General features: G+C 37.9%; 4 protein-coding genes and 1 long non-coding RNA gene across 14 annotated transcripts; 3 read left to right on the top strand and 2 right to left on the bottom strand.

Moving 5' to 3' along the window:
- Window positions 1–22130: 22130 nt before the first annotated feature.
- Window positions 22131–43522, bottom strand: NSUN3 (NOP2/Sun RNA methyltransferase 3). The gene is made up of 6 exons (XM_031590002.2): window positions 43350–43522; window positions 40316–40425; window positions 38584–38927; window positions 36921–37075; window positions 35994–36115; window positions 22131–23610 (listed from the first exon to the last, which is right to left on the bottom strand). The coding sequence occupies exons 1-6, from the start codon at window positions 43443–43445 to the stop codon at window positions 23349–23351; spliced, it is 1089 nt and encodes a 362-aa protein (XP_031445862.2). The 5' UTR covers window positions 43446–43522; the 3' UTR covers window positions 22131–23348.
- Window positions 43523–47404: 3882 nt separating this feature from the next.
- Window positions 47405–92888, bottom strand: ARL13B (ARF like GTPase 13B). Of its 5 annotated transcripts, XM_090152327.1 has the most exons (12): window positions 92740–92886; window positions 89318–89408; window positions 87556–87626; window positions 83341–83590; window positions 60511–60616; window positions 57376–57578; window positions 55593–55689; window positions 54553–54781; window positions 53707–53823; window positions 53200–53268; window positions 52287–52328; window positions 47567–47614 (listed from the first exon to the last, which is right to left on the bottom strand). In XM_090152327.1, exons 2-11 carry the CDS (start codon window positions 89374–89376, stop codon window positions 52321–52323), a joined length of 1209 nt encoding a protein of 402 aa, XP_090008453.1. In that variant the 5' UTR covers window positions 89377–89408; window positions 92740–92886; the 3' UTR covers window positions 47567–47614; window positions 52287–52320. The 5 variants fall into 5 exon arrangements, with proteins under 5 accessions (XP_031445860.2, XP_031445858.2, XP_031445859.1 ...); XM_031590000.2 differs by lacking the exon at window positions 52287–52328 and having other exon boundaries at window positions 47405–47612; window positions 87556–87622; window positions 92740–92888; XM_031589998.2 differs by lacking the exon at window positions 52287–52328 and having other exon boundaries at window positions 47405–47612.
- Window positions 50366–81277, top strand: STX19 (syntaxin 19). Of its 6 annotated transcripts, none has more exons than XM_090152366.1 (5): window positions 50366–50606; window positions 50700–50840; window positions 65427–65653; window positions 77487–77759; window positions 78760–81277. In XM_090152366.1, exon 5 carries the CDS (start codon window positions 78846–78848, stop codon window positions 79719–79721), a length of 876 nt encoding a protein of 291 aa, XP_090008492.1. In that variant the 5' UTR covers window positions 50366–50606; window positions 50700–50840; window positions 65427–65653; window positions 77487–77759; window positions 78760–78845; the 3' UTR covers window positions 79722–81277. The 6 variants fall into 6 exon arrangements, 4 of the variants coding, with proteins under 4 accessions (XP_090008492.1, XP_090008489.1, XP_090008484.1 ...); XM_090152363.1 differs by having other exon boundaries at window positions 50366–50619; XM_090152358.1 differs by having other exon boundaries at window positions 50366–50840; window positions 77650–77759.
- Window positions 92889–93389: 501 nt separating the features above from the next.
- Window positions 93390–126525, top strand: PROS1 (protein S). Its single transcript, XM_031589997.2, has 15 exons — window positions 93390–93548; window positions 97630–97787; window positions 99523–99547; window positions 99876–99962; window positions 104261–104383; window positions 104542–104664; window positions 106739–106864; window positions 111875–111996; window positions 114745–114863; window positions 116856–117045; window positions 118011–118178; window positions 119235–119403; window positions 120946–121094; window positions 121842–122055; window positions 124187–126525. The coding sequence occupies exons 1-15, from the start codon at window positions 93470–93472 to the stop codon at window positions 124330–124332; spliced, it is 1998 nt and encodes a 665-aa protein (XP_031445857.1). The 5' UTR covers window positions 93390–93469; the 3' UTR covers window positions 124333–126525.
- A 10031-nt stretch (window positions 126526–136556) lies between these two features.
- Window positions 136557–260786, top strand: LOC149919849 (uncharacterized). Its single transcript, XR_016463718.1, has 3 exons — window positions 136557–136725; window positions 254622–254676; window positions 260338–260786. It is a non-coding gene; the product is annotated as an uncharacterized LOC149919849 (long non-coding RNA).
- Window positions 260787–288358: the final 27572 nt, after the last annotated feature.

The raw sequence follows: 288358 nt of genomic DNA, 5'->3' as shown, positions 1-288358 counted from the left end.
CATGGAACAGTAAAGTAATAAAAAAGAACAATTAAAACAGTATTTGTCTGAAATTATTGGCTAAGAAGGATCAACCAGGAGAATATAATCCTGACAATGAAATTTACACAGCATGTATATTCCAAGAGACTAAATGGCAAATTTGGGCTATTTTGATCACCTTCATATACTGATACAGATAGGGTGTCAGAACTGACTCCTTTGCAACTGTTCAGCGTATCATTAGCGTAATGTAAACTGCAGCAATGTTGAAGCCTCTTAGAATCATAGAATGGTTTAGGTTGGAAGGGACTTTTAAGATCACCTAGTTTCAACCCCCCTGCTATAGGCAGGGACATCCCCCTCTAGACCAGGTTGCTCAAAGCTCTGCCTGGCATAACAGGATTTCCTTTCAGATGCTATGAAAAGGAGGCTGTGCTCCATTTTAGAAACAGACAACTGGAGATACTTTTCACTACTACTAATGTTAGCAGACATTCAGCAAGATCTGTCTTCCACTTCTTATATGGCCAGTTCCAAGGGGATTACTGAAAAACTATCAGTGACTGAGTATGCCCAGATATGCTGGCTGGTTAAAAATAAGATAAAACGTTTCAGAACCAACCCAGTGAAGCTTTATTTCTACTGCAGTTTGCCATTAATAAAACAAGAAGAGAGGGAGTAGGTATGAACAGAAAATGAAAGTAATGTGAAAGAAGAAAAATATGTAAAATCAGGAGTAAAGCAAACCTAATAGGAAAATTACCCAATAGAGCAGAAATCTTCCTGAATTTCATCAACCAAGTTTCAAGAAGCATTTTGAAACTAGAAGTAGGAACCTCTCCAACCACAGAGTTTCAAGGACAAAATACTACTATTATGATGCCAGATCTGTCTTTTATTACGTGTATCTCATTATTTTAATTAACCTCATATTGATCCACATGAAGAAAATCTTATGTTTATTGGTGACCTAGCTGTCAAACTCTTTCTTCTGACCTTTTTGATCATGGAAAGGTACAACTGTCTGTCACCTCCAGTACTTCCTTATCATGTAGCTTTCATACAGCCTACAGAAAAAATTGATCTAAAATGCATAAAACAGTTGCCAATAGCTACCAAGCTTCTATTAATAATGTTATGTCTTCTATTTCCAGTGAAAGAGTTAGGACTAAATGGAGGGAGTCACTGATGCTAAGTAAGTTTCTTTTGATCACATTGGATATTACAAACTGCACAGAACTCCTTCAAACCAATCTGTCATATTGCAGTAGGCACAGGTTTTATTTCTCTCCAACGAGTAAGTACTCACTGTACTTGGAGCCATCTGCCTTACATTCATTGTAGAAGCAATTCTCCCATTCTGTCTTTGAAAACAGTTAGGGGAATTCATGCCCTGTGTTCTGTGCAGTTTGTAATATCCAATGTGATCAAAATTCGTGCCGGCACTGGGGTGACTTTGTCCTGTGGGCTTGAGACGAGCGTGGCTCTGTGCAGTTTCATACTATACTAATGATTTGTATGGGAAAAGTGGTGTAGTGTGGAAAACTGGTGGATGTCAGTGGGAAGAAATGGTTAAGAATGGCAGAGAGCATGAGGTTTAGGAGAGAAGCAATGAGTAATTTAAGAAATAACACTAAGCTGGGGAAATAACACTAAGCCATGTGAACTGGAAAAAGAAGAGGGCAAGTTTTCTATTTGTGACCACGAGAGAAGACCAGGTCACAGGCAGAGAGGATACAAACTGGAGGAGCACTGGGAAGACAGAGCAAAGCTGTAGACTGCAAAGGAAGAGAGAAGGACATCATATTACTCCTTTCTCATAGGCTCTGGGAGGCAATTACAGGTACTTGGTATTCCAATCAGTATTAAAGCAACTCTAGTTCAGTGTATGTGAGACTACTACCTTCTGATCTTGATTTAGTATAATGTTTCTAAAACAGAAAACAGATGTTTTCTAGCTTAATTCTCTGACAAAAGCAGAACCTTTAAAATGATTCCACAAATGATGCTGTTATTTCTAAGCACTTACCTAAATAGGGCTCCTCATTATTTGAAAAAAAAAATAGCATTTGTGGACTCTTCTCGCCTTTCAATGATAGAGCATATGCTGGAGTCAAGCTTCTCATTATTATGGTTTCATTATTTCTGCAGACATAGGACACAACATTGACGAGTAGGCTATGAAGCATCGTAAACAATTACAGGTACACTAACGCTGATGAAAACAAGAAATAGAACATGTTTCCTGAAACAGAAGCTGTCCTTGTAGAATGGCTTAGTTGCTAGTGCACAGAATTCATTGATGTACAGTTTTTTTCACTCTCTAGAGCAAATCAGCGGAGATTTATTGGTCTGATGAATGAAATGAAAATTGTGCAGAGTATCAAAAGCCAAAGGACAAGCTCTTCCTTCCAAAAAATGCCCCAAAATTTTAATAGCAAAAACAGATGTTCACATCAGTGTAGTTATTTCCCCAATTCAGCCATTTCTGGAGCACGCATTATGTGTTTGGTTTACTGAAATACAAAGCACACATGCAGCATCATACATAAAGCATATATTGTACATGAAGCATATACATGTATATCTAAAAATGAGGTGAAGAGCTTCAGGTCAGAGAAAGGTAATATCTCAATCTGTAGTCTATATATGTGATGCAATTCACCCAGTTGCAGGTAATTATATTCAATAACCAGCTATAAAGATCCACAAAGTAAGATTTCATAACCTGCATTGCAAATTCTTGTATTAAAAAGTTGATTCCTTCAATGATGGGTTGTTCTAACAGTTAGAGTGTTTCTATCTGCACATTTATGCTCATAGATTTTAAAAGCAGGAGATGTGTACATATCTTTTATTATGGATTGCTTTCATTGTCTTTTGACTTCTTAGCTTCTGTTTACAAATTTTCTGAGAAGTTCTAGTAGTAAAACCTTATTCTAATTTAGCAAATGGATTATCCATTATCACATTTGAGTACAGTAGACCAAATACCAAATTAAGTGCCCATAAGCATCCCTTCCACAAAACTAATAATCATTTTTCCTAATTTGCTTTTTTGAGGTTAGCTGGGAATATGGTAGCAAATTACATGAAAACAAATCTTGATACAGGGAATATCTGTGTATACCCACACTCTCTCCAGTTCCTGCTAGGGACACTGTTTTACAATCTGTATTCAGAGACTTCTGCGGGCAGTTAAAAAAACTGAAGGCTCAAAAATTCTAAGAGGCCACACACTATTTACCATAGTTCTCATTACAAAATATAGTCAAATCAGGAAGGGTCAGGAATGATTCAATATAAACTGTTGGATTACCTTGATATAGAACTAGTGGGTAAAGACAAGAAGAAGATGTTAAACAGTAAAGAAGTAAACCAAGCTCTATGTCTACACAAATTATCAGAAAAATGGTCTGTCTCTTACTAAGCATCTGTTTTCAGGAGCATGTGAAATAAGCTGCAGAACTGAAGTGTATTCATCATACTGTTATTAAACTTCATTACCTATCTAAAATCAATTGTTCAAATCACCAGGAGGTGTGTGAGGAGGGGGAAAGGTTAATTCTTTCTCTGAACTTACTTAAAAGGCTTCCTATATTTAGAGACCAACCATTTAGCTGACTCCTTTCATCATCAAACCTGAAATATCAGAGACCTAGAGAAGATGCCAGGGGAATTTCTATTAGACCACATACACTGTAAAGCTTGAAAATACGAACTTCAGAGATCTGAAAGTCCTCCAAGGAACCAATACTCAAATAAACTGCTGAGTCCTCAGCCCTTACTTCACACGTCTTCTTCTGTTAAATGTACCGTTTGGTAATGCATAACCATGAAATCTGCTTCTCTGACATAGTGGTTCTTCACATTTCCTGTGTCTTCTGAGCTAGACTTCCCACTTCCACCATGCATAACTGTTTCATCCCTCACATGAAAGCACGTTACTAGAGCTTAACACTGCTGTGTTTTGCTGCAGCTCCACAGTGGATTAGAAACCATCCACTCACTCTTATTTATGAGGCCAAAGGTTCAAAGCCTGTATATTAGCAGAGAGCTCTGCTTTTTCAAAACCCTTCAAGTTTTCTGTTCTCTGACGTGTGAGTGCTGCACTGCATCATAAAATAGCATGAGATTATCTTATGAAAACACAAAATCTGTAGAAGTCTTGCACTATGCCGTAAAAGCCTAAGACATGGTACTATAAATGGATGCAAAGTACTCATTTGCACGTCTCTCCTAAAACAGTGTCCTATTCCCAGAAGAGTTTTTGCTTATGGTCTTGATCTGTGACACTTAGGACAGGTTACTTTAATGAAAACAGAGTAGAGATGGATAGGGGAAATAAAGTAAAATGAAGAAAAATAAGAAGTTCCTAGGAATAAGCAGGAGATTTAAGTTTGAAACTTGTCCATTTCTGCTAAGCCCTGGATAATCACAAACTCTATGGCAATGTGACAGCATTTCATACAGCAGGTCTGGACTATGGTTAAGAGCTGTAAAAAGACAAGGATATTTAACCAAAGTCTGAAACAAGCATAACTAAACATGGGAGACGCATGCTCCAAAACAAAAGGCAGAACAGGCAGTTTTGCAGATAAAGATTTCTTAAACATGACAAAGGGATGGATTTGGGGGTGTTGATTGATGAAAGACTCAACATGAGCCAGCAATGTGGACTCTCAGCCCAGAAGGTGAATTGTATTTTGAGTTGCATCAAGTGTGACCAGCAGGTTGAGGGAGGTGATTGTGACCCTCTATTCTCCTCTCGTGAGAACCCACCTGGAGTACTGCATCCAGAACTGGGGACCCCAATACAAGAAGGACGTGGAGTTGTTGGAGCAGGTGCAGAGGAGGGCCACAAAGATGATCAAAGATCAGGAGCACCCCCCATGCAAGGACACGCTGAGTGAGCTGGGGCTCTTTAGCCTGGAGAAGACTCTGGGGAGACCTTATAGCAGCCTTCCAGTACCTGGAGGGGACCTACAAGAAAGCTGGGGAGGGAGGAACTTTTTATAAAGGCATGTAATGACAGGACAAGGGAAAATATCTTTAAACTGGAAGAGGGTAGATTTAGACTAGATATTAGGAGAAAATTCTTTACTGTGAGGGTGATGAGATGCTGGAACAGATTACCGAGCGAAGTTGTGGATGCCCCCTCCCTGGAAGCTTTGAGCAACCTGGTCTAGTGGGAGGTGTCTCTGCCTATAGCAGTGGGTTGGAACTAGGTGATCTTAAAGGTCCCTTCCAATTCTATCTATTCTGTTAGTTCTATGAAGTCCTCCTCCTCTTCCTCCTTCCTTGCTTATCCTGCTGCTCAAAACATTTTCCTAGCTCTCGCAATAGATAAGTAATCTACTTCCTCTTCTCAACCCTAATGCCTGGACTTGAAATTATCCTACTGGTTTTTTTTGTTTGTTTTGCTTTGTCCTTGCAAAATAAATCTCCTTTCTATATCATCTTTTCCACTCACTTGACATAAACAAAACATTTTAAATGGAAACTACAAATCCAATATCCATGAAAATGTTGCTACTTCAAGTGCTGGCAAATGGCCTATGTTGTGCAGGAAGTCAGATCATATTACCTTCTGGCCTTTGCATATAACAAAAACACTTGGCTCTTTCCTACTCACCCCCATAATTAGGAGGCAGAGAATCAATCAACAACTTATACGTATAGAAGGCTCGGTGCTAAACCTGATGAATTCCTGTCTGTGCTCAATTCTCAGAGAAGCCTAGGAGAAAACATGATTTTAAGCCACATCAAAACAACAACTTTATGAAATCACACTTTGCTTTGAGATCCAAAACCTATTTTGTATACTGACAGAGTATAAAATCCTGGAGGGCTCTCCTTTCCTTCAGTAAAATAACAGCCCTACCTTTAAGAGGAAAAGGAAATCTTACATTAGGCTGGTGGTTGTCATGGTATGAAAAATTAGCTTGTCTAACTGAAATCTGATTCAAATGGCTTCAATTCTGGGGATACGATATGTTGCATTTTTAACTATAGATACAACAAAGTTTTTCTGCGCAAATTTATCTAAGGGGTGTGATTATTTCTGTGCAGAAGTGAGTGAAGATGAAGCTGATTACAATACTGCTCAGCTAGCTCCACATTAATATGAATCTACTGTTTGCATTTCATTTATGTATGTAGTATTTCAAAATATATGAGGGATGCTCCAAAAGCGATGCCTCTATTTTATTATGTTGGTTCACAACGTCAGAGGCAGATGTTGGTGCTATGGCAGTAGAGGTTGAACCTCCCCACCAACATTCCTTTACAAGTTGTTGCTGTGCGATAGATGGCAGCAGAGGGGCAGTCTGACAGAATGTCATCTGACATGAAAGGGCAAATGAAGCAAAGACATGTCATTAAATGTTTCAATGCAGAAAAAAATGGTACTCACTGACATTCATCAACACTTGCTGAGCATTTCCGGAGACGAAACAGTGGATGTGAGCACAGCAAGGCAGCAGGTGGCATTTCATCAGCAGCAATAGCAACATTAAAGACCAGTAGTGTTCCAGAGAGCCATGTACAGCTGTTACACCTTGAAATGAAGAATATCTTGATCAGTTCTTCTGCATGAATCACCAAGTTGAAGAAGTGTTTTATTGCTGAGAATTTGCTCTATCAGTGTTATTGTGCTTTGTATTTGTTGTAGATTCCATGGATATAAATAGGAAGCATTATTTTTGGAGCAACCTACATATATTTAAGAGTAGCTGTAGGCCAGTACCTGATGTTAAACCCTGCAGAAGCACATGGAAATGAGGATAAGATAGCTATTGGCTTAGACATCCTTCTATATAAATGAAATGGTTTGACTACAAAACCAGCTTACACAAGCATTAGTGTATGTGATTTTACTAGCTATGATGGTTTGCTGCTGCTATCGTCTACCATGAGAGCTTTCCTTTTGTATAGGGAAAACAGAATGGCTTCTCTGAATAGTGCCACCATCTAAGTGTCCTACAGACTTGAACTGGCACCACTTCACGTGCTGTAGCTTTGTTCTGTGCAGTCTGATGCTATGGTCAAGGCTATAACAGGCACTTCATCACCCTGCTTGGACCACTTGTCTGAGACAAGATAGGAGACAAATCTATGACTATCTTATTGTTGGCCAATGCAGCAAACAAGTGAAATGTATCTCAGAAAACAAGGCAGATGAGCCATATCTAAATGTCAGGGTTTGCACTCACACTGTCACCTTCAGCACTCCTCCTGGTCCTTGCTACATTACATGCTCTCAGGTCAGAGAACTTGCATTAAACCTGAATTGAGCTGACCTGGGACTGAGGCTGAATATATTTCCATATCTGTATTCTCTCTTTTTTTTTTTTTATAAACTTAGATTTATTAATGTTCCCCTTGCTATAAAATTCTTGGATTAAGGTAAATAAGGCTGTAACTCAAAATATTTTGCCTAGCAATCTGCAGTGAAAAAAGAACCGTAGATTTCTGGTAGTGATGACTGGATGTACTAATAATGGTATTATTTTTTGTGTCTAAAACGCACAAGAGTTATTAACTTTAGTAAACACAAGTCACAAACATAAGCATATAGAAAATGGAATACAGAAACTCAGCACTAAGAACAATTTTATATTAAAATGAAGACTGTCATGCTTCAACCACAGAACTAGAAAAAAATCCAGCTTATAAATCTCAGCCTAGCCAAAAGAAATAAACCAACAAATGCAGCTCAGCTCTGATCTCCTCTGGACCTTTTAGATTTCTCTATTTTGTGCTATTTTGTACTAATCAATATATTGCCATTATATGACAAGTAGGCCTGCTAATTAAAGAAAATAACCTGCACCACCAAAAATACCATAGCACCGAATATTCATGTGAGTGTGACAGCTAATTCATGCACTGCTTATATTACTTGTGCCTGCTCACAGCCCAGAAGATATATCCTGGGCTGCATAAGAAGAGGGGGTGCCAGCAGAGAAAGAGGCGATTGTTCCTTTCTACTCTGCTCTTATGAGGCTCCATCTAGAGTACTGTATCCAGGTCTGAGGCCTGCAGCACAAGAAAGGCACACATCTGTTGGAGTGGGTCCAATGAAGGTCACAAAGATGATCAGAGGGCTGGAGCATCTCTTCTATGAAGACAGGCTGAGGGAGTTGGGCTTGTTCAGCCTGGAGAAGAGAAGGCTGCAGGGAAATCTCAACTGCAGCCTTTCAGTACTAAAAGGGAACTTATAAGCAGGAAGGAGACTGACTTTATGTGATCAGATAGCGTCAGGACAAGGGAAATGGTTTTGAGCTTAAAGAGAACTAAAGATTTAGATGAGATGTTAGGATGTTAGATGTTATTACTCATTAGTAGTCCGCACACAGTGTGGACATTATTGTGTGTTATTGTTTTAGCAGTAGACTAGGAAGGTATTCAACATACATGTGCCATAAGCAATAGAAAAAAAATCTTGAATTAATATGAATGAATTGATCTATATGTGCAATAAATAATGTTCAATAAACATAGACCTAATCTTGTCAAGAGCAAATTGCTTTTGCATTTTGTACCACAAGTTGCTCGCAGACTTTAGCAAATCATAAATACAACATACAGAACTACATTACGGGAAATTTTTATGGAACCTAAAAAAAAAAGAGTAATTGAAACAAAATCCCATAAATATGTCATGGATTTATAAAGAAATTGTCACGAATATGCCAATAACCCGTGGAATTTGTTAGAATCAGTTTGTTTGTTTTTTTTAAATTGTGTTAACATATCCTATAGAAATTAATGTCACAGACATTATTTTTAATTATACCATGTTCCAGTTTAAGGTTGAAGCTTTTCCATTAATAAAACTCTTCCAGAAGACTAACATGCTAAACCACTGCATGCGATATGCAATGTTATATATTTTTACTTATGGTTTAGCTGTATGTTTTACATATATTACAGATACGCTCTAAATAATATATGCATATATTTATACTCCCATATTTTGGGCTGCTTTGCAACACAATATCTAACAGCAATTACTGGTATGCAAACAGGTTTACATCAAAAGGCAACATGTCATTAAGCTATCTCCTGCAGTAGGTGAAACACTTTTCAGCAAACCTAAATTTTGTCCGATTCAAAGAATGCATTAAGAAGCAGAGAAAATAAAGGAAAGGAAAGAAGGTGAAGAGGAAGGACGGGACCCCTTATGAAAAATTAGAGCAAGTTGAAGTTCCAGTCTGTGATACAAATTGTCATCCTGAGACGACCTGGAAGGTAGGAAGAAAGGAGATAAGAAAGATTCACATTATCATCAGCGTGAGAGAACAAATGTTAACGGTAGAGAATTGAGTTTTATCCAGAGAAATGAATCAAGCCCTATTAAATAGCAATGAAAACATACAGAAATACAATACCAGATCTTAAATAAAGTCATTTATAAAAGAATATTTGTTGCAGATTTCCAACCCGCTGTAGTAGGAAAATTCATGAATAATAATAGTGGCATTTACACGATCCACTTTCTTCCTGTACAATATTTGTCTAATCTAATGAGATCTGGGTTGGCTGAATGTAATAAAAATTTTAGAATGTTATACCTGAAATTGATCATGCATGTATTAGAAAAAAGAAAAAGAAAAAAAGGAAAAGTGAGCATTTTTAATCCCTGCAATACTGTGTTAATATTGACACTCAACTGTACTAATATAGGAGGTTATTGCAACTGAATTAATAGCGCTAAAAATTACCATTGCTAGGAGCTCCACTGATTACATGAACATCTCCTGTACAAACATACCTTTTTCATTCCTGTTCAGGTCAAGGCCATGATGTTCTAATTTCACTGGAACAATTCAATTTTTATTCTCTGAGGCAGACAATGTGGGAGGAGTATGACCGACAGAAGACAGATTTGCTTTATTTATTGAAATTGAGGTGAAAATTACTTTTGTGTCACTACATCCTAATTCACTCGCCTATGAATATCCACACCAAATAGATAGATTGATGCCACTTACTACCATACAAAACACAAAAAGTTGTCATATTTTAAGTCATACTGACAACCCCACAAATTCAAAAGGAACTAGATGAAAAAGTTTCACTTTTGTTTGCAAGCTCTGCGTAACTATGTACATACCATAGTTTCTGTCTAGAAGAAAGTATACAAGTCATTTTGTGAATAAAGCCAAAAAATTTAGGTAGGATAGAACTAGGCTTGCTTCAGTATAAATTAGAGAGAACTATGTTTAACAAGTCAGCAGCTTGCTAAATGTTGTCTTACATTTCTCTTCCCTTCCTTGAGTCTTGTTTTCCAAGTTTTTACTTTTTGTGTACTTCAGCTACCTTTTGAATAGGCAGCCAAATTCCTAGAAGCTACGAGTATGTTCATGCCTCCTGAAGGTTTCCATTTGCAAGGCAATCCAAGGGACCATACTTCCTACCTCTGATGAAACTGGCCATCAGAGTTCTCTGCTCACAGCTCACTGCTTAAACTTGCTCAGGTTTGTACATCCAGGTGGTCTAGGGATTACATTCCTAAACTAATTGCCAGGACAAGGCAAAATGAAAGTCCAAGTGTTGTGATCGAAAACTTCGGGAAAACCTTTCCTCCTCAAAAGATGGACCAGATTGCTTGGTGGGATCAGCCACCACTGCTCTGTTGAAGCTATGAGAATTTACTCCAGTGGAGCTCCTTTTTCCCAGATAGTATCTCTGATAAGGATTTGCTCCAGAATTCTGCTGCGCCACAGTCCCAGTGGCTGCAATCCCAGGAAAGTTGTCTTGCTTAACATATAAAGGAGCTATGCATTCTTCTCAGTTTTTCAAGCATTGCCTTTTTGCCATCTCCTTTGTAAGGGGAAAACTGCAGCTGACGTGTTTATATTTGCATCAGACACGATGGTCTCCAGGTAATTTCTTAACAAATCATTTATAAGCCTGCAAGCTACACCTGCCAAACTCAATAGTAGAAATATAGCATGCAAGGTACAATGGGCCTGTAGGGAAAAAATACAGAGCAAAGCATCACCTGACACGGACAGGAGAAAATGTTTTCAGTGTACAAATTCAGAACAGAGACTACTACAAGGTAACAGCAGTCAGGAAGTCTTTAAGTCTAACATATATATTGACATCCTCTAATGAATTAGGTTTGCAAGATAAATGTGTTATAATACAGGTAGTGGGCCATCGCTGTGAGTTGAAAGGAGTTGACAGGTCTGTACAAAAGGTAAAACAGATTGATTCATCCAGAAATATAGAAATTAAACTAAGAGGGATTAGAACAGACTCCATATCCAAATGTGGTAACAGTCATAACACCTCCATTATAACAATGGCTGCAGTAGCTCAGATCCAATAAAAATTAAGTTAATGAACTGATGACAAATTTCATTTTTACTCCAATTTGCATGCATTCTTAACAATAAATGACCACTTAACTGTTTTCCCTCTTTCTTCAGCATATTTACTGAACTGACTGACATTCATAGTAGACATGCTTTGCATTTGAGTGCAAGCGTAACGTATTTTGGAAGAGATGGGGAAATCAGCTATTCAGCTGAATAATATTTAAATTCAGCTCTCTTTTGAGTAGAAAATTATTTCCACCTGAAGCCCCAGAGCGACATCAGGTATGCATGTCCTGACCTGAGTAAAAGAGCAAAAGTTCGAAAATATCATTGCAGACCTGTCATTACAGAATGAGCTGAAGAAAACAAGGGGATTGAATCGTATCTTACTATATTACATTCACTGAACAAACAGCTACATAAAACGTAAGGAAGCTTTAACAGTGGTACTCTAATATCTTAACATTTGCTAACTTTTTCCAATAGAATATGCCAAACTGATTGTGCCTCAGACAGCATTTTTCACATTTTCACATTTATTAATGCTCTGAAACAATGACTGTGAAAAGGGAGTACACCAAGGAAAGAATAGCAAAGACTCATTCTTCTGAAATCGTTGTGTTTACTTCTTGCCCCCAGAGATTTGAATATCAAAAGAAGCCTGAAATCATGAGATTATTACACATTCAGTAAGAGTTGTTTTTTGAAGGATCACTTAATTTTCGTTAACTGCTGCCTTTTGTGGGGAGAAGCTTAAAGTGAGCCATCACCACTCTGAGAACTCCTAAAACCACCACCTGCCTATAAAGCCAGAAACATAGCTACACAAATACTTGCCTAGTACAGCTGCTAATAGCATAAGAAGAGCAGAGAGAACCAAGTAATATGCTTTTCAGCTTTCCTAAAAATCAAGAAAGTAATCTTTACCAGTGCTTCTGATTGAAATTATTTTAGATACTGATTTAGATCCTTTAGCACTCGTTCTCTTCCCCCCAGTACAAAACCAACCTGCCCACTCCCCTTTCCAGAACTGTTTTTGCCTCTTCTGCAGTTCTTCATAGCATCATAAAAATGGCCTGAGTTGAAAAGGACCACAGTGATCATCTAGTTTCAACCCCCCTGCTTGTGTGCAGGGTTGCCAACCACTAGACCATTTTTCTTTTTACCTTCTCTAAAAGTTAGTACAGAAAAAAACAAAATGCTTCTCTTTACAAATGTCAGGATGCTATCTAAGTGCAGAGAAAGAAGTAAGAAACAAGAGTAGCAGCAAAGAGAACGGGGTAACCCAAGGTGCTGGGCTTCCCTATGCACTCAGTCCGGTAGGGCGATGGAGATAGCCTGCAGGAGTGACTGATCATTCTTACGGGTTGCATTTAGCAGAGCACAAGGAAAAAATTGCTTTTCTTACAGATAAGCTTACATTTTTCTGAAGGTGAAACCCATTTGTTTGCTTGTATGGGCTTAACCTCACCAAGGCCTAAACATTCATCTTTAAATACATTCTGGAGCCTGAATGGAGATATCAGCTGCAACCTCTGAGACAGACTTAACCCAAGTAAGGATTTGCAGTCTGAGATTATCTTTGTCACTCCAGCACCAGGAATTTGCACACTGCTGTCTTTCTGTTTGTATCCTCTTTGTAATGCCCTGTCGTATCACTTGAGCTAAACATGAGCATGCGGGATGTTAAAGATGAACTAGTATGATGACATTTTAAGCCCTGTCTGCATCACAGTTACTGCTGCAAAATTTCACATGCAGGAGCTTGAAATGCAGTTTGTGTGCCTGGTCCCACTTTATTCATCCTAACAATCATCAGTTAAATGGTATAAACCAGTTGCAGGTATTCCAACAGAAGTTCACCCTTTCCAAACCAAGTCTACACAATGTTTTGATTGAAACATTTTTGATTTCCCCTATGGAAAAATCAAATGCACTTTCCCATTCACTATCAACAACAGCAGTTGCGTACCTGAAGTAACCATTGGGAAAAAGAAGAGTTGTAGAGAACTGACTGAAATCTAGTTCATTTTGACCTTTAAGTTAACATTTTCAAAGAGCTGAAATGTTTTTGGAAGCCCAAATCTCCAAGGAAGCAAATATGACTTTGACACCTAGGTCACTTAGCTACTGTCAACCTTACTCCATTTCCGATAGATTAAAGTTATTGTGTAAAGAGTGGAAGACAAAGTTCTAATTTTCCTTTTAATGTAGGATTCAACAGAGAATATGCTGCTTTAGAAAACCTTTTACAGTCTCGTTCTCTTATATCTGATTTCAGAAAGAGCAATCTTTTTTTTTTAAACAGGAATAAAAACTTTAGAAAACTTTAGATTAAGACATTTATCTTTACCATAGTTCCTTTTTTCCTACTGCTTATTCAAAATACATACATCAACAATGCAAAAAGTTCAATAAAAATAAAGTGCAGTCTATTGCATTTAATCAGCATTCATATCCTTATCTGTGACCCTGACAACCAAATCACACTCTAGCCATCTCTAAGACCTTTCAAGTAGAAGAATCTAAAGAAGCCTCTCAGCGTACGTACTGAGAGGAGGAGGTGCCTTTTCTTAAAAATGAAACACAAAGAAAATCAAATCTGTTCAGACTTTTTCCCCACCCTCCATTCCTCATAGTAACACAGATAATTCCATCAAGAATAAAAAATATTTATAATACCTGATCTTGAATCTCCACAAAATCATTGCAGAGAAGACAAAGAATCCCTCCACGTCAAGAACTTGAGCTAAGCACGGATCCATTCAGTTGTCTTGACAGAATAATCTCACACACACTTTTCGGTGCAATGCATTTATTCTTCCTCAGACATTCATTCTCACCAGGACTATTATCTAATTTCCCTTTCTGAAAAAAAAAAAAACCCACAAAAAAACACAAAAAAACCCGAACAAACTTATCTTATAGACAACCTCAAAAGGCCTACTACACTACTCCTTTAAGTAGCAGAGTAGTCTTTAGTGTGTTAACTTCAATAATATCCTCCCTTTGATATCCTCTGCACCCGCAACCCGAGTAAAACTGTAAATGTTTTTCCAAAACACCTTCAGTTCTGCATTGAGAATCAATTTGTATGATGCAATTTGAAGAAAAATAAAACTTGTTTTGTGTTTCTTGGTCAAGCATTAATAATTTAAAAAAGCCACATTTCTCAGAATAAAGCAAAGCTAAGTTTAGAAACTACAGCATTTTGTACTCTGCAAGAAGGCTAGAAGAAAGCATAAGGGGATAATCATTTATACATTTTTTTTTTCACCTAAGAAAGAATTCTTAAGAGAGGACATAGGAAGAAAAACTCTGGTGTAAAGGCTCTTCCCCAACTTCTGTTATTAAAGCTTTGTATTTTTTCAGCAAAAGCAATGAAACTTTTCATTAAAAAGTAGCCACATAATTTAAGAAATCAAGTCCCAGGTCAAATTTTGTCTGGAAACTGGTGGAGTAAGTAGTGAGACATTTATAAATAAGTAAATGCTACTGGAGCAAGCTTGGCTTTTGTTGACAGATGGAAAAACAGGCCCAGAGAGTTTAAAGACAAAGCAGTTTATGCACTTCATTGTGTGTCTTAACTCCGTTCTCAGACAAACCAACAGGAATGTTTGATATTGATTGGAGAGAGTCCTCTACTGAGTGCTTCTAAAAGAAGAAAATTGCCCAAGGGAAAAACCGTGTACTGAACTCTGGCCTCCTGAACTTCAGGCTAGTGCTGCAACAACAATATCGTTTCCACAAAGCCATAGTTGCCTTATAAGGCATGACGTTATGGCGTACAGTCCAACACATCGTGGGACATAGCTCTATAAGATCCTTTCAGAACTTGAAGTGAAGGTCAGCATATCCTTGAGAACAAGGTAAGAATATTAATCACAGCCTAAGAGTTCAAGTCAACTTTGTATCTCGAATTAAAAAACAAACAAAAAAGCAACAACACCATGACTACTTATATATTTAAACAAGGTCAAAAAATAAAAGGCGATGAAAACCAACCAAATGAAAACAGATAATTCCTGTTTGTATTGGGTGACAACTGCTTTACTTGAGTTGCTCTGTAGGGGACTGCATGAAAATTGACTGCTTGCATGGTTAGATGACATTAACATGCTTCCGGATAGTGGTATTTTCCTGTGTCACCCCACCACAACACAGCTACTTAAATTCATGAAGACACACTCTTCAATGTTACAGCCCTAACCAAAAGGAGGCCTACCTCAACAAGGTGGATATACTCTTGCATACATCCTAGTCAAATAAAGAGATCATAAGTCTTTGCATACTCCAGTTCCAGAAGGAATAGCAACGCACGAAGTGAAAGAGCGTGTTGTACAGAAAGGCTTGGTGATCAGCCACTGCAGTACAGTTTGCTGAATTATTTAGTCTCTACTAGTACGTGACTCACAACTATGCTGTAAGGCTAAGTTACACTGCAAACTTCTCATTTGGGTCCTCTACAAACCCTGTTATATTATTAAGCTAGGAATGCAAATGCTACCCAACATAAATATGTACATACATAACTGTGAAGGAAGGAAGATGCTCAAGAGAAGACACAGATCTGCCAGATAGCTTTATTTCTATCATGCACATACTGAATGCTAATCCACATTTTTCAAAGCACAACCAGGAAGAGCTTAGAGTTACTAAAACACAGCTCATACACTGCACATTTATTTTAAACAGGCTCAAGGATGATGGGTTCTGGAAGAAGTATGTACCTCACCACTGCCTAATGTGTTTCTCAGTTAAGAACGCTAAGATAGCCAAAGAGTCAATAATGACTTTTTTTTGTTTGTATCCTGTTAATTAAGTGAATCTGTTCTATTCACGCAGGTGATATCCAAAAGGGACCTTTCTAAGCCTCTGGGGCTGCAGACTACCAGTAATGTACAAACCCAGTGATCCATACTGCCTTCAGTTCTCCTTGATGCTTCCTATTTTTCAGTTTTGAAGCATAATGGTAACCTTGCAAGTATTTCTAATCTAGTTACCTCCAGTAACTCATTCATGGAAATTTTCCAAAGATGGCCCTTCACACATGGAGACCTTCTAAGTGCATACTATGCCTAAAATAAATAAATAACCAAATGCCAACATCTAAATCTCCTTCTGAAGATTGATCACATTATCAGTTGGCGGCGACATGAATGGTTTTGAATTAACCGCTTTGTAAAACATTCTCAGAGCCTCAGATGAGAGGCACATTATATACAGAAAGTAGCGTGTGCAGGAAATATACATTGTATATCTACAAAATGGGCCATATCCCATTGCCATTAAAATTGATGGGAGTTTTGCCATTCACTTGAATGGGATCAGCAGCAGTATATAAAGATGAATTGGCTATAAGCACACACACTGCCGCTTTATGGGCGTGACAATATAAAAGCCTTGTGTGAAGTAATGAAATGAATTATAACAGCTCTGGGTATGTCAATCTTCCTTCTCCTACCTTCAGTTGCTGTATCAGGAACATTAAACTTTTCCCCAGTTAGCCATAGAATCATAAAAATTACAGATAAAAAGTACTATTAAGTCTATTTCCTGCCAACACAAAATTATTCCTCCCTGTACCTTTTCTAATCCTCTGTGCACTCTAGATTTAAACGACTCAATGTTCTGACTTCTTCTCCTTCCTGAAAGGAACTATTCCATCAGCTACTTAATCACAGATTCAACCAATCTAGTTTTTTTTTGTTTTTTTTTTCCTAGAAAACACATCAACAAAGCAAAAACCATTAGAAAACACACGATGCTTTGCTCCCAACTCTTATCTTGTTCCACATAGAGACAACTAGAGAAACACTTGAGAAGTCTATCAGTTACATATTTGCCTACTTTTCATAGCCCAGCATATCCAAATGAAGGCACAGCAATAGCTGCTCATTTTGTTCCTGGTGTGATGGCAAACACAAAAGGAGGCAGGGATGTGAACTGCTCATTTGACGTCCTAAATTTTGAGTAATGCAACTTGATGCCATTGTTTAATTCTCAGTAATGTATACATGCTCGTCTTACAGTTTCCAGCAAAGCTGAAAACTTTTTAAAAAGTTACTTTCACATTGTTCCTTACCCACTCACTCCCACCTGCCTCAACACATTTACCTTGTTTTAGGTAAGTAGAGAGCACCAGACTTCTTCCTCTTTTAGGGCAGAATATTTAATAAATACATTAAAAAAGGGAAAATAGCGTATCTACAATATAATGTACATTCTTAAACACATCATGCTCAAGACACATCCACGCAGGGAAACATAACACAAGAACACGTATTAAGAGCCTGAATTTTTGTCTTGCTCCTCTTGAAAGCCATTCACTTGTAGACTCTCACTGAACCAAGATAAGTATACACTTCTAGAGATTTCTCCAGTAGCAAAGCAAGTTGCTTGAGACAAATAGAGAACGAGGAGTTGTGTTAGGCCCATCACCAACACAAGTGCTCTTCTATAATTATTAACCAGAATAGCATCAAAGAAACAGCAATAGATAACCCAAATTTCCTTTGGACTGCTGTGAGATCATCTCTAACACTGCATCTGCATGTAAATGAGCCTCCTGCTTATTTTCACTGCTTTGTTTGAGTACAGTGTCAGTAAGGTCAGGCCAAACATATGGTCATCAGCATCATTTTATTAAAAAGCAAAGTGGAGATATCACTACTCTTATCAGATGAAGTGCTGGTACCTTTCATATTTGGGTAGCTGTGCTGCCTCCTAGAGTTTTAACAACCTTGACAAAAGACTTAGTTCTGCAACAACTTTTGGAGAATCCCTTAATATATATATATCTTTATACACACACGTGTATATATTATATATATTATATCATATATATGTATATAAACACAATATATATATAACTTACAGTTACTGCCTGTAGATTTAGGGGATCACAATCTGTTTCTTTTTCCTCTGTGACTGTGAGAGGTTACACCACCACAACACACTGACAAGTGACCAGCTCCACAGGACTACCGCTAAGTGAAACAGTGAGGAAATGCGTACGTAAGTGACCAACCTAAACACAGCTGCATGGAGTAGAAATTCTACAGTGAAAAATACAGACCATCATAAAAAACATATTTATGTTCCACCCCTTCCTTTCAACAGCAGTTGTCACTTTTTGAACAGTGTTTTATTTCCATACCACCTGCCTTTTTTAAATGAAAGCAGGAGAGCTCTATGATGCTTCTCTCTGCAGAAGACCACATACTCTCTCAAATAAAATTCAACCCCTCCCGAAGCTTTTAGACCCTGACCTTGAATCCCAAGGGCACCAAGGAAGATCAGACAGGAAAAGCATTTTCAGACAAATGTGTTGCTGTGATCTGTCTTATAAAATCCTACCTTTAGTCAAAAATCACATGGTGGGGGCACAGCACAGCTATCTAAAGCCTGAGATCAGCAACTGCATACACTCCAGGCTCTCTGATCCAAGTTTGACAAAAATAGTAATTGAAAACTTAAGTTTCATCTTTAGCTGAGTTTTATCTGGAAGCTGACTACCAATATGCACTGCTCAAGTTTCCTCTAGAAATAGAAAAAAAGAGTCTCATTTATAGACAACATTGCATAAGTTTCCCAGCACGCCGAAGCAATTTAACCAACAAGAACACAACACCAACACAACCATCCATTCTGCTAAAAACAGGTAGTCAGGTTCTATTCAAGTGCTCACAGCTGATTTAAATTCTTGATTAATTTAAAGCAAAACCCCATCGCTTTCCTGGCAACATCTTCAAAATAAGCGTTCCTACTGTGATAGTACTGAGATAGCCAAATGAGCTAGGCAGGTCCTCTCCAACCCCAGCACACAACTGTGGCCCCAAGTAATTTTTTTTACCCCCTCTCATCCCAGGAATCTCCTTTCCCCATCACTCACAGGTTAGCTGCACAGGATTCAGCATCACCACTGTTTCATTCAGTTCAGAACTGCAGAAAGCCATGGTATGTTTCCTCCCATATTTCACATTATGCTTCCATTGCTTTTCACACATCTTAGTGAGGAAGTCAAGAGGTTGTTAGTCCCTGAGTTGACTGTAACAGTCCAGTGTCATTCGTGTGTAATTTGTTTTTCCACTCTTCTCCACAGTGGAGAATGCTTTTGACAAGCTGTAATTGAACTGTGTTAGGTGTCATTGATAAAGGATAAGATCTGGCAAATACTGAAGCTTCCTCTGTAAGATCATCTTACTGCACCATGTATATATGTATAAATACACACACACACACACACACACACAGACACTAAAAAAAAGTCCAAACATCTAGACAGAGAAAATATTTTCTCTATGTTTGAAAGAGGAATGGCGGAAAAGCACAATTAGTTGAGTTTCAGTTATCTCTACTTCTCTGAAATCTTCTGCACCAATATTTGCTACATGAGATACATTTGCAATGAGATGAGTCATTAAAGAAGCACAATCTTAATTGTCTGACATGAAGATAACACAGATTTCTCTGGCTACTCAAACACACAACAGAAGTGGCCACTTTCTTGCCCTCAGTTTGCTCACCTGCCTGTTCCTGGGGCTGCCACTTCCATTAAGATGGAGAGGCCAACTTATTTGCCACCTCATTCCAACAACATTGCTTGTTAAAGAGGAGGCAAGATATAGTACACCTCAGGGAAATGGATATAAAAAACAGAAAAGTATTGCTGCTTTACCCTGATGGTCAGCAGAGGAAATTCTAAAGAATCATAGAATGGCCTGGGTTGAAAAGGACCTTAAAGCTCATCTAGTTCCAACCCCCCTGCTATGTGCAGGGTCACCAACCAGCAGACCAGGCTGCCCAGAGCCACATCCAGCCTGGCCTTGAATGCCTCCAGGGATGGGGCATCCACAGCCTCCTTGGGCAACCTGTTCCAGTGTCAGCACCCTCTGTGGGAAAAACTTCCTCCTAATATCTAACCTAAACCTCCCCTGTCTCAGTTTAAAACCATTCCCCCTTGTCCTATCACTATCCACCTTCATAAACAGTCATCCCTCCTCCTGTTTATATGCTCCCTTTAAGTATTGGAAAGCCACAGTGAGATCTCCCCTAAGCCTTCTCTTCTCCAAGCTAAACAAGCCCAGTTCCCTCAACCTTTCCTCAAAGGAGAGGTGCTCCAGCCCTCTGATCATCTTAGTGGCCCTCCTCTGGACCCACTCTAACCAAAAATACTTTTAAAAGACATTGGAAATAACCAAGAAATAACTGAACAGGCACACAAGCTAAGTACCCTTGCTTGGAAGCTACTTCATGGTGTACACTTACTTCCATAGGAACGTCTCTCTTCCTTTGTTTTCTCCTCCTTTTCCTCCCTCTCCCACCACACGTGCTTACCAAATCCTTCTCAGCAGCCAGAACTAATTAGAACATAAAAAATTCTCCACAGTACTCTGAACAAGCACTCATCTGTTACCAAGCAAAATAAGTATCACTTCACAGTGAGCCTCTTTTCCTCCTGTTGTTTTGCTGCCTTTTTAGGCTAGCTGAAAAGAAACTCCAGAAGAACAGCAACGGGTGCTGCAGAACTCAGTGCAGCTTTTATATAAATCAGGAGGCCTTGCCGCATAATTTAGGTCTAATGCAATGCACTTCACAGGGACTCACCCGTATATCGAGACTGAGCAGAGTTCAGTTTTCAAGCATTCCTTTATTCATCGTGTGATTACCTAGCCCACCTTTTCCTCAACTATTCAGTTTAATCACATATTTTAATTCCATTCCTGAATGTTACATTCTAGGCTTTCCATTTCAATTTCCACAGGGCAAATAAAACTGATGGAAAGCATTTTGACAAGGGTATTGTTATTTCATCCAGTTGCCTGAGATGACTCCAAATTCAGATATTACATTTAATGTTTCTGGGGCAGATGCTGTTAGTTTTTTTTTTTTTCTCCAAAGGAACACAGTCTCATCATCTGCATACATTAGTGACTTCTCTGCCTCAAGTTGCATATGCTTCATATAGTCTTAAGCTTTCAGAGAGACTGCTGAAAATTTAATACCATTGGGGCATCTCAAACATTTTTCATCACAAAGTAAAGGAGAGGATAACTGCGGAAATTCATGTATCAAAGGAAAGAGTACTTCATGCATTTATTTGCTTTAGCAGTAGGAACAGCAGTGAGATACTATTTGAGGGCAAACTGCCCCAACCCAATTTTTCTTCTTGGTCACAGGAGCCTAAATAACCAAAGCTACTACTTATAATCAGCATCTGTTTTTAAACAACAAAGATTTTTCTACAGTTCAGCTTCCATGGTTTTGAACATTGACATCCACTGCTCTAGATACTAGGTCCAGGACGCTCCCAGCAAACATAAAGCTCAGAGTGGGAATAGACATTCAGCAATCCATGACAAGACTGCTGTGAAGAGTTAAAGCCCATCAATATAACAAGGTGAGCAAGGAATAAAGGCTTTAAAAAAAAATTCATTCCAGAGACAAAAGGTAGTTTACTCATAATGGAAATGAGCATTTTTCAGCTTGCCACAACAGAATTACTGGAGAAATTGAAGCAGAACTACTGCATTTCCAGTGGAACTTCTGACAGAAGACCTCACATAATCAACATTCTTCTCATCTTTGTTCATGAGGTGAATCAATAATCATTTTAACTATTTTTTTCCAGTATTAATGAGCCAATGTCCTTCTGTATTAAAAGAAAACCATCTGCATTAGTCTTGGTTTTGATTGGGATTGATTGTACATGCATGCACACAAATACGTATACACAAAATATGATATCCATATGTACACAGTCACGCAAACTTGATACATGTGCCATACAACTAAAAAAAAAAATCTCCACTCTTTACAACAGCATTCCTTAAAAATTTACTATAAGCTTCAGTCAGGGAAACGACTTAATTTCTTTGCTAAGAGTGGCACAGGAAGACTCCACTCTATTTTAACAAAGGCATCCAACCAAGCAGATATACTGTTACATGATTCATTCCGAGGCAAAAGCCAAGCACTGACAGATCAGTGCTTTATACGCCCAGTCCATTGACAATATACATGAAAACACAGTTCACATGTGTATATATGCATGAACATGTACGTATCTGTCTATATAGCCATATTTCTCTACAGCACTGCATAGCAGAACTGAGGAAACCTAAGGGAACATTAATACATATTCTTCTCACTGAATCTCCTGTACACACCACAGCTGTGCCATCACAAATTCATTTAACAATCCTTAACTTAGGGTATAAGTCACCTCTTCAGATTGTTTTGCTCATAATGACTGCAATCATGTAACAAAACTGTCTGAATATGGTACCACTACTGCAGTTATTAATCATTCTGGTTCTATGTGCTTTATAGCCAGCTCAATATACTGCATTATGTCACAAACTAAGTATCAAAGCTAAACACATCTGAGTCTACTGTTATAAAGACCTTTCAAAAATATAAATTATTTTTGTAAGCTAAAAAAAAGCTGGTGTTGATATACAGCTGCAAAGGTCAGCAGCTAAACATAAGACAGTTTTCAACCAGTAAACAACCTAACTAACATTAAACCTGCTTTGCCATTGCTAGGAATAGTCAGAGATTAAGATGATCACCTCTGCATACAAAGCAACTCTTAAAAGAAACACATTTCAAGACAACACATTTCAAGATATCTTCAAGAATGAATGCAAGATTTCCAAGACTTCAGAAGCAGGCACCATTCAAACCATTTTTGGAAAATATACTGTATTTCATCAGAATTAGTAATTTAAAAACAGTACAAAAAGAACCACACAGGCCTCTATTCAGGAATACAAATCCATTTAAGAGCATCACATGGAAAATACTGCCAGGCTCTGATTTTGAGCACACACCCATGTTAGAGAACACATTTTGTATTTTTAGGTAACCAGGTTACATTTCATTTACATGTTATTAGGGAGTTGCATATACAAAATAGCAAAGCTCTAAATTCAGTTGACTTGGACATGTGTGTGTTCAAACACACAGTATAGTAGAAATAAATACAGTTTCATTGATTAGTGAATAAACTAACAGGCATCACGTGGACTACATTTTCTGTAATTTAGCTACATACATTGGACCCCATGCTCTCCCTTTCTCTGGCAGAACCAGAAGTTCATGCTGTTGTGTATCACTGTGAAAAGTGAATTCTTGGGAAACAGCTTTGGCAATTTCACTTATATTTACAGGAATAACATTAGAGCAGGAGTTCAGAATGAGATTTATTACACTGCTGTTCTCTTCCTTTGAGAGAGTGCACGTAGAGTAGACCAGTGATCCACCAGGACGCAGTGCTTTAATAGCAGACCTGCAAATAATGAAAAAAAGTTAAGCATACATAGTGAAATACTGCGGGAGAGGATAGGGGAGGGAAAAAGGAGGAAAGGTGCGAGAGTTGTAAGTTCAGATTTACAAATAGGAAAATATAACATCATGAAATATTAATAGAATAATTGACAGTTCAGGAAAACACCTGCACCACAGTTTTGCCTTCTCATTCATTATTGTATTCTCAGTTAATTAAGAGCGTGTTGGTTTTTTTTAATATAAGAATGACAAGTAGATAACAGCATTCATTCAGAGCTGCAGAATATACTTCGGATCATTTATATGCACAGCACAACTGTGAAAATGCTGCAACTGTGCATACAAAATGGGTGAATACCACATCAAAAGTGCTAGTTAGATACTTAGCTGGCTGCTGGAGTGAACAAATAGCAGAATGTACTGATACAGTAATAGCCTGGACTAATTGCTCCACTCTAATTTGTGCAATTTCAGCGACTTATTCAGCATATATCAGGGCCGGAGATTTCACTTAGACACTACTTTTCAATCTGATTTGATAAGGAAATATGATTTGTTGCATTATATCATCTACATGTGTCTACGTGTTTATATGCCCTTCACTTACTACCCTGTTGACAAATACTGGCTAAATAAGGGCAATATTTCAGGTTTATGGAAAACTTCATGACTACCAATGGACAGTACTGGGTATTCCCTCCCCCCTTACCCCCCTTAATTTCCCACTGAAACTGAGATTGAACAAACTGTTTACTCTCCATTAAAGCAGATTCCCAAGGTCCTTCTCAAAGAGAGAAAGACTATAACTTGTAAGAAAATTAGATATGCAATTCATAAATTTACAGCAAATTAAAAAAAAAAGAAAATAAAACCTCTTGCCACAGAAGACTGTTGAAGTCTTAGATCGGCAGGTATCATTGAGATGACTGCACTGACCAAGAAGAGACAAAATTAACAACATGAAGATGCTAAGCGGAAACGAAAAACCCCAATCCTCAAATCAGGTGAGCAGCCCCCAGAAGCAGTGAGCCTGCTTTCAGACTCAGATGAATAAACACAGTGCCATTGAAATAGCAAATCCTCCAGAGGCAAGCTGAGGATCTGTTAAGCATGATATCGGAATGAAAGCAGTTGAGAAAAAAGAGAGTGGAGGAGGAAGAAATCTCAAGTCCCGTCTTTCTTTTTTAAAAAGAAGATTGGGCGTTTTCAGTAAAAGAATCAATAATAAAAGCTTTATCACAAGCAGGATCAAAGCAACTCTGAAAGTCCTGCAAAATAATAGGGAAACACCAGGACAAATGACTGAGATAATATATCACTGTTCACCTTCCCAAGTGAAAACACCTTTGTAATATACTCTATGCTCTTTGCATTATACTATTAAACTTTGTATTGAATTTCTCTGAGGAGCGTAAGATCATCTTGCTCATTTCTATTAGTCTCAGTAAGGTTTATCAACAAGCCAAATACATAGTTTACTGTAACTACACTACTCCAGTTTTACTTAGCATAAGGGAACAGATCTCTCTCAACAGACGATGCTAAAAAAAATTAAAAGTCAGTGTTTAATGCCTTTGTTGTATCAGCTCAATAAGAAGATGGTGAGTGAGCAGATGGCTAGCACATTTAGCATAAGTGAGAGAACAGTTCAAGATCGGCCTGTTATAGGTAAAGAACAGGTTACAGAATACTTATGTAGTCTGAATACTTTCAATTTAACTGAGTCTAATGGACTCATTCTAGGATACTTCCAAAATTAGCTAAAGCTTATGAAAGAGCAAGCTTATCTCAGATTTCTGAGTAGTTTCTGAGGATCTGTGAAAGTGTTCAAGAATATTTTAGACACAGTCTGATATAGATGGCATTAACCACATCACCATGAGACAGTAAATATAGAATAGTTGTCATATCAACATTTTTCCACATGATCACAGAATAATTTATGTTGGAAGGGAACTCTGGAAGTCACCTTGTCCAATCCAGACCTTATTTTCCAAAATTCTGCAACTGATGGGTTGACAGTTGGATGATGGGTTCACAGTTGGATTAGATTACACCCTATAGCAGGGTTCAAAAAAGTATTGGACCAGAGAGTCTCAGCTGCCTATCCAAATAATATTTTGTTTGCAGCTCTTGTGCTATAGTGACAGCCATCCATTTTAATGGGCAGAGTTAACGCTACTTCTGACTGGCTTGTCTAACCAACCAAAACACGCCCAGATGTACAGAAGACAGCTACTGTAAAGCACAGCATGAAGCCACAGTATGTATATCACAAAATATTTGCAAGAAATTCAGTAATGTAAGTAATATTCCATTGTTTCACAACAAACAGAAGTTTTTAGATGTCTTGAATTGACTGCCTATTTACTTAGATTTCAAATGCTACAGTGAAAGCAATCTTTATGAAATTATCTTCTTAAGGCATAATTCATAGCACCATTTTGTAGTTTAGAAATTTTGCAGTAAAGCACTGCTTCATTGATTTTGGGCTAACATTCAATGCCACTGCACTGTGTCTTGGGATGAAATAGCCCAGAGCCCAAAGTGTCACTTGTTCATAGTCACTAGTGGGGAATCACAGGGCACATTGCAAATCCTGCACTTTTAAACATATGAACAAAACAACAGAGACAATGAAGTGCCACAGTCAGTCACTATCAGGAAGCAAGACAACATATCCACTTCTAAGACAAATGCGAACACAGATAAAACAGCTGTAAATGTAGTTCATGAGCAGTTCCTGAATTCATACACCAAGTTGATTATACGCATCCAAATTTAACATGTAAAACATGATGTATGAAACATAAGCAACACTTAACAGAATTGAAAAGGTCACTGAAATGTGGGGCTTTGCCACAGGCGTAATTGTTTCTGCTACTACAAGAAAGAAGAAAAAAAGATGTTCACACAGTTCAGTTACTCTTTGTAAAAACATGTAGCTTTGTAGGTGTGCTATAGTAGTATCTGAAAACCTTACTAAGGACAGCGTACCTAAGTACTGTTCTGAAAGCAAGTGAGGCCATTCCTAAAGAGTCTTCCATGTTTAAGCATAAACAAATACAAAACCATTAAAGAAACAGGAAAGTACATTCTTATTCTGAAGATGAACAACAAACCAGGATCAGTGCACCGTTCTGTCTTCTTAGACTTGCACGAGTTCTGGAAATCATTAAAGCATTTTTCCCCACATCTAATAGTTGCTCATTTTCTAGCTTTTTATCAGAACTTACTGAGAAGAAATCTAAACAGTGTCTTAAAGGGTAGCTCATCGTTATAATATTATAAAGAAACCAAATAGTTTTCTCATTTTCATATTTTCTCCTTCCTTTTACACCTTCTCCATATATCCAGGAATGCTGAGCTGCAGAAGAACAGCCAGTCAAAATGTGAAAATATTTTTGCACAACAATCAAGATGTACTTTCAGTAAACCTGATAAAACTGTATTCAGAGTTGATAACCACAGCTTCTTTCCTATAATGCATGTACTGTATGAGAATTTAAACAAGTGAGAAAATATTCTTACTGTTAAAAATTGGAAAAGTTAAGAGGTAAGTACTGAAAAAGTAGGCTAGTCTAGACACTGCTAAATGCTTTTCTTTTTCCTGAAGGCATTACTTCCAAAGGCACCATGCTCCTACCACCAAGACCCTGGTGCAGGATTCAGAGGAAAGAGCAACAATTTCCAGAAGAAAATCAGGAAATCTCACAACGAAAACCAAGACTCCTTGACAATTTTCACTGCCCCATGACCCAAAAAAAGTCAGGCTGCTCAATGCAAAGTCATCTTTACTCTGAACCTATGCCATGAATTAAAATACCTAAGAGAGATTACTTGACACTGCAAGGTTAAATCACTGTATCTATCCATCTTGACAAGCTCAGCAACAGCTGTTTCAGCAGCAGTGTTCAATGTCAACCAACCGCCATCCTTGATTAAGCTGTGCCTGGCTTCTGAAAAACCTTCAAAGAGCTGCAAAATTCAAAGTGAAGAAGAGCTGGGCTCAAAGTCACAGGGGGATAATGTGGTGGGTTAAGCTGATTCAGAGAATCAGATCCCTCATCATCAGCATGATAGAGAATCCATTCATAAGAAAGCATGCACAAATACATTTAGGAAACTAATCTTCTATAAACAAGGGAGGGAAACAAGTCATTAAAGGGGCACATCAGAGCTAGACCATAACATACTGACACCCAGAACCCACCATCAGTACTGTGACTACACAATCCAAGGATGTACAGTTCCTCTTACGCAAGGCATTACCACTCTGATTCTTAAAGCTCGACTCTCAACAAAGCAATCTGGTGCCTGTCATGAGGTACATGTTAACTTCCAAACATGAGCTCCAAATCTAGAATGACTAAAAAGGATGTGAGGGCAGAAGACACTGACTCACCTTTCTTTTATAATAATGTGTTGCTTAAACATAAAATGTATTAGGTAATTAACAACAGTGATTCTTCTCTTAGTGGTATAGATGTTCTTCTTTCTACTTACTAAAGAAGTAGCAAAACTTAGTTGAAATATGAATTGAGTTACACTTAATTTGATAATTCGAAGATATACATTTATCATACTGAATTTTACATGTAACATGCACTAACACTGCACAGTTTTAAGCATCTCATGAGAATATATATTAGAAGGACAGGAAACATTTCCTGGAGCCTCACATGCCAGTTTTCGATACAACCAATTTTGTTTTACTATACTGTCAACAGCTGATATGTGTAACTCAGCTTGTGTTGTATCCTATCATACTGCACCATTGCAGAAGTGTGAGGTTATTGTTTTAGTTCTGTAACCTGGTCAACACACAGCAAAACAAAAAAGAATAGAACTGGTAAAACACAAAGCAATCAATTAACATGCACCATTCATCATGTAAGGCCTGAATCCAAAACCTCCAGGTTTAGCTTTTCCAGGATACAATATAAAACAGCATGCAAAAAGTATATTATAGAACTGCAATTGCTATTGCACGTTTGTGAAAAAACTTGCGTGTTAGACTAAAGGAAAAAAAAGTCAATATTTTCTGAGATAGTTAATGCAACTTAGGAGATACCAGCTTTGTACAATTAGGGAAACTCACTACAATATCAAAATAGTCAAATCATTGTAATTACAATAGCTAGAAAATTACAGGTTATACTGAGATTAACTGGCACATTATTCTGTAGAAATTTGCTTGATGCTTCTCCTGTCTGCCTCGGCTTACTGATATTATTACTTTACAATCACTGAATTTATATCTTTCCAGTACATAAAAGTCTAAGACACAACCATAATCCAAACATAAGTTGCACATCTTCTCATTCTAAATGAGTTTTGTCAACAAAAAAGTTTTGCTCTTTGCAAGATGTTTCTTTGGAAACAGGTCGAATAGCATTTATTTTACCACAAAGTCAGAGGTACAAATGGTGCATTAGTCTATTTTAATCCCTCATATATCTTGCATACTGGTTAACACTTTCATTTATTTTAAAGAACATACTATTTCAAAACATTTTTGTTTAAGTTTACTTCTCAAGAATTACTTTAAAACTAGAAATAGAGATGATGCTCTTAGAGGAAACAGTAGTATGATTATTTAATACCTCTAGGAATAAAGGCAGGTCTAGAGCCAACTTTAAAAGCATTTCTTCGTGCAACTAAAACACAGTTAAGCAAGAACCCTAAATTAACATTTTTCACACTAAAAGAAAATTAAACATGACAAGCTGACATTTTAGTTGCTTTAGAAGTCTTGCCATCTCCAATTCTCTTTTAAAAATAGGCAGACAATAAATTTGTATTTCAAAGTTACAACTAATACCGGTACGTTCAGCCTACTCCTGCTATCTTGGGTGTATGTTGCATGCCATTGGAAGGGTCAGCATTAATTACATTACTCATTTAACCTTTTTCAGTATTTAAAGTAAAAAGATAGGGTATATTTTAGGGTATTTTAAAGATAATAACACTTCAACAGTGCCATCTTTTGGCAACTGGAATGTATTTCTGCTCAATATGCATGACCATGATCAGAATGAAACCTGCTAATACATACAAACTATTCAAGAATTAGAGTATTTGAAATTAAGCTTGCTTTTATCCTCAATTCTATTCTTTTTGTTGACAAAAGATATCAGGCATTTCCTTCTTTCTCTTATAGGAGTCCAGGTGCATCATGGTAATATGGACTGCACATTAAAGGTTTTGCTTGGCTTTTCCTCAGATAAAGCCAGGATGATAAGGAAATCCCTCTTGTGATGACACGCCCAGTTTATAATAATTTGTGAAGAGCAGTGACAGAGGTGTACAGGAGAGAGACGACTTCAAATATCACCACACAGTATGATAAGAAACAGCTCTCTTGCAGAATTAAAGTAAACGGCCTTCAAAAAAGAAAACCAAACACACCTGCTCCAATTTAGTCAATTTCTTCCTCTGAAAATTCTGATCAATAATGTTTCTACAGCAAATAATTTCAAGTTCTTCTGATAAGAGTATTAGACCTTCAATTTAACATTATTGAGCTTTCTTCCACGATGCACACTGAATCCTAGAACACTCTGTTAACACAAGGCTACGAGATATCCTTTGCTATACTAAAATTGCCTTACTAAAATTGCTAAAAGTACCCTTACAAGGGCAACAGATTAGGTTATTTCTATACACATATTTAAGAGTCAAAAGTGTCAGTGCAATACCCATCAACTTTTCTTCCACTCTCAAACGCTGCAGCTACTTCATACACATATATGCTGTGCCTCCACACAACCAGTATCACTGACAGTAAAGGTAGGTGTAGTTTCCCTGCAGCAGCCAGAGTTAGCTCACTTCAAATCAGAACTTCAACCCTTCTGTCATTTTAGCCATAGCAGGATTAACACTTGCAGAGGTCCACTCCTCTTCCAAACTTCAAAGTTTTATTTGAGAAAAGATGAACATATACAGCCCAAGTAGAATCATTTCAACTAGAGAAGGCAGACCTACTGTGACTTTACCACGCAGCTTCTGAAGTAGTACTTTTCGTTACAACTTATGAATCACACATATATAGAAAAGAACGAAGACAGAAGTAAACTTTTTGTCTTCGTTGACATTTGAGAACCCAAGTATGTAGCCACTGGATAGATGATTTTTTCTGTTTATTGATTCCAGACATTTTTTTGCAATCCACTATTTGACATGTAAATTACATGTATATCAGGGACTTGATACGTAAGTTATGAACAGAGCACCTCAAAAGGCTTTAGGAACTAGGCAGTACATAAATTCAGAAATTATTTCATCTCTCTGAAGAAAGATGAGATTGGGCCACAACAGTGGCCTCTGAAGACTGAAAAAATTGAAACCAGTCATAATTCTAAAAACCAACCAGAGTCTATTCTAAAATAAAGGCACTCTCCAGTTCCCTGCTATAGGTGTTACTTACTGATGAAAGACTGACCTTTAATACGAACAAAGAGGCAGTATGTCTCTCATGTGAAGTGACTCAGGCACTTATTAATACTAAAATTCAATTTCCAAACATTAAGTGTTTTAGTTAACAGCTATTTATATAAAACAGATTCTAGTCTGGTATTCCAGGGACTGACTCCTCCCATCTTCTCTCAGCTCAAACATTGTGCTCCCTCTTGCTGATACATCTCTACTTTTGTCTAGTGGCAGTCTCAATAGAAAAGAATAAGATTGACTTGCACTTCTAGCAGTGTAACAAACAGTCTCTTGAGGAATAGCATGGAATACATACTGGCATATGCATAATTAGAACAAATCGTAAAAACTCCAGCCAACAGCTACCAAACCACTTTCAACCAAAGGGACAAGGAGGTACAGAAAGGGAACCTGGTTTTGCTCAGTGAAATGCCCCGAAGAACACACCTGACACGGAGCCTTGGGCAATCACTCTACATAAATTATTCAACTTTTCAGAGATGGAAAGTGGTTAAAGGAAGAACCATCTACAGAATCTGCCAGAACAACAGTTACAATTCTGACAGATTCTCAGTGGAGGTGAGTAGATGATTACAGAAAACGAGGGAGTATATGTGGAGGAAGAGGAAAACATCCAGGGAACAAGCCAAAAAACAGAACAGATCAGCAATCCTGCACATGACATACACCTCACTTTCTTATGTCTTCTCTTCCGTTCTCCACAGAACACAGCATTCATTTCCTCTCCTAATTCACCACTCCATCACTGACACCTCAATTTAGAATTCCCTCAAATCATTTAAAAATGCTACATAACTTAACCCACAGAGCTCTGATGTAGGAGTCTAGTAGTCTCTCAGCCAAGGCTGCCACATATAATTACTGCCCACATTATAAAGGCTCTTATCTTAACAAAAAAACAACCACCATAGAGTATGGTGGTATCCATACCCTAATACCTCAGTCATATGATTGCATACTACCTACTTAAAAAAAATAATAATCAGAATTTGCCTTCACTTTACAACAAAATAAGCAATTTGCAGCACACATACATCAGAAAAAATGTAAAATAGATACTGTAATTCTTCATTGAAGTGCACATGGAAAACTCTTCAGTGAAAACACAGAAGAGACACCAAATGCCAAAGGAATAGTGGAGTTGCTGTATTTTTTCAGTAATTCAAAATACTTAATACACTTTTTTTTTCAATTATTTTAGTAAAAAAATCTATGATGAAATTCTATGAGCACATTTATTCTATGAATTTATGTCACTGATTTAATTACAGAGAGAAAACAGTAGCTTGTAACTTTGTTTGCATCCTAAATTTTCACGAGAAGCTTTATTATTTACTTAATCTTCAAAAGACCGGGCTTCAGAAAATAATGCTGGTCTGCTGGTAAGCAGGTTAGCCTTTAGAGACTTAGGCTGCCAGTTCTACCTGATGACTTAAAGGAAAACGTCAATCTTATTTTACAGGCCACACAAACGCGCCATGCACCTTGACTCTGATGTTCTAGAAGGAAGAAAAGACATTGGACGTTCTACTAAAAGGTATGTGGAGTGTTTAGGGGCTGTTCTCATGGGTAGTTATCAAGCAGTCATAGGAAAAAAAGTTCCTTGTTTGATTGCAGTGAGTGGCTGACATGCTTTAATAAAACATGATGATGCTGGGACATGCTCATTGTCTTGATGGAAGCATTTCACTAACTCAGGACAGAAAAGTTTTTCTTTTTCCTTAACCTATATTCAATGCTTCATTTTGAATTCTGAAAAACAAGAACCCATACAAACCAAAAGATCAACTAGCAGAACAAGTATTTTGTATTACTGACTCTGCCACCAGTAACCAGAAGTCTCTTCAAACCTCTCATACACTCAAAATCCTCTCAAACCTTTTAGCTTTGTGCATGCTTGTCTTACACACTCAAAACTAACACATTCCCTTGTAGTTAACTACTTTCAGAGAAAACTAGGTGAAAAAAAGTCAGCTACATCTTTTAAAGTCAGTTTGAGTTCCTCTGGAACAGAACTGTATGAGACACCAATTACAGCTGCTTAACTCCTGCAAGATGTCGTGTATAGAATTAAAGTAGTCTGAAAGCCTTTGCTGCATTTTCTGAAGTGCATCCTGTTTGGATTTATTTGCAGATGAATCCTAATAGTTTATTTCAGTTGCAGTAAGTGGTTCAGAAATAATTACAACATCTGTAACAGTTTCACCATCAAGTTATTATGCACTCGACCTTAACCCCCAGTTTAATTTTCATCTGAGAACTGATAATATTGGTAAATTCATTTGTGGGAACCACTGCCTTTCACGCTAGCATTCACTATCAGGAAATGAACATTTCTTACTTTGCAATTTGTTATTATTTGGAGTGTTCATGCAGAAAACAAGATTTGCAGCATGTTCTTGGATTATAGCACTCTGCAGGGATGCTTTGGTTTTGATATTAACAATCACTATAGTCTCAATTTCCTTCAAATCAGTGATGCCCTTGTTGCTTATAAAATTTGCTGTTCAACATCTATGCTATTCATTTACATTTCAAATTTTGTTCAGACTGGTGGAAGAAGAACATTACATCAGTTTCAACTTTTTTTTTTTTTAAAGATTTTTTACTCCCTGAAGCCTTCAAGTACTTTGTACAATGTATTACAAAAACTTTTTCTTCCTCAATGACGTCCCCAGTTTCCCCTCCTTCTAAGGCTGATTTGCTTTAGCCAAAACCCCAAAACAGGATGACAAAATTCAGAACAGGATTACAGGTGAGGCATCACCATAAATAAAAAGAAAATAGAAATGACATGTGCTGAATGTCACTCAAAAGAAACAAAGATTGCATTCCCTTTCACATTTTTTAATTCTCATTTGTAGGTAACCTCTTTTGCTGTCTTCCTTATACAACAAAATTATTGCTAAACTGAAGTCACACCTGGCTTTTGTATTTTATTTTCAAATCGCACCATTTCTTTCACTACTTTCAACAAAATTGCTGAGATCTCTTTATATTTATTTTTATTTTACAGATAGAGCAACTGAGGTGAGAGATACCCATGAACATAAAGCACAAGGCAGCCTGAATAGGTAACCCAGAGCTAGCACTGCATGAGCTGACTCAAGGAAGGTGATTTAGCATTCGTTCAGCCTTCCTGGATATTACTAGAAGGTATCTATTACCAGAAAGTATCAGGGACAGAATTCAAACTGAGTTTTTGATTTATAATTACGTACCCTGGCTATAAAACAAAGGCTCAAGTAGGTAATATTCTAAATCTTAGTTTTGCAAAAATTCTAATGCACTTGCATGAATCATTTAGCCTTTCCTGGTCTCATTTTATAATTTCCTTTTTCCCCTTTCACATATAATCTGAGATGCCATTAATATTGGAAATCCATTCTAAAATAATCAGAAGGAGCAATAAAAAATCCAGCAGACATATACAACGCTTCCAAGTACATTATTAGATTAAGTGTGCAATCTTTACATCATGAAACTCACCATTTAATTATTGCGCCCCAAAATCTTTTAGAGGAGAAAAATGATATCCAGTGTGCATAACGATACTGTTTAATCTACAGAACTGCTTAGATATATTTGAATGATAAAACGTAAGTCGAAGTAAAAGGATTTTAAATTCCATACCAAAACTATTCTAGTCCTTACAAAGCTTATTCTTCTTGTTGTTACTGTGAAGTATACTATCAACAGACAAAATTCTTTTCTCAATTTAGGAATAATTCAATTAAACCGCATTTGGGGGTGACAGGTATGTATTTCTGTTGGTTTTGTTCTTAAAAAAAAAAGTTCCTGTCATCACGAGTCCTTCATTTCAGCATTACAAACTGCAATGATTTATGCAAATTCTCCAAATTTCACTGCATGATATATGCTTTCTTTTGGTTGGGAATCACAAATTGAATTTTGTATGCCAAATATTGAAAAGAAAAAACTGAAATAGGTCAGTGTTTTAAATATGATCGATTTCTTCAAAGGAAATAGATGACATGATGCATTACTGCAATAAGATACTCATATTTCTGCTATAAATCACAGGCTTTCGATAGTTCTTTTTCAGCCAGAACCTGTGCAAAACTACTTGGAAATGCTGCAGAGGGAACTTTCCATAATGACTACTTTTTTTTTTTGTAATATGTTATATTTCCCCTCAAGTTGCTTTGACAGATAGACTGATAGACTTCAGGCATGGTTGTTTCTTGGTTAAAAACACTCAAGACTAAAAGGAAGTACTGAGAAGTCACAGGACAGTTTTTCCTCATTGGAGAAAAATGAGTTTCAAAGGTTTTACAAATGCTAGCCAGCCTATTTCTGGTATTATTAAAAAGTGTAATACATGACAACTTTAAGTTACAAGGTGAAAGCTCCTGAAAAATAGATAGCCTCCCCCAGCCCGGTTCCCCCACCAACCAGCATTCTTTTACGTTTTTTTGTTTGTTTGTTTGTTTTACCCAATTATTTATGGTAAGTAGTATTTTTGGACTAACAGTAATCAAAGGGGTACATATACATATACATACACACAACTACTGTCGCAGTTTAAGAAAAAAAAGCAAACCAGGAATACTATGCAAGTTTTCACTTCAGATAAGGAACATTTATGAAATCATTTTAGCTGTATTCACTGAAGTTATACCAGACTGCTCTGAATCATCTGAAAATAGACAGATACAAGTTAGTTAAACAGCAGCATGCAGAAGCCCCACAGCAAAGGACCCAGACCTCACCACTTGTGTTACACCATGTAAATTTCCATATTCAAATTAATTTTTTAATCTAAACAATAATTGCAACAACCTACTCTTTATGTTTTTTTCTTCATGCAGTGAAACTTAGGTTTGGATACTAAACATGACAGATCTTGCCCTCATATAATTTTCATTAACTACAAAAGCTCCTTTAACAGTTCTTCTTCACACTTCTCACCTTAGCAGCTGGAACTGCAGAACAGATAACTCATTCCTTTGTAGTAACCTAAGTGTAGCTTGCTGAATATCAGAAGAGAATAGCCAACTTCTGTCATTTGAACAAGGAGCATCAACCAATATCTATACAAAAAAAGAGCAAATAAGATAATTCACAATGTAGATATTCACTTTCTGAGAACTGTCTATTAAAGTACTTTTACAAGCACTGAGAAGACCATATTTTACTTTCCATCTAGGGTGTGGGAACAATCTAATTACTATGTTGAGATGTGGCAGTCTTAAGGAATCACCAGGTAGGAAGAGGAAACAAAACACAAGAAGCTGCTGCTCCAGAACTACCCTCTACCTGGATTGGTCTTTCTCGTTCCCTCATGATAACATGATGGAAGGTGCAACAATGGCAGAGTAGCAAGATCCCAGGCTACAGCAAGTGAGGATGTGCTCAAACATGACAGCAGAAGGCACAAAAACAAAGGAAAGAATCTACTTATCTTCAGAAGGCCTCAGGTAGACAGGCATCTCTAGCAAAAGATACCCTCCCCTCCAACCCTTAAATAAGGTCTGGGAAGGGGTGGATGCTGGTTCCATCTCTTCTAGTCACTCAGGTGCATTGGTTGCACCTGAGCTCCCCTGGGTTTGCCCTGCCTTCCCACCAGGTTCTCAATTACTGGCTCAAGCCTTGACTTTGCACTTCCACTACACACCTGAAGCCATAATCTCTTTGTTATCAAGGCTCCTTGTCAAGACTAACTAGGTAACATCATCTAACACATGAACAAACATGCAATAAGAATCATCAAATGACTTCTGAGGCTCTGCAGATACACACATAACAAAGTTACAAGATCATGTGCAAATATTTTTGTTGGGTTCAGAAAAGCAAGAAAACAAAGGGAACAGCATAGGAAAAGTAGTAGAATGTTACCTTGTCATAGAACTCAGGCTTAAGTTCTCCAATCTGTCTACCGTCTAGGTTTGAGACAGTTATTAAGTTAAACAGAGGATGTGGGATGAAGGATTCCATTGTCTGTTTCAACCATCTTGATCTCAACTCATCATACTCAGTGCAGTGAAACTGACCTTAAAATAATGAAAAGAAAGTAAATGCACTAAAAAAAAAAAAAATGTTACACAATTCTCAGAAATTCTATAGATATTTTTTGTGAAAGCCACTGAGCTTATAAACTATGTGCTTATGTTATCACACATTTTATAGCACTGCTTGTTTTTTATAAACCCTCACAAATTTCAACATGTTCCTACAAAGCAATCCATGAATGTTTACTAGAAAAAAATAAAATACTTAGGGTAGCAACAGACTTCCACAGTAAAACAAACTTGAAACATAAGTCACATCCAATGTGCTAATCTGAAGATTGTTCTGGGCTCCTTCTGCCATTGTGCTTAGATAACCAAGCATGTATCTCTTATAAATTAACTGCCTTTTAACTAAATGAAAGCTCAGCTGACTGCACCCTATGTCAGGGCAGTCAGAGCTTTTGAAGAAAAGTCACTTATACTTATCAAGCGCAACAATACATTTTCTCTTATTTCCCTCTGCTATTTTATTAAAGTTTCTCCTTTCCTAGTTCTGGATACCCACCTGTGGTTCATCCTAAATCCTATGTCTGCTACAGACAGCAGAATACATCTCAGCATCCAGCCACTCAGGTACAGCCACAATTGACTTCCTTGAACCCTACCTTCTCAGCAACAAACTGATAATTTTAGAAGCAGAGGTAAAAATCAAGTAACATTCCCCCTCAACAACTTTTTGAAAGGGCAACCCCATCAGCATTTCATTTACCTCATCAGCAGCATTGGATTCTTCTAAGTGACAGAGAATGAGAACCAGCTGTAATCAATGGGACAGGTGGTTCTAATAACATTCTCATCTGCAAGAACCTAAGGTGCTGCAAACATTTTAAGACAATTACTACCCAGACTAACAGACAAACTTGGATACAGCAACCAAGGCTTACTTGAACCCCTTGGCCTAGTAGAAATGGAAAACACCAAGCAGTGGCTTTCTAACATGATGGGGTTATCTCAGAGCTCTCTTCTGCAATATGTAGGTAAATCAAGACTGGAACGTATTAAATACTGGTACAGACCAACTTTTTGCCATAAGCTTTCTTCCCCTGCCTAGATCTAGCACATTTAATCTATATTCTATTTTACACTGGTTCATTTATTTGCTTACGCTATTTGCACAGCACTTCCCAAATTGGAAGCAGGGGGGAAAAAAATACAAACATTCTAGGGCTTTAAGTTACTTAACCTCAGGGGTCAACAAATTTACAAAAGATATGAAGTAAATCCTTCAGAAATAATATAAAGAAATTAGTGGGAAAAAAAAAGAAAAATGAAGCTACTCTGCATTTGTCTGTCAGTATGCAGTAATCTATATTTAAGTAACTTCTGCTATTTTCATCAGTTTTAGGTAAACAGAATTCAGAAGAACATTAGCAACAGCATGGAACTAAGCATTTTTATTAAATATCCTCTGCCCCCATTTTCCAACTCTCATATAAAGCACATACACAACTCAAATAGTCCAGATGCAAATCAGCTTCTTGATACAGTACCTGGATGGGCACACTGTAGGATCACTACTGATTTACCCCCTGGTGCAGCACAGAGATCCAAAACGTCTTCCCCATCCTTCACCTCCAGTGCTAGCACTGGTAACACAGAAGCAGCATTGAGTAGATAATATTCTTTCAGTTTACCACTCTGGTGTTTTTGTGAAGGGAACCTCCTAGGAGTTCTACTGACGTAACACTTCAGTGATCTCGGAAGATACGGCAAAGTTCCTCTGAAGGCAGGATGATATCCCTGTGCACACAAGGTGTCCTCCAGGTCAGCAGTGTGGCTGAATTTGTTTAGCAGGACAGCGTGCTGCCAGCATGATGGGTATGTGAGTACCTCTCTAGATTGGAAAAAGGAAAATCTATTTAATAACTTGACAAGTAATATGAACTTTCCACCATGCAAGAAACCTCTTCTTACATATGGATAACCAGATGATTCTTCTGCAAACAAAAAGGAATCATTTTGATTAGATATAGTTGTGAAAAACAGGCAGGAAAAGAACTTCAACAGGAAGTCAAGCCATCATTTTCCCTAGTTACTGCTTTAAAACACTAACTTCTTCTGAAATAAGGCGTTCTCAATTTTTCCAAATTCTTTAACAAATGACTTGGAAGTTGTAAAATATGAAGCACAATGTTTTTACTTCTCTAGGGACAGATAGCAACTGTAATGTTACTCATCAGAAATCTCAGCAAAAGCAATCCCATTGGCTTTGCAGTGGTCATTTCATCCAATGCTGTATACACACGTGTAAAACGCAGTTTTTACAAGAGTCCTTTGCTAAATTTCTATGTATGTTCTACAATCGCTGCATCAGAAAATACAACAACAACAACTTAAATGAGGAGACATTCCTTGAAGATAATCAAAAAGCAGTGTTTAATTACAGGAATGCAACTGTTCTTATTTCAATTTGATTTTTTCCGGCTTTTCTTCAAACATTTCCCATTTTCTATTCATAAATTTATCCAGCCTAAGAGTTTTTAAGTTGATTCAGTTCAACTAATGCTGCACTTTCATGCTTTTATTTACACATAATTTTCAAGAGGTCATTCAGAATAGTCACATGGTTACTAAGAATACAACAGAAACTTTTCCACTCAAATAACGTGGCACAGCTCACATGAGCATTCAGCTTGAAGCTAACTGCATTTGTTCGCATTCAAGCTAAGCAATGAACTCCCCCAGAAGCACTCTTCTATGTTTTTTTATTATTATTTTTTTTTATGAGGAACTACCATCCAGCAGGGAAGACAAGATGTCCTCTCCAAATTCCAGTTCTTCAGCTGCTGTGTGATCAAGGCCCAAGTTAAGTGACATGATTCTCTGTACAGATACACAGAGTTCTCAATTTCTTCTAACATCTCAACTATGAAACTGTAGAAAAATACTAACAGCAGCTGCGAAGTAAAAAGGATTACTTTTTGAACTCTTCTACAGAACAGCTAACAGAGCATGCAAGACAGCAGTATTCTGACAGTACACATACACACAGGTGAACAGAAACTTAATCACCACATCAAAAAACCAACGTCAGGGAAAAACTTAATTCCAACATCTAACCTTCTGTTACTTCCTGCTTTTACTACAGTTCTAAATGACAAATAAACTGGAACAATTGCTACAATCTATGCAAGACTCTTTCTGAAGTTAGCTTTTAAGTGCTTTATAAACTAACAGAACCTCTCACATTCCCCTACCCCCAATATGCCCAAAACAACAGACCTGATGGTGCTCCATGCATCTCCTAGCTCTGTCGAGTACTGCTTCTCAAAGTGGTCAAGAACAACTTGACAGATTTGTTTTTGGAGCTTCTGTTTGGTTTTGTTTTCCAGCTTCAGAGAACAGAGTTAAAAAGGCAAAAATACAAAAATAACTATTAAAATACTTTTTTCACATTAAATCAATCAGTATCAGTGATACTCAGATATCGAGGTGGTATCCCACACGTATTAAAATGTAACAAACTGAAGGACTAAGCTAGGTCCTCTCTCCTTCCCCACCTGTTAATGAGGGCAATCAAACCGTGCCAAAAATATTCCCCCTCCATCCACACTAGGATAATGCAGTGGGTCCCGTGGCTGTGTGATATCAGGAGCAAAAGAAGCAGAGCATGACTGAAAAGAATGTCTTCCTATTGTTAGGGATGTGAAAAACAATAGGAAGACATTCTACAGGTACACTGGCCAGAAGAGTAAGTCAAAATGAGCGTACCTCCTTTGGTAAATGTAAAAGGAGAACTGGCTTCAATGGATGGAGAGAAGGCTGAGATACTGAATGAGTTCTTTACCTTGGTCTTCAGTGGCAGCCAAGATTCCAGTATTTCTCATGTCCCCGAGACCTGCATCCCTAAACCTCTAGGTGGAAACCAGGGCGGTAAATCCCCCCTGCTGTAAGGGGGGAGCAAGTCATGAGAATGAACAAGTCTCTGGAGCCAGATGGCATGCATCCCAGGGTTCTGAAGGAGCTGGCTGAGGTGGTTGCCGAGCCACTCTCCATCATATTTGAAAAGTCGTGGCTGTCAGCTGAGGTCCTGGATTACTGGAGGAAGTGTCACGTCACTCCCATTTACAAGAAAGGGAGCAAGGAGGACCCCGGGAACTACAGGCCAGTGAATCTCACCTCTGTGCCTGGGAAGATCATGGAACAGATCATCCTGGATGACATGCCTGATCACATGAGGAAAGGGCGTGTGATCTGTGACAGCCAGCATGGCTTCATCAGAGGAAGGTCATGCTTGACCAATCTGGTGGCCTTTTATGATGGAGTGATGGCACTGGTGGACAAAGTGAAGGCGACCGATGTCATTTACCTGGACTTGAGCAAGGCCTTTGACATGGTCCCCCACCACATCCTTATCTCCAAATTAGAGGGATGTGGATTTGATGGGTGGACCACTCGATGGATACAGAATTGGCTGAAAGGCCGCAGACAGAGGGTGGTCATCAATGGCTCTATGTTCAGGTGGAGGCTGGTAACAAGCGGTGTCCCCCAGGGGTTTTGTCTTGGGACCGGTGCTCTTTAACATCTTTATCAAAGACATCGATGATGGAATCGAGTGCACCCTCAGCAAGTTTGCTGAGGACACCAAGCTGAGTGGTGTGGTTGACACGGTGGAAGGAAGAGATGCCATTCAGAGGGACTTCAACTTGAAAGGTGGGCTTGAGTGAACCTAATGAGGTTCAACAGCAAAGTGCAAGATTGAGCCAGAGGAATCCTAGGCATTTATACAGACTGGAAGGAACAGCCCTTGAGAAAAGGACCTGGGGATCCTGATGGATGAAAAGCTTAACATGAGCCACCAGCATGCTCTTGTACCTTGGAAAGCAAATGGTATCCTGGGCTCCATCAGAAGAGGGATGGCCAGCAGGGACAGGGAGGTGATTGTCCCTCTCTACTCTGCTCTTGTGAGGCCCCATCTGGAGTACTACGTCCAGGTCTGGAGCCCCCAGTACAAGAAAGAGAGAGAGCTGTTGGACAGTCCAGAGGAGAGCCAGAAAGATGATCAGGGTACTGGAGCACCTGCCCTACAAAGACAGGCTGAGGGAGCTGGGCTTGTTCGGCCTGGAGAAAAGAAGGCTGCAGGGTGACCTCATTGCAGCCTTTCAGTACCTAAAGGGAGCCTACAGAGGGGAGGGGAATCAATTCTTTGAAAGAGTAGATAACGACAAGGGGAAATGGTTTTAAGATGAGGGAGGGAAGATTTAGGTTGGACATCGGGGGGAAATTCTTTACAGAGAGAGTGGTGAGGTGCTGGAACAGGCTGCCCAGAGAGATGGTGGATGCCCCATCCCTGGAGGTGTTCAAGGCCAGGTTGGATGGGGCCCCGGGCAGCCTGGTCTAGTATTAAATGGGGAGGTTGGTGGCCCTGCATGTGGCAGGAGGGTTGGAGATTCATGATCTTTGAGGTCCCTTCCAACCCAGGCCATTCTGTGATTCTGTGAAAAGATTGCTTGCTAGAACCTGGAACTTGGCAATCACTTCTGCCATGGCTTACCTACACACTTAAGTAAAATCCATTGGAATCATTGTAAAAGTTCTCTGGAGCAGAGCCACAAAGCACTGCAACAATGAAGTTATTCCAAGAATAATAATTTTTACCATGGAATTGCTTGAGTTGGGAGAGACCCTTAAAGGCCATTTAGACCAACCCCCTGCAATGAACAAGGACACCTACACCTCCATTAGGTGCTCAGAGTCCTGTCCAGCCTGACCTTGATTGCATCCAGCAATGGGGCATCCACCACCTCTCTGGGCAACCTGTTACAGTGCCTCACCACCCTTACTGTAAAACACTTTGGCCTTATAGCCACCTAAATTTTCCCTCTTAGTTTGAAACCATTTCCCTTTGCCCTATCACAACAGAACCTGCTGAAGGATCTGTCCCCCTCTTTCTTACAGCTCCTTAATTAGCTGTAATTCAGCCATAGTTTTGATTCCCTTCTCAGCCTACAATATATATATTGTATGTATTTATGTTTCACTTCACAAGAAAGAAGAAAGAACTTCTGGTTTCTGAACAAAGCCGTATTATTCACAAAGTGGACACAGAACTTTGCACGGCTTTCCTCCTTTGGGCCATGCCACACCTCTCCCCTCCAAGCTGCGGCCATCATTCCCCCACTTCCCTTACAGCCTTTCACGACCCTTAGTCACGCAACCCTGGACACACCACCCCCCCGCCGGGCCGTGCAGGAAGGGGCCGGTCGTTCCTCCCAGCCAGCTTCCGGCCCCGTGCCGCCGAAGCGCGGCTCCTCACCTGCCCCGGCGTCTGGGCGGCCCCACGTCGCGGGCGCAGAGCGACCGCGGTGGAGAGCGGCGGCAGCAGGCGAGCTGCTGCATGAGGCAGTCTCATGGCCGGCGTGGGGCGGGGCGGCCGACGGCTACTCCTCCCAGCTGGAGCACTGCGCTGCTCTCTACCGGTCAACTGGCCCCGTGCTGGAAGCGGGGTTTTATTTATTTATTTATTTATTCATTTCCGGAAGTGGTTTGCTCCTTCTGAAGCGGCAGGAGCGGGGTTTTTGTTTTGCTTTGTTATCATGGTAGCAGGCTGTGCTGTCCTCTCTTCTCTGGGATTGTGCTTGATCAATTTACAGAGCTGATCCTATCCCGCTGTGGCAGCCATCCCAAACACCACCACAAGACCTCCACGCACGGGGTTCTGGCCCAAACTTCAGAGACATTGGAACTACCATTCCATTGCTCAGCATTCCCTCGTAAAACACTAGAGACAGGATCATAGGTTGGAAAGACTACTAAAATCATCTAGTCCAACCACCAGCCTATCACCACCAGTACTGCCCACTAACCATGTTCCTCGGTGCCACAACCACACGGTTCTTCAGCACCTCCAGGGATGGCGACTCCACCGCCTCCCTGGGCAGCCTGTGCCAATGCATTGCCACATTTTCTGAGAATAAATATTTCCTAGTATCCAAGCTGAACCTCCTCTGGTGCAACTTAAGGCCATTCCCTCTCATCCTACCACTGTTACCAGGGAGAAGAGGCTGACCCCACCTCACCACAGCCTCCTTTCAGGCTTAGAGTGATAAGATCTCCCCTGAGCCTCCTCTTCTCCAGATGAATAATCCCAGTGTCCTCAGCCACTCCCCGTTAAGAGCTGTGCTACACACCTTTCACAGCTCTGTTTCCCATCTCTAGACATGCTCCAGAGCCTCAATTTGCTGAAACAGGACCATGGAGACCTGCAGGCTCCTTGTGTGAGGAAGGACATCAGTTTGTTCTTTTAGCCTGCTTTTGCTGTTGTTGCTCTGGCCCACTTAAGCAAGTACACACGCTCTGCTCTCTCAGAAGCCTGTTTGTCAGCTCTTGCTGACTGCTCCGGAAAGAGCAACTTGAAAACAGCAAGTTCCTCTAGCAGGGCTCTTTGTTAATGACTGCCTGTGCAGCTCCTGTGCACTTACACTGGCCTCTAAAATCCAGAATGGAAAGGGGTGCAAAGGTAAAGGCAAGAGCGCCAAATAAATATTTGAGTTTCAGGCACTGACTAATGAAGACTAGGAACATTCATGCTCACCTCATGCAAATGATCGTCAAACTTCAAAGCTAGTTTAAAGTGTTTCAATCAATATCCTGAGAAGGAGCCAGTGGGTGAAATGGAGTGCTCCTGCATACTCAATTGAAGGAAACCAGAAGGGTTTTTAATAGATGAGATATACCACCAGATATGGAATAAAGCTGGTCTAAAAGTACAATTCTCTGCAGCTGTAGTTCTGCCAAGTCCTGTAACTAACACATGCAAGAAAATACATACAATTTAATCGTACTTTGCCAATAACACAAACCAGAAGCCTGTCTTAGTGAGGCATTAAGCGTGACCGGTACCATGCTCAATACCTGCCTTAGAGTCCTTGAGTGTAATCAGTACTTTGCTATTTATGTGCCTGAAAACGGCTTTGTGTGGAGAGTCCAGGATGAAGGAGAAAGTTGAGGGAAGCACACTTACAGTTCTCACTCTGCACTTCCCTCAACCTCGGTCATTCCACTAGCCCAAGAGGAAAATAACTTGAAGTTATGTTAAATTCATATTCAGTGAGGCATATAGACAGATCATCAACCACAGAGCAGTTACCAGAGCAGTTGTCAGAACAATCCTGGGTAAGGAAATAGTTTATCTGAAGGGGGGGGAGCTCTTCTATCCTAGGACAAACATTTCCAACCTACATTTGCTTTTAAAATTTAGAGCTTTATATACTAGCAATGCAAATGAGGCTTGTAGACATAAAATATTTTTGACTATTTTTGCCTCAAAAATAAAAATTATGATAATTTGGGAAATGTTGATGCTGTACATTAGTTTTACTGTGTATATAAATGCAATCTTGAGCAAACAAAAAATCAAAGTAACATAAAAAAGAAAAAGCTATTGTAGTCAATATATTTTCATAAATAAAACAGTATGAAACATTTTTAGTACTTTGGTCATTTATTGGTACAGATTAAAGCAGAAACAAAACTGATACATGTGCCCACACGCATAACACGCTTAGCACACATTTCACACATAAGTAACAACATCTTACCTTTCAGTTTCTCAAATTTTGTTTCCACAGCAGTATGTAGCTTTATTTTTTTAAATAAAGATTTCAATTAATTTATTTTTCATTAGTGTTAATATAAAAGGGTAATGCATTTCTAGAAACTGAAACTGTAAAAAAAAAAAAAAAAAAAAAAAAAAAGGAGTCTTAAAGCCAAAATAATGAAGTAGTAACAGAGTAAAAAATGGTTAAAATTGGGATTGTACCTATAAAAAAAAATTCAATCCTTTCTCCACTAAGTATCAAGTTTGTTTAAAGTGAAAATGACTAAGTCTCCCAAATCATCAAACTGAACCATATTATACTATTAGAATATAAGAAAAATATTCTCATGCTGACAGTCACATACAAATTGTTTTACCTGTATGCCAAATTTGCAAGCCTGGAATATTCCTCTCTATCCATTCCAAACTTAATATTCTTAAGACTGATTCTTTTTTCCACTCAAGCATACTCTTAAAATCGTAATTAATCGTGTCATTTCAATGTGGTATATTTATTTGTGTAACTTACTGACATTGTGGGTATGTGGCAAATATTTCTAATGTCAAAGTGCTGAATGCATCACGTTAATGTAATTTCTACTCAAATCATTAAATAATATTACATTATGGAAAACTGAGAGCAGAATGGAAAATCAGCAAAGAGCACTTCTTAAAAAGATTCTGAGTAAGGGTTCCATCCTTGTAACTAAGTGGCATGGCTATATACTTTCATATAGTATACCAATGGTTGCCTCCAAAGTAAGAGAAAAGACAGCATATAGGGCATGTCAGTAACCACGTATCATAACCATTTCTAACCTGTTTTACATATCCCTTGTATTTGATTTTTTTAAATGTAAAATTAAAACACTACACAGGGACATTACATAACTTCTTAAAATTCTGCAGATTCTTTTATTTTCAAGATGGCATTTTACTGTTAATGAGATTAAAAAGTGCTGGAGCTTAAATGCATATTGGATGATTCAGTTTTTCATCAGAACCGATGACTGAATTAGTGCAAAACTTTCACAATGTGCAATTTTATTGTATGTTGTAACAGACAATACAATATTCAGCTCTATTTTTCAAACTGAACTTATTACCTACACCCAATTCAGTTAACAAAACTAAAACAACAATGCATAAGAAAAAAAATCATGTGATTCAAAAAGCATAATTTTGTAAAAAATGTATTTATATTAAACTTCCCTTTCTACCTACGTCCCTTCAGATTGCCAGAAATAAGTAATAAAGGTAATGTAATCCCTAATAAGAGGTATTGCTACTGTAAGAAAAATGTTAAGTCAAACACATTTTACTTGCATGTATTTAGGTATCAGCTTTCTAATGCTTTCTGGGTATCATTTTATTGGTAGTAGGTAGGAAAATCCACATATATTTTCAAATAGTTTTACAAAAAGTTAGAAAAATATACTTGATATTTGTTGTGTAACCTGCCTATATTCACCCTAACATACATAAAAAAATGCATCAGAACCATTTATTAGTTGCAAAAATATCAACCACTGCACAGCACCTGATGAAAGGTTTCAAAGAGAACGTACAATCCAATATTTTATCATCTTGAAGGTATTTTTCTTCAGGTTTATAGCTATGCATTTTCACAAGTAAACCCAATGTGTATTCCATACTGTGTTCATAGGAGCTTCCATGAAAACACAGATCTTCCTTGCTTTCATGCTTTCTTCACCCTGAAGTGCTGGTGATGTGAAAAGTAAATGACAAAGTACAACAGAATGAACTCCGTGTTTAATTGTTACCGAATTTTTACTTTGCAAGAAACTCATAGACTGTCATTTTAAAAATCTTCCTTCATGGACAAAACTCATTTATAATACAATTTCTTGACCATGTTTTTTCATTGTTATCTGGGATCCAGTTAAGCAATGACATCATGGGTATCACTGTTTGGTCTTTGGCGTACAGTCAATGGTGGCAGAGGTTTTCCATAGAAATCTGTATAAAAAATGCCAGAGAAGAAAAACACATTAAATGGATGTTTACCATCTCCTTTGCTTAATAAACTGTTTAAATAAGGCCAAATGTTGTTTCCATACTGAAAGCTAGATAGCTGACATGTTTAGAGCTAATTCCTACAAAGCAACTTTCAGACATAGTGCTAACAGCTGCTGGTGTAATTTCCAAAAAACACATTTAATTACATTTTGTTAAACATGCATCAGCACTTGGATAATCATGTCCAGAAGTAATCTACAAACATCCTGTAAGCAGCTGTTTACAAGGGTGGATAGTAATAGGACAAAGGGGAATGGTTTTAAACTGAGAAAGGGAAGGTTTAGGTGAGATATTAAGAGGAAGTTTTTCACACAGAGGGTGGTGACACACTGGAACAGGTTGCCCAAGGAGGTTGTGGATGCCCCATCCCTGGAAGCATTGAAGGCCAGGCTGGATGTGGCTCTGGGCAGCCTGGTCTGCTGGTTGGCAACCCTGCACATAGCAGGGGGGTTGAAACTGGATGATCATTGTGGTCCTTTTCAACCCAGGCCATTCTATGATTCTATGATCCTAAATATAGAGCATGAAACATGCAAAGTATAGAACTGGCAACAGAGAAAATGAAATATAAAAATTTGAATTTTAGTGCATTCAGTGCAGTTGTTGCAATCAAGTTTTAAGTGACAGTAACACTAAGCAGCATCCAAAATTCTATTTATGCATGGCGTACCAATTTTCTAGAACTATATTATGAATTTTTAGATATAGGTGTAACAATGCCTGTTGCCAATAAAGGAATTTAAAGGAGGAAAATCATTCAAGACTATTAAGTACATTCAAAGCTATTAAGTACACCAGAAGAGAATAGGCATCATCCTTAAATATTTGCTAGTGATATAAAAGAAAAAAGAAACAAGACACAAATCATGCAGAGTGGTACATACCAAATGTTTCACAAAAGAAAAAAAAAAAGATGGTAAGAGGAGGCAAGTATAAAACAAGAAAAACTAAGCAGCTTTTTGAATTATTCAAATCTCAGCTTCAGTTACATGGGAAATTTCCTTCCCAGCAAAGCTTTAACAACATGCCACCAAACACAAAATTCAACTTTAACAGAGCATATTTTTCCAATAAAAGCTGTATTACACTTGTTCTAAACATGGAATAACTTGAATTAAAACTGCATTTCTGAGCTAAAGCTAACAAAAACAAGTTGTATTAGATTGCTCTAAGAATAGGTATACATATCTGTAGGATCAAGCTTTTAGTTATCACTGCATAAGCAAAATGATAAAACTTCTGTACTCTTGGAATCCCTTGACTTTCATGGAGCTAATTCAGTGTTCCATCAGTATATGAAAAGCAACAGAACTGCTAAAAATGATTGCAGGGTAGATGAAAACCTGCACAATGGATGTTTTATTACTGTCAGTATTTTGAGGTCTGGCAGACAACTTTAGGACTGGCAGACAATTTTAGCTCCTATTATATGTAAGACAGGTTCATCATTCCTGCAAATGTATTCTCCAGTGGCAATAAACAGATATTACCAAGTGTTGTGCTAGAATCATTACCATGACAGGAAAAATTGCAGTCCTTGGTGAAAGTAACAGTACAATTAAAGATTGAAATAGTTTACCATACTGGTTGTTAACTTCGCCTAAACATCCAGCACAACGTCCTTTGCTAAGAATGACACAAAATGACACAGTCTATGTCCTAAACAGTCCAATAACTAACACACTTTTCAGTTTGCACATTAAATTATTAAGATGGATTTACATCTCTGATAACACCTAGCATTAAAAACAGACCTTTGCATTGTTGTTTTCACCTCATACTGCTCTAGTTTTGTGTATTTCTGCAGCAATACCAGTACTACAACTGTGTTCAGTTTTGGGCACATCAGTACAGAAAGGACATTGAGGTGCTGGAGCAGGTCCAAAGAAGGGCAACAAGGCTTGTGAAGGGCTTGGAGAATGTGCCCTATGAGGAGAGACTGAAGTAACTGGGGCTGTTTAGCTGGGGAAAAGGAGGCTGAGGGGAGACCTTATTGCTCTCTTCCAATATCTGAAAGATGCTTACAGCAAGAGTGGGGTTGATCTCTCCTCACTGGTAACAGGTGACAGGACGAGGGGAAATGGTCTCAAGTTGCACCAGGGTAAGGTTAGGTAGGGTATCAGGAAAAAAATTCTTTACTGAAAGGGTTGTTAAGCACTGGAATAGGCTCCCCAGGAGGTGGCTGAGTCACCATCCCTGGATGTGTTTAAAAACTGTTTGGATGTGGTGCTCAGGGACATGATTTAGCAGAGGGTTGTTAGTTAGGGTAGTATGGTTAGGTTGTGGTTGGACTTGATGATCTTTAAGGTCTTTTCCAACCTGAGCAATTCTATGAGTCTAGATCTCTGCCTCACTTAAAAAGAATAGTAATAATACAGAAGCAGAGAAATAACTGCTATCCTGAAGTCATAAACCTTACACTACATTATACCTGAATTCTGGGAAACATTTATTCCTGTGTCTTTTCATTGTCTAGCAGAAACAAACAGTATAAAAACTCGTTTTGAAGTATAAGAGTGTTGGTTTCTTGACTTATATTGAAGAGCTATCAAATGATTCAGTTATATATGCTCTTGGACATGGACTTTGAGAGTACTCCTAAAAATAATCTCTGTGCAGAAACAAAGCTCCCTGAACTTTTAAATGCAGTCTTTAACTTAAATACTTAAAATCTCAAAGAAATAAAGCCTTACTAAAGTCTCAGCTGAAGGAAATTTAAAAAAAACAAAAACAAAAACCTATAAGCCTTCATCACAAATTGTGTCTTCAAGACACTTGCCATCAATTATCATGAAATCAAGCTAGGAGCCTTGGCTCAATCCCAGAACTACAACATAATCAACAGATGTGGAACATAGTGGGAAGAGTTCTGTGATCAGTATATCACAATGGACAGTTCTGGGCTCTTCAGCAGGGACAAGGATGGCAGATGAGGCAGGAGATGGCTGTGTGTGAGGGAGGGATGGATTGGGAAAGGATGAAGGGTGAAGCAAATAAAGAAACTGTCAGTGTGGAATTCTGCTATAGGTCACCCAGCCAGGATGATGATGTTGAGGAATTGTTCTTCAAGGAACTACGAGATACCTCTAGATCATCCACCCTCATCCTAAAGGGTGACTTCAACTTGCCAGATGTTAACTGGGAATACCACACAGCTGATATAAACAGGTACAAGAGATTCCTAAAAGATCTTGATAGCTTCATGGTACTGTTTCTAAGGGAGCCAATTCGGCAAAGTCCTCTCCTAGTTTTGTTGCTTGCAAACAGAGAAGGTCTCATGGCCATAGTGACCATGAAGTAGTTGAATCTAAAATCTTTTATGATAGGAGGCAAATTGACACTAAAACTTCAATCCTGGATATGGGGAGAGCAGGGTTCAGGCTGCTCAGTGAACTACTTGGCAAGGTCCCCTAGTACACTATTTGAAGGCCTTGGTTTCCATCAATGCTGGACACTTTTTAAGTATCACTTCTTAAGAGCACAGGAACAAGCAATTACAATATGCTGGAAGTCATGCAGGCAGGAAAGAAGGCTGGCTTGTCTAAGCAATGAGATTCTTATAGAGCGTAGGTGGAAAAAGAAGGTATACTGCCACTGGAAGTGAGGTTGGGCAAATTGTTATTCATTTTAGAGAGAAAACTGGGTGGCCAATGTATTGTGAGGAACAATAAAGAGGACTTTAAAAAATATGTTAACAGCAAAAGAAAGATCAGAGATAACATTGGTTCACTATGTGATGGGGATGGTCACTTCATAAATAGTGATAAAGACAAAGCAGAGATGTTTTATGCCTTCTACACGTCTGTCATCAACACTAGTGATGAGCACTAGGAACCCCGCACCCCTGAGCCAGAGAAATCAGTTGCTGAAAAGGTAACAGAATTTATGGGTGTTAAGTCCACTATTAAAATGGCTGCCAGCATGAAATTCTTATTCAGAGAGTAAAATGGCAATGTTCAAAAAAGATGAAGAAAGAGAGACACTAATGATGGGGTTTTTTTTGTTTTTTTTTTTTCTTTAACATCCAATTAAAGAGAAAGTGAAGATTTTTTCAGTGTTCATTAAAAGAGTATCCATTCTAAGTCCATACCGGTAGGTGTTGGAAATAACTTTCAGCTTTTACCATGTTGTAAATAATTTGTGTGACAAAAAATAATAATAAAAAAAGCTGAAATAGCTCAACAAATACATTTTACATTTTACTGCTCTATGCTGTTTTTGTTATTAACAACATTTCTGACAAAACAAATGTCTGGCAGTACAGGCAATGTTTTTAATCTGCAAAGTGCTGAGCACTCTGTTTTTCCTCTGACCTCAGTGGTTATCTCTGGTCATTAGATTGTCCCCCTACTAATGTGTGTTTTATCTTTAGATTCCAAAATACTTTCATTATTATTTCCATTTTACAAATAAACTAAAGAAGCACAGATCTCAGATCACTGATCTTACACACCTGTGAGTAGAGAAACTAGCTTAATTTTTCTTTTCTTCCTTGTCCACCCATGCTCTTCCTACAAAATGTGACACCTCCCTTAGGCACAGATTGAGTTAAAAATAAAAATTAAAAAAAAAACCAATAATTATCACCCCTTCCCTTTCTTCCCCTCCCTATCTCTCCATCTGGATTTTCTTTCTTGCCTTCTTTTCTCTATATTCCTTTTAAAAAAAAAAAAAAAGCAAAAAAAAAAAAAAAAAAAAAGCAGAAAGATGGCTTTATGATTAAAATTTTCTGAAATGCAGACTACAGACTACATTTTATGTACATTCCTTTGGAAAATAAATATGTAGTCTCAGAGATTTTAATTCCCCTTTAGGCAACTTTTGATTATTTGTGTGTTGGTTATCCTTTGGCAGAGAAGCTGCACATTCTGTTGCTTCAGAAATTCAGCAGGTATGTCTACAGCAGGCTATACTACATCACCTTAATAATGGCTTGAAATGATTAATTCAAGGATTAAATCTGATCTCTTTTCTCTATAAAATCCTGAATTAATGTTTTCTTTGATCAAGTGTGTCCATTGCTTTAGTAAGCTTATCCTCTTCTCATACTACTATAAATGTCTTCATATTCACTTGTTTTTTGAAAAATTGAAAAATAAAAACCATAAGAAAAATGAAGACTTTTTCATCTAAAACTGAGAATGTATGGTTTGCCCACTTATATCCTGAATGCAGTATGTGTTTAGTAACTATCCTGTTACTGTCTGTAATATGCATTTTTATAATATTTAGGTTCGTGTTGTTTGAGCAGATAACAAATAGCTTTTAACATCCCATACCACGTTAAATTTTGCAAAGGAATCTGAGAGAACTTACATCTTTGGTTAAAAAAAAAAAGGGAAAAAAGATATGAGACTTGAAAAATCAAAAAGATGCTTTCAACTAAATTATAAGGTTAGCTTTTGGTCAAAGAAAACTGACATTGAAAATTAAAAAAAAAAACAACGAAAAATGAAATGACTGTAGAAGTGAACGAACAGTGGAGAATGCTTTAAGAAAGTTCAAAACCCGAAATATTTTGAATTACCAGTATGATGTGTTTCACCAAGAAGCTCGAGTTTTCGAAGTCTATTAAGTTTAGGAGTTCCCCATCCAACTAAAGAAAAACAAAGACTGTCAAAATACATCTCGACTTGATTCTGAGAAAATTTATGGACCAGGCTCTTTTTGGAGAATTCAAAGCATTTAGGAATGGAAAAAAAACCCTATTATATATTTGATGAATTCCATTTAGATAATTTTAAAATAAAACAATCTACCCTTAAAAATAAGGATATTTTGATTACCCACTGATATTAGTCTGACTTTTTTCCTGTGCATGTGAAAATAACAACTTCTCCCCATGGTATGAATGAAATCAACACTGCTAAAACGTCAGATTGTGAAGTGGGAAACCACATCAGAGATTTCTTAAAGAAGAAGTTTTGGCAGTATATCTCTGTGTGCATATCAGATTCATCATTGACAGATAAATATTTTAAAAGTCTAAAAACCACAGATTGAGACATCAGTTATTGTTTATTAGTACATTTACCTGGTGGAAGAGCTGGTGGTGGTGTAGGATTTGGGGGAACTGCATCATCTCCATTAATGGGTTCTACTCTGTGGCCTCTTTTTAATTTTGTTTTTTTATTTTTCTTCTTACTGTTATCTATATGGAAAAGAAATAATTAAATGAATAAATAATTACATACCATATGGTTATATTCAGAGAACATGTTAAATCATCTTTTAATATGATTACTGGGGTGAGATGAGCATTTGCAGTCTAGATTTGCACAATACAACAAAAGTTTGTGAAATGTACAATGTATACAGCACACTTTGTTACTGTAAGCATAAAATATATGCAAACTCTACATTTTAATAAACAAATTCATCTTAGCTTGGTAGCGATGGCAACTGGATCACATATTAGATTATGGTAACAAAGGACTCAGTTTCAGCTGTAATCACAGAATCATAGAATCACCAAGGTTGGAAAAGACCTCCAAGATTATCCAGCTCAACCATCCACATGCTGCCAATATTTCCCACTAAACCATTTCCCTCAGTACAGCATTTAAACATTTCTTGAGCACCTCCAGGGACAGTGGCTCCACCACCTCCCTGGGCAGCCTGTTCCAGTGAGTGACCACTCTCTCAGTGAAGAAGGATTTCCTAACGTCCGACCTGAATTTCCCCTGGCACAACTTCAGGCCATTCCATCTAGTAATATCAGTCAAACTAGCAAATACACACTTTTTATAAGTAGATTTTTCAGATCAATAACTGAATGGTGTGCTTTCAGTAGATTCAATTAACATGTAGCATCTTGAAAAGTAATGCAGACATATGGAAGAAATGTGTGAAAAATAACATTAGAAGGAAGCAGAGTTACCTGAATCAAGGCTTTCTGAGGTTTGTTGCTCATTTTCTTCATGCTGCAAATGTTCTGTAGTAGTAGAATTGCATGTTTCTAGTCTGGTATCATTTGTTTTTTGACTACCATTAATTGATAACTGCTGAGCATCCACTCGTTCCTGTTCTGTCTGAGATGTTGAGACAACAGTCGCCTTTTCAGTCTCCAACCTTTGCCGCTTCTTTTCCTTTTCAATTTGTTTTTCATTCTAATAATAATAATAATGATAATATTTTAATTTGTTTTTATAAATTCTAATGCCGTAAATTAGTGATATACTGAAATATTCCTAAAGTACTTTGTTGTTTGTTTGTTTGTTTTTTTATGTCCCACATATAGCATACAAACTGTTTTCAGACAATAATTGAAGAAGGTAACATCTCCATTGCAATACCCGGAGTGGCACAAGAGGAAAAAAAGACAAGGGACTTACAGCAAAAGAAATTATCTTTAGGTAATCTTTGACATCCACTTACATATGACTGACAGAGCTTTACAGCCTGTTTTCTTGCTTTGTTTTATTTTTTGGTTAGATGAGGGAAAAAAAAAAAGACACTACATATATATACAAGAACAGTAGTCCTAAGCAAATTTTTTTCCATTGTCCTAATTTTCAATAGAAAACAACAGGTTATGCCGAGAAATCTAAGAAGTTGAAGCAGACAGGGAGATTTTATCTAAGTAACTACAACACTAAAATACTTTACTTGTTGGCAGACTTGGAATATTTTCCAGTCCTGAATGTCCAATAGTTTAATCAGGAAATATTTTCAATCAAATGTTTACAGTGTGATTATTTTACTGTGTCTTCATTTTTTTCTCCCTTAAACCAATACTAGGGATTTTCTTAACATGAAAAGCATTGATTCATTGCACAGAAAACAAGACTGCCAAGATTAAAAAAAAGTGCTGTGTGTACAGACTTAGAGCAATTCTTTCAAAGAAACTACTTTTCTTATTACCTCTCAGACATTTGTTAGAAGGTCTAAAATGATCCAGATTTCCACATATTTTCATACCTCAGATATTACTGCAGCTATAGGCTGGAAAGGGTTTTCAGAATTCCCAGGCTCAGGGTCCTCCTCATCATGTACACTTCTTCCTTCTTCTCTTTCCCTTTTTAGTTGATATTATTTTGTTGTTGTTACAGCGTGTTTTGTGGGTAGAGGAGAAAGATGAATGAAGAATTATGAAATAGCCAGGTCATAAATTTTACAAAATAAGACCAGTTATTAGGTCATCTGACTCATCCTCCAGGATATGCCAGCTGATTTTTACAGCATCTTTCTCTATTTTGAAACACATTCTACAAAAATCACTGTAACAGGCTAACATCAGTAGAACATAAGGACACATTATAGCAGAGATAAAAATACACACTGTTACATGCCAGAATGCTCAAGCTGCACTTCAGAAAGCCTGCAGTTTCTAGGGACCAGGCATGTGACAGAATACTTCTGTAAGAAAGATTTTGATGGTTCAGCAGTATGATGAAATATCAGGATTGTTAATCTTCCACAACTGTTATTTCATGGTATTCAACTATTAAGAAAATTGACATGCTGAGAAACCAGACTATCTGAAACATCTACATGATTGTATTTCACACAATCATAGAATCACAGAATGGCCTGGGTTGAAAAGGACCACAACGATCATCTAGTTTCAACCCCCCTGTTATGTGCAGGGTTGCCAACCACTAGATCAGGCTGCCCAGAGCCACATCAGGTTACGCACCCAGCCATTACTCACCCAAATGAATAAAAAAAAAAGTGGTTTGGATTTCTTTAAGAGGAAAATCACAAGTGAGAAGTGATATTCTGAACAGAAGTAAACGGTTAATATTTCCCAAGAATAAGCACCAAGTCAGTTCTGTATTTAACACGTTTTGTTTCTCATCGTTCTAGATTCTCTTCACATATGGAAAGGAGAACAGATGACAAACTAATCAGTATATATAGTAACAGTTAGGGAAAATTATTTGTTTCAGTGAGAGTCAGAAAAGTTGAGAAAATCAAGCCAAATCAGTAAGGGCACAAATCAAGAGACTTCACAGAAGCTTCACAGTTACTTCTTGCAATAACTCAGACTTGTGTGTCTCTACATTTTTAGGGCAGACAGAGACAAAATGGGCACTTAGAGCATTTTATGATAATGCCCCAGTAAAATGATTCACAACAGTCTCTAATAGGAACCCTGGTAGGCTGCTGACAACTGCAAAAGGCCTTGGAATGAAAGTAATAAATGCTCAGATCATTTGAGTTGGAAGGGACCTCTGAAGGTTCTCTAGTCCAACTTCCCTGCAATGAATTATTGGTTTGTCAGATCATGAGTCCCTACTTCCCTGCATCATCTTAACTCCCCTTAGTGCCTTGTGGGCTGGATATCCTAAAGTTTATTAGGCATAGCATCAAGTAAAGCTTAATCTCTGATATTCACATATGGGTTACAAAGTGTCATTTAAGTTAGCAAAAGGTTATTTTAGGACACACCTGAAAATATATTGAGACTAAATGACTATATACATATTTATTTTTAGCATCCTGTGAAGTTCTATCAGCAAGACCAAATTTATTCCACAAAAGGCTTTGCAATTCTCACTCCAGCATGAAAAAAGGAACTGAAACAGGCAAAAACTGTTTTTTCTTCTTAAAGAAAAGGTTTGGCATTCAGGTCCTTACTTCTAATATGTAAGCCTTAGCTTGAAGCCTTAAATCCATCACATAAGCTCTATGAACAAGAATTAATCAAATATCCTAGAGAGGGAGGGAAGGGAGGTAGAAGAAATAAAAGAAAAAAAACCTTTCTTCTCGTATCCTTCTCACTCGCTCAGCTCGTTCTCTTTTCTTTTGTTCCTCATATGCTTTTTGTTCTGTAGTATCTCTTTGGATGCGCTCATTTAAGGCATCAAAATCTTTTGCTATGATATGCAGAAGCCAATATAAACCTTTTTTAATTGATTTATCAATTTTTTTCCCATAGCCCATGACAGCTGAGCAAGGTTCCTGTAAATATAAGAAGGGAAAAAAAAAAAGGGGGAGAAATTATTTAATTATTTGCAGTTCAGATTCCTTCACCAAATACATTGGCTCAGTCAAATACTCTTGATCTTAAGCTTGCAAAACATTAAGAAGTATGAGAAATAAATCTGCATTTAGTTATTGTGTAAATGTAGGTGCATTTTTTTGCTAAGATACAAATCACATCAGATCTACCAAATTCCTGTATTTCCAGTCCCACTTTGGCAATACTACCTGCTGCAGAAAAATATTTGCATGTCAATCTCCAAATAAACATACATATACACCAGTTACATACATATCCATTATTTATTTACACATCTATTTATATTCCTATTTCAACAGACAATCTATGCATCTCCATATAAATATAAGCATTTCATCAAACTTAAATATATATTTTCTACCTTGCTGGCGCTTTATAATAGCCTAAATTATATTTATCTAGTAAAATGGAAGAAAAAAAAAGAGAGAGTTCCAAGGGAATCAGTTTAGCTTCAGTTCGTGTAATAAATGTTCAAATTATTCACAAGCATTTAGGAGATTAATAAAATTCTATCTGAATTTGTCAGAAAAACTCAAACCTCTTCAGTTTCTCAGATCAGGACAGAAGTGAAGTAAAACATCCATTTTGACTGAAATAAAACTTTTGTTATGATACTCTCATAAACAAACAGACACAACTGGAAAAACGTGCAAAATTTTGCTGAACTAGTTTAAAATACTCAATACAACACTTGAGATAAGAGTGGTTGACTAAAAGGAATTAAGAGGAACAGAAAAATAATTTTTAAAATATTGATTATTAAGTACATCTGGTAAGAACGTGTTGAAAGGACAGGAGTGGGTTTCTCCGTGAAATGAAAAAGCATCAAGGAGTTATGATAATAGTCCTCAAAAAATGAGAAAATTCCGAATAGGAAAAGAATAATTTTTTGCTTGTGTTTGTAATCAGGAAGACAACTATAACTGGCTTTAATTGGAACAAAAGAGATGTGGCTCAATTCTAAGGTTCAAATACAAGTGTTATTTACTCCAGAACACCACAGCATTCTCTAGAAAAACCTTATCAGGGAGAAGATGTGTAGGCATGTCTCTGAGAAACTAGGCTAATAGATCGGTCTATTTTTGTCTAGGCTTGCACAAAGGTTACTTTTGTAGTGGTTCAAGTATAAAATATAGAAATTTAGAGATAGAGAAAACATAGAAATATTAAAAAAAGATGATGGTCATTCTTACTGATACTGTATGACTGCTAGACAAATGACTGAAATTGCTTTAATATTTCTGCAGAGAAATATAAAAATCCAAAAGAAAACTGATTGAATATTAAAAAAAAAAGTTTTTTGATTCCCACCTCATTTTATTTAAATCTTTTTTTGTTTCATAATCCCATATTTAAATTCATCCCATGAATGATCATACTGAAAGAGCTTGGGACCAAATTTATCTTTAATGATCCTAGTAAAAACCTTTCCTTGGGAGTTGAAACTAGATTATCATTATGGTCCTTTTCAACCCAGACCATTCTATGATTCTATGATTCATACTTCATAAATAAATTTGCAAGATTCTTACAGCTGCTTTCAGTTGAAATGACTCAGCGTACACAGACTAGTTTCAAGATAAAAACAGAATGAGAAATTAAGTAAATCTAAAGTACTGGAAATATGCATTAGAATTTCTCAAGTTTTTTCTACTGTTAATGCTTTGGAAGAAAATAATATTACCACAGAAGTCCCTCAAGAACAATACTGTGATCTTTTTATTTTTATGATTGCTGCTGTATACTCAGTGCAATGTCTGCTGAATGAAGAAAAGCCTTCAAAGGGTCAAGACACTATGATCTAGCTGTGGCTATGCTATAATACAGCTTCCTACAAAATAACATTATATCTGTGCTACTCAATGAATATTTTAACTCTTCCTACAGAATTAAAAATCCTTTTAACTTTAAGATCCACATATCAGATGGAATGTATATTCAAAATCATCTTCCAATGTCTATATAGTTTGTAATATTCTTAAAACATTGATGTGGCAATTACAAAAAGATCGTACACTTAAAACTCACAAATACTTAAATTAGAAGACTTGTTGATAAAAAATAAACCATAACTACCAAAACTAAAATGTAATTATTTTAGGACAGATACTAACTAGACCTTACTGCACCTACTGGGCTGGGAATTAGAAGAAATTACTTTACTTCATTTACTTTATTCTTAGTTTCGCAGATGATAACTCAGACTACGTGAGGTTTTAGCTATGGACAGAACGGAGACAAACATTACAACTGAACAGTGGTCCTTCCTGAATGTCAACATAAGCAAATTTCACTAATTCATTATTTTTATATGGTTTCAAGGTGGACCAGTAAGTACATTTTGACAACCTCTGTAGTGATTTCTTCAACAAATTCAGAAGCCAAGTATCAAGGTGAACAGTAGATTTTTGCGTGCAAGAAAAAAAAAAGTACAGATATACATACTGTATCTTTGCTGGGATTGCAGGCTTCTTGTTTCATTTTTATGCTATATAGCATAATCCCCTATCTCCTTGCAAGCATTATGTAGGCTGCAGGGCTCAGTACAAGCATGACACTAATGCCCTATAACTTGCACTACCCACTGATTTTTAACCTCTTATATCTTGAATGAATTATATTCAAGCAGAATCTAAACAAGGAGATGTATGGCAGAAATACCTTGTTTCTGTAAGGATTAACCTTGTTTCTCTGAGAAAAACTAAGATAATAGACAGAACTGGTGTAAATTTCTTCAGGGTTTGCATAAAGGTTATTCTTGTTGCTGGGATTGCAGGCTTCTCATTTCAGTGTTATGCTAAACGGCATAATTCCCTACCTCCTTACAAGCACGTATGCATAAGAAAATGAAGCATCTTAAAATATACTTACAATCTGACACAGACATTTGTGCTCATTGACAAGCTTTTCCAGAGATAAGGTCTCAATTACATCTGCTTCTGACAGAGCTCCTTCTCTGTCCTGCTTATTTGCCAGCCTGAAGAAAAGATCAAAAGGAAACACTCAGCATCCAGAAATATGGAAGAAATCAAATCTTCAGAACTACATTTCTGACAAAAGTAGGAAAATGTAGGAGAAAGTAAAGAGAAAATGCCTTACTCCAGCTTTAATTCTTAGTTCTTTCTACCATACACCACTTTCACCAGAGATACAAATATTAATTACTACGCACCCACAGACAAAGCAATTTTATTTTACAGCTGAGAAGACAGCAACTGTACTGCTCACCTATGGCAACCCAGTATAACCTGCCAGGGTCTGTGGATCAAAGTTCAGAACTTTGCAACTTCCCAAACCACATGCACTTTCCACGTGCACATCATACAGCTTCACAATCACCTCAGGTCTGCCTACTATCTACTATTTTTCTCAGCTGCCAAACAGTTTGGTATGCAGTATCTTGAAGCTGTTATTCATAAGTAAAACTCAGAACTTGCATGAACAGCTCTAAAAGACATATTTTATTATTAAAGCAAGAGAAGAAAAAGGAAGGTATACAAAATGCATAACTTACAAAATAACTGCATAACTGCACCAGTAATGTGTTTTATACACTACAAATGTAACCTGATTCACTACACCAAGAATGTTTTTCATTATTTCACACTTGAATATGTACACTGACCTGAAAACAGAGGATACTATGATCCTTTCAATACTGTTGAAAGAGTTATCAGTATTCATTAAAAATAAGACTGCTTGGAGTTACAAACATTCTATTAAATTCTCCTCAGTAAACTTCTGCTTATACCTCAGTATAAACACAAAAGATACCTCCTTTTATCATAACTAAATTTTTAATGTTTAATTGGAATCTCCTTTATATAATATGAAATTGAAAATGTTTCTAATCTAAAATCCTGACAGAACTACTACTCACAGAAAGGTGAAATGTTGTCCCTGATGGGGATTTCTCATAGCTATTTCAAGCAATGATTTTCATGAAAAACACAGAACTTGTCAATCCTTGAGAATTCAATTTCTTGAATAAAACAGACTTAAATGGGTCACCATACAAGAAGACAGGATGCATTATAGGCATTGTGATCATGTATGTCTCCCTTCTTTAGGAAAATGGGCTACAGTCTGTGAATCTGTAAAATCTCCTCACTCACTCTCTAGCAATATGCATTTATCCTCTTGAATGTATATACCTGTAGATTTCAAATTCAACACAAAGGGATACAATTCATAGAAGCAAAATAAATGTCTACATGAAATAATCACAGAATCATAGAATGGCCTGGGTTGAAAAGGACCTTAAAGCTCATCTAGTTCCAACCCCCCTGCTATGTGCAGGGTCGCCAACCACCAGACCAGGCTGCCCAGAGCCATATCCAGCCTGGCCTTGAATGCCTCCAGGGATGGGGCATCCACAGCCTCCTTGGTCAACATGTTCCAGTGTGTCACCACCCTCTGTGTAAAAACTTCCTCCTAATATCTAACCTAAACCTCCCCTGTCTCAGTTTAAAACCATTTATTCTTGTCCTATCACTATCCACCCTCATAAACAGCCATTCCCCCTCCTATTTATATGCTTCCTCCCACTGGAAGGCCACAATGAGGTCTTCCTGGAGTCTTCTCTTTTCCAAGCTAAACAAGCCCAGTTCCTTCAGCCTTTCCTCATAGGAGAGGTGCTCCAGCCTAATGTGTAGAAAAAGTCAGAAAAAATATAACAAAGTGAATCTGTTTATCTGAGTATTTAGGAATGTGTTAGCCAGACACGTGTTCCCCAAGAGAAAAGTTAAAAAAGCAAAGCTGCAGTCACAATGATGAATGCAAGCACATGTTTATAACAAGTGGACAAATTAAGATGGAAATCCAAAGTATATTTTTAAACAAACAAAAACAACAAGAAGAGAAAACATGTAAGAAAATTTTTGTATTTCAAGAGAAGAATTTAAGAGTTTTATAAGAAATAAACAAAACTTCACAAGAGTAGTGAAATCTAAGAGTTGTTCCAATCTTTGATAAAAACAGTTGGTAACAACAGGTTAAATATATAGTGTTTCCTTTCCTATTAATTGCTTTAAATTAAAAGCTAAGATGGTAAATCTCCAGGAACGTGGAAGGGCATTAACATGCAAAATACTATTAATATTTGAAGTTACAATTTGTATATATGAAAAACTGTACTGTTTATATTTAACCAATGTGTGAAGGTCACTCTGAAAGTAATGCCTCCTATTTATTTCCATGGAAACAACAGCTGATACAAACAGCACAATAACACTACTTCACAGAGAATATTCTCCGCTACAAAATTCTGTTTTTCAACATAGTCACCACATTTAGCCAACTCACACAGATGAGCTGATCAAGATGCTCTTCATTTTGTGGTGTGGCAGCTGTGCAAGACTGTCCAGAATGTGGCTTGTCTTTCAGATCACTGTCACCACCACTGAAATGCACCATCCACCACCTCACTGTGCTCACATCCACTGTTTAGTCTCCATAGACCTTCAGGAAGCGTTGATCAGTGTCAGTGGGTACCATTTTTATGCATGGAAAAAATTCAGTGATGCATCTTTGCTTTATCTGCACTTCCATGTCAGACTCCATTCCATCAGACTGTCCCTCTGCTGCCATCTGTCACACGGCAACAAAATGTAGCAGAATACTGGTGGAAAGGTTCAACCTCTACTGCTATACCAACATCCACCTCTGACATTATGGGTGTACACAATAAAACAGGAGGCATTACCTTTGGAGCAGCCCTCAGATCACTATGGTGCAATCAGATTTTAATTTCTACAAATACTGGTAATAGTACTTTCTACAGTTATCATAATCCAGACAACTAAAGTGCAAAAGCTGTAATTTTTCATAGTACTAGGAAAACAGAAAACTGCACTTGCTTCTCTCCAGTAAAGCAATTCCCCTAAAATAACTTTTTGTAATTTAGTAACTCTTCCATTGCCAAAGAACTCTGAATCAACTTTATAGACAAAATCACAAACCATTTGGCCTCCATGAATGCAATGGCAGATTGGTTTAGAACCAGATTTCACAGTCTTTATTCTAAATCTTAAGTTGTCATCATCTCTTTTAGGGAATGTTTGGCCAAAGCTTGTAAGGATTTATCATACTCCTTACTGGGAGGAAACAACAGTAAGAATTCACTCCGTAGTTAGTGAAATTTGCTAGCATATGAGGTCCACCTACAAACTCACTTATTCTCATTTTCCAGAACTGCAATATGAGAGTCTCAGTTCTTAATTATCATAATCCTAAGAGATCTTTTAACCTCAAAGAGCCATAAAAAGTTGTATTATATTTACAGCTCCAAAAAACATACCTTGTCACCATTAATCTCATGTGCTGTGATTCATTATCTGACCTTCCCTTTCAAGAAGTGTGTATGAAGGAGACCACGGAAAGACAGCTTCTTAAACACCCTGACAGCTCAATTCTCTTTTGATCTTCATTAGTCTTAAAAACCACGTGCAGTCAAAAAGGTTTATATATTTACCATCAGCTTGGGGATAAAAACTCCTATATCCTACCTACAGTCAGAACTTTGCTGACTTGCCTGCAGCGCTAGAAAAAGCATAGATGTGTTAACACTTGGTTTGATAATCCATTCCCACTTCTTGACAAAAATATTAATTCTACAGTGCTTTGTACTCTGTGTGGTTTAGTGCAGACAATACTTTACGCTTCCTTATTTCATATACAGAACAAATGACATTTTCAATGAGTTTATTTTACTCTGGCACTGTTTCTTAACAAACAGCTACAACAAGTAACGTTGTCCCAGTATTTGGTTATTAAATGTGCCTGAAACTAAACTAGAGAAAAACTGAAATAGAATTCAAGAAAGTTATAGGGAGAAATCAGAAGACTGGAAACAGTTATCTCTGCCTTCTTTTTTTCCCCCCTCCATTTAGCCTACCTTTGCCACAGTCTAAAAATCCAATTGCACTTTTCCTAGTCTCAAAAAGCATTCCTCAGCAGTGCTGTCAATCCCTATCTTGATCTGACTTAAGAAAATATTTCTGAGCACATACTTTGTTGCCACAGCCTATTCCTTTTCAACCTCAAGATTAAATAACTGAAGTATTTACTGTTTCACTGGACTGTACATTCTACAAATCACAGATGACGCAGAACGTAATCTTGGTAAACTGCATACCTCAGTTTGACAGTAATGCCCTATAACATGCAGTATCTGCTGATTTTTGACCTTTATTATTTTGAATGGCATACAGTTTGCTTTTTGGACAGTTATCTTCTGTTTTCAGTACAGAAATCCTGTTATAATAACCAGCTGCATTCAAAAATTGAAATTGAAGTTCTGTACCTGGCTAAGTGAAATATCCAAACGGCAGTCTTCACCTCATGCTTCCCAAGAATTGATTTAATACAGGTCATACATTTCCTGTTGTTCTACTCCCTGTCCCACTTCAGTCTGTAGATCAAACTTAAGGAATTAAAATATTGTTCAAATACTTTTAAGACACTGACCATCACATCGTGCATTAACGATACCTCATGTTTTTTCCTTTCAAATAAGCATATGGATAGATCCGCAACCTAATCTTGCTTTCTTTTTCTTTCTCACTTCAGCGTAGAAGAAAGCAATTACTGTGCTTACACTTGTGCTTCAGAGGCAGGCACTGCTATGTTTGCAGCTGACAAGGTCTCTACCTAGGGAGCTGGTCTCAGACACTTCCTACTATTGGCCAACTCCATGAGAGTGATCCGCCTCGCAGCAAGGCTGGGTTGCAAACAGGCAGAACCAGATTCCCCAAGTAGAAAGTAATCAATTTGCCTGTCTACTGCAGTTGCAGAAGTCAGCTTCTCTCTCGCACTGCTGCACTTGAAGATGAGCCCTTGGACAATTATTTAAGGACTAGGAGCAGAAAGCATGCTGAAAAGACTTACCAGAATGCCACTCAGGATACAGTACTTGGGAAAATATTCAAAACAATATTTGTCTCATTATACTCAAGCTTAGCCTCCAGAGTTCCTTTCTAAAGGATAACGTGTGCCATCAGCACTGGATTCAAAGGTAAAGACTTTTCTTTTACTTAATGTTTAAAAAGTTGCAAATATCAGAAAAAGCCTGTGTAGTCTGTGTCAAAGCGTCAAGACACGCAAACAGTGAATGTCGACCCTGAAAATAATTGGATAGAACTCTGGGTGAATATTGTCTCAGAGCTCCACTGCTCAAGCACGGGAATGCTAAGCTTTGAAGCCAAGTTTTATGCATAAAACCTCATTCTTTACTGAATACACTGGAGTTATCTTAAAGGACAGAGCTTGGTTTTAATTTTCCAAAGCAGCAAAACTTCATATGTAGCAATCTTTGGTGTTTAAGAACTATAAGAAGTATTGATAAATACACTTGAAAGCACTGATGGCATATAACATTAAGTTTGCCAACTCCAAAGCTTTTATAAATAAAATCATGCTTTACTTATTTCAATTTCACAAAGTATATTTGGAACCCTCTTAGTGTAACAAAAAATGTTAGTTATAAAAGAAACAGAGAAAAGGAAAGCACCAAATGCTTTTATGTCATGTAAGATTTTTTTAAAACAACTAGAGAGCTTTGAACTTTATTTTTAGAGTCATGGGAAACATTGTGGAAAGGGAGTGTATGTGTGCATTGGCACAACTGACATCTACACTTCAGTATTTCCCTCAGAAGCCAGAAGTCATACCAGCAAAAAAGTCTCTGAACATGAACTATGTGCACTCGTTGGCTTGCTTCTGAAATGTAAATTACCCAGCAAGTAGTGAACAAATAAGCATTAAAACTTACTTCACAGTCCAAGAGATTTGGTGAAAAAATCCGGTGTAAAAAGGACATATTTGTATCTCAGTTTTCTTAAAACAAACAAACAAACAAGAAACGTCAGAGAAAAAAACAGATGTTTCTTTCAAGAAGAAGGTATTCTGCATGAGTGCCTAGATGTGTTTATTTTCTTGGTTTGCAGGCTTGGACTTTTTGTTTTAAATACTTTTGCTTTACAACTTGTGCATTTGGTGTTGGATTAGCATACAGTAAGAACACTGAAAACTAAATAGTGTACAGGCAGGCTGTTAGAAATAATATGTGAAAGTAGCTTATACATACTGTTTTGAGTTTAGCCAGTTATCACAGACTCAAGAAGTTTGGTCAAATCTGCACGTTGGCCATAAAAAATAAAGAAGAGCACAGTATACCTCCAGGATAGTTTGGTCAAAATTCTGCAGTATCGGAATTGTCAATCTTGAGTAGAAGTAACTTCAGGAAAATGTATCTTTAAAAGAATGATTTACCTGAGATCAGGAATACTAGGCTTGAAGGCTAATTCAAGAAGCCATAGCTTTGAAAGTGACTGAGCCACAATTCCTCAGAATGCAAAGGCAAGACTGCTTTCAACTGCGCAGCAGTCTAAACAAGAATGAACAAAGCCATATTTTTCAACCTACGGTTGAGCTTTTAGAAATAATGTTCCACATATTTTCTTCAGAATTTCAGCTCTCATCCATTTTTTTTCCCCCCTTGGACAGTCCTGTGGATAGCAATTACTAGGATGACACAATAGAAAACTATAGAAATAACGGCACGTGCAGTTATATGAAGAAAAGATTTATTAGTTTCTTTGTTTTCCTCATATTACTGACCATGCAGCTCAAACTCAACAAATAGACAGAAAGATGAGAGTGTGTCAGATAGTTTTTGCCCATCAGTTACTGGCAATTCATTAGCTTTTCAAGAAAAACAAACTTACTGCTAATTTAACAAGCACACACATAGGAGAACTAGCAAATAGTTTCAGGCCTCCTGTGGAGACTGTGAGGAACTCTCTGCTCCCCCTTCTTTCTGTAGACTTTTTGCAGATTGCGTTTAACAACTTTTAACTATACAAATAGTCCAAACGTGGCTCTTAGCAGATCTTAAGCTACATTCTTTGGCACTCTAAGGAGCTGCCTTATCATTAGGCACTTTCTGGATTGTTGATAAGAGTTGGAAAACCATTGGTAACTTTTTACTGATTGACACTAGGGTCTTCCTCAAAAACACAGTATATTTAATTTTCCTAGTTTGTTTTTTATGTCTTCTATTGTTACATAAAACAGTACTTTCAATATTAGGGTAAGATATAATGAAAAACTAGCGAATTAGATGCTCCAAGACCATCTGCCTACAAACATCAGTTAAGAGTTTGTGTACACGTAATTGCAGGGAGATCAATTTCTCTAATTCACCTTTTTCCCTAACTAGTACCTCCAGGTCACTTCTAATTATTCTTTTATTTAGATGTAAGATTCTAAACTCCTCCTGTTTATAGCATCTGTAGGCAACTCTAAAGCAATCTCATTCTCATACTACCTTTTGAAGAGGTTAGAAGAATGTCAGTTATCATTTGTTTCGCTTTAGGTAAGTGGCCACATTCCTACCTCATATCTAAATCATATTCTCATTTACCAAAAGTGTATTTCTCCAACACACTTCTTCACTATCTGTTTATTCCGACCTACTACTCGAATGGGCTTTACACAAAGAGATCTGAGGTTATAACCAGGACACTGTATTAAACTTCCAGGTGTTTAACTGCAAAAACAATAAGTTATGCTGCCATGTTTTTGTGTAATAATTTAAAAAAATCCCTGAAAATATGTATTATTTTCATATACTTTTCATGTATTTCACCTTAATATATAAATACCAAGACGAATAGTGAAGTTTCTTTAGGCAAACTGCCTAAAGACCACAAGATACACTGTGGTTTTTGCTTTGCCTAGAAATCCTTACATTTATTACAGATGAAATGCAAGGCTGCAATACGATGTGACAGATGAAATGAGAATGAAAACTAAGTGGGACTATGAATTTTGCTCCTGCAACTCTACTATCAGGATAAAAGAAAATCTGGAAATAGATATATACTAACAGAGTTCTAGAGAAAGCTATTAACTAGGAGTTAAGAATATACATCCTATTAAATGGAAATGATTTCTCTTGTCCTTCATCCTGCTTCAGCCTCCTCTTTTGTCAATTTACTTTCAAATTCTACCTTAAAATATATAAACATCTAAAGCTTTATTATGTAACTTTTGGTAGAGGAAATTATAGTCTTCTTTCTGGATTTCTATGACTTGCAGGTGGCCACCATGCTCATACCAGCTAAACAAGTGAACTAGCATTATTCTTGTCTGAAAGAAAAACAAAACCAGGAATCTACAGTGATTTATTTACTTTTGTGGGTTTTTTTTCTTTTTTTCTTTTCTTCTTCTTCTTTTTTTTTTTTTTTAAGTTTCCTAAAGAGCACTACTTTCAGTAATTCTTTAGTACATGAAACATCATAAACACATTAAATAAGTTCTTCAGTTTTAAACACGAGATACTCCAGTCCCTTACCAACTAGAGAGAATAACCTACAGACTAACTGATTTGCAGGGTGAAATCACTGTTTTGTCAGTCACAACTCAGTGATGCATGCTGCACCTGCAAGTGTGACTTATGCTAGTGCAAAGGCATGACCTTAACACTTTCCAATACCCACAGTTTCAGTGGAGAGCCTGAGAATCACTGTCCTTACACAAGGAAATAATGACAGATCGCTATCCTCAAATCTTCTACAGACATCCAGAACAGATTACAAAACTCCAAGGTACAAACCCAGCTTTGCCACTGACTCATTACACATCACTGAATCACATATTTCATAAAAACATCTCTGTAACACCACCGAACTCCCTAAAAGAACTGTATCTCCAGCATCTTGAGTGTGTCACAGATTTCTGGCCAAGAACATCTAAATTAATTAAAATAAATAAACGTCTACTTTCTGCCCTTATACCTCCCTTGAAGTGGTCATCCAGCAGCACAGCTTAATGACACTCTTCCAGCAATCTTCAAATCATTTTCACCCATGAACTTTTGTTGTGCACCTTAATACTCAGACCTGTTATATTTGCATCAAACATTTTTATTCAGTATCTGTGTTTCTCCCCTTCCCATACCTACTTCACATTAACTAGAGAACTCCCAAGCTACACAGCTTCAAAAGCACCATTTCTATTCTACTTCATATGGGTCATTTTGGGTTCACCCAGTTGTCTTCTGGCAGTTCTAATATGGGATATTTTCTCAACAGGGCAAGAAATAAGATTCTATTTCCTCAACATCCCATAGTGGGCTGTGGAGTTACATGTTAAAGATTATACAACAACCTTCACATGTTAGCAGTTCTTAAAAATATTAATAGGGATCTCATTCAAGTCCCCCGCATTGAAAATGCAACTGATTTTGCACTGTCATATAATATACTTCAATACTACTTACCTACCTTGCAAATACAAATGGTATGTGTTTTTAGGCCTACACCCAAGGCAAACTCTCTGCCTTTACTGTTTTCTTGTTGAATAACAACCATGCTTCCCACAAACAGAAGCCTGAACTTAGAACTAGTCTTAAGTATGTTTTTCCAAGGAATTATCATCTTAAAATATGATGATTTAAGAGGACATTTTCATCCAATTGCCTTGCTTCCTGAAAATCCTTGCTTTAAGCATGTGTGTTTACGAGACAATTAAGCTAAAATAAACTTTTTTTATTTTTAAAAAAGGAAAAAATAAATTTAACCTGCAGCAAATTTCCTTACTTTAGTTGCTTAAAATGTATCTTGAAGTAATAACACAAGATTCTAGAGCACAAAACATATTTTTTCTTTTCTTGGGAGAATAAATGAAAGCACAACCTTTTCAGAAAACTTAAATTTCAATTCAGAACCTCAGTCTTTCCCACAAACTATTAAGAGTTAATATTAAGTTTAAATGACATAAATGCTTCAGTAATTTTTTCTTGAGTTGCTAAGACACTGAAAACAGCAATCAGGTTCCAGACCAGAGTATGTCTCTGAACATGACTCAAAGCTAATGTGGTCAAAAAGAACAGTTACACAGGTTTGGGTTTTTTTGCACAATATAACAGAGATGCAACTTCATTGCAGCCTAGAAATGTATTAAATAAAAAATTACTCTTAGCTAAAATTCCTTTGGGATATATGTTGCCTGCAAGTGTCTTTTACCTAGTGCCCTTCATTGTATTATAACTAAAGGACAGAAAAACAAATCAACCCTTATTTTTATTGCAGGCTTGTTTTGTTTTTGTTTTTTAAAGCTGTTTCAGCAGAGGTAATGATGTGATCTTTGATAAGAATTTGAGGCATACTTTATCATCATAACAAATTAATAACGGATGATGGTAGTCCTCTTATCAGGATCTACTGTCCTAGGTAGATGTACTTGTCATTGTAAAGGCTTCCCCATCCACGTAGGCCATCACTTTGGAGAGACTCATCTCTGGTGAATAACACATTAAAATTATCAAAACGCCAATACTCTCTCAGTAACCTTAAAATATTTGACAAAGATGTGAAAACTGTACTCCTAAACCTGTCAATAATATATAAGAAGATGAATACCAGAACAAATACAAACTGAATCACCAGTGAATCTGAATGACAACAGTGTGTGTGCACTGGGAGAGGAGGGATGGAGGACAAAGCCTTCCTAGGAGACGTCAGCATGACCAAATTGAAACGCAGCATGTGCATTCCTATTCCCCTCTCCCGGCCAAATATAGTATGCTAATGAAAGCTGGTCAATAATCCTTAAGCTCTAAGTACAGCTTATGTATTGGCAAAACTGACCCTGACTTTTTCTCTTCTGTAGACTATCCTGTTCCCTTCCTCACCCTCATCCACCTTCTGCCTAAAATCATCCTGTAGCCCTATCTGTTCTTTGGCTATGCTTCCTGTATTACATAACTTTTTTACTGTACATAGAAAAGGCACAGTGTCACATGAATTTGACTGAATTATTGCAGCTGTATCGTCTCCCTAACTACACAGTATCTTTTAAAGGCCTACAGCTCGTGATTATGGTTCTGAATAACGCTTCAGTAACTCAAATGCAGCAACAATTATGTCTGAGGAAGGGCAAGAAACACCAACAGATCTCACTGATGCTCTTCACATCTTCACATTCTTCTCAGAGCTATTTCTAAACTTAGTCAACAATTTTCTGCTGCAGTTTAGCAAGCTAATGCTTGTTTCCTTTTACCATTACTGAAGTCAACCTCCTGCTCTTAGTTGTTGTAACCCAACTTCTTCAACCAGTGAAGAAAAAGTCTGATAAGGATGCTAAGAATGTACTAGGCTGCGCTGAGTGGAAGGTTGCCTTGAGCATAAATTAGCAGAGGGAGTACACATGTGAATAATTGGGTATGAAGAACAGGAAAGCTGGAATTTTTATTCCTACAGTGACTGCCAGCTGTAGTTGAAGTATTTCACCACTTCTGTAAGGCAAGTCCTCTGTTTCTGATAGTGCTTCCAGATTCCTTTGGATGAGAAGGAGCAAACTTTAGCACAGTTAAGTGTCAATATCTTTCATCAACAGAAGTACAGGACTATTTGTTTATGTGAGAGTTGACATCACAGCAAAACTTCAAGTTGGAGTCACTCAAAGGAATACTGGGAAAGAGAAATCCAATGCAAAATAACTAATTGTGTGTTGATTTCCCAGTAGGAAACCTCTCTCTGAGTTTGAGATTGCTGAACAATGTCAGATAGCAGGATCAGGGTTTCTTACATGACCTGGAAAAAACTCAACACTTCACACATCTCTTTTCAGAACACTTGTGGAATTAGGCCACAAATTACTACGTATATAGTCTAACACATCAAGGCAGGGAAAAACAGATTCTCAATCACAGCCTGGTCTCAGGCTCACTTAATTCATGGAAAAGATCCCAGTGACTTCAGTAGACTGAGGATGGTGCCTCCAGGTTTGGTTTTGATCAGAAGCCAAAGTGCTGCATGTGCTGGAGAAAACCTCCTCAACTTCAGTAAGAGGTATTTATTTCCCTTTACCACTAAAAGCTTTGGACAATCCAAGACACAACGCCTACCTAAAAGGAAACAAAGCTTACATTCACAGCATGCTTAGCAGCTGAAACAGGTATCTGTATGTGAAATACACACCTATCTTAAGAGAAGCTTAATGTTTTAAAATATAAAGCTCCAACAGTCTGAAATAGTTGGGAATTCTTTCCTTTCTAACTTAGTAACATGGTGCCTGGCTGACATTAGCAAGTGAACTCTTATTTACGAAGTGCCCTTATGGTGCCTTGTGAAATTCAACACTTCTCTCCATGAAAATTGGCACTATCTATCATGAGAACATAGTCCCCCAGGACAGGAGAAACAAACCTCTCCTCCACAAACAGATGTGCACACATTCCCCACCTCTGTAACTTAGGCTGCCTTTTGGCAAGGAACTTCAGCAGCTGCACATCTGCAGAGGTGAAAAACTTTCAGCAGAAAATACAGAGGAGGATCTTATTGCTCCCACACCTGCAAAGCAAGCTCAGCATTTGTTCCTCTCTAGATGACACCCTGATGGGTTGATTAAATCATTCAGAAGCATGCCTATTCACATTGCTTGCAAAACACCATGGCTGTGACAGCATCTCACCTGAACTGCTTACAGTAGTAACATGGTTTGTCAGCAAGAACTTAGCAAGCACTCTCACAGGGTATTAAGAGAAAAGTGCTGTTCAAGGACACTGTTAATATAAAACAATTCTACAGAATACAACTGTGTGTATGAGACCACTTGTTATTAGAGAAACACCTAAACACCTGTTTAATTTTAAGCACATGCTCAAAGCCCATTATCTTCAATTAGATTTGAGCATATGCTGCCCGAAGTCCTGTCTCAGTTTCTCAGAGTGAAAACAACGTAATGTACTGGGAAACGGAGAGCTCTTCTGTGGAGGTTTAACCACGTGCTCAGATCTGTCCATCTGCTTAAATGATTTGCCAAATGGGGCCACTATATAGAATATTTAAATATAGAAAGATCACATAAAAACTTCACTATTCCTAAAGTGAAATTTAATCAAAACGTGGAGCACCTAAGAATGTTAAATGATTCTTGCTACAAACAGCGCAAGTCTTCCTCCCCTGAAACACTCACTCTCAAGTCAAATTAACCTTTGTGCAAATGACTTAAAAGTCAAACCTGGTAGCATATCAGTGGCGGGACAACAGCCTCATGCTAAATGTGAAAGTCGTCTAGTTGATGTAGAAGATCACAGGATGTTTAATTAGTAAAAACCTTTATTCATCACTGTTGCTATTGCTCTCTGTCCAGCTAGCTCCCAGGAATTAATATTATTCCTGCTTCAGCTGGTTTCCCTGATCCAAGAAGATGAGGTAATACTCACATGAAAGATGAAGACAGTATCAAGACTCACAATGCTCATTCACTGAAGGACATAATTTCTTCAAACAACTGTCTGTCCAGCTGTGCTTGATTTCCCCTCAGTATTATTGTGGGGCAGCACTATTTCCAGAAAAGGTAGAAATGAGGTCATTGATAGACATCGATACTCTAAAGAAAGAAGTCCTAGTGCTAAATACCAGATTGAAAATGGGTTTGAATGGGTTTGAAAACATTAGATCTTTTTTTGAAATAGTTTGAAATATTAAGAATTGATTTAAACTCAACAGAGAAACCTGGAACTGATTGGAACCAGACTGTATTCTGAATGTAGGGGACTTAGTCACTCAAGAGATTTCCATCTATGAATTCCCTTTACTCAACTCTAAAAGAGCTGGCACATTCTCCCTGTGTTGGCAAAAACTTCAGTAAGTCTTTCATCTCAACTGAAAGAACAGCAGGATGCACCCCTATACATACAATGCAACACAAAGGACAACAACACAAAGGACTCCCTATATGAACCAAGTTAGTTAGGAAACACTCAAATAGTCAAGCCAACAATTTCCAAGGTTATCTATGTCATGAAGACATCCTTGTTTATTTTAAACCAGCATGCGTTTCAGTTGCAATACAATCAGCCACATTTACTGGCAAGCAACTTCAGAGGCGGGTTTTGAAGGCAGTCCAAATAGGAGGTAGGATACGAAAGTAGGGTTCCATTGCTTACATTCCACTCCCTAGTGAGCTCAATGTTTAAACAAGACAAAACCAAAACAAAACAAAAGAAAAAAAAAAAAAGAAACAACAACAATTAGCTACTTGAAGTGTTTTCTGCTTACTTTTTCATAAGTTTGAGATTTAAGAAGAAAATTAAGAAGAAACTTAAGAAGAAACAGAAGGAACTGTTCCATTTGTGGACGACTTTATGATTCATACTTTGCAAAGAGTCCCCTAACATCATGCAATTCTGCTGCTTTTTAGTTTCTTCTCCCCCTCAAGGAATTCAAATATTTCAAGATCAGTGAACCCAAACCATCAAAAAGTAGATAATAATTGTTAATAGATACACAAATTGAACATCAAACCTAGTTCTCATGGTGCTGTGATCGACTCACTTCAAAGCCACAGCAAATTGAACTTAAGAAAAATCAGTAACTGTCCTTTTGAGAAATTGTGCTGCGTTCTGATGGAATAACTGGATGACTATATGCATGTTTTACAGCTTTCCAGTAATTACTTGAATTTCCTTAGATACAATAAAGTCTTGCCACCTCACATAAGCTTTAATGGTGCCATTAAAACTTGCTTTTGATCACAGGATTGCCAAGCCATGTTAAATTAACATGGGTCAACGGATGCGTTAGGCTGTACTAAAACAAAATTTTCAGGTCAATTCTCCAAAGCCTTGTTCTTTCACATGCCCCACACTGAACTTTCCCCACAGCAGTCATGGTGGTGCCAAGCAGTTCTGAAACATTTCAAAAGAATGTTAACCTTAAAGAAACTGCTTCTTTTTGCTATGGGAAAAACCACTAGTTAAGCAACACTGAGGAATTACTGTAATAAAATAAATACATGTTGTATTTTTCTCCACCCTGAAGTAGTATTTTCCACAAAATTACTTGGAAGTTTGCCTGTTAACTCTTAGTACAATATGGTAACTTTCATTACCTACCAGTTTTTGTTAATTTTTTTAAAAAAAGAAAAAACTTCTCTTGCAGTAAATGAATAAACATTATGTTTGGATCTTAAATCATAGAAGTGGGGGATGGAGTTGGGGGTTTCAGGGAAAATCAATAAAAAAAGCAGTAAGGGAAATCTGCACTGCACTATGATACAACATCAGCATTATTTCTTACAATTGATGTCTGTACATTTAAAGTTTTGTTTTTAAGCTAATCTTCCTGTAGACAGCAATGTATAAATCTGTGGAAAATATGTTCACAATGTACAGCTCCATGACTTAGATAACGAAAAAAAATATTTAGGGACCTTAAATATGGGTAAGGGATCAGAGAAACCACAGAACTATTATATGAAGTAATTCTAATGTAACAAAATTGTTTGCATATTGACAGGTTACTAGATTGATTCCTTGTAACTATTATAAAATGCACTCTTTTGGATACTAGAAAGAAATACTGCATTTGCTTACTAAAAAAGATTCTCTAGAATTGGGATTTCAGAGAATATGCATCTATAAAACACTTAGGAAGACTATCCTGAAACCTCCAAAAACAGCTAAAACATACTACTGCACAGTTTAACATTCATGCCTGAATAAACCCATGAAAGAAACACATTTGATTTGACCAGAAGACCCTAAGTAAAAATTTCATAGTCTTCTAGTCCTGAATACTTTTAACAGATTTTCAGTTCTTGATTTTACTCCAAGGAAAACATTCATGGGAAGTTTAAGAAAATACTTTCATCCCTGTAATTAAAAAAGATTATATACTCAAAGGAAACTTTCTTTTAATTAAAAAAAGAAAACTGCTGAATTACATGGTATTAAATGTATGCATACACACCAAATTTTTGGAGTCCACCTAAAGAAATAAACAGAAATACCTAAAAGAGGTGATCCACCCTCAGTAATGTTGCACTGTCAAATCAGACAGAGGTATCTCATGTAAGTAATTCTTGCTCTGAGTAAATGAGATTCACTGAACAGTTTGCAAACTAATCACAAACTAACCATTTATGAGATTTATACAAAAACTTGAAAATAGGTAGTAAAACCCAATGACAATCTACTGCAAAGTAGCAATGACCGATACTTTTGACTTCTGCAGAATGGAGCAACCCTTTTGTTCACAGAGTAGAGGATTAAAAACAAACAAACAAACAGTGAAAAATAGCAACCCTAAAACACCCAGAACAACAACAACAAAAATAATTCTATCAAAAAGACAAGCTCTGCAGTAGGTACACAAGAAGGTGCAGAGTGTGCATTAACTATGCACTTGGGTTCATTAATATGATTCAAAGACTTCTAGAAGTTGCCTGCTACTGTGTAGAGGTTATGCTCCATGTAATGAAAATTTGCAACATAAGCATCTTACTACCAAATGTCCTGCCTTCAGTATATGAATTTTGAAAAACCAAGTTAAATCTTCAGAAATGTTTCAATGAAAAAGTATTTTGATGAAATAACTGTTTTAGTCATTTTAAATATTCCCTTAAAGGTCCATATTGTCCGCAGTGTTCCAAACGACTTATTTACCTGCACAGAGATCTCATAAAGAAAGGAAATATTTGAAAATAGAGAAAAGGTCTTGCAAATTCAAACAAATGAACTGTGATACTCTTCAAAAATACTTAATTTAATGGCACTCAGAGGAAGAAACACCCACAACATTCACAATGTGTGTGTCAAAGTTACAGACCTTTTGGTCCAACTCCCAGTATGTGGTACAGAGAACTATATTGCAGAAGTATGCCATCCCACATGCCACCCACGAACAGCCCTTTCCAAGTTCTTATTCCTTGTGGCATGAAAAGGTTCTTTCTTTCTCCGAACTTAAAGAAGAAATATTTGCATTCAGAAATACTAATGCTTATCGCTCTTATTTTTGGGGGCTTCTCAGTTAATGTTTCATCTGTGTGCATTACAGGTTATAGATACCTCTCCGTGGATATTGCTGCATTCAAGAAGACAAGCACACATTCAACAGAGATCAATTAAAAACATATTTTATTGCAGGCATAAACCAACTGCAAAAAGCTGCCAATTTCTAAGATTTGGTTTTTAATTTCTTTTTTTTTTTTTAATGGAAGATGTCTTCAAGCAAGTCCTTGAAATACTTTCCTATGTTCAAAATCAAACAGGGAAATTTAGACTGACCACAGAGGCCAGACTGAAAGCTATGCCCAAAGCCATTTGAAAGGTATGTTTCTCAAATTTGCTACAAAATCATTCCCACTAAAAAAGTTCAGTATCACATTAACAGATCACTGTTAATATAATTCTCAGAGTGAGTTTAAATATCTCCAGCGAAGCTTGCACAACAGTTAAGGTAGAAAACATAACTAAATCCACTTTCTATTAAATAAGAAACATTACTGAATTATGTGCTAACATGTTGTATAGAATATGTCAGTAAAAATTGTATTAAGATCACAAATTGCAATGTAAAGTGAAAATCCAAAGAAGCTTATAAAATCTTCAATACCTGATGTTAATTATACTGAATTCACTTCTATTTAGTATTTTCATAATAAACTACGAGTTCTGGCTTGCTGTAGTTCAGTTATCATCACTTTAACTCCTCAGATAAGGGAAGGCAAGGAAAAAAAGGAGAAAAAAAATTCTGTGTGGCTGAACTAAGAGCTTAAAATTGCATATTCAAGCCAAAAATCTGACCCTTAGACAGATTGTTTCAAAGGCCAAAGTTGCTTGCTTTCCACTGAAGATGAAAATTTTCTAGTATTTCCAAAAAGATTTAAAGTGATTCATCTTCCATCTTGAAATAAAGAATTATGATAAAACAAGAATTTAAGTTTCTCATCTCTTCCTTCACAAAGTGGAAATCTTCCCCACATGCCATGTTCTTAGTTATTTTAAGTTCTAGATAATAAACCATAATCTATCATAAAAATTGGATTGGACTACAAATTACTGTCTATGGAAACACAAAAGATAACAAAAAAGCCAAGGAAAGACTTAACTGTGCACATCTAAAGATAAACTAAAAACTTTAGGTTTTGATTAAGTCCTACACAAACTGGGTTAAAGGGTAGATTGTTCTGACATCACCTTCCTTGAACTCAAAACACTCACCTGCTAACTTTACCGGTGTACAAAGGAAAGTAGCTCTGAGTTCCAAAACTACTTTTAATGCCTATAGACCACTGCTTACATGGATTGTCTTTACACTTTGATTACAGGGAAACAAGCTAAAAGAAAAAACTGGAGCTAACTCCCTGTGTTGCAAGAGAGGTAAAGAACGAAGAAAAAACTGAGCACAAGAATCATGAGAGATCGCCTCCAGGAGCTTAAACTCCGAGCCAAAGAACTACATATGGCTGGAGAAAATAACTGTCCACCTGTACGAGACGAGCAGGAAGAGTTTGAACAGCAGGCCATTATTTATGAAAGGGAGCCTATAACCGAAAGGCACTTCCATGAAATCCAGAAGCTTCAAAACGAGATCAATAATTTGGTGGAGGAAGTTCAAAAATTCAGTCAACAACAAAAAAGTCTGGTATCTTCAATGAGAAGGTTCAGTGTTCTTAAAAAAGAATCTAACACAGCAAGAGAAATAAAAATTCAAGCAGAGCATATACGAAAAGGTTTGGATGAACTGTCAAAAACAGTGAAAAAAGTTGAAAGTGAATATGGGTTATCACGTGCCATAGTAAGAATTCTGGCTTCCCAGCACACTTTCCTGTCCCGGTGTTACCTAAATGCTATGCTTTCGTACAATGAGGCTATAACAGCCAAACAAGAGAAATGCAGAAGATTTATTGTTCGTCAGCTTGAAGTAGCTGGTAAAGAGGTATCTGAGGACGAAGTCAACGATATGTTCCAACAAGGAAAATGGGAGATTTTCAATGAGAATCTACTCACTGAAGCCAAAATTACTAAAGCTCAGCTTTCAGAGATCGAACAGAGACACAAAGAACTGATCAGCCTAGAGAGTCAGATCAAAGATTTGAAGGAACTTTTCATCCAGATATCGGTTCTGGTTGAAGAGCAGGGGGAGGTCATCAACAACATTGAAATCAGTATGAACAACACTCAAGAATACACCCAAATATCTAGAGAAAAATTTGGACTTGCAGTCAGGTATCGAAAAAGAAACCCTTGCAAAGTAATATGCTGCTGGTGTTGCCCATGCTGCAAGTGACAAAGAAAACAACCTTCATAAGTAGCAGCAGCTCTTATGCAGGAAACTGAACTTATCAATCAATCCCAGGATTCTTTTATTGCTTCATTTTTCTTCCTTTTTCCCCTTCCACACTTCCACTGAGGAAAAATTGCACCTGTTTTTCCAAACTGAGTTCAAAGATTGAAATGAGATCTCCACCTGTGCCTAATTTTTATGGTTTCCACCGAAACACATAAAGTAGAGGAAAAGATCAAAGGAGACAAATAACACTTTCTTGTTCTTCCACTCATAAGAAGCATCAACAAAATGTGTCAACATGCCATATGTGCTTCTGGGAAACACCAAATTATTGTAAATTTCAGACAGAATTCAGAAGACCGGCTGAATTACCTTTTATAAAATAATAATTAGTATTCTTTCAATTTCAATTGCTGTTTGTTTTTTTTTGTTTGTTTGGATTGTTTTGTTGTTGTTGTTGTTCTTGTTTGTACAAGTGCTCATATTTACTTGGTTCAGATTTCATTTTTTCCTCCCCAAGAACTTGAAGTACAAATAAAAGTAACAGAAAGCAGGTAATCTCAGTAACAATCGAGAAACTGATGCATAAACATTTCTGACTTCTTGTTTGGTTATCAAAACTACATATCACCACCTGTCTGAGAACTGTGCTCCATTTTCTCTGCACCTCCCTGTTACGTAGTGGTAGAATTTCCCACCTTGGTTTCTTCCTACTTCTGAGCAAATGCAGATCTCTTGCATCTCCTCACATCACACATTCCAGCAACATTTCAGATTCAGTGCAGTATAATCAACATTTGCCTTCGCTGTCCTTCTTGTAGTGAGGCAAGACATTTATTTGTACTGCTAAAGGAGTGGTTAGAAGAAGTAGATGAGGATCTCTAGAACACTAAATAGTCCTATGAAATTCTGTTATTTTGTATAAACCTAGTATATCCTAATTTAAGAATGTATAAGTGCCTGAATTAATAAAAATTAATACCTTTCCTTAGTACCTGAAATGAACATGGAATACAAGAGGACAATATGGTGTGTACTGAGTTAACTGTATCAATCACCATTTTGGTTTCCCTTTTAAAGCTTTAAATTGCAGTCTAGTTTAACTATTCTAGATTACATATGCCAGACACTCTACATTGCAGATTAACCAGAGCGTGTTCAGCTGCTACCTCTTCAGGCCTGAAGGACATGCAATGAAATCCAGACCAAAGATGCTAGCAAGGATTACATAAGAATCAAACTCTCATTAATTTTTTGTATCAGCTTCTTTGAGTCATATTGATGTCTCCACACCCTTCAGATTTTAATTGCATCAAGGTATTAACAACACTTGCTGTTTCACAATTTTCTCTATTTACTTTTTATTTCCCTTGTATCTTTCTTTTCACTTCAGTTTCTCAGGTTCCCACTCTTAATAGCGCCATTTCCATCCAAAAAATGTAGGTGTTTACACATCCCCAATAGTTACATATATTTCTGTGCACAAATAAGTGTATTTCCATGTATGAATATAGTGTCCATGCATCAACTATTATATAAATAAATAGATACTTAAATCAATTTAAAATTATACTTTGCAATGGGATTTGAATAACTAAGATGGTAAACTCCCATAACTTCATGAAAATAAGCAAGCAGTTTTTCCTCTACCTGTGCTGAATGTAAATCTTCAGTAGAAGAACAGTAAAAGGTGCCTAAAAACTTATCTGCCAAATTTCCATATACATAAAAGACTGATTAACCACTAAAGCACACCACAGTTAAAGCTGAAGAAGTAGTTGAAGAACTACTGAATCCCTTCACAAAACTGAGATACTGCAAGAGCAAGTTCTGCTCAAAGACTGGAGAGAGTCAGTTAGAAGGAAATAACATCAATAAACTTAGTTTAGTCACAGTTAAACTCAATTAACAGACTCTGTCTTCTGACTAGCCGATGACATGGATCAGAAACAGGACTAAGTACCAAGGAAGTGCGTGAGCTCTGTGGAGGTTCAGATAAACACCCACATAAACTGTATTACAGGATTAGAGCAGAGATTTATATGAAAAAAATAAAAATTAAAAAGTTATATTTGTTTTGAAACACTGCACAGTTGTCAGCTGTCCTAGGTTCATTTTTAGAAGAACAGATTTAAGTTAAACTAGCTGCATTAAGATGGCTTTATTGCCTTCCCCATACTACTACTAACATAGAAATAGTAGTTAAAATCTAAACTGTATTTCAAGATACAATTAGCTTTCTTAACCGTAATCCATTTCACCAAAACAGATTAAAAAGCTTCACTCTCAAACCACCAGAGTACCACTACTCCTTGGAAGGCCTCTCTTTTTAGCTTTAAGCATAGATACTTTATAACACAACAGAAACATACACTTACACCCACCAAAGATATTGTTCTGAGAAAACATTTTCAACTTTGAAGTTACAAAATAACCTATGAAAATTGTGTTTGTTACCATTTTTTTTCACTGCTGAGTTTAACAAAACATTACTTACAGTGTATCACAAAAGATAGTTTTTAAGGAGATAAATTAAAGACTTTTTCTCTGTTTTGTGAAAGAATATCTAGACCTTTCGAAACTTCAAACAAACAAAATTTCCCACTGCTTAAACTTAAAACACACACACTAAAGCAAAAGCAAATACCAAATACTAACAAAGTAAGTTTTCTTTAATGAGATCATGCAGCAGCAGCAGCAGCACATGTTAGGTGAACAAGATATTAATTACTGAATCTTTACTGATATTGTAGAATATAAACAATCATTTACAATTTGTGGAATGGATGTAGCTCAAAATAGAATCATAGAATGGCTTGGGTTGGAAAGGACCTCAAGGATCATCAAGTTCCAACCTCCCTGCCACAGGCACAGTTACCAGATGCTAGATCAAGTGCTACAACAGATTGCCCAGGGCCCCAACTAATCTGGCTTTAAACACCTCCAGGGACAGAGCATCCACAGTCTCTCTGGGCAGCCTGTTTCAGCACCTCACCACTCTCTCAGTAAAAAACTTCCCACTGACATCTCATCTAAATCTCCCTTCCTTTAGTTTAAAACCATTTCCCCTTGCCTTATCACTATCTACCCTTGTAAAATGTTGTTCTCCCTCATGTTTATGAACTTCCTTTAAATACGGGGAAGCTGCAATGAGGTCTCCCCACAGCCTTTATTAACAACATTTTTACAAGGAGTTGTCATTTCAGATTTGCTCAGCCTTTAACCTACTATATCTTTGGAAGTATTACTTAAATTTTCAAGAGTTAAGAAAATAATTTAAAAATTCAATGTATTTTTATGAATACTGAAAGAGAAGATAAATAAATATCCTTGAAAAAGACTAACTAGAAAGTCAGATGCAGTGAATGTGAAACCACATGCACTTCAAGAGAGAAAGCAGAAAGCAAGAAAAGAAAGAAAGAAAAGGCTCTGTTAATTATTATAAGCAAATAACTTCAGAAAAAACATACAACTAATTGCAATATTGTTTAGTGCTGAAATATAATGTACACTAACAGTATATTTATACTATACATATATACTTCATCAGAAGGTATACTGAAGGTCAAAATCTACAACATTTCAGATTACGAAGAAAACATTTATAAACATTACTTACACTAACACGGGTTTTCCTGATATCTTTGGGCTGTTTAAAACTTCAGTCATGGCTTCCTTTGTTTCTTCCATTCTTTCAATGTCACTAGAATCCACGACAAATATTACACCATATGACTCAGCATAGTAATTTCTCCATATGTTCCGAATTCGTTTTCCACCTCCTAAATCAAAGATGGTGACTTCAAAGCGTCCCTGTTTAAGGTCTATCTTGGAAAAGCCAACTGTTGGAGCTACATCTTCAGGAGACTCTGTCAGAGAGATCACAGAAGAAAATTTTTACTGAAATTTTTTTAGTCATTTACAGAGAATTTTACATTGTAATTTCTACAGAAAAAAAACACTGTATTTTTTAAACACATGGAGCAAGTTTTCAATGTTACTTGAGCATGTTGTTAACTACACATTTTACATTAATATTTTACTTCTCCTCAGGATATTTTATATTAACACATACTCTCAATCAATTATTTTACATCGATTGAGATAGAAGCACCAGGGAAGAAAAAAACAAAAAGGAAAAAAGGCATTCTTTAATATTTAACAATACTGTTGAAGGCAACTGTTTTTTAGTTTTAATGACAGACCCATTCCATCCCAGGTGCACGCATCCAAACAGTATAGAATAGCATACAGCAGATGCATGGTATTAAACCCAGTCTGAGAAGCAAAACAAAACAGTCAGTGTATTATGACCTGGGAAGCCTTCCGAGTGAGAATATGCTCATCACACTCCACATGAGGATTCAGAATAGACAGACCCCCTGCCAGAGCAGCTTAGGCCAACACTCCAACAAGAGAATGGAACACCTGTTTGTGAAAGATTCCAACTTCAAAATTCAGTCTTTGTACTTACTGTACTTGCCTGTACAAGAGAACAATGAGAGCATGAAGGCTTGCTAAGGGTGCAAGTTACTAATGATGCAGAATTTAAGGTGATATTGTTGAAACATTCAGTCCTGTTGTACTGCAAGGTTCAACAGTAAACAGTCTGTGTGAAAAAACAGCATCTGCTGTATAAGCTGCAAATCCATTTTGGCAAATATAACTGCTGACAAGCTGATTTGCCCACATTTAAGAACCAAAATACATTTGGAGATGGTTCCTGCTAAAACCCACCAATCATAACTGTTGGTTATGATACTGTTTTTACCAAGCTTGAAAAAACAAACAAACAAAAAAAACCCACACATGCTTGAAGGTTCTAACCTCTGCAAGTTCTGTTAGAGAACAATTTTATTCTTTTCCTTAAGACAAACACTATTCAAGTCCTGTGAAATAGTCACAGAAGTCAGAACTACCTTTTTTATAGAGCTTCTCTTTAGAAATATTTGTATCTTCTTTTTTTCTCCCTCCCAAAAAAAGAACTTTCAGAAATAACAGCAATTTTTATCTGATAAAGACATTAAAGTTTATCTTGAAACAGAATTGAAGGCTAAATAACGTACTCACATTTTCACAGTAAGATTCAGGAACACAAATGAGAGAACACATACATTATTCCTAATTTTATTCATAATTGAGCAAATCACTGAACTTCCATAACAAGTGTAAACAAAGTCAATTCAGAGTCTATCAAAACAATTTTCAGTAGTCTCTTGTGTAAATGAGATGGAAGTTGCTCAAAAACTTCAATCTCACAAGTAAAAAACACCTTAGAGAATATTTATTTTCATAAGCACAATTCTTATCTCAAGTCTTATCCTGCTTGAAAGTAATATTGGGCAATGCAAAGTACCCTCCAAAATCAAGTGGTCTTTTACAGAAGAAAGTGCCCACAAAACCGCTAATGCTCTTCTGGAAACAAAAAAGAAACTATATAAAATATATATCACTCAAACTATTGCTTATGTTTATTGCTTATGTTATACACATGTACATGCAATTTCATTTTTTGGAACCTTTTCCTATTTTCTGTGTGATCAGAGATCACACAGCATGTGCAGGAAAACCAAGGGATCAGGTCCAGCCAGCATGGGTTCACGAAAGGGAAGTTCTGTCTAACCAAACTTATCTCTTTCTATGACCAGATGACCAGTCTGGTGGATGAGAGTAAAAGTTGTTGATACAGTCTACCTAGAATTTAGCAAAGCCTCAAACTCCATCTCCCACAATATTCTCATGGAGAAGCTGGCAGATCATGGTGTGTACTCTTCACTGGGTAAAAAACTGACTGAACAGAAGGGCTCAGATGGGGGTGAAAGGAGTTAAATCCAGCTGGTTACTAGTCACTAGCAGTGTTCCCCAGGGTCAGTACTGGGGCCTGTCCTGTTTAATACCTTAACTGGTGATCTGTATGTGGGGATTGAGTGAACCCTCAATAAGTTTGCAGATAACACCAAGTTGGGAGGAAGCGTTAATCTACTTGAGAGTAGGAAGACCCTACAGCAGGAACTGGATGAGTAGCCTTGGCCAATTGTATGAGGTTCACCAAGACCAAGTGCTGGGTCCTGCACACTGGTCATAATAATCCAGGCAACACTAAAGATCTGGGGCGAAGCGACTGGAAAGCAGCAGGGAGGAAAAGGATTGGGGGGTGTCAGTTAACAGCTAGCTGAACACAACCCAGCAGTGTGCCCAGGTGGTGAAGAAGGCCAATGGCATGCTAGCTTGTAAGGGAATAGCGTAGAAACAGGAGCAGGGAGTTGATTGTCCCTCTGTACTCTTCACTGATGAGGCCTTACCCCAAGTACAGTGTTCAGTTCACAGCCTTCACTACAAGAAAGACAATGAGGCCCTGGAATGTGTCCAAAGAGGGGGAACAAAGCTGTGAAGGGTCTGGAGCATACGTCTTATGGGGAGCTGCTGAGGGAACTGGCATTGTTCAGCCTGGAGAAGAGGATGCTCAGGGGAGATCTGGTTCTCTACAACTGCCTAAAGGGAAGTTGTGGTGAGGTGGGAGTCAGCCTCAAGTAACAGTGATAGGCCAAGTGGTAATGGTCTCAAGTTGTACCAGGGGAGGTTCAGGTTGCATACTAGGAAAAATTTCTTAGAAAGAGTGGCAATGCATGGGAATAGGCTGTCTAGGGAAGTGCAGAGTCACTGTACCTGAAGATTTCCAAGAAACATGTAGATGTGGCAATGAGGGACATGGTTAGTGGTCATGGTGGTGATGGGTTGGCAGTTGGAATACAAGATCTTAGAGGTCTTTTCCAACCTTAGAAATCTTGTTATTCTATATTACTTGAAACACAGGTGTTATACAAAGTCTACTGATACTTGCATGTTACTGAATGATCACCAGAAAGCTACTTTCGCACACATAACATGAAAAAAACACGGTCCACCAATTTCTCCAGCTTAGGCTGAGATGTGAAACACTCCGTTAACCATAATATTCTCCTTCTTAATGTTAATTCAAACTAACTGTGAATTTGAACATTACCTACAGACTTGAGTAGTTTTCCAATACTTTCTTTTATTTAAATCAAGCAACACCATTCTTTCAGCTCTTTGTTGAAATACCCAAGAAAAATTCTTCCCACTCAAAAACATTCTACGATGCTCATTAAATCAAAATAAGAACCCTTACCCAGTAGAGATTTTGGTGCAAATTTGCACTACAATAACAATACAGGGGGTACTCAAGGCATGTAAGTACTAAGGTACTCTGAACACTGACTTGAGATTTCCAAAATAATAAAAAATGCCTCTGAAGATTAGTTTTCTGTGTGCGTGGATCAAAGGTTCTAGTGCTGCACAGAGCATTTATGCTGTCTTAAGAGGCAACCCTCTCCATTATATTCACCTCACCTCTATAATATACTACTATTCTTGAATAGTAGCAATTCTGCTTGTCAGCTGCTGCTGGTGTGTTAAGCACCACTACACTCACTCAACATTATCTTAACTATAGTGGTTAAAAAGCAGAGCTTGCTCTACTACTTCCCCTGAGCATAATGTACATGACTAGAAGCACCTACTTTTTTTAATGTCACCCTAGCATGATGTGCCAGATACCAAAAATCAGGATCTTTATGTCTCCATACAAAACCATTTAATTTTTTCCTTCCATGTAATACAGCCTGCAACTTGTTCACTTTTGCTACCTCCAGACTCCTACAGAAGTGCACAATCAGCAAAAATTTAATTTCAACACATACAATGAGAGGAAGAGATAAATCAAGAGATGAAGAAATATGTTAGATGAAAACGATGCAAAGCAAGTAATTATACTATTTCAACAATACATTTAGATGATAAATTAATTGCTTACCTCCTTGAATTCCTCGGACTGTAGCAGTTTTACCAGCATTATCAAGACCCACCATTATTAATGTCACCTTCCTCCAAAAACAATGAAAAAAAGAGAAAGATATTTCAAGTCCTTTTCTTTCTTGCCAGACATCACTTTTTTATTAGGTTTATTTTTTTTTAAGAAACATTCATATCAAATTTCCCACAAAGTAGTAAAAAGAATTAATCTCAAAATATCTAATTTGCAGACATTGTTACATTTGTGTATCTGCCGTTGGATATGTCAAACTATACCAAGGTACAGTATTGTACTGTAAGTTTCATGAGACAAATTATATTTGTCCACTAAATTTTAATTTCACGGTACTGTAGATTTCTTTTCTTCATAGTGTTTACCTCTTTAGTAGTTTCTTTAAGTTAGTTTCCACTCCTTGAATTTTTATCATCTCTGTCTCAGACAAAACTGTGGTCTTGCTTATACCAGCAATTTCTGTATCAACCAGTGAAACTGAACAACGCCATAAAAGAATTTTAAAAGTGGGTCAATAACGTAGGACACTATAAGCTAAGTGGCTCTGGTACTCATCATGTCTTCTTTTTCCCCAAGCAGGAACAACTGAAGCTGCAAATGTGCAAATCAGTGGTGTTACTAATATACTCTGTATAATCAAATTAGTGCACAGAACAGAATTTGTACTAGGACAAGATTTTAAGTAAAGCCACAGGAAAAAAATACTGATGTGTAGACCCTGATTATTCCTCCAATTCACGAATACTCAAACAAGTAAAAGAAATTTGCTGAACTTTATGCTCCTAAGTGAAATAATACTAAATGCATCACTATTTCCAGTCTTGAAACTACAGTAACATCACAAATGAAGTTACATTCATCTACATTCCTTGAGAAGAGGCAAAAAGCTCTGAGAAACCCAAAAAATGAACAATGGGATCCTACTAAATTATACTTTAAACATAAGCCATAACTGGAACAGCCATGAACTTACAACTGTCTACAAATAGCTCATATCAAAAAGCTGTTTAATTCAGTATACTCCTCTAAGCAGCAGCACGGTCAGCAAAACCTCAACTTTTCTAGCACACAAGATCAAATCCTCATACATGAGTGAAGTTAAATATATATATATATATATATATATATATATATATATATATATATATATATATATATATATATATATAGTGCTGTACCCCTTATTTCCCTTCTTTCTAGTTTGTAAGCAGTTTGAAATAAAGTCTATGCATCTTCGCTAACTGGAGGGAAAAGAATGTTGTGTGTCAAAACAAAACTAACATAAAAGGAAAAACAGTTACATTCTAGAAGCAGGAATAGATCACCAAGTTGATCACAAAATGCAGCATCAAGGTACTTAAAAGAAGGAACTAGAATTACCCTGGGGTTACAGCATACTCTTGACAGTATTTTAACAAACTACACTTCATAATCTCAAAACGCAGAAACCAAATTGATTAAATTTTACATAAACATTCTAGCATCTCCCCATAGGAAACTTTATGCAACAAATGGTATTTTGAACTTTATACTTTCAGTCAGAAACAAATTATCTTTATTATGAGCGTACATGTAATTTGTAAGTTCAGAATACATACTGATTATCACTTGGAGTTAAAATATATATATAAATCGGAATTAAAAAAAAAAAAAATACTAGGAATGAAAGTAAAACACTGGTGAGATTATGTGAGAAAGTTTGGGAAGAAGGTCAGCACAGAAGCATAAATAAATACTTTCACATATTTACCTGACAGGCTCCTGCCACCGTTTTAGCCAGGTGCAACAATTGGCCATTAGGTTGAACATCTCTCTTCACTAGCCATTCAGAGCCTTGAAAGCTACAGAAACAACATGAACAGATCAGACCAACACAGGAAGACTGGGAGACTGCAGAGGCTCAGGTATTGACCTGTCACCCCAGCAAGAAAAACAAATGCAGTTAGTCCCAACATGTAACCAAGACAAACCATCCGTATGCACAGCATAGAGCAGCAGCAACCTGTTTATTCAGTGTTACTCAACCCCAACAAAGTCCCACTGCATCTTTCACCCTTTCACACTTAGCTTGCCCATGTTTGGGGCATCTGGGTGGGAATACCACAGCACTTACACAAAATAATAATACAAAACCTGTGCACATCAGGAAAACAGCAAGTTAGAGCAGCGCAACATATCAAGCTATGAAATTCCAGCGCTTGTTTAGCAATTGCATTGGACAGTGCTCCTGGCTATGCAATAACAGCCAAATTCAAGCACAGGTAAGACCTAAGAACGTAACATAATAAGATATGAAATGCAAACAAAATGTCATACCCACTACATATATTCATTTACCATCAGTTTCTTTTATGCATCAAGGAAACCAGGTTCTCTAGAGGGTACTTTGAGGAATAGGCAACTTAGTATACTACTTTTCACAAAATTAAAGAGTAGAATCAAATGTCATTTTACAATTCCATTTTCTACCCTCCAAGTGTGAGGAAAAGAAACAGAACGTTCCTTTCTGATGCTGCTCTGTGGAATAAAATATGGGGAATGACTGCCTGATTGCATGTATGTCTAATAAGTACAAAACAGTGCGGCTTACACAAATCATGCCTTCATCAGTGTTATTGGCACGCTCTTGTGCTGGTCACAGAGCTTGCTTACTTTACTGTAGATTGGAGTCTAGAGCTTGCTAGTGGCTGGGAAAGGCAGCATGGGGGTTGGTTCTCCCTTGGGAAAAGGCAAATCTATTTGTGGCATAATCTTTGCACAAATACCCAGGTGTGCTTGATTGGTAATATAGAGAAAATTTCCTCAAGGAGATATAAACCTGGTGGAAAATAACACAGTATTCCACTTGTGTATTACAAAAACTATTTAAACTAAGGCAGGATGAGCCTTTTGCAGGGGAACCAGGACTGTGCAGCAGCAACTCACCCCAAGCCCATCTTGGCATCCCACAGTCTGACATGCCACTAGTCCTGTACTGGACAGCAACCTCCACAGATAGGGCCCAACTCATCAACTCTTCTCACAGACATTTGCCAAGGGGGGAGGGAGTGAAACATACTGAATAGACGACTAATATCTGTGCTACGTCAAAGGATGGTGGTTAATCAAATACCAATCTCTCCTCTAGAGGTTGTCACAAAGACAGATGTTCTCTACTGGTAACTTGTCTCCATGTCATCAGAAAGCAGTAACACTTTGAATTGACACAGCAAATTTCCTGAAGCTCATTTCTCAAAGTTTATTTTTTAAACAAATTAATTCCTTTGTTATTTTAAGTGATAACTAAGCTCAAACTAAGCCATGTTCAGGAGAAGCAGAAAACTGAGTAATTAAGGATAACTTTCTAAACTTCTTCCTAATTTAAAGTAATCAAAGTAGGGAAAAATTGAGAAGCTATCCTTGACAAACACACATTATCCCTAACAAAGAATGATAGTTTAAATAATTTATGCAGGTAGTAACTGAAGACTCCTGACCTTACAAAGCTGTTGTATTCAAGGATGCCTTTGTACGAGTCCAACATTATTTAATATCACAAACAGATCAGATTTCTTCCAGAGCAGACAACAGATATTATTTAAATATTTACATTGCTATGTATAAGAGCACCTTAGCTTCTCCAGAAGACTAGTGTGTAAGGAACAGAGAGGCTCCTTAAGAAGAAAGCAAGACGATTTTGTATTCCAAATACAAAAACCAGGCTCTGAACAACCATAAAAGCCTCCAAGAAAACACATGCCATGGAATACAGTGCCTAGACCAACAAGCAAGTACCAACAAAGTTAATCATGAGAACATGAATATACAAATTCATTTTCAGGACATGGGCGTCACCACTGAACAAATCTTTTCCCACATTATACATGCTGTCCAGCTTTACAAATTCCAACAAAACTGCAGTAAAGACATTGCCTGCAATATTCAACAGACATTGTGTTCTACTATTTTGCAGATATGTATAGCTCATTAACAGCACACACATGTTGCTCCAGCTATAACATTTGTTAGTTTGAACTCTTTGAGATGAAGCAAAACCAACAAGCCCACAAGCTCAGAAATCGATAAAACTGTATAGTTAAGCTATAACAACACTTAAGTAGCAAGTCAGCATAAGTGTCAGGGACAAAAGCTGTGAAAGATTCAACTTTCAGGTAAGAGAACATAAAGAGCACAGAAACTAAGAAAACCATAATAAATAACCACATTAACCCTTGTAATTCTATATTAGGATCAAGAGCTACTTAGCAGCCCATATGTAACGTGATCCAAAATACCAAGTACCAGCAAGTACAAAACTCAGAGGAATCTGTTAATCTGATTATTTTTTTTCCACATCAAAATATCTTTTAGATACTTCACTGTCAGGAGTTTACATGAAGCATTCTGCCCTTGGTAGAGAATTTTTCATTGTAATATCAATCCTTCATCTTCCTTAAATAATAAGCAAAGCATTTAAAGCTTACCCTTCTCAGCAAGTTTAACTATTTCCTGCTACGCTGCTCCTTAGAATCGTTTTAGTTAGAAGGAATCCTTAAAGGCCATCTAGTCCAACCCCACCGCAATGAACACGGACACCTACAGCTCCATCAGGTTGCTCAGAGCCTGGTCCAGCCTTCCCCGAATGTCTCCAAGGATGGGGCATTCACCACCTCTATGGGCAACCTGCTTTACAACTACCCTTACCATAAAAAACTTCTTTCTTAAACCCAAAATAAATTTCTCTCCTTTTAGTCTGAAACCACTCCCCCTTGTCCTATCACAGCAGACCCTGCGAAAGCGTGCTCTCTCCTTTCTCATAACCCCCCTGCAGATACTGAAAGACTGCTGCCAGGTCTCCTAGTCCGACTTGTTTGAATTTTATCAGTAAAAACAAAGAGCTCTCGTTGAGTCGCATTATGTTTTGAACAGCCAGCCAAGCAACCGAGCAGTGACGGAGGCACGCTTCACCCAAGTCTGAATACCATCGTTTCAGCCAAAACTTCAGCGTAGCCAACAGGCACACAAAGTACAAGCAGGAACAGCGCTGGGCTTGCTGGTTCCTTTGGGTCACGTAACGGGACTTTGGGTCACATCACACCTGGCTTGCTCTTAAACCAGAGTGACAAGAGTTAATGCGTTCTGCCGATACAGATCCCAACCGAGTCTCAAAGGCCCTCCCGGCTCCACACTTACCAGCGATCGAGGCGCGGCGGTGCGGCCTAGGCGGGCCGGGCGGGACGGCGCGCTGTTGCGGGGGCGGCTGCAGTCCGCCCCGCCGCGCCGGGATCACGTGCCCAGCGGCCCGCTAACGCCAGGCCGCCCATTGGTGGAAGCCCCCATCGGTAGGGACGCGTAACCAGGCCGGTAACCCCGGGTTACCGCCAACGGGAGGGGAAAAAGGACAAAATTCTCGCAGACCGAGAAACGCGGAGGAGGGCAGAGCCGCGCCGGGGAGGAGAGGCAGGCCGGCGATCGGCCAATAGGAGCGCGACTCTCCGCACCGCCCGCGGCGGGCCGGCCGATCGGCGGCGAAGAGGCGCCGCCGGCTTTCTGCGCCTCGTCCCCCGCGCGGGGGGACCCGAAGGCGGCCGGGTGGAGATGTGCCCTTCGGCGCGGGCGACGCTCGGCCCGTTCCCGCCGGGAAGAAGCCTCTCCGCCCGGCAGCTCCCGGCGATGCGTCCCGCGGAGCACTCCCGCCTCGCTCCCCGAGCCGGGCGCAGACGGCGATCGTCGCCGCGGCGCTGCCCCCGGCGCCCTGCTGACGCTCGGGCCGGGCACGGTCGTCGGCCTCGGCCCAGCCTCCCCCCCCCGCCCCGCCGCCCCTCCCTCCCGCTCCCAGAGGCTCGCCCGGCCCCGCCGCCCCGCAGAGGAGCCGTCGCGCAGTCCCGGCGCCGTGCCCGCTCCCCGCCGCCCGCCGGCAGCGATGAGGCCGCGGGGCGGGCGGTGCGTGCCGCTGCTCGCCGGCCTGGCGGTGGCCGTCGCGCTGGCGGAGGCCGCGACCTGTGAGTGGGGCGGGGGGCGCGGGCGGTGGGGAGAGGGCTGACCCGAGCGACGGGGCCCTCCGGATGGGAGCTGTGCGCTCGGAGTCGCGGTCCGCGGATACGGCGGGGGCTGCGGGGCCGAAGGGCGGTGACCAAAATCCAGCGCTGGGGCTCAGGGAGAGCCTCTCCTACCTAGCGCTTGGTCCTCTTAGATACGGTTGTGTATCTGGGGCAGCTAGAATTAGGGCTGAAAGCAAGCCTGCTTCTGACGCGTCTTACTAATGATTAAACGGGCAGAAGAGAAAACTAATGTTTACTAAATCAGACTAATGTTTGAACGGCAGGGATTCAGGCTAGGAGGAGAAGGGTACGGAAAGGTGAAAATTCTTTTTAGAAATTAGGTTTGAACCGGCCCTAAAAATAGGCTTTTTTCAACGTCTCCCTTTCTCCCGCTTTTGAAACACTTTCATAGAATTGTTTGAGTTGGAAGGGACCCTTAAAGGCCATCTAGCCCAACTTCCCTGCAGTGAACCCACAGCTAGATCAGGGTGCTCAGGGCTCCACCTAACCTCACCTCGAGTGCCTCCAGGGATGGGGCATCCACCACCTCTCTGGACAACCTGTTCCAGTGCCTCACCACCCTTATTGTGAAACACTTTTTCCTTATATCCACTCTAAATCTCCCCTCTTCGTTTGAAACCATTTAGCCTTGTGCCATTGGCAGACCCTGATAAAGAGTCTGTTCCCTTCTTTTTTATAGCCTCCCTTCAGATACTGAATTTATATACTTTATTTCAAAGTATTGTTCCAAAAATAATGCTTCCTACTTATTTATATTAAAATGACAACAGATACAAACAGCACAGTAATGCTGTTTGATAGAACAAATTCTCAACTACAAAACACTTTTTCTAACATAGGCACCGCCTTAGCTATGCATTTTCACCAGTGATGAACAAGAGAATGCATGCCCCACTTTTAAACATCCACACCAGCGGAGGTGACCCACTGTCACTTTGCCCACTGCTACAACGCACCACCTTCTTCCTGACATCCACTCTTTGGTTTCCCTAAATATTTAGCAAGTGTTTATGAATGCTAGTGGGTGCCATTTTTCCCACAGGGAGGAATTTGGTGACACACTTTTGCTTCATACACACTTCCATGTTAGATGTCATTTTGTCAGACTGCACATCTGTTGCTATCTGTTGCACAGCAACAATATATGATGGAATACTGATGAGAAGGTTCAGCCTCTACTGCCATAGCACCAACATCTGCCTCTGACATCATGGGCCAACAGAATAAGATAGGAGCAGGAGGCCTCATATGTACACTGTTCTTTTTTACACAAATGGCTAATCTGTAATAACATACAGCAGTGAGCTGGACTAATTGCAAGCTTTATAAATGTTCTTGTTGTGCAGCATAAGTGTGTATAAGTTTTAGGCAAGACAGAACAGACAAACATTAGCAGTTAGTTGACTTTAATTTGTTGGTTGCGTAAAGCTTATGTCACAGATGTGCATTTCTAAAGACTCTAGGAATTATGGAGCTGACCGCAATATAGCAGCTCTACAAATAAGACAATTCCACTAACGAGAGTATCATCAGTTTTAGTTTTTATTCATTGTATTGGGTCTGTGAAGTTTCTCTGACAGCAGTAGTAGGCTACAACAGCTTTCCACAACCAGGGTATTTGATAAGCAGCTCTAAGCTGTGCTTAACTAGCCCACTTAAAGCAAGTTTGTGGCTGTCTGTGCACTACAAATTAGCGTTAAGGAGCCACTCAGTCTTATCCTTTTTTTTTTTTTTATTTCTTTATCAAGAGTATTGGTTTTAAACATGCATTTGATAACTAGACACCACACTGCGTCTGTGCAGAGCTTGTTGGTTGAAACTGTAGCCAGGATTTCCAAGAGGCTTCAGTGATACTTAAATAAAATACCCTGAGTTCCTTAAGGGTTAACTATTGGTTTGGCAGGGTCAGGAGTTCACTGGAGTTTCCTGTAATCAAACTGGCAGGAACAGCAGAGAGGATTTTTTTTTCCCCCTATTAAAGTCCTGTCATGATCCTTGTAAGGAAAAAACAGTTAAGTAAATACACTACTAAGTCTGTACATGTGAATTGAAATATTTTCAATAAAAATTTGTGCTAAGGCATCTTAATTAAACTTAAAAGCTTAGAGAAGTATAAATGGAGGCTAAAGTACCGTATTGTAAAAGAATATGCCTATTTCCGCTACCCCACTGTATTCAAAGCAGGTAGTTTTATATCTGGGGTCATGTCCTCCAAAACACTGTACTTGGAATTTTATTGCACGTTATTTATTGGAAAAGTGTGTTGAAATGAGAATGATAGTCAAAACAAGAACATTTTAAGTCAGCTGTGAACTAGGCCTCATCTTCACCACAGAGCCTCTGCCCCAGTGCTGTATCAGCAAGCTTACACTGGTGCTAACCATAAACAGAGTTTTTCTGCTTGCACACTTACTTAGTTTTTCGCAGTAGCATACACCAATGAAAGCTCTTTTCTATCAGCATAACTATGTATATATACACACACACACACATATGAGTTCTGTGCTTTTTGAGACATTCCAGCAGAGCTTTGTACTGAAGTCTTGGCCTCATTACTGTTGTGGATCAGTCTGCACCTTACAGAGATCTTTCCAGTCTCTGATAAGACTAACTCATAGATAATATATGTAAGAAGAAATGAATCCTCCAAAACTAGGCTGATGCCTACTCAAATACTCAGAACAGGGCATAAGCTGTCCTCTCCTCCTTGCATTTCTGAGCAACTTGCTGGTTACTTTCTGAGACAAGGATGTGCTTCTAAGCTTTAGAGGTATGCTGTAGTAGATCTGCCTTCTCAGAAAATCTTACCTATTGCCATACTGTATAATCAGCAAATATTAAGCAATGTGATTAGGCTGGTATCTACAGATCATATAACTAGAAAGGTTATCACAGTGGAAAGCGGAAAGGGATAAGTGAAAATAAATGAACTGCTCACCCATGTCCTAGGCTTGCAAGAAAACTCCAAAGGAGCTATCTCCAGAAAAAAATCCTTCCCCCCTCACAGTCAGCCCTTAAATGGGGTCTAGGAGAGGTGCAGCCAGGCTCCACCCCTTCTGGTCACACAGCTGAATTGCTTTCACCTGTGTTCCCAGGGCTGACTCAGTGCTTGCCTCAGCTGATCAATCAGAGGTTCAGGTTGTGATTTAGCTGTTCCTAGACACCATAACATAAGGATTAATCTTATCAAATACACCAAAGAAATCAGTGCTCATCCATTTTTTTCTTAATAACAAGGTAAGTCTAAAAATAAAATCAATGAGGCAGTCTAATTTAGTCTCTTTCCCCATAATATTGTGTGCTCTGCAAAGAACGCTGGACCAAATGGATATCTTTCTATTGTAATACAATTTCACAACTCATTTCATTGTCAATTGTCTAAGTGTCAATAAAATAGCAAGAATAAGATATGTGAATATTAGGAATGACTCATAACATGATCAATTTGAAATACAAAAGTTAAATAGGATTCTGTTTTACCGTCAAACGTGAATGTAGTTTCAGGTTGTTGGCCTTGATATTTTTTGGAATATCATTATCTTTTACTTTGTCATATTCTTTGTGATTTTGAAAAATTAAAATGACTGTGTTAATTACAGATAACAGGTAGCCTGATTTCTATAAGACACATTTTTGATCACATATATAGGAACAGAATATTTACTTCTAGGTCAAGAAAACAGGTAATAGAAAGAGTAATTGAGAACATTTTTCCATTTTTCAGTCACATATCTCATTTACAACATCATAGCTTAAAAAAAAAAGACTGAATATAACATTTAAATTGTGCTTCAGACACAGCATTGCATAAGGTTTTTGTGGTGACTTGGCATTTTTTTGGTCAGAAACAGCTAGGAAATGTACCAAGAACAAAATCCTGGAATGTTTGTGCCTATACTAAATGATAGGAAACAGCCACTTCATGAGTGATCACTTAATTCAGACTTTTGTAAGAGAACCTCATGTTTATCTCATATTTCAGCAGTTAAAAATAAATAACAGCTCCTTTGTTTCTACCAAGTTTTATCCCACCAGTATGCCTCCGAGTTCCTGGTGAGGAAACGTCGAGCAAATTCTTTTATGGAAGAAAGTAAGAAGGGAAATTTAGAAAGAGAGTGTGTTGAAGAATTATGCAACAAGGAAGAAGCCAGAGAAATCTTTGAAAATAATCCTGAAACTGTAAGTATGTGATGAATATCTGTGAGATAAATAGTAGTTCTTTGCAGTGGGATTCTAGAAGTACATAGAATTCACATTGCAAAGCTTAAAAAAAACCCTCAAACCTTGCAGACCATGAACTGGGCTGAAAGTCTCCTGCGTATAGAATCAATTAATACTAAACGACATATAAACAAAGAGAATAGTTCAGTAGATGTTATTTTGATTTCAGGTATGGATCACCAGTTTTAGACCATGGTTGTCTGCGAGCATGCCATGTGGGGAAAGCCTGTTAGCTTCAAATAAAATTTTACACAGAGGATGCATGCCAGTGCAACTCTTTTAATGAAGGGATCAAATGTATTACTATGAGCTTTTTTCCTAGTGGAGATAACTGTTCTTCAGCTCATTCCCACTGCACAGTATTTAGCATTAGGAATATTGTATTCAGCTTCATCCTGTAAAGGGGTTGTTACGTACAGAATATGTGATTAAGATGAATTCTTGTTTTGCAAGCCATATGTTAGTTCTATGTTCTGTCTTTGATAACATTGCATATATTTGGAGATACTGTTTGTTGATATTTAAGTAAAAAAAAACAAATTGTTTCAGTAATCAGTTGTTTATTAAAAAAAAAAATCTAGTTTTATAAGACTTCATTTTATTTGGAATGAAGTTCTTGTAAAATATTCAACCTATTCTGTGTTTTTGTGTTTTGGGGGTTTTTGTTTTCTTGTTGTTTTTAATTTAATTTTTTTTTTAAATTATTATTTCCCTTTTTTACCTGAAGATTAAAAAAGGAGGCTTCTCTGTCTCTAGTAAAAATATTGGGCAAGATCCTCCCATTCTAAAAAAAATTTTTCAAGTTTTCATTTTGACCTCCACTTTATTATCACATCCAATTCACTTTCACTGCTTCACTTTAAAATTGTCAAATTCAGTGCAGAATCTTAACCTTCACAGAACCACAGAATGGCCAGGGTTGGAAGGGACCTCAAGGGTCATGAATCTCCAAACCCCCTGCCACATGCACGACCGCTAACCTCCACATTTAATGCTAGACCAGGCTGCCCAGGGCCCCATCCAACCTGGTCTTGAACACCTCCAGGGATGGGGCATCCACAACCTCTCTGGGCAGCCTGTTCCAGCACCTCACCACTCTCTCTGTAAAGAATTTCCTCCTGATGTCCAACCTAAATCTTCCCTCCCTCAACTTAAAACCATTTCCCCTTGTCCTGCTGTTATCAACCCTTTCAAAGAGTTGATTCCCCTCCTGTTTGTAGGCTCCCTTTAGGTACTGAAAGGCTGCAATGAGGTCACCCTGCAGCCTTCTTTTCTCCAGGCTGAACAAGCCCAGCTCCCTCAGCCTGTCTTTGTAGGGGAAGTGCTCCAGCTCTCTGATCGTGCTTGTGGTTCTCCTCTGGACCCTCTCCAACAGTTCTCTGTCTTTTTTGTACTGGGGGCTCCACACTTGGACACAGTATTTCAGATGAGGCCTCAGAAGAGCAGAGTAGAGAGGGACAATCACCTCCCTGTCCTTCTCTCCACTGAGTCCTTTGTTACGAAATAATCTGCTATCTTACCCTAAATAATAGAATATATGCCAAGTTTTGTATGTATCATTAAGAATCCAAGTGATTTTTGCTTCTTTTATAGTTATAAGACAAATATATTTTAGAACATTTTCAGTGTATTTTGCTGTAATTCTGTCTACCTTCAGTTTTTCTTACCCTTTGTTTTTCTTTTCTTTGTGCAGGAGTATTTTTATCCCAAGTATTTAAGTAAGTACAAAAAACCTGAGCAACTCTAGTGTGTCATTCACTACCCTTCCTATTTGGATAATGTTAGTTTTGTTATTCTGCCCACAGCACTAAAAGATTTCCATGCTTATTATAATGCATAGTAGCTCTTTGGCAGTTTGATGTGCTCAGATCCCAGCAAAGGCACTAAGAAGGTTGGTCTGTGATCAGCTGTCCTTAATATGCCCAGACAAGTTTTCTAACTTGTTTCAAACTGTGAGAAGAGAGTCTTTGAAGATGCCATGTATGAGCTGTTGTAATTTCAGTCTAAATGAGTGTTTGTATCCTATGTGTGGATTTGCATTTGCAGGCTGCCTTGCCTCCTATCGAGCAGGAGTTTTCAGGGTTACTGCAGTTACTCCAGATTCTCCTGCTGACCTAAGGGCATGTGTCAATGGTAAGTGCTGCTGCTGGATGCTTTACCTACTGCACTCACACATGAAGACACAAACGTGCATGGCTAGAAAACAGTTGTTCTTGGCAGAAAAATACACAAATCTCTACTTAACTCCAGCAAACAATTATCTGGGGAAAGAAATTGACAAAAAATTTAGGTGAGAGCATATGCAGAGTAAGTGACTGTTTTTAATTTTTACAAAGCATAGCAGAAAAGAAACTAACTGCAAAGTGGAAGGCAGACTTTCCAGAAGCATAGAAGCGTGTGCTGTGTCAGCTCACCAATGTTCTCTAGTATGGCCTCAGTACTCTGCCATACCTTTAGTAACTATACTTGACTCTGCCCTTCAAGCAGATCCTGTTTGGTGAATTGAGTGAAGAGGCCACCTGGCAAATTCACCTTTATACTACTCTTTGGCCCATGGTTACACTGTAGCCCTTGTTGACTGGTGAAATGCCACCAATTGAAAAATTCAAACCTGAGCTAGAAGATCTAGTTATTTACTTCAGGACACAAAGTAAAGAGTTTGTGATGCTGCTCAAATATGTAGTTTTCTGTGCCCATACATTCATAATGCCAGTGTGAACTGTATTTTTTCTAGTAAATTCACAGGAAACATCTATAGCTCATTCCCTATTCGTCACTGTAGAAATATTTCTCTGAATTTATTAAACTTTTACAGCCTAGGTGCATCAGAGAAATTTTCTTATTCTTGATCATCTGTCCCTGTTTTTGTCAATGAAAGCAAAAGAAGATGAGAAAAATCCTTAATAATGACACTATACATGGTCATGGATGAACATATTTTCCAGATCACTTAGCCAACGTGCCTGCTGTCATAAACTAAAATGTACTCCCATTCATGTCACACTTTCTCACTCATTAGAGGTTCTGGGAGGAAAGAATTTAGCAGAATTGTGTGAATGCACAGTGTTTCTGTGTTATCCTGTGAAAGCAACTAGTTAACTTGTTATTGTATTTCTCCATTTGGATTCATAATATTGAAGAAAAATGTGTTGGTCAGTCAACGGGAAAAAGGACAAGTTAAGAGAGTTAGCATAACCTTTGCAAGTGTTTCAAAGGCTTGACTGTTCAAAGGATTTTATACAGAGCATTTCTGAAAAGGAAATACTGCTGAGAAAGCAGAATAATTAATTCCCATTAAGACTATGACTTTTTTTTTTTTAATGTATTTTCATTGACTCATGCATCTTATGATACTGAATATCAAGCATTTTTTCATTTTAAAAGTTTTGTGTTTATTTATGTAATTATCCAAATTGTTTTGATAGTGTCAAAATGAAAAATCCAATTTTCCTAATGAGAAAAAAATTAATTAGAACAATTACTTTAGAACAATACAGTAACTAGTGTGAATCTCAAGATGGGAAATAAAAGAATAAAAATAACAGTGCAAACAGAATTTTAAAATAACTTGAAGTTCCTAAACATCTGTATCACATAGTTGCATACTTAACTGCTTTTGAAAATAAAGGTTTAAAAAATCCCAACATTTACACTTATCCAGCTCATCATGACACATCTTCTGGATACCAAAGACTTAAAGTGGGAGAAGATAGAGGTACCAACATGTTTCTTGCCACCTGTCTTTTCACTGAAGGCTGAGTAGATCTTTTGACATTTAATTGTTGTCACACATGTTTCTCAGAAGGATTTGGTGAATAGAAGGTCTGATGGAGCCCCAGATTGGAAGTTCACCAGTTCAGCTTTTTTTTTTTTTTTTTTTAAATTTATTAGCATCCCCAGTTCTCTTCCCATTTATTTACTTAATTCATCATATTCCATCTATGTATATTTTGCAGTGACAACATAGCCCATGTTCTCTGAGATCAGACTCACTCACATGCCATCACTACTTTCTGCTCAGAAACAATCATACTGTTTTTTTCTACAGATGCACACTTCAAGGGTACCTTCCACATCTGTCATTTATAAAATGCTTTGCTTGTTGCAAGCCTGGTTCACACACTTGTTCCTTGGCCTACAAAAGCAGAAGTTAGCAAGCAAAAGAAAAAAAATGTAGGTAGTTATGCAACTTACTTTTTTTACCACAGGAAATTGCTGCGACAGTCATATATCAGCCCCGTTCCTTTTATTTCTTCTTTGCAATATCTTCTGTCAATCTTACCTGAAACTGGAGTCCTTTGGTCTGCAGCATGAGTATTAAGTGCCATACAGTAGCCATTCTAGAGATGCTCTTTGGTTTTGGAGCTTGTCTGGCCTCTGAGGTTTGGGATTTGCTTGCAGCAGAATTTAAATATTAAGTAAATTTAATTGACAAATATACTAACAGGATTTTTTTCAACTGTCTTACAAAACTTTAAACTTACTCTTTTGTGGGGCTCAGCATAAAGAAATATGGTGAGGTCTTTGGCACAGAATCACAGCGTGTTTCAGTCTGCAAGATTACTTGCCTTTCCAGCCACTTTTTTTTTTTTTTTTTTAATCTGAGCATCCCAAAATCCTGTCTTCGTTCTACCTGTTCTTTTATAATACCCTTTTTTCATATTTATTTTCTTTTTAGAAAACATGAAATAGCGTCCTAAAATATGTACAAAAACATATTTTTTAAGAAGAAACAGTATATTTGTGGGTAGCGAGGCCCTACAGAGAGATCTGGACAGGCTGGAGAGCTGGGCTGAAGCCAATGGGATGAGGTTTAATAAGACCAAATGCCGGGTCCTACACTTTGGCCACAGCAACCCCAAGCAACGCTACAGGCTTGGGGTGGAATGGCTTGAAGACTGTGTAGAGGAAATGGACCTGGGGGTGTTGGTTGACGCTCGGCTAAACATGAGCCAGCAGTGTGCCCGGGTGGCCAAGAAGGCCAATGGCATTCTGGCTTGTATCAGAAGCAGTGTGACCAGCAGGAGTAGGGAAGTAATTGTTCCCCTGTACTCAGCTCTGGTGAGGCCGCACCTTGAGTATTGTGTCCAGTTCTGGGCCCCTCACTGCAAGAAAGACATTGAGGCCCTGGAGCGTGTTCAAAGAAGGGCAACAAAGCTGGTGAGGGGTCTGGAGCACAGGCCTTATGAGGAGCGGCTGAGGGAGCTGGGATTGTTCAGTCTGGAGAAGAGGAGGCTCAGGGGAGACCTTATTGCTCTCTATAACTACCTGAAGGGAGGTTGTAGCGAGCTGGGGGTCGGCCTCTTCTCTCGTGTAACTGGTGATAGGACTAGAGGGAATGGTTTCAAGCTTCGCCAGGGAAGATTCAGGCTGGATATTAGGAAATACTACTTCTCTGAAAGGGTGGTCAGGCACTGGAATGGGCTGCCCAGGGAGGTGGTGGAGTCACCGACCCTGGAGGTGTTCAAAGAACGTTTGGATGTTGTGTTGAGGGATATGGTTTAATGAGAACCATTGGTGACAGGTGGATGGTTGGACTGGATGATCTTATAGGTCTTTTCCAACCTTAGTGATTCTGTGATTCTGTGATTCTGTGATTCTGTGACTTCTATGCGTTTTGTGATTGATAATCCATAAGAATACTGACAGACTCAAGAGAAGTAAATATAAGGACACTTTACATAGTATACTGATAAAAATTAGAAAAATAGTGGAAAAAAATTGAAGAATTTATGTATTTTGGGCATAGCAAAAGGGTAGTGAGCTTTGTGTTCTCTGTCCCAACTATGCATTTTGAGCCTTGCTTCTTGAAGTCTTGCCAGCATGCATAAAGAATCTTCAGTTGCTTTTTCCAATCTATTTTTTTTTTTTCATTGAAGTTAATATTTGTGACAGGTGACAGTATTAAACACTTATGTATCCAGTCTACATGGAAGACTTGGGCAGCCAAAACAAACTGAGGTATAAGTCTCTCTATGAACACAGTACAGTTTCTTGAACAGAGAAACTGAGCTCTTGAATTTTATTCTGGGGTACTTGTTGAAAATTTGGAATTTCTACTGAAATTTGTGTCAACGTAATGAGAGCATTATTCTTTAAAGGGTTAAATATGTCACTAATGTTAAAAAAAATAGTGTCAAGACTTTGGTCACAATCTGCAAGGTTTATTGTGGTTTAGTGAATCACTTGTTTTCTGGTTGTTTTCTGTCTGATGAAGAATATGGATGGCTTTAGATTTTTTTTCACTTGCAGATTCTGGCTAACAGAATTAAAAGCAAGAGTTTTGTATCAATATTTGATCTTATTCATCAAGCCTCTCCCTATTTTATGAAAGGTAAAAGGTACCTGTAGAAGACAAAAGGAAAGATTAAGCTGATCCTTGAGGGAAATATCCTCAAATAACCTGTACTTCTAATGTTTTCATCCTGCAGAAATTTCAAACCAGTGTAGCCCTCTGCCATGCCATAGAGATGGATATAAGGATTGCATAGATGGACAAGCCAGATACACATGCATCTGTAAACCAGGTTGGCAAGGAGAGAAGTGTGAAGAAGGTATAATCTCTAATCTCATTACAATATTAGTTCTTAGGAATACGGTTATAGTTCTACTGGTGCTGAATAGTATCAGATCTTGAAGTATACCTACATGCACACTGTTGTCAATGGTAGTTTTTCCCTGAGCAATGATTTTTATTTTGTTTTCCTTCTAGATATAAATGAATGTGAAGACTTCAATGGAGGTTGTAGCCAACGCTGTTCTAATTTGCCTGGAAGCTACCGTTGTTTATGTGAGGATGGCTACTTCATGCATTCAAATAAACGAGATTGCAGAGGTAGGAAGTAAGGCTTAAGAAGAATGTCACTACATAGCAATCCATTGCCTATTGACTACAGGGGAAATAATTTAGCCAAGTAGTTCCATAAATGCTCTAAATCAGCAGAAGCTTGCATTGCCACTGGAAGATGCAGGCCTGCTTCAACCAGGCTGCTCATCCTACTTCCTACCTTACACTGCTACAAGCATTTGTACAAGTGTTTAGTGGACAAGATCAAGGAATGAAGATGTTGAACCAACTAAGGTTCAAAGAAAGTTTTAGTCATATCTCCTTTAAGCTTGTTGAAACAGGAACATAGAGTGTTGCAACCAGCTAACATTGTTATCATGCAAATCTTATCTGGTAAACACTGGCTTAGGCTGAGTCAATCCAAATTTGCTGTCTTCTTTTGGAAGTTTGTATGTTCGTTAGAGAATAAACTATTAATGAAACTGAAAATGCTGTACATGAAGAGAAAATTTGTCTTTCACTCACCCAGCATAATTTTTTCCCCATACATGAATAGTAGTTGTCAATTTATTATTGACCATGACCTATGCATTTCATTCCACTCCAGATATATTAAAATAATTACCAAATCTTACTACAAAAAAAAAAAAAAAAAGCAACCTCATTTCATTTTCACATCGCATATTTTATTTCTGAACCATGCCAACCATTTCAGATAATGTTGAATAATTCAAGAGGCCAGACCTAAAGAGTTGCCTGCCACTGTTTCTTCCTTTAGTCTAAATATATTTGAGAATTAATAATGTCTCTGGGAGTACCAGAAAAAAAATAAAAATTGTTATATGAAATAGGGATGACAGGTAAGCTACTTAGAATCTCTGCAGTTCTTGGAATGATGTTGAAAAAATCTTTTAAAACATATATTGAAGCTAAAAATACATGAACATACTTTTAACAATTTGGACCAATGATGTAACTGACTCTTTACAAAAGGTTTTATTGTAACACAATGCTTGGCTTAAAAAGAACAAGGTATTTTTAGTTATCTGACACTAGAATCAATGAGTAGCAGACAAAGTGAAATAACCAAGCAACTAAAAGAAAAAAAAAATCAGAAAAATTTTCTTAGAGAAGATTATTATTAGACTGAGATATTTCTTCTGGAGTTCTACTCTATCTTCAGTAGCGACATAAGTACAGATCTGGGTGTTGATCATTCAAAGACCATCAGATTGGCAAATAACTTGAAAACTAATCAAACAGAGTACTAGTTAGGTCATTTAAAAACTGAAATTAAGTGTTTAATTACAACCATCTTCAAAATAATACACCAAGGAATTTAAAATGCACAAGATAACTCTCAAAAAGTAGCCTGTATTTTGGACAGCTATGACTTCAAAAATGTTTTGTATCCTCCCAGGCAGGTAACAGAATCAGTTCTCCCCAGTGCAGCTACTACAAAACCGTGGGGAAAACTAGAATGATCCCTTGCACATACAGGTGGGAATTAAAATGCTACCGGGGACTGGATATTTTTCTATCTACAAGACATTTAGTTAGATTCATGCTATATGTTGTATTCAGTTGTCACACTGACATTGAAAAATAGGAAACAACACAGAAGATAAACACTGAAATGATTTGAGGGATGAAGAGACAGGGAGCAACTTGAAGATCTGTCAGCATAGCCAATTAAAAGAAAATTGTGATGTGTAAGAAATGGATAGGATTATTTCTTGTCTTTCTGGATGTTTTATAAAAGAGGGGATATTATTATGCAGTGTAGCTTAGCTTATAAGAAATCCACAGACTATTTCTCTTACTGCATTCCTAGATATGTTTCTATTTTCCTGTTATCCACTAAACATGTGAGAAGATTTTAAAGGTAGACAGGCAGAGAATTCATTTTTCACTGAGAGTATGCAGAAATGCCTTTCAGGGACCTCTGGAAGTCTTTACTGCTACAGTTATAGACTGCTATAAAAGCTATAAAAGCACAGAAAACGTAACTAGCAAGAGACAGTTTGCCAGCCTCACTGAGTTCTTACAGTTTTGGACCAAGCTAAGAAAAAATGGTATGCAAAACAGTGACTTGTTTTTAATAACTTGTTTGTATTTCTAGATATAAATGAATGTGCATTACATCCAAACATCTGTGGGACAGCTGTCTGTAAGAATACTCTGGGTAAATATGAATGTGAATGTGCAGAAGGCTACACATATAATTCAACTTCCAAGAACTGTGAAGGTAGGGCTTCCCTTCCTCCCTCCTTCCCTCTCATATTCCCCCATTTCTTTCCATTTTTGAATCTACTGCTATACAAGTTCCATCATCTCTTATGAGATATATTGATTACTATGGAATTACTCACTTGTTTGTTCTTTCAGAGGTCTAAGCTATACTGCAGGCATTGTGCACAATTTCAATTACTTGCTCTGAAGTCTTAGGGTATCACAGCATATTCTTGTGTGTCTTCCTGTAATGCCAGATGATTTTGTCAGTTCATGGGACATGTTCCACTGTAAGAAGGACTTTCTGTCCAAGCTCTCAAACCAACTAAAAGGTTTCTTCTGGATAACTTGGTGCAGTGCATTTAGCATCTGGACATTACTAGGGTGTCTTATATCCTGTTTCTAAGCACCATTATAGTTGTGAAGATGGAATATTTCACATTTGTCAGTTTAATTTATGCGTCTAACTTGAGAGAGGTTATAGGAAAAGCAATTAAAAGTACTTATTTGTCAGTTCCTTACCAGTTGAGACAGAAATATTTGTAAGGAGAAGAAGAAATGAAAACAAAGCTTAATCTGTTGGTGCCAAAATGCAAAAAAGTTTTTCTTTATCCGTCTAATAGGTTGTTTACGTTTATTTAGCCCTCCTGGCCTGAGGACTGAGTCTCTCTTTATATGTCTTTAAATTTAAATTACATTAAAGAGATTTTGCTGGGGTCAGTGAAATGTAACATTAAATTCAATTGTCTAATTCCTCCTTGAGGTCTGTAGTTATATTGAAAACCAAGAGCATAAGAGTGAACTGATCTCCATTGTAGGCTGGATGTGACAACACAACAGTTGTATAAAGTACCCAATATTTAAAATGAAAAATACTTTTCTATGTCCAGAGAAAGAATTGTGGGGAAAAAAAAAGGACCTGCATCAAAAGACTCTTCCCTCTTTTCTGATGTGTAAAGATAGAAGAAAGAAACACAAGACAAATTTCTGTAACAATTACAACAAAGTTGAAAAGTGTTGATAACTTGTGGTAAAATGGCAAGAAGCCACTCTTCCAAAAACATAATGAAATAGTAACTATTTCAAGCATTGAAAGTATTTGCAAACTTGTCCTACAATGTATTTCACTCTGTTAAAATTTCTGTTCAGTACACACATCAGAAATTCAATTTCAGTAGTAAAAGAGGGATATGAGCTTTTAGAGTTTTACTATGAAGGGAAAATTTCTGCCACATACAAAAACTAACATCAGTGATCGATTTTTATTTCAAATGCTAGCTCTATTTTATTGCTCAAAAGGAGAGAAAAGCAGTTTGTTGCTGGTTATGAATCTTTTGCTCTGTGCAGCATTCCTGTGACAAAAGTTTTTTCATTGTGGTAATGATTGCATATTCAGACATCTGCTCTTTATCTAGTTACCAGGGGATTAAAACTTAGCTAACAGTTTTATGCCCCTTTTTGAGCTACATGCACTGGAATGAGAACTCATGGTAGTTTATCTAATTGTTACCCCTTTCACTACTCTCTTCAGATATGTGGGTTGCATCAAATTGAATTGAAGTGTTATATTTCTTTTGAATACAATGATTCCAGAAGGCTGCAAGATGAACATAAAAACAACAAAGATTTACTTCCTGTATGGAACTGCTAACAGTGCTGATAGTAAGCTTTTAGACATAGTTATAATGACATTAAATGAGTCACCAAATGTACAGAAACGTAGCGTTCCAAAAAGACTAAATGGCATTAGTTTTTTTGATGTCATATTGCATGTAGGTGATCAAAGCCAATTACACTTGCTACAACATAAGGTTTGTATTCATTTATACACACTTATAAAAATGCTGACCATAAAGAGGAAGAGATTTTTTTCCACCAGTTCCTAGGAGAATTTTGCTACAGTTCCTCATTCCCACCTTTTGCAAAACGTCATCAGAGGAAGAAATCTGTACAATCCAGTCTTTTTTCAATAGAAATCATACCACTTTAGATTCAAATTTATATTCTTCTCATCTCATGCTGAAACCATATTTTAAAGAACTACCTAATTATTTTGCGTGCCTATCTTCATATTATTTTTCCTTCTCTGAATGGGGAACTTCTCCTAAGGAAGGGAATGAGCCAGTTAATCAAACAGTTCAGAGTATTTCTGCAGTTCAGATATTAGTCCTCCCTAGGACCTGTTCTGAAAATCTGAGACAAGGAATAAGGCTTTTCCCTTCCCTCATGAATTGTTTAACACACACAAAACCCTGCTTATCCACCTCCACGCTCTGGGGAAATTACCATGTTTCTCTAGCAGTATATAGAACAGCTCTCTTCTAGGACATGGTTTAGAACTCCTTCATGGCTGATTTTAAGTCTTAGCAACTCAGCAAAAGCAACGTATTCAATCTTCAACTGAAAGCAGCTGTATGAACCCAGGATGCTGCAACAAATCCATGAGTTTGTCTGAGGAGCTTCTGATGACTATTTTATGATCTGGAACTATCATTTGGACAGATCTGTGGGAAGCTCTTGAAATTGCTCAAACAAGCATGCAAAAACGTTGAATACAACTTAGAAGAAGAAAAGGATAATTTTAAAGCAACTAAAAAAACCTCCAAAAAACCTAATCCTCTCCTGATTCAGCATTTCTATAACAGGACAATTAGCTCTGCATGGAGAGATTCTGCTATTTGGACTGATAAGGGATTCCAGAACAGCTGATGTGGAAGGTGACTTTCATATCTATGCATGAAGCTTGCTGTCCTCCTGTTAATATCATACTTTCTGGAGGGAGACCTTACTCCTGAGCATTAGGTTCATTTTGGCAATGGAAATTTACATCTCCCCAAGACTAGTGCAAGTCTCTGAGTAATTGATTTAAGATAGAAATTCATCTGACAAGCAGTGTGCAATAAGCGTTCATAATAGGTTCATAAGCTTATGTTTGTCTGCAGGCTCTGGGCCTGAGGAATGCATTCAAAATGAACTACTGCTTTCAGAGAATTCAATACTCTGATTTACTCTATTGCTACTAGCTAGCCAGTGCTTATAGTTTTATTTTTTTGTATTAGCTGGTGTTCACATGCTGGAAGGGGTAAATAATCTTCCACAGGGAACAGTGTCTCCTAAAGCATCTCTACAGAGTCATGTTTCTCTGGAAGGCCTTGAGAAGAGCTGCTTCTTGGAGTCTCTCTACTTCCATTCCTTCCAATGTTAAATTTTGTGTTTCCTTTCATATCTTCACTGCAAAGCAGGATATAGGGTTTATTTTACCTTCTCTTCTCCATATGCTCAGGCATAGGCAGATTTCTCACTCTCTTCTGATCCTCAAATGGTCATAATAAGAATGAAATTTGTTTTTCCAAAGCAAGCTGAATAGGAAAATATAGATAAAGCATAATTCTTACCCACTGCATAGTATGTGTAGGTTCTGTTTGGAATTTGCCATTGCTTCATTGATATGTTTGATAAAATTAGAAAAAACAACCAGCAACAGAACCAGCTTGACATTGTAATCAATGGGTTTGTTGTCACAGTTTTAAATAGACATGAAATTGCCAGTCACTGGAAATGACTTTCACAGTAGAACCCCTTTTACCAAGCTGAGCTTGCAATCTATTGGGATAGACAACAGCCATCAAGACCATAAATAGTTTAATGATTTCCAACTGGAAAGGGGTACATATGCCAAACAAAGGAGAAGCGATCTAACTGTAGATGAAGGAGATGGAAGGGTTGAATTTCAGTTCTGCATCAGCGAAATACTTCTTAACAACTGACTAAATTCTGCTGCATGAATAATTTGTGACTATTTTCTCTGAGGCATATGTGGAAATAAGCTCCAAAATAAACTCTTAAGCATTTCAACCCACCCTCATATCTTACTCACTCAGAATGTTTGTAGTTTACAGTTGCAGGAGTTTGCTTGTATGTATATACATTTGTACATTCAGAGTTTCACATTTTAATAGGACAGCTTTCTCAAATCCAAGCAGTGAAAATTCTTAACGCTGGCAAATGTTCTCTGAAGACTGTAATTTCAGGCACAGTCACAAGTGAATTTATACAGTCATTATATAAGTCTAATTCAAGTTATGATGCTGCAACACAAAAAATGTAGCAAGAAGTTACGGCAGATCAATTCACGGCAACATCCAGTACTATATTTCTGTATTAACTTCTTTTATTTACTTATCTGAGATTTTGGATTTGTAAGGCATTTGAAGAGATTTGAAGAGAGAAACAGAAGTCTGCTATGCAACATTTTCTGCAGCTATGTACCTGAGATCAATTAGAACTTGAACAATCTGAAAAGCTGTAGTCATCAACTGTCCAGTTATATCTTAGGAACTGTCATCTGATATGCATCAAACCTTTCACCAGAACAGAAAAGCAGTGTCAACAACAGATTTCTGTATTGCATCTTATGCCTTTTGGTAGCCAAGTCCACAAGACTTGATATGCTCCTAGCATGCAATGCAGTCATATTTAAAATTGCTAAGCTAATAGATGCTGTCTGAAACTTAGTTATTTGTGAGATTGCTGTATGTTATATTAACAGATATTTTGCTTTGAAATGATTTTGGTCTTATGTGAATAAAACATGTTCCTTTACCACACAGTTGCCATATATACTTCTAATACTCTAAATTTTGATTATATCCACAGGAAAAGGAAGAAGTCTGACCCAAAATAGCATTTCTACCATAACACTAGTGATTTATTGAGGTCTCCTGTGCTAATGCAACCACCTTACATCTCAACTTCTTACTGCCTCACAAGTCAGATTAAATTTTCCCCAGCTCTGAGTGCGAGGCCCTTATCACATTGCTAGATTTTATACATCCAGCAGGTAATTCTGGATTCAAAATTTTACACAGGGAACATCCATTAGCATTAGTTTAGCTTAGCGGTAGTCACCTGTTGGATTCATTTTATGGTGGAGAACTCGTCGATCATTCCATTAATTTAAGATTTGTTTTCAGTTGTTCAATGGAAAATCTTAAAAACTCTTGCTGTATGCTACCATCTCTTTTAGATATTGATGAATGCACTGAAAATACTTGTGCTCAACTTTGTGTCAACTCTCCAGGAAGTTATAGCTGCTATTGTGATGGCAAGAAAGGGTTCAAGCTCTCCAAGGACATGAAGAATTGTGAGGTAAAACTGCACTGCATAAAATTCCACGTGCAAAGTCACAAAATTGGATATCTGTTGGTGACAAGATGAGTTAGCTTCAAGAAAATAGGAAGCTATTTGAGAACTAATTCAAAAATGCTGAAAAATTGCTGGTGACTTTGAGCTATGGTTTGGCTCACAAAGCAGACCCAGTAAAGCATATGGATGCCATTCAGTTCATGCATACTCATTTACACAAACCTTGTCAAGAGAAGCTACCCTTAGCCAGTCTTCTTTATTTTCTGCTGCCTCCAAAATAGACCCCAGGTTTCTCCTATCATACAAATAATTCCTGTCCAGCTTACTCAGAGCCAGAATATTCCACTTGCCCACATGTTTCCAGGTTTTTCTTAGACTGCACAAAAGTTTTCACTCACTCTTGCAGAATTACTGCAAGATCCTGTTTGGATCAAAAAAACAAAAGCTGGACTGTTTTCTACAGTTTTCATCTGCAACAGCTTAAGAAAAAGGATGTAGTAATACTTGCCAATTGAAGAGCCTCTCACAGCCAGAATGGACCGTTGTTGCTCAGTTAGAAAATTTACACTTATTAGTAGCAGAAAATTTGGAACTCTGGAGGATCTCAGTTTGAGGCTTTTCTTGTGAATCGTTCTTTGTATGTTTTGAAAAATTCATGCAGGCTGAGACTTGTTTTATGAGGTGAGTGCAGATAACTGCTAAGAAAAAAGAAAAAAGCAACAACACCTCTAACACAGTACAACAAAACTGGACTTAAGCCATAGGATTGAGGTCTGGCACAAGTGCTAGCATGTATATGTTAGAACTTGTTTGTACTCGCTAAAATTTAATATCTGAACAACATTGGGAGTCACTACATTTCTTTTTCCTTTTTCATCAAAGAAGAGTATCTTCTAGCTTCATTACATGTTCAGTACAGCTGTTTGGAAGTGATTATCTGTCTATTTGGAAACTAGTTTTGGGCCTTGAAATTGAAAAAAATCGTTTAATCAGTTGACAACGTATACAGTCCAAGGACTAGTTATATTGGCAAATGTGAAATGGAATAGCCATAAAATTAATCACATTAATTACATTTAATGAAACTGCTGTGTCATGAATGCACTAGAGTTTAGTAACTGTATTCAGCTGTTTACTAAATGAATATCTTGAGAACAGAAGAGCCCTTCACACATACTCTTGTCACTTCTTTTCTATAGGACTGCTATACTGCCATCATATAAAAGACACACAACGTGTTTTGAGGGATACCTTCATAGCAAATTGATTTTTAGGCTCCTATTAGTCAATGTATCAGTGCTCTAAAGTACATTCTGCAAATCTTCCCACCTTTCTTCCATGCAGAACTTAATCCATCTACCAGAAGACATTCTAAGTGCTTTACTTTCAAGAGAAAACTGAACATATTGCTTTACTTATAACATCACAGTTCCAGAATACAAAGAAGCCAACAATGCCTGGAAAGGGTAGTTTACATTTGTTTGCTCACTATTTTACTAGTTTAAATCTGCACCACATGTAATTCCTATGTGCAGAAGCCTGTTTAAAAGTTTAGGTAGCTGAATATCTGAAAAAGTAAGTGCTGCTGATTTTGATGTTGATTTTGATTTTTCTCTCCTCATTGCAGCTGCAGCTATCTGACTGAGATTACTCATATTTGACTTTGGCTAGAGAACTAGGATTAATCCCAGCTTTGCATACTGTTAAAGGACTTTTAGTTCCCACAAACACGTAGAACTCCTCTTTTACACTTTTCCTGAGAATATTCTGTCTGAGGACCTTCCTGATCCCATTAACAGTTCTCAGAAATGTTAATTCAGTGCTGTTCTAGCAGGAAGTGTGTTGCTGATTGCATCAACATCCCTTTCAGAACTCAAATAAAATAACTACATTCAGTGAACAGACAGGCAGAAATATTTTGTACCAATCTGTTACTGTATTTACCTGTAAATTACTTCTTTTTATTCCAGGTAAATTATTCTAGTTGTACTGGAAGTTGTTCAGCTTTGAATAGTTGTATATTGGTATTGATGAAGAGAAGGTGATCTTTACTTATTTATTTTTAAATCTACTTATGTCACAGCTCTGGCCTCCTTCCCTTCTAACACCTGATTAGGTTTAGATTCCACACAGCTTTAATAATGGAATTTGGCTGGACTCTAGCAGATGGATATCATAGGTCCCTGGTGACAGAAAATGACATGATGGAAGATGAGAAATCTTGATTAAAATAATGAATATTTAAATAGTTGCAGTCCACCAGAACTTTTTCAAGCTATCCTTCAACAGCTTAAATAGATGGACATTTATAGAATCATAGAATTATTAAGGTTGGAAAAGACCTAAGATAGTCTACTCGAACCTTCCACCTACCACCAATATTACTCACTAAACTATGTTCTTTAATACATGTCTATGCATTTCTTGAACACCAGCAAAGCCGGTGTCTCAACCACCACCCTGGGCAGCCCATTCCAGTGGATTACCACTATTTCAGAAAAGTTTTTCCTAAAATCCAACCTGAACATCTCCTGGTGCAACTTGAGGCCATTCTAAACCAAAAAAAAAAAAAAAAAAAAAAAAAAAAAAGGAGAGTTATCAATTTATGTATAGATATTCAAGTTTAAAAAAAATTAGTGAAGTTGTGAAGTTGTCCGTTGCTTAACAAAAAGAAGCCTAACAGGAAACAATAGAATTTGCTTAATGGAATTTCACAATACAGTGTTAACAGTTTTTTTCTATTACTTTCAGTCTGTTCCTGTGTGTATCCCACTGAACCTAGAAAGGAATTATGAGCTGCTTTACCTGGCAGAGCAGTTTACAGGGATTCCTGTTCTGTACTTAAAGTTTAAATTGCCAAATGTCACCAGGTAAGCATTTGCTATTGATAAAAGTATGCCTGGAAATCAGAGACATTTGTTTCGCTTAATTTTCTGAGGATGTAGAGTGGACTGTGTGCATAAGTTATATCACCTCCTCCTCATGGGTTAGGATACCCTTCTATGGAGAATGGATTAACTGAAGTTCCTGCATGTACACTCACTTAAGGGAGCGTGGAGTCGTTTGAAAGTGGACAGGCAAGAATAATGTGCCTGGATTTGTTTCACAACACTCTTAATGATTATACTGTGTCCTTGAGACACCTCGTCCTATATATAAACAGAAACTGTCTGATGTGGCAAAACTAAAAGGCCAGCAATTGTCTTCCAGACGCCTCAGAAGCAGGTAGAGCCAGTAGCAGCTGAGTACCAGACAGAAAACAGTGCAGAGCTAGGGCAGATGTGAACCACTGGCGTTCAGATGTGACCATATCTATGAAAAAATAAGCTGGAGTCTTCCAACCGTTACAGTCCTAGTTACTAATGCTGTTGAGAGGAAAGAAGTGTATGGACTGGGAGAAAGAGTTCAAAGAGATTGAGACTTGAGCGTGCAAAAAAGGGAAGAGGATTGAGGGTATAATAGGCACTAAGTCCTACTGGTTTGTGCACAAGAGAGAAAAAAAAAAAGTGGTGTATCTTTATGACAGAAGCTTATTCTTCCCTTGAAAGAGGAGGGATTAGGAAAGGTTAGAGACAGTGACAAAGATACAAGAAGTCAATTAGAATCCTCAAATAAAATTCAGATATTATAGGAGAAAGAGTTAGTTTATAGCTTCTGTTCTCATATATGGCAATGGCTTTAAGCTTGTTGCTGCTGCTATTTCAACAAAATCAGGCTAGGGCTGCCCCAACCCCGTGCTTCCTTTCAGAGCTTTCTGAGGACACTGATAAAGCACAATACCTTGTCTATATCACCGCCTACATGATTTTCTTTATTGCTGTTAGAGCAATTGACAAAGATAGTGACCTCTGTATTACTCTTGGACTTCTTCATAGTGGCAGCCAAAATTGCAATGTTTCTTGACTTACTGAACAATTTCAGAGTAACAGTAAAGTAACAGTTAAGCTGATGATCCCCAGAGTCTCAGAGCCATACAGAAAGACATAAATATTGAGAACTTTTTCCTCTGCCATCTTTCCAAGTTGACCTGGCAGTAATGCTTTCCTGGAAGACCTTTCTAGGAAGATAAATGTTTGAAGCTATCTTAGTAGTCTCTGTAAATACAGAATGCTGTTCTGTGGGTCTGCGCGAGAGACTGACATCTAGTGGACAAAGAACAAGACTGGGAGTTAAAATGACCTAAGTTCTCAATTACTCAAATTTGTTGTCTTCAGCAAATCCTTACTTCTCTATGCTTTGTTTTCTCCTCTCATTCTTAATCTAGTTTTATCTAGCCCAGAAGTTCTGGGAGGTGAGAACTGTTTCTCACTATGTTTGTACTCTCTTTCCCACTCTAGCTTGTCCTATATATGTAAATCGTAATTTTGCTATGTGTATGTTCAGCTGCCAAGACACAGACAACAAATCCTCAAATTAGAGAGAGATGCATAAGAGACAATATAGCAAATTGCTAAGTTATAATTGTTGTAGGACAGCACTTGGCAACCCCATTTTACTAAATTACAACGTAGATCACTTATTTTTCTCGACATCACAGTTCCCTGCAATGCAGTAGGGATATTGCCTCTATCTTTTTAATAAACAGGATGTGATATCCTTACATGCAATGCTCTTATGAGATTTGGTAACTGCTCAAAAGCTTTTTCAAATCCTAGCTCCAGGAATCAGTTGCTAAAGTTTTCCCTAAACATTAGATTCTGCATTTGTCTAATAGGATGCAAATAGCACAAATGGTCAGAAACAGAATTACCAAAAGGTGACTATCTATTAACTTTTTCTTACCCTACTAACAGGTTTTCCTAGGCTCTTCAGTACTTCAGTATTCCTGTCTTAATAAAAAAAAATTCTTCTTCATAATTCAGATTTTCAGCAGAATTTGATTTCCGGACATACGATTCAGAGGGAGTTATACTATATGCAGAATCCCTTGACAATACAGCATGGATTTTGCTTGCTCTTCGTGATGGAAAGATTGAAATTCAATTCAAGAATGAATTTGGAACAAAAGTTACCAGTGGAGGAAAAGCCATTAATGATGGCCTGTGGCATATTGTAAGTTAGATTTCTCTCTCTTTCCCTTCTTTTAATCCCCTAATGGAACTATACCATATGCAGAATCTAAGCAACAATTCTGGAGGCTTAAAATGATGCTCCCAAATCACAGATTTAAAAAAATTAACCAAGAAATGTGCAGGGATGCCCTTCCTCTGGGAATTTGTGGTGCCTGTTTATCATCAGTGGTAAATAGAAAATTAACACTAGCAAGCAACACAGGAATTCTTCTTTGCAATCATGAAAAAGGAAGCAGTAGATTATTAGAAAGTGTGATTGCAGAGTGAACTGCACGGTAGTAAGACACTTTACCTAGAGAGCAAAATTTACTTTCAGTAAACCAGAAGTCCAGCTTGTTCTTCAAGCTCGCACACCTAAGATGAAAGAAGACCTTGCTCAGTTATACCATCTGTAATTGACACCATATTATTAAGACAGATTTGTTTTTAGGGAGTGAGACGAGAACCTAGAATTCTGCATAGATCTGTTTCAGTTCAGTTCAACTTGCTCGAGATTAAAATTCTACTTTGATGCCTAACAATACCAGGAGCAAGTGCTGAACCTGTTCTGTTTGTGTTCTGTCTCACTCACTCAGTCCTCTGTATCAGCTTACAGTGAAATGGAGAACTGTGTGCCAAATGTAGAAATTGTACAATTGTGGAAGTCAGCATCTTTCAAATTCTATACAGCAGGAAGCAAACTAATCAGCTGTGTAGTGTAGGTATTCTTTGGGGGTAAGATGGGAGTAAAAAAAGATCATCTTTCTATGGGATGTCCATGGATATGGACAGTTGTGATGATCCAAGTTTAAATATGCTATAAAGTACTGAATGCGTTAACACTGTTTTACAAGCCAGATATTTAGAGATATAAAAATAATACTTCATACAGGTATATATAATTAGCACTTAGAAATATCCTACTTGTTTGTGCGTGCCTATTTAAATATTTTCATTTCATTCTAGATATCAGTTGAAGAACTAGAAAACAGCATCAGCGTAAAAATAGCTAAAGAAGCAGTGATGAATATTAACAGCCCAGGAACTCTCTTTAAGCAATCACATGGTTTCTTAGAAACTAAGGTGTACATTGCAGGATTACCTCGCAAAGTTGGTGACACTCTCATTAAACAGGTAACTAAAAAAGTAATATTAATTAAGACTTATTTATTACTTTTTGTATTTTTTCTTTTGCAGTCATACAGAAAAGAGTAGTAGCTTGAAATCTGTTCAGAAAATGAAAATTGGGTTATTAACCACTGTTTTGAAAGTAAATTTGCAGAGAACTTTGCAGTCTATCCTCTTGTTTCAGTTACAAAAACACAGTTTAAGACTTAATCCCTTAGGATTCTGTACCTTATTTTTTTTAAGATATCTTTAAGATTCCCTAAATCACCTAAATCTTCTGCTGTATGAGTATTTTGGACTGACTGATGTTTGTGGTGGTAGCTTCTGCTATGCCCTGAATGGGTACGGATATCACTGTGCAGGTAGCACAATGAGCTTTCATTTCTACTAGGCTCCTCAAAAGCCCAGGTTAGACACCAGTGATTCACTCAGTCTTCCATTCCTAGCTGCTCTGCTTGTTGATGAGGGTGGGCACAACCAAGTTGCTTCAGCTATCTGCTTCCAAGTCTGGAAGCCCTCAAACTAACTGAGGGCTAACAGAGAAGCAAAAAATAACTGTACACCAGTTTTTTTCTTCTTAATCTTTTTTTTTTTTTTTTTTGTTTTGTTTTGTTTGCTCAAAAGCAAAGCAGAGAGAAAAAATATGAAGCAATACAACAGCATCTCCTTGCCTAATAGAAAGTAATTACAGAAATTTCTTTATGCTTTCATACGAGTAGAAGACTAGAGAAACAAGAAACAGTGCTATTGTCATTGTCCTTGAGATATAGAAAAACTATGGTAATCTAAGCAAAAGAACAGCATGATCTTTAAGAATAGAAGCAGTCTCTTTTTATATACAGATAAGTAATGTCAAAATTGGAAATATTAAATCAGGATAACTTATTGAAGGCTGAGGTACTAAATGCATGCCATTTGTTTTCTCTCAAGTATCAGTTCTGTAACATATAGCATTGATAAGGCTATTATTGGCTCTATGCTTATATGTAAAGTAAGACTTCCTTATTAAGATTTTCAAAATAAATTTGAATTCACACCCCTAGTGCTGTAATTTCTCTATAGATTAACCCTCGGCTGGATGGCTGCATTCGTGCCTGGAACCTGATGAATCAAGGACATTCAGGTGTAAAAGAAGTTATTCAAGAAAAAGAAAGCAAACACTGTTTAGTAACAGTTGAGAGAGGATCTTTCTACCCTGGCACTGGCATGGCAAAGTTTCATATAAACTATAGTAAGTATTTTTCTGTCTGTTATACTTTTTGCTGGACTGTTGATGGAGGTAAAGGAAAGGAGAAAAAAAAAACAAAACCCCAAACAATGCTAAGCTATGTGTCACTACATCCAGTGATGATTCCAGTAATTTTTTTGAGAAATAAGTTTGAATGAGGGTTTTTGGTCCCGTTGATGTCATCAGTTTAATTTTTGCTTTAGGTTAGGAAGCATACTCTTCATTTGCAAAAGATGGGCACTAATTCTAATTAGATCTAATTCTGCTCTGTTTGTCTGTGGAGAGACCTATAATGGTATTGATAGAGAAAGTATACTGGGGATTTGGAAAAGGATCATTATAGTTTTGTTAATGCAATTCATCTTTTAAATAAACATCCTATTTGAATGCCTGTCTTGCTCCTCCTTAACTCAAAACTTTATTGCCTGACTTCCTGGCCTAATTTCAAATTTTGCAAGTCACGATCACCCTCTGTACTCTCAAATTCCTGAAGTGAAATATCTCTAGTATCATCGCAAATCTTGTTGTCATTGCACTTTTATATCTCAGATGCTATCCTACCCTTCAGCCCTCCCTCTGATCCCCAGTCCTTTTCATCTTAGGACTTGCTATTCCTTCTTAGGCCTTTTATTTATATCCCCTAGCCCACTTCAAAAGATTTCTCCAGCTTCTTATATCATGTTTCCAATCAACTCAATATGAGTGATTCTTATGCCACTGAAGGTTCCTCTGCTTCCCTTCCATTCATTCACATCATGTTGACATGTCTCCTCCTGACCTTTTTTACATGGGACTGCTGCTATGCCTTCACTCTCTCCACCCCCATTCGGTTTCCAGCCCCGTACTGCCCTCCTCAAATTCAAGTGGCTGCCCACAGCTACCACTGCCTTTCCACAGGCTGTTATAGCCCACTGCTTCCACTCACACTTTCCTCTGTGTAGGGATCTGACCTCATTTCATGTTGTAGAATTTCTGCTTCCTGAAGAAACTACTAGAAATCAACTTAGATGTTAATGGGGGAAGGGAGGGCAGATGCTGAAAGTTACAAAAGATGACAAATAGGTCTTTAAACAATTTTTGTATTAGCTTCACTGTGAATACATCATATTAAATTATATTCACACCATCTGCACATTTGTCTTACCCATCTGCGTATTCCCATTTTAATAGTGGAATGATTTGGGAATGTAAAAATGTGTCAGAACTGCCAATCTACTCAGTGGCAGTAATTTATGAGTTAAGCAGTTTTTTAGGTTTGATCTTAAATTGACCTATAATAAATACGGCACCTGTTCCACGTTAAAACAGAGAAAACGGCATTAAAAAAGTCCGAAGTCCTAAAAGAGCACAATAGCAAAGTGGGTTGTTCTGGTGGTTCAGATTAGACTTGCAGTTCTTTCTAGAAGTTCCAAAATTTGCTTTATCTGGAGATTAGTACCAATTTTTCCACAATATGAAAACAGATTAAGTACTAATTTTTTAAGACTGTATTAATTTTTCATTTGCAGGTAAACTAATTAATTTCAATCTTTTCTTTTAAAACAGATAATCCTGACAGTGCTGAAGACTGGCTAATAAATGTGACTATGACTATTCGCCCATCCACAGACACTGGTGTTATGTTTGCTCTGGTTTCTAATGAAACAGTGCCTCTTGCTTTGTCCATAGTGGACTCTAACTCTTCTGACTCACAGGTGATCTTACAGTTCTAGCAGCTGGAACATCAACTCACACGAATCACAATTCTCATCTTTGTCTCACTTAACTTACTAGTCATTTGTGAAAAAAGTCAAACTAAAAAGAAGTTACTTACACACAGTGGAGGTGGAAGGCTGAATTAATATTTGGCAAAGCGCTTACATCATATTTTGATGTGCAGAAAATGAATTACTATTTGCGATTGCTACAGCAGAGGCAAGGCACTAAGTGCTCCTATTTTAGGTGCTATCCATTATATCGTGTCTCTAACCTTTTCTTCCAAATGCACAGACAGAGCAGAAGAGGAAGTATGGCAGAGGCTGAGTTGTGATATTGTAGCAATGATAGTTTGTTAGTTTAAATTTATAAACAGATGTTTTTGCTCATCCATACATCTGCCTGAAATGAGAGCATGTAAGGAGAACTAGGTTACCTTTGAAGCTGTAGCAGTACTCCCTTTGACTTTAAGAGAAGCAGTATTTCACCTCCGAACCACAACCAAAGAATTTTTACAGTGAATGTTCTCAATTGTAAATTTCAGAATATAAGTGAATGGCTTTGTTTACAAAGCTGATGCAGCTATCAACTTCAGAATCTTTTCCAGCTTAAGATACAACTTTTTTAAAACATCTCTCATATTCTTTTTCTTTCTACTTCCAAATGTAAAATGTATCAAAATTAAGTATAATTGTGTGTTAAAGTTACACACAGCATATTTTGTGACTTTATATTCTCCTGTTTAGGAAATCATTGTGACTATTGGAAACATCACTGTGGCAAGTCTGGAATCAAAGAAGCTATGTACACCCAGGAAAGTGCAAGTTGGACTTCTGGTAACCAAACAGCAACTTCAACTGTCTGTTGATTCCCACATGGACCAAAGCAATTCAGAACAACTGTCTGTCCTGCATCAAGCAATGATGACAGACGTTGTCACCTACTTGGGTGGCCTGCCAGGTGAATTATATTTATTTTCATTCATTTGTTCTTTTGTACAAGCCTCATTACATTCAGCCTTGCCCAAGATGTACAAAACATACAACTGTACAAGAAATCATTTACCCTTTTCACCTCCCAGATTCTTCTTGTTTCGTCCAGTCTGTGCAGCTTTTGAAGGAGCTCAGTTTTCAACAGGATCATCATTAGGTCCATTAAGAGGCATGAGTCTCTCTCAAGAGATTTGAATTTGTAATTTTTTTTTCTTTTTAAGCTGGGAAGGAGTAAGCTTTTTATTTTCTGAAACGCCACCAGTAGGAACTGCATCAAGTATATAAGAAAACAAACATTTATGAACAAAATGTCAGAAATGGAGAAGCTTAAGTCAGAAATACTGTTTCAACAAGTAGGCTCTGGGCAACCGTTGATTGACAGTCTTTGTGAGATGGAAAATACACTGAAATAGCAAATAATATTTTGTTTAAATAAACCACAAGTGAATCCTCAGTGTTAAAACATGAACAAACATAATTTTGTGCACGAAGTGTACACATGCATGTTTGTATAGCAGTTTGATTTTGGAGTGAATCATGCAGAAAATAGGCATTGCCACAGACAATGATTTTTCAGAGCCTGAGTTCCTCAAACTTAAAAATTGGTAGAGGGAAAAGACCATGGTTACGAAGTTAAGTTTCTAACAGCAGAGCCTTTCTATATCTTCTGTTAAAGGTATTTTAGGAAGAGTAATTTCTACAATTTCTATAGAAAGCCTTACAGTTTTTATAAACATAGTCTTGAATTGACATCCATATTACACGTAGGCTGCATTGTCAAAGCACTGCCACAGATAAAGCCAGTCTTTATCTGTAGTGTGTTTCTTCCACAAGAGAAAATGTACACATGAGCATAAAGAGGTGAGAAACTGTGTATCCCATGGAGATGATCTGTTTAGGCATTTTTCAAGGCAGCATACACTGGGGAAGCTGGAATTATGATTTCACCCTCTAGACTTACTCGTCAGAATAGAAGTAAGACTGAGCAGCACTGCAGCCCCAGTCCACAACTGTTTGAAGTGATAGTTGCCTCTGCATCCACACAGAGGCAAATCTTTATACAGTGGTAGTAGAGGATATAAAAAATTGTCACTAAATGTGACAATTTCACCTGTAATTTTGTTTTTTAATGGGTATACAATGTCTTGTAATCCAGCTAACCAGACAAGTTTCATTCAGATAGAATATGTAGAATAAGAATACTCTAAGGGTGCAGTACTGTCAGGCACCACTTCAGGTAAGTGTTTTTGTAACGCCTGCTGTCTTTTCAAACAGAGATGAAGTCTGTATTTGCTTAATAGATGCAAGTCAGTAGATTAACAGAGCTGTAATGACTTGAATACGATTCCAGTTGTTTCAGAGTCTTCTTCATGTTTGTGATATCTGACTCTTCCTAGTACATTGCCAACACTGAGGCCTTAAAAGTTAAGACCTTAGCTAAAGTCAAGCATCCTAAATAGATAAGAAGATGAGTACATATTGTATTCTGAGGCCTCACAGCAGTTCTTGCTTGATCCTGTGCCTAACATATTGAATGCTGGAAGCACATCAGTGATCTGATGCTAAGAAAGCGAAATGAGCAACAGATAAAGTGGGTCTCTCACAGAGATTTCACATGGAAGTAGTAGTAAGGAAGCAATAAAATGTGTGCAGTTCCCAGGAGTCCCCTATTTGAGAACGTGCAGATTTTAATCCAGAATAGCTTTCTGGCAAAAGTCAGATTGTTCTTTCTGTGACCTCTAAACCTATAAGCATCTGTCTGTAGGTCAGGAGAAAAACAGTGGGCTCCATGACACACAGTACTAGTTCATTGTAGTTAAGTGTTTCTCATAGCAGCATTTCCTGCATTATGTATAATTTTCTGGTTTCTGGTTGGAAGAACACTTAAAATGCATATTTCAAATTGTACTGACCCTTCTCAGTTTTGCTGACTTTATCTCAAGGAATCCTAAACAGAAGGGAGAAGAACTGAAATGCCAAATTGCTTTTTTCTCCCATGGATGACTAACGGAGGCAGAATGGAGTGTTCCCCATGATTTTGCTAATCTGAAAAATACATGCATGCCTTGGCCTAATAAATTGAATGTGTTTCTGTGCAGATGTTCCTCTGGGTGCTACGTTAGTAACTGCTTTCTATAATGGCTGCATGGAGGTGAAGGTCAACAGCAGGCAGCTGGATCTGGATGAAGCCATTTTGAAACACAATTCCATCAGATCTCACTCGTGCCCACTGATTATGGAGTAACCATTCAATTCTTAATTTAACTTTTTTTCCTTTCAGATATAATTTGCATAATTAGTCTCATGTCATAATGAAGCCTGTACTATTTTATTCAAGATGTGCCAGGAAAACAATCAGCAGCGTGTTTTTCCTCCCTTTTATATAGAATGTGGGTGAAAAAATCCCCTCTCTTTTCAGCTCTAAAGAGAGACAATCAAGATCAAAATTCTGCACTTTTTTTTTTCTAATTTGTATCAGTGATAAATCTTAAAGCTAGATTTATCTTCCATGCTCAGAGTATGCCCTTCATATATTTAGTTTGGAAAGAGAAATTTTACATCTTATTTTTCATATATCAGCACAAAGTTACAAGTTGTAAATGTTAGCAGTTTATTAGAATGTAGACAAAATCATTCTCATTAAGCTTTTCCAAATATAACATACAAAGAGAAATCTGTACAGGTTTTGTAGTGCATGCCTTCAGTAAAAGAGAAAATGCCCTGGAATCCAGAGCCAAGCTGTCTGTGGGTATGTTTACATATTTGTACCAATGTTGGTAAAGCAACTTCCAAACTATTTTTTTTTCTTTTTGTTTTTCTTTCTTTCTTTCTTTCTTTTTTTTTAAACATAGCTCATCTTTGCAAAGTAGCTTATATTGTACCAACTTTAATTCTTCTATTTTAGGAACACAGCTTTAGACTGTTCTGGATTAGATCAGGTAATTTACTTCTAAAGTGGATTAAAATACAGGCGGGGCAATTTTAGAAAACAGAAAACTGCATGAAGAAAGGAGCTCTGGTCTTCATCATGGAAGAGCAGACTGGAATTTCCTAAGTAAAACTAAGAACTTGCAGCAAACTGTTATTCAATTTATGACAAATTTGGCACTCCTCAATATGAGCACCCTCTATGGTCCATCATAAATCCCCTTCACTTTTGTCAACCTTGCATTCACGGAGCCCCCAGAAGAGATTTATTTGCAAGCCCTAATACAGTTGTTTCTGACCTACTTGAAAGTCTCGATTTTACTAGCAATATCAGAATATAAAGCCATGTTCTGCTCAGCCAAGTTTAACATAACAAGTGATTAGAAGAGTACTGTTTTTCTCATGTTTTGATTTCAAGTGTTTCTGGTATTTGTTTCAATTCTTAGTGTTCTTTCTGCTTCCAACCTCATTTTCACGCAACCAGAAGCCTCTCTGTGCAGCTCACATATGGTTTTGTTAACCCCCAATACAAATAAATTGCAAGAGAATTGCTGTAAGCAATTGAATATATATACTCCCATCCATCATCTGGAGAGACATTTATCTGTCAAATTTTTAGACCCAGTGTTTACTTTCTTTGCTAAAGACAATAAAGTGGAAATGTATGTAAAGAAGGGTGGATTGTGACAATATTCATTTTGAGGATAGTCTTTCTCCAGAGATGCTCCCAGTGACATTACTGAGGTTTCACATGTGATGCACAGTTGTGCATCATACCACAGCATCTGAGCCCATCTTTCAACATTATTGCTTTGTCTGAGGTTATTGTTAACATGGCTTCCCACTTGTGCCTTCAGATAAAACACAATATTTGCTCTGACTTCTACACCAGCTAGCCTCAAAATGGTCTCTGAGTCTGTCCGCACTGATTTGTATGCAGCTGCTTATCAGCATAAATTCCATACATCTGACACCCAGGGGCTAATTGCCAGTGAACTACAGGTTCAATTTGCTAGGAACGTGTGCAAAAAAGCCCTTTCATTTCTCCAGATTTCATGAGAGGGAAATCACTGCAGGAAAGCATCCCCCCACCTCCTTGCTCTCTTCCCATCTCAAGAAACATGTGCTTCATTTGGGCCTAGTAACTACTGAAATAAACATTGAAATAACCATTGAATTCTGGAAAGCTCTTGGCCAGTATCTGCCTTGTACAAGCATGCAGAGAAATAGAGGGGAAACACAGTCAAGTGTCAGCAGTACTACAAACTCTTAAGTCAGCCTGTGTGAACAGCAGGAGGAAAGGCTGGTGCTTTTTTTCTGTTTAAGTGTAAAAATTGGTATAGAATTGAAATTAAAGAAAATCATGTTTTCCACACAGACACCACTTCTTTTTGTTGTCATACAAGAATATTTTAGGATACTGTAGTTGCAATGAAATGTCTGCATTTTTTAAATGTAAAAGTGCCTCCCTATTGTAAAAATTAAATGAAGCAGCATTTGCAAGTTTTTTCTCCCATTAAGTCGTCTTTGTCTGTTTGTTCATTTTCACTGTGCAAGACTGGTTCTAGTGGTCAGATGGTTGATTTTAGAGATTGTGATAATCTTCAGCAAAGACAAGAGCTAGCTTAAATTAATAGCCTGTCAAAGTAGGATTCAGTCGTGGCTGTCAGGTGAGGTCCTGGATGACTGGAGCAGGGGTCACATCACTCCGATTTATAAGAAAGGGAGCAAGGAGGACCTGGGAGAACTACAGGCTCACCTCTGTGCCTGGGAAGATCATGGAACAGATCCTCTTGGATGAGGATCACATGAGGAATGAGCGTGTGATCCAAAAAAGCCAGCATGGCTTCACCAGGGAAAGGTCATGCTTAAACAATCTGGTGGCCTTCTGTGATGGAGTGACAGCATTGGTGGACAAAGTGAAGGTGACTGATGTCATCTATCTGGACTTGAGCAAGGCCTTTGACATGGTCCCCCACCACATCCTTATCTCCAAATTAGAGGGATGTGGATTTGATGGGTGGATCACTTGATGGATAAGAAATTGGTTGAAAGGCCACAGATAGAGGGTGGTGATCAGTGGCTCTATGTCCAGGTGGAGGCTGGTAACAAGCGGTGTCCCCCAGGTGTCTGTGGGACCAGTGCTCTTTAACATCTTTATCAAAGACATCGATGATGGAATCGAGTGCACCCTCAGCAAGTTTGCTGACAACACCAAGCTGAGTGGTGCGGTTGACACGGTGGAAGGAAGAGATGCCATTCAGAGGGACTTCAACTTGAAAGGGGGGCTTGGGTGAACCTAATGAGGTTCAACAGCAAAGTGCAAGATTGAGCTGGAGGAATTCTAGGGATTTATACAGACTGGAAGGAACAGTCCTTGAGAAAAGGACCTGGGGGTCTTGATAGATGAAAAACTTAACATGAGCCAGCAGTGTGCTCTTGCAGCTCAAAAAGCAAATGGTATCCTGGGCTTCATCACAAGAGGGATGGCCAGCAAGGATGGGAAGGTGATTGTCCCCCTCTACTCTGCTCTTGAGAGGCCCCCTCTGGAGTACTACGTCCAGGTCTGGAGCCCCCAGTACAGGAAAGACAGAGAGCTGTTGGAGAGGGTCCAGAGGAAAGCCACAAAGATGATCAGGGGACTGGAGCACCTCCCCTACAAAGACAGGCTGAGGGACCTGGGCTTGTTCAACCTGGAGAAAATAGAAGGCTGCAGAGTGACCTCATTGCAGCCTTTCAATACCTAAAGGGAGCCTACAAACAGGAGGGGAATCAACTCTCTGAAAGGGTAGATAACAGCAGGACAAGGGAAAATGGTTTTAAGTTGAAGGAGGAAAGATTTAGGTTGAATATCAAGGGGAAGTTCTTTACAGAGTGGTAAGGTGCTGGAACAGGCTGCCCAGAGAGGCTGTGGATGTCCCGTCCCTGGAGGTGTTCAAGGCCAGATTGGATGGGGCCCTGGGCAGCCTGGTCTAGTATTAAATGGGGAGGTTGGTGGCCCTGCACGTGGCAGGGGGGTTGGAGATTCATGATCCTTGAGGTCCCTTCCAACCCTGGCCGTTCTGTGATTCTGTGATTCCTTGTTCTCTAGATAAATGTTTAACTTTATTAATTGTTTAATATTGCTTGAAGAAATTAAGCTTGGCTTAAAGCACACGTGGAGGAAATTATATCAATGACATTTATTGATCCCTATCTTTTCTCCTTTATCAAATGTATGTAATTGTATTTTTAGGCATAATAATTTCAGCAAGGACAATTCAGTGTTTATATGGAACAGCTGTAACCTGCTGTATGCACCAAGTGTTACAAATCAGCATGTCCCAGTTTTCTTGAAAATGAAATCTAGCCATGGAATTGGTTCTCATTTATACCAGAGCAGATTTCTGCTTATGTGCCTGATCCAAGCAGAGTGTGCGTGCTTTAATGCTGCACATCTCCTAGAAGAGAAAACTTACAACCCAACCTTCACCGTTGATATTCAAAGTTAGCTCTGGCATAGTCATCTTCAAAAGAAGAGCAGCCAAACTCATTTTTAGACATTCCAGTCCTATTTATCATTGAAGGATCAATAAAGAAGGATGTCAGTCCTTCAGTGTTATTAGTTGTATGTATACACTAAATATTTTGCTACCTCAGCAACCTTAGGTTATCAAAACACCTGGATTTGGGAGCATTTTATCTGCCAAATCAACAGCAATGTAATAAAAAATTAGATACAGGGAAAACCATAGCAGCTAATAACAAAGGGATAAATAAGGCATCACTTAGTAAATAAAATAATCACTAAAGACACTTAGACTAATTTTCTCCTGTATTCTTTTCCTGACTACAGTCCTGAGGCTGCACTTCAGACCTAGATGACTGTAGATCCATCTGTAGAAACATGCATCCAAACTAAAAAAAAACCTTAACAGGAATAGGCTTTACAGTTTATGCTTTTAAAACAATGCTTCCTATCACCAAATGAATAGCCCCCTTGTTGCATTGGTTGTACACCTTTATTAGATACAACAGGATGTAAACTTATTAGTAGATATATTTCAGTGGGAATATGTGAATAACCATAGAAATCAGGTTGTTCTGAGCAAGAGATACTAGCAGGGAGCCAGTATCTTTGGCTTTTTTAACAGACATTTGCATTGAATCAATCAATCAGTTGAAAATCTGCACAGTTGTAAGTACTTCAGAAGTTAATTATATTGCTTTTTTTTCTTTTTTTTTTTTTTTTTTTTTAACTCTTCTAAGTAATTTGTAGTATCTTAAAATATTAGGAAAGTGAAAGAAAATCACAAGTAATAAGAAACTGGAATTCTGCAATGTACGCTTATGGAGCCACAGATATTACACCCTTGCCAAATAGTTTGTGGGGACCATAGAAAATGCAACAATGCATAAGCACAGAGAACTTCCCTCTCTCCATAAGCAGTTACGTGCTGAAGACACAAAGTCCAAAACTCATCTGTGATACCAGACCTCCTATAGACCAAGCCTCTTATCCATGTTTCTTCAAAAGCAAATTATGTCCTTCAAGTAACCCTAAAAACCTTGTTTTACTTATTAAACCTCAACAGCTCCACAAAAAGCAATGCTTTTGCTTTTTATCATTAGGAAACTGTGTTTCCCTTCCTTCCTATCGCCTGAGTATAAGAGAAATAAAGGCCAACTCAACAACACACCACCCTACAGTCACAAAAAAGCCATACAGTTACTTTTTTTGAGATAGAGGGCCTGAATCAGCAGCACTCCTCTCTAACTTGGCCCAAGATTCCTCTACTGAAGGGCCACCACAGCACTAAGGGAAGCTCATCCAGCAGCAATACCATTGGGGTGTGGTGAAAGCCTCTTCACAGAATGAGACTACACTTCGTGAACTTACCAAGGGTCTTACACATGATATCAGAAACAAGAGTTTACTAAAGGCAAAGTCTTTATTAACAGGATCTAAGAAGATCACTGCGACACACACAAAGTTATATGTGATTTTTGCAAACTTGGAGTACTACGGAAGACAGAGAACAAAAATGACTTTGTTCATCTATAAAACAGAAAATATCCTGCTTACAATTCAGCATTGTCTTACCTTTCCAGGAAAAGTTTTCCTTTCATCAAATTCTGGTACAAGCCCCACAGATCAAACTAAGAACTTTCCCCTGAGCCAGCCTTCCTCTTTTCCAGCCTATCAGGGCCATATGCTTATTCCCACCAGCTGGCCACAGTCTCCTGCTAAGGCACTCAATTGAAAAGCAATCTTCCCTTTTAAACCTGGGCAGAAGCCAGCCTTTTGTTTAAGGGGTTTCTTCTGTAACAGAAGGTCATGTAGATTTAACAAACCTGCTTGCCTGGAACAGGAAAACCCTATCACCTTGTAATTCATGTCTTCATATTAAAGCAATGGGCAGCAGAGGCACTAAGCAAGCTGCACAGAAAATCTGAAACCTGTATCTCAGTGAAGTTTTATACAAGGTTTCGGGGTCTTTCCAGAGGATGCATAAGTAGTTTGTTGGCAGCCTCACAAAACCCTCATAGTGAAGTCATTACTCTGCATTTGCCATTTTCCACAGATGTGAAGTGGAATGACATCAGGATCTGCCCCAAGCCATCCCTCGGCCTCTGGGATTGGCTAAGAACACGGACTCCTTGGGGTGCTCCGCCCTGAGTGGGAAATGGGAGCAGCCCAGGTCAGGCCATCAGGAGAGATGCTTCTCCTGCAAAGACTGCTCCTGTAGGCACTTAGCTTTGCAGATGAAGATAAATGAACAACAGTTCCAGGAATGCTCCACATGAAAAAAGGCTGTTCTTTTAAATTAATGATGGCTGAGAACAAACATTTTAAGAAAGAAGTGCGTTGTTACTGCCTGTCTTTTTAAAGCAAGATAAGCCTCGTGTTGTTACTTTCCAAACATTATTTGCAAGAGAAAGACCTCAAAGAAATAACCCGACAAGCATAAGAAATGCAGATTGAATGTTTTTTAAAACATTGCTGTAATCATAATAATTTGGGGCAATCCGCTTTGCTGAGTTCTCTACAAGTTACTGCAAAGCCTGTGGATTTTGATTATGTGGCCATTCCTGCAGGAAAAAGAATGTTTTTTACTTCTGTTTAAAGTAGGTAACTGAAATGGTTATTCTCTCACCTGTGTACACTTCTAGCAACATTTCTTCCTGCACTGACTTTGTGCTGTTATCAGGATACCAGGGAGCTCCAGGTTCCTCGCCATTAATGACATTCTCAGTTGAAGCATTCAGCAGTCCCTTGCTCTGCTTTGGGTGTCAGTGATGTCAGCAGCTGATGCTAGCAAAGCAGAGCTGTGACCTATGATCTCAAGGGCTGAAAATGTAGTTTAGCTCATCCATAAGAAATTAAGAACCAGCTTTGCCAATATTTCTACAGTCCTTTTACTGAAACCCAAAGAAACTGCCACTAACCAAGGATGAAATCGATTTAACCAGGCTTACCTTGCAGCCTGCTGTAGGTCTTGACATAAAAACCACCTTCCATTCTCAAAAACTCCAGCCAGTGAAACTTTAAAAGCGGACACTGCTTCTTGGGGGATATGCACAATGAATACTAAACAGACCCCTGAAGCACTTCATACCTTTTGTCCAGAGTCAATGCTTTTTTTCCTGTTATGTGCACTGTTTTTCTGCTGCTAATGTCTTTAATTCCAAACGTGCAGAGGAAGATCATGCAGGCAGATGGCAAAACCATACCTGGAGGAATGTTCTCTGAGAGTGCAGAGGGACACCAGGCACCCACCTGCCCCTCCATTCCCTTAGTGCCTCTGAAAATCTGCCCTAAGATTATTAATATACAGCCAGTGAACCTGAGCTAGATGTGATATCCCAGGGCAGAAATTTAAATTTCACGCTATTCTTTACCAGAATATCAACTTCATGCTTCATGTCAGAGGAGAAATACAATAGATCTGAAGATTGACAACAAAAACAACACATGCTTACAACAGTAATGTGCTGGCACACCCATTTTAATCTGTTCCTGTTAAGTGCAGCATACAGAGAATGAGAAAGGCATTCTCCAGCAATCCAGAAATTGAATGATTTCCCATGTCTGTTGTACACTGCACTACATAAATGCATAGCTTTATGTCTTTTTAAGTCCCAAGTGCTTAACCTAAGTCCTGCTGGGCTTATGCAGCAATGCAAATTTAACCTCCTGGTAGAAACTTTCTATCCAGACTTTAATTTCCTAGCAATGCAGAAAGCTGCAATGACACTGATACCTTCTGCACATTCCAGCAGCATTTACACACCACTGTCACGGTGAGACCATTTGGGGATCCCAGCACACTGCTGAAAGTCACTCCTACACCTTCTCCATAGAATCATAGAATGGCTTGAATTGTAAAGGACCTCAAAGATCATCCAATTCCAACCCGCTGCTTGCTAGATCAGGCTGCCCAGGGTCCCATACAATCTGGCCTTGAATGCCTCCAAAGATGGGGCATCCACAGCTTCTCCAGGTAACCTCTTTCAGTTCCTCAACACCCACTCAGTGAAAAGCTTCCCCCTAACATCTAATCAGTTTAAAACTCTTTATCCTATCACTATCTATGCATGTAAAAAGTTGATTCCTTCCTGTTTATTATCTCCCTTTAAATATTGGAAGGCAATGAGGTCTCCCCTGAATTTTCTCTTCTTCAGACTGAGGAAGCCTGGCTCAACCCTCAACCCTATTCATAGGAGAGGTGCTCCAGTCCTCTGATCATCCCCATGTCCCTACTCTGGATCCTCTCCACAAGCTCCACTAGAGCTTGAAAATGCAGTCTCTTGGTGTGGCCATGCCTGTGCCTTAGAGGAGAGTTGGTGGGCTGTCCTGCACTAGCAGGAAGGGATGCTGGCGGCTATGCAAAGCAAGCAGAGAAGGAGCAGATGGTATGTGCCCTGTTTGGGGCTACTGTTCAGCTGCTGCTTCAAAGGCCTGCTGTCTGGAGGTACAGTTGGATGCTTAGCTGTTGTGTTGTGCAGAGGGCAGAGGACATGTATTTCCTCAACCTACAGATGATATATTTACATTCCAGGAAACCACACTATGTTACAGTAACCCAGCTTACTTTATACAAACTCTGTTTGGTACCCACACAGAGTACGGTACAAGCTCATGTGTTCTGCTTCAAAAGGGGGAAGGAAGGCCCAGGCCTCCCTGTCTGGCTTCTATTTCCACAGACATGTCAGTGCTCATGGGCTGATTTGCAAACATCCTTATGGCAGCTCTCTGTGTTTGTGTTGTCAATAAGGATCACTGCTCAATAACTTCATGGTTTTGCTGCTGTTCACAGGTTGACTTCAGTAGAATCCAATGCCAAACTTGCTCCCCTGTCTTATAGAACAGAAGTCAATCCTACTTCCTGCCAACTTTTACCTTGTCTTTACAATAGGAAATACTTTCTCCAAACAATACACTGAGGACATGTTCTCTATTCGATGTCACTCTTTTCCTAAATATCTGGTTTCCCATCCATCACGATCTGTGGACATGCTGCTAGTCACTGAGTGTTAATGCTAAAGTTTGTCTTAGCACAAATGAAGCGTTTTCAGGTCCCAGTGAACTTACACGTCAGATCTGCTTAGCTTAGCAATAAAATAATGGCTGTGGTGGCTGCCAGCTCAGCAGCTTCACTTGGAGTACTGTAGGCATGCCATGGTGTCAGGCTCAGGCACCATCTGCACTGCAGCGCCTGCCACTGGTACTTAGCTATCAATTCCCTGGCCGCTTCATAAAACAGAAGAGAATCTGGCTTGCTTTCTTACAAATGAGTTTTAGTAGAAGCCTGTGAAACCCAAATATTTTGTGATTTGTCTGGATTTATATTTTCAGGTTTTTTTTATTTATATTTTTTGAATTGGTAATTTACAGACAAATTTGGACATTTTGTAGTGCTACCAGAGATTCGATCACTGTGTTAGCTGAGCAAAACAACACACACACTATTCTAAGGTCTAGAAAAAACTGAGGTTTGAGTTAAGAACTTGAGATTCCTCAAGCTCAAAATCCCTTCACTAGCCCACAGGCATCCAGACTTCCTGTACTTCATGGTCTTCAGCACTGGTCTTCAGACGAATAGGACTCAGCCTATTACTTACTACCTGGACCTTCCACCTGTTTTGCTTCTATGCATTTCCTTAGCACATTGTCCTTGTGTAGAAAAAGAGATATGCTCTCGCCAGGAGAAGCAAAAAAGAGAGATTTGTTAGGTCAAAGGCTTCCTAAGCCCTTACATTTGTGGCATGCAAACATGTAAACAATGGACTTGTTTCACCCTGGTCTCTAACTACTCCACTGCAGCCAGGCCCTTGCACCACTCTCATAGGAGACTCTGCTTCTTTCACTGCATTTCTAAAACCTCCTCGTTTCTGGACCTTTCATCCCATTTTTCTCAATTCCAGACTCTTCCAGTCTCCTCATCCCTCTAGATGATTGACACCTCGATTTCTGCTTCTTGTCACACATTTCTCTGCCTCCTCTGTTTATCACAAAGTGGCATTCAAAATGTTTCAGTATTAGCGTACCAGATGATATAGCTTGGCCAGCTATACTTGCACTTGCAGAGAGCATGATCCCCTGCTATTCTCCTGCACCACCCAGTGATCTAACACAGGGATATCCAACATTTTGACTAGCCTGGTCTGCATTGTGTGAAGAGGAATTGTCTTGGGCTACAAATAAAACATATTCTATGGTTAATGTATATAGAGAAAAAATCTTTTTTTAATATACATTTTTACTAAACCATAAAAAAAAAGAAAGCAGCAAAAGCATAAAACTAGTGGGATATGTAACCTTGTATTTGTAAACTAATGCATCAGTTTGGTTTGATGGCAGTGACCCTAGGTGATCATCAGAGATTTTTGATGAAATTCTACTCCTCCTGCACTTCATCCTTGACAATGATTGTTCACTAATGTATGTACAGCCAAAAAGAGATGAATTCCTGTATCAAAATGGAAAGCATAACTGCATATTTTTTGCTATTCACAGGGCACTCTGTGGTGACTTCATGGATATCAGGACATGCTTTCAGGTTCTCTGTCACACACTTTGGGAACCTCTTTTGCTTTGCTCAGTGGTTAAGCCTTTGTTTCAGAAAACACAAGTCTTGTCTCAATCTTTTCAATACTCTACTGGCCAAAGAAACCCTAATGTCAACCCTGATGTTAGAGGGGCTCCTGCAAAGCTCCTGCTGTTACCCCTCGGAGCCTGACTCCACGTGCACTGCTGGTTCCAGCACTGCCTTCAACAAACAGAGGGAGAAAGCCAGCAGCATGGACCCCTTACTGGGAGCAATGTGGAGGCGGTTTGGCTGGCCATGCAAGTCGTGTTGTTGCTATAGTTATTAACTATCTTACTATCTGCTTTGATAGACTGTCACTGAACCTGCCCTCTGCTTCTCCTACCTGCTGAGGGCAGAGGAGGAGAATTAAACTAAATATTCCGGTCCTTCCAGGAAATACACATTTGAAGTTGATGGTTTTAAGGAGGTGCTGACCAGCTGCTTGTTTATTATTTCTCTGGAAATCTTTGTCGTGTTTCCAATACAACAATTTCTGTTATAAGTTCACTACATTTCCCTATGAGCAGGGCACTGTTTTTCATTTGTACTCTCTGTTTCCTGGCCAAACGTTGCATTACACCCAGAGGAAGCTTGCAAGAATGTAGCAGCGTGTTGGGCTGGAAAATAAACATTCTAGGGACACTGCAAGTTTTTCCAAAACAAGCGATACACTCTCAGCAGGGTCAGAAATAAAGTTCAACTGAAGAGGAGCACAAACACATAATAGCCTGAGACAGCACAAATAAGATTCCTTGCACGAAGGACTCTGCACTGTGGGGCAGGGGACTCCCTGCTTACAGCGTGGCAAAAGGTGATGGCCCATGTTAAGATGCACAGCCTGTCATGTTAATACTTCTGCCCACATACACCAGCTGCAGCAACTGCTATTTAACCACTCTGCCTTTGCCTCATTGGTCAAATGTATTTAATTAGAAACAGATGATAATTGTGGCTTTGATGTCAACAGAGCACAATCAGATACAGAATCACAAAATCATAGGATTTGCTCAGGTTGGAAAAGACCTTCAAGATCATCAAGTCCAACCACAACCTAACCACACTACCCTAATTCTAACAACCCTCCTCTAAATTATGTCCCTGAGCATATTTTAAAGACAAAACTCACACTACTGTCACCTGGAGAGTTTCTACCTTCGTTGTTTAAGGACAAAATCCCTTTGTGTGTGACCTATTGCCAGTTTCTCACCCAACACTTTGATACCGTGTGATACACCAGACTTTAAAGAAGTGCTCATACACATCATGTTTATGTAAGCTGTTAAAACCAACACTGTTATCAGAGAGCACAAGGGCTAGTTAGGTTTATATATTTCTGGAAGCTGTGGATGCCCCTGGAGGCACTCAAAGCCAGGTTGGTTGGGCCATGGGCAGCCTCAGATGGTGGGTGGCAGCCCTGCCCACTGCAGGGGGCTGGAATGATCTTTAAGGTTTCCTCCAACCCAAATCATTCTGTAATTCTACAGTTCTGTGATCAACCTGGCAACATCAGCATGGAATTTGGTGGTTTCTCAAAGTGCTTCTTCGGTCCTAACTTACATTCCTCCCTGAGGATCAGCCACCCATCCATTCTGGAGGAAATACAACACTGCGTTTAAAAGGGATTCCGCTTCCAGCAGGTAAGAAACCTTACAGCGCGTTGCAACAGCAGCTCTCTGCGAGCCTCCAGGAGCCGAGCCGGGCTCGGAGCGCTGCAGGCAACCGCCGGGAGCCGCGCAGCGGCGCTGCCCGATCGCTGGAGCGGAACCGGGGCCGCGCCTGCGCTCCTCCTGCTCTGCGGCGTTGGGGGCAGGGAGTGCGTCTTTTTGTTTTCCTTTCCTTTTTTCTTCTTTTTTTTTTTTTCTTTTTCTTTTTCTTCTTCTTCTTTTTTTTTTTTTCTTTCCTCTCTCTTCTTATTTATTTATCTATTTATCTATTTATCTATCTATTTATTTATTTATTTATTTATTTATTTATTTATTTATTTATTTATTTATTTTCGGACGTGCAAGATTTCACCCCAGAACAGTGAAAGGCAGAACATCTAATTTGAAACAGCGTTTGAAGATTTTGTGGGGTGGCATCTGAAGCAATGGGGGTAAATTCACTGTTATCTTTGAGTTAAAAGGTATTATAGGAAGGTCTATCTCAGGGTGTTAACAATTAAAAATTCGACATAAAAAGAGGTAGTAAATACGGATAAAAGCAAGGAGTATCATTAGTCTGGATAGGTTTTCATAAATGAAAAATGAGTATCTGAAATGTACTGGACAGAAACTACTTTTTTATATGCATGTTATTTTTTTAAATAAGAGAAAATATTTCATAAAAAACATCAGTAATATACGGTGATGGTAGCCTCAGGTAAGCAAGTTAACCCCTCTAGTTGTATTTTCAAGTATCTGTCAATGGTCTGGCCATTGGCAATTCTGACTCCCGTAGCACCTAGATTAAAGTTTTGTATCTGAGTGTAAAGGAAACTGAAGGCAGCTGTTCACATTATTAGAAAAGGCACGACAGCTTATCTGAACCTCTATGGATACTTTCTAAAGATGTATATAGGGATACATAACTCTATATGATACTCATCGTAATGAGCACACAAATACAAAATGTGAAAAATGTTAAAAAAAAACCAACAACAACAACAAACAAAAAACCCCAAACTCACAACCAACCAACCAACAAGAAGAAATATTATATAAGGTGTATTAGGGGATTGTAAGTAAAAGCCTGAGGTCCTGTTACACATCACTGGATATTCCCATTCACCATTTCTTTCAGAGATTTCCTATACATTCAGATTGCGCTGTCAAAGCTTGAGCACTGAAGACACTAACCCATAGCTGATGCTTACAGGGAGACTCAGGCATTGCAAATAAAACCAAGTCCAAACTCAGAAAGAAAGTCATAAGTCAATATATAAATATCAACACCATCCCATGTAGACAACATGCGATGGAATGAAAAGCGCACATCTGCTTTATATCAACAGGCATCTTTGGCAACATCTTGACATTCAAAATACTTCTAAGCCACAGCATAGTACGGCACGGATAAAAAGAATTTTATTGCACAGTAGTCAGAGCTTTGACTGGGCTATTATTGAATGCAGCTCTACCAACATAGATCTTACCAAATTACAGGTCAGAGGATAGTTTGTGTATAGTCTGTTTATATCACCGATTATAAAAAAGAAGGCAAAAATGGCTACATTAAACTATATTCTATGCAGAAGCCTCTTAGGAGACACAAGATAGGCAGAAAAGTGTCTCTTTCCTCAGCTGTTCTTCACGCTCCAACACTGATGGCAGATTTTGAACCAAGGAATGGAAGAGGACTTGAAGGAAAGAAGAGATGATGTGCACAGCTCTACACTTTTTTTGTTACTTTCCAGAGCTCCAGAAGGAGCAGGGGAAATGGGATATGAACTGGCTGCTCTGGTTTGTGCTGGCGATCAAGCAGGGACCAGGTGGCCGTTGTACGTATTAACCAAAAATATCACTTACAATAAACTTTATCCTTATTTTTCCCTTGAGTACCAGGGATGGGGAACAGAGCTAAGGCCTGTCTCTCAAATCAGCCAGACCAGTTCTACAGGGAAGTGGGAACACCAGTTTTTCTCCCAGACATATGAACAACCAAGTGTCTCACAGTCCCCATTTGATTTTTAGGTACTATTACTTCCTCCCTTTCACTCTTTATCCCAACTGTGCAGTGCATGAGACTGATTTAGACTCAGGGTCTGGTAAGGCTTTAAACTAGAATAGAAGGCAGTTTCCTGTCAAAAGCCAAGCAATGATAAAAAACAGTATTACTTTTAAATTGAATTTGGAACAATTACATAGGAATAATTGTTTTGCTGTAAAAAAAATAGACGTAGTTCTGCCTTACTAAGAAAAGGAACAAGCCAGCTTTTGTGTATTTTTGGTTCATCCTTTGCTATTTGGAAGTGAATGCCTACATGTATCTTTTAACTTAACCAAATTATTGAGAGCTACTTATTAATTTATCTTCTGTAAGAGTCTTTCCTTCCTCATGACCTTACATTTCAGGTTGAGAGCTTACCACAATTTGAAAGTAAACTGCCTTGAAGCATACAGGAAACAGGACTGTGCCATACACAGCACACAATTACGTTAAAAAGAATGAAAAACATTCAAATCCAATGGCATCTAAGTAACTATGCAGAATATTTTCAAAGAGCTTCATTCTTATATGCCAAATGGCTATACATCCAGTATCCAGTAAGTGTCATCAATAAATGACCTCCCCGAACTCACTATCCGCCTCATTTAAATTACCTGTACAAAATAAATGCGCCTCAGACTTGATCTCTTTTGCTCTATGATAAGCTTAGGTTTGTTTCTTTTTATTGCCTTGCTTTTACTACATTAAGGGAGGATTATAGAAGTATGGAAGCCATCTTCAAATCTGTACTTTCCCGATTGTCCAAAAGACTTTCCTAAAAGCAGTATCACACACAGTTTGTCATACTCCCCTAAAACAGGCTATCTTAAGTGCAGAGATACAAGAATAGTTGACTACTCTTTGAGATTCCTTAGAGTTTTTGTGCAAGTTGTTCATTTCCACTGTAGCACATATCCCTTTGATTAATTCTCATCTCCGTTACTATCAAACCACTAAACAGAACAGAATCATAAAAAGGTTTGGGTTGGAAGTGACCTTAAAAAATATCTAGCTTCTCATGTCAGACCTCAACAAAGTATGGCTCCAACAGGGAAACTTCTTCAAGCCTCTGCATAATGAACATCTGTGCTTGTGATACTTGTGATCCTTTTTGCTAAAAACCTATATTTCTAAAGGGTTTTTTTTTTCATTCTGGTAATATATTGGCTCCATCAATTTGCTGGCAAACTTCCTGTTTCTGATGTACTTGAAAAAAAGTTTTTATTATCACGTCTTACACCCTTGCTCCTCAGAATCTTTTTGGCTAGTTTTATTATGGCTTCAAATTAAGCTTGCCAGAAGCTTTATTATTTTTTCTATGTTCTTCATTTGGATTTCTTACTGAACAATGTCTTTTTTCTTCTAATGACCTTTTTAGCTTGCTTTTAGCCATACAGGCTTCCATTCTTATCCACAGCTCTTTTAGATTTAGGGAGTATTGGAACAGATTCCAAATATTCTCTCTGAAATGGAGAAGAAAAAAAAAACTAAGTTCTTGAAAGTTTGAGACAGAAAAGCTTGTCAATCTTCTAGTAGAAAAACTGAGGTTCACAGTAAATTTCCCCATCTTATTTAGATGCCCCTAAAGTCATCATAGTTTTCCAGAATGTATTTAAAAAGCATCTGAAAAGATTATGGAGAATAACTTTCATGTGAGGAACCCTGGAGGTAGAAACATTTAGGTATGAGATTAAGTTCTTCAATATGCAAAGAATCTACACGCAGGTTTGAAAAGTTTAATCAGGTCTGATGAATTGATACAAGTTCGAAGAATTAAACATGACCAAGTACCATGGCACTTAGGAAAAAAATACTGCAAAATTGATCATGCAGGAAGTTCCGAAGTGAATAATTCTCAAAGAATGTGCATGGAGCTGGCAAAGACCATGCCCTTAAAACAGTGGCTGAAAGGGAATGTGTGATTCAGTAAATCATTCAAGCATTAAGCTTTCATCTTTGGAGCCCTGGTTTATACCCAACTGAAGCGTTAATTATAAATGTCTGGGGTATGTCTTCTTCACTTAATTAATCTCCACACTTACATGAATTGTGAATCCAGATCATAATCAAAAGCTCCTCTGGCACAGAAGACCTCAACTAACTGGAAGAGAAGGAAAGCCATTCTGGCTCCAAACACAGCGGAAAGAAAACACATACATAAAAGCGTATAATTAATTTTGTATCAGAGATGTTAAAAGATTAAGTTTTTCAGTCAGCAGTGACCTTCTAAACCTGAATATCCTGATCTAAGGCAGGGATCCTCAAAACTACTGGACAGTGTAACTTCCCATTGAAGAAGGTCTTGCAAGACTTTGTGTGTATCTAATCTGCAGAACTTAGTAGGTTACAGGAACACATGCTGATTCATATGGTGGTTTAGACCTGCGTTGCTACTGAATCTAGCCAGTTTAAAGCTCATGTGGGTATTTACATGATTGTCCTATGAGTGTAGTTAGACTTGATGATGCCCTACATGGTGCGGTGGTGTTGAATTTCTGGTTCAAAGAGTATTGTCCATTGAAGCTTTACTGACAAGGCTGGAAGTACTAAGAAAGATAATCTGAAGGTGAAAGAGATCAGATACACAGGGAGAGTGAGGAAGCAAAAATGAGAAATACACTTTGGAGTGAAAAATATGAAAAGCAGCAGACATCAAAGACAATTACATTGACATAAATGCTTCAAAACCTGAACTTTGCTCATAAAGCACTTTAAATGGAGAAACTCTACCAAGCACGTTTGCTTCACTGCACTATACAGAGCACTTACTAATTAAAAATAAGTAAATCAAGCCTTAGATTTCTATGCACGTCCCTATCATGTTATCTCTGTAACTCAATTTGTAAAGATTTTTGATGTCTCCTAGTGATGAGTTCAGATAGAATAAAGCATCAGTGGATTAAAAAAAAAAAAGACAAAAAGCTTTTTGACTTACTATTGCATTGTTCTTCTCAACTAACTGCAGCATGGACATTCTTCATATGATTAGTTTTGCACGTGAGTTAAAGATATAATTCTGTAATGGACTCCTCAAGTGATGAGAGTTTCTATGCATACCATTCCTGCAGTATGGATACTCCTGAAAAGACAGAGATGCACATACATTATTGCAAAACATTATTAACCACTATAACAATGTATAAATATTAGGTGATAGTAGTTATTTTGTTTTTTAAAGATTTTTCTGGTTTAGTTATTTTGCACATAGTCAAGTTTAAGATTACATTTAACAGGCCCTACGGACTCTGTCTCTTTCATTTCAGGATATCATTTGTGTCTACCTTCTAGAGCGTTATAACACAACACTAACAATACTATTCAGAAGTTAAAATACTGTAGATCACAAATTATTATATGGACTACCTGGCACTTTTTCCGTTTAAGGACAGAGTATTTCTCAGATAGTACAGTTTCTGTCTGCAGACCCATTGAATGTGGCCCTGCAACTCCTTGATAGTCTCATTTAACATACTCACTCCAGCTTCACTTCTGCTCAACATTGGCACCAGGAAAAGTGGTTAAATAACTGTGCTAAAAAAAAAAAAAAAAAAAAAAAAAAAAAAAAAAAAAAAGCAGTTTACAGAATGAAACTATATGAACGGTGTTATCATGACAAATTTTTTTGGATTGTAATGAAATATATGCTACTATTTATTTTATTTTCAAATTGTAGTTTTCTTGACTTGAACCAAATAATGGCTTCAAAAAGGCAAAGGAGTTGCTGTAAAGCTAACGCAACCTACCGTTCTAAGTGGGGCAAAAAAATGGAAGCCACTCTTAAAATCTAAAAGCTTCATGTAAATGAACAGATGCTTGGCCTCATGTTGTGCCAGGGAGATTCAGGTTGGATGTTAGGAAATTCTCCAGGAGAGTGGTCAGGTGCTGGAATGGGCTGCCCAGGGAGGTGGTGGAGTCACCGATCCTGGAAGTGTTCAAAAGACATTTAGATGTTGTACTGAGGGACTTGGATTAGTGGGAAATATTGGTGATATCTGGATGGGTGGGTTGGATGATCATAGAGGTCTTTTTCAATCTTATTGATCTATGATTCTACTCTGCAAAAAATAAAGTTAGCAATTATATATTTTTTCCAGATAAATGAATTACGCTGAAGTATTTACCAAAATACATTTCAGATATTTCATGCAGTCCATCCAAATGAGCTTACATCCTACAGTCTTCATAAACAATTATTTTATCTTCTTTGAAGTCTGCATTTTCACCTGTTTTTTTCATGTACCATGTGTCAGGCTGAGGGATGTAATGCACGGAGTTCTCTACCAGTGGCAGCTTAAATAAGAGCTATCACTGAGTAAACAGTTTGACAGTCATTTCAACTGCATTGCATCCTGATGGGGATAGACATATGATCACCTAATTTCCATATAGGAAAGCCTACATTTTAATAATCACCTCATTCTTCACTATCAGACTATGAACATTCAATAAAAAAAATACTTCCTGCATTATTTCTTATCCTGGTCTTTTTTTTCCCTCCAAATGAAATAAAAAAAGAACGTGGGGGAAAAGTTACAGCTGCTTTCTCTGCATTCCTGTTTTCTTACTTTTTGTTGTTGTTTTTCATAATACTACAACTGCCCAATGATCATGTGAAATCCTTTCTGTTCTTTTAAAAAAAAAACAGCAAACAAACCAACATTGCTTTTCTCCCTGGGACACTTTGTCCTCATTATTTTTCAGAATGTCCTACAATCTAAAAATAACACACCCAAGCCCAAACTACACAAAGATCAGCCCCTTCCATATTTATAAGGAAGAAACCACGTTAAGACCCCCTCACTGTGTCTGGCCAGCCTCAGGGTCCCTGGACTGCAAGTAACAAATATCACATATTTTGCTTGCTCTAAATGTTTACTCTTAACGACTTCAATAAGACCCAGAAAGTAAAATGCACTGCTGCTGGATCTGTCACATTAACCTCTTCTTACCTCATGATTGCTTGAGAGTGGGTAGGAGATGGTGTTAATTACCTTAGCCTAACACTGTAAGAGGATAAAATACAGAATTAATCGGAAGAAAAAATAAAAATAAAAACAATACTTTGGTTCCTTGAACAGCATTTAATCAGAGAAACCAGTGATTGCAGGAGCACAGCAACTAATGTCCATTTGACATCCAGCTGTTGTCCCTCAAGATTTGTACTTAAGCAATGAAGACAGCCCTGTTTTATCTCTAATATTCCATGTGAATATGTAAATAGATGATTACAGCCAATATAGCACCTGCCAGGAACTACAAGTATTTAAGGTCTGGAATTATTCCTACAGAAGTCAATGGGAGTCATACTGGCAGTTTCAATCACAGCTGGACCAGGTTCAAGGACAAGGGAAGAAAAGGTTTGTTCCTATAAGTACCTTAGGCTGCAACTGTTCTGAATTCTACCATGTTTTATTTTTTCCAACAGTTTAATAGGAACAAATATTTGCATAGGTGTTACACAATTGTGCTATGGGGAAATGCTGAATTACAAAATAAACTGCATTCCTGACAAATTGTAATTGCTGCTCAGGAGAGTGAACACCAAGAAACGGCTTCCTCTCAGCTGTGGGAACCAGGCTTGTGCTGTGCATCTGATCAGAAAAGACAAAAAAATCCCACAAATAAAAAGATTTTCCTGCAACCAGAGGACTTGCACAGTCCTCTCACACCAGCATGTTTGGAATTTCAGAGTTCTGTGCAGATGTCAAACAGAAGGTTGGGATAAGAGGGATGAGTTTCTAGTAATTCTGGTTACATGAGCAGACACAAAGGAAATTTGAGATTAGAAACTCTCCCAAAATCCAGATGCCAGAAGTACACACTTTATTTACCAGAAATAATCCCTTTCACTTCCACGAGACAACTCCAGATACACATACAGATGTAGAGGGCCTCTTCTCTCTTTTTCTGTAGTGTTACTATTGCCTCAAGGTGTTTAAAAAAGAAAAAGAAAAAGGAAAAAAAAAAAGAAATCAAGCTTCAAAATTTCTGTTATACTAAAAAGTATGCCTTGGACTTAAAAATAATAAATCTTGGGCTCTTTTTATTTGTCCACCCTCTTTTACATTATGGAAAGTTCACATATTTAAGATTTTTTTTCTAAAGCCACAGAGGCCAAAAATGCATTTCTTTTCCAAAAAAAAAAAAAAAAAAAAAAAATTGAGATTCTCGAGTGAAGGACAGATTGCAGTCCTTATAGTGGAATTCATGTGGCTGGAGGACCCAGCAGTGGTGAGGCGGCAGACCAGTCAGATGAGAGCAAGAAGTGGGTGGCCAGCCAGAGCTAGAAGGGCTGTTTCTTTCTAAAAGCCAGACAAAATTGATTTTTTTTGCTGTGCAGTAAAAGCATGATGCAAGGTACCCTGGCATCCCACCACACAAGGAGAATTGCTGCTGCCATCACTCAGTATGTGCCTCAGCCTGCTCCAGCATACAATATTGCTCTCTCCTGGATTAATGTGCCCTGTTTTTTGTGTCCATGGTCCTCCCAGAGCCTGACACCTACCCTCATGGGTAATGCTGCTGTCATGGAAATGGGATCAGAGTTATATGTGGGGCCCCAGTGACCCAGCAACAACGATCCCACACCTGAGGCTTACACACCCCAAGTGCCAGGGCTTACAAACAACCCTTTAGGGCAAAACGAGAGTCAAGGGATCCAAACTATCTCTGTGAAGGTGTCTTCAAGAAAAGACTCTTATATGTATGTGAGATATTAGGCTGCAGATAAAAATGAGCACATCTGTTTCTGTTTCCTCAACAAAGTGGAGCATCCTTGGGTTTATGGCACAGTCTTCAGAGATGTCCTCAATCTTTTTCTTACAGTTTATAATTTTTCTCTAAATCGTGGAGTCAGTCAGACATTCTGTCTGTTTGTCTCCCTCCTGTCCCAGCTAATTTCCTTTGATCTTGTCCGGTCATGCACTTAAATTGAAAGCAAGTTCCTCAGCAAATCCTTCCTGGGGTACTTTTTTTCTCCAAAAAAAGAAAAAACAACAGGAGGCTTTACTTCTATAGACATTTGTGATTTTTCATTTCTATTACTTGAAAGGGAAGAGGGTTACACTCTCCACCTGCCCACTTCTTGAAGAAGCTATGAGGATCAGTTCTCATAGCTTCAGCCATTTTCTTGTCTTCCACCCATTCTTTCAGCTACATATGAGACCAGTGACACTCATTGGTCATCATTCCTATCTTCTCATTTGGGAATCAGACCAAGAGTGAAGTGTTTTAGCAATAGCAGGAGTCATGCTTAAAAACCAGTCATATTTTATGAGAAACAAAAAAAAACCCTCCCCAGCTGGGAGAAAACTGAAACAAGGGTTTTTCTTTTGTATCACAACAGTCTCTTCCAACTACCAGCTCTCAACTTTTTTTAATAGCACCATTCAGAAAAGCTCACACACCTGTCTTAACTTATTCATCCTTACAGTATTCCCAGAAGCAGTGAAGAATAACCTTAAATGAATAGGAAACTGAGGTACAGAGAGAAGGAGTAGCACAACCAAGGTCACATGGGACATCTGTAGAGTGGCAGAACAGGCTCTTGAAGGCCACACATAAGTGCCTTAACCACAGACCACTCTTTCACTCAGCTTTGAGCCTGGAAATAATGTCTGAACATCCATTTAATAAAAGACAAAACAAGCTAAAGGTTTGGATACAGACCCAAGACTCAAGCCTTAATTCTCTGCAGAAGAAGTCTGCAGTTTGCTCCAATTCCAGGCTAAGAAGACATTTGGGCTACGTCTCATACTGATTTAGCCCTGCCAAAATCACTGAAATGAAGGCAGCTTCATGAAAATGTTGCTTGCACATCTTTCTTATGTCTTATTTGCTTCTCACTCCTTAGATATAGTCCTCACCCAGATCAGACTTAAACATGAAAAGATCTAAAAGGCTATGCTGGTTGTGGAAAAGGGAGAGAGAGGGTAAAAGATCAGCTGCATTTTTCTTCCCTTTTTCCAGAAAATCTTGCCTTTGCTAGCGTATTACTATCAGATGAAGATCCGATGGACTATTTAGGATGAAGTTTTTATTTGACCTCCACCTGTAGTCAGTAGCTCAATTGATTCTCCAATGCAGACAGTATGTTAACACTCATAGCTTGTCACTATAAGGAAAAGTGCACCAAAGACAATGGGGAATTCAGAGTTGAGGCTGAATGACATGTATTTAATAGCTTTCCAATTCAATGAGGCATTTAAGATTTTCATTAGCAGTAATTATGCAAGAAGTAGAGGTCAACACCAGAAATTTTACAGAGATTAAAGAGGCAAAATGGATTTGAAGCTAGAAAATTAGATTTTACATTAACACAAGAGACATAGACATGGAAACTATTGCTACTGTGCACCTGTTGCCTTTAAAAATAATCGCCTCTTTGTTTGAAATATTCTGTTGATTTTTGCAAGTTTTGACTATTAAAGCACAAAAATTTTAAGTGTCAGGTGCTATTGTCAGGACTCAGGGAAATAAATTAAAAGAAACGTCTCAGTATCTGGCAACTAATTTCATTTATTAATTTTCAGAAACGGAAAAACAGTAATCTTGTCTTTTGGCAAACAAGATCGATTCCACATTGTTCCAGCCTACAACTTCAGGTCATACCAACACAGAGAGGGCGAGAGATTTGGTTTAAAAATGTAGAAATCAAAGTTTTCTACTCCAGAGGTACTTTCCTATAGTCAGTTTCTGAACTGTGACAATATAGGATCACAGTCCTTGTGTAAGATGCTGCCTTTCTCTCCAGTAATATACCAGGAGAGGCAACGGAATATCTCAACACAGCTGGAGGCCCTTGGAAACCACAGTGATTTACTGAAGTGGTGTCATGCAGCACTGTGAAACTGACCCTCGTGCTCATTGAAGAATCAACCTGCACTTATAAAACTCATCTTTCATTTTCACACTGCATGAATCAGAACCCCTGAGGGACCATGGACATTCAAACTGCAATTCAGGTGCTCTTCGAAGGGTTGTGGTGTACAAAGCTAGGCTCAGTGCTCAGTTGGAGTGCTCATGCCAGTGGCTTTCCACCCAGCACGCCTCCTCACTCAAGGGCAGGTATAGGCTCATTAAGAACAAATGCTGACGGTGCTCATGAGCAAACTTTGAGCAGAAGGATGAAGGTAAGCAATGACTTCTTCAGTCTCTGCCCCCTGGCCCGCATGCCCGTAGAGGTTTTTGCTGCCCAAGTCAAATTCTCAAGAGGTATTTGAACCTTTACCTCACCAAAGTTTCACAGAGAGACGTAAACTGAAGCTCTATTTAACTGTAGGTAGGTCACAGATGGGAAACAGAATTCCTGAAACATGGAATCATAATTCTCTAGAAATACACTCACAAGCTGTTTGCCTTTATGAGCATACAACTTCTCTAGAGAGCAGTCAAGTTATTCACAATGGACTTGTCCACCTAAATGCCCCTTCTGCCCATATAGAAGAACTTCAAATATTGGCAATATGATTATTCTAGATTGGCAGTGCTGAGGTGCAACCTGGCATATTAGTTTGTTTCACTCATTTTTTATTCAGGAGTTGAGTTTTAAATGGCCAAGCTACTCAGAAACACATATTTGAAACTGTCAAGTGAAGAGTTACGAAATCACGTAGCTGAATGCTCAGTGTCTTCCTTTGCAGGAATGAGAAGAGGCCAAGTCCTCAGCAAACTCTACTAACAAATGAAACTCATTTGGCTTTGAGAGCAATGCATTAGTAGCTGCCAAACCATCCCAAATGGCTTTAAAATACACTGTAAGATAATAGAAGGAAATTCATAAGATAATCTTAAAGAGCTGCAGAAGCAGTAATTTCATGTTCAAGCTGCGAGAGTCTGGAATCCTTTAGAAGTGGATGCAAGTTCACTTCATGGTCATGGTAGTAAAAGATGTCTGTGATTATACTGCACAGAAGAACCAAGGCTCTGTAATCATACAAGAAATAAACTTTCCTTACCTGAATAAAAGAGGGCTTGAATGTTTCTACTTGGACTACAAGCTCTGGTGGTACAAGTTAAAGCAGAGTGTGAGTTAATTCATTCAGCGGGTGCTGCTGGATAAATAATATATAATAATGGCAAACAACACTTCACAAAATGCATGCATTGAGTTAAATAATGTGGATTCCTCAACTACAGAGAAATTTCCTGTTCATAAGAAATCCTCAGTTTTGATTAATCATTTGGAGTCTACTCAAATGGAAGGAAGAAATCTGCCTGCTGCCAATGACTATTTTCCTATTTTTAACTGCTGACCAGTGAATTAGCACCCTTCTGATTGAGGAAGAAATTGATACTATTGAAATAACATGAAAGCATTTAAAGATTGAAACTGACTGCACATGCAGCTAAAAAGTGGGTTAAGTAGCAAGCAATTAGCTGTGTATAAGTGATGAATCAGTCTGTTTTGATGATATGACTGTAATTTCAGCTTTTGCCTTTTCAAGTACGTTTCACAAATACAATAGGCAGGCTTACACTGAAATGTGAGCAAATCGTTACTCTTCTTTTAAATTAATACACATTTTTTCCCCTCTTTGTTTCTCTCTAGAAATTAGAAGGAACGTTCAGGTAGTACTATTAACCATTTATGTAGTTATGGTTGTATCATAAATGCTTTCAGAAAAAAAAAAAACTAAAAACAAAAAACAAACAAACAAAAAATCCTCAAAATATAAGGAAAAGATTCACATTAAAGATTGAGAGTCCCATTGGGAAATGAAAAACATCACTATAAGATCAGCAGATCAGACTTTCTGTGTGGTACTGTGCTTTAAAGCTCAACATGATCATCCAGGAAACATTGCTGAGCCCTAGCCAGATGATTTCTTCTAGATTTCTTCTTTTGTTATTGTACCAAAATAAATACTTAAATCTTTCTGAATTCACAGAGTAGAATGATTATTGATGTTTGAAAAGGATACTAGAGGTAAAACAAAAGTTCAAGAAGTGCAAAAAGAGGAATGCATTGTAGAATGTGGGGAATTCAAGAAAAGAAAACAACAATCAAACACTCTTCAGACTCATCTTAGAGTTTCTAACATGCACTATTTTAATTGGAAACATTTTATGGTTCAACTCACTTGCACTCTTTGAATTGAAAAACAGTGTCAGAGGCTTTGCTATGTGTCTATGCTTTGAATAGTAATGTAAAATGTGATCAAACACACTGGGTCACACAGGGATCAGCATTAAAAGAAAGTTAAATGAGAAGAGGGCATGGCCATGGCTGTTTTAACTACTAACCACAACATTAGGTTAATTTGAACAATCATTTCACAAGGATTAATTCATTTTTTGTACATTATGACTTGTATTCTTTGGACTTTCTCCCACATTTTCTTCTCACAGAATTTTAGGTTGAAAAGTGTCTACCGTTTGGCTGGAGGAATAGATGGAAGAATAGAAGGAGAGGTAAGAAACAATTTTTGGAAGTAACAAAGTTTATGTTCAAAGCTGTAACCTTTACCTCTGCTTCAGCCTCTCAAACATCCTTGGCTAATTTTTGAACTCTACCTTCCTTTTACTCCAACTTCACTAAATAATGATGCACTTTCAAAACACTAATGACAATTACTTATACTCCAGTGCAGTTTTGAGTCTGCCATTGGCAAGATCTAACAAACAGACCATGGCATTTCAGCACATTAGCCATGGTTAGGCTGAGCCCAAACTGAAAATGAGAACTCAAATTCTCATGCAGCGTAGTTGTGGCCTTAACTCAGACCTGAGTTGTGTTTTCAGAATGCAGTGCAAAAACTGTCTTCTTTTTATACACAAAATCAGTGTAACTAGAATACGAATAAACCGTGAAAAAGATTAAGCTTCTCAGCAAACATATAAATTGAGACTGGAGGACAGGAATGCTTTTTCTTTTATTCATGCATTTCCTTCTGTTCATTGAACTTTGGGACAGCAACACCAACCATAAAGAACTATAGGGATGTATTAACACCTTAGGGATTTGGGTAAGGGGCAAACAGCTGGTTAAGAGAGCAAGAATGCCTGAAGCAAAAACTAAAATGAAGACTTCCTGACTGCAGTTGATATCAAACTGCTACATATTAGTAACATGTTTTGGCCAATTTTATCTTCTGTCTTAAGGACAGTTTTCTGTACCTCAGTCAACTAAAAGGTCAGGTCACTTAGTGGGTGAATAGATACACTGATTCCTGATCTCTTCTTAAGAGTTTTTGTCTGCATGTTTGGATCATGAGACATGGAGCAAAATTAATGATCCATCTTGATCCTATCTTCTCTCTACTCATGATTATACAACACCTGAACTTATACTGCCCAGAATTTGTTTTTAAAATTGATTTTATCATATGTGAAACTGAGTTAAGCTTGAGTGAGTGCTGGAACACTCTCTGACAGTCAGAAGGAGCCAGAAGCATTTGGGAGCTGGTCTTTTTCCTTATCACCTGTAACCACAGACAAATTAGCTACCAGGAAAATAAAACAGAAATTTAGTACATACATTCTGTTTTGTCATTGGAGAACTGATCTTACCTTAAAAAGCATTTTAAAGGATAATTTACAGAAGAAACAGAAAAGATACAACTAGTTTTGGGGTTTTTTTCCTGTAGAAGAGCCTTACGAAGGATAACAGGATTTAAAAATAATATTACAGACATTTACTATAGTTGACTAGAAGCAAAGACTCAAAAAGGAGGCGTCTCAGCTGAAAACAGCCATCAGAGCACTCTTGCCTCCAATGGAGATAGACCAGCTGAGAGGCTGTCCGCATAATGAAGTCATTTCTCTTTTTAACCACCCTATAGACTCCTATGCATGTGATGTAATCCTCTATTCAATTCCACAGAGAAGTTATCATTTCCTATTAGAATCCATCGGGTGTTTCTATGTGGGTTTCCTTTCACAGTCTCCTTAGCATGGCCAGAAAATTCATTTTCTCTGTGTAAACTAAGTGGTGTAGCAATTTTTCCTCTGAAGTCATATGAAGTCTGTCACCACAAAAGCAGCCTACATGCAGCTGTATCTCGTTTTGGAGCATATACTTTTGCATATGGCTTCTAGACGGACACAAATATCAGTTCAACAGAGTTATTTAAATAATATATTGTCACACAATGATTAATTTCTGTTTTATTTTCAGCATGAAAGTTTGTGGCATAGACCCCCATATGGTAAAATAATAGGCTGAAAGATTAGCCACCATCCCCATCTGTTACTCATCCCTGATTTCACTCCCTCTTTCAAGAGCTGATTGCAGTTTCAAAATCTTTCATTCAGAGTCTATTTTCTTTCAAGTTATTACCTAGATGACTTCAGTAATTCTATATAGCTGGGACCTGAAAAAGAAATGCTGAGAGCAGTAAATGCACGTGAAACATTTGCATAGCGCAGTAGAATGGAGGGTGCTGTGATAAGAAATTCACAGGGCTGGTGTCTCACTTCACCCATCAGTGTTACAACAGTGTGCAACCATTGCCTGCCTTGGACTCACTCCAGAGGGCTATGCTACTGCAAGAGAGAAATTAGGCGTTCAGTGGCCCATTTCTTACTGATGTCATTCACTCCATGCAGCAAGTGAACAATAATAAAACACTTCTTTTTATATGACTATTAAAAGTTATTTTCTTTAGATGAACAGTCATATCTATATAGGTAAACTACATTTTTTGTGGTGTCCCAAGTAAGTATAAGAAAGTAAAACAGAGATGGGAGGAAGGAATGATAAGGAAAGCCAAACAAATATGAACAAATATATCTGAGGTAAGCATGCAGGAGAAATAAACAATAAGAGTATTTTGCAATCAAGATCCCTGCTAATTTACATGACAGACAGATTCCAAGTCTAATCTAATATGCAATACACATTCACCATGTATTCCTTCAAATGCAAATCAATCAGAAGCACCTTTAAATGCCTGGCATCCATCAGAGCAGATATGGTTTACGTTGAGCTGCCCAGTGCTTTATGGTAGGGAACATTCTTGAGAATCTGACTTGCATTTGCTTCATAAGCTGACTAAAATCATAAGTGACCTGAGATACTGAGCTGTGGGTGTATCACAACTATAAAATCACACTCTTTGCCTTAACCCGATCTCAGGTCCCTTTGCCTGTTCCATCAGCTTCACTTTCTAAATTAAATTAAATTTAGGCACATGAAAATGACTACCCTGCTAGTTCAGTGCCTGGTTTATCATCAAGAAACAATAATAACAATAAAAAATAATCAAAGAGGTTCTTCATGCACATGGTGTCAGCTTTGTTTTCCAGATCCATCATTTCCATTGTTCACTGTGGAACATGAGGCCAGATTCTTAGTGGAAGTAAATCCGCACTGCTTTGCTGTGCAAGACAGAACTGCCCCCAAATGGAGCTACCAATGTTTATGTGCAGGAACAGTCTAAATGTCACTCTTATGTCTGGCTCATGATTCAGAAGACCATAATTGTTTGACATAGCCCCTATATTTGTTATTTTAGGAGGCTGGTTGGAAGGAGATGGCAAAGGTTTAGGAGTCAATGATCTCCATCAGCTCTACAAACAAGGCAAGACTGCTGGGCTTTGTTTTCTTTTGGGAACTTTCCAAGCATCAGTACTTTACAAGTTACCCCCATAGGCAACTTAGTGTCTGTTTCAAGTTAATGTGCTTTGTTTTTCAGGCCACAAATAAAATCAGAACAAAGTAAAAGTTCAGATCTGTTTGAAAACAACCCAAATTGTGTACCGTGTGAAAAGAAAGGTAAAAAGAGGGTCAGAGAAGCTGAGAGTAGAGAGGGCATGGGATAGGGAAAATCTCTCCAGAGGAGAGAAAGTGATTTTTATGGCACAGATAAAGAATAAGCTGCAGAGAGAAGAAAAAGATGATAGTCAAAAAATCTGTGAAAGACACTTCAAAATGCTGTAGCTCTCTTTCTTCTCATGAAATCTTTATCTCACTCTTAAGAGGGTCAAAAGGACTGAAACTGCTAGCTCTCATATTGCCTTTGTATTAGAGCTGTATGAAGCAGATGATAGCAACGTAGTCAAGACACCAGGCCAAATTCTGCCCTTCATTACGATCATTCAACTAATCTGGCAGCCTTGCTTGACACGATGTTTTAATTCTTTGATTCTTTGAAAAAAAAAACTATAGCAAAAACAGAGGGTTTGCATTCATCAGGTATCAAACACACACGTATCATTAGTTAAACAAATATAGCCATAGAAGGATTTAGAGGGATATATATATATGTATATATATATATATCATATTAATTTTTGTATACTCAACTTGTGACTATTCCTCATTGCTTTCTGGAAAGCCCTAATGTGATTTTTGAACATTCAGTCTTAGAACTGCTCTGACAGAGGGCCATGGAAACGTCTGCTCATTTCAGAGATAGGGAAACAGAGAGAACATGCTGCTAAGGGAGGTATCTTCATTTTTAAATCTGTGAACATGTTGCTATGTTAGTAGATTTTTCCTGTACCTTTTATCCTTTCTTTCATCTCACATATCTATTCTCAAGGATGGCACTAGATTTAAACTGCTAACTTGGTATTTGGAAGACCCAGTTTTAAAATTCTCCATCCCTTTACAAATATGGGACGAATTTGAGGACAGCAGTGGCCATCTGTTAGATGGAGGTTACAGCATTTTCCCTACAACACAGAGAAAGGAAAAGAAAGTGTGCTCTTCAGTGATTTTCTCTCTCCTTTTTTGAATGTTCTGCTTTGTGAAATCAGCCTCAAAAATTTCCATTGACTACCATGGAAACTGCATTGGGCCAATAGAAGTCACAGGGATGACAGATGGTAAGAAGTTATGTATATGACCACCATATAAATTGCTCACTGAACGCTGAATTTGGATTAGGGCACTGGCACCTCAAGTGATTAGAGTTGTGCTCAAAGGCAGATAGGGTAACACTGGCCAGAACAATACCAAGTTAAATAGATGCAAACACTTCATGAGACATTAAAGCAGGGGTGAAAAACATATTCAGTGTTACAACATCTTATCAACCATCAGTGGATTACTTTCTTGTCTTGGTTTAAGACAAGAAAGGTTCATCAATCCATAAAGATATGCAAAAGAAAGGAAAAAAAATGAAAAAAGCCAATTTGACTAAGATGATTGTCAGAGAAAGGAACTGGCTGGCTCAAGGAACTGGAAATAAAAGATGAAACCTTTGAAATCTGTGTCACCACCTCAAGACTGGCTCAGATCTGCATTGACCCATAGCTGTTGTTGTAACTGGGTGAGATTTTGGTACCCCCCATGTAATCGGATTGGGCTCTTAATCCAGTTAAGAACAGATGTTCACATCAAGCAGCTCAAAACCCAAACCCACTCTGTCACCCAGTTGGAAGAAATGTGAAAAGAAAATCTCATTTGTGACATGGAAGAAATTGTCCCCTTGTTAAAAGTCGGAAATTAAGGGAGACACTACTTCCTACCTTGTTCTGTTTAACAGTAAACCGCAGTCCCTGGGTATTACAACAAGACATTCTAGGCAGGTGAATTTGTCATCTGCACAAGCAACTTTGGTCTCTCTGGGCAGGGGAAAATTCACAATGTCCAATTCTTATTTTGCCCAAGCATTTTATCTTCCTTTGCAAGTGATACAGAAATAAGTCAATCTTTCAAAAGGCCACTTGCTGCCAACAATGAAAAGATGCAACTGAAAATGAAAACAGCGCTTCATATAGTTTCCTTTCATTATAAACTCTCAAAATTTTCTCATATAGCTAAGAAGCAGTGGTAGGCAAGGTGGAATGCATGCAACACTCTCATCCGGATGATTAAATAATAATAGGAAAAGTCATTTCAGTAAAGCTGCAATGAGAAAAAAGAAAGCTTTACATTGAACAGATACATCTAGAGGAGCAGTCAACAAGATGTGAGTAATGACAGACTGGAAATGTTTCTCTGCACACAAATTGAATAGATGAGGGAATATATTTTCACCATTGCTCTTAAAATTAGCATGAATGATCTTCCCAGATGAGTTAGGCACCCAACCAATGTCCAAATTTATTTCCACAAGAAGTGACGCTGACAAAACAGCAAATGTGTGCTACACAAATTATGCTCAACCATTGATTTTTTAAGTTCAGCAGCCCATCTTGTGCGACTGCTTATAAAGGCAGACAGACAGACCACACCGACTGCAGCAGTAAACTGAACTCATATCTCACACTGACTCGAAGATGCAGTTTGACACGTGCTGCCTAAACAAACCTGAGCACGTCAGTTACTTTCAGATGATTTACTTGTTACAGTGGCTCGCAACATAAAAGCCAACAATCAGTCATTAGCACGCAGCAGAGGAAATTTTCCCAGGGTATTATGTATCGTATTTGGACAGCCAGAACTCACTGCTATTATTTATTCACACCACTATAAATTATTCTTCTCAAAATGAACCCGAGTCACGTAAATGCTGACTTGGAAAGCACCAGAGCCTTCTCTTTTCCTGCTGCATGTATTTTTCCTTTTTAATAAACTTCCTGCCTACAAGTAAAAAACCGAAGTCTGGCAGGCTTTACGTGTTTCAAATCAACGCCACAGAAGCAAGGGGGAAACCAGTTTGGTTAACATTTGCTACGTTCCTTTTAAGGCTGTATATTTGTTGTGGGCTCAAATTGTTCCAGCTCTGCAAAGCTGCTAAATAGAGTACTGATGAAACACATCGATACCTTAATATTGGTATGAGAATCAAATTATTAGGCACAGGCTTTTCCTTCCTCTTTTTTAAATACATATTTTTGTCCTATCAAAGGATATCCAACCAGGCAAACTAAATACACAGTCATTTTGAATAGCTATATGTGGGGTAATTCAAAGCAAGGAAACTAGCTGCAATTGACGAAATCAAGTTCACAGTGTAAAAAGGCTTCTGGGACACAAATGCTGCTCATATTCCCCATATGATGAGGTCTACTAGAAATGGTATTGTGACACCAGTTCATTTTACACAAGCTTCCAGATAGGTAGTGCCTTGTACACACTGTTAACAAGCGTTAACCAGGGAAGCTAGGACTGAAAAGCTCCTTGGGAGTCATTCTAACCAGCCAGACACTAGTACCAAATCATTAAATTGAAGCACTTCAGGGTGACTCTGTGGTGGTTCATTCCAACTAGAGATACTTCCACCAAAAAAAAAAAAAAAAAAAGATGAACAAAAGGTTTTGCCCATTAAAAGTGCAAGCAAACAATGACTTCTGCTCTGTTTTATTGTGCACATAATTTTGAAGGGCAGCTAACTAGAGGTATGAAGTATGAGCACAGGACAGGAACTGAGCTATGCTCATAGATCCAAGGGCTCTTCAAGGGCCCTTTTCCCATTGAAACAAATGAATAACAAAAAAGTCCTCTAAAGTTATCTACATTGCTGCAAAGTTTAAGGCCAAGGTTTTTCAATGGGTAGCCCTTAAGCATAGTCCTTGTTATCCCGTTCAGCTTCCCCAATAGCTCTTGCTGTACTCCGTTGTGCTGTGGGGAATAACTATACTACAGAGGCTGTCCCTAACCATGAACAACTTGAATATTTTCAGTGGAGAGCTATACTTCTAACTGTGTTCAGTACTTCCCCTACATTGCAAGGAAATAAGACATTAGAAAAGCATTGCTCGACCACAGCTGACCACCTCAGCTCTTGTTCTCAGAGATGCTTGTACTACAAGTTCTACATCTGACTTATGCAAACACATAGGTCAGAACTGCTGCGTTCTGGGGCCAACTGGCTGCTCGAGTCTATGACAGCTTTATTGCCATACAATTGGAGAAGTAGATATCTCCTTCAGAAATAGCTTGAGAATGACTTTTTGTTGTTGTTATTTTAGGCGTAGCTGATGTTTCTTTGGGATTTTCTGTCTGCATCTCTACCAGACATTGCTGAGAGAAGCAATTCTGTTGACAAGTAGCCCCAGAGCATGCTGTAAATGGGATATAGTACCTCACTTGTGGATTCCGGAGATACCTCCTTTGTGTCATTTTTTGGTCAAATGTTATCTCTCAGATGCAGAAAACATGCATGTTGAAAAAAATTATTGTTACTCAACTCTCACAAACACAGCTGAAGCTGCTGCCAAACAAAAGAGTTAGCTTCCACTGCCAGATAAAGAGTTAGTCTTAACTGATTGCTGCTGCAATAAAATACCTCTGGAGATCCGTTTCTCTGGAGCCTTTGGTGATATGAGACAAGAAATTTTGATTTAATCTTAAATATATATATATTTAAATGTTTTGACAATTTCTTCTACACTTAGACACATCTTTATCCTTTTTGTTTCCAGACGACTAAAACCAGCTGGCCATTTTTCTATTGTTATTTTATCTGCCATTGGAGCTTGAAGAGACTGAAGTCCTTACAGGCTAAAATCAATTTACATCAGTTTCTGCAAGCTCAAGAAGATCAAATAATTTGAACAAGCATTCAGAGACAGATCTTTGATGTACATAAGTTGTAACCAATGGTGTATGCCAATTAAGGGCATGGCCTTGGGCTTTGGTATTTCTTCTGCGGGATTTTAGCTTTGAACTCCTGAGGTCCCTCGTTACCAATTTCCTTGCAGAGCATGTTTCCCACTTAAACAAACATTCCGAGGGCTCAATGCATAGGACAGGATGTCCAAGATCCTGATTCACTCGTGATCTTGCTGAAATGAGTCATATATTATTTCAATTAATTACTCAGCTAAATGTATAAGTTTGGTATCATTCTACAGGATTTTGGTCTCTTTTCTTCCATCTCAAGATGTGTCCTTGCGGGAGCAACCAGCTGCTAAGGAATGATGTCACTCATTAGCTTTACACTGGAAAAGTAAATATGTTAGCTAGCAAATCTCTTACATGTCTATGTTTATTTGTGAGCAATAACTAGTTTGGAGAATGTCTACAGCTGTGACTGAAACACAATAAAATAAGACAAGACAAATGTCAACACCTTGGTTGCCAAACACAAAGTAAAGCAAATGGCTTTATCCTAAACTGAAAGTCCCTTTTTGCATGCATGAAAATGCTTGTGGTTCCACTTACTGCAGAGGAAAGCCAGGAGCACAGTAACCGATGAGATCTCCAGCCACATCTCAGAGAGCTACAGTTTGTCCTCCCATCACCGACCTGGGTGGGATGCAGCTGCCGAGATATTTGTTTATGAAACTCCCAAGCTTTGCTCATCAAGCTATGCTGCTTGAGCTAACAGCCAAACCTCCTCCCCTTCGGACCCATTCGAGTGACTCGGGGAGCCCATGGGGAGCCAGCAGAGGGAAGGCTTCTTTCCCCTATGTTAAATAACAGCTCAATTTTCAACACATCATTAACTATTGCAGCTGCAGCAGAATCAAGTTAAGTAGAGAAAAGAATGAAAACAACAACAATCCCCCAAACTGAATTATAGTCTCTATGAGGTGGTTTAATCAGTGGCTCAACTCTACTCTCCCTGCTGAAGAGCTCTCAAGGGTACAAGGATACATGTGAGACTGCACAGAGCTCAGCTCCAGTGCTGGCTCTGGCTGTGAGGAAACCCTCCCTGGCCACAGTGTGTTGCAGAGAAGCAGAGGGCACTTGGCAAAGTCCCTTAAAGAGACATAGGCAGCACTCTGAGCTTTAAAGAACTGGGAGACACAGATATCGTCCTGTAAGACCAAAGCCATCTGAAATGTGTTTACTTGCAGAACAGACTTTGTCAGTACTGCATCAGTTGTCACATTTGTCCCTAGGGACAAAGTGGTTCTTTGTGCCATTTTCAAAACTCTTAAAAACACCATTTTCATCCCCCTATTTACAGCTAGCTAGCAGACGCACCAGACTCAGCAAGACATCTCTTACCCTCATCTCTTCAAGTTACTGGACCAAATCTGTCACTGTGATCTGGTTTTCTTGAAAATTCTAAATTCCGAATGTACCACAGCCTCCTTCACTCTGCTCGCCCCACTGGCACGCTTCCCATAATCAAAATCAGACTATTCTCTTGACGGACCTGCTAGCATATCTGGTTTCCTTCTCATCTGGTTTTGAATTCTCCCTAATCCCCTAGACCTTAGGCCATAAAATAACTCTGATCGTTACAGACAAAGGCAGCACAAATGTGCACACTGCTCTCATGCTCTCCTTCAAAGGCAGCTCACCTCTAACCTGTGAGAATCGTCTTCACTGGATGCAGTAAATCAGACAGCAGCTCCATCTATACCGCTGTTCTGGCCCTGGCTCCTCCATTAGTACTGCCAATGGGATATTAATTCAGAGTTTTAATAACAGCGTTTTGCAATTTCCTGGCTACTCTGCAGCTGAGGTAAATGGGACATGTGAGTGCATAATAGCTTTTAAAAAAAAATGTGAAAGAGAAAGGAAAAGATCAAGTGACATCAATCAGGTAGGATGGTCTGAACATGAACCGTAATTGGGTTGCCGCTTCTCAGGGTAATGCAGCTAAAGGGCCCTGCCTCGGAGCAGGCAGTTACCTGATGTGCACACAGAAACTGAGCACAGATCTCTGAATTTTCACATTTTAACTAAATAGTGAACAAACTGAGTTTTTCTGCAAGGGTATTTTTGTATTGTTGTCTTAAGAGTTGTTGCTCAGATTGCTCAATTTGTATTGGTAAATTAATAGTGTGCACTAGTTGAGAGTCATAATGTGAAGGTATGCTTTGATTAGAATGCAGGATGTACTGGATTAGGAAAAAATTAAATCACACAGCATCTCCATTGCTTCTTTCAGCGTATTTGCTGCAAAAGGTCTTTTTTTGCCCTAACAATAAATCCAGCTGAGATTCTCTGAGTGTGTCCTTCGAGCTGTTTTAATTATTACATAATAAGAATAAAAATCTCATACACTTTGATTGAATACTAACCTGAGGACTTTCCTCTCACTTACAAACATATCTTTTTAAGCTGCTGTTTAAGCACTCTCCAGAATTTCAGCAACATGTGGTGCTGGGGTTGAAACGGCAGGGCCAGTGTTTTGCATGTTGCCATTGCCAGCTACCAGCAGCGCTGGTGATAACAAAAGCAAACCACTTTCAGGAAGTCTTAATTCTCTGCTCAATTCTGAGTGATGCAAGTATGTAACTTCAGTTGCATATACGTGCATGTGCCAAACTATGGTTGAAGAAATGAACTCCTCTTACAGCGGGCTGTGATACTCACTGGATCCACCAGGATGAAAGATGTAGATGGTGGTGATAGTCAGGGAAATGTACAAAGCCAGATGAAACATATACTGAAATTCAAAGTGGACCCAAGTGGAACAACCTATTAGCTATATTAAGTTGTGGAAGTGCCCCTTAAAACGACAACTAAATGAGATTAGAAAGGATATTTATGGATATTTATCGTTATTCACTCAAAGGAAAAAAAAAGAAAAAAGAAAAACTACAACAAAAGCAAATCCAGCTGTGCTTCTTTCTCTTAACTTCTTTTGGATTTTGGTAGCCCAGCTTTCTTTGTTTTCAGTTTGAGTTTCACTACAAGCATCCAACTGGCAGCTGTCAGAAGGTGAGCATCCCACTACCCAGGCAGTGGCCACCTCTTCTACACTGACCTAGGGGAAATCTCATGGAGGAAGTGGGTTGAACACAGTATCACACGAACACCGTATTTGTGCAGCTGAACTGCACGTCATTCCCTGCACCCTGTGTTTTTGCAGCTGGAATATCTAATTTGTCCTATTACCCACACTGTATAGAATCTCATGCAAAATGCTGTTGTGAGTCTATCAGAGCAATAGAGATATACATAAGCTATTACAGCAGATTTTAGCCACATTCCTTTGTTGTCATGGGGAAAAAAAATTGCCTTATTCTATCTGCTACAGGGCAGGGATTCCTCTATAACAGATGTCTCCCTGCTGCAGTGCCCTGGCCAGCCTAACCACCTTATCAAATAACTGGGCCAGTTATACAAGACTTCAGTGCACACACTAACCTGGTGTTATGAATGTCAACAGCTCAATGAGGGGCTTTAAGCATGCAACTCCACTTGCAGCTAAGAAGTAGCAGGAATGAGGACAGCTGGCAGAGAAGAACCTGTCTCAGGGATCATTAAGTGCCAGTGCTTTAGGAGAAACACTGGACAAGACTTCTTCCCTCACTGAAATTCTTGATGTGCAGAGGAAGTGTGGCTCAGAGGAGAGGATGGCTCACTTCCACAGTACAGAATGCAAGCTTTTGCATCATTGATACTCTATCTGCAGAAGCAACAAAATGTTAATCAGGGTTTTCCTATTCTAAAGGAGTACATGTTGATGTGGGCACTGAACAAACATGCTGTAAACTACACCATTTAAATGTCACATTAAACAAAAACATCAGCTCACCTAGCAAAACAGCACTCCTTGCTCACCCCAAATCTCTGGGTTGAAGAGCACCCAAAACAGTTTCACACCCAGATTTATCTGCCCAGGATTGCCAGACATCTTTCACGTGGGGATTACAGTCTGTTCCTGAAAATGTACCTTAGGGATGAAAAAAAAAAAAAAAAAAACCACAAAAAAACCCCCACATTACAAATATCTACATTGCTTTCAGATTATCTTCACTTATGTCAGCTTCTCTTCACTCAGCTTCTCATCTTGTTTAAGTCACTATGGAAACCACAGAGTTTTAATTTGCAAAGGGAAGACTGTAATACTAAATGCTAATTGAATAGTGACAGCCTGGGAGCCTCCCAAATATCTTTTTACAGACTCATATAAATGTTTACTAGGAATGGGAAGAGACTGAAACCTGTGGAAAACAGAGGGAAAAGAAATTACCTTCCCCTGGCTTCTATTGGAGGAAATGAAATAAATCTTAATCAACAAATAACTTGTTTGAGAAGCATAATCACGTTTGAGGTTTTTTTCCCCCCTACTCTTTTCCAGATTTTCCCACTAAAGTAAGACCCTCATGGACATAGTGAAAAAACATCCTCAGACTGGGGAAGGAGAGCTGTTTTTCTTTGCTCCTTTTTGACAGTGAGTTTCTCTAAGGATTTCTATGCTCAGCCCCACTTTCCTGTCCCTCAGCTGCTCTGATATACCTCTGCCTGATGTGAATTCAGAAGCTGCATCTAGCTATAGATGCAAGAAGGGACTATCTGGCAGAAAGTGGTATAAAAAGGAGCAAATCAGGCTCCTTCAGCTCATGAAGGTGGGAGGACAGATTTTACACAATCAAATGGAAGACTGAAAACACAAAAAAATTAGGAGATGTAACAGGTTTTCACTTTCTATACTACCCTTATTAATCTCTTTAATAGAAGCAAAGACCTTCCCAGGTTTATGTAGCCATGAATTTTGCAGCATTCTCTGCTGACTGAGGACGAGAGCCACTAATTAAAGGTCTCCAGCTATGTGTCAGCCTGGGCCCCCGTGGTGATCAGCACAGCATTCCCAGCTTATGGAGGCGACGCCAAGTCATTAGATATCATGCTATCATGGGCTCAGCTCTCTAGTGCACTGCCCCACGTCCAGGAGCCAAAACCCAAGAGTGCTAGCGTCAGTGAGGCCAGTTCATTAGTATGATGCCAACACCACCGTGTCATTATTGGTTCAGCACTTTTGCTTGCTGAGATAAGACCCACACGCGTGTCTCGCCCAGACTCTTTGCTCAGCATGCTCATCCCGCTGAGTTAGGGCAAAGTGCTGGCTGTTTCTTGCTGAACACGTGTAGCTTGCTGTGTTGATGCCAAGAGGTTAACAAACCTCAACAAGCCGCTGGCCCTTCCTGATGTCTGATGAGCCCATGGACACAGCTAGCATGCCTTCCTCAGCATCACGGGCAGGTGTTACTGACAACAGATATGCTTTTAAGTGAGCAAACCACTCAGCTTCTGAGGGATTTAGCTCTTACAGCAGTCTGCTTTTAAAACACAGACTGAGTGTGAACTGCAACCTATACTGTGCTCTCTGCAAGGCAACTGGTCACCTCACAGCAGGACTACCCCAAAGCTACAAGGCTCTGCTAAAGCAGCTTCTCAACCCGCAGTGCCATATCACCCAAGTTAGAGCAGACAAAACTCTACTGCCTAACAGCAACAAGTCCAATGCATCATCTGAATGGCCCCAATCCATCATGGCATGTAAAGCCTCCTCACATAGGACTCAGGTACAGGAGCACTTCCAACTCACTCTTCAAGTGGAATGTTCTCCTATGTGTCTATATGGTGCACCTAACTACACAGAGCACTGCTTTTCACTCAGAACTATGGCTTTAGATATGCTGTAAGGTGTAATATTTAAGATACTACTAGCATTTACAAAGCAGAATGTAACATTTGCTCTTTGCTAGAGTTCAGAAAAAGGAACAAGTGTCATTTCTCACTACTGCATTTTTAACAAATTAACAGTTGCAGGCAATTTGCTTCCTGTGACAGCATGCAAAACAAGAACCCAGAGCACCTTTTTCTTTACTCATTTGCTTCTGATGCTTGATGCAATGACACTCTCTGTCTCCATATATATTCAGGCTGCACTGGCAGAAAGGCTCCCTGCTTATCAACATAGGATGGAGTATGTTCCAAAAATTCCTGCAGGAATTATGCAGGAGCAGGTGTATGTTTGCATACACCTGCTCCTGCTGAGTGACAGCACAAGGCCAGGCCACAGCATCACCTCCTCAGGCACACATTGAAGAACTGGATGCTGGGCAGCCTGATCCAGTGAATGGCAGCCCTGCCCACAGCAGGAGGTTGGAACTCAGTGAGCTTTCAGGTCCCTTCCAACCCCACACATTCTATGACTCTATGAACTGCCACCACTTCCTGCTTCCTGCTGAAGGTGGCTTTATACCTGCTGGTAATGGATAAAGGCTTCACACACTGGAAGGCCAGGATGGACTATTAGAATTTTCTGTTATATAATCTAGTAACTAGTAATCTAACCACTAATAACCACAACAGAAGGATTTCTTTAAAGACAATAATTTCTTATTAAACTATAGCAAAACTGTGTTAGGAAGCTATCTAGTCTTGATTTGAATACATCAAGAGAAAGAGAACAAAGGAAAGATGACCAGTATATGAGGCCTTTCCAGCAGGAAAGAAAGAAGACAATACTACAAACTCTAACATTTCATAGGGAATTTGACAGTGAGAGAGAAGGGATGAAAAGCATTCTGGAGTTTTCTTTGGGACAAAAAAGATGCATTAGCTCAATTTTCATATGTAGCTCTGCAGAGAAGAATCTGGATGTCCTGGCGAACAACAAGGTTGGCATTGAGTCAACAGTGTTCCTCCTCAGGTATGGCCAGCAGATTGAGGGAGGTGGTTCTCCCACTCTACTCAGCCCTGGTGAGGCCACATCTGGAGTGCTGCATCCAGTTCTGGGTTCCCAATTTCAAGAAAGACAGAGATCTCCTAGACAGAGCCAAATGAAGAACCAACAAAATGATGAGGGACCTGAAGCATCTCTCATACGAGGAAAGGCTGAGAGACCTGACACTGTTCAGCCTGGAGAATAGAAGGCAGAGAGTGGATCTTATCAACACTTGCAAATATTTAGAATGCAGGAGGCAAGAGGATGGGGCTGGGCTCTTTTCACTGGTGCCCAATGACAGGACAAGTGGCAATGCTCAAAAACTGGAACACAGGAAGTTGCGTATGAACATGAGCAAAATCTTCACAGAGTGATGGATGTAGACCACAGTGTGAGACTTCTCATGGCATTTTCCCAAATATCCAATACAGAATATTCCCCACTGAATACCTGCACAGATCGAGCACAATACTGGAACAGAACCGAAACTATGAGGCAGATCCTCATCCGCTTTCCTGTTCAGCTGGAAACAGCACATTTTGAGGAAGAGGGTGAGAGAGATAGAAGGTTTGAAAGTGGAAAGCAGAAAATAGTAATGGAAAATACTCGATGAATTCCAGATAACATGTCAACCACTACACTGCAAATGTGGAGGGGAACTGACAGACGGAGAAGGCAATGCAAATGAGATAAGCAATAAAGCAGTAGAGCCGCACAAATTCTCTTCAGATTCCTCAGAAGTCAGTGTGTTTAGGCTTGACTTTGAATTGACATAATGGGCACACTTTGCTTGATGTCTTACTCGCAACTGAGCCAAATCACAGTGCACTTTAGTGCTCCAGTGTTCTAATAAGCATTTGCTTCAAAGCAGCAGTTCAGATCTCCCTGTGAATTTTGTCAAGTACACATCATATCAAAGGATAAGTATTTGCCAAAGCCTTTCTTCAGTCACAAAGCAGGGGGAAGGTTTGTTTAAATAATGTCAAGTTGCACCTGCTGGCTCACACTGGGAGGATGAAAGGAGCGACTGGAATTTCTGTCACTGTTGAACCTTACTTTTCATTTCTTAAAGTATTTTTATCAACGTGAAAGGATTTGTATTACAAAAGCAGAATGTTGCTGTAAGGCCATTCAGAGCCCTTCAAACAGGAAGATAATAGATTCGTGGCTAATAAAGTGGTACTTGTCTGTGAAGCAAAAGAGTGGGATTAGGTTGGCATGTTAACAAGATGCCGACGCCATGCATGCAAAAACAGCTTAACGTATGGCACAGCGTTCGCTTGTGCCTGTGCTCAGGCTTTCAGTGCCTTAGCCTACAGACTTATGTACTGCTTACAAGACAAGAACTCTAAGATGAGATCGTTCTTTTTCCAGCATGGGGAGGGCAATCGAGGCCACAGCCCTCATGGAGTAAGCTTCCTCTCCCCCATCACATCCAGCGGGAAGTTTTGTTTCATCCTTTAGCTTCACTCCGAGCAATGTCAGCAGCAGAGAGCATCTGCAGGCTGTATTCCCTCTGAGGGCGAACAGGAGAGCAGGACTCTGTGATACAGCAGGGCTGAGATCTATTCTCTGCTCAGAGCACATTCAAAGACACGTAGTGAAAGCCATTGTTCATCATCAGATGTCCATGTTCCTAAGCCCAGTGTGCTTTCATGGTATAAATTAAGAGCATGTGCACAGAATAAAACAGTTGCTACAGTAGTATTCATGGAGAGTCAAAAAGGACCTATAGAAGGGTATACTCACATGAGCGGGTACACCACAGCGAGCCTCATGAGCTTCCTGTGCCCATCTGCATTTTGCTACCCAGCCAACATCACCTCCTCTCCCAATGTGTGAGTTTGGAAGTGCAAACTCGAAAATGAATGGGGTGCTGAGATCGTTTCACAGCTGAACTCAGCTTGATAATGAAGAGGCACATTAAGTGGGATAGGCAACAGGCAACAGTGAAATGCAGACACTTGGCCTATTTAACAAACCTTGGATATTATCACAAAAGCACATGAAAAATCAGGGAGCAGAAAACAGAGCTGCACTGTCTGCAGTCCCACAACACTTTCTCCTTCACTGTACTGCAAGGGATTAAGTATACAGTAACATTAGACAGCACAACCCCCATCAGTCTGAGAATCAGAGACTCAGAAAAACAGAGATTCTCTGTTTTGTGTTATCTATGCTGACAAATATCTCCAAAATTATTTTTCCAATTTTGTCCTCTTGGCACCAGCAGGTCCACTGTTAAGATGGTGCTCCTTTTCCTTTGTGCAATGCCGTGGGAACGAACAAGCTGCATGTGATTTGCAAACACCTATGTAAATGACACTGATTGCTTCAAAGGTTTTCTTACATTAACTTATCAGGACACTGTTCGTAGAAAGCATGTCCTATGTCCAGCTGGTTATAAGGAGGTGAGTAAAGTACTACCAAGCCAAACAGCATTTTTTTTCATTTCAGGTGTCAAAACAGTAAGCTACAGGCAGCCCTTAGAGACCAGTTGTGCCCTGGAGACAGTTTATCTGTCCCAAAATCTCAGCACAGGAGATAGGTAACACAGAGATGCTGCTGGCAGCACACAGAGCATGTCTCTGTCAAGTTACCAGCCTTAATTAGAACTTGGCTCCAGCCAAGCTCTTGGATCAAGTACAGCAAAACTCTGGTGAGCTCTGAATCCAGACACAATGTTTAGACATGATCCAATTCCCAACTCAGCCTCTCATTGTGCTTGCTTGGAAGGGGATGGGGCTCATCTCTAATTGAAGGCAGCCTGATCAGAGGATAACCAAAGTTGCCATCTGCTGCCTGATCTGAAGCCTGATGAAAAGTTCGCTGCTCTTTCTTGTTCTTCCAGGAGGGAGTTGTAACAGCAAATCCTGCAGCTAGAATAGAAAAGTGAAAACCCCACACTAAACAATTATGCTGAAATCTAGTTTATTCAACATTAAGTTTCATTGTTTAAGATTTATAAAGAGGGTAAAAAACACCTAACGCTTCTACATTATGAATAGTTGAACTCAGTCCCCAACATCAGCATGTTTACATTCCTTACCATATATGGGAAATGATACAAAATTCCCTCAGGAATTATGTATTTCATTCATCCACATCACCTTCGTCTTCTTAAAAACAAGCATTATTGCAAATGCCTAAACTAAAGACTACTGTCATGGATTTGCTTAGCTAACAGCATTATAGGTTGTCATGGTGAGGGCTGGGGAGGTGAGGTTTGCTGCCTCTCTTGATCCATTGCCTTAAGCTCAGCTCAGCTTCCTGTACCATCAGCAGCTTCTATGAGGCATAGCCTTACCCCAGCCTTCCCACTGCAGAAAAAAAGATCTTATTTTCACTCCATCTCCCACATCCATACCACCTTAGTCTTTGCTATGCACTGCAGTGTACTGCCTGATTTACACCTTACATGTTATCTCTCTGCATTTTTCCCTTGGTGTCTCTCTGCTAGAAGAACAGCCCCATCCCAGACATCGACCTCCTGCTGCTCTACCCATTCTGAGTTGAGAAATCCTCGAGTCCTTTACCTTTTCCACGGCAATTTGTGACCAGAAGGATCAGGGCAGAGTGGCTGCTGCAAAACCTGTTGTTAACAGTCAGTAATAGGTGCAGTAGTAAATGAAGGTAACAGAGACTGAAGGAGGAAGGAATTTGAAAAGGACAAAATAGCCAGAAAACATGCAACTGTTCTTGCCTTACTGCTCCAGGCTGTTCTGAAAATCAAGATGTGGAGAAATAAGCTCCTCTGCATCTGATGTATTTGTTTCATATCTTTTTTTTTTTTTAAGGGCTACCTCTTTTTTAATTATTATTGTTGATGGATTAGTATGCTGAATTACATTTATTCATCCTTCTCATTTGTAATGTAAATTTCTTCAGTTAAAACTTAAGTGACTCAGCATCTGAGTACTTGGTGTTCTCAGGCTGCTTTTAGCATCTACCAGGAAGTTTCATCACACTGCGCCAAGGATGAAGGAAACTGAAGGTAGTGACAAAGGTGCACATTATAGTAATGAGCTTTGTGACACAGTGAGATAGACAAGAAACTTTATTAGCATCCCTAGTAAAAGAAAGGATGAAATATCAGCCCACAGCTTAGAATGATCAGTGCAGCAAAGGAGTCTTATCATGACTCAGTCATGGGATAAGTCGAAACTAAAGTTCAGACCATGTTAGGTAAGAGCTGGGTCAGAGGTCCCAAACAAATTTGAATGGATTTTAATTAATATTAATCTGCATTGAGGGGGCAGGGAAAGGAAAACAGGAAAAATATAATGCAAAAATATGTTTCTGTTTTTTTAAAGCTTGTCATTATGATAACTGAACTTAGTTACTTGCAGTCACACCAGGTTAACTGTGTCTCCTATCCCACCTCTACATTCCAAAACATGTTTGGTTTTGGAGGGTTCTTCTAAAGAGGAATATTTTCAGCATTTTTTCTTGTAGTATTACAAAAGAGCACACCAAAAGTCCTGACAGAGTTTGAAAATCAACAAACTGCACCATGAGATTTGGAATCCACAAGCCAGGTGCTTTATAAACCAGATTTCCATAGAAGCACCTCCTGTGGCAAGTCCACCATCCACAGGCATTTCCAGCTTGTATGAATTACTCCACTCCTCTTAAAACTAGTACATTTTGATTCTTCTACATTCCTGGACCTTTATAGCATAACTAATTTTGTGGATAAGTTAGAGAAGTAGACAAAATATTATGACAGCTCTAGTATTTTCTTTTAATAATCTCAAAGCATCTGTGGAAATGTTTCTTTTCATGATACCATTTTCATCCTGTTTGCTTTTCCTTACAAGTCTCTAAATAAAAAATACTTAGTTCAGTCTTTCATTCACTCAACAAACTTTTTCTCAATTATTACTACTTCAAATTACAACTTTTTCCAAGAACCTTAACTTCAGTTATTTAATGGTGGGCACCTGGATAACGATTTTTGACTCTTGCTTCTGGCAGTGTCAACCTAAATATTCAGAGACTATTCATTTACAATTTCTGTGGGTCTGGCACATGGGCCAGAGGAAATAGCAAAGTACTTTTACCTAGACAAAACTTCCATTTGGAGGCTTCAGTATAGAAGCCCAGAAAAAAAAAGGAAGGCCATATTTGCACATTTCAGAGCACATACTGGAATGTGCCTACGTATACAAGAATGCCCAATTTTACACATAAATCAGATACCTATACATTCACACAACCAGCAAGGCTCCTGTAAGCCTAATTGGTAGATACACAGAGGGTATTCACTTATGTAAGTTAAGAATATGCAAAGTAAAAACAAAAATTATAGAATCTGCCCCAGAAAACACAGCTTGTACTGGTTACTCCCTACAATTCCTATAGAAGACATTTTCTGCTTTTACATTGAAGAATCTCTCACCTGATAGGAAGCAGTTGTTTTCTCTTGGTCTGGAATAATGGAGTTGTGAGAAATCCCAAAAAATCAAAGGATGCACACTTCATTTTTTTACAAACATTATTTAAAAGAGTTGCCAAGCTCACACTGCAGTAAAAAAGAAATTAGCCTGCGGCAAAGCAGAGGAGGCACTGCTGAACTAATTTATATGATGTAAAACCATAGGCAAAGAAAAAGTTTCTAAATGCTAAGCATTGTATCTCAGACAGTATTTAGAAGCTGATGATCTTGTGAATTCATGGAATAAAAAACATTTCACTGATTCCATTATACCATAGTCTGATTTCAGTAATTTCTAGCACATGTGAAGAGCTCCCTTCAGAGATTTGTTTGTTTTCCTGACTTTCCAACAACAAAAGATCATAAGTTCAATCTTTTTAACAGAAAGATAGAATTTTCTTCTGTTTTCAATTACCAAAGGTCTTTTGGGAAGTTAAGATCAGAACAGATCATGAGCCTATCTTAAAGTCAAACTCAAAAGTAGGGTGGTAAAATGACAACTTGGAAATCTGATAGAACAACTGAAAGCTACAACCTCTAAATACTTTTAGCATTTGTGGAAATTTTTATGAAAGCAGATTTGAAAAAAGCCCACTCGATACTAAGTGTTACCATATGAATAAGAAAACATGATAGATGCCTCATGTTTATGAATTCAGAAGTTTGTATTTTGTCTAATTTATTTTGGATGGCTTAATGGGGACAAGTACTTACTGATCTTTCAGACTATTTGAGATTTACTGAAGATGACTTTCCTACAGCGTGGTTATGCCATTAACTGGGTCTGTAATCATCAAAATCGATAATAGGCTAAGCTATAAAAATTAATGTTAAACCTCTCTATGGTAAGCATTCTTTTCTCAGTTGTTCTTGAAAATCTATACCACAACCGCATGCCTTTTTTTTTTTTTTTTTTTTTCATTATATAAAATTGAATGATTTCTACATCCTTCCTAAAGGATTTTACTATCAGTTTGGCCTTTACAGGGAACTATAACTGTTATACACTGATGGCATATTTCTTGAGGATCACTCATGGACCAAGATCCTTCTGAGCCACTGAAAGAGATTTCAATGTTTTCTAAATGCTACCAACAGCTATATCAGTTTTCTTTTTTTTTCAGATAGAAATTAAAAATTAGTAAGGTTAGTCCACTTCTGTTATGGGCATATACTTATTTTAGCACTACTATGTCTCTGCTTTTGTCTCATTACTTCTAACGGAAGGTATCAAAGTTTCACTGCTCTTCTAATTTTCAGCCAAAACATAGTTGTAGACAGTTCATTCATTTTTGTGCACTGATCTTTCACCATTGAGAGTTTTTTAATTTTGTTTTGTTTTCTCTGCATAAATTTAAAGTCAGTAACGTCATAAATAGCAAGAACAGAAAGAGTAAACAAGATTAATCCCAAATTAATCCTGAGTTTCACTTCTAATTTGTACTGTAATCCACTCTTCAACATTATTTGTCATCTGTTTGTGCTTTATTTACCTTACAATTTATCTTAAAATCATCCTAGCAAACATGCTTTTTTAGCATTTTTTACTAGTTCTTTTGTGGCTGATAAATTTCTGAATTTCAGATTGATGTGCAGTTCTAGCCAGAGGATGTATAGTACCTAGATTAATTGTTCTGAGGGATGAATCTGGTCAGATTTATGTTTTAAAGCCCTTCCAATAGTAAAGACATTTGCTATGTCTTACAATGCCTTTTTCTTAACTGCCAATTATCTTTATTTTTTAATCTGACCATTCTACTGAGTTGTATAGATGCAGGGATCATATTTATTTCTCCATTTTACATATAGGTATTTTATTTGCTATTTTCCAGATGTAGCTGTAAACTCAATCTGAGTTAGATTTTGACAACTCACACTTTATCTTTTCATTTTGTGATAACACAGGCAAAGGTTTTCAAAATGAGTCTTCCCATATCCCTACAACCACATGTGGATCACCACATTGTAGTAATTACAAATGTTCTGGGTCCACTCAGTATTACAATTTCAAATGTTAAATATTCCAAGTTAGATCTTTTTAAGCCTGCTAAAGATTGCTTTTCTGAAAAGAGTGATCTGCTATTTATTAAATTTTCTGTTTAAATTAAGAAAAAGTCAATGAATCATTGAATCCAAAGCTATTTGCCAAATCTGACACTTTTAATACTCTCATCACTAGTTGGCAAAGGCTTGCAAATTTTACAGACGGGCCAGCTTTCTCTATACAATGGTGAAATAGAAATTACCATCATTTTAAAATTCAAGATACCATTTGTTCCTAGAAGTATTTCATATCCTCTACTTAATACAAGAGAAGTGATGCTCTTAAAGTTTATTTCCATCAGAAAGCAAGGCGGTGTAAGAAGTTAAGCAAGTTTTCTTCAGGAGTGGAAATTACAAAAGTTATGGAGCGGTTCTTCAATGGAGTACTGCATCTCTTTATACAGAGGTGATAGCAGAGATTTTGCCTGTGATAAACACCCAAGGAAAAAGAGACAATTGCAAAATACCAATATATACTTCATTTGAGCACATTTCTCAAAGTACAAGGTTGTTCATCTAATATATATTCATATAAATATAGGAATAGAACCTGGGCTTGTAATTTAAACGAGTATTTAGTTATGATGAACTCCACATAAACAGAGGCATACATAATTCCCCATCCCCAGCGAGTCTCCACGTAAAATGAGCAAAAGGTAAAGAGCTAGAAGAGAAAGAGAGAGCAGAGAATAGTCATAAAAGACACGCAGCCAGCAGCATCAGGGTAGCAAAATCCAGTTCAAGGCAGCATTTTGGTGCCCCGATCCACACACATCAACAAAGCATACAAGGCACTGTCAGCATTTCCACAAACGGAGTACACACAGGGTGCATATGCTTTTGTGGTGGAAAATTTATGTGTCTGCTGCCAGGTAAGTTAGGATTCTTTATGTGTTGTCGATAACACTGCACAAAAACATTTGTGAAAGCAGTACGTACCATATATATTCTAACAGTATATCTCCTCCTCTGTGAAGTTTATTTATTTGGGGAAAAGTTGAATAAATTAAAGGAAACCATTTTCTTTGGCACTTGAACTAAAGATACCCTAATAAATTCCAGGAATAAACACCACAGTTCAAACCCCCTGAGAGAAAGCTCTGTTCCAACTGCTTATTGGTTTCATTGTGTAGCTGGTATTTCTGTTATTCCATTGCTGTCATGGTCGGGCATGGTCCTGTAGAGGGAGGCAGCTCCTCAGGTATCTGAAAACAGTTTCCAGAAGGGTTTGGAACAGGACCTATTACTTAAATTCAATTTTTCACTCAGGTTTAGTCTGCTGCTGAACAGGATGTGTGTTGTGATTTTTGCATTCTAAGTCTTGTATTATTTGATATACTGTTGTGATTTGACTTGTCTCCCTTTTCAGGATATACTAAGAGGCAGAACAGCCTTTTATAAAAAAGATAATTTGTGTGGATTTTTTTTCCACCTTAAGAATCTACATACCATTCAGATTCAATGCTTAATGTCATAAAGTAAATGTGTGGAGCATTAACTAACTCAACAGATGATAATATGGCGGGACAAGTAGAATACTGTTTTCCCTGTCCAGGAGGGAATACTACTTCCTTGACGCTTAAGAACTAATAGAAGAAAACAATCTCTATATGTATGTTGGGAGAAGTAGAGTAGATTCACTACCAAAAGACTGTATAACTCCAGATTACATGGAAAATTCACACAGTAGAGGCCAATAGTCACTGGCAGAGTAAAGATAAACAAGAAGTCATACATTAAAAAGTAAGCCAATTTCCAGCAGAGCGATTGTCTCCCAGACACACACTAGCAAACTAAACTGGCTTCATTATATGACCCTTGCTACATTCAAGAATCCCTGTATGGGACAGCAGGAATTGAAAATCATCTTCAGGACTAACACACAATTTCCATGCATGCTTCAATTTATAAAGAGCATTTTATGCAAGGAAGTAAATATATCACTAAACATATGACAAATATTTGCAGAATTGGCCACCGTGCATGGGCTATCCTGTCACATCGGTATTAAGAACCATATTCAATGGCCAGTTAAAAATAAATAAATAAATAAATAAATAAAAGCAAAACAGATTTAGCTGTAGCTGACAAAATAGAGTGCTTGTATCTGTGAACTTCACAACACTGAGGCAGAACAAGAACTTAAGTCAAAGTTCCTGTATCTTGTTCATATACCAGGAGTGTTTCTGACAGCTGGGTTAAGGATAACGGAAGCTAATAAATACATAATAATAAAAGAACAAGACAAACAAGCACTAAGATTTAATAATAAACCTAGTATTAGAAACCAAAGAGGAATGACTGACCAGAGTTCACCTTCAGAATGAGAACTGATGGGTTGCTAACTGAAAAGTAAGTACACAAAGACTCATTTCTGTTCATTTACCCTCCCCTAAACTCCCAAGGTAAATTTTCCAAGGTTCAGGAAACAAAGAAGCGCAACGCTGTCTTCAAGAGCAAAAGAAACTACTTTTCCTCACATACACATGCTATCATACATACGTATTTTGTGTCATTCTTTTTCTGCACCACCTTTGCTTTCCTGTTACTTAATTAACACCATGACTCTGATGTCAAAACAAAAATAAAACATTTCTGCTTATGGGGAATACAAACTCTAATTGAGATGAAATTTTGGATATAAGACAAGCTTCGTGTTTTCATCAGGAAAATAGTCCAGTTTATAAAATATTCCCAGATGTGCTTTTGACTCTCTAAATCTCTCTATCTTGAAAAACTGCAGCTTAAATTAAAAACTGAATGAAGGAAGTTTCCTTCTTGGAATTTTAGACAATATTTACCATTGGCCTGATTCCACCGGCTTTGGGGAAACTTAGGATGAGATGGAGCACACCATCTTGAAAACATTAAACTCGTGAGAAATAAATTCAGACATTTAATTTTTTTTTTTTTTAATTTACAATAAAGAAAAATGATCTTAGTTTTGAATACTTTGAATCCACCTCTGGAAACTTCAGAGATAAGAAATTTGAAACAATGAAAGAATCAACATTTATTTATGGTCAGATTTCAAAATCTGACATTGGATCTACTTCCTCTATCCCAGTTCAGAAGGACCCTTTTTTGAGTGAAATATTACTTAGCATGGATATATCAGAAGTTATTTTACATTATTTTACCCACTTGAAAAAGTAATAATCCATGTTAATGTAGTTAGTTATTTGTATATAACTGTTTGCAAGCACAAGGGAAAAGCAAAACCCAGCTCCTCTGCTCAAACTAAATCATGGAAATGGATGTCCAAACTTTCCTTTAGATGCAAGAATAAACCTCCCCCCCCTTTTTTTTTTTTTCTCTCAAAAGTGTCAGTGTATCAGGTCTGCAAGTATGCAGGATTCTGTGCAAAGATCTCTTTTATGTTATTATGAAAGTACCTCTGTGGGTATTCCTGGGAAAATGTCCTGTGTTGGAAAATACTTGTAGTAAGTATATTCTGTGTCCTATAGGAGGGATAATTATAACCAGTTACTTGCCAGAAGTAAACAGAGGCACAGCATCCTGAAGATAGGGGGCAACAATTATTTTATTTATTCAGGTATGAAGTACAAATCTTGTGCATCCTTTACTATGCTAAGATCACCACCTTAACCATAACAAGGTCCTAAGATCAGGGCAAGTACAAAAAGGTCACCATACCTCTTGCTTTTTCTTCCTCTCCCTGTATATACACTGATTAAAGTTCAAAAATTTTGCTAAAGCACAGGAAGTAATATCTGCATTTTGGGTGACATTTTTGTAGTGAAACATCAAGTAGCAAATACACGGTGATTTATTTATATGTTCTCCCCTTGACATGCCCTTCAGATAGAAAAGTAAAAAACTCCATGAGGACATGATAGCGTCATCAACAAACACAGTCTGAGCTTTCTGCATATGCTACAGGACACCCAGTCAATCCAGCAATGCAATTGTCTGAGAATCCCCAGGGCAACCTAACAATTTGACTTGTGCTCTATACCCTTCTTGAAAAAATAACTCATGGAAAGCTCTGTTTTTCATCAAAGCTAACAGGAAATATTCCAAATCTTCAAAGAGATTTTGGTTTTGACGGGGATGATGAGAGCATCTTGTTGGATTTATACTCATTTTATCTTACTGGAGATGAAAATATTCTCCTTGATACATCGTATAAATCCTTTTGAGAACAAAGCTGAGAACAAGCGTTTAAGAACAATACATTTGACATTAAGTTCTGTGTCCTAGCCAGTCTCTGTACATGCTTGCTCTTACGCCTAGCATTTTATAATTGGAAGCAGAAACCTGTTTTTCCCCATTGCTTACAGTGTGATATGGCAATTATGTAACATTAAGAACAGATGAACTGAAGGGACCTTTTGGTCCCAGCTCATACATATAGACTTTATCGAAGCTAGAAAACCAGAGAGAAAAAAAAAAAAGCTTGTCACATCATCCAGTGTTGTTACTGCTCCTCTTTGCCAGAGTAAAACATCCATTTGCTTCAGTCTTGTCTATGCTAATTGTCCATCTTGCCTTTCATGCAAATTATGGGAGATGGATTCCCAGTATGACAATAATTTTGTCATTCCATGGGATTCTTAAGCATCTGTAAATCATGTATACCATCTCTGAACAATGATAAAGAGCTCAGAGAAATTAAAATACAAATCATCTGGGCATTTTTAATATTGAACATTTGGCTTTGTATAATTGCTAAATTGGGGAATTCTAGAAATTAATGAAGGGAATATAATTTGCAGTTAGAAATGATTTAATGTTCAGCATCTGAGATTGCCTGAGGATACAGATTTAGTTTGGAGTCGAGTTTGTAGGTACCGTATTTGAATGCTATTGTTGCAGAGATGGTGACCTAAAATATGATGACTCTGATGAGATCAGACCACATAGACAGAATTTGATGATTTTAAAGAGCATAAACAAGTTGTAAACACAGCTTCCTTTATAAGATTTTGAGCACACACATGTGAGTTTTAAGATTCTCAGGCTTAAATTCAAAAATATTATAAACAGACTCAATGCTTAGCTTCACTGTATTAAAAAAAAAAAAAAGAAAAAAGGTTTTGATTTCAGATTCTGGTTTTGATCCATCAACCAACTAATGTTAATCAAACCTAGAAAAATATATGTTTTTCCAAGAACAGTTTTTCTGCCTTCTCTGTCCCTTTAAAAAACAAAACAAACAAAAACAAACACACATACTGGAGGACTGCAGGAAAAAAAGTCTTTACCGATCCAAATTGACTCTTGACAGCAATATTTTATGCTAGCTATATAGAACAGAATATCAACCCTGTGCTGAATAACCTACTGTTCAAGGCTGTCCTGAATCAAACTGGGAAAATAAACCAGTAGGGAATTTTCTAACAATTGCTCTTCTACAAATTCAAAGATTAATGTCAGGCCTCAAATTATTTTTTGACTCATTCCTCTTTGAATTAATACCAAAGGCACTACAGAACATCTCCTACAGCTACTTCTATAATCTTCACGTAATTGAACTTCTCAAAGGAGAAGTGAAAACTCTGCTCTGAAAGTAGAGATCATTATAACAGTTCATTTAGAGAAAACTACCCTCTCACTCTCTCAAAGCATTATGGATATCTCTTGCAATAGAAAGTCCTTAACAAGGAGACAACAGTAGCACCATCAAATTTGTGTAAAGAGCTGTTTCTTCTGTCAAGTTCCTAAGTGCTTAACTCCTCAAATCACTGTTACTCTTCATGCTCATCACCTGACTAATGTCTGTTTTTGCTGGGAATGCTGAAGAAGCACAAAGCACAGAATAAACCTGGTCTATTCTACCACAAGACATTATAATGCAAACCACCATTCCCATCAAAAACAAGTCAGACCTTGACCTACAAAATGTGTACTGCAGTGTAAAAGAAATTGTTCTGTAAGACAGAACTGCTCAGAAGCAAAAATTCATTGCTTCAGTAGGCATGCCTAGTTACTTTTAGTTTGGAGCTATAAATGGCTAGACAAATGAAGGCATGCTATTATTTTTAATACAACCATTACGTATTTTAGTATATTTTCAAATTTAGCATCTTAAATTTTAAATAATTTCTACAATTATAGCTATGTCAGCTGCTATTTTATTCACTGAATTAGAATTTGAAAATGAAATCTTGTAACACTACAGGGCAATTTCATTTGGACACTGGTGTGAATTCATTTTACACTCAATCGTAATTTTATTGAAATTTATCTCTTCTTGGTCTGTTGCCTGTCTCCAAGAATCACCAGTATCTTGCTGCAGACCTCAGTTGTAACTTGTCCTGTCACAATGTGAGCTCAGAAAAATCTTTAAATCTGTAGGGATTATCAATGAATTGGGAGTGTATAGATCCACTTAGTGTACCTGAAGGGATGAAGAAAGACTCAAGGGAAAAAACAGTCAAAATTCCGGTTTAATTTGCTCACTGTCTGGAAGAGAGATGAAATAATGATGAGATCACAAATTTGGTTATTGCCCCTTACCTGCACTGTGACGACTTCCAGGCAAAAACAAAGATCTACAAGTTCAAAAACAGAATAGACCCTAAAACAAAATGGATATTCATTTCTAGGACATGCAGATTAAATTTTAATAAAAGTTATATTCATTATTGAATCTTAGTGGCCAAAGCTCATTCTTTTATAGAATTCTGATCTTTCAGCTATAGATTAACTTTAGACTCAAACAACAACATAATCTCTAATTACAGAGAACGGGTTTTCATTAGGACTTCAACAAAATGACAAAGTAATCAATGAGAGATAATTTGTAGGAAGACAATAATCTTCCAATGTACCTAATTGGTAAAAATAATAAATAATAATAATAATTGTTGAGAATCAAATCATTTTTCAGGTCTTCTAGATCTGGACAAAAGCATAACATTCACTGGCAAATCTTATTTGTCTTCTATTTCAGATATAACAACAAGCTAACACAGCATGGAAAATAATTGCCAGAGAAATTACTGACTAGTGATTGTAATTGCTGCCTGTGTAGGGGTCAGTCAAAACACATAACTCAAATCAATTTACGGACTCCTTGATCCATATTGTGCATGAAAAATTGTAAGCTTTCAGACATTTTAACTAGTGTGAATAGATTTAAAGAAAGTAATCTCACAATGGCAAAATAAGTTTAATGTATCACATGAATATCATTTGGCTGATTGCAGAGAAAATCAGCCCAGGTAGAATAAGTGATTTCATTGTTCAGTTATGACTCTAGGAGATGGCCCACATATATTTTCCTTTTGGTTAGAAGAAGAAACAGTGTAAATTACTTTCCTGGTACAAAATTCAGTCATTTGTAATGGTTCTTACAGCTTGATTGTGGACTAATTTGCCTCTGAGATTATACACAGAATTGACCTTTGCTACAAAGGAGAAACATGTAAACAAAATTTTTTTTTTTTCCTAATTTTTTTTTAATTGTTTGGATTAAAAATAAGAATTATGTAAGAATTGCACACATCATCTCATTATCCCTTTCAGACATCCTGTCTTGATGTCCTCTTTGGACAACTGACACTACTTGAGAATGTCAAGATGTTGCAAAAATTTCAGTAGAATGTTCTGGACAAGATGACTAGTAGGGAGAAATAACATATCCTGAACCACAGCTCTGTGCAGTGGGACATCTCCAACCTTTCTATTCTTGCCTCAAGCAGAGTATTTTTCAACAGTCCCATGTGTGGTAGATGATAATAAGCTGCCTTTCCTTTGGTTAGCTCCACCAGGTTTGACTGTGAAGATATCATAGCATATCAGCTATAGCAAGTCAGGACAAGACATCCAAAATTAAGCACAACATTAGGTCTCTCAGGGTGAGAACCAGTGAAAGTTCAAGGGGAGTTATTTAAGAATCAATACAAAAGTATGGTGGCCTTTATCTTATATCAAATGGCAGCTTAGGCACTCCTTGCAAGAAACCTGTGCTTAATAGTTCACAACTCCTTCATAAATTTGCCTAACTCATTTTTGATCCCTTTGATACTTTTGGTCTCTCAAATACCTTATTGTAGTGAAGTTAATTTGCATTCAGCAAACTTACTTCTGTTTAATGACAATAAAACTTGGATGTGCTCAGTGCTATCATAAATTCCCATCTAGCAGACGTCTACATTCAACACAATATCCTCACAAGAAAAACTAAGATAAGATGCCGTAAACGTTCATACTTGAAAAAAATAAATGTAAGAACTCAGGAAAGTGGCAAAGCTAAAAGAATGTGCTTCATTTTATCCATGGCTTGAGCATTCTCCAAATAGGAATACACGTGGCTGTACTAAAAAAATAACTACAAGTCATATAGTTCATCTCATGTCACTCTAAACATGGGTGTTTTATTGAGTTCAACTGATGCCTGAGATATTCTTCACTGCATTAGTTCAAATGTCACCTGAGATGAAGACTTCATCAATTCCGCTGCTTTTCCCCATTCCTCTGTGATTCATTGTGAACATTTACTTCCATAGTTTTGGGCAAAGGTTGCAACTAATTACAATTAATACAGAAACAAATCCATCTCCTGATGCCAAGGATAGTAAATTTATGCATATGAGTGAACTGGGACAAATGAGACTAAGTTTATTCAGTAAAAGCCTGTAACAGATAAAAGAGAGTGTAGGTGACACCAAGAGCTTACTATATTACTTTGCGTATCCTTGATCATTTTACTGGATCAAGCAAGAATACTCAGCTGCTTGTCAAATTCAGTTTGAAGTAATAACACTGGGAGAACTCAAGTAGATGCCTCAGTGCTCATCCAGATTACACAAGATAGTGCGTGTCTAATTGGTTTGTTGTATAAAAAATGATTTTTTTTTCCTTATTGTACTTTCTTTCTGCTCTTTCAGAGATTAGTTATCAGTGGTTGTCTACTTTCTACATACTTCAATAAGATTAGTAGTTTGTGTAAGTATTCCCAAATATCCAGAAATAATATTTCCCACTGACTGCACCACCTCATTTTGACTCATCAACTATACACTTACATAAGGCAAAATCTATTTTGCTCGCTTTGTTTGGACAGCTTCACTGACATATTATGTTATAGAAACCTCATTGTGTTGGGTACAAAATAATCTGGAAGATGAGACAGAAATGGTTACCATCTTTTGCCATTTATTGCACGTCTTGTTTACTAACATGACAGATATGTATAATGATATTTCTATCATTAAAAACATAAAATTTATCACTTATTACATACATTTTTAGTTGGTCCTGGCCCTAGAAATGACATGAACTAAGAAAAAATTCTGTTTTGAGACTGCTTGTTGGTTCAGTTATACTTTTTGGATTCTCTGCTTGCAAAAGTTAAATTGGGTGAGAGTAAGGTTTGTGCTTGCATTTAAATAAGCTTTGAAACATGGAGACTAAAAGCAAAAAAATTCCTTCTCCACCACCAATCTAATTGTTAATTCCTGAGGGAAAACAGATTTTGGAATAGATATCATCAAATTTTCAGCATATAACATTACAAACAGTTAATTTGCTTGAAGAGAGATACACAAAATATTGCCTGTGAAATGATGGAAGAACCAGTGTTTGAGATCAAAGTTTCTTTGTTCTACTCATCACTCTCCTGGAAAATCCTGCATTTTGAAATCTAGCTAGCAGTTTAGGATGAATTAGGTTTGAGCATGTTGAGATTTTAAGATTAGGGTTGACATCACCACTGCCAATAAAGAACTAAGCAGAAGACAGAATGGTTGCATAAGATCAGGAAACCCTTTCCATTTTCCACTGCAGTATAATGAAACTGTTGTTTTGCTCTCACTAGCCTTTTTCTCTCAAAATCTTTGAGTGTTCTCAAGAAGCAAGTGAGGTTAAGTGTTGACTGAGGTTGACTTTCTACATATCTGATCTTTATTTCTCGATCCTGTTTCGCTGTCTGTAAAACATGCATTGTCTATTAGAAAAAAATTCTCTTTCCCATTCTTGTATTTAAGTAGAGATTTCCCAGTGTGCCACCGTATTTTTTGAGCTCGCATCTAGGCTTTCTCTTTTTCTGTAAAGTAGTTAAGATTTAAATTTATTCAAGACTGTTCCCTTCATTATTGCAGCTTTCTTGCCTACTTTGTCTATCAGGATGCAAAAGTGGATCTCGGATACTCTTTGTCAAGCAAAAGATGGGGTAATATTTCTCTTTCTTTCCTCCTCACAGTCTCTCATATTTAATGTACAGTGAGAAAATACAGCAGTCAGCTCCCATCATTAAATAGTGTACAAAGATTCATTTCCCAGAAAAAGACTGCAGGAATGGATGCCAGAATCTGTGACTATTCTGGATCAAGAACAGTTGAATACCGTTGTATATGTTTGCTCTTAAATAAAGAGCACTTTATTTAAAAACAAATACATAAACAAAAACAAACAAACAAAAAACCCCAAGAAACCAAGTATAGAACATTCAACATTTTAAAGGGAAGCAGTTTCTGAAGCCAGTACACTGGCTATGCAGGGAATTTGGATATCTATGTTAACATGTATGCTCTTCGGCAGTACTGCTGCCCATGAATATGACAATTGTCAGAGCCTGGAAAGTCATTCACTCACTGCTGTCACAAATCTGCCTAAAACACAAAGCCACCATATGTTTATGCAAAGAGATGAGTTACTCTCTTGGCTCAAGCGCATAAAGATGAAATATAGAGTATTCATCAAAAAACTATAACATAATGCTTGGCTCCCTCCCTTCTTCCTCTATTAAATTAACTTTTTCAAGATTAATATTTTCATCCATTTTGCAGCATGTCATAAAATATAGAGTAGTACTTACTTCCAGGGAAACAAAGATCATGGGTCATGGCACAGAGCAATTACTTAAAAGACAACAAGAAAATCCAGATAGTGCACGATTCAGAGTGTTGTATAGCAGCTGGAATTTACTTCTGCGATTACAGTGCTGAGCTCTCACAGAATTTAGATGCCCTGTTGCTTTTTTATTTAAATAAACGTGTGATCCTTTTCAACTCAGCAACTAGCAGCCTAGCAAAAGGAAGCATAAAAAAAACCACAGTGGTAGAAAAACCTTATCTGACTGTTTTTATTATTTATGGAAAATGACTTTCTGTTACTTTTTTTTTTGCTTTAATGATTACAAGTCCACATATATGATCAGGACAGACTTGCATGGCTTTGTTGTAGCTACTTGTTTCCATCAATCTGCAGGAACTAACACAGTAATATGCTGTCCAAAATGATTTATGATCTCACTCTGCGTATGCAAATGCCTAACTTTGAGATGTGAATCAAACTACTGTGGTAACATGTCAACTTGCAAAGTATTTAAACAGCTGAATACACCTGTTTCCACTTTATGGATGCTTTCAAGTTTTGGCTACTTTGATTCAAAGCAATATGTTTAACTTAGAGCATTACTATTCAATATGAAAATTAAAATTGCCTTCTCCTGGGTATAACAATGTGATGAGGTCTAACAACACACGGATTTATTAAAATGCCGAGGCCCAACCATCTAACTGGGTGGTTCTCAGAGCAAATGAAAGCTGTGCAGCTCACACTGCTTCCAGAAGCGCCCTCCTGGAAATATGTACCAGGCTAAGATGTATCTGCAGGCCTGATCATGCAGGCAGCTGGCAGTTAACTTGAAATCTTACAGTCTTAAAATGGGAGTGAAGGCTAAGGCACAGTCTACATTCTCTCTAATTTAACTGAATTAGATTGATAATAGGGGCATAACGCCCAGCACACATATTTATTATCCCTACACATGAGAGAGGAAGGATGGTAAAGCTGACGGGAGTCTACACAAATTTACTGCTATGGGTTTAGCTAGTAGAACACCTCTTCCTTTGGTAAAAGTACTGCGGTCTCCAAGAACACCCAACTTAGTGGCTTAGGGCAACCACTGACACCACAGCCACCAGAGCAGTGATCACTTGCATTGGGCACAACCTGCATGCAAAAGAGAGCTTGGACAAGTGCCTGCTGCCTTAGCAAGCACAGGAAGGCACCCATGTAAGTGCTACAGCTTGAAAGATGAGCATGCAAATGCCCACAGCTCTAGAGACTTGGAAAAAGAAACTCAAGGTAAAATGGATGGCACAGGCAAACATGGGTTCAGATGTAATGGCATAAGTAAGAGGGATTTAGCACTGACTGTGACTCCTCACTCATGCTGCTGCTGTATTTAGTCCTAAGAAGACCTGTGCACCATTCCACTTTGCATCTATGTAGGGGCAGATTTTTCAGACCTAGATACTTAGTCCAGCTACAGCCTGAAAATGTAAGCAGAGCATTATAGATACAAAGAAGATGAGGAAGTGGAACACCTTCTACTTACAAAAATCATGGCAAATGCCACCCATTGACTTGGGTAACAACATTCCTATGTCTGACATCAATTATTACTTGAGAGCTACCGTTCCTGGAGTGCAAATGAAAATATAAGGCTTTTTCAAACAGTGCGTTTTAGCTTCTGTGCACAGGAACATGACCCAAAAACAAGTCCAAAATACTCAGATACTAAAAGACATGAAAATAAGTATCAACATTTTCAGGGACAGCAAATAATCCAACGCTTAAATTTCATTCATGATTTGGAAAAGCTTCATGCTGGCGCCACTTGGATTACTCATGGAAGCTACATCAGATAAAGTTTTTTTGCAAAACCACCTGAAATTTGTAATTCTAAATTCTATGACTCACATAAACCTTTTTAAGAAGAAAATACCTTCCACATGGCAGGTTACAGACAGCAAAAGTTTTTAAGAAATTGGAGAGAAATGCAAGATCAGATGTGAGGAAAAATAAGAAAACACAGCATAACATAAGAATAAAAGAATACACAACATAAGAATAAAAATTCCATTTTGATTTGTATATCATTTTCTAATTTGAAGTTTTCCTGAATTTCTACACTGTTACTCGTTTAGTAACAATTGAGTTATCTGGGAGTTGAAACTGATACAGTGCCTAAACTTTTGAATCAGTACTTTTCATTACAGTTTAATATTTTTATTTTATTTATTTTTTTCTGGGCTGAGCTTTACCCACAAAGTTAATGAATATTTAATTATTAAACCTCAATATCCTCTCCCTCACAAGGATTTGAAGACATTATCCACTTATCTTTCCGCTGCTGCAAGGGTCAAACTCAGTTGGCTGCAGGACACTTCAAGCCTCCTGTAGTCAGCCCAAGCAATTTATAACATTGAACAACAGCTACAATACAGGTCAAAGCATCAGATCTAGAGCAGAACAGACAAGGCAGGAAACGTAGCTCTCAATAACCAGTCCTCTCAGTCTGGCTAGCAAGCCCTCCTGAGCAGCTGAGCCCAGACTTTATACAAGAGAGGGGAGTGACAAATCCAAACATCTGACTCAACCAGATTTAGCAGACCAAATGTGTATCTCCCTTCCAAATTTATTTCTTGATGACTGCCTCTGGGGGTCGAGTGGTTCCAAGAGAAACATTCAAACTAAGGCAAAGGATTTCCACATAAACACAGTCATAGCAAACATGCACTTTTTTTCCCATAATAATTTGGAATTTCATCTGGTGGCCTATTTGGAGCCCCATGATTCTGAATGACCTCATTCCTTTCCCACTCACTCTAGGGTAAAATTCTCCCTTGTCAAAGAGAGTCTCCAACTGCCATTGACTTTTAAGAGCCTACAGAACTGAAAACGATCCCTCCATAATCCCACCTCTTCTAGACAGCATTTCATACAGCTATTTCTGCTTCCAATCCATAAAATTATGATTGAATTAGAAGTTGTTCTCCTTCCCTAGCTCTCCCCTCCAACACCCAGGCTTGGTCTAGATATTCCAAACAGTATACATTTTACCACTTTCTTTGCTCGTTTATTACAGGGATGAGCTTTTTTAGTGCTATTAGGACACTCCTTCTAAGCATGACTTTCATTTCCAGCCCTGCTTCAGGCAACTGAGATAAGTACAAGTAAAGTTACACTGTAGTAAGACAGCCGTAGTTCAGAAGTGGGCTTTCTAGGTGTTAGTTGTACATGTAGACAAGAATGCTTACTGGCTTTGTATATGAACAAAATCTTCACCTTATTTTTGCTGTAATAAGGCAAATTTAACAAAACTGATTCCTTATTTAATTAATATAACAAAATTATGATGTATAATTTAGCCTTTTCTATATCTGATTTAATAACTGACAACCATACGTACAATGTACATAAAAACTTACTGAAATAGGTAGAGGGAAATATTATGAGAGTTGCTCTGATGTTAATACCTCCTATTTTATTATGTTGGCCCATGAAGTCAGAGGCAGATGCTGATGGTGTGGCAGTAAAGATTGAACCTTCCCACCAATATTCCATTACATTTTGTCACCATAGAATCACAGAATCCTTAGAGTTGGAATGGACTCTTAAAGGCCATCTGGTCCAACTCCCCAGTTTGAAGACCATGGAGCATTTTGCCAGTCTTGGCTGGACTGTCCTACCACACCTACTGCATAGTCTGGATTTGGTTCCTTCTGACTTCCATCTGTTCGAGCTGATGAAGAACTAGGCTGACAAACACACCTAGAGCCAGTTCAAATCCTCTGTTAAGACAGATTTTTCTAAGCAAGAAAAGTTAATTTTTCTAAAGCTAGAATTTAAATTGCTTTAGGTTTTAAACACAGACAGGATCCTTTAAATTGTTGATAGGATGATTTTTTAAAATTTTACTGCAAATATCTGCATATTATCCTTCCTTCTTCATTCACAGTGAGACCTGAACAGCTGTGATCAGTGGAAGGAATAGTGTACTTCAATATATAATTAATTGCTTCTATCAATATTGTTATCCTCAAGTTCATAGCCCATTTGCTGCTAGGTCCCACACCACCAGCTTAGTCATGTACCTAATTTTCCCTCATACGCGGCCCAGAATGCAGAACACAAAAGGGAATCAGAGCCTGGAACTTCAGATGAGAACCATTAAGCAGGGTTTTAACACACCTAGGAGGTATGTGGAAACAAGTTATTGCAGAAGTCTTCACAAAGAAAATAGGAATGATCTGTCATACAGTGAATGTACTTCAGTACCTAGCTTTGCTCTAAATCAAACTCTAACAATCCTTTTTCATAAAATACTATATTTCAGACAGCTGACAAAAATGCAGAGCAGTACATTAAATTATTTAAAAATTACCAATTGTGCTTTTAAGATTCTTTCCATTTTATGAACACCTGTATGCATGGGTTTATACTTTAGGAAGAAATCATACATTCATGCACAACATACACATTTACTTAATTTTTCTTTTCAGAATTCAAAAGGTTAGTTGTCTGTTCTTGAAAATCCTCTCAGAGTAAAAGAACTGAAAGCTTTAGTTCCCTTTTCATATTTGGGGAAAAGAATGGGTTCACAAACATCTGTCAAAACTGATCAGAACAAATAAGGAGCATTTTAATAATTTGAGTAGGGTAGGAACATCCTTCTGTATAGGAGTCACTGTTGCATTCAGAGAACTCTATCCACCCACCGGCAATCAATGCTTCATTTATTCTGTTGTATCCTTTAATATGGAGAGTTGACTGAACACATCAGTGAATTATTCACCAGTCACTCACAATTAATTTAATAATTTTACAGATAGTGAGATTAGTTCAACACCCCATATGTAAATATCAATTTAGTATCACATTGAAAACCATTAATCTTCAAATGCAAAACATATCCTGGTAACATTTTCAAGTAATAATATCCTATTTCTTTAGTATTTTATGAGGACTTTCCCACTTGCAGTACATAATTCTTCTAAAATGTGAAGAGTGCACAACTCAGTGACACCTAATTTATTCTCAATATGTGCAGTATAAAAATATTGTATTAGACTCAAGCAGCTGTCAAACTATTCTACCTGGCATCATGCAACACTTCTTGCATGTGATGTAGCTAGACTAACTATTCTAAGAACAAAGAAAAAGCAACTCTTAAGATGAAAGAAAATGTATGAAGTAAAGATACATTTAACTAAAATACGAGACTACATGCAAGTTCACTGCATTTCCTCTTCAGTTTGATATTTTTCTGTTGTTTTTGCTTAAGAGTGTTTGATATATCAACACAAAAGTTGTTTGGAATAAAGGATTCCATGTCCATCGAAGACCTGATCAAATGTCTGTTAGCTGCTTGGCAGTGGTCAAATCCATTTCCACTTGTTTCTATCAAAGGCACAAGCACAGTTGTTATCACTCAATATTCTTAGATGTTAGAGAAATTCCAACAGCTTATGCATGAAACCCTACCTGCAACGCCTTAAGAGAGAAATCATAATCTGAGTAGGGCTGGCAGGCATGTTAGCCTTGCAGAAGACTGATTCTTGTTGCAATGCTAAGATATTTGTGTGCTGTATGGCACTAGCTAGCTCCCATGGGGGCAGAGGGGATTGATAATAGGAACGCTACCAGGGCTGATAACGGCAGCATTACTTGCAGATTCAGATCCTAATTTTCAATTGCACTGGAAAACTGCTAAGAATAGTAGAAAGCAGAAATAGAATGGATTTCTTGGTGTGTGTGAGTTAAGCAAATAGTTGTAAAGATGGTTAAGGGACTGGAGTATGTGACTTATGAGGAGGGGCTGAGAAAGGGGAAGGGAAAGACTCAGGGATTTTATCAATGTGTGTAAATGTCTGACAGGAGGATGCAGATAAAGATGAACCTGGGCTTTTTCACTCCAGTGAGGCCCAGTTAAATTTATGAAATTGATGCTAATTGAAACACAAAAGGGTGGTCAGACACTCACAGGTCACTCAGAGTTGTTCTGGAATATCCATCCGTGAAGATGCTCAAAACCAGGCTGAGTATGTTCCTGCACAGAATCACAGAATCACAGAATCACAGAATGGCCAGGGTTGGAAGGGACCTCAAGGATCATGAATCTCCAACCCCCCTGCCACATGCAGGGCCACCAACCTTCCCACCTAATGCTAGACCAGGCTTCCCAGGGCCCCATCCAATCCGGCCTTGAACACCTCCAGGGACAGGGCATCCACAACCCCTCTGCCTGTTCCAGTACCTCACCACTCTCTCTGTAAGTAAAAGATAAGATACCATGACCTCTTTCTCTTAACTTCTGTCTGCTTAGACCATTCCCCATCTCCAGCTGTGGACTAGCAGATAGCTAGAAATGGGCTGATGCTCATCTTAACCAAAACAGAGATGTCAGGAGAAATGAAAAAAAAAAAAAAAAGCATTGGTGGTGAGGAGGTTTGCTTTTTAAAAGATACTTGTGCTTGTCACAGTGGAATTAAGAAATTTCATTCCCCTCACTTGATATATGACACGTTCCCACTCCTGTATAGCTGTCTGGATACGTACAAAAGTAGAACACTTTCAAAGTGTCCTAGAGAATGGATCATCTTTTGTGCATGAGTTACAGGATGATAAAGTCTCTGTAATAATCATTTATTGTTTCCAATTTCCATCTGTATCCGGGTGTAATGTTCACAGATTCAAAAAGTTGGAACAGGCAGGTATGGACTAAATAGCCTACACATTGGCTAAGTAGCCATTGGGGTTGGAGATTCATGATCCTTGAGGTCCCTTCCAACCCTGGCAATTCTGTGATTCTGTGATATTATGTCAGATTAAGATCTGAATTTTAGCATATTCAGTGGTGCTGACTTAGGGAATAAAAACTGCATCTCCCACATAAGAATTGATGTTGGCCAAGAAGAATTTTTAGATTCTTCCATATCTCTGTTGCTGATTTTAAACTTTCACAACAGGGTGTCATTTGTTTGGGTCTGAGTGTGCTTTGTCCCCAGATCAGGTGTTGCTGACAGAAGGCTAGGAATTTGGTAATCTTCACCAGAGCTGTTTGCTTAAAAAGGAAAACCTTGAAAGCAAATGATTGCCATTTGCTCCCTGCTGTTATTTACTCATCTATTTTCAGTGTGGAAAAAGTTTCTAACCATCTTCCTAATGAATATAACTCATTCTTCCCATCCTGTGGGAGCTGTTAATTGGAGTATTTGCTGCACCTAAAGGAAGGCATCTGACAAATTTTTGTGCAAGTGGGCAAATTCTTTCGTCGTCTCCTACATTCTTTATTTTACATTTAGAGGACGAGTGTTTTTTTTTTCTTATTGTCATTATCTATTTATTTGTTGTTATAACTCCTCAGTTTGAGTAGTCTCTCCCTGATGCCCACTCAGTTTCACACAAGAAAGTCAACATGTAACTCCCCCAGTTTTAGAACACTTCAACCATTTGTTAACATGACTGGATATTAAAAGTTCATAAAGCAGATTAATGTAATTAACTTTAAAAGTTACAGACCAAAAGTACATGGAAACACTGCATCAATCAAAACTAATGAAAGCAGCCATAAATATAAATGGGCCAGTGCTTGAGGTGACCTAATGTTACTCATGCATGTGCTTTCTAACAGAGCATGTCCAGCTTCTTTCACTGGTATTGACTTCAGAGAATTTTAGCCATTTTGAAAGATGTTCATTTATGTTACCTTGACAAATGAAGAATTATCATATTATTTTGAGGTTAAGTGAGCATAGTGAGAGTGAGGGTGTTTTTAACTGAAAAAAAAATACAATACTTTTCAGTAAAGAGAAGCAGAAAATCAGGTTAAGGAGAAGACCTTAACTCTCTCTGTTCCATAATGAACATTCTTTGCTTTGAATCAATTGATAGGGACTAAATTTGGAGGAAAGAATGTTAAATATGTTCTCATATAGGATGAGAACTTTACCACTTCATTCGTGATGGTGTACCAGTTTTTTTCTTACACTGCGAAACAAAGCATTTATGAAATGACTAAAAAATCAGGCATAATAGGTTGGCATTGTAATAAATTTTAAGTCCCTGGTTTTGAAAAATATATACAGTATTCTATTGTTTGTTTTGTGCATAAACATACAGAAGTAGCTGTCTTTATGGAGATCTATTATAAATTATATATTCATATAGTGTGATATGAAAATTAAAACAATCAGAGTTAGGAAACTTTTTCCCTTATGAATTCCCCACAGGAATGTACATAGTCCACATCTACTTATTGCTCCATGCAGAAGTGTGATATAGAACTCTGTGCACTTGATTTTCCTTTCAAATACAGAAATATATTTGCATACTCAGATTTCAAAGTGGAGGAAAAAAATGATCATTTGTGAACAGGAAGAAGGACCAAATAAGCAAAACTGTAGGATTATTCTTTCTTGTAGAGCATCACACTTACACATCTCTGTAGTGATGTGACTGTTGAAAAATATTTTCTAGGTTACAGATGTCCAAAATTGAGCACTCTACAGATATTTTATTAAGGATACCTGGGCATACACTGAGTCTGCCTTAATTTCAAATGATATAAATGATGTGGTTCTGGTCCCATATCAGATTCTGCTAGCAAGTTATGATCTGTTCTCTGGTGAGATACCTGTAACTATTGGTTATTAAACTAATCATACAGGGAAATGAAGAAATTGTCCAAAATACCTTTGCCTCGTGTATGTAAAAATGCAGTGTGTTTTTGACATTCAGTGTTTAAAGTAGTTCCTTGGCTCTGAAGGCCATAGAGTTTGAGAAGAACATTGGCATTATGATTACTTTACTGAGGCAGAAGTTGGTTTGATTATTTAGATTGCTACCAATTTCTGATGGAATGCCAAAAGATTATCTCTCTGGCACCACAAAAGCAATTTATTTTTTTTTTTCCTGCTGAAGCTGGTGATAATATTTAAGGGAAGAATGAAAAGATCCCCCAGAAAGATCCCCCCTCAGGATATCTGATATCCAGATTAGGATCTGAATTTTAGCATATTCAGTGGTGCTGACTTAGGGAATAAAAACTGCAGAATTTATGGGCTGGTCCACAAGATTTTATCAACAACAACAAAATACAGAATATAGAAACATGGATTTTTTTCCAGGACCTTTCACTGTTGGAAAGCCAACCTTTATTTAAAAGAAAAAAAGTGGGTAGGGAGATTATGGGGGCTGCATTGAAGTATTGTAGAACTTTACTTGTTCTTGATGAAACTGAAATTATAAAGAAGGTAAATGCCTTCACCAATAGTTGATCCTGGCAATATGAAGAACAGATTATATTGATTCCTGAGATGTTTTGCACTAACTGTCCTCTATTCCCCCCTACCACACCTAGTCCTGCTCTTCCCAATTGCAATATTTACAAGAACAATATAGTAAAATGCCTGAAATTTCAATTTCCACATTGTAGCTGTAGCAGTTTGACAAAAAGTGTGAAACTTTTAGGAAGTCACAGGGAAAGGAAGTGGAAAACACCTAAACAGTGTAAAAAAACTCTGAGCATTTTAATCATTTTACAAGTGGCTGGTTCTACAACAGGATGCTATATGCAATTAAATTAGTATAATAATTGCCTCCACTGAAGTTAATGGAACAAATGTGAGTGTAGATACAACACAGGGACACAATCCAGTCAAGCAGTCACACTCTCAGAGGGAATTATGTCATCTCCAAAAACGATTGCAGATCCTTTTCTAATTTACAGTAGGAAGCTTGTTCTTTTAGTGATTGCTGCAGTTTTGAAAAATGTCTGTAGCCCTCAGCTCTTCTCCCAGTGGGCTGTTATGACTATATGCTCCCTATTATAGATGGAGTTTCCCTCCTGAGGATGAACTCTGTCCTCAATGAGCAACTGAATTGAAACAAAGGCTGGGACCAGGATGGGTGAGAGACAGGTGCAAAGCTGTAGCTCACTAACGATGACCATATCATTGGAAAAGTGTTGTGTTGTGTGTTTTATGAAGAGATCCTTTCAAAGCAACTATGCTAATTTCTTACTATTATTGAAGTGGAACAAACAAAATGGATGTTCCAGTAAGTTATTTACATTAGCAAGCTTCAAAGCAGATGGAGAGCTTTATATCCTGTTATGAAAGGCATACGAGTTACAGTGACATAGCTCCTAATTATGAACAACTTAAACTACACCATCTGCATTTAACAAAGCTCCATATGTATGGATGTGATCTAGCTTGGCTGCCTGTATTGTTAGCAACACGTGCAAAAGAGATACCAACATGCAGAATCTAAAGATACTTTGGCAGGCTCTATGGGAGGAACTGGAAATGTTTGTGGTACCCCTTCCATCTTCACTGTCCAAACCCAAAAATGGGGGCAGCAATCATTCCAGGACATAATTGTTGCCTCCTACTGATATGTTTGCCAAATTCAGCATATTGGTTACCCAGTCTTAACAAATGCAAGTTCTCTCTGTCTCTCTCGCTCTTTTTTTTCTTTTTCTTTTTTGGCAGATTTCTTCTTCTTCCCCAAAGCAATTTAGACAGACAGTATGTAATTTTAGATGCTCATATTCAAAGCCCAATTCTTTTGCCACTGACATAACACACTGCTATGCAGATTTCAGCATAAGGGATCTGTGAACCTCAGTTTAAAGAAGAATAAGAAAATTAATCCTTCTTTGGAAAATGAAGGTCCACTGAACCAAACTGCTTACCTGGGACACAAACCGACATCTGAATGTTCAAGTCATAAGGGGATTCTTCAATTCCTGCAATATGAGGAATTACTTTGCTGTTTCCTCAAAGAGCTTTAAACAGTCTGTAACTGAGAAGGGACTTAGCGAGGGAGTGTTATTTTTCATCTGGTCTTAGCGGCTACTTCCACTGGAGAAAACTTTAGGGCACGACATTCCTCAGGACCTGAGCTACACTTAGCTGGTTCTTCTCTGAATTGTGAGTACATGAAATAATTGGGATGTCTTGATGGTGTTTGAAACTACTTAGTTGATAAAGGTGATCAAATATTAAATTTTCTGTCTACTTACAGGTGGAAAAAAGGTGGAGGTAGTCACATAGATACACGCCTTTGGTAGTTACAAATGACCTGCACAAAATGACTCTTCTGACTCAGTATTCAGCGCTCTGGATTTAACAGTCTCGTAGATCCAGCCTTCCCATTGTCGTACCCTCATCCACACTTTCCCCACTGAACCCAGCATGTCTTTTATCTCAAGGAGAGTGAATTGCTAGTAAACTCTGATGGTGACAGACATCTTGCATTAAAAGGGCTTTGTGAATCGTCTTTTTAAGAGATATGACAGCTACTCAGTTAACTATCCTACTGGATTTAGTTCATCTACAAGCTGGACTTGAAAATAAAATAAAAACAAAGCAAAATAAAAACAAAGCTGTCAATTAGGGAAAGACAAAAATAAGTGAAGTCTTTGGAGAAACAAAAATAATAAAATAAAAACAAGAAAAAAAAAAAAAAGGAAAAGAAAGCCAAACAGTAAATGGAGAACACAGCAGAACTGGAAAGTGAGAGGGGATCATGAATGTTTGTTTTCACAGAAATCCGAATGTGACTGATTGGACTGACTGTAATAAATTCCCCCAAACCCTCTTTTTCTCTTTTTCATTTTGCTGTTTCAGATATGGAGATTAACACTGACCTTTGGGCTTTTACATCTTGTAATTTGCCAGCCCTTTGATAGAAAGCACATTCTCACTAGCCACTTAATTCCTTTCTGATCAGTATTACATGACACCAGCAATCAGAGAGGCTTTGATTTACCAGGACAAAGGAGAGAATGGAAATTTACTTTTTTTTCCCAACACGGTATTGCCATAGTCCTATGAGCTGGATGTAATCCTGGTTTCATTTTTCCATTCCCATTCTTTTGTGATGTTATAAACCCAGATATAAGGCTAAACAAGAACAAGATAAGGCATGTTCTTTTACTATGTGAATACCAAAGAAATAAATCTTTTTACCTCTTGCTAACTTCAGGTGGAGGCCATAAGAAGCCTTTATGTATTAACATTGAATACAACTGTTCCATTCCACTTTGCCTAAAGGATTAGTTTCATTTCTAAAAGGACATGTATTTAACTGTATAAAGCAGTAAGAAGTACAAAGGAGCAAATGTGACTATTTTCAAAAAGACATTTAAAAGTAGGGACAGGAAATACATTGAACATTAGATGCTGACACCTCTAATAATATCCTTTAGCCAACCAAATTGTGAGGAACTGTGAGAGGAGAGAAACAGAAATCTCAGCATTCAGCTCTCTGCAGAGGAATTTAATTGAAGGACCAGAGATATAGCAGAGGCAGGCTTTGAAACCACCCTCAGATACAATTGTGACTGGAGGACTCTGCAGAAACTATTAATTAGTTCACGACTCTGGGAACATTTTTGTCTTTTCCAGTGATACTACGTTAATATTCAATATGTAAATAATAAAGATTAAAATAAGAAAGGAAATGGAATTTAGAAGTAAGAAGAAATGACTTCTTTCATTTTACTGTTCACTGGCCTCCCCAAAAAACTGCACTTAATCTAAAAGAGTATCTTTGTAGGATGTGTATGATTTGTTTAAATTTCTGTTTTCAACAAATAACTTATGCAACTAGCAATCTCCATTCTGGTTTGTTTCTTGTACACAATAATCAGAAGAACTAGAAGAAGTCTTGTCTAGCTGCAAATATGGTGTTTTTGGTGTTAAGCTATTGAACTGATTAGCAAAAGGTTTTTTGCTTTGTTTTTGCTTTAGAGGAAGTGTTGAGTTCAGGAGTAACTCAGGCTGAACACAACTGGGAATTCAAGGAATCGTTATTTCTACCAGGATATAAAAACTACACTAGTAGTGTATGAATTGGAGGTCTGCATGGATGTAGAGAATGTGGTACTTCCCAAACATGGAAAAAGAAATCCCTGGAAGTTTGGGTAAGCTGAGAGAAGTAATAGAGGACTTTCTGAAACTCTTTAGCTATGAAGTGAAAAAAAAAAAAAGACAAGATAATAGTAATATAACTTATATGTAAATAAAAGAATGTAATCAATTGAATACTTGCAATGATGTGAATTATTTGTCTAGCTCTTCTTTTTTGTGTGTGTAAATGTACACTCTCAGTGTGTGTTCTGCTCTGCCCTTGTGAAATGTGGTGCATATATGCATGACAGTCTGAAGAGTGTGTGCTCTCATTCTGTAAACACTGCTTCGTGCTTCATTCCCGAGTTCAAACATTGGATCATCTGGGAGTAGAAAGGAAAGTGCCCCAAAATGATGGGAAAGGCTTTCCTTGAATTTCTGGCATAAGTAATATTATTGTTCTGAGTGATATTTAGGACTTGACATAAAGATTCTTGATATCTAGGAAAGAGAATTTGCTGTGTCTAAAATTATTAAAATGTCATGGGCTTTCTCATTTTCTGACCTTTAATCCAGTAAACCTTCCAAGATTGTTTTACCTTTTTAGTAGATTAATTGGAAAGAATATGATTCTCAAATGTTTTTTCTTTTTTCTTTTTTTTTCCTTTTCTGTTTTTTCCATGTTCTCTACTAGAGAAGAATGAAAATAAACTGACAAATGGTGTTTGTTTGCTGCTATAACACTCACAGTTGGTGCCCATTCTAGTTACATATAGAATAAGCCTTGTAGGCCTGTAGTGGCTTTAGGGTAAAGAATTGAACATGGCTTCAAGCTGCGCCAGGTGAGATTCAGGTTGGATGTTAGGAGATACTGTTTTTCTGAAAGAGTGGTCAGGCATTGGAATGGGCTGCCCAAGGAGGTGGTGGAGTCACCGACCCTGGAGGAGCTCAAGGAACGTTTGGACATTGTGTTGAGAAACATAGTTTAGTGAGAACTATTGGTGATAGGTGGATGGTTGGATTGGATGATCTTGCAGGTCTTTTCCAACCTTGGTGATTCTGTGATTCTGTGAATTACAGGATCTGTAAATGTAATACATCTGCCTGAGTTCCCACTGTGAAGCTACGTCAATTCTATAAACTATTACCTTTGTTGTGAAGTCCCCGTCATGTAGAAGATCTACAGATAGGCTGAAAAGAACTTAATTTTGAAATTTATAAATTGTTACTGTCCATGAATGATTATGTGACAGATCCACATACATTGGCAGGTTTCTTTATTTTTCTTTTCACTTTCCATAATAAATAGAGAGAAAACCCCACCTTAGCATAGTTAATGGAATTTGTTAATATGTATTACTGAGCTTAGAAGAATTTTAGAAATATTTTAAATTCATGACAATAACAGCAGAATATGTACAATTGGGAAAAGGTTATGTGTTTTAAGTAGCTGAGAGAGGCTTAAAAATATGAATTGAAATACTAGGAAAAGAAGAAGCAACTTAATTTACCTATCTTTATTTTATTTATACCAGTCTGAGTGCTAAATTAAAATTCTGCATATTATTAGTAAAAGCAAAAATCTTTACTGTTTTAAGATCTTGCTTGTTTACGAAAGGAATTCTATAACATGGCTCTGAATAATAAGGATCTAGTTGCAGTGACCAAGGAAACAATTTCCAGCTTTGTGTTTGTGTAACTAATATTTAAAAAGCAGAACCTTTGAAGAATAGAGATGAATGGACATTTTTATACATCTGGAAAAAAATAGGTCTACTTTGTAAACTGAATGTCCTTGGTAACACTACTGAGATACACTGAATATATCTATTCACAGTGGAAGATCATTAGCCTGGCACTGAATAATCCATTCCTGAATGCTTGATCTAATTAATGAAGTCAAGATGGTTTTCTCAACATCATCTAGCTAGGCAAGACTCAGACATTTTAGATTTGACATGCATTTCTCAACCACTCCTATGACCTTGTCTATGAAATTCTGGTCAATCAGATGAATTTTTTTGTGTTTTCTACATGAAACCACAGGAAAGATACTGTGTTTTGTGATTTCTTAAATTGTTCATTTCATAGTATTGTGTCATCTGGAAGAATCTTGGAGAAAAGCTGAATGCTTGATGCACACTAGAGATCACCATGGATGGTCAATGGGTATAGATGTAAGATAGAGAAAAGGTATCACTCTTGATTTTGTGGTGCACTTATCTTGGGTAGAAAGATGAAGTAAACAGTCCCCCTCAAAATAGTTCTGTTTTCTACAGGTGAAGACCAGATATTTCCAGCATCACTGTTCATGTAGCTTAGAAGATTTCTTTGTTTGTTCTAATAGGATCTCACATGCTTTTTCATCTTACTGTTAGAGGATGCAATTTGGACTTTACCAACAGATGAAACAAAGATTTTCAGTTCACAAGAAATGCACTATTACTGCTTGGGTTCTTATTTTGAATTTAAACTAAAACTCCAATTTTTCACAAAATGTTTCAAAAAATCATAATCAATTTTGGATAAATTGAATTACTGTACTCAGATAAATAAAACATTTTACCTTTTGGTTTTTAATTATGAAGTATAGTATAGACCACACTGTTCAATAAAGATGAAAAACAGTTTATCTATAAACAAAAAATATTTCATCTGAAAATAACAACTGCCACAGGAAGCTGTGATTTTAACTAAATTAGCATTTTCACAGAAACATACCCTGCTAGAAATATTTGACTGTTTCAGTTGTTTTTAAGTAGAATAAATGTTTTGATTTCACTCCAGTAATTCAGGTACTGTGTAGCAAAGTAGTAGTTATGAAAACAAATCAAACTGCAGTCTGTATAAAATGACTAAAATTGCTAGCTGTGTTTTCTGTGTTGTGCTTTTCTTCCACTCCTTTCCTATTTTATATGAAACTGTGTGATTTTAGAAGTTTACAGACACTATAAAATAAATATAAATGAATCAAATATTTATAGAAAAGACTGACTTATATGCTCTTAACTGTTCTGTGATTCATAACCGGTACTTAATTTAATCATAGGAATAGTTTATAAGAAATTGGTTAAAAGGCTACAGACAAAGGGTGGTCATCAATGGCTCTATGTCCAGGTGGAGGCCGGTAACGAGTGGCATCCCCCAGGGATCTCTCTTGGGACCGGTGCTCTTTAACATCTTTATCAATTACATCGATGATGGAATCGAGTGCACCCTCAGCAAGTTTGCTGACAACACCAAGCTGCGGTTGACACGGTGGAAGGAAGGGATGCCATTCAGAAGGACATCAACAGGCTTGAAAGTGGGCCTGGGTGAACCTAATGAAGTTCAACATAGCAAAGTGCAGAGTTTTGCACTTGGGCCGGAGGAATCCCAGGCATCCCTACAGACTGGAAGGAGCGGTCCTTGAGAGCAGCCCTACAGAGAAGGACCTGGGAGTCTTAATGGATGAAAAGCTTAACATGAGCCAGCAGTGTGCTCTTGCAGCTCAAAAAGCAAATGGTATCTTGGGCTGCATCAGAAGAGGGATGGCCAGCAGGGATGGGAAGGTGATTGTCCCTCAGTACTCTGCTCTTGTGAGGCCCCCTCTGAAGTACTGTGTCCAAGTCTGGAGCCCCCAGTACAAAAAAGACAGAGAGCTGTTGGAGAGGGGCCAGAGGAAAGCCACAAAGATGATCAGGGGACTGGAGCACCTCCCCTACAAAGACAGGCTGAGGGAGCTGGGCTTGTTCAGCCTGGAGAAAAGAAGGCTGCAGGGTGACCTCATTGCAGCCTTTCAGTACCTAAAGGGAGCCTACAAACAGGAAGGGAATCAATTCTTTGAAAGGGTAGATAACAACAGGACAAGGGGAAATGGTTTTAAGTTGAAGGAGGGAAGATTTAGGTTGAATATCAAGGGGAAGTTCTTTACAGAGAGAGTGGTGAGGTGCTGGAACAGGCTGCCCAGAGAGGTTGTGGATACCCCATCCCTGGAGGTGTTCAAGGCCAGATTGGATGGGGCCCTGGGCAGCCTGGTCTAGTATTAAATGGGGAGGTTGGTGGCCCTGCCTGTGGCAGGGGGTTGGAGATTCATGATCCTTGAGGTCCCTTCCAACCCTGGCCATTCTGTGATTCTGTGAATTAAGCCTAAAGTTGTTGTATTTCATTTCAAAGCCAAGTCAATGTACTGTTCTTCCTGTGATCAATTGACATATGATTTGAGAAATGTATATGACAGAAACAGCAGTTGTCACTAGTGGAACTACAAGGGCTGGTCTGAAAGTAATGTCTCCTATTTTACTGTTTACGCAAAATATTGGAGGTGGATTTTGGTCATATGGCAGTAGAAGTGAAACCTTCCCACCAGTATTACGAAATGTATTTTCTTGCCATGTGACAGATGAGAGTGAAGAGGCAGCATCTGGCATGGGAGTGTGTATGAAGCAAAGGTGTGGAATTGAATTCCTCTACATAGAAAAAATGGTATTGGCATTTATTGATGATTGTTGAATATTTATGGAGAAGAAATAGTGGATGTGAACACAGTGAGGCAGTGCATTTCAGCAGTGGTGACAGTGGATCACCTTCACTGATGCAGATTTTTACAAATGCAGCATATAGGCTCATTGCACGTGAAAATACGTAGCTAACGATGATGATTATGTTGAAAAAGATTGTTTAATATCTGAGAAGTTACTCTATCAAATAATGTTACTCTGCTTTTTCTATTTCAATTGAAATAAATAGGAGGCATTATTTTTGGAGTGACCTACATAGATCTCCGTCACTTTCAACCTCAGTGTGTGTCTCCCATACCTGTCTGTGTTCCAGAGCATCCTCACTGAGCAGAGCTCTCAGAGACACTGTCAGATGTTTAGTGAATATAAAGGCATGGCCAGTTTCTACTTAAAAGCTTAATTCCAGGCATCATTTTTACATGTAGAAGGAGGCAGCCACAAAACCTTACCCTTCATGAAACTTGCTGTGAAAGCCAGCTGCAGTGCTTTGCTTGGATATGAGCCTATGTGCAAAACCTCTCTCTTCCAAGCAGTCCTCTCACAGATGTACCACAATGGCAAACTCCCTCCCAGAAAGTAAATGATTCTCATATCATTACTGGTGAAAGAGGAGGCTGATGTCTAAGCATTATGATTTATACCTGCTTAGGCCTGGGAATAGGCCAGGGTGGTGACAGAAGGAGAGAAAGTGTAATTAAGTTATTGGAAGACAGACCTTACTTTTCACTGATGCAGAATGCCTTTTCATTTGCCAGTATGGACTGAAAGTAGTTATCAAGAGTATATGTAATGATAAAGATAGAAATTAATCAAAGTGAGTTTTCTTTACAGTGTCTTTTATATTTGCAGTAGAAGCGAAAGCTAACCAGCAGAAGTGAAATAAGTTGGTTTCTGTAGCAGTGGAAACTTTATGTTAGTATATTAAGAAAAAAAAAGAATAAGCATTACTTCTCTGGGTTATTGGTATCATGTCATCTATAAAATTTAAAATTGATTAATTACAAACAGAAGAGCAACAGGTTCTTTAGCAGCTGTTTCTTAGGCTAGAGGAAACAGCCTGATCCATTAATAATGTATTCATCTCTGCTGAAATTAGAAAACTGGAGTCAGCTTTACTGAGAGCCAATTAGCCATTTCATAGTAACCATTGTAGATGAAGATGTTTCATTTACTGCTGCAGTGTGACCGACAATGATTTCAGGACAGATTTCTCATAGTGGCCTTCAAGTCAAGCCCCTGCATTGTCCGCCCCCCCACCTCATACTTTGGATGTCCCCATCCAGCAGTTCTAGGCTGCTCATCCTAAGTCTTAGAGATGCACCTACTTCTTTTTATAACTTAGAAGCTGCTCAGTTCAAGAGGAAACTCTGAGCAAAGAATTTCAATTTCACATAGAAATAAGAGATCCTTCCTCAAGAATGATTTTTCAGGGGTATTTCTGATGAAAGAGGAGAAGCTGCTCATTGATGACATACCAGGTGACTGGGAGTACCCATGCAGGACACCAGCTGAGAATAAGCTACCCATAAACTTGCAGCAGGTGAGCAGCTGAACTCAGGTTTTCTGCATCTTGCCTGAGTGCCCAATCTACTTCTGTGCCCTTTGGAGAACTCACCACTGTTTCCTGGACTCTTGAGCATATTGGTTCTGAGGATGCTGCCCAAAATGCTCTGAGGAGAATCTTTTTAACATGGACAAATTCACCAGGTGCTCCTGAGCTTATGCAAGCAGCAGTTTCTCAAAGTCCCAATTCCTCTTCCACCAATGGGATTCTTGTTTCTACAAGGGCTGTAAGTGATCTTTTACATGTTTTCCTTCCTCATTGTAGTTTGTCCTGCTGTGTTCAGCCTCGCTGTTGGGAATCTTGCTAAAAATCATGTAGAAGAAAAATTGTTTGAAGCTTGGAAATGTTCTTATGTTTCCCCTTTGGGAATTTTTGGTAGTACCAGATAACTGGTTGTCATAGTTCATCTAGATATTACAAAAATATCTCAATTTTCTCAGTGCAAAGATGTAAAATATGTAACTTTTGAAACTTCAGAAATATTCTGAGGACAAGAAACAATCTTTGTTGTTTTCCTCACAATAATTTAATCCCCTGATGGTCTAATACATCTTTTCCTCCATCACGTTATATGCCTACTGACTTTGATAATAGAAGGATGATGAAGTGAGGGTTACTTCTAAAATGTTTTGGTTTTTTTTTCTTGTAGCATTCCACAATGGAGATTAGGAAAGTATTCAAGAGAAATAGATATGGCCATTAGGATTTGTCTGTAAAACAATATGAGGACAATCTCCCCTGTGAAGAGTTTCATTTTTCTTGGATATAGTTGAGTGATTGGTATCTTTTTTTTTTTTCCGCTTGTTGGATTGTGTGTTTTTCCTTGTTGTTCTGTTGCTGTTTTGGTTTATTTTGTTTATAAATGGTTTTTAAGGACCCTATAATGTATTTCAGGAGTAAAATGTTTTATCCTGTTAAAATTTGATATTATCTTTTAATAAGCCTCTTTTTCAACCTACCTCTTAAGACAATCAGGCTTTTCTTTCCTTGAAATAGAAAAAAAAAAAAAAAAAAAAAAAAAAGCATTTTGTATTTCTAAAATGTGACACCAGACAATTTGGAAAATTCTACTGTACTTCATTTCTTTTTAAAGAGTGCAAAAACAATGTGTGCTCAAAGCTGTTATGCTGGAGCTATGCCTATAGCTGCAAAACTTTTCACTTTCCCAAAAGAAAGGTAAAGATGAATACTGTGTTCTGTTGTGCATGATGCATATATAAGGAGGGTGTTTTCTTTATGTTTTCATATGGAATACTTTCTTTGCTGTTCATAGTACTCAGTCAGAAGTGTTTTTGTATTTCAGTATCTTTGGTACTTGAGCATTTGTTTTGTGTTTGTTTGTTTGGTTTCCTTTATTATTCAGGCTTTTCATTTCAGAAGATGAGTTTTCTTTATCTGTTGCATTTTCAGTGGGATTTGTTTATCTAGGTCAAAATACTTCTTGAACACTAATGAATTTGTTTTCATACAATTCTGTTTCCCTATATAAACAGAAAAAATAAGTGATATAATTGGTAAAAAATCAAAATCTGAGGATAAACTGTTTTGCTGGATAACATTCTCTGGGCTAATTTAAATATATAAAGTAATTTATTACTATTTTTAGTTGTTATAATGTTTCTGCATTAGAAAAAGATCTGTAGGAGCAATGCATGTATTTGGACAGATTTAGGGTCACTGGAATGGTTGATCCCATATGTTCCCAACAAAAAAAACCTATGCTTTTTTAAGAAAACCACGCTAAATTCTTTATCCTCCTTACTGCTACTGTATATTTAATGCAATTTTATGTTAGCACAGTTGTTTGTAATGTGATTTCCTATGTTAAATCTTCACCTTTGACTACTGACCTGGCTTCCCTAGGGGCTAGATTTTCTTTATCTGGTTTAAATTTTGGATTTGCTGTGAGTATGCTGGATTTCCATGATTTTCAGCAGGATCATTTCTGTTACTTGATGACTTCTTTCTAATCCTTAAGCTTTTCTCTATCTAATCCTTGTGTTTTGCCATAAACGAAAATTCTATCCTAGATGACTTTGTTCCGTTTTTATATCTGTGACTTTCCAAGTAAAATTGTGAACTTCTCTCGGTCAGGTCTGTTTGTGCTCTTTTTGTTTCTCTTTCTTCTATTTAAACTGATATACACCATGACTCTGGAAATGATTGTTGATATCACTTACACAAGTGAAGGTAACAGCTGATGTTTGCCTGTTGGTGATAGTGGTGGCTGGGAGTGGTTCTCCAAAGTATGTCTGTGCTTCCATTGATTAGTATAAGTGCCATGTATTTAGAGCAATGATATTATGGGAAAAGAAGTTTTTGAATCTGAAAAGCAAGAGGTTTTTTTTCAGCCACTTGCCCATGTAACTGCAGTAACTTCATATAGTGTTTTTTCCCAAACTTGTCATGTTAGAGCTAGCTCATAATGTTTGTGTTGTAATAACTAGGTAGTTGGCTCCATTTGCATGCTGGCTGAGAGGTGTGGCCACAGGAAAAATCAATGCAGCTGGGAAAGTCTGAAGGAAAATGTGGATGTACCTCTATTAGAGTAACACAGTGATTTGAGGATAAAATTACTTCAGCCCCATCTGCTCTTGTTCTTCCCCTATTTTAGAGAGTATAGGCACAATTGTCCATGGGGCTGCTGTGAATCAGACTTAAGGTTGTTGCTGTTCTTAGATCACTTACATATGTATTATTAGATTTGCAGAGTGCAAGTTTAGAAGAAAGAGTTTGCTTGGGAAGTGTGAGCAGACTGGAAAGTAGTATCTTCGTGGGTATTCTGGGCAAATGCTCTAGAGTGCATAAGCATAACCTTTGTAAACCTATAAATACTGTCAACCCTGAAGTACCTGTTATTTTTGAAGGGAAGAAGTGTAAAAACAAGTACTTGGTTTGAGCCTGAGCACTTCCTGGCCTTTAATAGTGATGCTTTGGCTGGATTTGGGTGACCCACTTGATGGGGAAGTCAACAGCCACTTGCTCAGTGGCAGTTTTCTCAAAGGAGACCAGTAGTTTGCACCAACCTCTTTTCTCCTTTTAGCAAGTACTTGCCAGTATCCAAAGTAGACTCCAAAGTTGCAATGGTGGGATCTGTATTTTATTTTTTTTTAATATTATTGCTCCAGAGGCAAAGTAAAAGGCCTTCATAAGATCCATCTCCCTCTACACCAAATAGCAAAGGAATGTTGTTGTCTGTTTTATCTTCTTAAGCTGCTTGTTTTAGCTGTGATCAAGGCTTGCCCTTTTAAAGGACTGTTTCTCTACTAGTTTCCCTTTTCACAGTGAGGTTATAGCTTTCACATTACACTGGCTTAAAAGTCTTTGTGATGAGAAATCTTTTATTTCCCAAAACAAGTTCACAGTTTCAGAGCAGAACCCTGTCCCTCCATCTGGGGCTATTGTGTTTAAGTGAAGAAATGTGACACTGAATCCCCATCATATTTCTTCCTGCTTTTGACTTGCTTGACACTAAATTGGCAGTTTTTCTAGGCCAAAGAGGCAAAATATTTTTAATTACTTTGAGCATATTTTGATCCCCAAGGTTTTGATATTTCAGATGAGCTTTGAGGTTCTTGTTTGATTCTTTAAGTTTTATTCCAAACTGCATGGATGTTTGGGGATATCTGCTGGGATTAATTTTACTCTGGCATAACTATATAGAATAACTCTAGCACAAATCAAGGCTTCTACGTTTAGCAGCTGATGTCCTTGTCAGAGCTGCTTTGCGCTGTTCTGTTTGCAGTTTCTTAATGAGATAAGCATACCTTGGACTTCCAGAGAGATGACTTTGAACTATTCAGAACTCTGGTAGAGAGGGTCCGTTGAGATTCAATCCTGAAGAGCAAAGGTGTTCAGGAAGGCTGGATGCTTCTCAAGAAAGAAGTTTTAGAGGCACAGGAGCAGGCTGTCCCCTTGTGCTATAAGATGAACCAGCAGGGAAGAAGATTGGCATGGGTGAACAGGGAACTTCTGAGGCTCCAGGGGATAAAGAGAGTTTACCTCCTGTGGAAGAAACCACCCATCATTTAGGAGGAAACAGATTGTCACATGCCTATGGGTTCAGATGGGATCCACTGAAGGATGCAGAGGGAGCTGACAGAGATGACTGCCAAGTTTCTTTCTGCTGTTTATAACTTACAATACAATAATTACTTATTTATTGTTCCTGGTCAACCAGTGAGGTCTCAGAGAATTGAACACTTGCCTGTGTGACTCCCATCTTCAGGAAAAGTTGATCTGGGGAACTACAGGACTGTCAGCCTGACCTAGATGCCAGGGAAGGTTATGGAACACACCGTCCTGAATTAGATCACATGGCATGTCTGGGACAACCAGGGGACCAGGCCCAGCCAGCATGGGTTCATGAAAGAAAGGTCCTGCTTGACCAACTTGATCTCCCATGTTTGAGTGACCCGCTTGGTTTCTGAGGGAGAGGCTGTTGACCTGAAGTCTTCTTAGACTTCAGCAAAGCCTTTGACTCTATCTGCCACAGTATTCTCCTGGAGGCACTGCCAGCTCACAGTTTGGACAAGTACACTCTTCCGATTAAAGAACTGGCTAGAGGATCAGACCCAAGCAGAGGTGGTGAATAGAATTAAATCCAGCTGGTGACCTGTCATGAGTGGTGTTCTCCAGCAACTGGTGTTGGGGCCCATCCTGTTTAATATCTTTATTGATGACCTGGGTGAGAGAATTGAGTGCACCCTCAGCAGGTTTGCTGAGTTGGGAGGAAGCGTCAGTCTGCCTGAGGGTATAGGAAGATACTACAGAGGAATCTGGACAGGCTGGGTAGGTGGCATGAGGCCAGTGGGATGAAGTTCAACAACTCCAGATGCCTGGTCCTGGACACTGGCCACAATAACCCCTGGCAATGCTACAGTCTTGGGGTAGAGTGGCTGGAAGTCTGTGTGGAAGAAACAGACCTGGGATTGTTGGTCAATACTTGGTTAAACATGAGCTAGCAGTTGTGCCCAGGTGGCCAAGAAGGCCAGTGTCATCCTGGCTTGTATCAGAAATAGCATCCCCCTGTACACAGCTCTGGTGAGGCTGTATCTTGAGTTCCGTGTTCAGTTTTGGGCCCTTCAGTACAAGGACACTGAGGCCCTGGAGCGTGTCTGGAGAAGGGCAGTGAAGTTGTGGGGAGTCTGGAGCACAAGTCTAATGAGAAATGGCTAAGGGAACTGGGATTGTTCAGTCTGGAGGAGTCTCAGGAGAGACCTTTTCACTCCCTGAAAGAAGGTTGTGGTGAGCTGGGTGTCGACCTTTTCTGCCACATAACTAGTGATAGGACAAGAGGGAATGGCCTCAAGTTGCAGCAGGGGAGGTTCAGGTTGGATATTAGGAAAAACTTACTCTCCAGAAGAGTGGTCAGGTGCTAGAACAGCTGCTCGGGGAGATGGTTGAGTCACCATCCCTGGAGGTGTTCAAGAAATGTTAAGATGTGGACTGAGTACATGGTTTAGTGAAGAAATATTTGTTGTAGGTGGGCAATTAGACTAGATGATCCTGGAGGTCTTTTCCAGCATTAATGATTCTGTGATTCTAAGCATCTTTGGCAGAAAACATTGTATGTAAATGGATGGCAAGCTGCAAGTAAATTAAGAGTTGATATCCACTCTTTCAGAGGATAACATTAATGGGTATAAATATAGTCAAGTTGTGTCAGAACAATTTTAGAATAACACTTTCCAAGTAGTTTTTTTTATCTTGTACTTTATACAACACGGTAAGCTCTCCTCCACCTCCAGTCTTTTTCTTCTCCTTTGCAAATATCCCTTTTATTGTTAGCAGTCTGTTCAGATGCTGCACAATCCCCTTTGGATTATGTTGAGTGGTATTAAATATCACAGCAGCATACTTCCTTGATTTTGCTGATGTTAAAATAGCAAATATTTGTTCTAGCTTTTTTCTATTTATTTCTGAGAGCATTCTGCTTTAAGCATACCTTATACAGTTTCTGCCTGGAGCCTGCCATGAACCAAAGCATGTATTTCAGAGGTCAGCTGCAAACTGCTTGGTTACAAAGATAGTGCTGAAGCAAATTCCAGTAAGCAGGCAAGGAAGGAAATGGCCTCTTGACAATAGCAACACTGAGGAATGCATTTTCCCAAAGGCAAGTTCTGTGGGGGAACCATGGTCACATACCAAAAATGGTTTCTGAATTACAGTTCTACTCTCCTTCAGGGAGCGAGGAGGGGGCACCTCCTATCTTAATATTATCATTTCCTTGTTATTCTGATACAATTTCCCTAATGTGAAACTTCAGCACTTGCATTTCTTTTAAAATAGTGGTTTGTTGCATTTGTACTGATGAAGACTGTCGTGAGCTGGGAAACTGTGGCACTGCTAGAATTGCAGCAGATACAGCAAAAATTCCTTCCCAGAGAGTTTATTCATTAAGCAAGCATTTTTATCTTTATCATCTCTCTTAGCTTTCAAGACCATTGTCTGACATTTTGTCAAACATGCACTTCTCTGAAGTGGTTTCCAGTCTTTCCTCTCTGAAATATTAGCACTCATAGTTTCATCTGAAAAATCCATGTGCAGAACAACTGAAGTTTAATATGTCTGTATAAACATAACAAAATCTCAGTATAGTTTTAATAAGATAAGTCTTCACCTGCAGCACGGATTGAAATAGGGTAGTGAATTGGCACAGTGCTAATCCATTTGTAAAAGGAAAATGAGAAATGGTCTGTTTGTGACATTCTCATAACACATGGGAAGATTGTTATCCTGTTCAGCTCATTGTTGATAGCAATGGGGGGGGGGGGGGGGGATGTGTAATCTAGGAGCTGAATAAGGATGACCTTGGTCTGTAGAAAGACACTTTAGTTAATGAATTTGTAAGTGCTCCCAGTTTCCATTTTCATGCATTCTCATTCCCATTCCTTCCTTCCAAATTGATCAACACTTTGTGTTAGGCAGACAGTGAACCTGTCTGCAGTTTATCTAGTATCCTCAGGTGAGTCTTGCAGAGGACCTTTTCCCACCACTCCTCCCTGTCTATGTGAAATTAGGCAGATAATGTCTGTTTCTCTGGACAGTATTATCAGCAGCCTTGGTGTTCTTGTAACTTAGTGCATTTTTTATTTTTTAAATCATTAAACACTGTACTGTGTTGTTTTTTCTTTTTCTTTACTGGTACGTGAAGATTGATTATGGGATAGGGAGAAGTCACTTAAGAATTAAACTATTGTGCGATGGCTGAAATCAGTAGTACTGTGTCAGCTTTCAGCATGTGAAAGTCAGCCTCGTGGTTTTTAAAAGGCAGTAACTAAAAAATTCAAAATAGTTCAGTTTCCTTTTGCCCAAGGTGTCTGCCTTTAAAAAGGCTGCTCTGCTCTAAACTGACTACTGTGTCAGAGTGGAAATATTTGAGTATTATTGCTAAAATAATTTCCATATGTTATGACTGTCAAAATGTCTTCGTTTTTGACTGAATCACTGTCTACATGCTAATTTACAGAAAAAAATCATCCCTTATTTTTAGCAATTATTAAGACAAAGGAGTGTTATTCGTGACATTATTAAAGCATCATCAACCTACAAATTAGTTACCCTATCTGTTCTCTATCAGCATAATCCTCATACCCCTGTCACCATGTTTACAAATCCAAATGAATATTATGCAGCCCAGATCTAATTAATTTTGGATTAGTCTTTCAGACACATGTAGTTCTGATCAAAACAATCTGTATTCTCTCTTTTCTGATTAGGATGAAGCCTGACCCCTGGAGTATTCTGTTTGTCAGAGGATGTGCTAGAACATGAATATCAACAAGCAGGTTAATCCTTAGGCTGTCACTTTCTCCCATATACACAGCAGCATGGTTTTTTTTGTTGCTAGAAGCCTTGGGGATATATGTAATGTCAGAGAGCAAATCAGTACCGTGCAGGGCTCAGGTGAGATTGATATCAGAGTAGACATTTAAGCAATCCAACATGATATATAATGAAAATAATCCGGTGAAATGACTTTTCAGAAAGATCTGGCATTCTATTGTGCTCTTTTTGAAGTGAAAAGCCAACTTGAAGATATATTTGTAAAGAAAGCTGAGCTGCTATAAATTTCAAACAAGGTAATGAGAAATTTAGAAAATGGTGATTGAGTAATGCGTTTTTTTTTATGCATCCTCTACAGGGCAGCTACTGGCAGTTTCTGTTTAATGACCATAGCATAATAAAAAAAAAAGTAATAGTGGGGAAAAAAAAAGCTTTTCTCTTTCCTTTCCTCTCATTGAGTCAAGATGAAATTTGGAAAGGGCATTTCTAAGTTTCACAGTTAAAACTCACAATCAGTTACAATGTGTTGATGTTCTATAATTTCTCTCTTGTTTGTCACAATTTTTTTTTTAAAGTATGGTAAACTTTTTCCTTAACCATGCTTACTCACAACACAAAACAAAACTTATGCCCCAAATCCTGTATTCAGGGTGTGTGCTCTCATTTTCAAGAAATTCCATGTTTTGACTCTGTATAATATTTTGTAGAGAATGGATGAGAGATCACAAGAGTGACCTGTATGAAGCACAAGTATAATGAACTATAGACTGCTTAAACGTTGACTTCTGCTGTACTTCCTTTTCAGAAATGCACATCAGTTTATGTACACGTACATTACTAAGTGCTGCTCTTACCGAGTTGCTCTACTGAAGAGCAAAACACTTGATGCTGTCAACTTGAAGTCTGTTCTCTCCCAATTTCAGGAAGCTACTTCATACTGGCCTGATTGCTCATTTAAATTAGGCTGCATCAGATGAGGCATTGAAATATACCTTCTGGTTTAACTTGTTCTGAAATTGATCCTATTTATGTGCACTAACTCAGCTGCAAGATGTGAATCAAAATTCAGACAGTGCAGATGACTAGGAAACTTGGTTTGAAAGTGTATTCCTAAGTCAGCTAAAATATTAAGGCAGATAGATGCAGCTTGTTAAGTTAGCTGTTTACAGGAGTAAATTTAGTTAACTGTTGCAAGTAAAAATAAAGGGAAACATTTTCTGTGATTATTTAAAACAAACAAACAAAAAAACTTCTATAATACCTGGGCTCACCTAAAGCAGTGCCTGGTCTGCTATATGGCTTGGTATCTAGTCGTGTACAGCCTAATGATGGAAAACATTTGGAAGTCCATTTTAAACACTAAGTTAGGGTCCGTCTTCTAGGCTGTACTCTGGTAGACTGCATCCTGTGACTTTTCTGTACTATGTTAGCAGTTGAGGTGTAAATCCCACTTTTACATTTGAACCAAGAGATTTTTTACTGAGGAATCTAGGGGGATGGGACTGGAGGAAAGAACCTTTCCTTCTTTTTCTGAAGAAGTCACCAGTATTTTCTGTGACAGTATTTTCTGAAGAAGTCACTAACGTACTGCAGGAATGTTCTGCTGTGAAGTAATTGTCTAAGGCTCAGAGCTGAAAGTTCCCACTGTTGTACTGAGTACCTTGACCTTGTTAATGTGTTGTGTTGCTTCTATTCTAATCTTCATTCAAATGGGGTACAGTAGTTTTACTGTAATTAAGGCTTTTTGTTGCTCAGTGACAAGAAAATTATCTTGTTTCTTGATGGAAATCAGTATGTGATGTATTTTTTTTTTTTACTTGAATTTGATTCAGAATTTGAGGAGAACTGTTTGAAGCTATTTGATGGCTAAAAGTTGGACTTGAGACACTAAGAATCCACACTGGCTCAACTTATGCTCTGATGTCACAGCAGATAGCTGTGCTTGTCTTCATTCATCCCACATTCTATGCTTTTCTGGGAAGATCAACTGAAATATATATATCAAGGTTTAACAAATAAGGGGGAGACAGTTTGTCTTCCCTGCAAAAATAACCTTTGCATTTCATGCTGAGGTTAGATTTGTCAATCTAACACACACTGGATGAATGCATGGGTGACATTCCTTGAGCCTTCACATTACAAGGTTTTTGTTTTTGACTCTCATTTTGGTCTTGTTTTCCCTTCTTGTTCTGGGCCTGCAGTTGTCAGTTCTGGATGTTATATTTTGTAAAGACACTTTCTGCAGAGGGAATATGGCATTCTTCCTTTGTGCTTATTTTAGATGTGGAGGTTGTATTGGCCATTGTTTGTCTGACCAGATCAGTCCCTTAGAGGAGGCTCTCTGCTGTTCTGGTTGGACAGCATGATGCTTTGGTTTATTTTCTTTAACATATGGGGGAAATAAATGCTCAGTATAGTTGTTTTAGGACCGATATCTGCACAGTGAATGGAAGATTTTTTCATTGATTCTTTTTCCTCAAACTTCTAGTTCCCTTGTTACTATCCTACCTGTCATGGTCACTATAATACTATTGCTATATGCTTTATAAAACACCTGAGATGAGGGAAATCAAATACATTAACAATATAATAGCAATCAGAAATATGTATAAATGAATAAAAAACTAAAACTAACTAAATGTCATTGACCAAGAATAACTAAGTTTTTGTGGCAAAAATTAGTTTTAATTTCTACAGTTAAAGAGAATAGATAATTAAGTTCTTAAAAGCTAGTCAGGAATGTTTTGGAATAGGAGAGAAATCAATCAGGATAAGTAATATTTCAAAACCTCTCTTCCACGTTTGGAAGGTTTTTGGGAAATAAATAGCATTCGAACAGTCAAAATATTTAGATTATTTGATAAATATGATAATGAAAGTACTTTCAGCATTAAGTGATCTTGCAACATAGTCTGCAAAGAACTTGCCTTAGAAGTTTATTATTGCAAACAGAATCTCAATTAAGTTCTTGTTTTTCCCCTCCTCAGAAATGTTTATAACCATGGGGTTGAATAGAATGGGTAAAGAATTAATGTTTCTGCATTTGAATGCTGGCTAAATCTCTTTGGGCTTCCTTTCCCATTTTCCATCAAACCAGTTTTATTATTGCTCAGCCATGCTCCCTCAGGTGTAGAGCTCATCCACTTTGACTTAGGGTCACTTGATGGGTCATAGCTAGTGGCATGAGCTTCTTACCAGATCATGGAGACAGTCAGCATCAGTGATTAAATGTCTTTTCCCCTTTCTGTGCCCTGAGGTACCAAGCTTCTAGATCAATGTCAGGTTTTATACCATTTTCCCTGTTACACAGAATTTACCATGACAGGGCAGCTTTATTTATGTATCATTGAAACACTATTGAGCTGCCTTCTCTTTTGTGCCTCTCCTTAATGAGTTATTCTCCAAGGTTGGGGACTTACTGATTAAGCTGGTGTTACAGATAGCTTTGATTGGTGATACATCAGCATGTGTCAAGTGAGATGCTGCAGATCTCTCTATATATACTTCATTCAAGCTTAGCTTTTGTTAAATACACAAAGGCACCTGGTAGCTGAGATGCTTTGCAATTCTGAAAAATTGTATACCTTTTCTCCAAGTAATGTTACTGTAGCTGTGGGCTGCCATGTGTTTTTGGTAAATATATGCAAATCTGCATCTATTTGTATGCTGCCAAAAATGATTAAGGAAGAGGGATGCTTAAATACCTTGGGAAAGCAATTGGCTCTAAGGCCCAGCTGCTGCGAATACTTAAGCATGGGCTTAATTCTGTATGTGTGATCTGCATCACTGTGAGTTTAATGGATGGGCACTGATACAAGAAAATGTATAAATGTTGCTGAGAAGTCTACCTCTGAACATCAGTAGTACAAATCAGATAGGCGTGGTAGTATATGAAAGAATATGACCCTCAGAAATCGCTGAAGGATGAAAACAGGTTTGATTTTGTTGCAGGTTTTTGGGGTGTTTCTTCCTTTTTTTTGTTCCTTTCTGGTGGAATCTGTAATCTGTTTGAATATCAAAATGTGCCAAAAATAAACCCACCCTGAGTTGATCAGTTGTGTTCTTTTCTTACTTTACTCTTGTCTGAAATACTGTTGGACAGAATAGTTGAAAGACAGAATTGTTTGAGACTAGTACTGTGGTATGCATTGCAATCCACCTCATATAAAGTGAAATAGCTGAAATGCTTGTTATGACTAGTGATTTCTTATGATCTTTCAGTAAAAGTAAGGTCTGCGAGTGTTTGAATGAATGTGATTATATTTCAGTTTTTCAGTGTTCAGCCTATCATTTTGGTCTTTAAGAACTGCTCAGCAAAAGTCTGTTACGTTGTGCTAGACACCATATGGTTATTGGTTATTGTGGAAAAAGCTGAAATTCATCTTTCACCCCACTAAACTGACTATCTCAGTATGGCTACTGCCATTTGAAGTTTGACTTTAGACAGCAGGTTAGCAAGAGCATGAAATAAATTGAGAGAAATGAACATTAAGTGTAAACTAGAAAATATACACAAAGGACAAGCAAGTAAAAAGAAAAAAAAAATTAGCAACAGAAATGGATGCTTTAACAACTCTTTTATCTCAGGGTGGGGGCAGGAGGGAGGGTGTGGGACAAACAATAGAAAAGATTAATTACATCATTAAGTAGAGCAACTTCTAGTAGCTATAAAACCCAGAGGGCTTAATTCATCTTTGTATTTTGTCTTCAGAAGTGAGTGTTAAGTGATGATGCAAGATACAAAACACTGATGGATGGGATTGAGTCCTATATCTGAATGATTACAATGCTATAAATCTGTGCAGTTGTAATGACCTTGGTGTAATATCAATTTATGGCAGCTGAGTATTTGTCCTGTTACTGAAACTGAGGTTGTATAATTTTTCTCATGAGAACAAGCAATGTTACTCTGTAAGAAGCTGAAGAAAAAATCTAAAATCTCAACAGGGCATTTTGTGATGTGAACTAAATCCCTGGTATAAAAAATATAAAGTTAAACTAGTATGCTGTGATGGACAGAAGCATGTGATGCTCAATGTACAAAGCAAGAGTTGCTTACTTATCCCATCTTTTGTCTAAAGCTAGTAATCAAATTTATCCCAATACTTTATTTATTTTACGGGAATGCAAGAAATATAGAATCTCACTAACTTGGGTGATATTTGACCAGGAGTAGTGGTGGTGAACATTGTCTATCTTAATTGCCAAATGCGGTTAAGACCTTTGGTTTTAGAAAGAAGTGATTTCTGAGCACATAAATAAAGTTGCATAGATCCAAACATGATATGGAGCATAATTCGTTGTAGCATGATCGTAATTAAAGACTCACCTCACTTCTACTATAACTAAAGAGTGTAAAAAGAAGAATTTAGCTTCCATGGGACAATAAATACTGCATTTTCTCTGAAGAATGAGATCTTGGTTTTTCAGGACTCCTGCTCTGGAGCCATGAAGAAAGTAAGTGATATCCTCAAGTACTGGTAAAGTAAGATAACTCTTTAATGTGATGGCTTTGGATTGTTTCTGCTGTTACATCTCTCTCTGCATTTTGTGAGATCTTGAAATTCAGATAACAATATATTTGACTGGAAATGTTCTGAAGTCGGAAAAGGTTTTCTTACAGCTTGAATCTAGATCTTAAACAGAAGTGTCATTTTTTTGGATCCAGGCTCAAAGTGACTGAGGATTATGTGATAGGTTGAATCAACACTACTTCTGCTTTGAGTTTACTTGCAGGACTTGTGTACCTGCAGCAAACAGCAGCAAAAACAAACAGGAATGCTGTGAACAATACCTTTGTCCTTTTAGTAGGAAAGCTGAAGTATTTGCTCCAAGCAAAGCACAATGCTAGCATACTCTAAAAAGTGGGGAGGGAAGTCAGGATATTTAATCCCTTGTTCAGAATGCAAAAGGATTTTTTTTCTACAACTATGTAAGCTTTTATACATTGGCTATAAAGTCCATGCAGCCGTTTGAAAAAGGAGTGAAGGCTGTACCTGCCTTTGTCTTTGCCAGGCAGAGTGGTTTCACCAAGGTAGTATGGAGGAGGATGACAAGCCAAGATGAGTTTCAGTGGTGGAGAGCATCCAAAGCTGAGCAAGAGGGCTATTCAGGTGAGAACTTCTTTCACGTTCTTACATAAAACTTAAACAACAACACCTAGTATTACAGTGAGTTCAACTAATGATTCCCCTTGAGTAGAGACAAGTCTTTATGAACCGTACCATGAGAATATACTTTGTTCTTGCAGTCTAAAAGAGAAGAATGAAAAGACAGTAACATCAAAATCTTCCAGTGGCTGACTGTCATTCTAGCTATACCGTGCAGACATTGACTTTTTTATTTTGTGCAATCATAGTAAAATATGCTAGGATTGCAGAAGGGTTACAGCTGCTGTCTTCTGAACAACTTTATTAAATGTTCATTTGAAACAGTTCATCACTGCACCAGAGGAGTTTCCTCCTCCTTGCCACTCTGTATTGCTGTCACAATGCTCTAAAAAGACAGTTTTTCTCCCCTTCTTCTAAACTGCACAAGATCATTTGCATGAAAACGAGGACTTTGTTTCTTAAGTGTGCATCCATTCCCATGGCTTATCCTCCCACCTGAAGTCCTCATCTGTGGCATCAATGAGTTGCAGTGGAAATCAGTTTGATGAGGCTCTTTAAGAGCAAGCCACTTATATATTATATGCAATAATCTCTCTATAATTATAGAACTCCCCTTATTATTATTATTATAACATCTTTTAACACTTTTAAAGTTCCCTCAGTCCCCTAATTCAGCTTCATTGACCAGAAGACAAAGAAATCCACCAGCTGCAGAGTTAAAATCATGATGCGGTTGGCTTTAATCTCTCTTTAATCATTAAAATATAAATTAGTGCTTGTATTCGTTACTTCCCAAACAGCTTTCTCTTTAGGGTTTCTCTCATCCTCTGCTCACAACTGCCACCTGCTTCTTCTGGTGGCCTGCCTTGCTCCAGGGAGGAGATTCCTTCCCACATTTGTCAAGAACAAGGGAGCAAGGCCTAAGCAGCAGGAAACCATAGTAGAGAAGAAGAGAGGGTGTAAGCAAGTAGGAATAAGTAGGTCAAAGAATAAAGACATCTTTGTCAAAGCGTGCTTTTAGTACATGAGTTTTTAGCAGGGGCATCCCTGTAGGTAAGAACTAATAGAAGCCTCCATAGAGCATTGCTGAAATTTCTAGCCAAAAGTGGATGCATGGTGTGCATCATACAAACATTGTATTTCCTTGCAGAAAGGACAGCAATATACCTGACACTACCTGACAAGGACAGTTTTGTATATGAGTCAAAATCTCTTGTGCATAACTGCATTTATTTTTAGTTAGTGCATCAAAGACCTGTGTGATGTACATATGTCCAGACTGATGGACATATGTCTCTTTGGTAACAGAGATATTTTTGTGAATATCTTATTTCCAAGTGAAAATTGACTCTATTGCCATTATAGAGAAATGTCTAGGTAATCATGTTATTTGTCCATAGTTACTACCTGAGCTCCTGTATCAAAACTAGATCTCCTGTTTACAGATGCATCTCCAACCCAGCAAAGAACAACTTTGGTGGGTGGAATCTATACCTTCTAATGGGATGGAGTATTTAAAACTTCAGGATTTGGTATGTGGCTTTTAAGGCTCACATCTCTATAAACTAAGGCCTACATAAGTTTGTGGGTCTAACGCTGTATAGTGCCTTAGCATCTCTGATTGCAGGGAATAAAACAGATAGGAAATCCTGAGCACAGAGAATTATGATCATGCAAAACTTAAATTGGTATTGAAGTCCAACAAAGGCAGTGTATGCTTTAGTAGATGCTTAATTTTAAGCACTTGGAATCACAGTGAATCAATGGGACTTGTCGTGTACTGCTGCTAGATTATGATTTAAAAATTTATTTTTGACAGTTTTGGCAACAGGAGAAAATAAACGTGTTCATAGTTCAGCTGTGTGAAGCAGAAATTAAAATTCAGGAAGTGTTGGAGTGGTTGACTCTTCTAGTAATGAAGAGCAATGTGTGGATGAGTTTTAGTGCTACGTATGTAGCTAAAAAGGATGCTCTACTGAGCAGTTAGGAAGTCTGGACTCATGGAAAAATTGCACAATATAGTCAGTGTAATCCATAAGGGATACATAAATGTTGTGCAAAGGGATGTTCCTGTTAAGAAAGGCTCAACCTGTTGGCTTTGTTCTTATGCTTATTATCAAAACTTGTTTACACATTTCCTAAATGCACAAATTTAAAGCTTAAATTGTTACTCTGTCTGGATTGTATGTGTGTGGTTCATGATTTTTTCTTTCCCGACAAACTTTAAACACTGTTTTTATTTTGAGGGTTATAAAGCCAAGCATCTATAATTTTAAAGGGAAAGCAAAGCATTGCATTTGATATGACAGCAATGTGTTACAAAGCATCACTGCTTTGTGTGCCTGGCAGCGAAGTGACTAAACCTTATCTGCCAAAGGTAAGATGAAAATGTAAGGAGTGGGTGGAGGCAAAACATCCCTGGGCAGAAACATGGCCTAGCTGCAACCTTGCACTTCTGAGGAGCTGCCCTTTGGCTGCACAATGACTTTTCCTGGGCTCTGCTTGATGTGTGAAGCAGGTCGACAGTGTCCTGATCGGTCTTGTTGGCCTCATGTTGCCACCATCAGCTGATTGCTGGTGCTTAGCACTACTTTGCTACAAGAGCATCAGTCTTACCTGAGTCACCTGTAAGAGAGGAAACTTTTATTGATAAAGAAGTTCATGTCCCAATGTTCTAGAGATTAAACAACCCAATTAGATTACACTTACTAATAATAATTACGTTGTCGTTATTAACTTTTGCTGCTAGTATTTATTCTATATTTTTAAAGCTTTTAGTAATTTCAGTTCTTATTTAAGGATAAGGCTTTCCTTATAATACTTCCTCTAAATAAAGTTTTGAGATGCTGCGGTTTATATTTAGAATCATGGAATTGTTTGAGTGTGAAAGGACCCTTAATCTCCATCTGGCTCAACTCCCCTGCAATGCACAGGGACACTTAAAGCTCAATCAGGTTGCTCAGAGCCCCATAAAGCCTGAACTTGGATGTATCCAGGGATGGGGTATCTACCACCTCTCTGGGCAACCTGTTACAGTGCTTCAGGACTATTATCATAGAAAAACTCTTTTCTTATAACCAATCTAAATCTCCCCTCTTCTAGTCTGAAACCATTTTCCCTTGTCCTATCACAACAGACCCTGCCAAAGAGTTTGCTGCCTTCTTTGAAAAGGGAGAGTATCACATGGCTTTTGGGAATAGGTGGCGGGAATTACAAACCTGAGGAAAATTCATCCAGCATTTCCATCCCCCTGTCATTCAGAGGATCTCTCTACAGGGAAGCCATATGAAAATGTGGGGGCTTATTAAAGCCAACAAAGGATGTGGCATGGCATTGCGTCCTATGCTCAATAGATATCTATTTGTGCAAGGCCTCCTTTCCCTCCTGTATAAAAGGGTATTTTGTAAGTGCTGCATTTGTTTGATTACTGAGCTTTCCTTCTTCACAAGGAAACCCCACCTTGTCTGTTAGAGCCTGGGTTTGGCTGCTGGGAATTGTTCTTTATCCAGAGGGGAGTTTTAGCAATCAACAGAGATGAAGAGAAAGTCTTGATACTGCTTGCATACAAAAGACAATTAAGTGGAAGAACCAGATGGAAAGAGGAAACTAGTGATCTAGAAAAGCCATCAAGAAAGTGTGTGTTTGGGAGGGTGGGTAGACCCTTATGAAAAAGGATAAGCTGATTTAGAAGTCTAGAACTCTGAGCTCTGTGAAGGTATGATTTGTCTTTGTAGTCAGTCTTGGATGAATAGTGTGAGGTAAGAGCTGCAAGTTCTCTCAGTTAAGCTATACTTTAAAATTTCACCTAAAGTTTTTACTGAATGTGTCTTAAGATGTAATAATGGGAAAACATGCCAGTTCATGTAGCCTCTAGGATTTTTTTATTTTGATAACTTTGCTTTTCTCTTGTTCCCATTCTTCAACTGAAGTGCAGTTTTTTTTATGGAATTTCAGCAAATGTAGGCAGAATTTTGATTCATAATGAAAAGGGTCAGAAGCCCCTAGCAGGGCAGGGGCACTACTGGAGTGGACAGAATTGCACAGTGCAGTGTGTTTACTTCTAGAATGGGAACAGTAATTTTTTGAGATCAAATTGAATTTTAAAATTCATCCTGTATAGGTTGGTTGAGGTGTTTAACTTCTGTTGCCCTTTATTCCATGATTCCTTTCTTTATTTTTCAATCAGGAAATCCTTATTTATTTATTTTTGAACAAGAACAAATAATAATTGGCTTGGAAAGAGAATTGGAGAAAGAAAAGAGGAAGAAAAGGAGAGGAAAAAGCATGCAGACATTCAAATCCACTATTTTTGAAATCATAATTGAAAGCATTTATGGATGTACTTTTGTGCATTTTAAGTGAGTCTTGCTGTTTCCACTGGACTGTGCAAGAATTCAGGACATCAAACTGTGTAGCATCTTTAACATACAAGAGAGTATTCTTGCCTCTGCAGTGGAAGACTGTGAGAGAACTTTACTACTGAAGCAGATAAAAAAAAGTGCTGTTTTTTTTAACCTAATAATGAAAAATTATTTTTACCTTATGAAGTTTCAAGCTGTGCTTGAAACAACAACCATTCCTTAACATATTTGTGCTTAAATACTGAAAAAAACTGAAGTGTCATAAATATATCACCATAAATGGGTTTGATTCTGTGTTAGTTGCTTGTTTTCCACTTGTGACTGCAGCACTGAAAGATATCAGACTGGTTCTTTCTGTGTATGAAGCTTTGATTTATACATGAAAAAGATACAGCAGGATTAGTAATGGGAGAAAATCTCAAACATAGTTGTGCCTATGGTATTTCACAGAATTGCAAATTACTGTAAAGAAACTCTGGAGGTTGTTTAATTCAATGTCCTGCTGAAAGTAAGGTCATCTGGACAAGGTTGTGCATATATCTGGACATCAGATATCCTGAGGTGAGATCTTTCTGGGGGATCTTTTTCATTCTTCCCTTAAATACCATCACCAGCTTCAGCAGAAAAAAAAATCTGTTTTTGTTTGCCAGAGAGATAAACTTTTGGCATTCCATCAGCAGTTGGTAGCAACCTGAATACTCAACTGCTGACTCGTAATTTTTTTCAGCAACTGTCTTTGTGAGTACTGTGACCGGGAATAAACCAAAACACCAGCATGGAATCAAATATCTCCATGATGTTGTTCAGTTCTGCCTTCTGGAAGGGTCACCATGGAGCTCTGTGGGCTGAGTGAGGCCCTGGTGGGACATGGGCTTGGAGGTACCCCCAGCTTGGCAAGGACTGTGGCAGGGCAGGGGTATGAGAGCTGGAGATCAGCCCTTCTAAAGCCCTGCTGGGACAGTGTTTGATGGCCCTGGGGCTTGAGATGGCCCTGAGTGGAGGCCTAAGGAAGGAAACTGTTCTGCTAGTCCTCTCAGGGCACTGCTAGTTGTTAATGCATCATATAAGGACCATGCTGGAATACATGCTCTCCACATCATCAGATATGGACAAATACACTAGTGTTTACTCTTATTTTAAGTGTATTGGACCTCTTCTAGATAAGATCAAATATTTATTTCCTGCCTTTACCTTTTAAAAGAAATATATGCCCTTAAAAGAGTATAGTCTGGAATTCCTGATAGTCTGGATACCCTAATCCTCAGGGGAATCTTTTACAACTTAGTTTCATTTTGAGTAATGCTGCTCTAGGAATTAATTTCTTGAATTTCTTGAGAATCAGATCTGTCATTTTAAGAGAACCTGTTAATAGCATGAAATGAATTGTGAGATTCCCTATGTTTCTGAAATGATGTGTTCTAAAAGAGGTCAGATCTTCAGATTTGACCAATGACAAGGGGGGCCCGAGAGAAAATGACTCTTCTGGCATCACTAAAGCAATATGGTCAAGACACCACATTGACCCCATCCTGTCTCTTCTTCAGCTTTTCTACATATATGGTGCAGTTCTGCTGATTTACTGCTCTGTGTCTTACCAACCTGACAGCCCCACATGGGGAGGTACTTGTTGCTATATGTAAACCATCTCTATAAGCTAGGCAACCTAGACTCTGAAATGCACTGCAGTCTAATAATAAATATTAAAAGTGCTTCCCAGTGTTTTCTATTTTCCCCTGATTTATCTTTCACAGATTTTTTCCTGGTTATCTTTCTATTAAAATTTATCAAAGTTACCTGAAATGACTAACCCTCTTGTGGAATACAGATTGTTTCTGAAGCCAAGTATAAAGTAAGACTAACTCAAATTAATTTAGGGATTATTTGGTGAAACTATCATATCCAGGATTACCAGATCCTCTCAATTTAGAAATATTTGTACACACTTCTGAAACAAACTGACACCTCCAGTAGTGACAATCCCTGCTCTTACCTCTATCTCACAATAATGAGATTACAATGACTCTTAAAATTTTAGCCAAAATTAAACAGTTTCTTAAAAGACTTCAGTTACAGCAGAGTATTTTGTTATCCACAAGGAAGCGATGTCAGCCCCCTTTTTCTTTTAATCTCTTATTTCTCCTTTTCTTTTAGAGTTTTCCTATCACTTTAGAATGTTGCAACCTGTCCAGCTCTTGTGATGCCAAATGCACTTTTGTTCATATAAATATAGAAGTACATACTGTACTAACAGATGTCCATCAGTCATGTTGACAACGTTGCATTTCTGTTAGTAGACTATATGTGGCACTAGTAATTAAAGTTTTTCCATTTTGTTGCCCATACTCTTTTATTTAGGCTATAAACATTTCTTTGATGTGGCTTTCTTGCTTATTTGTATTTAACCTCAATGATTCAAAAGCTAACCATGCAATGTTTTTGCTTTTTAAAAAGTATATAGAACCTTGAGACAAAAACTTTACTCAGCTTGGAATGAAATGTTTCATTTGTGTATACTCAGTTAAATAATATCTGCTTACAGGATGACTTAAATGGGGAAAATAAAAAAAAAATGCTACCTGAGAGACAAAGACACCATGCTACTTCTTTTGCTGGTACTTCCAGAAAACCTTTTTTTTCCCAAAACTATGAGTTAAAAAACCAGTATTTCCCTCATATGAAAGCTAGATTACTTATTTTTCCTTTGCAACATCAAAATGGAAAGGAAAAGTAAAGCTTTTCCTTTGTTTGGGTATTGTTGTTGTCTATAACTCTGACATGGATTTCTGGTACTAAAAACTGCATTCCCACAGTACCTCACATTCATTCTAATAAATCCACAAAGCAGTGCTGAACCTACATTGGCATAAGCACTATAAGAAGTCTCGAGCAAAAAAAAAATATATTTCTTTCTGAGGGGTTTTGTCTTAGCTACTCTCATCAGACATCTTTAATCATTTAACATTCTTCTTTCTGTGTCTTCTTGACCCGTACTGTTACCTCAAATAAAATAATACTTTTGTGTATGTTTTTCTACATTTGTCCTGACTTTCCAGCTGCCAGTGCCTGCTTTCAGTAGGAGTTGGATATAAGAAGGCTGACTGAAAACCCATTTGTGCCTTCCAAGAGAGAACAATTTCTACAAGTATTGTGAAAACAATTGATTTCAATTGATTGACAGCATTATTTTGTCACAACTAAGGCAAAAAAAAAACCTAAACAAAGAAAAAAACTAAATGTGGTACACTTTTCTCAAACAAATTAAAAAAAAAACCCAAAACCCACTGAATGAGCCTAAATCAATCACATGCTCAAATGTGAAATTCAGTAGCAAAAAATTACAGCTTTCTGCATATCAGAAGGCTGAATACAAATCTAGAAGTTTTGTTAACCCATTCATTTTGTGACTATTAAAACAGGACTTGACTTTTGTTATGACTCAGCTTTTCTACTTTTAATATCATTTTATAGAGATAACAAAAGCAGAAAGAACTTTTCAAACATCACAAAATTTCAACTTTCTCTATTTGTACTTCACTTTTTTATTTCATCTGTTTATGATTCTTTTTAGTGTATTCTTTTTAGTCACTGTGTACATAAGAAAGTTACGGTGAGTGCATTCACATGCTTTTAGAAAATATTCCTCAGCATGAACACAACCATAGTTGCAAAGAAGGATGTGCACCTGCAGAAACAGGATATTTTGATTAAACACAGAATGGGGAAAATGTATTATTAGGCATGGAAAGCTTAAGCTAATTGCATGTGATATAGGGAGAGGGGAAGAGAAATAGATGACAGTAAGGAAGTTGCTTGTAATGCTGTCATTTAGTTGTGTTTAACTGACAAGCCAGGCAGCAAACATGTTATGCTAAACTCAGTTTCACATTAGCTGTAACATAATGCAAAGTTTTATCTTTACCTGTTTACCACCCTTTACTGTCATGCTGGCACAAGTATTTTTACAGCCATGCAGCTGACTTAATCAGGGAAGTGATCCAGGTTAAATTGAACCTTTTTAATTGATAGGATAGAAAAAAAGTAGGAAAAAAAGAGAATAAGATGGCAAAAGGAAAAATGTTACCATTTCTTCTGACGACCACAATTTCAGTTTCAACCAGCTTATAGCATTCAAGTAATTGATTCTTGTACACTGAAGGGAAATATGACACCCAGTAATCCTAATTGCTGATATAAAAAGACAGATGATTTCTTCTGTCCCTGGGAAAAGTAAGGGTGTACTGGATGATGTGATTGTTCAACTGGCATAGGTCTATCTGCAGGAATGAAAAAGGGGACCAAGGACACTTCCTCACATTTTCTTTTATGAGAGAACCAGCTAGGCTGATCTCCCTTACCTTTTCTATGAGATGAGATACAATTTCAAAAATTTCATTAAATGTCAACTCTTTTTCCCATGTTATACCAAGAAATTGATTTGTTATTATCAGTCAAGAAAAATACACCACTGCGTATTGTTACATATTTCTCCTTTTTGTCTTCCTGGTTTCTAAAACCATTTTAATTTTTCCAGGATTTGAAAGAAAATTGGTTGTTACTTGAACTCTTCTCTTTTTCCCATTTTTAAACTGCTGATCCCAATTTTTGTCCTTTCTATCATTTGAAGCTTTCCCTAGCTTTCATTAAATAAAGTTTCTGTCATTGTTTCAATCCATGGATTATAGACAGTTTGATTCAGATCACATGACTAGTTACTAACCCTTCCTTTTGCCTGCTGGCTTTATATCCCACCTTCTTGTTCCTTCTTGTTACTATGTTATCCACATTAACTATCTCATCCTGCCCAAGTCTTTAATGAAGACTGGAGTACTACTCATACTTATCTAGCACTGTATATTATTTCTCTTCTTTGTGGTAGTCTAATGCACGTATGCATGAACACACACACACACACAAAGAATGAGATTGTCTACAGAGAAAGACTGTTTTTCAGCCCTCCCCTTGACCAGGTTATTAAAAGAAGTTTCAACTTCCCCAAATAGGAACATATTATAGTAGTGCGCCAAGATCTTTCATAAAACTACTTAACCTACAGTTAAAACATCAGGGCACAGTGAGAGCCAGCCGCTTCATCTGGGAAGGGAGCCCTTACCAGCTGAGGCCCATCCTAGCACCCAGCAAGGTGAGCTGGGCAGCTTTTGTGAGAGCACTTGGGGTTGGTTGGTCAGAAGTGCTCATCATGTTTGCATTAAGCCAGGATAGAGTCAGTAAGGCAATTTTCTGCCACAGCATTATATATGGCTGGAGGAAGGCAAATGCCAACACCAGAGCTGGCCTCAAGCACAGGTAGCCCAGTTTTTCAGGGAGTAGAAGGAGGGACAGGAGAGATTTCTGATATTTTTGAGTCCTGGCTGGAACCAAGAATGAGTTGGCTCCAACAGGAATTGGTCAGATTTGACAAAGTTTTACAGATGTCGACACACACATGATAACTGGACAGGATTAGCCATTTCATAGTTTAGTGTTTAGAGGGTATAGAATCTTTACCACTATCATATTTTCAAATACCAGCTCCTATGACCTCAGTCACCTCAGTCAAAGCCCAGTTAAATTCGAATATAATTTCTTAACTAAATTTAATTTTTTCCTATCAATCAAGGGCAAAATTCTACCCCAACCTTTACTTTAGGCTCAAGATATTTCTATAATGACCTTCCTTCCTCTCCTCACTTCACCCTCCAGAAGATATTTACTTGGACTAGAAGAGATACCTATTTCTCTTCTTTCATTTTGGAAAAAAAAACAAAACAATTTGGGTTTGGACGATATTGTCCTTTCTCTAGGATAAACATCTTTAACTGGAGCAGAGAAAGCCAATAGGGCTCCAGCTCATATGTCCCATATGAATAATTTAGTCTGGGATAACTTTGTATAGAAATTCAAGTACTGCCTGGACTATATCACCATTTTCACAATGGCTGTCAGAAAAGAATATGTATCCATACTTGAGGAAATAATAAGGCTCTGCAGGAGAGAGTTTCTGACAGTAGAAAGCACATACTCCACTTGGATAATATGACAAACTCAACTCCTTCTCAGTGCTCTCAGCACACTGCATTACAACAAACTTTCAGGGAGTCTGTTCTGTCAGTGACTTCTTTTCTTGAAAGTTTCCCATTTCCTTCCCTTTTATATGAACCTCAGGTGACATCCTTTATCTGTAACACATTCTTCTCTAATGTCAAACAATATTAAGTTTAACTAGATCATACAGAGTATTCTCTTCCTGGATATTATTTTAATAGCAGTTCAATATTCATTAACATTATCTTATATGTCAGAGACCAAGTTATTTCATCAGGCAAATAAAGTTGGCTTGATTTAATCAAAATGTATCTAATGGTTAAAAGAGACAAAGCTTTTGAAATAGTTTCCCAAGACACAAACTCCATTCTTAGGTACTCTGAATAAAGTTCAGCTTTCACAGTTCACAAAGCATGAGAGCTATCTGGCCGTTCAATGGAGAGCACTCTCAGTCTCTGTGGAAGGCTTCCAGGGAGGAACTTGCCAAGGAGTCTACAGAGGCAGTTGTCATCAAAGAATAGTCAGTCAGCTATCATCTTTGCTGAGTTTTTAGAGTCTAGAGTCCTGGAGTTTGCTATCCTCCCACTGGGCTTCATCTATAGTAAGGAAACTTAAATAAAGAAAAGTCATGAAACACCCAGATATCAAACACACTTCCCCTCTTCCCTCCCACCATTTCAACCACAATCTTTCCTCTGGTATAATTCACTCTTAAAATAAAGAAAAACTCTCATCCCTCTCATGTTTTTGTTCTACTGCTTTGTATCTGAAAAATAGCAAGTTTAAGTATTTTTTTTTTTCATGCTGAAAATGAGCTTCTACTCTTGCAGCTGCCAGAGATGTTACAAGCAGCATTTTATTTTAAACAAAATCAATATGGCAGTATTAAAACATTTCTACCAGTAGAACAAACAGAATTAGGTTAAATGACAATCTCATTACTGTTGTAAGAACTTCAATAAATGGTAACCTTTCTTGCTAAAAATATAAAAGAGTGAAACCAAGACAAAACAAAAAAACAAATTGCCCAATTAAGAGCACTGCATCCTTAACACAACTGAAAGATCAATACCCCTTCAGATGCAATTGCCTCCTTCTGCCTGCATAAACAATTCATTATTCAAGATGTTATCTCATAGCAGGATTTTCAGGCACAATTAACTTATCATGGTTCTTCACTGTTAAAACTAGAGTCCTCAATGTGGAGCCTGTTTACAAAAAGCACACCCTTTGGGCCTAAATGAAATAATCATATTCTTGCTCTACAAGAAAGAATCTTCACAAGTAATGTGGGTTTTAATACATATTTTTATGTTAAAGCACCATTTGAAATCAACATAGTGTTGTGAAAGTGTTGATAATAACAAGCATTATAACCATGACAGTTATCCAGTTTTTCTTCTCACTTCTTCACGGTTTTCTAATATCTGAGGATTTTTATTATATTAAATGTTTACTGGTATTTTTTTAAATTGCAAAAAAATTAGTGCAATTTTGACAGCTGAATTCAAGAAGTAAAACATGAGGTGAAACAGATTATCTGAAGAAAGATATTAAATCTCTGTAAGTGTTGCAGATAGGACTTAGCTTTGCAAGTCACTCTGGAAAATCTTGATTCAAAGATGTTTAAAGCCCACAGGGCTCTAGGACAGGGAAGCAGACTTCAAGACTCTCTCTGCATATTATCCACGTGAACGATTCAGTATTCGTGATAATGTATGCTCTCTCCACCATATCATAGAAGGTATTACTACCTGTGATACACCCTGTCAAGATTTCATTTCCAAATAATTTCATAAATCATAGGGACATAAAACTAGAGGCCAAGCCTGAGCTCAACACCCTTTTCCCTCCTAAGCACCCTAATTGCCTAAGAATTTCATGCAACTTCTTGCAGTAACACACCTCTCATTTTCTGTATTAGCTGTTGTCAGATGGACATATCTATTCCTTATGAGGGAAAACCTGATCAAAGTTGGGCACATTTTTGAAAAGACTAGAGAAGTCAGTGGAAAATTGAACTGTGCTCTAGCCAAAACTTTCAGGAAACTCAAGGTGGATTCAGGAAGTAACATCAGTTAAAAAATATGGGTGGGAAACTCTTAAATATGCTAAAATATTTCCTTTTACTTTGAGGAGGGGAAGCATATTAAAAACATTTTGAAGTGTCCTTTCCCATTTGGAAACTGATCTTAATAGGAAAAACAGAACAAAAAAAGCAAATTTATTTTGGAGAAATGGAAAGTTTTTGGTCTAAACTGAAAATAAAACGATGTATTTTGTTTATGTCATAAAGTTCTCTCTTTCCATTGTCATTCCGTTTCTACCTAAAGTAATAGGTTTTCACTTATTTTTTTCTTTTCAACCAACAACCCCCAAAAATCCAATCCTGTTGAGTTATACTTGTTATAGTACAAACTGGCCTCAAGACTTTTTGTGTGATTAGAAGGATTGTACCCAGTAATTGCTTTTATAAGCCAGCACAGTAACTTCTCTGGAGTAGTCCGATATTAACATGACTCACTGCTAGCATTCAGAATGAAAGTGGAGCTGGAGAATGTACACCCTTTCAATTTTCCAAACCGGTATTCTCCATCAATTGAATGACTTTTTATTATTATTAAATTGATTAATATATTTTTGCTGGTAGCATGCCATATTACTTTTCGCTGTTATTAAAATGTTTTTAAAGATTCAGTATTTAAAGAAATACAATAGTCTTTCTTAAACTGAAATTTAGCCGGAGTGGGTCTTGCAGGGAGGAAGCATATGGAAAGCTCATCCTTACACAAGATAGCAGTGTGGCTGTTGGCTTTTTCTTCCACAGGGATACAATCATCTAGCAGAGACGGGATGAAAACAAAGTTATGCTCTCCCTCCCTTGTAGCAGTCACTGAACATGGACCACTGCTCATCAAGAGGACTGATCAATTTCTAGATGATATCCACCAAAAACATAGCACGAGCAAGTACCTTTTCCAGCTTACTTGTGAATGTCATTTCCCTCTCTGCCATGTCTGGTAAACGTTTAGGTGTGTTCCTCTTGCAACAGCTCATAACACTATGAACACCTGTAAATCAATGAGCATAACCTTTGCTTGCTCTGTTTTTAGTGTTACTACTGGTGTAGTCAGATTTTACAGACAAACACAAAACTCTACACACGTTATGTTCCTTAAAACACCTTTGCTTCATAGGTTCTTCCATGTCAGATGCCATTCTATCAGACTGCCTCTCTGCTTCTGTCTGTCACATAGCACCAACGTGTAACAGAATACTGGCTAGAAGTTCAAGAAGTTTCAACCTCTACTACCACATCACCAACCTCCAATGTTCTGGGCCAACTGCTTTGGAGGAGCCCTAGTACTTTGCTTTTAATGTGTATGCTTAACTGTATAAACAATGAAAATTATATAATCAAATAATATTAAGATGTTATAATGATGAAGTAAGCAAGAGAGTTAGGCACAGTGAGGCAAAGAGAATAAATAGGATGCTCACCCATATTGTAGGCTCACTCAGGAAACTCCAGTGGAGTGTATCTTCCAAAAAGAGAGAGATCCTTCCCCACTGGTAGTCAGCTCTTAAATGGGTCTAGGAGAGGTGGAGCCAGGCTCCACCCCTTCCTGCAGCACAGGTGAATTGCTTTCATCTGTGCTCCCAAGGCTGACTCATTGCTCGCCTCAGGTGATTAATCAGAGGTTCAGGCCGTGACTCAGCAGTTCCCATCCATTAACCATAAAAGTATGTGAAATAAATAAGTCACATGTAATCTGCTCATCATTACAAATCCTCAACCAGGGTTGAGTAAGATCTCAGTCTTTTACTTGAGGGAAAAACTAAAATATGTCTTCTTTTTATTTTCTAAAAAAAAAATTCTCTTCCACTGACTAGTTCTGGCTGGCCATTTCATTCAGTAACTGTAAAACCAAAAACTCTCATTTTTTTAAATGGCAATTCAAGAGATACCACGTGAAGAATTCAAGGCACAGATAGTGAAAAAGTGTAAGGGATTGTTAGGTAATTGATTGTTTTTTCCTCTTGAACATTATTCCTGATATATAAAGAAGGATTACAATTTGAATTTTTTTTTTTTTTTAAACTGTCATTGCATATGTTTACACTATGTTTTGTGGGGATTCATTATTATCAGAAATGATATAGAAATTTGACACAGGGAATCTAATTAATTCTTAGAAACTGGAAGGCTCTGTGTTGATTCTCTGTGTCATAAACTCCAACCTGTGTTTGTGCACATGACTTTCATTTCCTCAAATTGAGTTTTTCTTGCTGCGTATAAATTCCAAAGGCTAATGCTAGAAACCACATGTATTTAGGCCGTCTATCTGAAGACAAGGTCATCATCTGCATGTTTTTATTGTAATTTTGTTTGAACTCTTTTTGAACAGACAGCATGGTGTATGTGTAGGACTATAACACCAAGGCTAACCACAGAAATAAAAAGAGTCAGGCTTTCAACAGCATAAATTCAAAATAGTCCTACTTAGTACCTCCATTCTCCAAAACAAGAAGCACTGACTGGAGGAATTAATTTCTGAACATATAAAAGACCAAGTTCTTCTCAATCTTGAATATTAGAAAGTAGGGGAAAATGGAATAAAGAAAAACAGCCTAAATTAGGTATTTTTTGCAGAAACTAAGAAGTGAAGAAATATGTTTACTACCTTAAGGTTTGCAGTTAGGTCAGAAGATGTGGCATACAAGAGTTCTCTAAGAAAGATAACCCTTTGACTCCACACATATTGGATATTTGTCTCTACTAGTAAAGTTAAATCTACACATGCTCTAGGCATCTATGGTAGGTGAATGTTATTATAAAAATCACAGCATTCTCAAAATCTGTTTCAGTGTTCAATTTTGTTATCATATTTTTCAGTTGCTTAATATTATTTAGTTCTGGGTTCACTAGCTGATGGATTTACAACTCTATTCATGTGCTCTTAAATGTACTTAGAGTCCACAAACACAAATACAATCAAATGGAAATGAAATTTGGCTTTACATTTGTCTTGTTGCTTGCATTCCGACCTGACAGGAACCTGAGGCTACATTTCCTCACAAAAACAAATCTGTTCCATTAAGTCCAACACAATCGTAGATAGCAATATCATTTCTGAATGTTGCTACTATGTGGATATTATATTGGTAATTGTCTTGCAGCATTCCCTTTAGTTAAACTGAAATGCTGCCATACATACATTAATATTCTAATGAGTGCATCCCTGTCCTGCCTTCTTTGCACATGTAAACTTCCAGTGAAGTAAAAAAGAAATATGAAGCATTAAGTACAGATAATCTGTAGTAAGTCTGATTTGGACCAGCAGTTCTCTTGCACAGTCTCAGGATCTGTCTGTCTGTCTGGTTGTTGCCAGTTCCTATTCCTACAGGCAATGGTCTATTGCCATAGATCTGTGCAAATTTGTTCCCCTGAAATACAATTACACTACTGATAAAGAAACCTGATGCCAAGGTACGTTAAATGCTTCAAAGCAAACAAGTCAAGAAAGTCTCAAGAGTAGAGAAAAAAAGGTTTGCCATTAATACAGGATTGGAGGGTCTGATGTCATCAACAAAGCACATAGCCCATACTGTATCATTCATTTACAGCTATAAAGCTAATGAAAAGAAGGGCTATTCTATTAATATGAATTGGAGATGAAGTCTGACGAACTGTGTATCCTTGCCAATTTAAATTGTTACTGTAGAGACATGAATAAAAGAATTCATAGACCTCATCCCAACACAAGGGTACTAAATCATCCTAAAATCAATATCAGTGTTTTGATTCAGTCATTTCTATTGGAGTTGAAGAAGGTTGGCATTTGTCTGCCAAGTCTGTGGCAGGCTAAAAGGTAGAGCTTAAATAAAGTGGAACGGAAACTACTCCAGCTGCCCCCATATACATTTTTAAATCCTGACAAGAGTCAGTCTGGGAATGTGAGGATTATGCCAGGCTGAACAAATGAAAAAGAACGCCACTTCTGGAGCATATGTTTCTTCTCAGTCTAGAGGTGGTCTCCAAGTGGGCCTGAATTTCTTTGTGCTTTATGTTTGGCATCACTGAGCAGACTGCTAAGGTATTTTTGACAGACAAAAAGAAAGCAATTGGGCAACATGCCTCCCACACAAGATGATACTCATACTAGCCACTCTCCTAGCAAATTTTCAGACCTGCTTTACATTTATAAGATGGATAATTTCAGAAGCAGTATTTTTCATTTAAATTTCTACAAGCAGCAAAATAATTCTGGTTATTTCAGAAGAAAAAAAGAACAGTGCAAGCACAATGATGTTACCAGTGGGAATATATATATATAAAAAAAAAAGAAAATATCATCAGTCTGCATACAGTCTTCCATTCAGCTGATATGCAAAAAAAATTCAACTTTCATAAATAACATAGTAGCTAGTTTCAAAGAGAAAAAAAAAAACATACAAACAACACTCCCTTTATGATTCAAGTCTCCAGTATCTGACACATTTGATATTGTCTTTCTATTCTGCATTAATCTGTGTATTTGTTTTCAGTTAGCAAAACATTAGACTTCCGTGGATTTAGTTTAAGCCAGTTAAAAACTGAAAATTAATACAGGAATTATGACCAAAGTCACAGAAGTCAGATCAACTTCTTATGCAGAGTGGCTTACCAACAGGGTATCTATCCTGTGTCCTGCACCCTTTGATTGGAACTATATTATGCTACTCAGAAGCTAAAATCTATAGTCTTGTTGTCCAACGTATTCTGAACTTTTAAATCCAATAAATTGCCACAGTCACTGACTCTGAAATAGGTATCTAAAAGCACAGAGGCCCTCTGAAATATTCAGCTCAGTGAAACTGAACAAGAAAGTACAAACTAGCATTCTCAACTAGGTTAGTAGGTAAGTGAAAAGAAAATAGTGTCTGAAGATTCTTATGAGAAGTTCAAAAGGTTTACTTCCGACATACCTTCCTGCACTCCACCCAAATGTTACAAGTCATTTCTCTTGTAGTCTTGCTCTACATCTTTCCTTCAAGATTTCAGAAAAGCTATATGTCTTCAAGCATGTTGCATAGGGAGTTAAGAAAAGTATATTCCATCAGAGAATTTTAGCATGTGTAATGAAGATTGTTTATACTTCATACACAAATAAAGGCATAAAACAGTCATGCAAACCTCTCTTCATTCCCAATGCCACCCTCAGGTCAAGCATTCAAAAGGTTTCCCAAAGGATTCCTTAATCCTTGGAGTCCAGTCCCAGCCCCAAAAAGGAAAACTGCAGGCTCCCAAAGTGCAACAGTAGCTGTGTAGTTAAAAGCCTATTTCTAAGTTCATAGTACAGACAAGCAGGAGTACTGAAGCTGACAGACTTAAACTGATATAGATGTCAATATGATATATGGTGAGGTATAGGTATCCCTAAGCCTTTTTGCTGATGTATGTAATTTTCAGACTCATTTTTGGTTGAAGACACCAAGAATGTGGTAGGTTGGGAAACACTGCTGGAGTTACCTTGTAGAACAGGTTGGAAAAAATACCAATATGAGTGAAAATAATTACATCTAAGGGTTACCACAGAAGTCACTGATGCAAGTATAAATGCAAATTTAGAACCAATAAAAGCTGTGAACTGATGTCAGGCTGCCAGTTAGGGCTGTGCCTACAATGCTTGTGAAGATCTTAAAGAGAACTGTGGTGGGCTGACAGCTGGGACAATCCTCCCATTGGCCCAGAATCTCTGAAGGAAATTGGAAATTTAAGAAGTTTTCCTACTGACTACATCTCCTAGTCATCCATCTTCATGATAGCTTTAATTTTACATGTCAAGCAGAAATACCAAACTTGAATCGAGGGTTTTGAGAGCTGGAGAATTTGCCACACACTTTGAAAAAAAATTCAGTTGATGAAAGACTCAACAGGAGCTGGCAGTGGGTGCTTGGAGCCCAGGAGGCCAATTGTATCTAGGGTTGCATCAAGAGAAGTGTGACCAGCAGGTCCAGTGAGGTGGTTCTGCCCCTCAGTTCTGCTCTCATGAAACCCCAGCTGTATTATTGCATCCAGTTCTGGGGCTCCCAACACAAGAAGGACATGGAGCTGTTGAGGAGAGAGAGGAAGGCCATAAGGAAGATCAGAGGGCTGGAGCACCTCTCCTATGAGGACAGGTTGAGAGAGCTGGGGCTCTTCAGCCTAGAGAAGAGAAGGCTCCAAGGAGACCTTATAGAGACCTTACAGAAGCTGAAGAAGGCCTACAAGAAAGCTGGGGAGGGACTTTTTATATGGGAAGGTAGTGACAGGACAAGGGGAAATGCCTATAAACTTGAAGACGGAAGATTTAGACTAGATATTAGGAAGAAATTCTTTACTGCGAGGGTGGTGTAACACTGAAACAGGTTGCCCAGCAAGGTTGTGGATGTCCCCTCCCTGGAAACATTCAGAGTGAAGCTGGATGGGGTTTTGAGAAATTTGGTCTAGTGGGAGGTGTCCCTACCTATAATAGGGGGTTTGGAACAAGATGATCTTAAGGGTCCCTTTCAACTCTATTCTATGATTCTCCCTCATCGCTTTTTCTTTTCTCCCCAAATGCTTACCTTCATATCCAAATTTACCATGTGATAACTATTTTGTCTTTTTATACAACTTTTATTATGCTACACACAGTAAAAAAAAACCCTTCAATTCAAAATGTTAGTCACATTTATATTCCATGCAACACATTGAGTTTTGGAACAATCCCTCAGTTATGAAAGCACAGTAAAATATATCTGTGACACTTGGTCAGTTATCAGTTCTGTCTTTTTGATAGTAATCGGACTTGCTCTGTATTCTGTATATATCTACACTGCACTCAAGAATGCTGCATATGAACACAGCCATAATATATACTTCATCTTCAATGGGTTTTATATTTCAGCTGTGGCACTTTTTAATGTTGTTCATATTCAGGCTAATGGCCATAACAAAAAGGTTTTTTGCCCTTATGAATAATGATATTTCAAACAGTAATTTGAGTTGAGAGTTTTCCATCATTTACACTCGTAGTCACAGAAAGGTCTTTCAGAGAATTCCGTGGTTTTTTAGTTTCTTTTACTGGTAGTTTATTGATTCCTAAAGATAACATGACTTGAAAGATCGGAAAAGGTTAGCTAGTAAAAGAAACATGCATCATTTAAAATGCCTCTGTGCATCTGGGAGTTCAACAAGATCTTTTAGTATTACTTAGGAGTTACAAGAAACAACTGCTTTTAGCATGATTTTTAATCCAGATCTTTTTTCTTGCAAAGCCAATTCTTGAGTACTAATTTGGCTATCTTTCTTATGAAGAGCTGGAAGGTAACTCGGACATGAAATAAGGGCATATATATCTGTTCAAAGTTAAGTAAAATACCAAATTTTGTTCAACAGCAGCAGAATGGGAAGATAGTCTAGAGTACTCAGAATGGATTTTTTTCAGTGCTTGAAATGAGGGGAAAGGGAATACAAAATCCTTCCTATCTTCCCTATTTTTTCCACTACAGAAGAGAAGAATTGTGACTGGCTCCACTGGCAGTGATTATTCCTTCTCTGGATGCCATTTACAGGCCACAAACATCCCCATGTCCCTAGGATGTTCCCTTCCTCGCACTACCTCCAGCTCACTGGGTCTTCCTAGAAGCTCATGTTAGGAAGAGCTTGTAGGATTTTAGCATTGAAGAGAAAGAGGAAAAGCAGCACTGAAGAGCCCTGAATGTGTGTGGCCATGTCACAGAACCTGAAAGACTGGATACTCAGAGACAAACAGAAGACAATGGGCATAACTCAGGTGCCAGGGACAGCCTGCTGCCTTGTGGTGGAGATTCTGCAGAAGCTGACAGCTGAGTTCTCTGGGCAACCACGGAAAGATTTTTGCTTTTCCTTCTGTAACCCAGCAGCAAGGTGCTGCAAAGTGCCCTCTCTGCATTGAGTTTTGCTTTTCTTTCTTGCCTCCATTAGTAATAATGAAAAGAGTAACTCACTTTACAGAGCTGTTCATTCCAAAACGCAGCACTTAGCTGTAAAGAAAACAAAGTATTGTGTGTGCCAACTGTCTCAGAACACAAAGAAGAGCATTTCTTTTTCTTGAACAGTTTTTGACTGAGTTTTAAAGGAAATCACATATGAGTGCATGAACAAAATAATTCAGTTTATTAGAAAGTTTTTTAGCTTGGTTTTTAGCGTGGTTTTTTAGCAACCATGCCATTGACTGTGTTAAGAAATCTTTATTTATACCTTGGCCGTCTGTGAGGTGGAGGGGCCAGTATTTTCCTTCCTGTTGGAGGAAAAATCCGTTAAAGTAACTGAAAAGAACACAAAAAAGTTAAAAATCTTTTTGTACAGTCTTCAGTCAAAGTTGAATTATGTCACTGACTAACAAGTATTCTATGTGTTCAGGGAAGCAGTACATTTAAATCACAGGTATACAAGGAAAATTGTGAATATTCTTTTTCTTGTGACTGATCTCCCACTATCATATCAGACTCATTTACTACACACACGCTCTCTCCCTCTCCTTCTCCTCACTTCTCTTTCTGCAAGCCCCTGCAATCATCTAGTGTGATATTCAAACAGTACACGTATGTCTAAAATTGGCTTTCTCAGCTATGATGTAGTCATTTTCTATCAGAAATGGTGCCTTTATGAATTCAACTTACAAACCTAAGATGCTAATTTAGAAAATTGTAGAAAGCATACAATATATAGACAAAAAGCCATAAATGTTCTCTTTTCAAATATTAAAACATTCAGTACTTTGCTAATGAGCTCACTTCCATTATCTGTCAACCTATGGCAACCTTTGCAATGCTATAATACCAGAGATAATTAGTGCAGGCTTGTTAATTTGATTTTGGTTAACTTTATGGCCTTTTTATTTTATTCTTTATTTTATGATCCCTATGGGAGCTTGTAGCTTGCTCGTTGGCCAAGTGAAAAACACACGTATTCTGGGCTAAACAATGGCATTGTTTAATTAAGAGGTGTCATGCTATTTATTGTAGACTATATGCTGTACCTTTGATGAGGGGCCATAAAAGCAGAAGGTTCATCAGATTCAATTTCTCTGCTATAATTTCCTACTAGAGAAAATGTGACACAAGACAGAATCCAATTTCCCATTTCTATTTAGCATTTATATTGACAGAATTAATGATTTTATCATCATCTTCGGCCTGTTGCTAAATGGAAGACATCTATTGCCTGGTGAGATTGTAATTCTTCCTCTAAACTGTGTGTGTGTGTGTGTGTATCATAGAATCATACAATCGTTAAGTCCAACTTAATGGTTTTTGAACCCTTTTCAGGACGTGTGTTTGCATGGCCAATGACATTTTGGACTACACAGATGGTTAAAGCTGGGCTGCATGATCTCTCTGACTTTTTGGGTTTTAAGAGTCAAGACAGGAAAAGATACCCTAAAGAAAGATATAGCCATAATATATGAGATCCATAGGGTCTAGTATTCCTTCCTTATTCCTATAGGATATATACACATATATATATTTCTACACACACACACACATATATAGATTCTATTACTTATTTTTTTGTGCGGAAACTGTACCTTTTCTATTAAATCCATGCTCAGAGAGGAAGGGTGAGTGACGGGAGAGGTAGTTAAGAGGGATAATAAGAGTGATCTTAGACAATGTTTCTAAGCAGGCAACGAAGATGAAAGAGTCCTTTGTATGTTTGCCGTGCCAAAAGATTCAGGAAGGCCTAAGCTGATGAACTCATGGCATATTGACAGAACTAATTTTCTTTCTGAAGTTCTCCCATGAGAATACTCTACAATACATATGCCATACATTTGTCAAAGTTGCCATGAAAGAAATTTCAATTTCCTTCTCTGAAAATAATTGACCAAAGGATTACAAAGTTCAAAAGACTAGGAGGAAATGAATAAATATTATATAAAGATATAATGTATTGTAATCATACTGTATATACTATTTTAATAGAAATCTAGAGAGCCCTGTTACAATTCTTGAACCTGTTAATGGGGCCAGAGAAAACTATTTTGTAGCTTCAGCATGCTGAAATAGGGCTGATTCCTTCTCTGCTAATCTAACCATCTTTATAATTTTGTTAGATGTGACTAGCTTTAATTTACTACTAAAATAATATGAAGTAGATGATATTTTAAATCCCTTTGCATGAATACTTTATACTCTGGATAGCTTCTTTTAGAATCTTTTCTAATTAAGAGTCAAGAGCAGCCTCATTTTGTTTTAGGAAATGTCTACTCACTTCTCACTTACCTGACACAGTGCGAGGCACATGCAAGTTGAAAAACTCAAGCTTCACAGGGCATGTTGCACTTCAGTCTTCTTTTGATAACCCGACATGGTGGTGCTTGACTACTTATCTAATCAGTACAAATGTAGGTTTATCTGTGTCTATTTATGTTTATATTTATGCACATAAAAGTCACCAAGATATCAGAACTTCCACATCTCATCTGAAAGAAGCTCTTTATGACTGGGTAACTGATGTGGCACACAGTTGATATCTACATTTAAAAGGATTGGAAGCAGCAAGTTTGGGCTTTTTTTTTTTTTTTTTTTTTTTTCCAGTGTAGGGAAGTCATTCAGAAGCCTTCATCCCATACATGCAGATTTTCCATAATAAAGATTCTGATAAGTTACTAGTCCCCAGAGACCCAAGTAAACTACATTCATATGGGTTTCTGATGCGTGGACGTAGAATCACACAGAATCACAGAATGGACAGGGTTGGAAGGGACCTCAAGGATCATGAATCTCCAACCCCCCTGCCATAGACAGGGCCACCAATCTCCCCATTTAATGCTAGACCAGGCTGCCCAGGGCCCCATCCAACCTGGCCTTGAACACCTCCAGGGACGGGGCATCCACAACCTCTTTGGGCAGCCTGTTCCAGCACCTCACCACTTTCTCTGTAAAGAACTTAATCACTGATATGACTACAATGATTAAAATAGCACATGCATTCTCAGTAGAGCTCGCTCCTGACTATGGAGCTGCCTATCAAAGCCACCCTGGTGTTTCAGGCTCCTCATTTCTTTAACCCAAGCCAAGCCAGACATCTGAACATGAACAGGGAGACCGGGAATGAGAGAGAAGTGCCCAGCTGCAACTGCCAGCCAGTGACTTGTGTCTAGGTGAACACAGCTGCTGGAGCCCTCTGAAAACACAAGTGAGGCAATTTCACATCATTACTATTTTTTTGCCCATAGGGAAGGGATACTACAGTGACACAAAGTCTGGAGGCAGTGGCAATCTGACCTGAAATTATTTTATTTCTCAGTGAACATCTGCAGAAGGAAATAGCAAACTGTTCTAATGCTTCTAATGCTATTCTAACTATTATAATGCTTCTGTGTTTTCAAATTAGCCTACTGCAGGAGGCTTTTTCCTTAATCTCCTGTATATAACTTCACTGGAAATAAACAAAGAAGTACATTATTTTTGCATTTTCATCTCGTATTTTAAAGATCTTTTTCAAACTCCAAGTCTGTCTTGGGAAAGCTATAAGGAGTAAATCCCTTTTAATACAGGACAGCACCCTACTTTGTGGAGTTATAGGATACAGATGTGTTCTGACTGAAAATGCTTAATTGGTGGTAAGCATTTTAACTTAAACATTTGGCATTAAAAAATTAGCCTGTGTTAAACATATTCTTATGGGAAGCAGTTACAGGGAAATATTTCTTTATACAAGACTACATTTTATGTACATTTATAAAAATTCATATTATATGTCATTCATCTGGCAACCATATACACTGACAACAGGTTAAAGGCATCAGAGAGGTATTGTTAGTTTTACCACACACTGCCAAAGAACTCATTCACGAGAGCACAGAGTTTACAGGTTTTTGGTTGGTTCATTTCTTGCCTTATATATGTGCATATACATTTATTTTTACTTTTTAATAAGAGGAAGTGTAACTTGAATTCATTTGAAATAAAGACTACTTTTCTTTGGTTTTAGAAACTATGCTCAGTTTTCTGCAGGCACCACTCAGTTGGCACATAAAAGGTAAAATGCCATTAGTGATTTTTCTTCTTTCTTGTTTACAATTAAAAAGATGTTATCAAGTTTAGCATTTATAATGAACGAATCAAACCAGAATGTGACATCTAGGAAATTTCTATGTAACTTACACAGAAGAGGCTGAACATGTCCATTCAAACTTCATGTGCTTACCTAACAACCAACTAGCACTTTCTGTACGCAGTGAGCCTGTTGAGCTACTGCCAGCACGTGGTTCAGCACTGCAGACAAAATTTGTACATCACTCCAAAGGCAAGGCAGACATGAAACAGGATAAACATAAAGTCCTGACCTTACATGGTATGCAGTCATGTTAGTGATACTGTTGAGTGTTTCCTGAGTATGAAATTGATCAATAAATTTTCTACCCATGTACTACTAGTTTGAAATGAGAGAAGAATTACCTTGCTTTTAAGATGGGGATATATGATTCACTTCAAAATGCAAGTGAGGACATTTTCATCCTAGGAACAGCCCAGTTCCACTAAGTTTTGTAATGGTGGTCTCACACCAGGCTCCTCCCAAATTTGAGTTTCTGGCAGGTTTTGAAAAATTACTACAAAATTGAAAACAGAGAATTAGCATCTGCAGCTAATTTTCTTTTTTGAAAACCTCTTAGTCATTTATATCAGTGAAACAAACAGCATACTTAAAATACAATTGAAGGAAATGAATGTCATTAAAGTTATAATGGGAAGTTTATAGAAAAAAATAATACATTTTTATATGGTGAATGAAAAAGAATATGCAAAAACAGTAGAACTAAAATCACATTATTTTTACAATGTAAACTGCTAAAATTTCATATTGTACAAATTACAGAGGAATTCTGTTTGTGCATAAGTTGTGTTTAATGTATTACTGTAAGATCCACATCCTTTGAGGATATGTAGAATTCAGAAAGAAAGTAAGAGGGGTAGCACTACTGAATTCTGCTGTCTGTGAAGTCATCTGTGAAAGTAAGACAAAGATGCAGTGTTTCTTTGCCTATCCAATAAATCCCGGAACAGTAATGCGACCGCTTTACCCATTTACTGTTGAAATTAACCATATGAAAGAAACTTTCAGAGATGTTGTAACTGTGTACATTCTGGGGATCTGGATATAGTCTCAACTGTACCGTAAAAGGGGACATGCAGATACATTCAAGGCATCACCTTCCCTTTCCTCTAAAAAGCTGCAAGGAAAAAAAAAATAAAAAACAACAGTGGAAGCTGTGTCTGGGCTACAGGCTGAGGACAGAAAATGCCTGCCTCTGTAAAGATGTTCTGTTTTATTTATAGGGTTTCCAATGCTCTAATTTGAAATGCAGAATCCAGGATAGCTCACAGACCTACAGTTCTTCTGGCCACAAAAGAGGCTCCCACCAGGACAGAGCTTACAGAATTGTCCCTGGTGCCAGCTCCTGCTGGGGATTCTCCAGCTCTGCTGTTGCTTGAGGAAAACCTAAAAACGTTAACATGAATTACTTTAATCAAGACAAGAACTAAAATCAAACTCCCATTTAAAAACCATTGACTGCTAATGTTGATTTATGAGCTTTGAAGTCTTTAATTCATAGTGCTATATATAAAGCAACCTGCCTGTTTTTTTTTTCCATTCATTCTTCTCCTGCGACAGCTTCCACCTTAAAAAGTGATAAGAAGTTCCTGTCTAGGAACCAGGGAAATTGAGTTTCTATCAGGAATGCTACATATCAGTGAATGAGAACAGGGTTTGTGACAATTACTGGAAAGAGGTAAACCTTGTGCCACATGATTACATAGTGTCAATGGAAGAAATTGTTCCTGAATCCTTTGCCATACAAAAAATATGATATGCAATTTTTTCTATGAACTAAAATATGGATCACATTAGTTCATCTTTAAAAACCATCATACAGCATAAACAAACAAAAATTAAAAACAAAAACAACAACAAAAAAATCAAACAAAATCAAACCTGGAGCGATCTAGACAATATTGCTAAGGCGTTAAAGTGCATTACTTCAATTATTTCTTCTAGAGAAATATTAAAACATGGTAGGAAATTGTTAGAAATTTGGTAGATCTTTTCCATGAGTAGTACTGAGTAACAACAAAACCTCAGAGATATACTGAGCACATCATATATACTTCCACCTTCTTTTGGGAGCCAAAGGAAGTAAAGAGGCTCCATAAAAATGGAAGATACCATGAGGTTCAACTGTGTCTGCTCTGCTGGATAGTCTTGATAAAACATTTCAAGTAGCTATGATGTTTATATGGATTTGTTTCTATTATGTGATTAACAGAGATTAGAAAAGTAAGCACAAGGGAGGAAGAAAAAGAAGGGAGAAGGACACTGGAAGGACAAGAGAGAAAGGATTATTCCTGTATACAAATAAAATCCATAGAAATTTGGAGCTTTTCAGAAATCTGTTTGGAAAATGGCACATTTTTAATACTAGAAGGATTTAATTACTCAAGGAATTTTAACCATAGACTACTGATTCATCCCCTCTAAAGGCCTCTTTAACAGTAGATGGGTATTATATAAGAGCTGTGCATAACAGTTAGTGATAACTGTGTTGCACACTACGTCTGTTAGACCACTCACAACAGGATGCATTGCAAGAGGCACTAATTTCATGAAGATAATGGCAACCAGTGCATTTTGCTTCTCTTCCTGCTCCATAATCAAACTACAATTTCCTATAATGTTTTCATTATCAGAAATTGCTCAATTAATTCTTTCAACTTTTTAAACGAAGCATGAATTCTTTCCTCAAATATTCACTTGTTGAGGTGTATTGATTAGTTCACATTAGTTGGTAAGTAAACAACAGTGTTTCTGCTCTCTATCAGGCTGATACTTATGGACTGTTGGCTCAAATTCTTGTTTATAAAACCAGAAATATGGATCATGAATACTCCAGCATACAAATGTGACATTTGCTTTGCACAGACATTTCTAACAAGTTTGATTTTTAAAATGGCACAGTTTTGTTGGATCTCTGGCAAGAATCAAAGCCACTGTGGTGAGCTTACAACATTTGACATGTTACCCTCTGGAATCAAAATGACAAATGAAAACCTTTACTTTACAAAAATTATTTTCTTTTTTCCCTTTGCTTCAACACAGAACTTAAGAAACCACTGAAAAACCTCTGTGAGATTTAGAGCCTCATGAGAAAGGGAAAAGTAGTCCAGCACTTGATTTTAAATTTCATCTTCCAGGTCACTTTTATACTCCCATCAATTTAGCCAGCACAGCAATGGGATGTCAACAAGCAACCTGGATGCTTGAGGAACACGATGTGAATTCTCACAATGTCACCTGGTAAAGAGACCTGGAAAAATGCAATTCGTTTCAAAACCTCATATTTTTCTTTTATTGCCCACAATTTTAATCTTTTACTTCACTGAAATGGTACTCAGGAAAGAAAAGAGGGTAAGATACAGTTATTAACAAGGTAATAGAAGAAATTACTTAAAAATAGTTCTATTGAAATTGATTTTCAAAAGTTATAGTTCTGGCTTCTCTTTTCACTTGGGCTGAAGCCTTTAGTAGCCATGTTTTCAAGTTCAGTTTGAACGCAGCCTAAGGATTAGCACTTTACCAAGCTCCAGTCAATCAAAACAAACAAAAACAAACAAACAAAAAAAAAAAAAAAACAAAAAAACAACCAACAACCCTCCAAAATAGATCATCAAGTAATAACACAGCTCTAGAATACAGAGCATTATCAATTTTCAAACCTGATGGCTGTAAACCAGAGTGGTTGAAAGTGATAGGATTCAAGTAAAGCAGTAGACAAAAGTATTTATCAAGTCGTGGACAGTAAAATGCAAAGTGAAGGAGTAAAGTACTCTTTCATCTACAGTCTAGCAAAATCCAGAATAGCCCCTAATAAAAGTACTCTATCCTTCTTCCTAGTTTCTATTTCTTGAGCTATTCTAGGGCAGCCTCCTTTCTGACGATGTGATTCTGCAGATATCTGGCTGAATGGAGCAGTCTCCTAAGGCTGATTAACACCATCCCCTTTTTCCAAGTCAGTTTTAATTCTAGTCCTCTTCCTTGTCCTGGTCTAAGCTGGTCTTTCCATCTGAGTTTCAAAAAAGTTGCAACAGGCAGCTGTGAAGATGAAACTAAACTTTCCCAAACTAGTCTTGTCAATGGTACACTGTTGTGACAGAGTGGGAAAGAGTCAATATTTTTTCCAGGTTGCCAAAAATGTGTAAATTACTATCCTGTTCACACTACACAAGAATGCTTCACTGGGCTGAATAAGACCTCACACACAGAGTCCAAATTAGACATAAATGCTACAGAATGACTCCCAGCAAGTGCAAACAAACTCTTCATTGTTTTATTAAGGACAGGCATCAACCCACTTCCCATGTTCTTTCTTTACCACAGGTTTCTGGATGCCTGTGTGCAAGCCATTTCACCTCCTCCCTGCTTATGTTCTTCTTTTGTAAGAAGATGGTAGGACATGAGCCTTCACTGAAAGTGCTTTGAGATTTTTAGACGGAAAATATGGTGTGAGTCAAATACTGGTGCTGCTCTGTGTGCTCAAGAGAGAGCTCACATACCTGAGAATTTGGTATCCCTCTTCTGTACAGTGAAAAAAACAGGCATTAACGATATCAAGGCAGCAGATTGGATCCTGCTGTCCTTATGAATCAAATAGAAAATTCTCATCCTAAAATGCTAACAAGTGGGAATTGTCAATTCCTGATGACTCTGGCAAGCGCTGAAGCACAGCCTTATTTCTGAACATAAACCTCAGTTGGCTTCAACAGAACTTTAACACACAGTTAAGTGCATTGAAAAATTGAGCCCTGTCTTATCAGTAGAACAGGAAGTGTCAAAATGTCCTAAAAATGATTAAAATCACAGGATTATTTTTCAGCCAGAAACCAGCAAAATAGAAGATTTTCCCATAAGAAAGCCTCCTGCAGAAATGTCGCCCTTCTTTTTATAGAATGATGACCTTCCACATGCACACATACACCAGGATGTCTCTCAAATATAGCTTGTGGCATTGTCCAGTATTTACAAATTTCAAAATGTGAGGCAAATACACAGAGTGATAAATTAAGGAAGTTCTCTTCTGTGCCACATGATTTGTCATCACCATACTCATTCATTGAAGAAATACTTTGGAGAAATCTATTTGGCTGGATTCATGATGATGATAAAAACCCTTTGAGTTACCTGACAAAGCCCATCTTTCCCAGGTTCTGTTTTTAACTGGCAGTTTCTACCTTTCTAAATCTCTAAGTGCCATACCACATTTTTTTTCATAGTAGACAAAGAAATTGAAAAATATTTATTTAGTTCAATATTTTTACTCTAGGCACTGTAGCAATCAATACCAGTGTCCCATCCCTCTTAAAAACACATATAAGATACTGTAGTGCAGTGTATCACCCTTTAGTCTCCTATTGCTTTGTCAAGCAGAGAACATGTGAGACCAATCCAGCAGTTAGAAGTGGTGGAACAGAGGAAATTGAATCTACTGAATTTAAAAAATCTACTATCTTCCAAATTCATAATCTAAGAAAACTGGTAAACCATTGCTTGCTAGTTTAAGATACAGAGAATCCAAACATAATTTTAGAGCCATAAATATAGAAATTCCTTTTTATCAAGTGTATTCTAAGCCAATGTAGAGTTTTTTCACCCAAACACAAGTTATTCCCTGAGCTACTGAGCTACGCACAAGGACATGGAAGGCTAAAGGGGAACCCAAAAGCCGACATACTGATTTCTTTATGCCAGTACTTCAGGGGCACTTGACAAATAAATTATTGAGAACACGAACAATGGACAGGCAAATACTAGTTGTTTTCCAACAGCGACAGGTGCAAGAAGGCTTGAGGTAAGTATGCATTATGGACAAGGCTTATATTAGGCACTTAAAAACAGTGACTTAATTTAGGTCATTTATCATTCTCCTCAAAGCCCCTTTTCTACAATTGAATTCTGAAGTCCTTTGTTTGCTATTAGATTGTCACAGCTGCTCTAGGATCACTGAAAGATGTTTCACAGACAAAAGGAGCCCAACTAATTTCCACAGAAATGTAGTAACTGCAAGTCCCTCTCTGGCACTTCTGCCCATGGAGGTGGATTTGGCCACACAGGTGTCACCATGCTTGGCCAGCCATGGGCAGTTTGCATTGGAGCAAGTACCAGCGATGGCAAAACCTAAATTGATTCCACTCCTGGGACCCTTACAATGAAATCTGGAGAGCTGCAGGCCCTGAATTTTCAGCTGCCATTTCCTTTTGAATCAAGTGGGTAAGAAATCAGCTTAGATAATTATTGAGCAGTCTCAGCTGTCTTCTATGGACTAAAAATAAGACTTAGCAGTGTCAGAATTGTTCCCCATGCGGCACTTGTGCAAACTGCAGACTCATCTCACAAGCTAACAAACCATTCCTCTGAGACAGGAAACGCTGCTCATCAGCCTGCAGCTCTTCCATCTCCACAGCAATGTGCTGTTGTGCAAACCTGCAAGAAGTGAAAACAGAGAATACAATGAAGAAATTATTTCACTGTTCCAGTGACTAAATAACAGTGCTGAGAATTTGCCTCTTCCACGTGATGTTAGTAGCATTGAAAATTCTTAGGCAAAAGGATCTGTCTGTAAAGAACTGTAATTTTGGAGGTGGAGAAATGGTCATTTTGCTTATAAGAAGTAGAAGGCGATGGGAGCAATACATGCTTAAAACAAGCAAATGCAACACAGGTCAAACAGCTCTTGTAAAACCACTCATTAATGGGAATTCTAGACTGTGAGGCACCTAAAATTAGTTAAGTGCAGAATTAGCTCAGAACTGACAGATCAGCTCCATCTTGCACGACATCTATTTAGTTCCAATAAGTACTAGGGCAGAGACATTTAGCAGATATTGCAGTTCTCTATTTAGAAGGAACTAGGATGACATAATCATATCCTTTGAAGGCAATGAAGTACTTTCTAGTCCATTAGTAACTGAGAGCAATGTCATTAGACAATATCCAGTAGGGAATTAGATATTTTAAAAAGTTTAACTCCAGGACTGATGATAACTTTCACTGAAAACCCTAGAAGCTTTGTCTGAGGAGATCCCTGGCTTACTACTATTTCTAAAAATTGACTAAAAACAGAGATATTACAAAGGAAGGGAGTGAGTGCCTCAGAAAGACTCACAAGGTAATACAGGTAATATAAGACAGATAAATCAATTCAAGACAAAACAGTGGAAAATGTAACAAGAATTTGAACCAAGGATTTGAACTAAAGAAGTCATGTTTTTAAAGAATGTTATCTTGTGAAAAACAAGTAGTGCCCAATAATCACAATGTCATCTTTAATAAGATAACAAGTTTGGTCAATAAAAGTAACTGATCTGTAAAAATCAGGCGTTTGTTAGATTTTTGACCTTGCACTGCAGAACTCCCAATTAAAAGCACATAGCGACAAAGCACATGTTAAATGGATTCAGACCTGTCTACTTTCTCAAGTGCCAAAAAGAACATCAGTAATTAATCACTCCTGAACAGCTTGGGAATTTTTAGGACTTGTTTCTAGGCTGAATCTATTAAACTCGATTACCAATGGATTGGTTTAAATGTGATCACTGATGATAACATTTATAGACTATACCACACCTGGTGATCTGCATTCTTGACAAAGTCCTTTGAGAGTAAAGAAAAGGCTTAAAATATGTTGAAAACAGAGAAAGTTTTGAGAGATACAAAATTACTGTAGAGCTATTGGAAGTGCTGGATTGCAAGACAATTAAAGAGATCAACACGTTTATCTCTGCTAAAACTTAAAACTTAAAAGTAGACAATTAAAGAAACTTAACATTAAGGATTATTTAGTCCAGTTAACAATGACATAAAAGAAACAATAACTGGCAATTAAAAGAAATATAAAGCAACTAGATCCATGTACTTGAAAGTATATCATGTAAAACATCAGAATAGACCACTGAGAGAAACAGTGCGATAACCTCAAGTCACAAGTTCATACCTCTCTGCAAATTACGCTTTAGGCCAACACAAGTTGCAAAGCTCAACATGCAATTAACTGTGTCAAGCGTAATGGCCTGTGGCAAACAGGAGTTCAATCAAACTGATGTAGTAGTCCCTTCTGGATTAGAACTCTGGGAATTTAAATCTGGGCCTGAAAAAAAGTTAGGAAGAATAAAACACCTCCAAAACTACTTAAAACAGACTTACCTAATATCCTCACCACCACTGCATACTATAATCTGCCACTTGAAATTATTAACATCTCTAGAGTCCAGTTTGTTAAATAAGGGGGAAGAAGCACTGGCTGCGTGCCTAGAAACCCTCAGCTCTTCACAACAGCATCTCAGGCAATAATGCTTTTAGTTGTCACAGACTTTAACTGTAGCCTTTTCTTTAACCCCACTTTCCAGAGTTAAATAAGGATGACATTGATATTCAACAGAAAATTCAAATTTCCAGTCAGTACGATCTCTTGCAATAGCTGTCAGTTGTGGGTGAAGCAAGGAATTTATCCGGATCCTTATGAAGTCTTAAAACAATCATGAAAATCATTTCCTCTGCTTTCTAAACCCTCAAGGAACACTTTCACAAAAAGCACTTCCATATGGTGGTAGGTACAGGAGAAGACTCATTTGGCCCAATACTTCTTCTAACACAGATAGCATAAAGGCTCAAGATTATCGTTATTACATCTTGAAGATTAAGTTGTACCAAGGTACTGCTTTTCCCCTTTATGCTAGATACTCCCACTTCAGGAAATTTCCCAAGAATGGCCAGAAAAACAATATATTATTCATCAAGAATGAAGGTTTTCAACTCTTTTTGGTTGAGTGCTCATTGAAAAAAGAAGGGTTATTAAAAAGAGTTGTTTTCATTCTTCAGAAATGAGCGCAGAAAATCCACATTTATCTGCAGCAGGAGAAGAGAAAAAAAGAATGTACTTCAGTTAACACAATGCTGTGAGGTAGAGGTATAGAGGCTTTGACCCATCCAACATGAGACAAGAGTCACCTACTGGTCACCCTATACATTTATAACATTTCATCAAATCTGCATAGACACTAATTTCGCTAATAAATGAGGACTTCAAGGCATACAGTTCAGCATATGCAATATTTTTAAACTGTATATACAATTTATTCATGTCTCTAAATCAACACAGTGAAATCAGAAAATTGTGTAAAGTAAAAATCACAGTAAAATCAGGATTTTCTTTTTAGATGAAAATGTGGCCTAGTTTTCACCTAACGATCTCACCTAAAACAGTAGCCTTTGAGCAGTTGTATCAGACTGGTCATTTCAAACTGAAAATTGATGAAGAGTGATTTCATTCAAAGCCTTACATGTAGTATGAATCCATTTATGAGTGATGGAGAAAATGATGAAATTTTCATTCCTCATTTACTTAATCTCTAAATCCTATTCATTTCACAGCAGGAATAAAACCTTGGCTCCGCACAAATTATTTTGCATCCTGACATCAATCTAGTTGGGGTCAGCATGTTCAGCACTTTATCAGGTGCTATGCATTGAGGATACCCAGGCAGGTGGGAAGGAAATCAGATTTTCTAACAGCCAGATGGTTGATTTTGGCTCAGCTGGAATCCAGAACAGCCACAGGAGGAGATCTGGGGCAGCCCTGGAAGCATGGGTTGGTGAAATTAACCATATTTCAAGGGGCCCGAAATAAAGTAGGGGTTTTAGACTCTTTTTAGATAAGAATTACTGCCTCTTATAGCCTCTAATTCTGTGCTCTTAGCGGCTGGGAAAGGGAATCAAAATAAAAGAAGACACAACCCTCAAAGTCTCCATCTTAATTTATCATTCAAGGTACAGAGAATCTGTTAATCTCAAAGAATAAAATACAGAGTGATCGTGACAGTGAAACTAAACATGAAATGGATTTATAACCAGAAGAAAAAATATGTACATTTTTTGAACACTGTCTCATTTTTAAATACATCCGCTGCTCTGCAGCTGTTTTACACTTCATCTTCAGTTACTGCAAAATGATTTTCTCTTTTCTTCTAGCCCAACAAACTGAGAATGAAATAGATTTTTTTTAGAATTTAGTAGGGTAGAACTGTTACATAGAATCATAATATCATTAAGGTTGGAAAAAAACACTAAGATCACCCAGTCCAATCATCATGCCTATTAACCATATCACTCAGTGCCACATCCACATGGTTCTTGGACACCTCCAGGGACACTGGCTCCACCACCTCAATGGGCAGCCTGTTCCAATACCTCACCCTCTTTCAGAGAAGAAATTTTTCCTAATATGCAGCATGAACCTCCCTTGGCACAATTAAAGCCATTATTTTGTGACCAATTTACCTTGCGTCAGTTTACATGTAGATACAAGAACAAGTATAGACTGTGCCGAATATGAGAAGTCATCCTCAAAGCAGGGATTCTGATTGCTATTAAAAAAAGAATTCAAAATGAATGAGAACTGGCTCCATTTAAAGGTTTTAGTATTTATAAGACTGGAGAATGGATTCATCCTTCTGTATATATAAGCTTATTGCAGTTTATTGCATAATTTGTGACTGCAATTAATCAGGCTTCGAGACCCTGATTTCCTTTGTAAAGCAGAATACATTAAAATGGAATCACTGGGGAGAGGTAGGAAGAAGATCATCGTAAGATGATAATTTTTGCCTGACAGATTCTTCCAGCAAGTTGCATGAACCTGATCAGCATGGAGTGACTCATACAATTTGGCCAGCGGAGTTGCAAATAAAAGTACAGCAACATCTGGCTGATATTTAAATGTCAGCAGTGCATGCAAAGTAGGTGTGATCCCAGAGAACATTAAAACCAAGCAGTCTCAGGTATCTAATGTGATATCAAGGATTTGATGTTCGTACACTGGTTGAAAAGAGCAAGAGGGAGAGTTTAGTCTATCGTCTAAGAGTACTGATGCGCTAAATGCTGCCTGAAATTGACAATTATATCAACAAATGATTATCTGCTACAGCAAATCAATTTTGGGTGAAGGAGGAACACAATAATATAAAATTTTTGTGCTCAAGGAAGTTCATACAGACACTGAAGCTATCTCTGAGTAATTTTTTTTTTCCTTTTGTATGTATCCATTTCCAATCTATGGATTAGAGTAGACTATCCATTTAATCTATGGAACAATCAGTAAACTTGGATATTTACTGTGATAAAAATATGTCAAGAGTTTAATTTTCTCCTTCCTGAGAGGTTAGTGGAGTTTCTAACGACTACTATTTACCTTGATGATACTGAACTAATAATCAATTATTTCTGCAACATTTAAGGCATGAAAATTTATTTTCAGACAAAGCTAATATGCTTCTTGTGTTCACACAACTAAATTTCAGTAATATCCAGTTCCTGGTACAAACTGCCATCTTTCCTCCTTTTATTAGTTACCTCTGAAAGAGTAATCTATGCTATGATCATGAGAATGGGGAAAGTAGGATATCAGAGTTTTTATCATCAAACGTGGGCAGAACAAAGCAGCAGCCTACATTGTAAAATGCAGCTATTGAGCAAATGGATGAGCAGTGACTTGGGAAATCCAATATTTGAATGAAGTGATGTGAAATAGTAGGGTAGGTAAAGTAATACAGAAAAACCACAGATAGTGGTCTTGCTAAAATACTGAACAGAAAGAAAATTTATCTTGAAGAATTTTAAAGTAGAAATTTAGGCTCACACTAAACACATTTGCACAATCAGATTGCTAGAGTAGGACACAGAATCACAGAATCACAGAACTGCCAGGGTTGGAAGGGACCTCAAGGATCATGAATCTCCAACCCCCCTGCCACAGACAGGGCCACCAACTTTCCCACCTAATGCTAGACCAGGCTACCCAGGGCCCCATCCAATCTGGCCTTGAACACCTCCAGGGACAGGGCATCCACAACCTCTCTGGGCAGCCTGTTCCAGTACCTCACCACTCTCTCCGTAAAGAATTTCCCCCTGACGTCCAACCTAAATCTCCCTTCCCTCAACTTAACACCATTTCCCCTTGTCCTGCTGTCACTCACCCTTTCAAAGAGAACAAAAGACACAGTGCACTACGTGAGCAACAGAAAAATCTAATGCTAATTTATCATTCTAGACCATTTTTTCCAACCATTCCAGATACTGAAAATTTACTGGGACAAAAAAAAGCAAAACCACAGCAGGTCATCTAAGGGGATGATGAGACCGTGAAGCAATTGTGAGTTGCAATCAATACCAAAATGCGGGAAAAAATGCCCTGTGAATCATATCTTCTATGGTGACCCTCAGAAAAGACCATCAGCAGTATCAATTAAAGAAAGGGAAATGAAAACAAATAAGTGCATAACTGAAAGAACCAAGCCTAGTTTTTTATACTCCCTGCTATAAATTTGGAAGCAATTGCTGATTTCAGCAGAATAATCCCAATTTATACAAAGAATGAAACACAAAAATGAGCTATTATTTCTCTTTTGCTTCAAATGCATTTACATTAAAATGAATTGATTCAGCTAAACCTACAATAGTTTTATTAAAGATCTGGCAGAGAGGGAAAGTAGAAAGGATGAAAAAGTTGCAAGATTGTGTTTCAAAAGGTAACTCCATTAATTCAGTTAACAAGAATTTTGTATTTTAAGCTATTTATAGAACATATTGAGAATAATAAACTACTATGCTTGGGATACAACAGCCTTCTCTAAGGCTGAAGTTTCTAAACATGTCACAATATGAATGTTAAAATGACTTGCAGAAATATTTCAACCATGCACGTCTTTTTTTTTCCCCAAGTACTGGATACTCCTACACTGAACCTAGCAAACAAAACATAATAATACGTACATGGAGTGTGATACCATTGTGATATTTCTGATACAGACTTCTTTCAATTCAAGGAGGTAACAACAGTCCATTTTTGACTCTGAAGATATGTAGAAATAAGAGTTCTTTAATCGAGTGTCTACACATCTCCATGGCAGAAAAGTAATTCCAGACAGTTTATTTTCTATTTTTATTCCCTTAGCATGAGTACCGCTGCTGTAAAATACAAGATTGCAATTTAAAGGTATGTGATTGTCCTATACATCCAATTCAATTTCCAATTTGGTTTATTTTAAATCATTAAGTTTATCATAATTTTTTTCTTCCACAATCAAGCTGTGGTACACATGCCTAACAGCAGTGGGGATGGAAGGAAGGGAAGTCAACAAAAACTGCATACATTAAGTTTTTTACCTTTATTACACCTATCTGAGTAAGATTTTGAAACTACATCAGTACTAGGAGTTAAAAGAGGCAAGCAAAAAGAAGGAAGAGGGAAGACGATTAAGAATTTAATCAAATTTATATTCTTAAGCTGCAGTCTCCTCAATTTTTCAAGGTTTCAAAATAAAATACAGAAATGTTTTTTATACCTACTAAGCCCTCAGCAAGCGTCTTACTGAGACTAGGCACTCCAGCTCCTTTATTAGAGAACCTAATTAAATACTCTCTCCTTTTGATTACTTCCATTAAATTTGATTAGTGATGTTGAGCTGAAATTTTAGGATTTAGAGTGAGATTTATTGATGTCAAAAATTTATCTCTTTTATAATAACAATAAATTCTTCCATCAGTCCCATTATCTATACATAGGAAGTACAGACATGAATATGGAGACTGTATGACATATTTAGAATTTAAAAAAAGGAAAAAAAAAAGTGGAAAAAAAGCTATGTTTTCAAATATAATTCTTAACAATTTGGATATTTAGAATGATACATTGGGTCAGATGGATTGCTTGGTAGATATTACAAAAATTAAAAGTACTAAACGTTCATTCCAAAGACTAATGAGTGATTGAGGTTTTGCATTGTTTTGCATTCCATTTTGGAGTGGGTGTTTTCCTTTTTTTTTTTCCTGGAATTAAAAAAAAACAAAAAAACAAACAAACAAACAACAAAAAAAAACCATGCTATGAAAAGCAGCTCTAACTTATATTCTGTTACACATTTACTTATATTGTGATTAACATGAAGACACTTTAAAATTGATTTATTTCGTAAGATAAAAAATAAAAACAAACTTCTAGTAAGCATTATGCATTTCTACATGAATTAATCTACAGAAAAGAACACTTGAGACTGAAAGTTTTCTGTTCTCCTCTCACAACAGATGAGAAGTACTCCTTCACCCCATGTGAGGATGCAGCAAGACAGTTTTCCCAAAGGTAACATTACTGTGTTTTCAGAACTACACATTGTGCAGACTTTGTCAAGTTTTCATAGTAAACATGAGGTTTACACATATCATATTGATTTCCTATTCTCTTATCCTCTTACATCTTAAATCAGCATTTCCTCTAGAATGATGCAAGATATTCTGGGACTAATCTCTAAAGTTTCTCTAGTTTTGTCCCAAACTATACTTTTCTGATAGCAATTTGTCCTTACTGACAGGTTCCATTAAAAGCATGAGATTTAAAAGGATCTTGTCAAAAAACTCTCAGCTGAACTTATTTCTGAATCATGTTTATTTTCCCCTTGATATGGCCTTGCACCATGTGTTTTGGTGTATACTCATTTCTTCATCCTCTAGCAGTGAAGATTCCCATATTTTTTGTTAATCCCCCCGCTGTTTACACCTCCTTAGGTGATCGAATATTACTGCTCAGGGTCTTTTCGTCGTCTCTAGCCAATGACTCTTAGCACAGCTTTTCCACTACTTGGTGTTTTTTTTTTTAATGCTTCTAACATCTCCTCTATTTCCCCTAACAGGCCCCCAAAAAGCATCTTCTCTGGCCCCGCTGTTGCTGGAGGCCTTTCTCTGCTCACTTCCACTAAACACAATCCCATAGTGTAATTTCTTCTCTTTCCTCTTAGATTTACCCAACTCCCATTTATTACCACCTCATGCTTCTCAACAAAGCTAAATAAAACCTTTCTGTGCAGTGAGATCTTTCATTCCTGTTTTCATATTCTCACTTTAACAAATGATCTTTCTTATATCAATGTCCATGCTGCTCCAGTTCATACTGATACGCTTACTGCGTATTTTTAATTAAAATGTCTTTTATTATCCTAAAGCACAAAGAAAATACTTACTGTATTTGCATGAGTTATGTATTTTTAACACTTTTTCTCCAGCTTGTTTCTCCAACAGGACTCCCTAATGTTGGAGGATAGTGCATGTGACTCTCTGCTTCTTTGCATTTGGAGTTTGTCTTGGAAAATTTTTAGAATGAATGACCCTGAGTTTTTCCATAAAAAAAGCAACACATCACTGATCTTTCCCAATCTCTCTCTTTTCTATTCTCTGCAAGCTAGGCAGTTATATTCAAGGAACTACTCTGGAATCTGAAAAGCATTTCATTTGCAAAAAGCTGTTGAAATATCACAGAGAAAGATTGCTTCATTTCTCAAGAAAGAGTAGCTGATGTCTCATGGGTTGTTTTGGCAAAATCATCTACTTAGATTAATATCAGCTGCTTATTTCCTCCTTTTCTTCCCCAACTGACTACTTAGTACTAGGGATAGATGCATAAGAGAATTCTTGTTTTCTTGAAGGCTTCTCTGTTTCTGAAATTATATCTTGCCATTTGAGACCAATAAAACTAAAATTTTGTGTAAATTGCTCTTGGATTTGAAAATGACTGATTTTGCAAGGAAAGGATGTGACTTTATATGGTAAACAAACATCATTCATCCTGGTCTAATCTAAAATATAAAAAAGGCTTTAGAAAAGAAAAAAATACCCAAAGAAAGGAAAGCCAGGTGTCCGGTAATGGAAAGAAAAAAGAGAAGAGAAGAGAAGAGAAGAGAAGAGAAGAGAAGAGAAGAGAAGAGAAGAGAAGAGAAGAGAAGAGAAGAGAAGAGAAGAGAAGAGAAGAGAAGAGAAGAGAAGAGAAGAGAAGAGAAGAGAAGAGAAGAGAAGAGAAGAGAAGAGAAGAGAAGAGAAGAGAAGAGAAGAGAAGAGAAGAGAAGAGAAGAGAAGAGAAGAAAAGGAGAAGAGAAGAGAAGAGAAGAGAAGAGAAGAGAAGAGAAGAGAAGAGAAGAGAAGAGAAGAGAAGAAAAGAAAAGAAAAGGAGAAGAGAAGAGAAGAGAAGAGAAGAGAAGAGAAGAGAAGAGAAGAGAAGAGAAGAAAAGAAAAGAAAAGAAAAGAAAAGAAAAGGAGAAGAGAAGAGAAGAGAAGAGAAGAGAAGAGAAGAGAAGAGAAGAAAAGAAAAGAAAAGAAAAGAAAAGGAGAAGAGAAGAGAAGAGAAGAGAAGAGAAGAGACCACAAAATGTCAAATAAATTGCATGCAATGCAATTTGGTTTCAATTTACCAGTCACATTTGCTGAAGTCACTTAGGAATCTGTAGACAGTAGTTTGGTTACAGAGTTAAAGCTACACGCAACTTCATGAACATTTTTATTTGCTAAAGGTAGTCAGCTCAGGAGCCCTGAGCATGAAGACAATCCAGCTCCAAGCACCCTACAGCCATCTTATAGCTAAGTCCACACCATGTTCTCACTGCAGGAAATCCCATACCCCAGACATCAGAAGATTCACTGAAAGTGTATTGTTAAGCATCACATTCTGAAATGCATTTCAGCAATAAATCTATTTCACCTTTCCAGTGCAGTCACTGATTTAGTTTTGAGGAAGTGTGATAAATAATTTCTTCTGCATGCATAAATTCCAGACAAAATATTTAGATTTTCTCTTTAGTTTATTATGATCATTATAATTAATAACTAATTAAGCTTTCTGTGTCATTTTCTTTCTCATAACAATACATATAGTTACTATGACTTAGGATGAACTTTAGCTTAAGATATCAGTTGCACAGAGGTCAGAGTAATAAACTAAGCAATTCTTTATCTCTCTTACTGGGAATAAAATTTCTTGACCCCTTTCTTAAGTGTTAATTCTGGAAAATGAAATGGAGTGAGCAATGAAAATGTCCTTTCCTTGCCAAAGAAATAAATTTCCATGTACAATTTAGGGGTTTGTAGTATTTAACTACTATTTAACTACTAAAAGACAACACATTTGTCAAGCCATTCAAATTCCTTCAAGATGGTAATTCAAGATCTTTTCACTGTAAGTTTAAGACTCTTAGAATTTTAGTACGTCTATTATCTTGCTGTGAGTGACTCCACTTTAAGGAATATTTCAATTTTCTATTGTAAGACACTTTGCTTTTTGGCCAATGCAGATATGAATTCCCAGGGATGAACTAACTGTTGTGAGGAAATAGAAGAACGTATACTTCCATGGGCATCAGCTGTATTATTAGCTTCATCACTGGACAAATTAACATCCAAATAGTCCTGCTGAGAGGAATAATCAATTTCTTCCTCAGAAATTCTTTGCTTTACAGGCTCAGCAGCTGCACTGATTTCTGCGTTTGCCTCCTTAACAGCTGGAACAAAATCTGTTCCCGTTGTAGATTAAGGCTCACAGTTTATTCTCCAGTTTTTCCCTTACCCTCCTTTTGCTTCTCCATCTCTGTCCTGTTCTTCCGCTTTCATTCACCCCTTTGGAGTTAACTAGACTAAGCTCTACCAAGAGGCCAGAATAAAAGGCATCAGCATGCTAGCACACTAGACACTCGAAAAGTTTTGTCATGAGGAAGCTATTGCTACAAAGCAAACAGACGTACTGCCAACTTTTTAATCACATGAATAACTGATCAGATGGGATCCACCAGTAAAGACACAAAGAGTAGCTTCGTTACAATCAGAAAAAAAATCTTAATATTTAATGCAACACAAGGAATTGAAAGATCTTTCTCTTTTTGCTATCCATTTTCCTTAATTCACTGAAATGTTATTTATTTTGGTGAGTAAAAGTGATTTCTCACACAAAGGTGTGGAAGGAAAATTCTTCAACTAGGGAAGAAAAGAGATGGAAGAAAAATCCTCAGGGCATATGGCAGCCTGTCAACACATGAAATGAACAGCAATACAAAATGGACACATGGTCCTAATCCCTCCAGGCACACATACTGCATTAGTGAGGCAAAGTCTGACTGTCTCGTCATGCCAGGAAGGTTGTGAAAGCAAACTGGGACTAAACCCTCTGCTAAGAGTACTCACGCTAGTTAGATTTCAGTTTTGCACCTGCTATTTCCAGCCTCTGCTCCTCAACTACTGTCAGTACTTTCCTGAGAACGGGAAAAATTTGAAACCTTCATCATTGCTGCACAAGGTGTTTTGTCTTTTATCTACTTTGTTTTTGTTTGCCAGAGTCTGTTCTGCTGTCTGTCCTCTCCCCCTACTCAAAATACTCTGCCTTGAACTCCTGCTTCCTTGACCCATTCCTGGCCATAGGACACATCACCTAACATTTTTTTCTCCTTATCTTATCTGAATGATTGAATATAAAATTTACAAAATAAAAGCTGCCGGTCTTGAAAAAGTTTTGTCTTTCAAAAGTATTGACTTCCCACTTCTGGGAAAAAGCAAGTTATCTTCTATTTCTCATAGATGAGGCCCTCTGAAGCTTTCAGATAAAAACAAACAAACAAATAAAAATGCAAGAAAATTGATGGTCTCTGTAATTTCTAAAAGAAATTTGGATGGCAGTAAATCTTTTTCAACCCTAAATCTGATGCAATTATTTTCTAAAACCATGTTTTAGATTTTATAATTTTACATTTTCTTTCACTGAGAATACACAAACCTGTAACTGAATTAGAACCTTGAATTTTGCTGTACATAACAATTTTCCTAAGATGCCAATCTGCTTTACACATAACCAATTCCCCAAAACATACATAGAGCTTCTGATATACATTAGTTATCAAGATGTCCATGTTAAAAAGTCAAGAATAATGCAAGCGAACAGTAAGACCTCCTAAAGTCTGAAGTCCAGCTCCCACTTCTATGACTTTAAAGACATGATTGCCCCTTGCTATTTTCATGACTTTCAGAAATGCTGTGAGCTGAAGTGAACCACATCATGTTTCCTTTGGTTGGCTTCCTCAGGAAGAAGATAATACTATAATTATAAATTACAAAAGACACTCCTAGTTCAACAGTCTTCATTGATTTGATAAAGTGAACAATTGGAAAAGCAGCCTGTATTCAGATTTCCTTTGAATGGGAAATAGTAAAAATAGTAACTGACACATGTAAAAATATTTTAAAAAGTTAATTAGAAAAACTTGAACACCAAAGACAAAGTTGCCATAAAATTCAGTCAAGGAAATGGTAAATCACTGAAATGATCAAATAAAACGAGATGGACATTTCTGGCTGAGATTCTTACTGCTTAATGGTCTCACTCACTCCTGGTCAAAGAGGTTCCTGACAATGCATTTTCTGCAGTTTTATTCAGCCTACTTGGAAATGACATAATTGGTCAGTTACATAGAATCACCCAGTGCCCTGGCAGTAATGCTCACAAATAATATGCCATGGGCATCAGCATCACCATACTCAGCTTTTTATGCAAAATTGAGACAGGACAATGACAGCTACCTGCAAGTGACATAAGATCTAAGTAGTTTTCAAATAATGACCTTGTGTCTGCTAAAGTCTGAGGATTTGGTGTTTATTTAGTTGGTTAGTTTTATTGTATATTTACCTATTTTTAAACTCCTAGTAGTTCGTTTTACCTGTCAGACAAATCCAATGACTCAGCTCCCTTCCATATTCAATCTTTGAAATTAAAGATAATATAAGCTGTACTTTCTTTTGAAGAAAAACTTCAAAAACAAAATTATTTTTTTCCTAGATTTGCTGTTTCACATGATTTCATTGCTGTTTCACATAGTTTTTACTGTTATCAGATTTGCCCAACTTATTGTTTCACATAGCTCCTGTTGTAAGGCACTGAGGATAACATATTAAATAAACTGTTTGATTATTTAATCCTATTATATTCTCTGGTTTATTACAGTGACTGAGTTGCAGTGATGCTACCATTGTGGGGCCTTGCAGACCAGGGAAATCCCTCATTCAGAGCAAATAAAAAAGACTCACCTCTCTCACAAAACACCGAGTGGGACAAGACAACAGACACGTATTGTTTTTCTCCACCTTTTCTTCCTTCATGAAAAGAAGACAGTAGAAAGAAGAGTATGCTGCCTGTATTCATCTAAGTGCATACAGTCTTCAACATAGAGGAGAAAAAAAGCCCAGGGCTTCACTCCGGGCTAGCAGAGGTAGCTTCTGCTTAACTTCCAGAGGACCTTTCCCAGAGATCCTTAAGTAAGTCTTCTGTATCATATTGAGACCCTATGCACCTACTTTAGAGCTGAAGTGTAAGAGAAGACAGGTAGATGTGTCAGGAGGCCTAGGATATCTGGCCCCCAGCCCAGACATTTCTGAGAACACTTGATCAGTTACTGAGAGAGAAATTTTTATTTTATACTTCTTATCAGACAAAGTTTGATTGCTTTTCAATAGAGATTTAAGATGAGACTCATGCTTTACATCTTTGAAGGAGGGTAAGTCAGACTCATGATACATATCCCTTACACATTCCTGACAAATCACAAGTGATTTATTCAAATAAGATAGGTCATAAATGCATGCTTAAAAATAGCGGTACATTTTGAATCAGTCTCCTTCTTAAAACAGATGTGTTGTATGTGTATACTTACACTCATGTGTGTCCAACCTTTTGTCTTACCTTGGCACCATTGAGTGAATAGGAGTTGTCTTGGACTGCAGGTACATATGTTGCCTGGAAAATAATGCCTCCTATTTATTTCCGTGGAAACTTCAGCAGATAAAAAGAACATAGTAACATAATATGATAGAGCAAATTCTTAGTCATAAAACGCTATTTTTCCACATAGTCACCATCACTAGCTATGCATCTTCGCTAGCAATGAACAAGAGGCTGCATGCCATTCTCGTCTCCATCTTGTTTGATCTCCATCGATGTTCAGCAAGTGTCAGTGAATGTCAGTGGGTGCTATTTTTTCTGCATGAAGGAATTCAGTGACACACTTTTGCTTTGTGTGCACACTTTCCTGTCAGACACCATTCTGTCAGACTACCCCTCTGCTGTTCTGACATCCTCTACTGTCATACCACCAAAATCCACCTCTGAAACCATGGGCCAACATAATAAAACAGGAGATGCTATTTTCGGGACAGCCCTCATTGAAAAAAATGTAGTATTGTTAATCTATATAAATAATAAACATTTTAATTTTAATTTTGTTTTAAAAAAAGAGAGAGAGCAACAAAAACGTAAAACTAGTGGGATATCTGACCTTATTTTTGTTAAACTAATGCATCAGTCTCGTTCAATGGTGGTGGTTGCCATACTCAGTGAGCTGTCAAGGTTTTCGTCGGAGATTATTGATGAAATTTTACTCTTCCTGTGCTTCATCCTTGACAGTAAGTGTTCACAAATGTGTATACTGCAAAAAAATGATGACGCAAATAAGGTGTGGTTGTAAAGTGAAGGATATTTCTCTCTGGTAAGATAGAGATTATGTAAGTCTGGTAAAGAGACATAAATAAATTTTTGAATTGAATATTTGATTGCAACTCTATACATTCCATTTGAAAACTTGAAGGTAATGTATTTATATCAAAGGAAAATCGTGTCGCAAACATAAATTGATGATTTTTTTGCAATCATGAAACCTATTCTCAAACTCCTTTCTCAAACCAGAAAGCACAGCTACGTATCCTTTACCGTTCAAAGTCCTGTGTTTAGCCAGTGTATCAATATGCATTCAGCTATTTGCCATCACTTGAGTCAGTATTGCACTGCCCCCACCATACCCCAGGTTCAGTCAACATTGCATTTATAGAGCACTGGCAGTTTGGTTATTGCTGAGCAATGGGTGCACACCTGGGACCTCTTGCACGGCAGGGTGAGGCCGCATTACCAGACATGCCAGGCTACATACAGGCTGGCTGTGGATTGGACATGTCTGCTTATACTGAATGTGAGAACATCTCTTGAACAACTCTGCGGAAAATACTTAACAGTGCCATATAATGAAGATCTTAAAAAAAATGTTTCAGGTGTAACCTGCAGTTAAACTACTTACAGGCAGATAAGCTATATCAAATAAAATGATACAGGCAATCCATACAATAAAATGCTAAAAAAAAATTTGAACTGAATCTCTTTGCAGTTAAAATCGTGACTTACAAATTGAAAGTTTTAACTCCTTCAGCACAGTTCGCTAATTGCTGGAACTATTCTAAGAAAGCCCTTTTTTATCCTAAATTTCCACTTATTTTTTAGAGGAGAGAAATTTGCATGGGGCTCACTCCTTTCAGGAGCATTCACTGAATAGAATAATTGAATGCTTTGTGCTTGTTTTATTACTGCTGTTGGCAATGGTGCTGATGTGACCCTAGATGTAAGAGGCCTTTCAAGGACTCCTAGCCACTCCACTGCATTGGCTTTAAACAGAAGCAGAAGTACATTGTAAAATGTAGCCAAAACATTATTTGGAAATGAAATGGCTTCCTAGGCTGCTTCAGTTCCACTGAAACTTAAACAAACAAACAAACAAACAAACAAACAAAAACAGTTCTTTTTTGTGAAGTTATCTGACAAGTTTCTTGCATAGGAGGTGCTTATGGAATTGGAATTCTGTAAACAGAAGCAAGGCAGGTGATACTAGCTCAGCTTTAATTGTAACACAAGGTCTGGAATACTCCTGCTTAGCAGTAAATAGTGTGCTGTTCTCTTTAAAAAAAGTATAAGCAGACAACACATAATCCTGTGCAGGACTTAGCATGAGATCATCTTTTTCAGTTCATATTTTGTTAGTTCTGGCAATGGCATACACACCACCAGGTGGCTGTCAGAAGCAGTCAAGATTTTTATATGATTAAACAGCATTTCCTGATAGTGGGTACCACTATGCTGTGGGGCTATGCTATTTTGGATGCACCCTACATGCGTTAACTTCATTACCTTCTGCTCTGTCAAATATGGATCCATGTCTGGAGCTGAGGAATTGCTTTAGATTCTTTCTGTCATTTAAATTCTTAAGGAGAAAACAAAGCCATGAGGTATCTTTAGGCTTGCCTCGACAATGACACATGCACAGAGCCTGAGGACGTTGGAGAACAGGATACAAGGGCATTCTGCTCTTCCACATCCCCGGGAATTCATCACTGGTGGTGTCATATATCTTACTGCTGGGGGAATGAAGAAATGTCCTTCCTGAAGGACATTATCAACTGTTGTTAACAACACATGCTGACCGAAGGACTGAGATGTCCTCATAATATTTAACTATAGTTTTCCTGACTATAAGTCTCTGCCTTCTGTTTCAGACCTGCATGGCTCCAAAACAGGGGAAATTACAAATTCAATGATCCAGTAAACACTCTCCTTTTTAAAAAACAAAACACTACATTATTTAATATGATTGAAGACATATTATTTCCTTTTTCTGAATAATAGAATTTTGGCCATTAGTAAGTGTGTGCAAGAACTCAGCTACTACAATTCCTTGCCACTCATCACCACACCCCAGTCAGGGGCATCATGACCTACCAGAAGGGCAATGCAGTGCTTCATTGCTGAGGCACACAGCCAAACCTTCCAGCAATACCACCTGTGCACACCCGGACCCTCGTAGCTCCCCAGCCTTACTGGGTGGGACTGCACCGACAGCACAATGTTCCCCACACAGGAAGGCAGTGCAAGGTTCTGTGTGAACCCACGCAAAGCCCCACATTGCTTTGTCACCCTTTAAGGCATCGTCTCAGTGCAGCTTTGGTCTCATGACCAGAATTTGTGTGCAGGATGGGGACAGACAGGAGCACTTAGGGTTAAAGGCCCTGAAACCCCGACAAGGTTTTCGCATCACTCCTGGTTCAGTGTAAATAAATCTTTTGCAAACCCAGTGCACAAAATAGCTTGCTATTTAAGATAAACACATAAAATTGGTGTTTCAGAAGGAACAGTGACAGATGGGATGTTGGGAAATTTCAGCACTCAGGTGTACAGCCACCACTGCTCCTTCCTTCACTGTGTTGCATTCTCTCACACAGGTACTGTGATTTAGCCAATCATATGGACTTCACCTCTATGTTTTTCAGGAGAGAATGTTGGCCCTTGTACATGCACATACATTTTTTGTATTGATCGCATGTGTAAGGAGAGAGTAGAGGCCAAACATAAGGAGGTCCATTTTATTTCTTATCTAAAGCACAGCTGCAGTATGTCAACTTCATCTACCCAAACGATGTGAAAATTCTATGGTAGGTCCCACTGCAGCAAGACAGGAAAGATTAAGCATCCTGAGACAACACATATTTTGTGTGACTAGATGCAAATTGGTAACTTTCAGATACTGATTTGAATATGGCCAGAAACTGATTTCCCAAAACGCAAAAAGCCACGCAAGGACAATTCACCCAACCAGAGAACAGACATATTCAGCCTGCCACCTTGCCCTGTACACTTTACTAAAGTAACAACTAAAAACTGCACATGGTGACCAAGGCTAGACAAGCTCTTCCACAAGAGAGGCCTACAATGAGAGCACCCATCATAGTTCACACCCGGGCTCATTCAGCATTTAAAGTGGAGCCTCAATACAGAGAAGTTAGACTTGGTTATCTTTGCAATGTATCACCAAGTCTTGTGAATTCAGCCTCTGAAGTATTGATTGCAGTGGAGAAAACACAGTGGCCTGGCCCTACTGATACCCCATACCACTGAGTGGGGCGGGATGGACATGGCTATGATGATCCTTTTGCTAAAGCAAAAGCAGAGCAACAGCAAGGTTTCATAGCATTTCTGTAAAGAGCCCTTGTGAAACTAAATCTTTATACAGGATTTTTAAATTTCAATTTTCTAAAACTGATTTTTAATAGCTATGGTACTGCAGTGAGCTTGACAGAAGAGAAAAACAAGTTCTCTCCCACATAAACCACACATGAACAACAAAGAGTGTTGATCTTGATTTTGAAATGAGGAAAATTTACAAACATTTCCCAAGTTAGATGTTTGCCATTAAGCCTGTAATTCTATCAATATAACAATAGACACGCAAATCAATATTAATATAACATCTGAAAAGAAGAGGCTTTAAGCTTATTTCTCTGAAGCATGACCATGTCACAGCCAGTTGGGGAGTGAAGAAAAAAAGTCAGAAAGGTTCAACATTCAGAAAAGTTTGAAATTCATCTTAGATTATGGATCAACCTATGTCTCTAGGATGTGATTGGCATTTATAACTCTCTTTCCTGAATTTGTTCTGCACTGTAGCTGTATATACAGGAAATTATTTCCTCAGGGACCTTCCATGAAATCAACTACATTGATGTTATAACTGCTTTTGCAACCTTAGTAAACTTATCCTTCATCTGAATCTCTGTTTTACCTTTTCAGGATGTCTATTACCTGGTTTGCAGACATACAATTTTCCCAATCAGAGACAGTCCCTGAGGGCAAACAGAAAGAAGGGGAGAGGGAAGCAAAGATGAGGGAAATGCATAAAGACTGGTACTGTTATGTGAGTAGTAGTGGTAGTATCTCTTACAGGGCATAATGCAACATACACCCTAACCATACACAACTCTCTTCTATCATATTCTGTGAGTGCATTGCAGGTGAAATAAAGAACTGACTCAGGCAGCATTTTTCCTTGCTCTGCATGTGTATGGTCTGTACTTGGCAGTGTTGGAAAGATCTCACCTTTGTGTTTTACATCCAGTTGAATAACACATCCAAATAATCCTCTGCGCAAATGGAGAATAAGCAGCAATTGTGATCTTTAGTAAGACAGGAATTTGTAACACTGTCATTTGGGAATGATGTGTGTGCACTGTCTTTGTGGAAAACCAAGAATGAAAATGTTAAAAGGAAGAAGGGACTTCCAATATAATCAAGGCCGTGGTGAGGAGCTTGCTCTATGAAACACCTGTCAGCACAGGACTCACCTCATCATACCTCTAAGGTACCAACTGGATTCAGACAGATAAAAGGTTTTCCTTCCCGCACAGGGAGCTGGAGAGCTCCATTTGCTCTCACTGCAGTAATGAATGTTTTCTCATTTGTTTCTTGAGGCTGAAGAAGAAGAGGGAAGATACTAACACAACACTTTCACAACAGAATAAGGAGAGCATGAAGGAGACTGGGGCTCACCAACATCTTTTGTCTTTCACCAAAAATGTTCATATGCCTCAACCTGAGCTGAAGGGTTCCAAGCATCAGAGCTTCATCTTTTCCCTTTGCAGGAAAACAAAATCTTTCCTCAGATCAGGTGCTCTGCTGAAAACTCTCCAAAAGGGATTTCTTATATTCCCTCCTCCCTTGTTTGTTCCCTGGCAGGCCCCAGGAAGGTCTGTGACAGAGGGGAAAACCCACTGCAGGTCAAATTGGACATATATAAGTATCTCTGGTCTTAATAGAAGATAGCTACCTTTAAGCTATGAATTAAGACCAACTTAATGAGCTGGAGCAGCTTCACTCTCAATTAAAATTCTTGTTTTTCTGATTTAAATCTGACTTCTCCTCCTGCATAGCAGCTCAGTGAACTTGGAAGCAGCCCACCTATCTGTCTCACAGTGCACTGAGCAGCTTCTGCCAGCTTCAGTGTGGGGGAGTATCACTCCTGAACAGCAGGTGCATGCCCTGTGCCAGCCAGAAGCTGTTCTTACATCCTCTGACATCAGCGGTGCTTCCAAATACTGACATTCAAATAGCCAAACATCTGGGAATTGTGAGGGAGAAGGACAAGGACAGGGAAGAAAGCTTCACATGCATTTATAAGGCAGATGTGGAAACAAGTGGGCAGCACTCTGGTACCTCACAAGCAGCACTTGCTGGATGAAGGGTTGCTGATAAATGACAATTGACTTCTTTTTTGTTGCTGAGTGACATCTTGGTTGCCAGCAATTGAGCTGTAATGTACATTGGCTGCCATCCTAACAAACTGCAGGTGGAGCCGGGTTTAGGTGATGCCATTACAAATTATCATCTGCTAGATCAAAGAGCACAGAGAAGAACTGCAGGTGTGCTATGTTAATACCTACATCTATCTTTCAAGTCATCTGATAATCAAATCAAATGTGGCTTCCATATCAGCTTGGTCTCTTGGACCTCAAACACTTTGATGAAGCTTAATGCATCACATATTGGCAGCATTCTCATGCTAGATGTACAATGGTCATATTTTCTTCTTAATACTCATGTCATCTCTGTAAGGGGAATACATAAGATGATACTGCATGTGCACTCAAATGAACAATGTACAGGCTCAGTGATCCTGGGAAAACTGAAGTTTTGTTTTTTCCTTTTTTTGCCCTTAGAATCTAGTCTAAATGTGTAGTCTTGACAAGGTTTTCACTATTTTTTAAGTTTCCTGGCTTTGACAGCTTATTCTTACTTCTCATAATTTCCATAACTCAGTGAATTTATCCCCCAAACAATCCATGTGAAATACAAAAAATGTCATTTATTATCTTTGTTCTATATGATGTGGAATGAAAACAAAGGCAACCAGTTGTATGCCCTCACCAGGAAAGAGTCTACAGCAGAGGAGGAGAGACTAAATTCATCAGGTCCACACCAGTCCTATGCTTTCAGACTGTCTCCCTCTCTTTGTGAATGTCATTTCATCATCTCCATAACAGCAGGCAAATGGCACTCTTTGTGTGTCTGTTTCTGAGGACCCAGGTTCTCTATTAAGTTTTACTCATTCGTAGCTTAGCAAATTACCATAAGTCAAACAAACTCCTGGTGTCTGTGTGCATGCTCTTGGCAAACATAAACTAACGTTTAATCCTTTTTTTGGGGGGTGTTAAACAATCACACATTGTTTGGATCAGCCATAAACTGAAAGTATGCTCACAGAAAGCTGGTGAGACCCCTGAAATGTGGTAACTTGTTTGGGAATTAGAGCCAAGAAGAAGAGAGCATAAGTATTAGGCTGATTCATTTTCAGTGTTTTGTGAATATGCTGACCTGCTGGAGAGGAGCTCTGTGGAGAAGGACTTGGGTGTCCTAGTGGACAATAGATTGGCCATGAGCCAGCAGTGTGCTGTGCCTAAGAAGGCCAATAGTATCCTGGAGTGCATTAAAAGAGTGCGGCCAGCAGGTTGAGGGAGGTGATCCTCACTCTCTTCTCTGCCGTGGTGTGGCCACATCTGGAATACTGTGTCGTTCCTAAATTTCCTAGGTAGAGTCCAGAAAACAGTGACAGAGATGGTGAGGGTCCTGGAGCATCTTCTGTATGAGGAAAAGCTGAAAAACCTGTGACTGCTCAGCCTGGAGAAGAGAAGGCTCAGGGAGAATTTTGTCAACACTTATAAATATTTAATGGATGGAAGTTAAATGGATGGGGCCAGGCTTTTTTTTAGCGGTGCCCAGTGACAGGAAAAGGGACAATAGTCAAAAATTGGAACATAGAAAGATTCATACAAACATGCAAAAAGATCTTTTACTGTGAAGGTGATGGAGTGCTGGAACAGGCTGCTCAAAGAAGTTATGGAGTCTCCTTCTCTGGAGATGTTCAAAATCTATTTGGATTCTTTCCTGTGCAACCTGCTGTAGGGAGCCTGCTTTAGAAGGGAGGTTGGACTCAATGATCTCCAGAGATTACTCTGTGCAATACTGTGATAATGACAATTCTATGATGAATACAGTAATGGAATATTTTCTTTTTGGAAAATTAAATTTCTTGTACAGTCCCTTGAGCCTTAAAAATATTTAAGAGCATGTTAGTTCTTTTAGACAACCTAATGTGTATTTTGCAGGTAAAAAAGAAGAAAAGAGCATTGAATAAGAATGCAGTCAGAATATATTTGCAGCATTTTCAAAGGCAGGAGGAGACTGTAGACTCAGAGGTTGTGATACTTCAGTGCCTTAAGCCTTCCAACCACCAGGCAGTCTCATACGCTGGGACACTATTGTGATGGCAAAGTGCACACTGGAGCCTAGACCATCCCCATGCATAGCAGCCAGGAGACTGGCATCCACCCCAGGGGCCATGTTACTCCCCAGGTAGTGTAACTGCATCTTCCCACCGTGGAACACAGCCAGAACTGCTCACGGCTGCAGCAGCAGATGTTTCTGCTTTTTGGGGGCCAAAGGAAACTTTATAAGGCTTTTCCTCCTTTTCGGGGAGGGATGCCAAAGCAGTCAAGAAATGGGAAATGTACAACATTACTCACATCTCAAAACCAGGAGGGAAATGCTATATTTGGATTGGTTGAAAGTATATACAGAGCCAAACTCTGTCACTGGAAAAAATGGGAATTGCACCTGTGCAACTCAAATACCCCTGTATGCATAAAGGGGGAAAAGCTTCTCTGTTTCAAAAGATAACATATAATTATTCAAAAACTTCTTCAGAAACGGATATAATAGCAACTAACAGAAATAATAATTCTGAAATGGAGTGAGGAACATTTTCCTGCACACATCTGGCACTTTATCTTATCACGGTGGGATAATAGTGTCATAAGTTGTCTTCAAAACAGATGCAGACTGCGCTTCTTAGTCAGCCAATTCTTTGTTTAAATTAGACTTTTAAATGAACTATTGCAAGCTTGTTATCAGTACAAAATTTCACTTCATTTTTGACAGTCAAATTAAGTTAAAATAAATAAAAATGTCCCACGAGAAGGGGAAATATTTTATCTGTTGAATTTGCTATTTGCAATTTTTGCTCTTTCAATTCTGCACAAAAATGTGGCTTTATTTTTTTGTGGAAATAATTACTGTCTTTCAGAATCACTATTTTTAAATGCTGAATTTATGAAGATTGCAAACGGCTTGTACATTATGCTTCTGCAGGAACTCTATGTGTAAACCTCTGCAGGGCTCACTTAGTAGAGACGCATTCATCTGAGCAGTTAATTATTTCATTGAGCAGTGGAACTGTTCAATTTGAGATTAACTACTGTTAGCATTCAGAGAACAATCCCTGAAGGCAGAAAACTGAACACATTCTGTTACACCCTTGGCCCATATGATGGGTTTTTTTTTGGCTGTACATAAGTGCGTCAATAAGACACTAAGTTCCTGTTCACAGTAACCTCTAAAGCCAGCAAGACAAGATTAAAGTATTTCAATTCCCTTTATTAAGCTCACAGCACGAAAGACATTTTTTGCTTCATATCCCCTCACTCTTGTTCACCTATTTCTTCACCTACTCAGCATCTTCTCTGACCAGCAAGTACTTGATACCAACTCATATTATCTATTCTCACATCTATATATCTGTCACTAACATGCTCTATCAAGATTTTTTTTCCTCAGGAGCTATTTCCCCAACTCCTTATCCTAGTAGATCTCTTTCTTCCCACAAGATTTCCTTCCTTTTCAGCTCTTTTTTTCTCTCTTGCCCATTCTCTCTTGCTTCATTATCATAATTTATGCCACTCTAATTAGCAGCTGTCCCCAGAACAACACCCTGTCAAATAGCTACTGAATGCAGAAATGGCTATAACTGTGAAGAAGGGAAACCTGCCTCTTCAGAAGACAATGGAGAGACCATCTCTCCATAAGTATCCTTATGGTATCCTCCAGATGTGCATGGAAAGGTTTGCTCTCTTTAGCAAAGGCAGTTTTACCTTCAGCAACAGCAGGCTAAGAGAGCACAGTACAGTGCAGGCTTTTAGCTCTGAAAAAGAACCCCTGTACTGCAAGGCACCATAATATCATGTAAGATGTTAGGTGCACAGAACTGTACACACTAACAAAACCAAGTCAGTGAAGCTGTACAAACAATTATGAACATCTTTAATCTGCCTATTTGGTGGAGATTCACAGCAAATTTCAAATGAGAACAGAAGTTTCCTGTGAGTGTGAACCCTCTCAAACTCCAGGTCATGTAAACCTCTGAGAACTGGAAGGTATTCACTACTCTGCTAAGTCCTAGTGATGCAAACTTGGGGTGCTTCACAGCACTACAGCAACAGGGTAGATATTACACAAGTAGAAATGCTATGTGTACATGTACGTACAGAAGTAGTCACAAATTCATGGGAAGGTAGGCAAAACTAGTTTTGGTAAAAAGTAAAGACTTAACATTACAGCTTAGAGTGAAAACTGAGTCAATAGGAAGCAAATTCCAATCTGGTGAATTTCAGGGACACTTCAGGGACAAATTTCAAGAGAATGATCAAGGTGAGTGCCAAAAAGTGTATGATAGTACACTGGTGTTTTTCATCAACAGAAAAAGTTGAAACACACCCAGCATCCTGATAGACTGCTTTATATTCACCCTGTACACTTTGAGACAGGACTTAGATCTCTTTACACTTCTCTTTGAAGAATGTAGAGCAGTACAGCCTGCATGCTAAAGGCTGAGAGCAACAGAGAGCAGGGATACAGCAGCAGGTGTGAGCTATGAGAAGAGGGAATCTGATGTGAAATACAATCAAGGGCTATCTACTACTGGTGTGGTGCACCAACACTGCCCCTTATTTTTAGTCCTCCTTCTGAGAACAAAACTTAGCTTTCTTTTTCTACCCACATGGCCATCTGAAGCACCACCCCAGGCCCAGCTGAGTGCAATTATTTTTCCCCTGTGCACTTAAATCTGTCTTTTAATTTCAATGAAATGCTGGTAGATTAAGATACAACTTGGCTACATTTGCACACTGCAGCTTGGCACATTACTCTTGAGAACCTGATCCATCTCCAGTTCCAGTATGTGCCAAATCCTACCAAAGGAAAAGATCCACAGCCAACAAAACACACCATTCAAGAAATGTACATCAAGCATATGTAAGTTTCTCCCCTCTACACATGCTATGTGGGATGAACAGCAAAGCCAAGAGCCAGATACAGTTGCAGTCAGTCACTTATTTCAAGAACCAGTCTTTTCTCATGTTATTCATAACTAACTGCAATCTCTACAACATCAAGGAAGGTACCAAACCACTTCAATGGAATCAGACAGCATCCCTAGGAAAGCTGAATTATTTTACCTAATGGTCTCCTCACCTTGACTTAATTTATGCTTAGCTTAAGCTTTTTTTGTTGCTTTTTTTTTTTTCTTCAGTTTGATCTTTAAGTCAAAGAATATGCAACCATATTCTATTTGTTGTTATTAAAATATTTATTACTTCCTTAACTTGCGACTTTGAGGGCTTTCCAATAGGAAAAAGTGTTCATCTAAATCATTTCGCTCTGTTACTGTTTCAAGATTTAAGTCAAGAATTATAAGACACCTAGGGAAAAGCCTCTTTCAGAAGTTTATTTGGTTATATGTGTATGCTCAGCCTGTAACACTCATTTTTATTAATGAGAACTACGCATCCTATTAACAGCAATAAAAATGTAAGTGTTGATTGGTTATGGATCGTATAGCTAACTTGTAATTTTAATTTGAGTAAATACAAACAACAGCTTACACAAATATTTTCTGAAAATCCATGATTATGGATGAAGTTCTGTAAGATTTTTCATTCTGATAACTTGGGAACAGACCTAAAAAATTCAGAGATGCCATCAGTAACTCATAAGGCTTGCCTCTCCATAAGAATTCTCTGTACAGAAATATGCTAGTTAGGCATGGAAGCCCATGATGCAAGGAAACTTAGTGGGCAGTTTCAGAACTATATATGTCTGAAAGGGAAGAACAAACAACTGGGACAATGAAAACATCTGGTCACATTTCTCTAGCTGAATTGTTTCTCTTTTTCCTTTTTTTTTTTTTTTTCTCCCAATTCTGCTTTACTCATCTTGGATCTGGTGAAGGTTAAGCAAGCTATGGCGATGAAAGTCAATGGAAAACATTCCATGATCTGGGGAACAGCCAAGAAGACACTGTGCAAGCTGCCCCACACTGACCTCCAACTGCCTGGAGTCTCCATCAAAAGATCTTCCTGTGAGACAAGAAGTAATACAATCTTTTTCTGGTTGGCTCACGTCTTTTTACCACAGGCTACAGGTTCATCTGTAATGTACACATCATGTCCTTAATTGAATGAACTGCAGCTATCTAATTCATAACCCTTGAAACATCATCTGCAGCTTTAGCCTTCACTTGGGAGTTTGCATTACTCTGATTTTGAACTTCATTCTATCATTTGTTTTCAGAGTAGAATGGATGAACATCATTTCAAAAGATTAGGGCTTTCTCTATCAATTTTTCATTTATTTTGACATACTAAATCCAGCCATTCTACTCCAGTAAAGATGTTTCTTAAGTATTGTTTGAAATTTTGTTGTTTATTTTCAGTACTATTTTTAATTCTTCTAACTTAATCTGGCAAATAAACGGAAGTATGCTGCAGATTCTATATGATACCGGGAATATTTAATGAAAGCTAAGAAATACTCTCAGACATTTTTTATCTCATATGAGGGGAAATTGCACCTAAGAAGAGGTGAGACTGGCTCAATGAATGCCGATTTCCTAGGCACTTTGCATCTTGAAAGAAAACATGAAACATGGATGGGCCTCTCATGGCCCAGTCTCACTCTGGCATAGAATGTAGGATATGGATTTCCTAAATCTTCCATATAATTTTCCTGAAATTGAAGTGTCTAATCAATTATACTTTCCAGTGTGATTTTCCAGACAGTGCATACAAATAAAGGTGACAATCACTAGCTTACTCCCAGTGCCAGGACTGACAGCCTCAAAGCACCTAGCACAGTGAGTACAGCCTTGGCATTTGAATGTCCTCAGTTTTCGTCAGCAATTTTTTGAAGTAGAGGATGATGTTTTGAAAGCTTTTAGGACCTTTGGCTACAATGCTGTAATCATAAGAGACTACATTTTCAAAACAAATAACAGTAGATCTGTTAATATTTACTTAACTTTCTGCAACCATCTCTGTTTAGAAATGGGTCACTATAGAAGTGTAAGCACACAACATATTTAAGTTACGTGTTTTTTTTCCCCTGAGCAACCTTACATATAAAATTCTTTGAAAGGGTTATCCAAAACAGCTCAAGGAGGGCTGCAAGGAAGGAAAATAGCATGTGATCTTCAGCAAAACTATCACAAATTCCTCAAAACTTGTATGCCCAGCCATATATTGGAACCTGAAACTTTCTCCACATTTAATGGCCAGTCAATTTAGTAAAAGCAGAATTTAAAACAAAACCAAAAACAACAACACAAATGCATAGTGCTCTCAAATCACTATGCAAATCACACCAACACAACAGACTCATCTTTCAAACTGTAAAAAAAGCAAGTATTACTGAAGAAGGCTGTTTCCTGAGGTTCTACTATTTATTCCTTTTGAAGTCATTGTTATTACCTTCCTGTGTGTGTCTCCACTGTTCTTTAACAGCTCTAGTAATTTATATCACCAGTACAATATACTAGGGAAAGCAAATGCACTTGCAGAGTCTTTTAGAGCGTTTTAACAGATGTTAGTGAAGAAGTTTGGCAAAACGTACTGATATTATCCAGTAGGTAATTATTTCACAGATCTCAGGTGGATGACCAGAATAGTAAAGATCAGGTCTCAGAAATTGACCAATTCACTATCAATACTGTATTTTAAATTTTATGGAGTTTTGGTCTGTCTTAACTGAGGCCAAGCATTCCATTATTGATCTGTAATCTAGGCCATTTTACAGATCCCTACAGACTGGCAGGAAAGATAAGGGTCTCTGACAAGTAGTAATTCTTTTCCACCTTTATTTTTGATTTGTGTCTCCAGCCATCACCCTTCCAAAGGCACCTGTAATAAAAGCTTCCAGGCAAATGAAACTTAGGTCCCCTCCAGAAGACAGAGCTAATACAACACCATAAAAATACTTCTGAGGATTTACAACCCAAAGAGTGTACATGTACATTGCACAAAGAGCATCTTATAGGAACACATCTGAAGGAAAAAGGCAGAAAACTCCTTCATTTTATAGTAATTCTGCATTATTATTATTATTATTATTATTATTATTATTTTTTACTAGTAAAGAGATTTTTCAGTTTGGAGCTGTTTAGATCTAGAGAAGCTTTTTAGAAATTCTAAGCAGTGACCTATTAGAAATAAAGATCATCTTTGCCAAATACAACATCAAAGGCATTCTGTGTCTAGGAGAGCTAGTAAATGTACAAAATCTTTGTTTAAGCAATTAGAATTAATGTGGCACTTCAGAGCAACAAAAGCATTCACAGAACAAACACAGTATAAATGTATAGGAAGAAAGCAGCAGAAATTACTCAAGATGTCCCCATGATAGATTGACAATGTGATCACCACAAGAACAAAGTCTGTACACATAGGGACAACTGTTTTTTGACAGTTAGAAGTCTACCAATTGCCACTTGATACTCAGCTACCCTCTATATTTGACTTTTTTCTTGGTGATCAGGCAAGAAGCTATGAGCTAGCTCAAGAGAAAAAAGACTCATGAGATTGCCATTGGCATAAGATTTAGCAGTATAGCTTTTGAAGTCCAAGGACAAGAAGTAGAGATTGAGGATGAAGAGTGATTTTCCCATCATTCCAGCAGTGCAGAAGTTGCCTTCGAGAGTCTGAGTTATGGACTGCCCTAAGCCTTTGAGAACCAAGCTGCTTCGTCACCCTTTAAACTCATAGTGTAGCTTCTCCTGTCATGTTTCCTATTGTGTTCTATTCAAGGTTTAAAGTTTTTTAAAGGATGCAAGAAGATTTTTTCTTGGAGAAAAAAAAATTAGGCTACAGACTTGATGTTTTTCAGTTAACACTGCTATGCTCAGCAACTTCAGTACTCTGGGTAGGGACTGATTTAGAGAAAAATTAACAAAAATATCTTGCATGCCCCTTTTGATATGATTGTTTCCTCCAATTTTTAGGAATTTGGATTTGTTGTGCTCCCCTTCCACCTGGCATCTTTGCTTTTCCCTGTTACTATTTAGGAATCATGGGTGCAGAGATGCAAAAGCCATTCTGCAAAATTGGATGATGACAGAGAATGGTGTGCACCTTTAACACATGGAGTGACTTACCAATACCTTAGCATTGGTTAAACAAAGAATGAATATGAAGTATAAATAGACAGATCTATCCAGATGTCCCATCTTTTTTTCTGTGTGAATTGCAGTCCCTACCTTATTCGTTTCCAAGTCAGAAAGCAATCAGCATCTGACATGAAGTTTTGTTCCTGACATGTTTCATCAGTTTAATTTGTAGTATTGAAAGTTCTTAGCTTTAAAGTACATTGTATGTGTTGATTGTGTCCAATCATTCTACATTAAAGAAAAAATTGTTTAGAGAAGTCTGTGTTGACCCATAACTTCCACTGTAAAAGCACAAATAATATATGTTGCTGCAGAGAATAAAATTATCAGGTATGTAGGTTCACTGCTTCTCAATTATGCACAGTTCACCAGTGCAATAAGTTATTAAGTGGAGGAGAGTTTTCTTTCCTCAAAAGAATTGATGAGGATTCAAGTAAAATTTACTGCAGTTAATTTGGAGATGCATCACTGAGGATCTTCATCAGTGGATCATCCTTCAACTACATTTAAAAGGATTTACTTAGAAAAATATGCTAGCTGCTATTGGTGACTAGTAGGCTCCTAAATATTCTTATTTATAAGAATTTTACTAAGGAAGCATTTGCTATTACCAGACCAAGGCATCATCGGGAAGTGAAAAAAACAAATCAAACCAAAGAGATTTTTTATGAACACCTGAACTCTTCAGATTGAACCTAGAAGTAGAAAATCAAGACCACGCTGACAACTTCTGACTAGAGGCATCCTTATTAGCAACTACTTATATTTACTGTTATTGTTCTTTTAAGTGTCCCAATGGACTTAAAAGCATACAAGTTGAAGTAAAATGACACTTATTAAGCCCTGTTGCAGTCAGTGTCTGTGGGGATGTATTTGAGTCCCATCTTGGTGGCACCCTCCAGTGACATGCAGAAACACAGAAATGCAGTGGTGGCAGTCCAGCAATGTATCATGCAATTCAGCAGCGTAAATCAGCCCCAACCAACCTTCTGGTAAACAGGAAAGCTAAGAAGAAGGTAAAGGCAATATTGGCTTGAGAGCAAATGGTTGCCAATTGCCTGTAAATAATCATAGAATCATCATAGTTTGGTTTAGTTTGGAGGGGACCTTAAAAGATCATTTAGCTCCAACCCCCCCAGCCATGAGCATGGTTGCCAACTATGATTAGGCTGTCCAGGATCCCATCCAACACGGTCTGGCATACCTCCAGAGATGGGGAATTCACAACCTCTCTGGGCAGCCTTTGCTAATACCTCACCATCCTCTGAGTAAAAAATTTCTTCCTAACATCTAACTTAAATCTCCCCTCTTTTAATTCATTTAATTCCTCCTTGTTCTATCACTATCAGACCACGTAAAAAGTCAGCCTCCCTCATGCTTCTAAGCTTCCCTCAAGTACTGGAAGGCCCCAGTAAGATCTCCCTGGAGCCTTCTCTTCTCCAAGCTAAACAAGACCAACTCCTTTGATAGCAGAGGTGCTCCAGCCCTTGATCATCTTTGTACCCCTCTTCTGGACCCACTCCCAACAGCCCCACATCCTTCTTGTACGGGGTGCCCCAGGCTTGGACACAGTATTCCAAATGGGACCTCACTAGGGCAGAGTAGGGGGAATAATCACATTCTCCCTGCTGGCCACCTCTCTTTTAATGCAGCTCTTGGCCTTCTGGCTGCAAGAGCACACTGCTGGCTCATGTCCAGCTTTTCATCCACCAGAACCCCCAAATCCTTCTCCTCAGGGCTGTTCTCAGTGAGTTCTTCTACCAGTCTGTACTCCTATTAGGGATTACCCGCAACCCAAGTACAACACCTTGCACTTGGCCTTGTTAAATCTCATTAGATTCTTGTGTGTACATTTTTTGAGTGTGTAAAGGTCCCTTTGAATGGCGTCCCTCCCTTCTATTGTGTCAACTGCACCACTCAGCTTGGTGTCATCAGCAACCTTGCTGAGAATGCACTCCAAATCTCCAAAAAGATGTTAAAGAGCACCAGTCCCAAGATAGATCCCTGGGGGACACAAGTCAATATGTTTAACAAATACAAATAAGTTTAACACAGTATTCCTATGAATATCCTAGGAACACTGGAAACAAAAAGCTTAACTTGATGCTTTCTTATAAAAAATAGGAAAATAAGTCTTGGATTCAACCAAGAGATAATTTAAAGTCTTGCCTGTGTCTGTCGTTGAAATCTCAATGTTTTGTGAAAGTTGATGTACTTTACTGTAAGTTAGAACAGTCAATACATCAAAAAGTACAGTTTAGCTATACATACTTAATGTAGCTGACAAATCTTTAGGGTAACAGTCTTTAAACTTAAGAATAGTTTGTTTCTTTTAATCTCAGAACTATTTTTATTACAATAAACAGATTAGAAAAAACAAGCTCATGTTAGAAAGTAGGTGTTTACATAAAATAACAACATTTTTGACATCACTGTTGCAGGCAACTACAGCAGCTGGGTGCATACAAGCCCTCAATTGCTTAACATCTATTCTAATGAGCAGCAGAACTTTCTCTGGATATCCTGTTTGGAGGCTGCAATTTCCAAGAACTGAGACATCCCTGTAGGACTCACCGTGCTGTGGACTCTGGACTTAGGGATAAAAGCCCAGGAGGGCACTGGTTGGAATCACTGGTCAGTCCTGTGACTTCTCATATGACTGAGCTCTTACAAAGCTGGGCTAAGCAGCCCCTCTTCTTCTAGTCCAGAAGCCAAGATACTACAGAGTGCTGCATGGTCTCATGGCCTCCTATACATCCGTGCCAATATTTAAACTTCTGTGAAATCCATGTAATAAAACACTGTAACATGATGCAAGTCAATTCTGGATACAAATGTATTAACTAAATAGAGACATATGGAATCCTACATTTATCAAAAACTCCAAAATTATTTATATTATTTATTTTCCCTCACACTTTTTCAGCAATCATTTGTGTGAGATTTACTGAGGTAGGTCTTCAATTGAGTTCCACTTCCTCACATTTTCTCTATAGTGAGGCAAAATCCTACAGTTATGAGGTTCTATAAACTCCAAACATGACATATAAGCATTCAGTCTTCACTAATGTAGGTGCAAATATACCTTATTTTCATAGAAGCATTTGATTTGAAAGAGACTCTTAAAGGCCATCTAGTCTAATTCCCCTGCAGAGAACAGAGACATCCACAGCTAGATAAGGTTGCTCAGTGTCCCAGCCAGCATAACCTTGAACTTTTCCATGAATGGGGCAAACTGTTCCAGTGCCTCACTACTCTTATTGTAAAAAACTTCTTCCTTATATCCAGTCAAATTCTCCCCTCTTTTAGTTTTAAACCATTTTCCCTTGTCCTGTCACAACAGACCCTGCTAAAGAGTCTGTCCCCTTCTTTCTTGTAGCCCCTCTTTATATACTGAAAGTCCTCTGTCAGGTCTCCCTGGCACCTTCTCTTCTCCAGGCTGAACAGCCCCAGCCCTCAGCCTGTCCTTGTGAGAGGTGTTCCATCCCTTGGATCATTTTTGTGACCCTACTCTGGACATGCTCCAACAGGTCTATGTCTTCTGTACTGAAGACTCCGCATCTGGATGCAGTACTCTAGGTGATGCTTGACCAGGGAAAAGTAGAGGAATAGGATCACCTCCCTCGACCTGCTGGCCACACTATGCAGGAACATTTTAAACAAGATAATGCTAGAATAACATGGAAAGGTAGATCCAAAATGATGATTTTCTACTGTTGTAGAACTGGGAAAATTTATCCCAGTCCTGTTGATTCCAAGTGCTAAAGAAATAAAATCCTTGGCCAAAGCAAATTCACATCAGCACTTATCACATCAGATAAACGCCAAATCCAATCCCTAAGGTTTTCATCAGTTTTCTAGAACTTTCTAGTTTGCATAGCTTTAGCACTCTGAAAAACAAGAATAAAAGGGCAGAAGAATGTACAGATGGATGGATGGCAAAATCTCAAACCGTAGCTGTATCCTAAAATCTAAAGAAGAAAGCAGCTATTCGCAGATGAAAAAACATGATCATAAGTATAAAACAACAGGGATGAATTCAAGGAAAACGCTGTCTCTTTAGAGCATATATTTTATTATATCTTCCAAGAAGAGGAAATGCTCACAACATCATCTAATTGTCATTGATAAAACACTGTCAATACTATATTTAAGAAGAAAAAATGCATCCAGGAACCTGGATTTTTTTTTTTTTTTTTTTTTTTTAATAGTTGACATCTGTTGGCAGTGCAGCAATTCCAAAAAATTCCCTCCCCTTTCCCAAGGGAAACAGTCTGCACTGTCAAAACTTGCTAGAAAAATTGCTTTCAGGAAGGGAAATTTGCAGAACTCAATGAGGTATCCAAAGCATTCTTGGTAAGAGAGCAAAACGGGTTACTTCAGAAAGGATGTCTCAGAGGCACAATGTAGCTGATAACATGAGGAGCGAACAAGCCTAGAGCAGATGATACGGCAGTCTCACAGAAGGAAGCTGGATTGCAGAACTGTCAGCAGAACGAACCCGTATGCTGCTTTACAGGAAACAAAGCAAATTTTTCCCTTCTTCAGTGATCTACAGTTTGGCTGAAAAGACAAACTTTGTCTCTTCCACAAGAAGAATTAAGTTCCTACATATGCTCATCTGAAGATTTTCAAAAAATACCTCTATGACTTTAAGAAGTTAGTTGAGAGTCTTTTTTTACTTCATATTAGACTTTGGCTAGTAGTGTCTCAGTCACTTTATAAAACAAGAATTAAAATGCTAAATCTGCTCTGATTCTGATGAAAATTGGTCTTAAGCAAACCTTAAATAGATCTCTGCATTCTGTATTATGCTGATCCAATACTTATAAGAAAAATGTTAAAAGCGTTTTAAAAAAATTGTTAGCAATACAGCCATGTTATGCAAGAAGAAACTTTCAGAGAGTCAGAAATGGGAGAAGCATGACTATGGATAGGTAAATGGAAGCACTAAAGAATACATGAAATAAAACAAATTAAAAACAGTAATTATAGTTCAGGTAGACACATGTAAATTTGTAAAACAAATAAGGATTCCACATAGCTTATGTAAACGTAGAAATTTTACAAGCATCTCAAAATAAGAAAACAGGTTTTTTGAAACTTTTCAGACTTGAATCCATGAAGCAACAGCCACAGCTTAAAATCTATTAAGAAGAAAAAAAAAAAAAAAAGTATTAAAGCATGCCTTTCCTTTCTCCTCAGCTTTTCTTGTTTTGTTTTCAGATTTAGTCAGAACAATTTCCCTAGAGCAGGACTTGATGTGATTTAAGATGTCTCACCCAATTTTACTTCAGCATAACCTAAAACTCGGGACTGATGTTGGACCTTAGAGGCTGCAATGCTTTTAAAGGCAAGCTGTGCAGTATAGCTAAACCTCTCATATTTGTAACCTGTGTTACTGCAGTTTACTTACTTTGTACAAATCAGTATGGTGTTATCGTTTTTCAAACTACTTTACCGCATGTAATTTAAAAATCTACAGAGCTGACCATACTTTATTGTTAAAGAGCATCTGGGTGGAAGATGATTCCCACACAGCCCCCTATCATGTAGATACACAAGGCATTGTTTTTATTAATTGTTAGGCAATTTGTCTACCACCAAACAACTTTCCCTCATGTATAATCCACAGCCCTGCCAAAAGCGCCTTGCCAAATCACCACTCCCTTCACCTGAAAGTCATTTTCTTAGGTTCTTGTTTAAAGTAGAAACCAAATGGTTATTGCATTTCTTGTTAAAGCAAGGCAGCTATGTTATAACAACCTGTGGCAGATACACAAGACTTGGACAGTCATGCTAACAGATGTTTGAGAAGGGAACAATGCTTTGTTTGGTTTGTTTATGTGCCAGCAGACCTTGTGCTGAATCTATATAAAAACCATCTTCCTCCCTCCTGAAAACACATATTAGAGAAAGGACTACATTAATCCCTTGTGTAAATCCACTGAAGTCAGCAGTGTTACATCAGCAGTGAATTTGACCCTCTGTGGTTAGTCCACATTTATTATTTAAAAGAATAGTCATGAATCCATCTTTTCTCTGTCTGCCTACCTTCCTTAGGAGAGGATGGGCTACACCAGATAATGAAGCGGATTAGTCACGGTGGCTTTCTCAGTACGTACTGAACTTCTCCCGTTATTTAAGGATATGGTTTCTTTCATATGTTTAACTTTCACATTTGGATAAAGGGATTACACCATGAGTAATGTCTAACGACCGCTGCATATGGTTTATTTGCTTTGCAACATCTGCTGAATCTGCTCAAGATCAAATAATAAAAAAAAAATAATAACTCAAGTCGCAACAATGTACAAAATTAGGAAGCCTGCCCTTTTTCTTGAAGAAAAATGTTCCCATGTCCATAAGCATCTCAAATGGTCCTGCTCCAAACACATGCACTAATTTTCATCACCAGTAAAATTGGAAAGTACACTGAAAAGAAAAACAAACAGCAGAACAACAAGGGGTAGAGAAGTGAGTGTGGGACAGGGCAGAAATGGAATTTCAACGAGGGTGCCAAGAAATGTGGGGAAAGGGTGAGAATGGAAACAACAGAGAAAAGGTTTTGCTGGTGAAGTAATAATACAGCAGAATAAATTGAAAAGTGCTGCTGCGCACGTGGCTGTTGTCTTGGACCTGCTCTCCATTTCTTCAAACAAATCTTCTATTTGAAGAAGGCTTGGGTGGCCTGGCAGTCTCTTTCCTGATTTTCCCTGTGAACACTGACATGTGGAATATGTCTTTGAGAGTTGGTGAGGAAAGTGACCACACAGCAGATGGATTTCCGTGTTTATTGTCAGGTACAGGCTAATGACAAACAGCACTGCTGCCATTACCTTGTGCTTAAATTATTTCCTTAATGAAAGGACAAGTTTGTTTAAGGATTCCAAGGAAACAAAGAGCAAGAGCACCTTTCTACCTTGATTTCCCTTCAAGAAAAAGGCATCTAACATCTGTTTTTTCCTTTAGTCCTCACTACCTCCTATTTTAGTTTCTCTCATTTCTTTTACTTGTTGATTTATTTTAAAAGCATTTAATAGTGTCTGTAATCCCTAAATCTCATAATGGAAATTCACAGTCATCAAGCACTACCTTACTTTTAGAGACTGGAGTAAAACTGAAATCCATGTTCTAACACAAAAAGGTGTTTAGAATATATTCAACTTGAAAAAGAGTGTTTTCATTAATACAAGCATATCTGTATTTTTCTTTAGTATAAGTAAAAATTAAAATTAAAAAAAAAAAAAAGGGAAAAATATTTTATTGTAGCTCAGTTGTTGGTGTCCAAGGGTCACTGGAACATGGATCAGGAAGTTGGACACTGACTGGTCAATTTTGTATCCTAATGCGATATTAAAGTTAGAATTTTAAATCTAAAGGTTAAAAAAAAAAAACAGCAGAGCAATGTAGTCTGTGTGAGATCACTCCAGTATGTATTGAAGAATCTGTTGGGAAATGTTGAGGAAGAGGAGAAAACGATTATGTGGGGAACAGAAGAAAACAACAATAAAAAGAGGATCTTAAATAAGCCAGAAAAAAAAAAAAAAAAAAAAAACCAGGAGCTGTTTAATGTCTTTACCTTTCTCATATCATTTAGGGAGAAATCATTTCAGCAATATTTTTTAGTTTTTCTAGTTCTCTTCCATTTTCCCTTATATTAGGATCCTGAACTCACATCGACTGAAAAGAAGACTGTTTAGACCATGAGCAATTGTGGGGTTTGTTATCCAAGCACAGCATTTTTATGTGTCATCATTTTGAAAGTTGTCAACCCTGTCAGCATTTCTCTGAAGTGTAAAATAAGGACCCTACTTCACTGTTCAACAATACTTATTTATAGCCCCTATGTTTCAGCTGAACTTCGGAAATTGCAGATGAATTTTCACTTCATCTTCTAAACTATTGAACAACAACAACAACAACAACAAAAATAAATAAAAAATCCACAAACAAACCGAGAAATAAATTAACTATCTTAATTCTTCGGCAAATACCAAGTTAACAGAAAAAAAAAATATGAACAGTTTAACAATATTTAGTCAGTAATATTTATTCTAACAGCCACTGAACAGTTTGCTGCTCTATCCCAGAGCAACCATCAACTCAATTAAGTAAATGGGAGAATCAAGTTATTTGGGGAATGTATACCTCTAATTAGCTGGAACTATTTGTGCAGTTAATTCATTTATGGATAGATTTCTCAGCAAGCTCAAGGCTTCCACTGCTTTTGCACTGCCATACCAAGCTTAATTGCCATTCTGTTTCTCTTAAAAATCTTAATGGATAATTGAGTGCTTCTGGGGAATGCAGGTGGTGAGAGTTAAATCTGTAAAGGACAGGCTGTCCTCAAAGCTAGAAAACATAGGCTGCAAGCCCATTTTCCTTCTTGTCAGGGTGACTGACAACTCTTACTGCCCTACCAGTAGTACTATTTGTTGGTGCAAGTCTTATCCCAGTCATACACCAGTCTGGTAATTACACAAACGCCATGTCAGAGCAGCTATCAGAGCTGGCTCTTCTCCTAGAATCAGCTTCAGATGCTCCCTCTTTGCTTTAAAGCAACCAGCCTTCCCATGAAAGCTTTAAAATAACGACCACTATGAAGTAGAGGAAAGACACCTGAGCAGAGATGTCATAAAACCCACCGATGCAAACATCCACACTGCAGACACACGAGCACAGAACACTTCAGTTGACATGTTAAATTAACTGCAATTGGTCATCTCTGGTTTGGTGGAGTGTACAACCACGGCTGGATTCAGTGAAATGCCAAGGAAAACTAACTAATTAAATAAAACCCAACAAATGCTGGAGAAGGGGATTGTGTTGTCTCCATGTGTTGTGACTCCATGACGGAAGGGAAGAACCTTAGACACTGATTTATTTTTTACCTCAGAGCTTTCAAGATAATTTTTTTTTACTCTTCTTTTTAGTGACTGCTGCACTTTTGATGCTGAATGAGCACAGATCTGTTGGTTTAAACTAACAGCTAGGCAGCTGACAAAGTCACTCGTGACTAGAGCTATTCAAAAAATACCTCTAGTGAGGACTATTGTTTAGACTAATTAGAGCACGGCAATCTTTTACCAAACAGGAGCAGTTACTACTTCAAAATAACCAGAATCATAACCACTGATCACAGATACATTTTCAAAATATGTTATTTGAGATGATATCTTATGTTATTTATTTTATATTTTATTTATATATTATTTTATATAATTATTGTTTTTCAACAGCTGAAAGAAACAAAAGAGCTGCTAGAAATACTGAGAAAGCAACTCCTTCTTTTCCTGCAGGCAACTTCAATTATGTTACATAGCTGAACTTCTTCAACTGAGGTACCATTTTTGGCTTTCCATAAACAATAGATAACACAATAGCACCTCATAGAAGATACTGTTTAATGGCGAAACTCAAGAACTTCTAAGTGAAGTTTCTCACTCCCCTAAGGTCTATTCTTATAAACTGTCACTTCAACACTTTTTCACCCTCTTTTGCCTCCTGTCTATGCTTGTTCAGATTGCAAGGCACACAGATCAGAGGACAGATGCTGACTGTTGGGTGCACACCATAGCCCTGGCCCCAGCTGAGGTTGCTAAGTGTTGAGGTAACACAAATAAGGATACAGTATTATGCAGCTGTCTGAAACGAATGGACTAGATGGGAACTCAGGGACTCAGCTTCAGTTTCAAGAGCTTTTGTAAAACCTTAGGATAGTCACTTTTCTATTCTGAATCCCAATTCTCCATCTGCAAAACTGAGATTAAGAGATTGACTTCATTTGAAAGTGCTTCATGGAAGCCAAACGCTAACAGAAAACCATGTCCATTTCTCAGAAGCTATTACGAAATTATTTAAATAACATTCAATAATCTGAACTAGATTCAAAGAAAAAACACTTGTTTATTTAAATACTGAAACTACACATGCTAGTACCTTTGCTGGTCATATAAGTACACATTATTTATTTGCAGGGGAGCTCGTATGTATGATTTGTATTTGTACACAGAAAAGATATATAGCGACCTGACATTATTGTTATCAGCAAAATGATTATTCATGCTCTCAAAATTAAACTTGGGTCTTTCTGAAGGAAAGAAAGGCAGACATGAGCTGTTTGATTGATTTTTAATTGGACATTTTAAGATGTATTTATTTAAGCTGGCTTCAGGAACAGATCATTATTTATTGCCACATCAGATTATACTGGAATCTGGAGGCACAGAATTCATTTACCAAACTCATTGCAGGCAGGAGGAGGGATAGACAAGTCTCATCCTGCAGCCAAGGGAATTTTGGGGGAAATCTTTAAATGTCAAAGTGATCCCAAAGAACAAACCCAAAAGAATCCCAATTTCAACTGCAGAAATATTTTAAACAACACAGAGCCCACAGGGGTGGACACAGATAATATGGCAGCCTTGGGGAAGTCAAGCACAGAGCCATGCTCCCTAACCACAACCTTCTGCACTGCTCTCCTAGCTTATGTTGCCCGAAATTACAGATCCTTGACCTCAGAGGTTCTTCTCTCTCCCCAATATCTTCTGGAAACCACCATCTCCCCTTAGGCCCTCCATGGCAGCAGCCCCAGCAGCAAATGTAAAGGGCCATCATCAAATGCTCCCACTTCAAACATGCAATTAAACTCTCTGGTCCTCTTCTTTGCAAAAGTCAGCTCAGGAATGAGCTGCAAATAGGGAGGCTTTGAATAACAGAGTGGTCCTCTCCTCTCCTGATACCAAACTGATTTGCTTTGCCCAGAGGACTGTGGATTGGAAAGAGAGAACAGAGGACTGTTTCCAGATGGCTATCAGAAAAAAAGTTATTGCCTCTGTTTTCTGGCAGACTTTCAAATGTCTGAAAACAAGATATGAGAGCTAAAAATCCCTTTGACAGGACTCTGTGGTGAATAGGGGCGAGTTTGGGAAAATAAACTCTAACTCACCTCTTTCTCTCTCTACAATTCCCTAGGTATCAAATAGTATTTCTAGATAAGCATCTCTCCAAACACTGTCCCTGGTGATTCATCACTGGTTATACCAGAGCTCTCCCTCAGCGCAATAAATCTCAGCTTCAAATGGTGCAGAAGCACCTTGGCCACAAGGGATGCTTTGGCTGCTCATCTTGCTTCCTCCTTTCCTTTTCCAAAAGGAAATTACTTTGGTGATTTTTGTGGAGCGAAGAGAGGGTTGGGTGGGAAAAGGAGAAAAGAAGGGGGCCCAGAAAATGTGTCAGGGGCCATAATGAATAGTTGAAGGAGATCACAGGTGGAGAAGTCCAGCCATTCATATTTCTCCCCAGATGCAAGTAGCTTAAGACTGAAGGTGAAAGGCCCAATAGCACAGAAGAAACTAGCTAATTATCTAATCAAGTCAATACATCCCAGAAGTGGTGAATTTATTCAACAATTATGTCTGTCATTGTTTACTAGACACTGAAAAGATGTACATGCAATGAAAGCTAAGTGTTCTGCACTGATAAGCTATTGGCATATTTTGTCACTCATGTACCAGTATTTCATTCCTGCCAGAAATTAGAAGGAAAAAGCTGAAATTTATAATTACCATGGTTGCTTCTAAGTAGTATAATCTTTCAGTAGTATAGTTCCCTCCCCCTCTCCCCCCCCCCCAAAAAAAAAAAAGAGCACGGAAGGAGCTTACTACAGCTAGTCCAGAATTCCCTCTAGCTGTGGAGATTCTCTCATGCCTTCATAAAAAGACACAGCTGGCTTTAGAGGAAGTGAATAGAGGAAGAACGCACAATATCATATCAAATAAGAGCAATTAGGCAGTTCGGTGTTTACAGAAAAGTGATCAGCAGTCGGACTCTCTCCTCTTTGCATTACCACCTGCCAAGAATTCAGGCATGGAGAGAATGGGGGAGCTTGCTAAGGATCCCCTGAGGGCAAATTACTGTATGACTGCGCAGCTTGCTAGTCCAGAGGTGTTCCTCCTCAAGCAGTTGCAACGGCTTGAGAAAAGTAGAAATTGTTATTCCATTGGTCATGGATGAAATATACTGTGCTTGGGAGTGTTTTGATTTCTTTCCAGA

Source organism: Phasianus colchicus, chromosome 1 (assembly GCF_987193195.1).
Source record: "Phasianus colchicus chromosome 1, bPhaCol1.hap1.1, whole genome shotgun sequence".
Taxonomy (NCBI): Eukaryota; Metazoa; Chordata; class Aves; order Galliformes; family Phasianidae; genus Phasianus; species Phasianus colchicus.
Note: the sequence above shows the minus strand (reverse complement) of the source record. Positions and strands in the feature narration are given on the sequence as shown.

Excerpts from the sequence above, each read along its gene's own strand:
- ARL13B (XM_031589998.2), bottom strand. The coding sequence starts at position 89,376 with ATGTTCAACCTAATGGCCAATTGTTGCACCTGGCTAAAACGGTGGCAG. Across the intron at positions 87,627-89,317 it reads CGGTGGCAGGAGCCTGTCAG|GAAGGTGACATTAATAATGG; the intron begins GTAAATATGTGA and ends TTGTTTTTGGAG. Across the intron at positions 55,690-57,375 it reads AGAAGGATACGAGAAGAAAG|GGAAAGAGAAGAAGGAAGAA; the intron begins GTTTTTTTTCTT and ends TCAACTAAAAAG.
- NSUN3 (XM_031590002.2), bottom strand. The coding sequence starts at position 43,445 with ATGAGACTGCCTCATGCAGCAGCTCGCCTGCTGCCGCCGCTCTCCACC. Across the intron at positions 37,076-38,583 it reads CCTACAGTGTGCCCATCCAG|GTCAGTTTCACTGCACTGAG; the intron begins GTACTGTATCAA and ends CATTATTTTAAG. Across the intron at positions 36,116-36,920 it reads AGCCTGAGTTCTATGACAAG|ATATTGGTTGATGCTCCTTG; the intron begins GTAACATTCTAC and ends TTTTTTGTATAG.
- PROS1 (XM_031589997.2), top strand. The coding sequence starts at position 93,470 with ATGAGGCCGCGGGGCGGGCGGTGCGTGCCGCTGCTCGCCGGCCTGGCG. Across the intron at positions 111,997-114,744 it reads AGGACATGAAGAATTGTGAG|TCTGTTCCTGTGTGTATCCC; the intron begins GTAAAACTGCAC and ends TATTACTTTCAG. Across the intron at positions 122,056-124,186 it reads CTACTTGGGTGGCCTGCCAG|ATGTTCCTCTGGGTGCTACG; the intron begins GTGAATTATATT and ends GTTTCTGTGCAG.
- STX19 (XM_090152366.1), top strand. The coding sequence starts at position 78,846 with ATGAGAGATCGCCTCCAGGAGCTTAAACTCCGAGCCAAAGAACTACAT.